The 288,358-nt window shown below is 40.2% G+C and overlaps 1 protein-coding gene across 1 annotated transcript; it reads right to left on the bottom strand.

Moving 5' to 3' along the window:
• Nucleotides 1–120,069: 120,069 nt before the first annotated feature.
• GUCY1A2 (guanylate cyclase 1 soluble subunit alpha 2) lies at nucleotides 120,070–287,769 on the bottom strand. Its single transcript, XM_074570363.1, has 8 exons — nucleotides 287,370–287,769; nucleotides 274,199–274,260; nucleotides 270,846–270,967; nucleotides 256,579–257,297; nucleotides 196,849–197,334; nucleotides 172,098–172,241; nucleotides 135,921–136,075; nucleotides 120,070–123,454 (listed from the first exon to the last, which is right to left on the bottom strand). Exons 1-8 carry the CDS (start codon nucleotides 287,640–287,642, stop codon nucleotides 123,247–123,249), a joined length of 2,169 nt encoding a protein of 722 aa, XP_074426464.1. The 5' UTR covers nucleotides 287,643–287,769; the 3' UTR covers nucleotides 120,070–123,246.
• Nucleotides 287,770–288,358: the final 589 nt, after the last annotated feature.

The raw sequence follows: 288,358 nt of genomic DNA, 5'->3' as shown, positions 1-288,358 counted from the left end.
TATTTTTTTTATTTTGACATTTTCCAAGCAAGTTATATTTCATTCAGTTGTTCACCTAAACTTAATTGATGGGTAAACTTTTCCTCAAAATAATGGGAAACTTTTAGTGTGAAAAGAGAATTTCTGCTGTTGTTTTCATCAGACTTATGATTAGATTTATTCCATTTTGATTCATATAACAACAAAAATGTCTATCATTTTTTCAACCTTAACATAAAACTGAAACTCACAGGGTTGGGTTTTTTTGGAGAGAACCATCCTGCAGTCAAGTATTGTTTTCCTGAAAGTTATTTTGCATTTTAATTCTACCCATTCTTTCTGTTACATCTAGTTACATTTCAATGTACTCTAAGTCTCTTTGGACATTGTTATTGGTTCTGAGAAGGTAAGATACAGGATAGGCAGAATACTTTTGGATCAGAATTTGTTCACAATCTGCTGTTTCAGAGCATTGGCACAACTAATTCACATATGTACACCAGAGCAAATAAACATCCCCTCAGCTGTGCTTCTCGCTTACACTTTAACTGGAACTGTTTCATACTGCATAAATTATTAAATATTAATTGGTCCAGAAGCTGACTATAATCTCAATTCTCATGGCACTACTTTTGGCAGAGCAATTACTATTAGACCCTGCGTTCATAGAGAATGTCTTTCTGTGGTTTTGGGTACCACCATTGCAGAGGAGGTTGGACTAGATGACCTTTAAAGGTCCCTTCCAGCCCAAACTATTCTATAATTCTATGATAATAATGTTAATTCATCTGAAATATCTACTGTTCTGGGCAGAAAAGTCACATAAAAGCACATGTTACAGATTTATAAATTTCTACTAGCCAAGATTTAAACAAAAATGCTGTCTCCAAATGGTTCCAGTATTCCTAAGGGCAGGCCAATGACTTTGGCTTTAGTTCTGTTTTTTTTTTAGAAGAATATGCCTTTAGGTATTCTCACCACCAGGAATGCTTCTGAATGTGCTCATCAAGGAAAGGAACACAAGGCCCCAGATACTTCTTAGGACAATATTTGAGAGCGTAATGTGTCTCTATTATGCCTGCTCTCAATAACAGAAACCAGGAGCGCAGGGAAAGGCAGATGGTACATGTTTAAAACACTGTGGCCAATACTCCCGATGAAGTCATTCCAACACACACTCAGATATGGAACATTTTAACACCACTGACACATCCACATGTATTTTATCTTGGCCTTGAAGGTCCTTTTCCCCGCAACCCCGAGCAACTAGAAAGCTTTGAGAGCTCCAAAACTCAGCAAATGATGTGATTATCCAAGACTTTTTTTTTGACTTCTCTGCCTTCTCATCCATGCCAGGTTGGGCATGTGCCTACCTGTGCAATGCTACCAGTGCCCGCGTGTGCACGAGGCTGAGGTGAGTGGTACAGGCACTGTCTGATGCTCTCTGCTGTGTGACAGAAAAGGGGAAATATTAAGTTATGGATCTTCAAACACCACCTCACACCCCCTGGTCCTGTGAGGTGATCGCAGAGAAATGAACAATGGCTGCCATTTCTTTAAGAATAAAAGTCAAGAACACCCTTATGAACTTCTCTGAAGAGTTCACAAGCCATGAAAGACAAGCAAATTTTCCAAGGAAATTATTAACTTTTATAAAACACATGTCTGAGGAAGATCAATGTAGAGATAAATTGATCTTTTATTTTTATGTTTTGAAATGATGGGTTTGACTAAGAAGACTTTAAGTTCTTTTGGACACTCAAACAGCAGTAAACTTGTTAGGAAAAACCCCCAATTTTTTAAAACCTTTCCAGTCAACAGCTCAATGATAAAATTTACATCACTTTCTAGTTTTATTTGTATCTATACTCTTTTCAGTTATTTTTAGGCTTAACTTTTGGACTTTTTTATTAGGCCCATTTTCATTACAAATGTTATTTCATCTTTACAGGCAAGGTTTTTATGGTAGGCTGACTCTTAATGTTGTATAAATAGTATGGTATATCAATCACAGTTGAATTAATTATTTTTATATCATATTGAAATAACAAATGAAAACTTGGGGCAAACAAGAAGTTACCAGTCTGTGGAAAGATCACCACCAGAAAAATGATGTTTTGTCACCATTAAAGCCTGAAGCATTTTCCATAAAGTTGGGTTGTGCGAATGCAAGGCAATGAAAGGGGGTTTGTCATTCACTGGAACAGACTGCCCAGGGAGGTGGTGGAGTCACCATCCCTGGAGGTATTTAAGAAACGTGTAGACATGGCTCTTCAGGGCATGCTCTAGTGCCCAAGATTATTGTTTGCGGTGGGGTGTTATGTGTGGGGTTGTGGGTGTGGAGTTTAGTAGGTGGTTTTTTTTTGGTTTTTTTTTTTTGTGGTTGGACTCGATGATCTCAGAGGTCCCTTCCAACCACTAAGATTCTGTGATTCATCAGAGGTAAGATAGTTTTCCCCTAAAAAAGGTATTATCAGAATCATAATAAAGACAGGATCACTTCCTAAGGCATTCCTGAACGTGAAGAAAAAGTGATAAAATGTGTTAAAAATGTGAAATATGGAGCTATTTTCTCATGGAAAATTACATCAGGAACACTAAAAAGGGTTTTCTTGTACAACTTTTTCATGGGTTTAGGTAACAGCATGCAGGAGTATTCTGATAGCAAAAGGCTTGCTCCTGTAACTGCTGAAATAGCCATTAATAGTGATTAGTGAGAGGTGACACTCTTGGGATCCTGTAATCTGGACTGAAAATTTCATCAGTTACACCATAAAGCCGCTTTAAAAGGAACTTTGACATTTGGTCTAATGATCACAGTTGATGAAGGGTATTGGTTTGTGAAAGTCATTGCTGAATGTAAACTTAAATGTACTGTTCAGCAATGTCATCATAACACAATCTTAAAAACTGTCTTGTTTTGAGATGTAAAACCACAATGACTTTTTTTTTTAACATTCATTAACATGAATTCCAGTTCACTTAGGTATCTCAAAAACCTCCACTCCCAAACTACGAATTGTATTTAATCTTTTGCCTTTTATAGTTTCATCTTTATCTGAGTTTCAATGCCTGCAAAGCTCCCAAACTCTTAGAAAAAAAAAAGTAAGTTAATTTTTCTTAGTCAAAAGAGTGAAATCTTCATTTTTTTTAAAATCATCACAACGTTATTTAAAAAAAACAAACGTTTCCTTAGCATTTTTTGAAGATGAGCTCATACTACATCTTGCCTCATTGGGCTATGTGCTTTCATAGATTTCCACCCAAATTTATGCGGTTCCAGTTAGTTCAGTGGTCTGGGCCAGTAGCATACACCGCAGACTCAATGCCTTGCTGAGATGATATTACCACTGATCTTGTTGTTGTATTACAGTTTTTCAAAGCAGGTAATGAACAAAATTGTTTAACAGGGGATATAAGATGAGCAAAAGAAGTGCTTTCTCACAGAAGGCCTAATTAAGCTGCGGGGCTCATTTTCACATGATAATGCGAACATGAGTTTAGTTTGGGAAATGTCATAATCCAGGGTTATTAAAAATAACGAGACCTCTAGTTTAGGAAGTCCCAGAGCTTCAGGTTGGTCAACTCTGGGTGGCAACACTATCTCTGCTTTTACATTCTGCTCTATTCCTCTGCTGTTAGTTGTTGTTGGAGCAGGAGACTTGCTTAGATGAATCTTTCATTTGACCCAATACAAAAGTACTAATGTCTTTCGATTTTCTTCTTTTTCGTCTTCTTCTTCCTAGAATGGGCATGATAGGAGATGCAGGATGCTATCCAAAGCATAAAAATAAAGTTCTGTTTTCCAAGACTTTACCGTCCAAGACAAGAGACAGATGGAAAGAGGCAGATGGAGAGTACAAGGAATCAGTGACACAACATCAATCAACATGAGTGGCAGTAAAATCATTACTGCAGCAGTTTTACCATTATAAGGATTTTTCCCTGGCATTAGGGAAATAAAGGTTTTAAGAAGAGACTTGGAGGAGGACAATGAGCCTTTTTTACTGGTGTAAAACTTCCTCTGGAGTGTGAAGAAAGACGAAAATGCTCATTTGCTCTAGATTAGGAGTTAGGGATTTCACTTTAGATTCTCATGTTTTAAATTCCTGACCAAAATTCCCGACCAAAATTCCCATTACTTACCATTTCCCAGTGTTCTGTTACTCAAAATAACAAAAACTCAAAGTAAATCCCTTTTCCTCTGTATCACCACTGTGTGCATCTGGAGGCCTGACGGAGGAATTTTTCAAAGCCTTGCATGCTTTGCTTTCATGCATATTCTATGGTATGTGGGCTCCAAAATAACTTGGTGTGATAGCTGCCAGCCTAGGAACTGGGGAGAAAGCTGTCTCTCTAATAAAGAATGTGACTCGTACGCACTTTAATCTACTATTAATACATGCTTGAGAGAGTTTTAAAACTAAAAAGTAATGCGACAGAAGAGGAAACAGGTGATGTAACTGTCAAAACCACGGGATGTGAGGAGGAAGGGCTGATGTGGCAGAGCCTTTGCTGGACTAAGGGATTGCTCCTGCACAGCACTTGAGGTGTGCAAAGAAGATAAGAGAGGAGGAAAAATAATCAAAAAGGAAGGTTCTAACCTAACAACATGGAGAAAGAATAAGAAGTCAAAAAGCATCACAAAGAACTGAGAGATAAGACAAGAACCTGGACATCCTTGCAGCAAATATACGAGCTGATCCTGCACATGCTCATGTGTGATGTGCTCAACCCAAGGTTGATCTTCTGCACAATTACAGCTCAGGAATTGCTGTCTGGCCTCCTGCAAAGGTGCCCTTTTCCCAGCTTCTTTCCCAGACTCGCTTGTAAGGTCGCTTACATGTCCCCTCCAATGAACCCTCTGGGCACGTCTGAGTGTCGCATAGGGATTGCCCCCTCACTCAGCAACCTCAGCCACGGAGCTGCAGTGGCCCACCACCAAGAAATAAAGCCCTGTTTTCACTCTTGCTAGCAATGATAGCAGGGAATGTGAGCAGCAGAAAACTACTGTGACCAATTCATTGGAGACAGTGGGCTGTGTACGTGGTACATGAGCAAGTGGGACTCCTCCGTTACCTTCCTGGCCTCAGGAAAGCTGAAAGACATGTGGGAGAGCAATTCAGAAATACCCTCACCTTCAGTACTCGAGGATCCCACTCCCACAGCCCCAGAGGAAACTCTGCAGGGAGTTGCCGTACTTGCCATCTGCTTGCTCCGCACGTAGCTTTCAAACCTCTGCCGCTTCCTCCTCAAGTTCACAGTGGGTTCGTTAGCCTTAACTAGTGTACTTCTATTTGTGGTTCGTCTTCCAGATGCCCTCATTAGTGGGATAAGAATCATCTCATCCTAACTTGCTCTTTGCTTTGCGAAATTGAAATGCTACTGTAGTTGGCTTTTATTCATACTAAAATAAAGTTTATGTCATTTAAAAAAGAAAAATAAATCAGTTCCAGCCACCTGCTGAGCTGCCATATTTCATACCAGGATTCACCAAGCACCTGGTGATTTTTCAGAAAGAGAATGAAACCTACTTGTGTTTGCATCAATTTTGATGGAAAAAAATCCCAACCCTAAACAGTTGAAAAGCTGAGTCCCAAGAAAGAGAAAAAAACAAACACCAAAACGATAAGATAGTTTTAAAAACCCATTTTTTAAAAGATTCTGCTTTTAGACTCTTAAGTGAACAGTTGAGACAAATTCCAAACATTGGTCCTCGCTCTAAAGGCAAGAAATCCCAACCCAGTACAACTCCTTAGCAAATTCACACCTTCTTTTTTTTTGTGTTGTTAATGTTACTACTTTACAATGTTAGTGTGAACTTCCAGGAAGCAGGCTTACACTTTCTTCTTCACTTAGCGAGAGGAAAGAAACTAATAAATGCCATTTTGCTCTAACTCATTCCTCCAGGTTTACAGCCAGGATGTTATGCAGCTTTGTGGTCTCCAAGCTGTAGTGAAATTCAGAGCTAAAAATGAGCAGCTATACCAAGAGAGGCTTTTGGGAGCCACTTCAGCCCTTGTGGGAGCAGCTCTGTGCCATTAAGCAGGATCCTGTAGCAGAACTTCTCTTCGTGCCCCAAAGCTGTCTAAGCCAGCAGCTCCACGTTTCGGAATCTGTCAGTCACTGCGTGCAACGGGTTCAATGGGGAGCCACACAGGGCAAGTTACGTGGATAAAGCCACTTGATATTCCTCCTTGGTCCCATGAACATTTCTAACTTGATTTGTAGAGTCTGTTTTCATTTGGTGTCTCATGGTGGACAGTAGCATCTAGGCTGTGATCTGTGATCCCTTAATGATGACAGAAATCTCTCAGCCCCACACCATTCCAGCAGGGAGCTTTTAAATCTGAATTTAGGCTGCCTGCCTGCTACAGGTGGTGGGCTTTGTGCATATGAAGATACTTTATGGGTAATGTTTTCATGCATATTGTTAGTTCATTTTTGCCTTGTGATTTCTCACAAGTTAAGGAGCAGAAAAACTCTACCTCATTAATTGCTAACTCATCAGAAAATTGATGCCTACTTGCGGGCAGGTAGGGTTTATCTGTCCTCTTTTTCCCCTGATCAATGGTTTTGAAGGTCAGAAAGGAGTATTGTAATTTTGGGGCCTTACTATAAAGCAGATCCTGACATTTTACCTGTTAATTTGTGTGGGTAATTCATGGGAAAGAAAGAGTTACTCCTTTTTTTAATGACTTCAAGTAGTTAATATCCACTAGAGAATCCACTGCATCTCTAGGTGGTGGTTCCAGCAGTTAGTCATCCTCCCTGTGAAAGATGAGTATCTCGTTTCCGCTCTAAAAGCATTAGCTACAGCACCTAGCTATTTAATTTCATTACGCTTATATGGACTACACTGAAATTCTCACAACCCTTTGTCCCTCTTGCCCATAAAGGTATTTTGAGATAGGGCTCAGTCACTGTTCCTTTTTCCTGCTTGACAGCTAAGGTTCTTCAGTTGCTCTCTGTAATGCAGATCAATGTCAAAAAGTCAAGACAGCAGAAATGGCTCTAAACTGCAGGGAGTCATTTTCCCCTCAGGTCAGCTGTGCAGGGAGGATCACTATCGGAGTGCTGCCACCAGCGCCAGAGTCCCCTTTCCGCAAAGAATGAGACAGATCACAGAGTGAGCAAGTACTTGGGATTCTAAAAGTACAGCTGCAGTATTAAGGTTACCACATATTATGCCAGATAATGAAGAGAAGGGTAAGAAATTATTTTATTGTAGTAGAGAAGTACTGTACTGGAGCGGGTCCAGAGGAGGGCAACGAAGCTGGTGAGGGGTCTGGAGAACAAGTCTTATGAGGAGCATCTGAGGGGGCTGGGGTTGTTCAGCCTGGAGAAAAGGAGGCTGAGGGGAGACCTTATCACTCTCCACAACTACCTGAAAGGAGGTTGTAGAGAGGTGGGGATCGGTCTCTTCTCCCAGGTAACAGGCAATAGAACAAGAGGAAATGGCCTCAAGTTGCGGCAGGGGCAGTTTAGTTGGATATTAGGAAAAATTTTTACCCTGAAAGGGTTATTAAGCATTGGAACAGGCTGCCCAGGGAAGTGGTTGTGTCACCATCCCTGGAGGTATTCAAAAGATGGTTAGCCATAGTGCTTAGAGATATAGCTTACATTGGTGATGGCTTTTCTCAGAGTTAGGTTGATGGTTGGACTCGATGATCTGAAAGTTCCTTTCCAACCTAGGCAATTCTATGATTCTAAGTATCAGTATTAAGGAAAAGGTAACTGACAGTGGTGGTAACCTTTTTCTTTTCCCTTATGTGCACAGGAATAGCGAGATCCAGCATCTTAAACCTGAAGTCATACACGTTCAACCTTGAAATCAGGTGTAATTTGCTAGCAATAAAGTTAATTTCCTATTGGAGAGATTACATAGTGAAGAGATACGTTTACCATTGCATTGGAGTCTTTAAAATGAGATTAGGTATCTTGAAAAGAACACACAATTCTTTAATTTGACCTGTGAAAAATATACATACATGGATTACATATAAGAGAAACCGCATAAGGTATTTAGAACAACTACTTCTGGTCTCAGAGTTGAGGAGTACAAATAAACCGCTCCATTCAATTTACAATGTAATAGGCCCAGTTAGACTAATTTTTTAAGAGGAGAGCAGGAGCACGGCGAAAGGCGTGGTACTGGAAGCAGCATCCAAAAGACTGCCAAGCAGTGTGGAGGAAGCACTGCTTGGACCTATTAAGCTTTTTTAAATTTAACCTTAATTCAGACTTTAGTGATGTTTGAGATAGCTGTATAAACAAAATTTGTTTCAGACTTTAGTGTTTGTGATACCAAATGACACTGCGCTACTTTTTAAGATAAATACTGTAATTCTTTACAATTTGTTTTCCTTGCTATGACTTTAGATGATATACTTAAATTCCTTTAGTTGCTCAGTTATGAATCCATACACTTTAATATGTTAAACTTTTCATTAAAAAATAATTATTGTTTTAGGAAAATTACTATATTCTTGATGCCTATCTTCTACCTAAAGTTACTGGTACATACTCTCAATTCTGTAAGGTTTTTTGTTTCTGGATTGGTTTCTTTTTCTCAATTACACCTTATTGTAGAGATATGCTAAGAGTAGGCTGTGAAAATTTCTGTGATAGTTCTAGTAGTTTTACTTTCAAATGAATTATATAGATAATAAAGTCTGCAGTAGTGCAGTCCTCTGTTCAGAACTGATCTGTGAAAGCAGTGCAGTCATATTTTAATTGCTATTTATAAAAAAAAAAGTGATTTGTTGCCCTGTTTCAGAATTCTAATACTAAGGCCTTATTAGCAGTCAGTTTGTTTGCCCAAGGGCTGCTGAAATGTAATTTCTTTTCTACAACACCATTTTTTCTCTTCAAGTAGTTTCAGAGACACGGAAGTCCCCAGTGCTTCTGTCTTCTCAGTCACCCCTAAATAGCAATGTACTGTGTAAGAAAAAACAATTTTATATCTCAGTTCCCTAAGTTTCATGGCAAGGTGTCTGAAAGCTTTTTAATTTTCTCCTCTTCCAGTCTTTACTCCAAAGTGTACTGTGGTAATAGGCTCTCTCTCCATCCTGCCAGTTAATGTTTCACCCCACTTAAAGTTTCTTTTGCCCCTTGAAAGTCAGGCATACTGTGTTTGGCAGAATCATCTATCTGCAAAGTGCACCATTTATAACAGCCCTCAATTTTCAAAATGCTGTGCAGCCTTTTAGCTATATCATATCCATTAAAATCAACTCCTGAATCAAAAAAATATCCTCTTATTGTCAGGAAACCTCTCTCATGGAGTGATTGTTCTGGATACACCAACCTGCTACGCTAACTCTGCTATTTGATGTATTGGAATCACCTGTAAATGATAATGCACTCAGAGAATATGTTCTTTCCCCTTCTCCTTTCTGTCAACACGTTTCTTTTTTAGCTTCATCTATGCCTTTTAAGACTGCTGCTGATATATATTTGATAATTTTATTTATTATGCATTGTAAATATGCGTATTATATACATTAAAAATATATGTTGATAACAATCACACACACACACACATACACATATTTACATGTAAAAATGTGACCTGATTTAAAAGGCAAACGTTATCTGCACTTTCCTGTGACTGCTTAAGTGCTTTGAGTGCTCGGTGTGATAGGAGATGTTTGGGGAAATGGTGATTAGTACCTCCCGTGTTAGCGTTGGCTATCCTTTCTAAAACCTTCTGCAGAAATTTATGTTAATCAACTACTCCACACAACAAAAAAAAAAAAAATATTCAAGCATTAAAAATAGTGTGATTACTAAAGAAAATGCATCATAAAAATAAATGGCAAATGTAGGGTCCACCTTGTTTTCCTTATTGAGTCTAATAGTGGGTCTTACATTTCCCAGGCTTTTCTTGTGTCTATGAAGACAAGGAATTTGCTTCCCTGAGGTTGTCACATATCCAGGGTGTGAGCTCTGGGTCCGCCACTGTCCCCACAGCTTGCTGACTCACTCTGACTCTCCTGCGGGCCACTTCGCCTCGCTCACTCAAGATAAACCTGCCTTAGAGGGGGACAGAGCCTTGGGATCGGTCCCTGTCCCTCTTTGGTTTGGCAATCCATCTTGATGCAAAGGCAAATCACAGCCCCCTCCACCTTCCTTATTGTATTCTGCTCCTCCATAGAGGAACCCAGCTCCTAAAACAGTAGATTTCAGAAACATTTATCACTTTATATGGATCTGTAGAAAAGGAAGAGCAGCTTTACTTGGTTCGATCAGACCTGGCTGGGATCATGTGGTCTGTAACACGTCCAGTATCTCTACACCCACAGGCAGAAAATAAAAAAGGATGTATAAGCAAATTAAAAGTTATAAGGAAGGCCAAGAGCACTGAGTCTTATTTGAAGACATATCAGTGATCTATGACTGAAAACTGCCATTTAAAAAACATAGCTATTCTTGAAAGTGGGATTTTGAATTCAGGAAATTCACACATACTCTCAGATGTAAATCTGCAACCACCATATACAAATACTTCGAATTTCCTTTTTACTGACAGAAGCAGAAAAAGAAATATAATGAATTTTTACGAAAAAAGTGGTTAAAATTAAAGTCAAGGACAAAACACTGCTCCTTAGCTTTGATAAAGGTATCAAATGGTAGGCTTTTTCTGGCAGGAAAGATGTCCTTTTTAAAAGAATGGGAGGGTTTTAAGACTGACTTCTGAAGCACTGTTGATGCTCAGACAGACATCTCAGCAGAAATAGGTGCTAGAGACTGACTTACTGTAACAAAGTTACAAACAAAACAACCCTCTGTCTTGAAGTCGTATTATGTATGGTCAGCCTTTTATTACTGTTCATTCAAAAACAATCAAGCATCTTGGGGCGGTCTCCCCTACCTGCCACTATTTAAAAAGAAATTCTGCTACACGAGACCTGCTGCCTTCGTGCATATTAGTTCCACCTCCTCCTCCCCTGCCCCGTGATGCGTGGTCTGCCGCAATTTCCCCAGGCCCGCCCTGTGTCTGTATTTCTCATTGTTCTTTCAAAGGCAGCATGGGGGAGCCTGTAAACTGTTTCATCTTCATCCCTCTCCTCCTCCCCATACATCTTCCTTTACAGGCACACTGGTGTATAGGTGAAGGTACACCCAGTGTTTGCAAGATGGGAACTTACAGACTGGCCGTGAGAAGGCCCCCCCTTCACCCCCATCCACCCAGAGATTCATTGGCCAAATCCTGAAACTAAGAAAGCACTGGAAGTGCAAATGCTGGAAGGAATAAATTTGCTTTGTGTGTTTTGCCAGGCGGAGGTACAAGGCAAAATGAATGTACACATCTGAAAAAATGATCACTAAAATCAACAGTAAGACTCGGACTGACTTCAGTGAGCCCTCAGCAATGCCCTTTCTACTTAAGGCTCTGCTGTAGAAATAAGATCTCCACAAACGCATACAAATAAGATACTTGCATTGTATTGACTTAAAGCTGTCTCAGAAATACTTCTTTTGAATCTCAGTGCTGGCTATAATTACGCTATACTTTCACACTGCATTTATTTCTGGTATAGGAGCATTGCCATGGCAACCCCAAATTATGCCAATATATATGCATGTTTGAGCTAATTCTTTATTAAAGAATAAAAAAAAAAAGAAAAACAGAGTCAAGAACAGGGCTAGAGAGCACTACCTGTGCCGTACATGCAATAGGACATCTGTACAAACCTCAGAGCATTTTTATCTAAAGTTGCAATAAAAGACACAAAATTTTATTTCTTTCTTTATTCCGTCTTTCTTCTTTGATTTCACTGCAGTCCTAGAAGGAAGCTTGTCTGAACTCAGGTGTATTGCAACAGGGAACATACCTTTCCTGTACACCGAGCAATTCAATTTGCCAAGCCTGTGTCTTGCAGCCAGACAGGAGGCTGCAGTGCCCTTGACCCAGAGGAGGTACAGAGAGGAAAGGTCTGAACTCAGCATTGGTGACTGTGCAGAGATCCAGGGGCTGGCACAAGGGGATGAGGAGTCCCCTTTCACCATTTTGTTCATGTCTCCCTCCCCACCACCACCAAGCAGCTGCTTCTGTTCTCTGAGATATCCTCACTTCTCCACTGCAAGGCACCTACTGATAGACCTTCCCTGTCTCTTTGGGCTGACTGGATGTGATGTTACAGACCGTCGCTGCTATTAAGAGCCTTCTGGAAATGGAGTAGCATAACCAATCAACTCAGTGCGGGAACAGCTGCAAGGAGGGCTTTGTGCAAAGCTGGATGAAGCAGTGTTTTTAGTCTTGGTTTAGGTTTCTGGGGGCTATGCAACAGTCTTACTGACATTTCAGACTCTTCGCAGAATAGAGGAAATCATCTAGACTTCATTATTATTATTAATAATAATTAATAATAGCAATACAGTAAAAATATTTAAAAGGTTGCTTTTGTTGCTCTGTGGAAAGTGAAAACACTGACCTTTCCTTCAGTCTGATTTTGGAAAAGCTAGATTTATTTGACTCAATAAAATGACTAAACAGCAAGTAGAGGACTGTAACTGTACTCTAAAGTGGGAGGAAAAATCAAATGTCAGACAAGAATTGCCTAAGACAAAGAATGAAAGACCATCTTTTAAGTCATGGAAAGAGTCAAAGTTAAGGTTGCCATGGAAACCTTAATTCTGCTTTTCCTGTGGGTTTGTGTTTTTTTTTCTTTTTTTTTTTAATTATGAACTTAGCCTCCTCATTGTGTCAAAATCAATGGGAATTTTGAGTCCTATCAATTAGTCTCTGGGTTTTGTCTTCTTTGTCTCTGTTCATTTGACATATGATATAATAGAATCTAAGCCTACTTTACTGAAAAATGCCACGTACAGGAAAAATTATAAGGTTAAATTAAAAAGACCTCCTAACAGTCATTTAAGGAAGGAGAAGCTCGTAAGAAATGGAAGCATGGTAGACTTTCTGTATGGCTTTGAATAACACCCTTGCCAAAATAAAACCATATTAATTGGACTGATTCTAGATAGCTGGCTTTGGAGCACCATCTGCATGCTGTGGCCATCTATGATTCCAATTATGTGTGACTGCTATTCAGGCTGATAAACTGTATGAAGGATTCTGTTTCCCATAAAGTCATTCTTCTTTCAGCACTGATAGCATGATAATTAAGTAGCAGCAGCTGTCTTTGAATGTGGATAATTTGTAGGAATTATTTCTAATAAACAAATAACCTAGAATGTATTAAAAAACAAAAAGGAGTGGCATAAAATAGAATCTCTTGCTCTGTGTGCTGCATCCACTCCCTCTTACACCCCCTAATCAGAAAAAAGCAGAGAAGGTATTTGCATGTTTCAGCTTTCCTGTTCTGTTAGCTTTGGTAGGGCTTGTTAAACATATTGAGCTTAGATGCCTGCTCCTTCTTAACAAGGAAATTACATACTCTAGGAACACATGGACTGAAGATAACCAGGACAGTGGGACACACAGATTGGTTGAGGGCATACACTAGCAGTCCATATTCAGTAATCAGTTTATCATGAACTGCATCATACACTGAAAAACAGCATTCACTTTGTATGATTAAAGTATTTACTACAAAAGGCATTAGGATTATTCAAAGCCAGATACACAGAGGACCGTGAGCTCCATTCAGTTTCCAAGGGCACAATAGAATAAATAACTGGGAAGTCCAGAACTGGCCAGTTCCCATCTCCCAGTCATGAAGGTTACAGGCACAAGGAGTTTAATGGTGTAAAATACGTTTGATGTGCTTTGTGTCACGATAATTTCATACAACTTTCAAGGGCCATTTAATGATCCTCCAGTATGAGGTAAATATTGGTGTTTTGTGCAAGCCTCAATAGACAGACACAGTGAGATGGTGGGAAAGAGTCCCTCTTGATCAGTGTCATCTATGAACTCTGGAAGTGGCTGTTAAAATTTTTCTGGAAGGGGCTTGTTAAAATAAAAGTGCATTTTAAGAGCATTATGTGCAAGATTGTCTTTTATGAACTTTATAGAGATAGTGGATTTACCGACTTCCTCAATCTTGTATACTTTCTGGCTTCAAAATGCAAAGACTCACTTACTAATGAAAAGACAATATTCCTGTGAAGCTTGTCCAGCCTAGGCTCCTGTAGCCTTCTTTTAGCCTAAGTAAATTTAATGGTCCTAAATTGTGTTCTGAGCTATAAGTATTCAAGTCAGTAGCACATACACATAGGCTGTTTCTGTCCTTGATCCAGTCTAGGAGGCAGTTTAGGGCAGTGAGTTATATCTATATTTGTCATACTTACATTTATTCAGTTAATTCCATTGGAGAAAATGTTGACTGCGTTTAGCCCTACTATTTAAATTTGATCTAGCTGAATAATACTGGATATTATGTGGTTATATGGTTTCATACTGTAAGGCTATTAAATATAATTTATTAGATTACTAAACAACTACAGCAAACTGATTTGAAGCTTACTATTGTAAATTTTGTACTATATTTTCTACAGTGTATTAAATGAGAACAGCTCCTTTCTTTATGTAAGTGTGAATCTTATTTTTCTGCTATTTTTGGAGATGGTGCCTATCTTCTCCCCCACCCAAGAAAGGAAAAAAAAAAAAGGACTAGAGAAAAAAGGGGAAAATATATTTAACAACTTTGTCTCTTTTCCTCTATGCAGGCAGTTTGGGACGTTAAACCAGAGACTGTGTCACCAGCTAGCCTTCATCTCATTAAGCAGGTTCTCAAAGGATTGCTTTGTTCTGCAGAACACATTCTGTTTCCTACCTTCATTACCAAACTGCTAAATATTTTACTTTGTCACAAGACTGGAATGTATAAACAGATGCCCCTTCCTTTCTTCCTCCCTCCGTCTCTTCAAAACATGTTCTGATAATCTTCAAGGAAAACTTAGATGGATTTCATCAATTTATTACTGACAATTTCCAGAGAAGTAAGATACAGAGGAAGAAAAATTTAAAAAGATTTTTTTAAGCAAGAGGCTATGTGAGTATAAATGCTGCAGCTAGGAAAAGAAAAAGCAAACCAAACTGATGGTTCAGCATGGCTGTAGCAGTGCCAGGGATCTGCAACCGTTTCTCTAAAGTATCATGCAGAAGGTCCCTCTTCCTACCCCACGGGCTGTTGAACGCGCTACCTTGCACTGTGCCACCTTTCCTTGCAATAAGTAACATCTGATAAGTTTCAGTATTCCAGGTAAACAGAAGAGTGACTGGACTTATTTTACATATGAAATGAGATAACGAATTAAAAACCCAGTCCATCTTCCATTTTAAAGTGAAGGGGAGAATTTCCGTTTATTTCAGTGGAATATAGATCAGGCCTTTTTTTAAACTAGAAGGGTTTTCTCCTCATTGAAAGACAAAATTTCTCCTAATACCTAGAAAGACAAAATTTAACATATATAGTGTGATTAATACCAAAGTCTGTGTCTGCTGGAAGGGCTTCAATGTCTGACAAAGCACAGTACTTCATTGAAAGGTAGTTCTTCCTATTTCCGTAGAATTATTTACTTTCTAAAGAACACTGCTGCAGCTGGGTGCCCAGTTTTCATTTGTTAGACCTTTCTGAAACACAAATTACAAACTATAATTTTAATAAAGGAGAATGATATTAATGCTCTTAGCAGTTCTCCAGTCAAAATGGGCATAGCATGATTTTCTGAAGTGCTGATGCTTTAGGCATTATCCACCGTCTTTCTATTTTATTTGCTTGCACTGACAATTAATACCTGTATGAGTGGCTCATACTACTGTGTATTGAGCGGCATCTTTCAGGTGGAAGTGTTTGTGGTTTGTCTCATAGGCACTTTGAAGTTGGAAAAGACACATTCTGAATGGGCTCCTCTTTGTATGCAGATGATTATGCTATCACAGTTCAGATTTACAGTACCTAGTTTGGGCCTTACACGTTCTCAAGGATCAGTGCCAGAATTAGTGTCATCTGCCATCAGGTCTGCATTGAGATGTAGATTCACGTATCGTGGCTTCTCGAATCTTAAACCAGCATAAATAAAAACCTTCTTTCACAGTTGTTCAAGTGGTAACGTTCTGTGAGACAGGATTCCAAATGGTTTCTTTCACGTCCTGTGACACTAACACAGAATTAATTGTCACACACATGCACACTTAGAAAATATAGGAAAGATGAAGACAGCATAATAAAGTGCAAGAAATAGAGCAAACATGTCTGCCTGCTTTAAAAGAGTATAAAAAAGGCATAAGCCCTGTCTTTATTTTCACGATTCCTTTAATTGTCTCTCAGGTCACAATATTTGGAGGGTTACTATTGAAAAATGTAAACGAGCTGTTTTTCTGGTTATTTTACTGTACAACCATTCTGTGTCTGAAATCACATCTTTGGCGTGCTGCCCTTTTCCCAATGATACCTGATGAGAATTGGTTAGTGTGTCCTGTCTGTTCACAGGAGGTGGAACAGAGCATCAACCCAGGCCCACCAATGCATCACCCTAGGCTTCTCATAGCCATATGCCTTCTTTGCTTCTGTCTTTACTGCTCCGGACAGCCCTCAGGAGTCCCCGACTTTGGAGGTAAGAGGGAAAGTCTGTACGAGGAGGACTTCCCCTTGGTTGAGGAGGATCAAGTTAGAGATCAATTAAGTAAACTGTATATCCACGAGTCCACGGGTCATGATGGGATGTACCCACAAGTGCTGAGGGAGCTAGCAGAAGTCATTGCTGGGCCGCTCTCCATCATCTTTGAAAGGTCCTGGAGAACAGGCGAGGTGCCTGAGGACTGGAGGAAAGCCAACGTCACTCCAGTCTTCAAAAAAGGCAAGAAAGAGGAGCCAGGGAACTACAGACTGGTCAGCCTCACCTTCATCCTGGAAAGATGATGGAACAGCTCATTCTGGGTGTCATCCCAAAGTATGTGGAGGAAAAGAAAGCTATCGGAAGTAGTCAACACGATTCACCAATGAGAAATCATGTCTGACTAATCTGACAGCCTTCTACGATGGCATGACCGGAGGGATAGATGAGGGGAGGGAAGTAGATGTTGTCTACCTTGACTTCAGCAAGGCATTTGACACCGACTCCCACAGCACCCTCATAGGGAAGCTTAGGAAGAATGGGTTAGATGAATGGACAATAAGGAGGATAGATAACTGGTTGAAAGACAGAGCTCAGAGGGTCGTGATTAGAGGCACAGAGTCTAGTTGGAGGTCAATGACGAGTGGTGTTCCCCAGGGGTCAGTACTGGGTCCAGTCCTCTTCAATATATTCATCAGTGACCTGGATGAGGGGATAGGGTGCTCCCTCAGCAAGTGTGCTGATGACACAAAGCTGGGAGGAGTGGCTGACACACCAGAAGGCTGTGCAGCCATACAGAGAGACCTGGACAGGCTGGAGAGTTGGGCAAAGAGAAACCTTATGAAGTTCAACAAGGGCAAGTGTAGGGTGCTGCACCTGGGGAGGAATAACCCCATGCACCAGTCCAGGTTGGGTGCTGACCTGCTGGAGAGCAGCTCAGTGGAAAGAGACCTGGGAGTCCTGGTGGACAACAGGATGACCATGAGTCAGCAATGTGCCCTTGTGATCAAGGAGGCCAATGGCATCCTGGGGTGCATCAAGAAGAGTGTGGCCAGCAGGTCATCCTCCCCCTCTACTCTGCCTTGGTGAGGCCACACCTGGAGTACTGTGTCCAGTTCTGGGCTCCCCGGTTCAAGAAGGACAGGGAACTGCTGGAGAGGGTGCAGCAGAGTGCTACCAAGATGATTAGGGGACTGGAACACCTCTCTTATGAAAAAAGGCTGAGGGATTTGGGTCTCTTCAGTCTGGAAAAAAGACGGCTGAGGGGGGATCTCATCAATGCTTATAAATACTTAAAGGGTGGGTGTCAGGAGGATGGGGCCAGTCTCTTTTCAGTGGTGCCCGGGGACATGACAAGAGGTAATGGGCACAAACTTGAACATAGGAAGTTCCATCCAAACATGAGAAGGAACTTCTTTACCCTGAGGGTGGCAGAGCACTGGAACAGGCTGCCCAGAGAGATGGTGGAGTCTCCGTCTCTGGAGACATTCAAAACCCACCTGAACATTCCAAAACACGTTCCTGTGCAACCTGCTTTAGGTGACCCTGCTCTGGCAGGGGGGTTGGACTAGATGATCTCCAGAGGTCCCTTCCAACCCCTACCATTCTTTGACTCTGTGATTCTGTGATATGCCCTTCAAGTGACACTGATGTTATATGTGTCCAACTTCACATTTCCCTGCATCTGCAGTTAGTGTCTGCCGCCTTCCATACATGACATTCATGACACTTCAGAACTGCAAGAGACAAGGCTCTTACTTTATCACTCACTTCATGCTTAACTAGAAGGTTTCTTAAGCATCTCCGGGACGTCTGAGAAACCGAGGTGTTTCCTGCCCTTGCAGCTCTAGCAGCTCTAGTGTGTAAGCAGCTTGCCCTGACAAAAGGAAGGCTGCATTAGACATTATTACTCCATAGGGGCTGGAAGGCATCACTGTGGGTCCCAAGCACAAACACAGTTAACCACAGAACTTGGGGAGAATGAGCCATGTGAAGTAAATCTTTCTTTTTATTTCTTTATTAAGCAAGCTCTTGGGAAATTCTTTTTGATTGCTTGAGGCTGGCACTCGATTCAAGAAAGCCCACTGAGCCTTTTATTATCAGGTTCATTTTAACTAGCATTTTGCTTCAACAATACTCCAAATGCTTTATTATCTATTTTTATTAAGCATTACAATGAGAAGGTAGCACTGATTACGCCTCTCCCATGCACTGCAGATTGGCTTGGCCTCGTGCATCGTAATGTGCTCATTCTGCCGGCTCTCCTGCGGGGGCTGCGGCTTCGCGAAGGAGGGCAGCTGGGGTTAGTCACTTTTCCTTGTATTTGCAGATTGATCTGCATTGTTACTGAAAGCTGGAGAGACAGTTGTTATAAAAAGGAGACAGGCACTGAGAAAATTGATATCTAAGGAGAAGTAAAGTTTATTAAGTCTTAGATTACCATCCTAACAATCTTCTCAGCAGGGGATTCAAAACATCACGGCCCGAGACTTAAAAAAACTGCAGGGTGGACTCTCCACTGATTGTCATAGCACCTGTGACCTCCATGACAGAACACCCTTTTACTTCAGAGAGAACCTGCCCTACAGTCACACCATGTCCCCTTATTCTATCAGTTTCAAAGCAAAAAAAAAACAAAAGAAAAAGAAGTTTCAACGAATATGTTTGATAGTTAAAATAGTTTTCTGAAGAGTTGGTTTTGACAAGTTTTATCTTCCAATGCTGTATCATTTTTGCTTTCCATTGATGATCTGCAAATCTTCAAACCAAGAGATTTGGGGATTTCCTAGCTGCAGCCGAGTCAGACTCCGCTGGGAGCTGCAGGGAAAAGGATCGCAGGTCTGTCTGCAAAGGCCATACCCATGTCTCTGTGCACTGCAGCCTGCAATGCAGTTCAGAGGAGGGGAAATTATCTAAAATCTTTGTGAACAGGAAAATATCCATTCTGTGAACAAGAAAAGAAAGCATGCAAGTATGACACAGGCTGCACTGCTTGCCATACTAGCAGTAGGTGTCAAGGTGTCAAACTTTCTTCATCTCATTTTTGTAGAAATAAAGATTCTACTTTCAGGACTACAAGACTGTCATTTCTCAAAGCAGTCACAAGAGGGTTTTTTGCTTTTGCTTCTGCATTTTCTCTAGCTGTTAATGTAGTTCCTTTTTCTCAGGTAAACTCTCATATGTTCTTGATAAAGTTAGGAAAACAACTTCAAAAAGCTTTTGATCAGAATCGAGTGAATAAGGTGATATCTTGCCACCATGTTTCTCGATGTTCTTTGGTGCATGTGGCTGGATTCAATTTTTGCAGTAAATCATAGTCTCAGTTTATCAGGTCCAGGCTTCCTCTGCATGTACTGTCTGAAACTTTGCCTCTTGGAAGTTTTAAAGGCAAAATTCTTTTGGAAGTCTGAGGTAGATACACAGCTTTCAGATCAGAGTTTTTTTTCTTCATGTTTTATACATACAGTATGCCTGATCAGCCTTCATGTTAAACTTGTGCCTTTGAATACAAAGCCTTCATATCAATAAGAGTCTGTTTGCTTCCTCTCCGTCCTTTTCCTTAGTTTAGACCATTCTTGTCATCTGCTGAGTGATGTCAGTGTTTCAGTGTTGTATACTCAGTTCAGTATTTATCATATCCAATTTGGAACGCCCTCTTTGCATATAATAAAACTGCTGCCATTTATCATGGCATGTCGTTTCATTTTGTATATTCAATTTATCACGTCATTTGCTTTTAGTCACATTTTGCACTGCATTCTAATAGATTTTGGGTCTGTTTGGCTGCTCTTTGAAAGCTAATTTTGAGTATATTTTGTTTCAAGACATTGTCTGCTATATAGTGTCTCGCATGTAGTACTTTCACCTTTTTTCAAAAAATTCAACATAAAGCAATGTATTTTAAAAGCCAGGCTCTTATCTTCCCTTCAGCTGTGCCACTTTCCGCCTGGTCTCGGTGCAAGTGCCTACTGAATTTGAGTACACAATATGACGTAAAAGACTAAAAAAAAGTCTCATACTCTAACACAAGACATTTTCCTAGCGTATTTCAGGAAAGAACAGAGTAGGAGTCTGTGAGTCTGGCTCTGAAAAGCCATGCTGGGGAGGGACAGCACTATTGGGAACGTAATGAGGCCTGGTGGCCAGTAGTAAGGGAAGAGTAAAAGCTCCTGTTGGCTTCTGCTCACACTAGTACAGAAAAGAAAGAAGAATTTTTCAGGTGCAATGCAGAGTTTATCACTGACACATTAGCACAAGCTAAACTTTTCTTCTCATCGTTTCTTCTGTAATGAGGGTTGGGGTTCAGCTACCCACAGGAGGCCTTTGGTTATTCCTGAATCGTTTTGGTCTTCCCTATCACAGACAGTGCTAATAGAGATGCAGTTGCTCAGATACATGGAGTCACCACCTGAAGTCACCCAGCACTCCCTCTGCTTCATCAGAGGCCACTGGCAGGACAGTCCTTGCTGCCATGGGAGTCGTGCACTCAGCGTATGGCAGCTTACACTGTTATTCAAATAAGTCTATCACTGAAAAACTCCAGATGGGTTGGATCTAAGCCACAAAAGGTATAACCTCTCATTTATGTACTCAGATAACACTTGCTGATGTATACTAAAGTGCTTTCCCTAGAAACTTTGGCCATCTGGTATTCTTGGTGGAAGCACCTTGACCAGGACCTCCGGTGCTCAGAATTTGTTGGCCTTTGGAGACAGAGTTAAACTGATCTGTTTATTCATTTTTTTCCAAAGTTGGCTTTGTAGGGAAGAATGTTGTACTAAAGATAAATTTCCGTAATATTTTCAGGCAAAAAGCTGGAACAAAAATTTTCTTGAATTATGGTGAAGTCTCACCTGAGACGCAATAGAGCAGCAGAACTGAGAAGAGGAAAAATTAGTCTGAATAACAGGAAAATATGATCTATCAAACTATGCAGTAATCTGCCAGGAAAACGTTAGTCCTGGTACCTCCATTATGGAAATCAGATTTGACAAATAATCATTAGAACTATACTGTGAAGATCAGTCCTTCCCTGGCCTTGGGGGATGTGGTAAACCTCAGACCGTGGGTACTGCTGGGGCTCTATAAGCAAGTTCTATTTTCAGTTTTGTTTTATTGCCTTCCTGCATTTCTAAATTAGTGTAATGGATGTGAGGTGAGCTGAATATTGTTGGGGTTTGGTAATTTTTTTCAACCTATTTCATTTTGTGGACATTTTATATTGAGGTAGGAAACAGTAATATTGTTTTATGTTAACACAGTGCTTTCTAAACCAAAGCACGTTACAAGCTCCACACAGGAGTGCAGCACAGTTCCCTCCCACTGAGATGCAGCAGCCTCCAGCACCGACGTGGGAAGCCACATACAAAGCTTCTACTCTAATATGCTGCACAGCAATAGGAGATAGAAAAAAGCTGGCTGCAGCCTGTGACAACAGAACAGTTCACAGCTATTGTCATAATCTTATGTCTGGGTGCCACCACCTCAGAGTTTAAAGGGACACTTACGTATCATCAGCCCTTAAGATACACTCATTACTGTGGTACATGTTAATCTATTTCTTTATTCTGTAACACAATTCTCTACTTTGTTAGTTTATACATAATTATAGGGTTTTTTTTTTACAACCTAGATTATTGAAAGACCAATAGAGTACTTGACAACAGGAATCTTGCAGGAAACTCAAATCATTGTTCTGCAACATCCGAGTTGTTAAAGGGGAAGCGAAGCATGTGGATGAAAAATGGCTTTTCCTACAGAGGTCAAACCCAATTCTGATAAACAGCATATAGGTATTGGATTTTTTAAATACTTGTTCATAAAGAAACATATAGTTGAGGTAAGATTTCAGTGAAATCAGGTCCACTAGGACCTTACCCAGCTATGGAGTAAGGTAGTCATGGGGGGAGGAAAGGCGTCTGTCTCCAAAGTCAAAGGAAACTGGAGGGACTTTCAGCATGGCAAAAATAGGGTAGGATAGATGCCCCCTCTAGTGGATTTAGCATTTTACTATAGAGGAGAGGAAATGTGTCTTCTGAGGGGACAATGGAGAGACAACAGGAATGCTTTGTACATTATGACGGGAAAAAGATGTCTGCGAGAGGAGTTCTAGGACTTAGCTGAGTAACACAGAAAGAAAGAGCATATCGTGGTTGAATTGTCTTCTCTTTGGTTACAAAAGAATGAAAAATAAACCTCCAAGCCCCCAGACTATGTCTCTTCTGTAACTCAGGTGTTGTCCTGAAATGTTTAGCAGCACGTGAATGAAATAAATTGGAAACTTCTTGGAAATACTTGGTCCGTTGTGGGGTTACAAAGACTGACAGAAGCCCTGAATGTCACTTCTTTGTTGTGTTACTGAGGGAGCTGTTAGTAACACACTTTTACAGGAGTTTCCCTTCCCCCCCAGCTGAAAGGATAACTGCATCGAATAGCCTACTGCTCCCTCTGTAGAAATCCCCTATTAGCCAGATTCTCTCTGGGTAAGCTTGCATTCAACCAAAAAGCTGGGTTATAGGAACCACCCTGCATCTGCTTCCTCTTATATGTTTGCTGGGGTGCTGGGGCACGTAGGAGCACTGTCACACACAGGCAAAGGCTAAAGTGGACAAGTCAGTCTGTAGAGACATAGCAGTCATAACATTTTCCTACATCTTTCCCAAAAGATGAGGAAGCAGCTGTCAGCAGCTGAGAACAAAATTCTTCAGTCTTTAACTCATCCTCAAGTGCTTGTCTTATCTAGCTTCATCCTTGTCAGTCTCCATTTGGACCTCACTCTCCCCTCCCCAGTGTGCCCGTTTGGGCTGAAGTTGAGCTAATTTTCTTCGTAGTAGCCAGTACGGGGCTATGTTTTGGATTTGTGCTGGAAACAATGTTGATAATATACAGGGATGCTTTAGTTATTGCTGAGCAGAAGAAAAAGGAAGGGGGGGACGTTCAGAGTGATGGCATATTGTCTTCCCAAGTAAGTGTTACCCACGATGGAGCCCTGCTTTCCTGGAGACGGCTGAACACCTGCCTAGCGATGGGAATTAGTGAACAAATTTCTTGTTTTTCTTTGCTTGTGTGCGGTGGCTTTTGCTTTACCTGTTAAACTGTCTTTATCTCAACCCACGAGTTTTATCACTTTTACTCTTCTGATTCTCTCTCCCATCCCACCGCGGGGCGGGGAGTGAATGGCAGTCTGGTGCTTAATTGCCAGCTGGGGTTAAACCATGACTCAGCTATTTCTGGCTTTCGGTCCCATCATTCTAATTGTCGCAGATCCGCTGTCTCACCAGTTCCTCCTTCCGGTGGCATGGTTTTCCAGTGCCTTTGTCCTTCCACCTTTAATTTACTATCCTCTTGTCGGCTCTTAAGTTTCTAAACCAAAATCCAGTTACCGGCATTTCTCTTCTTGTTAGTCTATCCCACTTCTTCCTCTCTTTCCCAGGTGCCCACTTCTTTGCTTAGGCAATCTCCATTTAAGTCTCCCCAACACCGCAAAATCATGACCAGTTTTCTTCCCTAACACCACCTCCCCTATAGATATTACTAAGCTCTCTGCTGCATATACTCCATTTATACAAAATTTCTGGAGATTTTAGCAACCAGCACCAGGTAGCATCAACCGAGCAGCAGGTCGCCGTGGAGACCAGCTTCAGTGCAGGTAAGGCCTCACTGGGGAAGGGGATCGCGGCGGATAAGGCCGGCAAAGGGCTCTTTTGAGGGCTCTTTCGAGGGCTCTTGTAGCCAGGAAAGGCGGCTAGCTCGTGCTGAAACCGGCAGCTCGGGGGCGGGCTGCTGACGCGGCAGGGGCGGAGTCAGCGTCACACGCGGCAGCTCTAAACGAGCTGTAAACACGCCAACGGTCAGTCGCCGTGGAGACCAGCGAAGGTCCAGAGAAGGGCTACAAAGCTGGTGAGGGGCCTGGAGGACAAACCTTATGAGGAACGACTGAGGGAGCTGGGGTTGTTTAGCCTGGAGAAGAGGAGGCTGAGGGGAGACCTTATCACCCTCTACAACTACCTGAAAGGAGGTTGTAGAGAGATGGGGGCTGACCTCTTCTCCCTGGTGACAAGTGATAGGACGAGGGGAAACGGGTTCAAGTTACGTCAGGGGAGGTTTAGATTAGATATTAGGAGACATTTTTTCACTGAAAGGGTTATAAAACATTGGAATAGGTTGCCCAGGGAGGTGGTGGATTCACCATCTCTGGAGGTGTTTAAAAAAAGAGTAGATGGGGCACTGAGGGACATGGTTTAGAAGTGGCTCTTGTCAGGGTAGGCTAAAGGTTGGACTCGATGATCTTAAAGGTCCCTTCCAACCTCAACAATTCTATGATTCTATGATTCTATATATTGCAGGTTTTGAAAGCTGCAAAGTGTGGGCAAATGTGTGTAGACATTGGCAACACAAAGCCAATCACTTAACTGAACAAGGCACCCCCACTTCAAAGCACAGGGTTAAGAGATGATTTCAAAGCAAAGCTTAACCTGAGTTGTTTTAACAGAGGCTGACACAGTATTGCCCCCTTCACTTCCTTCTCAAAAAGCATATTTCTGGCAATTTTAGACAAACTTCAGTGCCAGGCAGAAGCTTCTTTCAAAATTTCAGTTCCAGTAACTGAAAAGATGCAAAACTCTTTGCACTGGATAAAGTAGCAAGAAGGTGATGGAAGAGTTAGACATCAAAGTAGCATCCCTGAACTGTAACTGCTATTCCAGACTGCTGGAATTATTACAGAACAGGAAAAAGTGGACACCCTTGCTGATATTTGTAAGTTTTTACACTAAGTCATGCAATATCACACAAACCGTCATGCAAGCCACTTCCACCCCAAGCAGTTTGACAAATCTGTTTAATGCGTTTGTTCGTAAAATCTGGGTTACGAGACTGTAAGATCAGGGGCTGGTCCATGGAACTGTAGAGTCTTTACTACGTTTTGTAAAAAAACACAAACATCCCACAAAAAAGCCTTGATGATAAAGGTTGATGTCTCTTCGTGATCTAAAAAATGTTTACTGGTCTGCTGGTTTACTGCCCTGTCACTTGCAGTTACCATTAATGTAAACACTAGATGCAATTTCATGTTGAATGTAGTTTTGATTGATCCCAGATGATCAATCATTTGTGGGCTGGTTAGTGTTCTCTCTCTTTTATTTTATTTAGGGCTGAGTTTATCACTCTAACACAGACAAGACAGGACTCAAGAGCGATTTTGAAACCTGTGCTTTTTTAAATGCCATCATTCCCCATCCTCCCTATCTCCCATGGAGGGTGGGCAGAAAGCAGATCAAGGGATCAGCACATGCCCACGGAGGAAGCCGGACACCAGGCATCTTCTTAAAGCCTTCTCCTAAACCATCTTGGCTCAGTAGGGCCCCATATTCTGGTTCCAGATCAGTGATTTTGCCAGATCTCACTCCTCCTCTGCTTCCCTAGTCATATGTGAACTTATCAGCTCCCACTGTCTACACTAATCAATGACCATTTTCCATAGGTATTACACCAAAACCCACATTCTAAGATTTTAGCATCATTAATGTTGAAAACTGTGGATCGGGTCATTCAGCCCATCTGTTAACCTTCCAAACTATGAGATAAATTTAGAGAGGTTCTTCAGCTTTGCAGGACTCCAGCTACCTATCACCAAGGCTGCACGCTTTTGGCCCCTGAGTACTTTGTCTCCCTGTGCAGAGGAAGGGAAGGATCATGAATCCAAGATCTGTGCTCTCAGAAGCTGCCAAGCAGGAAGGCTCTGTAAGGTATTGTGCAGAAATGCCAAGGGCAGCAGATCTGCAGTGATTATCTTAACTATGGACTCTGTTATCCAATTATCCTTCAGCTCAAAAGGGAATTAATTCCTCAAATTTCTAAGTTTTCTCTCACGGGCAGAACAAAATATGAATTATATCTGTCTGGACTCCCACACAATGAGCGACATTGCCCCACACTCATGACAAAACACCATTACATTCCCAATTAGATGAAACAAATGAAAATATTTTTATGTGGTTACTCTGACCCTCCTCGGACAGGATATCAGATGCAGCTGGCTAACTCCACGATAACCATGAGTCCCAATGAGCAAATCTAAGACAGATGTCCCACATCAGCCTGTCCCCCTCAGTAGGCATCTAACAAGACCCAAGCTGTCCCCAGCCCAGCTTCGCTCATAGATTCAGACACAGGGCTCTGCCTGCACTCCCAACTGCCTCCACTAGTGCCCTGCTAACCTGGATCTCCCTTTTGGATTTTTGGCCAATGTGACTCTTAATGCAGGATCCAACAAGGCAGACCTGTGTGAATCCAACTCTTCCTAACTCTTTTCCAACCGTGCTACGAGTGAATTACAGACTCTTCTGGTATTGTCTTTCCACATCAGCTAGAAGAGATTTCAACTGGTATTCTGCATCCCCTCCTGCACTTCAGCAAATTGAGTCCCAGATAAAGGGGAAAGAGGGTCAGAAAAGGGAGATGTGTGGGGTTTTTTTCATTGAATGAAGCTTCTACAGAAGGACTAGGGTGAGCAGTTTTGAGGAAAAAAAAAAGAGGAAATGTCCCTAGAGCCCGCTTCACAGACAAACCTTCCTTTTCTTAAACCAAGTTTGCTCTCTCCTGAGGGATGCTTTTTCTACATTAGATACTCAGTTGAGCTTTTGTGCTCGCAATGGCTTCCAAACACTTTCTGAGGCATCAGAATAAACTCTTTTCATGGCTGTAGCAGAGTTGTTGTTTAATGGAGTCTCTTTAGAGACTCAAAAGAGCAGGCAGCTGCTGCATGCTAAAAGCAGCTTACAGGTGCTGGGGATGAATAGAGAAGTACAAATCCCAGGGAAGAGACTCAAAGAGAAACCTGTCACAGACTCAGGGGTATTGTTGTCACTGTGTCTTACCATTTTCAGGTGGAAGATAATTCCTCCCTTGGCAATGGAAGGCCCAGAAACAGAAGTGGTCATATTGGTGATGCTCTGATACCTGTAGCTATAGATACTATTTACAGGTTTTATGTCAAATGAATCTTCAGTGTCAAGTAAGAATTTCAGATGCTGGCAGGCAAAGTCAGTAAACATCTTGTCTAGTAACTCACAGCAGAATTTCTGCCCTCCAGAGGGGCAGCCATGGCCCCATTAAGGGATATTGCCTCATGCAAGCCTTTGAAAATACCTTTTTCTTTCTGGAAAATGTTCAGATTAGGAACTCAATTCTGAGTCAAAGGAAGTTTTCTTTGATTCTCCACACAGGATCAGGAAATATTTGCTGCCTTTCATCAGCATGGTATAAGTACTTTTATCCCTATTTATTCCCTAATATTCTCTGTTGCATGGGAGAGATAGAGGGGTGCACTGGTTTCTTCGGAGTTCTTTAAATACTTCCCAAAACTCCACGAAAACTACTGAACAGGCATGTCAGACTACTATTGTTCTGTATATTGAAACATCACACAGATATATAGATATATATACACAAAAAGGACATTTCAATTTCTGCTCCCAAATTCATAATTTTTACTCTCCCTACTTAATGATGCTCAGTTGCTATTCAGATTGCTGGAGCAGCAAGCTTGAAAAATTCAGGATCTAGTTTCATTGCGTATACAAGCTGTGTGGAAAAACAAAACAAAACAAAAACCCCCAAAAACTTAAGCTTAAGGATATTTTATAACTTGTTATCCTGTAATATTCTGATAATAAAACTGAGATGATGTCTCCTGCTGCCTTTCCAATTATCTGCCTGGCCATGGAGTTGCTCTAACATTGCTCTGCCCAGCTGAAAATATTCTCTGCAGCTGCCTGTTTTGTGCTTTTTAAAGCACACTATGTCTAAGGAAGAACCACAGTACCCAGAGTCAGGCAATGCAAGGCATAGTTATCTCCCTCTCCCTTGTGGTCAGTGTTGTTTCCCTTTTCCAGGGGAAAAAGTCCAGTCTCATGACTTGGTTAATTTGACCTTAGTCATTTTAAATAACTCAGTTTATAATGACCAAGTCATGGCTTATTGTCACTGCCAACCAGTGCACTTAGTGAGGAGAACAAAAATCAGGAGAGAAGAGTTTTTTTCCTAAGACACAAAAATGATCCCCAAGTGCGAATGGGTTTCTCCTAACTCTCACAAGCTGTCACATCAACAGCAGAAGAGGAAGATGTTCACACAGTCCTGTCTCACTTTTCTCCAGGTACATTTGCTTTGTGCAGCAAAGCCACATCAGCTCTTTGCCATGGAGGACTTGGGTGAAATTGCTTCCAAATAGCCAATGTTGATGGGCACACTTCATGGGTAAGGTGTCCAGAGCCCTCAAGTCCGTTAGGCTTTGATAGTCTGCACAACCTGCCTTTAAGATGTGTTGAATTTCAGTAATATGAGTGGGGATGGCATTGTATGGCCACAGTCCACTCTGGAGAAACAAAGCTCTGCTTCCTTGAGGGGTTTAGTAGGATTTCTTATTGTTAATAATGCCTCCTTTTGCATATGCTTGTGCTCTGGTATAAACACCACAGAGTGCAGCTATGCTTTTTGCACTTTTTATTAAAGAGTTTAGATAATATCAACTTTCTTGCCACTGTATAAGTTTATATAAGCTTTTAATGAGGAATTTAGACGAAACTCTTTCCTGTCAAAAATCTTGCTTTGCGTAAACTAGCAGTGGAAATACCATGAGAATAAAGTAACTTCTACAACTTCATATATTGCTCACCCTGTCTGGTCCCTAAGCATTGCTATATTTGAAGCCATCCTAGACTGGCAAAGTCTTCCTTTAATGAAAAAAACTCAGAGTCTTCTCTTAGACCTCAATCATATTTTCATAAATTCTTGAACTGGGATAATCAATGACCAAGGGGGTGCTCCGGGAAAGAGATTTTCTTCCAAGAAGCTCTGGCAAACAGGGGAGCACATCCTCTGCCAATAGCCTCTACAAAACATGGCACAAAGTCACTTCTCTACGACATGAGCTGTTCAGGGTGATGTGGGGGAGAACTGAAGTTAAATCGTTTTCTCCAACAAAGCATGGGAAGACCTCGAGTCTGTGAGCTCCTTAACCATCAGACTGGTCCCCATAAATTTCATATATGTCTATGTATATGATCTTCTTTCCTTTCTTCTGTGTTTTCTGTCTCTTCAACCTTTTGCCTATCCACACCATAAGTGACAACATAATGCTAGCTTTCAGCTACATTATTATGTGCAATGTTCAGCCTATGGAAGACTTTGTTAGTGGAAAACAAAATCCAGTCTAAGGCAACAGCTGCAGCATATTTTCTCTTCTCTGCTTTTCCTGCAGTTGGGAGCAAACTAACGTGATGATCTTAGGATAAGAGGAGAAAATGCACAGCAGAGCTGCCCTAAAGTGCTTGGCTAATTTTGCTCCCTCCTCCTCTGCTTTGTCAAGTGTTGGTTATTGCATCTTCCCTGCCCTTATGCAACAGGCAGAGGTGGGAGCTGGAGCTGTGCCTGCCTCCTGGGTAGCCTTAATTCACCATCCCAAGCATACATAAATGTGTGAGTAGTAGTCAAAGTTTCTTGATGGGACAGAAAAACTGGTAAATTTTGGAGCTCGTGGAGGCTTTACAGATAAGGTCTGACAGGACACCAAAAATGGCATGATTTGTCAAAGCTGGCAACACTCAAGGGCTCCCTGAATTCATGGACCATGTTTATGTCAGGCCTTATAAACACTGTCCAAGAAGATGACAACGCCTTCGGCCCTGAGTTCTTATCTGAAATCCAGCTGTAAAATGACCTATGAAGTTTTTTTGGGTTTATTTTGTTTTCAAACCTGATTGTGTTTTCATGCAAGTAGCAGCTGCTGGTATCCTCATACTATGTGACAGTTTCAGTTTTCTCTTCTCTTCTCTTCTCTTCTCTTCTCTTCTCTTCTCTTCTCTTCTCTTCTCTTCTCTTCTCTTCTCTTCTCTTTTATAAAACAAGCCTTAGCTTTTCAAGGTAACAGATGAAAGTTTAAAATGAGTGTAACCAGAAGGTGAATAAAATGTTGGATTATTTATTTACTCTTTGGGCTTGTCAAACTGGAAGCTTGCATTGTTGAGCTTCAGCTTTTCCCCAAGATTTTCATTCAGTCTCTGAACATTTCTGTGCCAGCTTCTCTGTACTGAAGCTGTGAATGCTGTATCAAAATTTAAACCACCTTTGAAAATAATTGTGTGGGAATATTACATCCTTGTACAAGCTCTGTTCCAGGGTTTAGTAGAAATGCTGGCTTTGAAACATAAAGGGGAAACAGCTACCTTTCTGGAAACAGCTGTGTTTTACCCCAAAGGATAGTGCTAGGAGAAATGAGAAACTTGTAGGGATATTTAAGCTACCAAAAAGTCTTTTTACCCTTTCAAATTCTGCAGACAGAAGAGAGTTTTTTGTTGTTATTGTTATTCCTTTGGAGAAAAAAAAGGGCACACAGAAAATGAAGAGTAAACTTCCAGCTTCTCTATACTGGAGATAAAAATGAACTCTTCAATCCTTTCATCAAAGAGCTCTGACTCCACATTTCAAGGAAATCAGCCTTGCTCCCTAGCAATTACCCTGAGAGCAACACAGTGACATTTTTCTTCTAGCATTTACAGTCATCTGTTACCATGTAATAGATATAATATGGGGCTAGATTTGCACAATATCAAGTGCTACAACTGTAAGTATGGCATCTGCCGTGCTAACATATTTGTCTGTGCTTTCAGACATTCAGATACTGTCTTTCCTTATGAGATCCCACTCATGGACTAAATATGGGAGTGTTCTTTCATGGTTACCATCCAAATGCTCAAATTCAAGCATCTTCTGGACCAAACGTCAATTCTTACACACCTTGTGCCCTACAAAAACTGTAGCAGTCATTCATGGGATCTGCAATGTAAGATTAAAAAAGCTGAGATTAAGCTTAAAACAAACAACTAAAATGTGTTTCACATTAGTTCCTTTCTCTTACATCAGGTATTAGAGTTCTAAGAAGTATTGCCAAATTCTGTGACCATTTAAAAAAAAGGAATGCAGCAAGCATTGCACCAGAGAATTACCTAAGATTTTGTTCAAAACTCAAATGACATCTAATTTTGAATGAAAGAAAAGGATTAAGATGTTTTCCACCTCCAATTCTGCTTTCAAGTAAAATTGCAGCTTTAAATCTCATGAGATTTAATAATAGTGGAAACTGCGACAGTAACTGCTCTCACAGTTTGATTTTATAAGAACTGTTCACCAAATTGTGTTGCTGTTGACAAGCTGAAACTTCAGCAGTATTGTTCCAGAATTTCTCTCATTTCTTCATGAAACGCTAACATCAGTGAGATATCTAATCATTACCCCGGTTCTCATATTGGTTTCTTTCCCTTTGCAGTCCGTTTGCCTTTCTTTTCTGTAGGACAGAGTGTGTTTTGTTGCTCAACCCTGTAGACTATTGTTCAGCATCTCCTGGCAAGAAGGACCTCAGTGGATTTACGTTTCCATATTAGCACCCAGGGAGTGCTGCCCCTCGGCAGCCCCTACTCACTGCCTAGAAGCCCTCAGTGACGTGCACATTCATGGTATTGTGCTGCAGGACGGTGCTGTGTGATCATCTCAGTGCACGCTGTGCACTACAGCCCTCCGCGCCCTACTGAATGCCGTCATTACTATTCAGGGCAGAATCTTGACACTTCTAAGCCTCTGAAAAAATGCGTTGAACCACAGAAATTACAATTATTTCTTTTTCTTAGCATGAACTAATTATAGCCAAAATAATGCACATTTCTTGCCCTTCTTTCTGAAAGAGGCACTATGCCGCCCATTCTTAAATAGGTGGCTCTGACAAGTTGGGGAGATAAAACACTTTCTTGGTGTTATTGACCATGGCTGCCTACAACACTGCCTTGAGGCCAGATGTGTCCAGGTGCTTCTGATTATCATTATGCATGTCAGATCAGCTCCTTCCCAGACAGGCAGTGGGATCCCAGTTCTTCCTTCCAGCAGTCTTAGAAATTGGGAAAAAAAGAAGTCATTAGAAAGGAAACAGCTATTTGCAACTGCTATCCTAGCCTGTTTTTCCTCTGAGACTTCAACAGGGTGAAGTGCAGCTCAAGTCCTCGTGGTGAGTGACCAGCTCAGTGTTAGTAGCTCATTTAGGACTTTTCTTTGTAGAGTATATTCTTCAGGATCTAGCATAACCTCAAAGGCTTGGACTCGTCTAACTTCAGTCACCTAAACCACAGCCCTCTGGCCCAACATGTTTTTTTGAGATACACAGAATTACATAGCAGCTGAGGTGGGAAGGGACCTCTGGAGATCATCTAGTCCAACCCTCTGCTCAAGCATGGTCACCTACTGCAGGTTGCTCAGGCCCATGCTCTGTCAGTTTTCAGATATCTCCAAGGAGTGAGTCTACGATTCTCTCTATAATTTAGTGACAGGGATTTCCAGAAGGAGATTCCCATAAGTGGGAGATGAATCCCACTGAAAAACTAGGAAGAGGAGGTTCTGTGTCTTGACAAGACGCCCCCAGAAAGCTGAGGAGCCAAATTCTGGGCTCTTCCCCTCTGACCCAGACTCGAAATTTTTGAAAGTTTTTCACTGGAATTGCTATGTAACAGGGCAAAGCAAAACTGATGACACCCATAGTGACCAACTGTTTCTTGGCTGCTGAGTCTACTGGTTCTTGTGCCCATGAAAAGCTTGAGTTAGGCTATTGAACAAGAATGATGGATTTTGTTAATTTCTGAAGGTGAAAAGCACATAGCTTCATACAGGGTAGAAAGGCAGGAAAAGAGAGGAAAATGAAAGAATAATTGTTGATGGTGTTTTGAAAGTGAGTAACACCGGCACTCTCAGATTTAATCTCCAGTCAACCAGAGGGAGAAACATCTTTCCAACTCATCTCAGCTTGCAAGAGCTGCTCATTCCTGCGCCCCACTCTGCTATGCACTCTATCTGAGATGACCTCTATCACATCTCCTCCCTCACACTCTTCCAATCTCATTTAAAAGCTATTTAGCCATGCTTCTGCCTAGTTACTCCAGTCTGTTTCCATTATCTGTAACTACACTCCTGCTGCTGCAGTTTGAGCTGCTTTGCCTGAAAGACAGACTGAAGAAATGGGTAGCTTTGTTAGGGTCACCGAACAATTCTTATCATAATTAGCCCATCTATTAAATGAATGCTGATGAGTCCATCTATACACTGAACAGCCCACCGAAGGCTTTGTGGGGAAAGTACCTTCTCTCAACACAAAGATAATAAATGGCACTTATATCAGGCATACTTTAGAATCACATTTACCCAGGCTACTCCATGTCATACTCATGAAAGTGGTACTTTTTCTTGGTTTGTTTTTTTTTTTTCCATATTGTTCCTACTTTCAACCTATTCTAAAAAAATCCCCATCATATTCTCTATTCTTTTCATTTGTATATTGATTGCTATTCTGTTATTTGACATTATTTACTGTGTACTTATTGACACTATGTGTCTGCTAGCACAGGCTGAAAGCAGCTTCCTCTTGTATGTTTATTTATGGGGCTGACAGACATCCCCACACTTATCTAAAATTTTACTCTCAATCTGGAGCAGTGAAAATTCTTAAACCAAGATATACTTTCCTCCTGATTTTGGTCACTGTTAGCCTTAGGAAAGTTATTTGGAAATTTTTTCAGTCTGCTGCTCTTACTGGTTTTATCTTGACCTGGCATATGCATTGGGAGGTGAAATAATTTAGCCATGGAGACAGTTTCCTGATCTTGGTGTCTTTCCTAGTTGGTGTGCAGGGATAGCATATGTAAGAGAAGCCCTGTCAGAAGTTTTGAACATAATATGCATTCACCTGTTTTTCCAGACCGAAAGCTCATCACAATGTCTTCCAGCCTGGAGAATGAACGAACAAAATGCCATGCAGAAATGAAAGAGACAATGTCCAGTAAAGAATGTCCTGAGGACTAACTGCAGCTGCACTATGGACTGGCCTTACTTGTAAGTGATGTGTTGCAGCATGCTTAGAAAGAAAAGTAACATATCCTGTGATAACTGGAATACCTTAAGTTCACCGAAAATTATTTTCAAGGATGCCTTTTATATACTACACCCCTAATTTAAGGCTATTTGCTTTTTCTTGCCTAATACCACTGACAATTGTGCTCATATTGGGCAGCTGGAAAGTGAGAATGCTTTTCGTCTGCTCCAACTTCAACATCTAAATTAGACATCTTAGTCAAAAAAGGCTACTTTAGGAAAAAGATAGGCAATGACAAGACAGTGGCTGAGCAAGTTAATATGCATATGATGAATTGCTCTCTTGAGTTGCTTGTTTCACTCCATGAACTGTGGTGGTAGTGTAGGAGGTGCATCAACACCAATAAACTGAATAGGGCTAGAACATGGGCTTGAGCACCAGCCTGCCACCATCCACATGGCTTAATAATTATTATTACACTAACTGAAACGTCCTTTTTATGTTGGTGGAAAGGAGAGAGAGTAATGACTGGTAGGAAATGGAAAGGGATAGGGAGAGAAAACATGAGATATGACAATGTAACAGATTTCTCTAAAGGGCTCAAGAATTTCTATAAAATAAATAAAAATATAATTTTAAAAGAGGCATTTGAAACCACCTGTCTCCCAGTATCTGCAGATATTTACACTGAATTGTCTGGAGATTTTATCTGCAGATTTATTGATAGCTTTTCATGGTTGATGGAAAAGGTAGTCTATGATTTCAGTGAATGCGGCTTAAAGATTAGTTGACATCTATGGGTTTGTTACATTTGAACCCTCCGTCTACCTCTTGTTGCCCTGAAATGGTCATAACAGAGTTCTGAAAGTCCTAGCTTTATTAGAATGGAAGAAACTCAGACTTCTTCAGATACAAAGGAAATGCATTGGAGTTTTGTCCTTAGAAGATAATCTGAAAATAAAAGTTGTATTTTTCATCTATTGTCTTTTAAAGAGCAGAAATCACTCTTAGCTTCCTGAGTTCTTATATCTGGTTCAGTGCCTTGCCTGCCACGTCTCTGCTCTTTTGCGAAAATAATTTCAAACAACAGTTGGACCCTAGCTCTGATTAGAGTTGCCTCCTTCAGAGGAGATGGCTTGCTTTCTTCTCCTAGTACTGCCAATATATGTTACCCAGTTGCCAATCCCATTTGCCAGGGAATGAGTGAACATTGTTAGGGAAAGATAAAGCTCAATTTATCTCTTCTTTAAGTAGATATGTGAAAAGGGGCAGGAGATAGGCTGTGTCCTAGAAGTGCAAGTTCCTGTCTATGAACTGTGCAAAAAACTTAGAGTGTTGTCAAATGTGCCAGCGTCTCCGTTCCAGGCACTGAAAGTTACATGAGTTGAATCCCAGCATGACTGATTTGTGGTGCTGCTATCGCTAGCTGTGAACAGACCTCCAGATAGTTTTCTTTGAAATGCTCTTCTTACGCCAGGGTCAGGATCTTTACTACATTCTGCCGATACTCTAAATTAATTTTACTTCTGGTAAAGTTGTGCATACAAAGATAGCACAGCAGCCCAGTGTCTGTTGCCAGCTGTCTCCAAGCTGCATGGATTCATTTTTTTGCCTCTGTTTGGAGGTGCCTGTGAAGTCTGGAGCTGTCTAGGTTTGACGCTAATTCTAGCACCTGAGACATTCCTGACAGTGAAGTCAAATTAGATGGTGTTTATAATTTGTCACTGTCTTCCCGAAGATGGATTCTCATAAACATTTGCTGGAAACCATCAGATATATGCAACTAGAATAACAGGAAAGGAGAAATCAGGCTTTTATCACCTAGCCTTACTATCTTAATCTAGAATAAATGCGAACTATAAAGAAGGGATGAACCAGATTCCAAGTACTTCTGAGCAAGAACTGTGCTCTTTACCATTACTATGAGATTGAATCACCATCATAAAAGATACGGACCTTTTATTGTGGCGGGCAGACAAGATCTAATGGGGGATCAAGGACTGTCTGTGCTTGACGCTGTACAAGTATGCACAAAAAATCATCCACAAAGACCAGGCTGTCTGTCAGTTAGCATATTTTACATGTAATTGTGTTGAAATGTAAGAGAGCATCATAGCATTTTAAAAATGATTAATTGGATAGGTTGCCTCATGACATTTGTAAGGTGTGTTTGGGAAGATATTATCCCCGTTTGGTTAGCTGACCAGCCGCTCTTGCTGCACCTGAACGCTACTTCTTACTGTGACCTTTGAAAAACTGCAATCAGTGCTGTGATTGGAGATGATCAGTTGGCGGGGAACAAGAGAAGCACTGATGAAGTCCTAGAGGGTTTAAGGTCAAAGAAAGTAGCCAGTTTATTCAAAAAGTGAAAAGAAAGGAAATACAAGAATCTATAGGCCAATTAATGAAGAAATTAATTGATAGATACAGAGAGAAAAGAGCCTGAATAACTTGGCATTAGCCATTAAGTAGTACCATATAAAACTGCTATAATTTTTGTTCAACTAACAACTTTACTTGGTGATGGGAACATAGTGAAAATTTCCATTACATGTGAAAGGTCAATAATAGGTACCAAGGGCCAAATTCCACAGTGCTTTGTAATTCTATTTGCCATTACCCTTTTTGTTCCTCAATATGGGTAAATTTCTTTCATTATTCTAGACCTCATTAGGATGAAACACAGTTTTAGTAAGAATAATACAGCAGGACATTTAGAGTTAATTGTGACTTTTTAGAGTTACTGCTTTAACAAACTGCTAGGTGTCTTTTTGAAGCTGACAGAGAGTAAAGGCCATTTACGTCCTCAGTCCTGCAAGACGGCTAATAAAGAAACCCTTTTTATTGGAGTTGGTAGACTGACTTCCAGAGAAGCCTTGCAGGTACTTCCCCAGCAGACAACCTCACATTCAGCAGTGTTCACAGGAAAATATAAGAAAGAAAAAAGAAAGAAAAAGAAGCTGTTCATTGATTATGACACTGAAAGAAATAGAAAATATTCTAAGGGAGGTTAAATTAGGGCATCGAATAAGTTAGAAAACTGGGACGTGGTCTTATTTTCTCCAGGAATCTAGCAGGCCAAGGGAAATACTGAGGATAAATGTACTGTCTCTTTCCCAGTTGTCAAGTTGTTGTCATAAAACTGCAACCAAGAGATCCAATTTAATGAGCTCATGGGAGAAAACTAACCCTTATCTTAATTTTTGATTTAGACACTATCCCACCTCCCCCCATTCATTTCTGGATGGGATTCAAGTTTCTGACTCACTTTGTTGTCTGTGGCACAGTAACTATCATGAGAATGCCTTTTTGGGGCTTTATATCATCAGGAACTTTGAAGTGACATTTGGTTTTTTTCAGACCATCCTGTCTACTGTTACAAACAGCCTTGCAACTGCTTTTTATTTCTTTTTTATTATTATTTTTTTTCAGTTTGCTTGTTGTTTCTTTTAAATAGGAAACATTCCTTCAAATGATATAATAATAGCTTCAGATAAATAAATGCAGCAGCCTGCCCTGGTGCCTCAGTTTATTCCTCCCTAGGTGCAGTTCTTGGCACTTTCCTTTGTTGAACTTCATGATGACTCACCTCTTCAGGAACATGGTTGTCTAGCTAATATATGCAGCAGCTTGTACAGAACAGGGTGTAGAAGTGTCCCAACAACTGCTTAAGAGAGCAAATGGCTGCTGAACAACAGTGGACATGCCAAAAAGGTCATGGTCCACAGCACAAGGCACAGCAGATATCCCTGGAGCATCAGGGGCATCAGCTGAGCAGGAGCTCCAGAGGGAGGATATGGCCACTCAAGACTCAGTCTACAGGGAGTCCCTGGTGCTCCTGGGGCTGGGAGTAATGGTGTCCTACTTACTGGAAGTGTGCTCTGATTGAGGAGATGACTTGCCAGCTGAAGGAGCTGCCAGTGGAGGTGACCAGGCTTAATCACGTTCCGGAGGATTAATGGGATCTGCATAGAGACCCTCCAGATGCAAGAGACTGAACATGCATCTTGCCAAAGGAGGGAGAGGCAGAGGCTGTACTGGATTGAAGGGTGGATTGCAGAGATGGAGGAGGCTGGAGACATGAGATCTGGCAAGAGAGGAAGTCTCCTACTCCATCTGCAGACTGACAGGGAGAGGTTCAGTGCCTTGGGAGGTGACAGGGGGCACAAGCTCCACCATGAGAGGCTTCAGATTTGATCAAATTCGAACCAAACATCTGCACATCACACTAAGAAGAAGTGACAGGTGAGAGTGGCTGGAGAGCCCCCTTTGTGGAGGACAGAAACACTCACCTACCATCCAGGTATGTTCTCATAGGATGCTTGTTCCTTGTTGGGTGTCCACATCTGGGATGTTGTGAAGAGACTGACATTTTTTCCAGCCCTCAGCCTATTTATCCTTGGTGGTCATCCATGTGGGCATCAATGGTACTTCCAGAGGAGACCCTGAGCATACCAACTAAAGGTTGCTGGCCCAGGGGTGCAGGTGAAAGGTACGGGGGCCCAGGTTGTATCTTCTTGATGGTGGTGAAGGGAAAGACTGGGTAGGAGCCGACACATCCAGTAAGATATGAACTGGCTGTTTGGCTGTTGTCACAGGAATCACTCTGTCTCTTATGACCATGAGGCCTTCTTTGAAAAACACAAACTACTGAGGAGAGCTGGGATCCACCTGAAAGAATAAGGCAAAATCATCCTTGCTAACGGTCCGGCCAAACTGGTGAGGAGGGCTTTCAACTGTGTCTGCTGGGTGGTGATGATGATAACAGCCTGCAGTTAAGTGAGGGAAGGGAGATCAGAGTTGTTGAGTACATGGGGAAGGGTGATGGGAGCAGGAGAGTCCTGAGGAAGGTAAAGCAGGTGAAAAAGGGGCCCTCCTCACATGCTCAGACAGAAATGCACACAGCCAGGGAAGGAGAGGAGGAACTACAGTCTGAAGAGCGGGCACAAAACTACAACGCTGGAATAACTGAGCCATGGTGGGGCAGGGTGCCATACCTAGATAGTTAGATACTTCTAGACATCTAGAAAGTCATAGAATTGAAAATAGGTATAATCCCAGCCTTGTTCCCTCCCAGTGACGTGGCATTACCGCATCATCAGCGAAGCACTGCAGGCTCTGTAATTCTTAAATTTGAGGGTGCGTAATGTCGGTGTTGTTGGTTAATCAGTGTGTTAAGTATGATTTAAGTGTAAAAGGTTAGGATCCTCAGGAGACATGGGTGAGTGTTACCTAGTTTGTGAATTCCAGACTGGCTAAGGAGAAAAAAAAAGGACCTGTTTTTTCAGATCAACCCAATACGGTAAAGTCTCTGAGCAGACAGGGGAACAGGACTTTTTGTAGGAGAAAATTGTAGAAAACAGGCAGCAGTGATGTCTCAGGCATCTAAGCAGGCTAGAGGCTGTGTCTATAGACTACCGTGTTAGAATAAGGTATCTGTAGTTCACTAAGGTGAGTTTTATGTGACTAATATCTGTTTTAAGACACAGAAGCACTGGTCACAGCATCCTATCATTCAGATGTCTTTTTCCCGTGTGACCAAAGAAAGCTGGTCGTGCTGTTGTTTGTGCGAGACGTGCTTCCCGAAAGGAGCTTCTTGAACATAGAAATAAGAAGATGTTCTCATAAGCAGAAGGCTATATGCTAAAGGCCATGTCATGTCCTCTTCCTTGGCTCTCCAATGCAAAGCCAGACAAATCTCATGAAAAAACACAATGTATTTGTTGGGTTTTTAAGAGTTGAGGAATGTGACTGCTATCAGTGCAGCCACAAGCAGAATGTACACAAGCCCTGGGAACATCTTGGAGAACAGAATTTATCAAGGGAACACAGGAGTCATAACAACTCCCACAGGAGCAGCAGTCAACATTAAAGCGTTCGTGTTGTGACTGGCTGGTGCTGATGATGGAGTTTAAGATTTTGCTTTTCTGTCCAAAGTGCACAGCCCTTTTAAACTAAATCAGTCCCCATATATGCCACAGGAAGATTATTTCTGTGGTGATACTGATGTGTGTTTCAGAGAAGATCCTTGAATTACCACAAAATTAGATACGGTCTGAGATTCTTTAGTGCAAAAAACAATTTTCTTCCTTTAATTTGTTTTTTTAACTTAACATTCTTTCCTGGAATGCTGTCCACTGTATACTCATAGTTTCTCTGTAACCATGTAAACTCTGTTTACTTGAAAATGATATGGAAAATGACTCAGATGATTTCTCCCTTCCTGGCCCATACCTTTCATAGGATAACACTAAGTAGGAAAAAAATGGACAGAGTCCTCTTCTGCCCTATTTGGATCCTATTAAACTTTCTGTGAAATGACTAGAAAGATTCCTGTCATGTTTCAGGGCACTTGGACTCGTACAAGAGCTGTGAAGGATGTGGACTGCTCTCAGACTTGTTCTGCTGTTCTCATAGCAAATGCAAAGCCAGATTTCTGTGAATGCTGCACATACTGTGCAGAGTCTGTGAGCCTCTTTCAGTCCATTGCTATTTATAATAGCTGATGATTATACTTCATTTTTCACCCTGATGGTCCCAAAGGACATTGCAAACATCTGGTTGCACAGCAATCCCTAGATCAACGACTGTTGTGATCCAGCTGCTCCCAAACTAAGACATGACAACATGCTTAGCACTTGGAGGGCAGGGAAAACCACGGCATCTTTAATCCTCAGACAACTATTACTACTGCTGTCTCCAGTACATTTTTCAGGACATCCAGTACATTTTCCATGATTTCAGGCATCATACAGCTCAGCTGGAGGAGTAGTTCTGAAAAACAAAATGTCCAAAAATCATAGAAGTATGACTTCTGTGCATCAAGAACCTGAAATAAGGCACCTACCCATGGGCAGGCATTTCATCACTGGTCATCTGCTCTCCTGGGACGTTCTAGAGGGAAAGAAGAGATCCTGAAGAGTGCACCCAGGTGGACCTGCCCTTCCTTGTTGGGGTGGCCTCGTGTCCACCAACGAATTCTTTGATCTTTTACTCGATCCAGAATTTTATCCAGTAACTCCTTTATTCACCTTAGAGTCCTTGCTTTTAGAAAGCTCACTTGTTTTGCTTTCAAGTCTTCCAGTAACGACAAACACGCCACAGTGGCTGATGCATTGTCCCAATAATTTATTATACTTTTAAAAAGCACAGTTCATTCTTACACTAAATTTGGTCAATGTCTTGTTTCAGCCATGAGCACACTGAATACACAGTTTTCAGACACTGATTTTATGTGCACAAATCTGCTTCAATAATAAACTTTTGATATCTGGTTTGCTTTATCTGGGGTAGAGATTATAAATCTGGTATGCCTTTTTGTTCTTGGAGTCCTGGTGTTAACTGAATTTAAACTTTGAAAAAGAGGAGCTTTCCTAACTTATGTGATTTCCTAGATTAACATGTGTCCATGACTAAAGTTCTTCTCTTTCCTGATGTATTTCAAAAGATTTGTGCATCTTTGGCTATATCTTTATAAGTAAACTGAAGAGAGTCTGGCTTTGGACTCACACACTTTATATGACTATGGTCACTGTTAAATCTTTAGTGTTTTTCCTTGCATGCATTTGGCCTAAGCAAACTGATTTCCCCCCACAATAGACTGGAGGATTCTGACTTTTCAAAAATCTGAAAGGCAGAGGGAAGTCCACAGAGCCTATTTGTTCTGCAAGTCACTGAATTGCTCTCGGTGAGGCCACTCTAGCTGGATGTATGGTCTTAGCTGTGTGGGTGCAAGCCCTGCTTAAGGCAGAGGGCAGGCAATGCCTTGCTATGTTATTCACATAGTATAAACACAGCTTTTATGCAAGCCTGAATAGTCGTTATGGCACACTATCATAGAGTCATAGAATGTGTTGAGTTGGAAGGGACCTTTAAAGGTCATCCAGTCCAACTACTACTATGGAGGTGTAGTAAGAAAACACTGTTAAGCTTGTTCAGAAGGAAGCAAAGGCCCTTGACACCTTCCCCGGGGTGCGTGAGTACCTGCAGCCCATCCAGAACCATGGGGGAACACCTGGCTGGAGCTGTTGGATGGCTGCCAGATAGCTGCAGATGCACAGATTATTTTTTCTGCTGAATGGGCAGTTGTTGTATGCCTCCAGGGCAGATCAGGCTCCCTGCTTGTATGCACTCAGAGTGCTTCACGCTTCTGTCTAGCTGGGAAACCCCAGCTGCCGATGTAGTAGCCATAGGGACGCATGCAATTGTTATGGCATATAATGTGTGGTGACAGGATCAGTCAAAACATCCATTACATTTCAGTGCTGTGTTTTATATATATCACCCTACTTATCTGTGTGCAGGAGACATATCCACTGAGGTGTGTAGATGCTTCACTGTTTTTAGAAGCCAAACTCCCCCAGTTCCACAGAGAATAGGTACCTAAATACCTTTGCAGTGTGATTAGAGAGTCCTAGAGGGAGAGTGGCTTTTTTTTTTTTATTTTAAAACTCTTCCTGCTGTTTCTTTGTCCTTTCTTTCCTTATTTCTGTTGCATTCTTGTTACACACAGCAACATTATTTTTTTCTGAATTTGAATGAGTATATATATATTATGTTACTGTTGTATAATATTATTGCCATAGAGATTAATTTGGCAAGTAAAATTGCCCCCTACATACCGTAATGAAAATATAGCACATTTTAGAATTCATCTGAGTCAGATTTAATTTCTTGACAAGTTGTATATTTAAAAAAAAGTTATTTCATAAAAATGAAACCTAGTGCTTATTCAATCATCTGTTGCAACCATCTGCTGATGATATATTATTTTGATTTATCATCCTTAGCCTGACAGGGCCCGATCCTGTCCCCAAGGAAGTCAGCTGAAATTTTATTATTCCCTTTACTCCAAGCAGAATAGAAACTTCATTCAACTTGCTACTTAATGTGAATTATAATGTAATCTTCCTCCAGTACTCTGCAGTTAAGAGTTTAAGGTTTCTACACCAATGGTATTGTGATATTGTAATTTTTTGCAAGTTCTATTCAAACATAACATTCCTGTCACGAACATTTTTGCAATCTCCTGTAGGTTAATGATATTTTAAAATTCCCAAGAAAAAGTAGCACTTAACTACGAGCATATTTTGAAGAGTACTGAATTACAGGCAATGACCTCTTTCAGCTGTCACTTATTTTGTACATCAGCCAGCAGGTTCATTAATTTTTTCTTCTCAGTTGAGTGTTTTTCTCAAAGAGGTATAGTTGGTTTACATTTATGCAGTTTCCCTCAAGTATGATATCTTTTGTACTCACATATTATATAAAGCAACTACATATTATACAGTAATTGGAGTTTATAGTTGCTGCCTTAAAAATGTATCTGTAATGTCTATTTAAACTGCAGTATTTTCCTTAAATCTTGTTATTGCTGGCTGCACTGTATGATTAGAAATAAAAGCCTTGTGTTTGCAAGAAATATCCAGATATATCAGAAGAGATGCTTCAAAATTAGCTACTGATTTTTCTAATCAAACAGCAGTAGGATATTTTCTATCCAAATATTTAAAAAATACTCATTGATAAGCACATACTCTCTTTCTATATAAAGGATTCTTTTTTAAAAAGAATGCAGTACTGCTTCAACTATCCATTTATATGTATGAAATACAGCCATATTACAGCCATACACCCACACCTGCCTCAATAGATGTTATAATTAAATGCCTATGTAAATATTTTCATTTTGACAGCAAGAGATCATATTTTTCCATGAATTACAAATATTAGATGCCTACTAACTTCAGAGACAGGTTTTTTGGGGATCTAACTTGAAAGAGGGGACGTTTAATTACAAAGTCTCGGTCACGAATACTGAACAGCTACAGGAGATCAACCATTTACAGAAATGTTTATGGGAGTAACCAGGGTCAGCAGCGAAGAGGCAATACTGTTAACTGCCATGCAAATTTCAAAGCACTGGGCTTAGATGAAATCAAAGCTAAGTATAAAAAATGAACACATTAAAGCACTCATCTGCCCCTTATGATATTAAAAATGACTCTGTCTTCAGCATGTCGCACCCTCCTACAGCGGGAAAAATGAAGTTGACAGCTCTGCATAAATTAATGGTTATTCAAGTAGTTATTGTAATGCACACAAAAATTGGCTCTGGCGTATGCTCTGAAGCACAGTCTAAGGGTGTGTGACTGAAGATGTTGTTGTCTCACATGAAATTTTGCATGTTAGACCTAGTCCAGATTACACCAACATCTGTGCATTAAGTCGTCACGACCATTTCGTGGATCTCGTCTTGAATGGCAGGAGCTGAACACAGCAGGTTGCATTTAGTATTTGTAAAGTCCTTCAAAAGAAGGCGTCCTGCAACAAAGAAGATGTGTCTGAGTTACCATAAGAAGAGATATTATCTAACAGCGCGGTTCAGGGAACTCACGGAACTTGCTCAGTAACTGTATTTATTGTGCTTAGCCAGACATTCAGTCTGCGCTTCCAACTCCCTGACCTCTCCCTGGGCAAACGGCATGTATAAATGAAATAATTATAATGAAGTGTTTCTACTCTGAAGAAAAACTAAATGGAAATAAAAATTATTATGATCCCTCAGTATGTTGATAAATCCCAACAAGGGTCACTGGGCAGGGGAAGGAACTGCTTTTTCATTCTGTACAAGTCCTTGATCCCATGTCCTCAACTTTGGCAAGATTTTCAGTCCTGCCTCCCACGATGTTCTAGTATCCATGTTTGGACACCACAGTCAGGCTGAAGGGTAAGAAACTGGATAGGCAAGCTGACCAAAAGAAAAATACACACTGCAACAAAAGCTAGAGAAAAAAAGTCTTTTTTTATTCAGGTCTGTCTTTTTATTTTCCTACTGGGAGACCGAGATGATGAGGCTGGAGCAGTTGCCCTCTGAGGAGAGGCTGAGGGAGCTGGACTTGCATAGCTTGGGGCAGAGAGGGATTTGAGGGGAACTTAACAGCAGCCACCAGTGCCTATGTGGAGATCATCAAGGGTATGTAACTGGGGTCATCACAGCCGTGTAGGGTCAGAGGACAAGGGACAATGACCATTAACTGAAGCAGGAGAAGTTCACCTTTGATATAAGGAGAAACTTTTTCCCCCAAAAGAACAGTCAGGCAGAGGCACAGGTTTTGCGTTCTTCGTCCCTGGAGATTTTCAGGCCCTGACTGGATGAAGCCCTGAGCAGCCCAGTCTGACCTCAGAGCTGACCCTCCTGTGAGCAGGACGTTGGACCAGAGGTCTCCTGAGGTCTCTTCCAGCCTGAATGATCCTGTGATCTTGTAGTTCCATCATCCTATGACTCTCCACCGCTTCAAGTAAAGAACAAGGCCAAAAAGGACCTTTTGCCTGACCCGACATCATCATTCCACTATTCTTCACTAATAGATGGTGAAGTAATCAACACTTAAGCATGAAGGTAGTTTTTTGAAGGTAATTTATTCTCCTTGTTGGTTCCCCAATCCATGTATTTTATTCCACAGCATTCTACCAAAATGAATAAAAATATAATGAGGAAATATATTTTGTGTCAACCACTTAGCTAGGAAGTCTCAAACCAAAAGTAAATTCTTATGGTGTGGTTTTCTTACACGTCCTTCAAGGTGCTTGCTATTTTCCCTAAGAAAAACTGTTAATAAGAATACTTACAGAATATTAAGAACATTTTCAATTTCTCTCAAGAAAATCATTATATGCATCTCTTCCAAACTGTTTGAGTAGCAACAGGTACATAGAAAAGGTCTACCTGAATAAAAAGTCTGATGACTAAGGTATCAATAACAGGCTGAGGTGTAGATTTAAGCAGCACACTCTTCTTCTGATATCTTTAATCAGAAGTTTTAAGCTTTTTTGAGATCTCTTTACTCCCTCTTTGAAAAAAAAAAAAAAGGAAAAATTCTTCAGGCTTAATAGAGTCACTGGCCTGCTGCTTGAATAAAAATTGTAATTAGAATTTAGCAATTGTGAATGAAGAATGACAGAAAGAATTGAAGCCTCAAATTGCTATTACAAATGTCAGGAAAGGCTGAGGGAATCTGAACTTTGGACACATTAGGTATGTGAGATCTGGGGGCTGTTTAATCTAGAAAGCGGGAGCTATAATCAGTTCTAATGTAAGTGGATGCAACTTAATTTCCATAAATGAAGACAGAGCTGTACTTAGCTCTGTATCCCAATCACCTTCTATATAAGAGGCTACGTTAGATTCATGTGCTACTTTTTATTTCCTGTTTTCTCTATGATCTTCACCTTTATAGGTGGCATTAATTTCACCTCACTTTGTCTTTTAAAAGTTACATATCTATCATAAACTGCATTCATTGTATAAACAACAGAGATTCTAACTTGAGCAACTGTTTTTTTCCTCCTGCAACAGCACGTAACTCAACCAGTGGGATTGTTAACCCTTGGGGGGCAGCAAGGACTCAAGCAAGGCACAGTGGACCCTTTGGTCTGACCTCTTTCCACCAGACACTCACACTAGGGGTTTCTGGGTGACCTGGCCTTGCTGTCAGATGTTCCTCACACTGATGTTTCAGTTCTCAGCAAGAATGTTGGTAACACTGACAATTTAATCAGTTTCCAGATTCTTCTGTCTCTCAGCCCACAGGAGATCTTTTAACAGCTTTCCCACCGGCTTGCCAGGTGGATTCTGCTGCCCTTAGTGTACAGGCTCCAGCTTTTGCTTTCCAAAAGTGTTAACTTACTCCAGACACTTTTAGGAATAGTTAGCCTTAGACTTCATAACACCATTACAGTCAGAACCTTTCTCCACTTCTGCATAGAATCATAGAATAGTTTGGGTTGGAAGGGGCAAGTAAAGCTCATCTAGTCCAATCATCCTGCAGTGAGCAGGGAGATCTTCAACTAGATCAGGTTGCCCAGAGCCCCATCCAACCTGACCTTGAATGTTTCTATGGATGGGCCATCTACCACCTCTCTGGGCAACCTGTTCCAGTGTTTCACCACCCTCGTAAAAAATTTCTTCTTTATATCTATTCTGAATCTACCCTCTTTTAGTTTAAAATTATGATGTCTTGTCCTATCACAACAGACCCTGCTAAAAAGTCTATCCCCGTCTTTCTTATAAGTCCCCTTTATATATATACTACTCATAATTTAATAAGAAAATGCCTCTCAAACACATCAAAACCCTCATGGAATAAACATCTATCAGGCCTGACCACGGGTCATTCAGTTTTATCACCTTTTCTCTATATCAGACATCAACAAAAGAGACGCAAATTCATTGTCCTTTCCCTGCTGAGAGCCTGAGGGTCCAGAACAGAAGGGAAAGAAATACCGGGGACAATCTCTTGGGTGTCTGTTACAGAGTGCCTGATGTAAAGGATGAAGTGGGCAAAGCTTTTCCAAAAAGCACTTGGAGAATTTTCCCAGTTTCAGGCTCTGGTCCTCAGGATGGATTTCAACAATACAGGCACCTACAGGGAGAGCAACGCAGCATGATGCAAGCAAACCCGGGATGTTGCTATGCTTTTCATGATGCAAATGCCAGAGGGGCCAGACAGGAGTAATGCTCTACTTGACCACTGCTCATAAACAAGGAATAACTGTTGAGTATTGTGGTCACAGACAGAAATTTGGGCTGTAGCAACCATGGTGTGACTGAGTTCAGGATAGGGACGAAAGATGCGAAGCTAAGCAGCAGAGGTAGGACTCTGACTTCCTTAAAATAGATCTCGGCTTCTTTAAGCCTTTGTTAGACAGAGTCCCTTGAGAAGCTGCTATCAGAAGAATGGTGCCCAGAGGAGCCAGCTGATTTAAAATAAATAAATAATACCTTACTGAGAGAGCAGGAGCAACCCAGAAAATTTGGCAGAATACCTTTTTAATGAAACAAAATAAAAAATAAAATTTAAAAGAAAAAGTATGAGAATTGGAAAAAAGGACATGCTACAAAAATGACTTAGTAAAAGATCGTAAGGAGATGGCTGAGATACGTGGCACCTTTTTTGCACTAGTCGTCACAACCAAAACCTGTTCCCAGATCCTGTGTGCATCAGCACTTTTTGAGAAGGAGAGGGACAGCCAACAGTAGAGCAGCAACAAGTTAGCATTACTACTAAGTGATTATTCCACTCAATTTGGTGACTGTGAGACCGCATCTGAGGTAACATGCACAAGAAAGACACTGACATGCTGGAGTGTGTCCAGCAGAGGCCATCAAGGTGATCAAGGCACTGAAGATCATGATACGTGAGGAGAGGCTGAAAGAAGTGGATTTGTTCAGCCTTAAGAAGAGAAGGCTCTACAGAGATTTTATTACTGTCTTCAATCACCTGATGGGAAGGTACAGAGAAGGCTCCTCAGCATGAAGGAGGAGAGACAACAGAAACAGCCTGTGACAAGAGAAATTCCATTTAGGTACAAGGGAAAAAAAATCTGTGCAATGAGGGAGGTCAAACACTGTCACAGGTTTCACAGGGAGGCAGTGGAGTTTCCATCCTTGGAGACATTTATAACTTGATATAATAAAATGTAATATACTTTGAGTATAATCTAGAAGCTAAATAAGTGTGCACTGGACAAACAAACTCTTGGGTGTGTTGAAAATCGTCTGGACTACTGGGTTGAATAGTAATAAGTCTGGTAGTAGTCATGGCAAATATTTAGATGATAACTAGTATCCTAGAGAAATGTAGTAACGTCAATGAAATCTGGGTTGGAAGAGACACAGAGATGGTTCCTACCATCCACTTGGAAGCAGAAACCACTTCAGTCAGGATTAGTCAGTGCCTGAGATACTCCGGGGCAGTCATTTCACTGAAAATCGCTGCATTTTTGCGTTAGCGAAGCATTTAACCAGGCTAAGAGGCATCGGCCTTTCTCTGAGGTAAATATAGCATTTTTCTTCTTGCAGCGTGGTGCAATCACACAGTGATGCAGTTGTTAATGTCACAAACCTTTCTCTGAGTCAGACACTGCCTTTTTGTTCATGTTTGTACAATAACTAGCAATGTCAAATACCACCCTGTTTGCACGTGGAACATCACAGATGTGTGCTACATATATGTACCACACCATGATTATAATGTCAACAGTTCTCCCTTCCAAACTTTTTTTTTATCTATGTTGCTAGCATTGTTTTTCCTTTCATGTCGTTTTAGTGATTTATGGATTTAGAAGTATGAAAAATCAGATATATATACAATTTTAAAATAAATATTTTTAAAAAAAATATTTTTAAAAGTATTTTTAAAATATTTTTAAAATAAATATTTTCCTGTAAAAGATATTTTCAAACATAAAAAATGCAGTGTACCATTAGGCTATTACCCTTTGTGCATTAGAATTTGCTCTTTTTAACTGTACTTTCACACTGATTGAAGTTAATGATTGAATCTTCTGCTTTAATTACATGTGTCAGAAGTAATTTATCAACAGAGAAGTAATTAATCCATGCTTTAATAAGCAATATCTCATATGATCTGTAAAAGAATTTTTAATCTGCTTTCTGGCCCTTGGAAATCCCAAGGATATTTTAAATGAGATTAAGTGAGAACCATATTTTCTTAAGTTATTCAATATGAGTTGGTTTTAGCTGTAGCTTATTAAAAGAAATGTGGTAGATGAAATTAAGAAATTTTGATAAAACTCAGATATAGATTTCATTCCTCAAAACACCAAAACAAGTGCTTTAAAGCTCTGACTACCCAGCTATTTGCAGAGTTTTAAGCAGAGCAATTTCACTTGCAAAATCATAAACAGCACTGGTGCTATAGTCATCTTTGTTCATAGAAGTGAAATGAGAAAGACTTCTCTTAAAATTTGAGAAGACTATTCCAAGCTATAGGTTGACCTGATTCATTAATAATGTTAATAACATTGCATTGAAGATGTCCCTCACAAGACATTCAATGAAAGCCAGTAAAATGACAAAGTTTAGCATAATTACAGCTTTGTTAACCAACAACAAATAGGGCTTTTATATTATAAAGGACCAATAAATTAAGCGTTACTGTAATACACATATGCCTTTAAAATAGAATGGTATCCTGCTAGGAAATTCAATAGAGCTGGCTAATAACTAACTGCAATGAATAAATCAGGGATAATGAGTAATACTTATTCTGTTGCACAGCTCTGCAAAACAGAAAATGCATCTTAGAACAGCGGCCTACTGTTTGCTTAAATATTTCAGTGTTACCTTAACATAAAATCTTAGATTTGACTGAAGCAGCATTTTGACAAAGCATTTCTAACACTGGGCAAAACAATAGAACATTTTTTTATACTATGTACTTGCAAAAAGCACTTGCAAAACATGCCTTCCTTGCATTTTCTTGTCAAAATATGACATTGAAATGTAAAGGACACCCTGTAAAGGGCACTGGACATTTATGAAAGAAAGATGATGATGGAAAATATCAGTTTGGAAATGCAGATTTCCATTTTCTGCTTTTGGAGCTAATTAGACAATGAAAACACTGTTGTTCTAATACTCTCTTAATTGAGCATACTGAGTTCTGTGCACAGTTTTTTTATGCAGCAATATTATTTTTCTTCTGAATGGTCAGATGGCCACAAATTTATTTATAAATGCTTACATGACTACTAAACATTTAATGAAGCTTAGCATGGACAATTATTTGCACTGAGAGAAGACTGGAAGTAATTCACTATTTTTCATGCACTAGTCCCATCTTTAAAAAATGCCTGCCATCAAACGTAAACAGAAATTCTATGCAATTCAAAGAGCAAATCACAATCAGCAGGTAGCAAGTAGTCATGATGAAGTACTTAAAAAAAAAAAAAAAAGAAAAAAGCCTTCCATAGGCTGAATTTTGTGAATAATATGACATCATCAAAAAAACCCACCAAAACCAACCAACCAACCAAACAAAAAAACAAAAGCCCAGCTTGAGTTGGTTTGGGTTTTTTTGGTGAATTATTCTAACGGTAGTATCTAAAATATAAGACTACTCCAGCCCTGCCATTAAAATGAATCTATCTCTATGACCCTCCCAGATTTCAAAAGGGCAATTCTACGTAAGCTGAAGTATGCGTGTCAGATACATATATAAATGGATGGATATGGATGTGGATATGGATATTCTCTTTATCAGGAGTGTTAAAGATGTTAATTCTGGCTTCTAGAGCAAGATGCTTCTTGGGCAAGGACAGAGGACAAACTGTCTCCCTCTGAGGAGGCTGACATCAGGGCTCTTCCTCTCTGTTTTCTCAGCCAAACTGTGCCGTGTGCAGGTTGCCAAACTCCAGATTAAACAAGTTGGTTCTCATTTACTGTGTCTTACACAGTAAAGAGGTGAAACTGAGTTCTGCATGGACGCAGAGTAGTCATTCCTGTTCCTTAAACACTAAGTCTGAGCACCTTCAAAACAAGTATATGGGTGCCCAGAGGAAGTACAGTCTGATAGGAACTTCAGTTTGTTGCTTTGTCATGTAATAGAGTCTTTTGATCCCATAACTCTTTTTCTAGCCTGTCCTAACTCCATGTCTGTATGTGTTCTCACACAGACAAGAAGGCAGCCTTTGACTCTGGGCTTCTCCCGGTGTGTAGACACTGACGCTGTATCTCTCAGTTCTTACCCACCACCCTCATTTACTCCAGGATGTTTCTTTTCTTGCCACACAGTCACTGACTACTTGAAGAACTGAGCAAATATCACCCCCGTGTAAAGTCTGCTGAAAGCTCCAAGGATTTCAATGTCCTTATGAGGTTGCCCTGAACAACCTCATCTAACTCCGAAGACATTCCTGACCAGGGGTCTGGACTGGACAACAGCCAGAGGTCCCTTCCAACCTAGATTTTTCCATGAGTCTATCAAAACAAATTTTCCTAGCAGCCCTCAACATCATTATCATGCTTATTGCTCTGTTATTTCACCCTCTTTTCTTCAAAGACCTTTCACTAGACTTCTCAAAAGCATACACAATATATTTTTATTCATTAAATTTTATTATGCCTGGATGGGGTGGAAGGGGAAAGTTCAGAAGTCACTTATAATTTAAAAACTCAAACTGAGAGATTTTGCAAAAAAAATGTGGAAGGCACTGAAAATAAGAATATTTTCTGTTCAAGTTTACACATTCTAAATGTTCAAGTTTACGCATTCTATGCTATTCTTCTTTAGTTTAGCTGGAGATTATAATATGTGCTTGCTGCCTGGAGTAGCGAATGAAAAATGCTAGTGTTCAGCTTGCTGCCATATGGCCAAATCAAGAGTCATCATTCTAGTTTTACATGTTCTTAATTGACAGTAGCATCGCTTGGTGGCTGATGTCCATACCACACAGATAAAAAGGGTTTCTTCTCAAAATGCTCCAGTAAAGAGACCTTTATGCACAATAAGTCAAGCAATGAAGAAGATTGCCTAAGAAGGTTGGCTTATTTCCTTTATCTCTTCTTCTCTCCACCAGATTTTAATGGAGCAGACACCTTTAGGCTCCCCTTCTCACTGAAACTCTCTGGGACTATTACTTAAGGGAAAGATGTCTCCTTTGTTAGGTCACAGGCTAGCAGAAGGATTAAAAACCAGGCTGGGATGAGGAAAGAGAGTAGATTATCACATGGAGACTAGAGAGAATGGAAAGGGAAGCAGAGGACAAGGGGGGCTGGTATCATGAACAGAAAGAGAGATTAGGAAGAAATGGAAGTAAAAAATCAGTTGGAAGATGAATTTTAATTGTCGGTTCAGACCCAAAGATGCTGCAGGGCAAAGGCAGCTCAGGTGAATGAGTGAGATGAGAAGAAGGTAGAAGTGAGCTTTTTAGCTGTGGTAAGAACAGAAGGAAAAGGACTAGGGGGAAGATTTAACATGTTGGAAGGGGGGAGGCATTCAGAGCTGGCTGAGCACAGGGATGGCCATGGAGCTGGGACTTGAATAAGAACTGAGATGGTGGGGGGATCAGGAAACACCTGGGGCAGGGGGCAAAGGGAGGGGTACATTGATGGAGGGTCTGCGCGGCAAAAGTAATGAGCTGGGAAGAGGTACAGGGCTGAAAAGAGGAATACTGAGACAGTGTGAGCCAGGAAAGGGGTGATCAAGACTAGTGGACAATAGATGTGTGTTTAATTAATGCAAATTGCAGTCCTACCCCTTCCACGGAGTGTATGTTAGGATATTCTGGGCCCTGCTTTTTTTTTGTGCCAACAGTCTCACTTGTCTTCTTTTTTGTTCTCATTAAAATAAATTTAAAATTACACACAATTAATGAGATAAAATAGCTCCACATTTTAGAAGATATGTTGCTTTATAAAAATAGAAAGAATATAAATAAAGACTATCTGTCTTCCCAAGACAATGTTCTGCAACTCAGAGCTGGTTGCTCTGGTAAATTAAAAAGATACTTTTTCCTCCTGAACTGAGGAACAAGCTGACTTGTAAAGCCACCCAGACAAGTAGTTCAAGCAGATGGTGAGTGACCTCAGCAAATAGGAAAAGTGAATGGATTACCAAAATTGTCTCGATATTAGGGCTACGGTGTTTGTCTTTGAAGGGGGACTTCTGAAGTACTTGTTTTATACCATTCAATTAATACTTTTCCTCCTAAGTCTGTTTTTTAGGTCAGAGAAATAGTGTCCTTTAACATCTTAAAATGGTCTTATCTCAAATATCTGACACAATCACACTGAGATTTCCCTGCACAGTAAAAACTGTGTTCTTTCCAGGTTTGTGAATACAACAGAGAGTTAGTTTTGTGATGAGATTTCTAAAATGGAATGGAATGGAATTGAGAGGAGAGGAGAGGAGAGGAGAGGAGAGGAGAGGAGAGGAGAGGAGAGGAGAGGAGAGGAGAGGAGAGGAGAGGAGAGGAGAGGAGAGGAGAGGAGAGTCTACATGTATTTTGAAGAAGATAGAAGATGACAAAATGATTCCCATGTAGTTCCAGTGTGTTCATGAGAGTTACATCAAGGAAGACGGATAATATCCAAAGAATTTTGTTTCCACGTTAATGGACATTAAAATCCTATGAAGGACAGTCAAATTCCTAAGAAGTTTTGTATTTACTGTTACTTGAAGTGGAGAACTGTGAAAAAAAAGTTACACGCTATTTCTATGATACATATTAAATAAACTTGCAGAAAACATTGACAAATATGTATGTTCAGCTTTGGATGATTGTTATATTTCCCTCATGCCTTCAGGGTAGAAGTAATTATAGATGGGTCTGAGACTTCTCCCTACTAGAAGGATGAACAACTTTATGAGAATGAGAAACAGAAAAAGGACAATAACACCATTCAGAATTAAGACTGATATTTGGATAGGGCAACGTCATCCTGAAAACTACAGAGTACTGTGATGGTTAGGAAGTTAAAATATGGAAGTGTGTGTATGCATGTACGTATATATAACTAAATATCCATTTATTGCTACAACTAAGAGGTTCATCCAGAACCTTAAAATGTGCATGAACTTTTCAGCTAACACAGTCCAATGATGTGTTCTGTCCTTTGCCAAGGTTGAATTTCGTCTGCTATCATGCTGTCAGTCACCAATGTTGGCAATTAGCCACCTATTGCTATTTTTGTCTGTCTCTATAGACAGAGTCCAATCTGTGACTACACTCTACTACCCCATGACTATTCAATTTCCTTAGCTGTCTCTTTCAGGGCATTTGATCTTTCTCTTTCCTGTGTTCAAATAAAGCGTGACCATCGACAACTTTCGATGGTCTACTCCAGACTTCTGGCAGAACAAATTGGCAGAGTAGTCTCTCAGACTAACTTATCTTCTAGAAGTCATTCTGACTTGTCTCCATCCCCAAAAGATCTGAGAGTTTCCCATCCTTGTCTGTAATGTAAGACTGGATATCAGAAAGGCTAAAGAGCCTTTATTTACATATAAAAAGAGGTCTAGTGTGGGATCTGATTTTGTATTCCTATTGCATTCTTAAAGAGAAAGACACAAACATTTTACTTTCTCTGTGGAAGAATCCTATAGAGTATTTGATGATAATATTGATATAAGTTTATTGTTTAGCATCCAAGGACTAGATACAGTTCCTAGCACTTACAATCAGTAGGAACATTCCCTGCACTCAACCTGCGGAGGATGTCAATAGAAAAATGCAACTCAGTGTAAGTAACGATGGTAGAATCAGGGCAGGAATGGTACATTTTGCCAGTCTGGCAATGGATTTCATATGTTATTGGAGGAAGTCAGAGATCTCACACCTTGTCAGGGCCCTGTCCAATGAACTGTTCCAGTCCTTAAAAAATCCATGCTTAAGACTTGTCTTTCTGCTTCCCAAAAGCATCCTTTCTGCTTTCCATTTGGTAACATGGTGAAGGGCTGAGTTTCTACAAAAAATCCCATCTGTCCCTGTCCAGTGAGGTACAGAAAAATACATCTCTCAAACTGAAAGCTCTTCAGAAATCTATGAAGACATCACCATCCTTTTAGTGACTCTTAGATTGTCAGGGACAAAATCCTATTTTTCAACAGGAAGATTGTGATCCAGGCACAGGAGATTTTCTGTTTTTTTACATCTTGCCAGTGAAGAAATTCTTTTCCAAAGTGCAACATACAGCAAAATTTATTCATCAAGAGGCAAAACATATCACAAGCAGAGAAATCTTTGTTTAACATCATTGATCTCTACTGTCCAATACTTGGTAAATTGATTTAAAACTTATTAAAAATAATCAGGAATGTAATTTAAGCCTCTGAAGTCATGTGCACCAAATTGTGTCCTTTGCAGAAAAATTAAGAAACTAACAATAGCATTATGCCACATCTGTAGTTGGCTAAATCACTGAAAGAAATATTTAATGACTTTCAAAATAATTCTTAATAAGAAAAAAGTTACTTAAGACCCTTTAAAAATAATTCTTAACAGTTTTACAGTTCAGTCAAATCTACAGATCTTTTTGTTCATTTCCCACACACAGAGATACAGGTAGTTTTTTGGTCTCCCAACTTCTTGCAGAGAAGCTGTTTCTTCAGGGGACATCCTTTTTCTTGTGGATTGGCATGTAATAGTTTCTTAAAGCATCAAAATGAGATGAAGGTTAAAATTTAAGTTACTAATTTTAGAAGAATTCAGGAAAATCATCCATAACCTGTATTGCCAGTGTATTCAGGAATCTACAAAAGGAGGTAAAAACCTGTGACCTTTCTGTACCAGATTAATCCTGTATGAATGCTGTATAATGTGAGAGAGAACAGTGTCTAAGACTGGGTACCAGAAATTGGATAGGGGGAACACTCACCTGCTAATGAAAAGCTGCAAGGATAAATGCAAAAGCCACAGTATGTTTTTGTGCTGTGCACAAGTAGTGAAAACTGTTACTGTGCTGATGATGTACTCATCACAAATATCCCGCCCTGATCTAGCGGAGGGGAGAGATCTACTCAGATCACCCCCATGCTTGCACATTCTACTAGCTTGGCCCTCTGGTAAGACCGGTAATTCAGAGAAATCTCTCATATCAGGACCACAAGGTCTGGAATTCAGCTGTTGGGTGCATACAGCTATATCTTCTTGGCTGAGATTACATCAGCCAGTTCTTACACCACATTCTTCCCTCCTCAGCACACAGGTCATGACTGCAAAATGGAAGGGTAAGGAAAGGGCTGTGTCCCTTTACCATCTGACACATTATCTTATGGCACTGAAGATCTTCAAACTGTATTTAGCCTGTCTCAACATCCAGGTATCCATTTGACTTAAAAGGGTTGGGGCAGGGCAGATAAGTAAATTGCTTTTAATCTTTGTTTTCAAGATGAACTAGAAACGAGCTGAAAGACCAGCTGAGTGACCTCCAGAAAACACATCAAAAAGGCACAGTTATAACTTATCAGAAAAGGAGTATTTCTATGCCCTCTGCCTGATGCAGAAACACTGTGAGTCTGTTAGAGCCCCCCTTAGCAGGGAGGGTGGTTCCTCAATTTCTTTAATCCCTGGCATCATCCAAGACTTTGTATGGAAATTGCAGGCAGGAGGAAAGACTGTTGCGTGTAAACATCATTTTACTGCTCTGGTAACATAAACTGGGCAGGTTTGACCTCTAGGGACCTCTTACTGTGGATTAAGATCTTTGGAAATTACAGAATATCTCTACAGTACCTCTTTTTGCAAAACACATCAGCAGGCAAGACCAGGAGTACTGACCCTCAGCCTGTTCCTGGCTGTGAAACATCTTCTTGGGCTAGTGGGAAGGAAGAAGGATGACAAAATTTGGCTGGGCTCCCTTCTACTGACATCTCGCCAGACAATGACATCCAGACACCGAAGCCATCTCTGTGTTGTAAATCTACATATGGCTAGTGTCCACATACCACTCTTGTTTTGAGGACATGTGACATATCTCCTTCATCTAGAGTCCTTTGATGGAGAACAGAATAGCAAAGACCTGTAGTTGCATACAGCTGATCACAGAGAAATTATTAGCATACCCATTCTGGGCATGAGTGTCCCTCACACTCATTCTGGGTAGCCTTCTACAGTATCCTTTAAAATATGAACACCATAGCTAGATACAGGATTTCCAGTGCTATGTATACTATGCTGTATAGAGACATACACGATACCCAAACATATCTCTGTATAGCCAATGCCATATATAAACATAGGCACACAGAATCATAGAATCACAGAATAGCTGAGTTTGGAAGGGAAATCTGATCCTACTTATATATATACTTATACACTTATATAGAAGTAATCCTACTTATTGCCCTGCTTCTTCCACGCAGGTTCCTGAACTCCACCATCTTATGGTCACTGCAGCCAAGGCTGCCCCCAGTCTTTGCATCCCCAAACAGTCCATCTTTGCTTGTTAGTAGAAGGTCCAGCAGCCCACCTCTCCTTGTTGGCTTCTCCACCACCTGTGTCAAAAATTTACCATCAGTGCTCTGCAGAAACCTCCTGGATTGCGTGTGCCTGGCTGTGTTGCTTTTCCAGCGAATATCAGGGTGGTTGAATTCCCCCACGGGAACCAGGGCCTGCGATAGTGAGGCTACTTTCTGCTGTCTGTAGAAGGCTTCATCGACTTCTTCTTCCTGATCAGGTGGCCTGTAGTAAACACCCACAACAGCGTCACCCTTATTAGCCTGCCCCTTGATTCTTACCCATAAGCTCTTGACTCATTCTTCATCCACTCCCAGGCAGAGCTCGATACATTCCAGTTGTTCTCCCACATAGGGAGCAACTCCACCACCTCCATTCCATTAAAAAATTTTCCTTTTTCATAAACTCCTCTCTTTTGGCACCTTCTCATTAACTTTTCTGAACATTTAATGCCTGGTTCTTGATACTAGTTTTTTTAAAAAAAAAACTCGGATTATGTCAACTCAAACTTCAGTAAGTTTACCATATTTGTTCAGTTTTTGCTGACTAAATCTGAAACTGCACCCAAAAAAAAATAGGAAAACAAGTTGCTTAATAAGTCTTATTTTCTGTAACTTCATGCTTGCTGGCATGCCTTATATTGCTAATACAGAAGATGTAGTTTATTGAAAACCTTATCAGATTTTTTCTTTACTTCCATTATTTTGGCAGTAGCTCCAGCCAGCAGAAGAATCAGTGTATTTATTTCAGGCATGTGACTGTGGATATGAAAGAAATAGCACTGCCTACGTCAGATAACTGCAATGGATTAAATCTGATAGATTTAATTTTTCCCACAGCTCATGGCTCAGTTTCAACAGAAGCAGTATCAGGAGGTTGTGTATGAAAATGGAATAAACACAAAGATCACGTCAAGTCAACCGGACCTGTTAAACTCTTAGGTGTAAATAAGACCATAGGGAACGAGAGTCCATCTGAAATTTTACATGAACAGGTGACACCCAAGTGTGAGTGAAAGGACTGGAAACAAGACCAAAGTATGTCATAGATGCTAATCTCAGAAAAGCTAGACGCTGATCAATCTTGCTGTACCTATATACAGCAAAAAGATCAATAAAGCAGAATAGGGGAAATTCTTCTTCCTATATTTCCCCTGCCTGTCCCTGGTTCCCTTTCTTCTTCATCACCACACCACCACCTCTTCTGACCTAAGCATTCAAAAGCACAAAAGATATATCCCCAGAAGTGGTAGTCGTTACAGCACCTTGGTAACCATAGGAATAAAAGGGACATTTCTCTTAAGAACTTTTGATGGTGTCCAGATCAGGAGCAGCCTACCAACCAGCTGAAACGTGTAACACTTTGTTTTACCTAGCAAATACTTCCCTGCAGGCCCTGACCATTTTATTAATTCTTCCTTACTACAGGCACCTGCAGTTTTTTTCTGGTGTTTATGCTCAGGCAGCTTATTAACATTCAGCTTTCTTCCATCTGACTTATTATTGCTTTTGAGTTTATTCTTAAAACTCCTTTATGTCTCAAGTTTGCATTGGCTTATAAAATTGAAAGCACACTCTCTGTTGTCTTGAAGAATATTACTCTGACTAGTAAGCTGCACAGACTATTGCTGGAGATAGCAATATTTTCATGGTAAAGAAGAGCAAAAGAGGAATGACTGTTTCTTACCTATATCTACATTTCTCTCAGCTTGCAATCATGGCTGTCGTATATGGCCGATGATTTTAGATACAATCCACGTTTAATTGTCCCACTGGAAATGATTTAAAGTGGTCTGATCGTCTCAGGATGTTAGTTAATTCACGCTCTGAAACTTAATCTCCTCTAGGTTACTCCAAATAGGAGATATCAAGAGAGCTGCTCTGAAATACCATCTAACTTAGAATACATCTACAGTAGCATTGCAGTTTGGATTGGGAGTGTGGTCTGGAGGCAAATAGATTTTTGTTCCCACGCTGGTTTGTACCATGGAGTGATCTCGCAGCACACAAATGGGTTCTTCTAGTTGAAGCTAAGCCAGAAGAGGAGCCCACCTTGGGGCTCTGGACACTGGTGGGTGCTGAACTCACAGAGCCAGACCAGAACTACTCAATCCAAGTGAAGCTCCCTTGGAAACACACAGTGCAGGCTTTGGGTCCTTAAATCTGTTTTCTTCTCCAAATGGTTCCCATTATGCTGCACTACTTCCTAGCCTAGACTTAGCTTTTGATAACTTCCAGAATGTTTAAGAGGAGTACTCTTTTGGGTGGGGAGGGGAAGAAAAGGTTAAAGCCAAGGGGACAAACTTGCTCCTGAGGACTTATCCTAGTTTTGCCTATTAGGTGCCTTCAGGCATGGTTCTCCAATGGCTAACTCTAATTAGGAGCATTTCCCAGCTCCCAGCTATGACTGTGTGCTTTGATGACATCCGGGTGTTTGCGTCACTCTGAGACTTAGATATGCCCTACCGGGCAGAAGAGTACCATTCGTGCATTCATACACGCCACCCCCTTTGCTTGACTGGGTGCACCAGAATTACAGGATAGACTGTCTAAAAAGCAGGCCTTTGAGGACATGCATACGTTTCCCACTGACACCAGCATATTAACATTTCACCACAGTTATCTTGATGGGGTACCATCAAGCGATTAACAATTTTGCACATGTAGGTATTTGGCATGTTGTTAAATATCAGCAAAAGCTCCACGTCACTCTACTGAAGGGACTCAAACACTGCTGATGGTACTGGTGCAGCTCTGATGTCAGAACACGGAACTCCCCTTTAGTAAATAGCACCCCCAAGTACTCCTTGAAGTTTTTTGTAGTGAAATGCAACTTCTTAACCCAATGCAATCTAACCACCATTGCGGGGTGTGTGTGACTCCTCCACAGACAGGACTGACCTGCTGTAGACCTATCCCAGGGACTTATCCTTTCCTCTGCAGAGGCTCGTGGTCCTCTCTGGACATTCCTGTTTCAGTCTTTGATGGCAATAAAAATAACAGTTCTTATATTGTCAACTGCAAGGTCAACATTCAGAAGTGGTGTAAATTATACTGCTATAAATCAGTCCAGAAGTGGTGTAAATTATACTGCTGTAAATCAGTCCAGAAGTGGTGTAAATTATACTGCTGTAAATCAGTCCAAGTGAGTGTCAGATGTGTTTTGATAGAAATTGCACGTTAGAGAAACAAAATGGCAGGACTGGAGAAGAGGAATCGAGCAAAGTAAGATAAGGGGGTCGTTATCCCAGAGAAGACCAGGGTATAAATCCTTGAATAAAGACTACAACGTGTAGCCAGAGAATTATATGTCTCCTGTGCAGTCACTTGATTATTAATAAAGAAATAGGTGGTCATTATCAAGTTGGACCTTTTTCCCACCCAACGTTTCTTCATATTCTCTTTCAAGGACAAACTTTTAACAACCTAGTAAACTCCTTATTAATAATTTCCTTCTGTACCTCCACTACTGACCTCTCTGTATGCAATAGTAACTTTCTAATGTTCTTAAAAAAATACATCCTGGCTTATGTCTGCATTCTGATACACTATTTTCCTATCCAAAAAAGAATAATAAAATTAAGTTTTCTCCAAAAAATATCAAAGCCGGAGTAACTGGTATAGGTAGGTTTCCTCTCAAGAGTTTGTACCAGAGCTAATTTATTATGCCATTTCCTCAGCAGCACCAGGCTAACCAAGACTCTAAGAGCTATTTGTGCATATCTGTCTCACTGTGTCAAATAATCCAAAGGCGCAGGTAAGAAAAACAGAGGGAGCTCTGGATGTCACATTAGACTGAATAGTCAAATTCAAACCTGTGTAGAGCTTTGCCTTTTGTTCTCTGAATCTTCCAAATGAGAGCATTCTACGGAGAAGATTAATTAAAATTTCAGAGCCACATGTGTGCATATGTTTGGATATATCACTTAGATACCCAGCTGTTGGAATATGGCACCCGGGGTTTCCAGTGATGTTTGTTTGTGTTTTGAGAGGAAAAAAAAATCCTATCTTTAGCACCTCGCAACACATGTTTAGCTTAACTCAGTACCCCAGCCCTGGCAGCACTGGATGTTTGTTTTCTCCAACATAATTTTGTCAAATTCTGAGTAACAGACAGAGTGACATCCTAGGGAAAAGCAGCAAAAAATCTGAATGAATATTTTGGAGAATTTATCAATATTTTTTTCAGCAGTGAGAGCTCGTTACAAGGTTACTTTATGCACAGGGCAGAGCTTTATTCATGAGCTTCATTTCCCATGCTAGATCATAGGGACTATTTCTTTCTTGAATGTAAATAAGAGAGCTTGACACTACACAGGTTTACACTTTTTAATCAAGTAAAAATGGAAGGAATAAATCTTATTTGAATATTATTATATTTGTTTCATAAATTACATTATAGATACTTAATTCTTGCTAATTAAAAATTTTAATTAAAATGGATGTCCATGATCATGTTTAGCTGTATGCTTTCAAGAAGAAAGATTGTTAGTGCTTTCCAAGTGTCCTTCCAAAGGATTTCCTGGCTTCAGAAGTCATTTTGTCAATACTAAATGCAACACTGTGCAGAGAATGTCAATAGGAAGATTTTCTTGTTGATCTCATTTATATTGACAAGCATACCTCATGCCTTTTACGTACACAGCATTTATTGACCTTATCATGCATCATGACAAGCATAATTTTCTGCTGTTGTACTAACTCATGTCTGAGAAGGTGCGTTTGCTAATATGCCCACAGACACATTAATACAAAACTCACATAAGTGGCTGTGCTTCCCAAGGTTTCATACAAACAAACAAAAAAAAGAAGACAAAGCATATTTATGTGCAGGCTGTATGGGCAATATTGGAATCCCAGGCTTCATTAGAAGTTCCTTGGAGTCCAAATGATTCTTCCGTTTTACGCATAAGGGTTGCAGATAGAGGTTTGGTGGTCTCACTTGACTTCAAATCTTTACTGAAATGCTATTAGATAAGCTTACTTTAATGCTTTAACCATGATATACGGACAGAAGCTGATGAAACTTCTGCTGCCTTTAAGTTCCATTTGACTTTCAGGAAGTAGACGAACAAACATAAAATTCTTGTCAGAAACATCTTCCACTGCAGACACAACCGAGGACATGACAGAGGCGTTTGTCATCCCGTCAGTCTGTGAACTGCTTTATCGGAGAATATCAGAGAACTGGAGACTAGGGGAGCTTTGATGTTATGCCTGGGGTACCTCCATGCGTGAGCTTGTTGACTGAAGAAGTCAGTTTGGGTCACCTTTATTTTTTCTTCTGATGATGCCTGGTCAGTTCACGTGGCCACAAATACAGAGTTTTCCAGCCAGCGGGTGCTGAATGTTATACTGAAATGTACCAGAGTGGGGAGAAATTGCTCTAAAATTTGCTTTGAAGTTGCTAAGGAAACCATCTGCCTCCTATCGTATTGGTTCAGTGTAGCTTTATAACCCAGCTTTAGCTGCCAGATGTCTGAACAAGGGACTTTTCACTGTCAAGGGAAGAACTGAAGAGAAAGAATGAAAGGTTTACCTACCACCAGCATATAAATTATATTTTTTTCTGGGTGAGTTCAAAGTCTAATTTGTGGTGTGAATCACAGGGCTCTACCCTGGGATTAGGCACCTGTCATTTGACCCATGCTTTTGGCTCCAGCTCACCCCAAAATAATTGTGAGCAGGAAGCCTGGAATATCTTTTTTCTTTTTCTTCTTTCCTGGCCAGCAAGAATCTTTCTGTTTCAAAATACAGTAAGCATTCATTGCTTTTGAGTTCCACCTTTTGAAACTCCTGACTGAATTTTGGCAACTGGAGATGATGGGTTAGCTTCCACAGTCCCGTCAGTTTCTCTCCAAGAAAGAAAGGGAAAGGGAAAAGGAGAATTTAAGAATCATCTCAAGCTCTTTCAATAAGCTACTAGCTTATTCTAGCTGAAGAGATGGATCCTTTTGGAAGCACCTACACCAGGCAGAAGAAAGCAGACTTTCAGGAATTCACCATAAAAGCTGAGGATTGGAAAAGTCAGATTTATTCTCAGATGGGAGAAAAAGAGCATGCAAAGCCAAGAACTTGCAGGCTATTAAAAAAAAAGACTTCTTCTGGAAGTCTGACCTTGATACTAACGCATGTGTGAAATGATATCATTATCCACAAATGATAGGAGGAAATTTGACCTGGAATGAGACAGGCACAGTTAGAGGCATGCCTCTGAGCAGAGCCCTAGGGCTGCCCCCTCACAGAAACATAGATCTTGCAATACCCGCTTCCTGGATATCACATACCATCTCCTATGTATCATGGGCTGATCCCTGAGCCCTGGTCGTACTGATCAGCATACGGAAATAGTCACTTATTTCTTACAGCCTGGCACGCTCATTACAGTGTGGTCCAGGAGGGAAGAATGATTCATATGATGCATTTGTCCTATGAAAAACATAACTCTCTCAACAGCAGTGAAAAAAAACACACCAGCCTTAACCTTTTTGTTTATATACTGGTCTAACAGATGTTCACAGCCTTTGTGCCTTTTCTTCTCTCGCTTGAATCTCTCTACCACCACATCGTGACTTGTCAGGGCATAAAGTGTTTAGTTCAGTGGCTGGCCAAAATGAAATACTACTACTATTCAAGATTCCTAACTCCTATTATAAATAATACATGACTATTTCTATTTTTAGTGGTAGCTAGGAATGTTAAACAAGGACTACTGTACTAGAAAAACAAGAGGTACTGTACTAGACACCAGAGGAAAAAGTCCTGCCATCTAGAGTGCTGGCAGGTGATAACGTCAGACAGATAAATAAATAGATAAATGTTGGACAAAAGGTGGGAAGATTTGCATAAAGCAGTCAGAACAGAGAGTACAGATGTCACGCTCTACAGTAGTTCGTTCCCTCTAGGAAATCATGCTTTTTCACCTTGCCACGTCCCAACTTTCAGTGGCACAGATTATGTCTGCAGACTTAAATAAATGCTATATGCAACTTCTGTATTATTTCACGGAAGGCTTAGTTCTGATGCATCTTCGTTCATTAGAAACATGCTGGCTTTCATTCCTCCTTCTATCCCACACTCACACACAAAGTTATTCTTATTTCTACAACTTGACAGTACAAAGTTGACTCCATCCAAGCAAAGATGCAAGCATTTTCGCAAGGTCGTTTTTGCCACAAAATTGACATAAGCAACACAGAAATGAAAATGAGCAAGTGTATACAGAAGTGTCTGTATACTGACTTCTGATCTTCTTTCCTGAAATCAAAGCAAAGAAGCTTAGCTGAAGGTGAAGGCTATTCCTGACAATGGCAGATGTCATGGCCTGAACTCCTAAGGTCCAGCTAGAGGAAAAACCAGTGACTCAGGCACATGGGTACTCTCAGTCCCAGCCTCCACTGAAGTCCAGAGATGCTGTTCAGCTGAAGTGGGGACAGGCTTTACCCAGGCACCCAGATATTCTCCAAGAAACACTAGAAGAGAAACCTTGAGTCTGCAATACCCATTAATGTGGACAGAAGCAAGCACTCTCCTGGAGTTTGTCTGGTACAACTGTGCTCAGTCAGACCACCCGATATCCCACCTGCCTCCATCGCATGACCACGTGGCTGTCAGGCAAACAAGACAATCCAGGGTCCTTTCTGACATGGCCTTAAAAGTCCATGCCACAGGGCTACCTAGGATTTGTAGACAGCTTGATCTTTATACGCTGTGGTAAGGGAGTGATTGGTGGTGCAGGTACCAAGGAGCATGCTAAGATGTGGACTAAGTTCTGTCTGGACCATGTTCCCAAAGGCAGTGCAGTGAAAGCACTGAAGTTAGTTCCTAATTCAAACTAGTTTATTTAGAGTTATACACTTTTCCTGGAATGGTACTGGTTAACAAGAGCAATAATTAAACATTTGCAACTCAAATGCAGATATTAAGGCTGAGGGAGGCCACCTCTTATGTTTCCTGCAGTTTGCCTCAGAGCCCATGGCAAATTTTACTGAGATTTTGTCAAATAAGTTTGACTAAATCTCACTTTCTACACAAAAGACTTTGAGTGATATGAATCATCATCACCTAGAAGATCCTTTCACAACATTATATTAAATTAAACAAAGGAGAACAAGGAACAAGATTAGATTTTGGGAACCACTGAATCTAGTCTCCTGTTTGCGCAGATGAGAGTTTAGATGAGCTGTTCTGCCTTAATATAAACTAGTGAAGAGATAGGCTTCAAGTTCCAACAAAACAGATACTTTTAGAAATTTTTTAAAAAAAAGGAACATTATTATACCAGAAAAAAATCTCAGTAAGAGCAATAACACAGTTGCAACCAGTAGCCACGTATTTCCGTGTGTGCATACAGCACCCCTTTTCCTGGTGCTATGGTCATGCTACCACTGCCCCTCTGACTCATAGGTCGTTGGCTTCAGTCTAGTGGGGGTGGCGGGTGTTCAGCAATTTGTCAGCATCCAGAGTCCTTCACCAAGAGGAGTGGTGATGGTTTCTCTTTCTTCATTCTAGGATCTACTTGGGGCCATTTTCATATGATTGTTAGCTTACCTACACACTTTTTTTTACTTTATTGGTCTAAAATGCTAAGTTAGACGTGAATTCACTGTAGATGGTGCATTTTATACGTGTTAAGTATTTGTTCTTTGTTACCCAGAAACCCAGTTTTGTCCAGCTCTACATCTAAAATTCTTTAAATAACCACTGGTGAGCGACCCCGTTGCATTAGAGCAATGGGGTGCAATGCCCCACATGCATTGTGGGGTGCAAAACCTGTACCCCATTTCTTATCAGCTCATGCAGTCCTCTCCACTGCATCCTGCAAACTGATTTTTCTGGGTCTCTGCTGTCTAACAAACCGGAATTTCTCCACACCACGTTATTAAGTCACAATCATAAATATTTCATTCCACACAGAATGCCTACTTGCTACTACCATCTATATAAAAATTATAGTTACGACGCATAGAGATAAGCTACAGTAAAACAAGTTAGACATGACTAGTTGATCATCAGAAAAATCGCTGTAGTGATAAAATGAAAACAAAGCTGTAGGAAGGTCAAGAAAAGATTAGACAAAGCCTTGCCAACTCAGTACAAACCTTGTGGCCTGTTACTAGTAATGGCAGCATTGTATTACTAGGCTACAGATGAGACAATCATGATGTGAATTCATGGTGGGTCTCTGAGCTTTCATTCATTTGGCATTTCAGATTTCACCGTCCTCTACTTCAGTTGTTAATTATTTGTCTTTTTTTTTATTGATCTAATTGGGTTTTCTTTATTTTCATGGCATTTTAGATATACATATATAAATACAAAATTAATACCTGAGTAATAGAGGAGTTTTTAAAGTGGGACCAAGTTAATCTGTTGCCAATGAAGGAGTTACACTGGAGAAGAATTTTGCTGCAGAGGTTTTAATTCCAGAATTTCTGTCATATTAAGTCCCAGTAGAAATAATATTAAAATGAAAGTGGAGTAATGGATCTTGTAGAAAGATCTAGAGGGGAAATAAAATTGAATTAAGGACAAATTAGTCGGTCCAGTTTTGATGAACACATGGACTTAATGTGATGAGCAAAGATCAGAGGCTTAATTCAGTGCTCTCATTTGAGAGTTAAAGAAAGGCTTCAAGCTACATTACATGCAAGTCAATCCAATCTGCTTATGAAAAAAAAAATAACGTTATCCCATTCTGTCTGCTTCCCTGAAGGAATGGATCTCGAAAGTGTTTAGTGTATATGTACATCTCAACTACAAGTCTTAACCAGAGAATGGAAAATTCAGATAAGCAATTTATCTGCATTTAGGTGGTTAGGTATGCTTATTTATAAGAGGAAGAAGAGAAGAGAGGATGAGTAGTTTCCTTTGAAATCTTTGACATGGAGGGTGAGGGCCCACTCTTTGTGGGCATGGCAGGAGGAGATAGGAAGAGAGGCAGATTTGATGGGTTTAGATTATGGCAATTTGCTCTTTATCTGTTGTTCCTAGCACTGACTGATAATCACTTCAGAGTTCAGTGCTTTCTATTACCTGCAATAAAAAAGTTGGTATTCAAGCTATATCCACATAATTAGAATTAAGCACAAAAGAACTCAATCAGTTCCTATTCTCAAAAAAAAAAAAAAAAAAACCAAAAAGAAAAGAAAAGAAACTAACCCCAAATGAAGTATATCTTCACCAGACTGCCTCAGGTCATAGTTATGTGAAGTTATAGACCCCATAGTGAAATATGGATGTGCTCGAAAAAGTGTCTTCTAATAGACAGCAAGCTCTTCAGCAGCCTCATCCTATTTTGTTCAAATAAATAATCAGAACCTCAATTTTATTACCTCTGGAAGAGTAGGCTGTGGTCTTGTGTTTTCATAGTGATCCACTGATCATAGAATCATTTTATCATAGAAGGCAATCAGGATGTTTAGGCATGATTTATCCTTGGCAAATCCACAATGACTATTCCCGGTTATCTTCTTGTCCTCCATGTGCCCAGCAAAGTCCTCCAGGAGGGCTCACTCTATGATTTTCCCAAGGGCTGAAGTGAAGCAGACAAACCTGTAATTCCCGAGATTGATCTATTGGCCTATTCTGAATACGAGTGCAACATCTGCCTTCCTCTGGTCATTGGGGAACCTTCTTCAATCTCCATCTTTCAGAGATGATAGAGAGCAGCCTTGCAAGGACTTTATCAGCTCTCTCAGCACCACTGGATGCAGTCTATTGGGTCCAGTGAAGCCATGCAGGTCAACTCCTTGCAAGCATTCCCTGACTTCATCTGCTGCTGGTCATTCTCCTCCTCCATGAGCCCCTTCACAGGAGGTTCTGGAGAAACTCAGGCAAAAAAAAATGAGTACTTCAGCATTAAAAAGTTGTCTAAAAGTCTACTGCAAGGTTGTTGTGTATTCCACGACACATTCCTGTTAGTTGTGAGAACACTTAGGAAATCATCAGTAAACATTGTCTCTTCAAGACAATCAACTTCGTATGATGTTAGTTCATGCATACAAATTGTATAGATTTTTCACTGGCTGAGCACTAAGCCTGGCAGAAGAATAGATAATGAATTTGAAAGAAGCATTGCAAGGCGCAAGTACTTGCAAAGACTTGCACTGACATCAGTCAGTGTCATCCACTTTCTTAGACACTTAGACATTTTGTGGCAAAAGAAATCAGAATCATAGAATCACAGAATCGTGGAAAAGGCCAACCACCCTGTTCAAAGTGAGGTCATTTAGAGCAGGTTGCTCCAGGTTGTGTCCAGTCATGTTTTGATTGTGTCCAAGGATAGAAACTCCACAACCTCTCTGGAAAGCCTGTACCACTGTTTGATCATTCTTAGAGTAAAAGAGCTTTTTCTTATGTTTAAATGAAAAAATCAGGTTGAACTATCTTTAGTCTTACTTGATGGGATTCTTGTTAGTGAATTTTACTCTGTGCGAGTTGAATACCAATGTAAGATTCATTTGACCTACCATGCAATAAAATTAATCTTTCAAATATCCTTCTTTCCACTGATTATGGAGTGGCATAGACAGCTGAGTTTAAACTTCTAACTGAGATGACATGAATGTTACCAATGATAATTTTTCTTCCATAGTACCGCACAAAGTCAAAAATGAAAATTAATAAAGACCCAAACAAAAAAATACTACTTTTTCTCTAGTCCTCTCTGTTGAAAAGAGTGATTTCCAGTAGCTAGGATTCAAAATATGCAGGTATTCTGCTTTTTTTATTTTGCTTTGCTGTGTTTTGCTTATCTTCTATTGATGGAAACCTCAATGGGATCCCTATGGGATCCCGTGTGCTATGGGAATACAGTATCTTATCCCACTCCACTTGTAACCTCTAAACCTGTTGGCTAATTTCAACTAGACTTAAACTGGGAGAGGCATCACATGAGAACCCATCCCCAACAAGTTCTATGAAAATCAACAGCTGCTTGATAATGGGGAAAATGGGAGCAGAATTTAGTGTTTATCCATTTTGAGAGGTAATAGACAACTGACCCACCTGCCATGAACACCAGACGGCCAATCAGTGCACTTGTAATTCCAAACTAGCTACAGGACATAATTGTTTCTTGCCTTGAAAACAGAAAACAGAAAGGGAACAGAGCAGTGAGGGATATGATAGGGGGGTAAGGGGAGCAAGAGAGATATTGTGCATGTGATAAACTAGATGGTATCATGGGAACACAGAGAACCTGGGGATACTGCAGAGGGAGCAGGTGGGGATGGATACAAGACAGAATCTATGAGAAGTGAGTTTCAGTAGCTCCACACGTTGATCCACACAGTACCTCATGCAGTTGGGAACTGAAATGCTTCAGCCTGACAGCAAATGCCCTAATAGTCAGTTTCTGCTCTCAGTTATAGTTCTATAAAAGTAGAATGACTCCCCCGTTTGTTATTTCATTCCTAGTTATCACAAGGTGACCCATCTGTTTATATTCTCTCACGCATTGCATGGTTATAGCAAATTGAAATTCCCATCAAATCACAATACTTTGCATATACTTATCAGCATCTAAGAAACCAAGAGTTTCACAATGTCATATTCCTACTTGTCAAATAGAAGACTACCATCTGATTAACATTTTAAGTGTCAGAGTTGCTTGGATGACACATTTAGCAAGATGCAGAATAACTTCAGCCATATGCTTTAAAATACTATAAGAGAGAAAGGAGAATTAAGCAGACGTATAAGTCTAATCCATGGCCAAGACTTTAAAAAGATGGGTGCCTACATTTAGGCTCTGAAATCTGTAACTAATCATTTTCTCAAATGAATCAGTTTTCAAAAGAGCTGTCAAATCCAGACTACTCCAGACCCTCACATCTGCACGTTTAATGCAAGGAAAGCAATCTGAATTGGGATCAGAACCCTTTCTTCAGCTAATTTGGCAGGTGTTGACACATGGAACCCTCATGTAATCCCTTTGCAATTCGTCAGACTAGGGAGAAAACTGTTAAATTTTTTCCTGTCCTGAGAACCATTAAGTGGGAACACATCAAGCAAGAAGCACATAAACCACACTCTATTCACTAAAGGTCAAAATGTGTCTATTCCATACATATCACAGAATCAGTTGGTCTGTGAGGATGTTGTAGGAAACAGTCAAGAGCTTTGTTAATGTCAACAAACAATATCCACTGCTTTCCCCTCCTCCACCATTTCACTGTAGGAGGTGATCGTGTTGCTAAAGCCTGATTTCTCCTGTGTCTTCATGCTCCTTATTCCAAATCACTTTCCTGTCTTTCATATGTTTGGAAAGAGTTTTCAGGATTATTCCAGGATTGAGGTGAGGCTTGCCAGTCCATAGTTCCCTGGATTCTCCTTCTTGCCTTTCTTGAAGGTAGGAGTGGCATATGCTTTCAGCCCGTCCTCAGAAACCTCCTCTGATCACCACAACCTTTCAAAGATAATTGAAAGCAACATCACAATGACATCAGCCAGATCCCACAGCACTTTTGGGTGTAACCCATCAGGTCCTGGTGACTTGCATATGTGCAGTTTTGTTTAAACATTCCCCAACCTGATCTCTTGCTTCAGACTTCTCCATTGGTTTCAGGGGTCTGAGATTCCTGAAGGCAAATCTTACCAGTAAAGACCAAAGCAAACAAGGCATTGAAAGCCTTGGCATTTTCCATGTCCTTTGATATCAAGGTCTTCTGTCACATTCATCATCAGGGTCACATTTTCCCTCATCTTCCTTTTGCTCCTGAGGTACCTGTAGAAACTTTTCTTGCTGACCTTCATGTCCCTTACAGTTTCAACTCCAGGTGGGCTTGGGCCTTCCTAACTTTGTCTGTGCACTCTTGGACAGTGCCTCGATATCCCTTCTGGGTCACCTCTTCCTGCTTCTACATCTCAGAAGCTTTTTTTTTTGTGTTTGGGTTTTGTCCAGAGATCCTTGTTCATGCATGCAGACCCACTACTGCCTTTGCTTGATTTTGTACACATTGGGATGGACTGAACTTGAGCCTTGAGAAAAAAATCTTTAAAAATCAACCAGCTGTTCCAGACTGTCTTCTCCCCACGTTCATATCCCATGGGATTCTTCCAAACACATCCCCAAACAGGCCCAAGTGTGCTCTCCTTAATCCAGAGTTGTGATACTGCTATTTGCTTTGTTTCTTCCTCTCAGAATCCTGAATTCCACCACTCATGGTCACTGCAGCCAAGGCTGTCTCCAACCTTCACATTCCTGCCCAGCCCTGCTTTGTTTGTAAGCATGAGGCCCATCTCCTCTCATTGGCTCCTTGACCACCTGTGTCAGGAAGTTGTCATCAACGCTGTCCAGCAACTTCCTGGATTTCTTGTGCACTGCTGTGTTCTCCCTCCAGCAGATAATGGCTTGTTTAAATTCCCCCTTGAGGACTAGCCCCTGCCAACATGAGGCCCCATCTACTTCTTCTTCAGGTGGTCTGTAGTGGATTTACACCACACCATTACCCATGTTACTCTGCCCTCTAAACCTGACCCATAAGTTAGTGCATCATCTGTCCCAGTCCATGTCCATTCTTCTAGCGCTGATGCATGGGAAGTACCTATAATATAAATCCATTATTCCAGCTAAAATTCAAATTTGTTTTCTGCCACAAAGTCAGACACAACTACTACATATATGGGAGACGGAAGAAAAGTTGTACAGAAGAGCAACCCCTACCTTACAGTATGACTGATGTGCACATATTTAAATAGCTATAAAAAGGGAGTAAGGTGGGAGGCCCGAGTGCTGCTTTAAGTTCATATTCACTTTGGAGGGGACAAACCTGACAGATCCTTTATATCAAGCTCTTACTGTTATCTCAACCAATATCACAGTACCATGTCCAAGGAGCTATATGGCCTTCCTCTAGCTTGACATCTAAAATATTAACTCACAGATAATATCTTGCAGAATGAAACAAGCTCCCTTCAGCCTCCTACACATAGAGCATGCAGATTACAAAAGCCCTCCAGACTTGCAAGTAGTTTAGCTAGTGAAAGCTTCAAAGGACCTCTTGTAGAACATGGTGTATTGGTCATTTGTTTCATTTCCCTGTGAAAAGAGATACCAATTTTCCTATTGTTTTCTGAAAGAGATGATAGTGACCTAATCAGGAAAGGTTGTTTGTGAAATATTTTGTGAGAAAGAACTTAGCTGAGTTAAAGCTGAACCGGTGACCAAGATAACTAAGGCTGTGTTAACTAAGGATGTGTTAGCTAAGGATGTGTTAGCTAAGGATGCGGCAATGTCCTTGGATATAACAACATAGTGAGGCATAAAATCTGCGGAGTGTGCATAAGTACTAAGTTCATCACAGTCTGATGACCACTGCCAGACTGAGACCACAATAAAGTTTCCACCTTCTCTTTTCTTGACTGCCAGCTCTGCTTGTGGCTGTCATATCTAAAACCAGCTCTGCTTACTATTAATAAAAGCTGCACTGATTCTGATGGGAATACTCAAATGAAGGAGGTAGCTTGTTTGAACAAAGGTTCAGAAAAAACAGATTTGCCATTTAAAACAGAGACTATATGTCTGCTTTCAGAAAATTATTCTGTACATTTATGTTTGACAAATTAGAAAATTTACTACCTGAACTGCCCTTCCCTCTTTGTTTCTTTCAATTTCAAACATTTGTTTCATTTGGATCTACAGCCTACTTTCACCTTGGAGACACTAAGGCACCTAAACTGGCTGAAGAGGAGCTAGGCTTATCTAGCTTGACGGCCAGCATAGTAACATCCCCCTCAGCCTGCATTCCTTCTGCTAGAGAAAGACACAGGGCTGCAGCCGTTCTTCCCAGTAGTTACATGCAGCTCAGCAAAAAAAATGAATGCAGGGAGTCATAATTTCGTAGGGATTTAGCAATCCAGTCATGTCTGATCATGTTTACTGAGCTCTTTGGAAAATAAATACATAAATCTGATCATGTACTCATGTAATACCTAGGAAAACGTTCCAGTGTTTCACGGTAAGTCCAATACCACATTTGACAATGTTATTTCTGCAGATGCGTACGTAATGCAATGTGCTTTTTCAGGCATTTGAGCAATAATGTCCATTACAGTGTTCTTCACAGTTTTACAAGGCTGCATTTATTCTTTTTCTTTTTGTTGTCATGTATTTAAATGTCCTTAACTGTAATAGACATGTTGCATCATATTACCAAAATTTCACATTATTATTTAATAAACAGCCAAAAAAGAAGTGTCAGCAGGATGATTATACTTTCACATTTCAGTGTATCAGTGAGGAACAATTACACTGCAATCCAATAAAAAAGAACTGCTACAGTAGGGAGCTGAAAATACAAGGTGGCAGCCCAGAAAATAAATAAATAAAAACCTATATTGCTTTTCTGCAAGTAGTGCAGACATTGTTTTTGAAAACACAGTGGAAATTTCTAGTTTTCTAAAGAAAAAAAAATAATTTACATACATCACAGATCTGAGAGGGGAAGTTAAATCTGTAAGCAAAGTTCACCTTTAGGAAATAGCTGTTTGTGTTCAAACTGATACATGTCTGTTTTTGGGAGAAGCAAAGTGAGCCCTGTGCGTAGATGGGGAAAAAAGAGACAAAGGAACAGACCAGTAAGGATCAGGTTAAAAATGAAAACAGAAAAAAACATGACTGAACTCTCTACAATTGGAAGGCAGAGAGGATGAAAATAAGAAACGGGCAAGTTAGGACATAATTTATTCACCTGTGTAAGGAGAGTTCTGGGAGAAGGAGAGACAAAGGAGGACATCTCCACAAATGTACACCTTGCCACCTTTAAAATGTCACAAGACAGCAGACTGTTCAGACAAATACAAGTGCAAAGAATCAATAAAATTTGAAAATATGAAAGAAACATTTAAGACTTGTTCCCCTTTTTTTTGGTTGACTCTTCAGTTTTGCATATATACAGATCTACTTACAGCGCTGTTTTATCTGGGTGATAGCTGTCTGAAACTGGGATTCTTCTGTAATGTCTACAAACACTGCTGAGCACCACAGCTTCCAGCGTCTGCCTGGAACTCTCCGATGTTACCAAAAAAAACCCTTTACTTATGCTCAGAAAAAATGGTGTATGCTGCAGGGGAAAGCCATTTTTAAACTAATTTATGTCAGCATGTCTATTGCATAAATAAATGTTGAACACATTGCAGGTTACCAAATTCAGACAATTTATCTGAAGATTTAGGCACCTGAATTTAGGTATCTGCACGAGCCAGAAATTTAACCTTTGATGGCAGCCAATGGAGATCTGGCCAGTACAGATATGGACTCTGGAGAGCTAATTGTCTCCTCTAAAAGCAAACACCTACTTTTGGTCAGGTAAATAGCTCTCTATACGCTGCTGGCTGACTTGATTAGATCTCCCTTGATTATAATGGGAGCTTAGATGCCTGGCTCAGAGGTTAAAGGTGTTAATAGCAGTCTTTGCATTATAATTAGAGAGAGACCAGCCCTCATATCTGGCAGAACTAGAATATTCTAAGTTGCTTTAATGGATTTTATAAATGGCCCCCAGATGCGCTGGCATTGTGTCATGTATCTGTAGATATCTGAGCATTTGTCTGAATCCCACCCTTAAATCCAGAAGTGAATGAGAACTTTGCTTAATTCCTCCTTAAAAAAAAAAAAAGTAAAAAAACCAGTATCTAAGAATTTCAAAATCAAATAAAAAAAAAGACCTCCAATTCATTATGATCACAACTAATAGTAAGGACTTCTGGCAAAAGGAGAAAAAGAAGAGGAAAGGGAAAATGAACTGTGAAAAAGAAAGGCCTTTCTAGATCCAAGGCCATTATCAGACTTTCTAAGGCAAAATTATCCTTTTGAGTAGATTTTGTTGTCTGGGTTTTTTTTTAATTTAACGTAACTAGGACCTGATATGTAACTGACTGTCTCCTAGCTGACTGTCTCCTAACCAAGACCTGGTATGAAGCTGTCAATAGCACAAGACGTTAGTAATTAGCATAATTTTGATGATTAGCCACAGGTTTAACTGACAACACAGTTCGATTAGAAGTCATCAAAAGCATACATGTAAACTAGACTCAAAAAACACACGCAATGCCAGTCCAGCTACAGACCACTTCAGAAAAGCTATTTAAGCAATTCAGAACAGTCCATTCTTGCCATGCTGTAGGGTGTCTCCTTCCTTAATTGTAGTGTAAAGACTGCAGGGAATTTCATTAAGTTACTCTGAGTCAAATGGAAAACTTTTTTAAAGCAATCTCTGCTTTAAAACAACCTTCAATAAATTGCTATAATTATTTTTCTAGCTGAAACAATTAGTAAATAATTGAAAATTCCTTTTTGATGCTGTTCAATTATAAATTCATAAGCACATTGTAAGTTCTGGCAGCTCATGAATTTTTCTCCCTCTTTTCTCCCTAAAAGGGTCTGTGCTCCCAGAAGCCAGTAGGCACTGCATGTTAATCAGGTGTGAGCAGTTGAGAATATTAATTTGTCAAAAAGTAGAATACAAATGACTGTAGTGGGCTTTAAGTACTTATGACTGATGTGAAAACATGAGGGTCTAGGTGTCAGTCTTTTTCCTGACCCCTCACAAGCTGGGTGCTACTTGGGTCAGGTCCAGCTTTATCAAAAGACCTACTGGTCATCAGGCTTTTGTCACTGAAAGATCCCTAACAAGGTAAGTGAATAAATGTCAGATGATGGGATGCCACACCGTAATGAACACAGTACACCACAACCATGATATAACTGGAATCACGTCATGGAATACTGCAAGAGGAACTCTTAACTGGGGGAAAGGACCTCATGGCATAACAAGTTGAACTTTGGCAAGTTGTTTTCACTACCCAAATTATTGTTTTCTTTCTTGTTCAAACACATATCTGAAGAAGTTTCTGAAGCATTGGAACAGGCTGCCCAGGGAAGTGGTTGAGGCACCATCCCTGGAGGTATTTAAAAGATGGGTAGACATAGTGCACAGAGGTATGGTTTAGTGATGTCTTTTGTCAGAATTAGGTTGATGGCTGGACTCAATGATTTGAAAGGTCCCTTCCAACCTAGGCAATTCTATTCTATAAGATAATTTCTAGCATTTTTGAGATAAAGGAGAGGTAGGTAGGTAGGTAGGTAGATGAAGCAGCCACCTGTCTGGGAAGCAATTTCATTGGCAGTTTTATATACTTTTATACTTTGAATAAGCATTTAAATTCAGCCTTGCAGCTACTCTGGAGTAAAGCAGCAAATTATTTATTTAGGGGTTTTGTTTTTGACAAGAGGACAGTGAGATCAAGGTTCAGCTTGCATACCAAAGGCTTGAAAGTCAGTATGATGACAGAAGTCCCTCTGCTCAGAAACAAATCAGGCTATTGGAGCCTATGGCTTGCCACATGAGAGTAAAGAAATTACTCCCTGAAAGTAGTTTCTTTCCTGGGTTCATGCAGCAAATAAGAATCAAGAACTGCAGAAATATTCGGACCTCCTGACTAATACTTATGGATCTAAAGGTACACTATTTTGAAGTTCAGAGAAAATACTTTGGAAAAAAATCCTCGTCAAGCCCAACTACATTGAAAGCATAAATGTTATCATGAAAACTCAATTCGAAGAGTATTTTATCTTGTCTTACTTTATGTGTGTGTCTTCTGTGTTCCTCCCAATAATGGAAGAACTCATATAATTTAGGAAACTGTTTTCACACAATTTCCAAACAAGACAGAACCAGAAAATCCTAGAATTCAAAGGAAAAAAGTTCTCCCATCTTAGCAGATCCACAAGTTTCAAACCATCAGGATAAGCACTCAGAATACATTAACATCCAAACACAAATAGATAAGATGTCTGAGGTTTATGTTAGTGAGCTATTGGCACACTTTCTTTACCTTATCTTCAGAAAGGCAAAACCTTTAGTGGTGTCATTTCCATTTTATTACCGAGTCCATAGCCTTCTTGTCATAAAAACGCCATGCAGTCATAAAAATGTTTACTCTTGTTACCATATACAGTTTAATACCTAATTCCCAACAGCTTTTCCAGTCTAGCTAAGGTCAATGTCATCATCCCAGTTAAAGTAACCCTTTCAGAGCAAAAAATTAAGTAAACAAATCAATAATGCTTAATTATTAAAGAAAAGCTGATTTCTCAGCTAATGTAGCTGGACCTCAGTCTTCCAGTGTCCTTTCCACAACATGGAGTTTGCCATTTTCAAAACAATCCACATACGTTACTCTGGAGTAACCTAGGCATCCAGTCAGCTGGCACTTCCTTCCCAGTAAACCCTCAGCCCGGCATCCTCCCAAGTGTGCAGCTTCTGTCTCCTGTGTGTGAGGTATGTAGGAGGCAGCTCTGTTGCTGGTAGCCAACTCAAAAGATTCCTAAAGCATGACTCATTAGTTCTTCTTTCCAAGTTTTAGGGAATCAGGTTGCCTTTCCATATGTACAAAACAGCACCTTCTGATGCATGCTGCAAGCATTTCCATAGGTTGCTTGTTTGGTAGGAAGTCTTAGGAGGAACTCGGAAGTAGCTCCAAGAGTTACAACAAAGCAGGCAGCTACTTTCTTATTTCCAGCAAAACACATTTTCACCAATTTCCCTGCTGTTTACAAAGTATCCAAGGGAAAACAGGGCTTAGTGGGGCACCAGGGAGAAACTAGTTCAGAAGGCATTATCAGAAGGCGTTGGAGGGAGGTACCCACTAATGCCACAGTAACTTCTGTCAGCCTCTACCTGTGACGCATGGGAAAGAGTCTTGATTGAAGAAGCTGTACCATCTTGCAGAGGTGTGTATTGTTAATTGAGGCAGCCTGTTGTAAGGGCCATCTTCTGTTGTGAAGGCTATCTTTGTCACCTCCACTTTGGCTGGTGCCTGTTCCTCCTTGAAACTTCTACTATGTGTCTGAGAATGGCACAGTGCCACCCAACAGATGGTCATAAGTGTAGGCATGCCGGAAACCTACTATATACAGATCTAAAGCCAGATTTCTCCTCCAAATTGGAAAATTGTGCAGAGCTTCTACATTCTTAGAGATATGGTTTAGTGGTGGTTTTTGTCAGAGTTAGGTTGGTGGTTGGACTTGATGATCTGAAAGGTCCCTTCCAACCAAGGCAATTCTATAATTCTATGATTTCTGTAAAATGTATGATGTTAAGTGGAAAATGATCTATGGTTTTAAAGTTTCTCCAGAGGATAAGTATACAAAGAGTGGACAAAGAGGCAAATTCAGTCACATGTGGAAAACTTCTCAGTTATCTCAAGATTTCGTCCCTGTTGTAATTACACATTCCACTAGTCTCCTGCTTGCTGTACAACGTGGCAGGAGGCTTGTTCCTCTCAGACCAAGTATGATATTAAACAGGTCTGCTTTTCATGGCTTGGAAGCTAGAATCTAATTTATGCAGTGCATGCAAAAGAAAAAAATAATGTTATTTTCCAGTGACAACCCAATAAAATCTACACACCAGTTTTTTCAATACAAGCAGCTATTGCAGTGCAGTTCATATAACTTCTCCACTGTTAACATTTCACTTAGAAAGAAATATTTTCTAGGAAACTAATCTAAACTCTTTCCTTCTTTCCCTGGCCTTGCTTTCAGTTTTTCTTCAGTAGCTTATAACATAGAAAGTGATTTTCCTGTTCACTGTTTAATGCCATCAGCCTCGGCTGTTTTACTACTTTTTTTTTTATCCTCTTATTTCAGTACCAATATAAGATAGCTGCTTCAGCAGCAATCACAAGTTCTACATGCCTTATAGGTTTTGTTTTCAGTCTGAATGCCCTTTTTCTTCTGCTAGCTGTCTGCACTTCACACCACACATTGCCTCTTTCTCAGACGGATCTCTGTGATTTGATTTCCTCTGCTTTACCACTCTTTGTAGCTGCTCTAATGTAATGTCAGGTTCTCTTGGTGGAAAATTGATTCTGCCAGGCTGCTTTGTGGCTTTCAAGGGGCTTTGAAGAAACAAGTATGAGCAAAAAGGGGAGTAGAGGAAGTCAGGACTTCCAGACATTTGGATCCCAAATTGCTGGTTCATACCATTTTAAGGCAGAAGAGATGGAGCTTCTGCTATGCATAGGAGGGTGAACTCTCCATACACAGGTTTATCTGTAATTGAAAGTATGCTTTCAACTCTGTCAGCTTGTCTACATAAATGAGGGCAAAGCAAAGACACTTTCCTGTCTTCCTCAATTAGCGTTCCTGGCTTTCTGACCTCTTCAGTGTCTGGAGCTTCTAAATAGTCTGATAATGGTAAAAAATTAAAAAACAAAACAAAACAAAACAAAAAAGCAAGCTGTTTTTTAAAAGTACCTCTAAAGTGTTAAAAATCCTAAACTGAGTATCATCAGGTCAGTCTAGTAGCAGCCAATTTCAGCAGGAATTCATGTACCTTAACAACTACAGAAAAGTCTTTCTATCATTTTTGCATCAAGAAAGTCACATCCAGGAGCCTTGAAAGTTAAGTTCTAATGGACCCAGTTATCCAGTCCCAGTGCTTCTGCTATTTCTGTGGCTTGGCAACTTCTGGGACAGACACAATTTTGAAACAGAAATGGTTGCACAGCTGAGCATGATACTCCAGTCATATCAAAAGGTAAAGCCCTCTTACCTCCCGCAGTATATCCACGGCTAGAGACTTTTTATAATGTCTTTACACAAAGGCCTGTGATTCCTAACACTCGGCATTGGGTACTCAGATGCAAAGTACAATATATGGAAGATTAGAGCTTTATTTGTGGAAGAGGTTATGCATGGTGATTTTGCATTTGAATACCATCACTGAGTGAACTGGAGACCATGTATATTGTGGAAAATATCTTCTTATTGGCAAGTATGTGTTTCGTAGATGTAAAGTTTGCTGAGGTTACAGAGAGGGGATCTGTGGTGGGTTTGACCTTGGCTGCCTGCCAGACCCCCACCCAGCCGTTCTATCATTCCCCCTCCTCAACAGGATTAGGAGGAGAAAATAGATCAAAAAAGCTTGTGGGTCGAGATAAAGTCAGAGAGATCCCTTGCCGTCATGGGCAAAACACACTCAACTTGGGGAAAATAATTTAATTTATTGCCAATTAATAACAGAGTAGAATAGTGAGAAATAAAAACATAAATAAAAACAGTTTCCCTCCAGCCCTGCCTTCTTCCCAGGCTCAACTTTACTCCCAACTCTTCTACCTCCTCCCTCTCAGTGGCACAGGGTGAGGGGAAACCGGGGTTGAGGTCAGTTCACAACACTTCATCTCTGCTGCTCCTTCTCATGCTGTTCCCCTGCTCCAACGTGGGGTCCCTCTCATGGGGTACAGTCTTTCATGAACTTCTCCAATGTGGGGTCTTCCCATGGGATACAGTTCTTTGAGAACTGCTCTAGCATGGTTCTTTTCCAAGGGTATTGTCCTTCAGGAGCAGACTGCTCCAGTGTGGGGTCTCCATGGGCTGCAGGGTGGATACCTACTCCACCATGTTCCTTCATGGGCTATAGGGGGACAATCTGCTTCACCATGGCCTTCTCCATGGGCTGCAGGGGAATCTCTGCTCCAGTGCCTGGAACATCTCCTCCTCCTCCTTCTTCACTGACCATGGAGTCTGCAGAGCTGTTTCTCTCACATTTTTTTCGCTTGTCTCTCTCACAGCTTCCGAGCAACATTTCTTACCCTTTCTGAAATATCACAGAGGTGCCACCAGCATTGCTGATGGACTTGGCTTTGGCTGGTGGTGAGTCTGTCTTGGAGCCATCTGGAACTGGCTCTGTCAACCACCAGGGCAGCTCTTGGTGCCTTCTCACAGAAGCCACCCCTCCAGCCCCTCTGCTACCAAAACCTTGCCAGAGAAACCCAGTACAGTTTCTCTGGAAGGAAGGAGTAATAGATAGGTGAGTGGGGATAGCAAGTGTCACACAACCTCATTCCAGGAAATGCCAAACAGGCTTGGTGAGCACCTAGAATTGTTGGCAGCTTGTTAGGGTTGTGAATTCTGGCAATTTTGCAATGTATCTTTATCCTAGAATGAATTTATGATCTGTATTTGAATTAATTCTTTTGAATTAGTATGCTCCTATCATAGTCTTTGCCCAACAGCAACACAGAGATTTCACGGGCGATCTCATGTTTCTTGGAGGAACAGTATGCTTAAGCACTGTAAATATTTTTGTCTAATAAATCCTGGTAAAAAAAAAAGTCTACTTATTAAAGGCAAGTGTGGGAGGACAATGAAGATCAAGGGCAACTTGTGTAAACCCTGCCCATCCTGCAAGTTCTCCTAGTATCAATAGGTGGTGTCATCCATACAATTTGCCAGCACACGTTATTCAGGTAGCCAATTTGAAACCAAAACAACATCACAGTCCCCTAAGGGTCTCTGTGGGAGCTCTTCACTTGAATTATAGCTTGGGCTTGCTTTTCACTGTTAAATCAGTGGGTTCAGGATCTGAGGTGGAACGCTCATAGCACATCTTTGTACTGGCAGATTCTCCTTCAATTCCAGAATCAGAATATGCAATACCAGCATAACTGGCACAGTTATACCCATTTCAGGAAGGATCTGCAAGAAGCAAGGGGCAGAAAGGTGGAAAAATTATTAATAAGTTGGCCAGTATAGCTAAAACCCAAGTGTTTTGTAAATTATATAAGCCCAATGCCACAACAATGCAAGATAAACACACTGAAGATGTCTGACTTCTTACACCATATTTTTTGTTTTAAAAGTATATGTTAATTAATCTTCATAAATTGAATACTGACCAATAGATAAAGGCTAGAGTTTCTGGACTCAGGGTTTACGGTGATGTGCAGTGATGTCTGCATAGTGCCACACAATATCTTTTAGGAGTTGCCCCTACACAGACAAATTTAGGAGAAATGGTAGAGCCATGGCAGCATGGCATTTTGTCATCAGGTCCTGCTTCTCACTGCTTCTCAATCTGAGAGGAAGGCTGAATTAGTGTCATTGCCCTACTTTCAGCAATGAACTAGTTCCATTATCAAAGCAATACACTGCCACATTGACATACATTTTTGCTCCCGCGGGTATTTTGATCTATGAGTATGGGAGAAGGAAGAAAAGGAAGTTTCCCCGTAAATTTTCCCCCATATTATTAGGTCTATGGAGGAGGAACCCTCCACAGCTATCAAGTCAATTCTTGTTTCTTTTTCTAATGAACTACATCTATCAATTAAAATAAAAGCGGGGGGGGAGGTGTGTCTCACTTCGTAAGGTGTACTTTGTAGTTTGAATTTATTAATGTCACAGCGTGCTAGCAATGTCTTTGAATGGGGCTGCTCACTATCTGAATGTTTTTCAGAATTTTTATTTACACTGAGGGCAAAATTCCAAACTTTAAAAAGCTTTACAAACTTAAATTTGGTCTTTGCTGGTTTTCTGTGTGGAGGGATGGGAGCAGGAATGGAGAATGGATGCTTTTATAGACAACTCTTTAATTCACCTCTTCTACATGTTAATCTGAATATGCATGGGACTGAGCTGGAAATCCATTTAGCTCCTTTCTTTTGTTCCTTTCTCTGCCTGTGAGTTGTATTATTTGTGGGTGAATCTGTGAAAAATAGGAACTGGAGGAAGTTTGTGGGTCTGCTTGCTTTAGGAGGAATATAACTTTCCCAGCACAAGAAAACCAAAATTGAAGTCTCACTATGCATAAGAAGAAAGCATTATCAGGGAACAAGAATGATATAAAAGAACTGGCAGAATTCTACCTACAGAATCTGTCCACAAAATCTGAAATCTGATAGTTACTTGGGCTATTCAGAACATGCAAATAGGAGAAAGAACTTTAGAATGGAGAACAGACAGTATACGGACAAGTGAAATGTAAAGTTGGTAAGTACAAAAAAACCCCACAAAACTACTTCAACAGTTGAATTAGAAATCTGTTCACTTTATCACCTAAGGAGAAGGAGCTGCATACCATTACAGAGAGATCACTGGAACCTCTACTTAATGCATCACAGTGATGGAAAAAAGCAAATGAGATGTCAGACTGCATAAAAAATGGGCTGGGGAAAAATACTGCAAAAGTAATGCAATTATGTTGCTAGTTCTACAATACCAGCCACCATTTTTTGAGAAAAATTGCACACAGTCATAGAGGGCTTGAAGGAAGGCCATAATTATTAAGAACACTGAAAAACATTTAAAGGGAGATTGAAAAGAGTGGAATTGTTTCCTTTAGAAAGGAAATTAATAAGAGAAGATGAGAAATAACTATACTAAACAAAGCAATGTGATAGAATAGGTAGATGTGGAACTTCTGTTTCCTCTCTCTTGTAATGCAAGAACAAGCAGATATGCTAACAAAACAGAAAGCTGGCAGAATGAAAACTGATAAAATCCGTTCCCTACAGCAGATAATTAGACTGTGGAGCAAATACATCGATAGGGGTGCAATTGAGGTCAAGGATTCTACGAGGTTGAATGAAATTTGAGCGGTTACATGAATTAATGCCAGCAAGAATGTCAGAAAGAAGATAAAGCCTCAGTTTTCAGAGCTAAACACAGACTCTAACTTATAGGCACAGGTAGAAGGCTCTCCGTTCCAGATTTCTTTATTTTTCATATAAATTGTGTTTCTCATTGTTATTAGTAAGATTCCCACAGTATGGCCAATGGAATTTCTCACAGAAGTCTACTTTACAGTGTTGTTCTGACTGCATTTTGGGTCTGTTCACAGTAACATGACAGCATTGCAGATGGTGTAAAAGCATATCTCCAAAAAACAATCCAGTCATCACTTCCATTTTCAAAACCCAGAGATGAGTCATTCCCCTCCCACAGGTAAATGTATTTGTATGAACATCAAGCTCTACAAACTTCTATGTATATCCTCATAGTGAAAAAGAGAAATTACAGCAGAGTCCTTCTCTGTATTGATAAAACTCAGGTTTCAGACCACCCTTAACCACTCTCCAATTTAGCAAATCAAGCAGATGTAACTCAGAGTACCCAAATGATTGCAACAGTGCAACACTGGATTACAGTAAAGGGAATATAAGAAGGAAAGGTTGGTAAGTGAAGAAATGAGAAAAGGGGTCCTTGGAAACAGACAGCAGCCATGCAGAGGTTAGCCACAGTTCTTAGAGGACCACAGGATGAGAAGATGATTCAGGAGGGGAGAAACCTCAGGGGTCCTTGGTCCCACCTCCTGCTCACAGCCTGTCAGCTCTGAGGTCACACCAGGCTGCTCAGGGCTTCCTCCAGTTGGGACTTAAATACCTCTGAGGATGGAGACTACACAACCTCTCTGGGCAACCCATGCCACTGACTGACTGTCTTCACGGGGAAGAAAAATCTCTCTGGATCCAGCCTGACCCCCTCCTGTTTCACTTTATGCCCATTATGTGTCAGTATCACACCCTGCACCACTGTCAAGATTCCTCTTCTCCTCAGTGACCTCCTCGTTCACAAAGCCACTTCTCTCTGCCTTTCCTCATGCCAGGTTTCCCAGTCCTTGATCATCTTTGTGGCCCTTCTCTGGACCCTCTCCAGTCTGTCCACATCTTTTTTGTATAGCGGGGACCAAAACTGAACACAGTATTCCAGGTGTGGCCTAGCAAGTGCTGAGTAGAGTGGGATAACGACTTCTTTATCTCTGCTGGTGATGCCCTTGTAGATGCAACCCAGCATCCTGTTGGCTTTCTCTGCCCCTGCAGCACACTGTTCACTCATATTGAGCTTGTTGTTCACCAGGACCCCCAGGTCCCTTTCCACAGAGCTGCTCCCTGGCCAGTTCAATCCCAGCCTGTGCTGCGCTCCTGAATTAGTTTTCCCAGGTGCAAGACCTTACATTTGTCCTTGTTGAACTTCATAAGGTTCTTGTTAGCACTCTCTTCCAGCTTATCCAGGTCTTCCTGCAGGGTGGCTCTCCCTTCCAAAGTGTCCACTTCCCTACTCAGTTTTGTGTCATCAGCAAACTTCATCAAGCTACACTTGACCCCATCATCCAGATCCGTGGGGGACCCCACTTGTGACAGGTTGCCAGTTTGAAAAGGAGCTATTTGCCACCACTGTCTGGGGGTGGCCTGTCAGCCAGCTCCCCGTCCACCACACAGACCACTTGTCTAGACTGTAATTCATCAGTTTTTCTAGGATGAGGCTGTGGGAAACTGTATCATAAGCCTTGAAGAAATCCAGGTAAACAACGTCCACTGCTCACCCCACATCAACCGAGCAGGTTACTTTGCCATAGAGGGCGATCAGGTTTGTCAAGCACAATTTGCCCTTGGTGAATGTGTTATGGCTTTTCCCAATCATGTGCTTCATTTGACTTGTGAGAGCTCCCAGGAAGATTAGTTCCATAATTTTCCCAGGGACTGAAGTAAGACTGATGGTCCTATAATTTCCTGGACCATACTTTAGGCTTTCTTGTAGATTGGGGTGACATTAGGCTTCTTCCAGTCTTCTGGGGCGTCCACCAATCTCCACAACTTCTCAAAGATTATAGAGAGAGGCCTCGCAACAACGTTGGCCAGCTCTCTTAACACCCTCGGGTGGATATTGTCAGGGCCCATCGATTTGTAGGGGTCAAGCTCCTTTACTAGTTCACATACCAACTCTTCCTTTACTGGCAGTGGGTCTGTGTTTGCATCAACCTGGACTGTTGTTCCCAGGGCCTGGGGCCCAACAGTGCTGGTAAAGACAGAGGTGAAGAAAGTGCTGAGAATCTCTGCCTTTTCAGTGTTGTTGGTGACTAATTCACCTCTCCTGTTTAACAGCGGGCCAATATTTTCCTTCTTTTTCTGCTTGTTGTTTTATACCTGACGAACCCTTTCTTGTAGTTTTTGACATCTCTGGCCAATTTCAATTCAAGCTGAGCTTTTGCTTTTCTAACTGCATCTCTGCAGGCCCTGGCAATGACCTTGTAGCTCTCAATGGGTATTCATCTGCTTTTCCATCTCTGGTACACATCTCTTTTGGTTTTGAGCAGACTCAGAATCTCGCAGTTAAGCCTAGGTCGTCTCTTGCTCCACCTACTTTACCTTTAAAGTGGACGAACTGTTTTTGTGCTTCCAGGAGAGCATTCTTGAAAAACTTCCCAGCACTCATTAGCTCCTTCTTCCTCCATGGAAGCTTCCCATGGAATCCCTCCCAACTGAGCTCTGAGTGAGCTGAAGTTTGCTCTTCTAAAATCTAAAACCTTTGTGTTAGTACTAACCTTCAGTGTGCTCAGCAGGATTCTGAACTCCACAACATTGTGATCACTGCAGCCAAGGCTTTCCCTGTCTGAGATATTACAAAGCAGGTCTTCTTGGTTTGTGAGTGTCAAGTCCAGTAGTGCCTTGTTCCTGGTTGGCACATCTAACATTTGTATGAAGAAGCAGCTCTCTACGCATTCCAGGAACATGTGAGCTGCTCTATTGTTGTTCCAACAAATGCCTGGGTAGTCACCCATAAGAACTACCTTCTCTTGACCCTAAGCTTGTTGAAGTGGCCCCAATATTACTTCGTTGGACTTATCGTCTTGGTTTGGAGATTGGTAGCAGGTGCCTACTTTAAGAACCCCCTTGGAGACGACACCTCCAATCTTGACCCAGAGACATTCGATAGGGCTTCCTCATTAAGACTGGCTGTACATTAAAAACTCTGCAAACATATCATACAGGAAAATTTTCACAGTAGATTCCATGACCGTTCGCTGTCTTTTATCTTCTCCTTCTTCCAAATTAAAACCTATCTGACTGTGCATTTTTAAACTCAATCTACCTCTTCCATTAGCACTGTTTCAGCTGGTGAGATTCTAAGACATTAGTGCAGTATACCAATGTTTATCACTACTAATACAGAAATAATCTAAAAAACAATGCATATCTGTGTCACAACTGCTAATATCTACTATATTATTTTTATATAAACTAATTTTATCTATTATGGTCAGACCTCTAACCTTTCTTCAGCTAGAGGGGTGATAAACTTTAAAGGAGTAGCAGTTTCCTGAGAGCTGAAAGAATGGTAGTGTATGAATTTCACCCCAAGTATATGGGAAGATACTGTGAAGTTTAATGTGAGAAGAAATTACAGAGGACATATCATTAATAGTTAGACTTACTACAGAACTGTATCTCTACTGTAACAACCTGTGAGGAAGGAAAGCATACACTGTTGTTTATTAAGGCTTTTAAAATGAATTATTTTAAGATGATTATTACATATCTGAACGACACAGTTATTTTTAGGGCTCCTCCATAAAGACTTTATTAGTTTTCTACATGTGGAGATAAGGCTTCTGCCATAGTGGTGCAGACACTCACAGAGAATGTTAGATAAACCGATTTATTGAGATCTCTGCATAAGATAGTTCTAACAAGGGAAATTGAATCTCTCAGATGGGGTGATCAGCTGCTGTCTGGTTGGTGATGGGGGACTGCAAGGGTCATTGCAGCAGCATCTTCATCTGGATCAGGTGAGACACCCCAAACTGTAGTCATGGGGATTTTTGATATCCAGCTGGAGTATGGTCCTACATGATCACACCCAGACACGCAAGATTCTGATTTTCTTTAACTATGTAAAAGCTTTTCCTGTCTTAAGTATGTACGAAGGACTTTCCTATGTGACTGTCCATCACTGCATCTGCAGAAACAGTTTCTACTGACCATACAGGTGTCCTATTTATATACAGTTTGGTCAGTCCAGCTGCAGAAATGGCCTCGGGGTGTCTCTGGGCAGGCCAGAGTCGCCACTGAGGGTGTTACTCAGCGCGCCAAGGCAAAGCAGCCACGTCTCTCAGCTGGCCTGTGCACAGCAGCAGCTGCCCGGGGGGAATCTGCTGGGCTGTTCAAGATCCCGCCCTGGGGAGCAGCTGTCAAAATTGGTCAAACGCTTTGTAGTGAAGCCAGAAGGAGATCATCCGAGCACTTTGTCGCACATCAGTCCACTGAACCAAACCAGTCCCATGTCTCTCTGATGCAGGGACTGGCTGGGGAGTTCCTGACCACCCTGAGGGAATGAGTGACTAAGTACACTGGGAGTGCACACAGGCAAATCCCTGCTATCACAGTTATAAGTACAGGGCAAACTCCTATTTCATTTTTATATCAGACTTACAAGTTAAATCCTGTAACTCTTGCCACAGTAGATATATTTGGTAACCAGAACTTCAAAGGAAGGACTGAGATCAATATTTAAGTCTTTTGTCAGACACAATCTACTAAATTACTATAGTTACAGCACAAATTTCATGTTTCAGTATTACAATGGTGTTCATTCTCCCTCAGGATGTTTTGATGTCTCAGGTTCTCTTCAGGTTTATTTCTTAGTTTTCCCATCTGTCATGATGAAATGCAGAAGAGATGTAACCCCCCACCATGAGCCCATTGCTACTGGTCAGAGAATATGTATTTCCTTATGCTGATGCAAAGGAAAATCAAATAAATATCTCACAGTTTTCAGGATAATTTAAAAAGCCATTTATTTTCCTGCATAATAAACCACTACTTCTTCCCCTTCCACTTTTATTTGCCTTGTTTCTTTTGTTGTATAGCTCATGCATAATTTCACACTTGCATAATTTCTGAAGAACTAGGATTTTGCTTACCCATTTAAACAACAAAGACGGACCATTCAAAGAAAAGCCATTTCACAGACTGGACTGAAGGGGCCTGGGCTGTTTATGCCAGTGGAGATTTCCTTTCTGCAGCCTGCTGAGAAGCCTTGTACTTTTAATAATAATGTTAAAAGACTCATAAAGCAAAAAGCAAGTGTATAAAACCCCATGAGAGATAAGAAGAAGAGTACAAAGAATTTAATTCACTAGAGAAGCACAACCTGTGAGCGTGTCCTGTGATGAATGCCAGGCAGTTTGAAGCAAAGGGCTCTTAGAAGTCCTTCAAGGGTAAATGTGATGTTTGTTTTCTCTAGTCAAGTCCATGTACTGTACAGAGTTGGTGCCCAGTCAGGCATAGCACGGGTTACATGCAAACCTTACGGATCGGATCCTACCAAGATGCCTGGTAGCAGTTCTTCAGGAAGGCAGTCAACATCCAGACATGGAAGACAAGCTTTCCTTGTGTCTCATGCCACTGGCAAGTGAGTCCTGGTGCACGCCCAGGGATGCTGATAGGAAACAGACGGTTGTCGGACTGGAGATCAAAAGGAGACAGATCTCTGACTTACAGAGAATGAAAAAGGCAGCCCTGCAGTCTGTACAAAGATTTAATACTACTTAGATACAAAGAGCGAAACATGTGCTGTTACTTTCCCTTTATCAGAAATAAGGATTATGTTGGTAGAAACAGAATTCACACCAGATTGAATATCAGGTGCATCTCAGCTCTGGGAGATGATACTGCTGCTGGTACTAGGGAAAGAGGGGTCTGAAGCAGGAAAATAACACTAAGAAAGAGGGAAGAAAGGACGCTCTGAAAAGCAGCTGTGCTCCCAGAAATCCGCTAACCTGACATTTGCCTAACAGCTTGCTCATATTATGCATTGTGTGCAAGACCATGTTCTTCAGTTTGCAGCTGAGTATGTTTGGTGCAGTGCTGTTTCTCCAAGGACTCCTGCCATCTCAAAGAACTGAGCTTACTCCCCCAGATTTAGGACTATCACCAAAGCATGTTAAACATCTGAGCAGCTTTGGACAGAAAAGTGCAGCCTTTGAGATACTCTCCTGTCTATCAATCTTGTAAAGCTGTCTAGACTATCCCAGGAGAGGGGGTGGAAGTGCAAATCAGATATATGTGTAAATCTAGAAGTGTAAATCAGATTCTATAAGCATGCCCATGCAATGTGGTATATGGAAAAAATTACACAACATTTCCAAGACAAAACCCCAAGGACCCTCTTGAAGCTCCGGTAAGAAATGAATCTTTCCTTCTTTGGAATTCAATAAATGGCCAAAATCTTCTAGGAGCTGTGTTCAACAGTTCCACAGCTTTGATACAGTGCAGCTAATACCATGCTGAAATGGGATCACGACATACAATAGCGGCACAACACACCACATGAGGATAGGTCACACTATTGCAAAATAATTTATGCGAGGAGAAGCAGTGGCTGGTGCCATGGAGGTAATTATGTTTATTATCTGTGAGCCCATGGTGACAGCAAATGTGCACTGCAATAGCTATATCTCGCCAACACAGTAGTCACTCACACTGCTGATGTAGTCATGGTCGGTTTATGAATCACAACAAAGTAATATCTGAGGAAAGTTATTAAACTTGCTAATGTAACAGTGCCTGCTACATGGTTTTAGTATTCCATTATTTATTATTTTAGTTTTTTGCAATAAAAAAGCCTGAAACATCATTTCCTTACCAGGGCTCCAGGCTGTGCCTGGGTTTATTCTGGTCTTGCGGAGAAGGACAATTAAACATTGCAGTTTTACACCAGACAGATCTGAGTGCAGTTACCCGACTTGAGACCACAGACTGGCCTCATTTTGGTTTTTTTTTCCAAAGATCCAGTGTCACCTTGCAGTTAAGCTAACGCAGAAATCATCTGGCTGGACTACAGGTTTTGGATTAGTGTGTTTATGGGGGTGCTTTCTAGAAAAATGAAATTGAACCTGCAGTGTTCCATGCCAATAGCTTTAAACCAAGCCTGGATTTCTTCCTGTAAGGCATTTTCTACTGAGAAGAGAAATATGGTCTTGATGAAAAATTATTAGATAAGGACTTTTGTGCAGTTATGAAGGTCAGAGTAAGTGATACGGATTCTCCTGGGGCAAGAATCAATAAGGATGTCAAAGCGTGTGATGCCTTGGCCTGTGTTCACATCACCTGCCGCTGCAGCCACCCACCCCGCCAGGGCTGCTTCTCCGCCTCCTGGCGAGGGGGAAAGGAATGTGCAAACAGCAAACAGACAGCGTAAGGAATGGCAAAGAGCCCAGCTACAGGTCCCATACCAGATAACTTCCCTGATGGTCTACTGGCAAAGCCAGAGGAAAAAATTAGTCGGTTCCCAAGGCACCAAAACTTCTGATACTCTTACTATACGTTAGCAAGCGAATTCATGTTCTGGACCCTGTTTTGTTTAAGGTACTTTGCCATTATGCAAGCTAGCTCTTGGGACAAGAGTTCATGAAGTGCTGCATCAAACTCTGCAGATCACACCAAAGCCTTCAAACTGATTGCCTCTTTGGCGCTCCTAAATCGCAAGACCATTTTGAAAACAGCCACTTGTGATGGGAATTCTGATGTCCCCGTTTTCTCTTTACATACTCATGTGGTTTGCTCCTCATTGCTCTGTTATCACCTGGGGCTCACAGTACATTACACTTACATTTTTCACTGGCTGAAGACACATCTCTCTGGATCTTATTCTCTAGTTCTTCTTTTTTCACTTCACCCAAGTACTTCCCTCGTACATCTCTTTTTTCGGTCTCTGAGTATGCCAAGAAATTAATCTTTATGTTTTCACCACTGAGAAAATGAGTTATCTATGGCAAACTTTCTTTGTAGCAGAAATGGTCACCAAATATGTCAAACTGAAAAAAAATCTATGCAGTCACAAGCCATTTAGAAAAATATGTCAAGTATTGTCTTGGTCTGATTGATCAGTAAAAAATCAAGTAGTCAACATTTATAAAGTAATAAAAATAATGTATATATTTGGTGTAAGTCGCTACAGAGAAATTTGAAAGAAATTCAGCCCGACCCAATCACGGCCATGCACAGAAAAGGAAGAAAAGAAAAAAGATTTAAATTATGAACTGCATTTTTCTGTGTGAAATGGCAAATGAAGTTGCATTAAAAAATAATGAATCTGCACAGAAGATAAAAGCCCTGGTTTCCTTTCACCAGGAGGGCAGCCTTCACTGTCTTTATGTCATCCTTCCCACTACTTTTCCTCAGTCTGATGTGACTATGGAATAGTCTTGCCATGGAACAGGCTGTTCCTCACAGCCTGTACTTCTCCTTGTCACCCATTTGCTTTCCTAACCCTGTCAATAGATACTATTTAAATGTCTCTGAACAGTTCTCTACCCTTTAACTTCGGTTAATTGGATCCTTCTCTCCTCTTTTTTTCCCAACTATTTTGTTTTCCTAGCCTTTACATAAATATTTACTTTTTACCACATTTCTCCACTATATTACTCCTTTTAAGACCATTTCCTTTAAGACCATTTCTCCATTTACACCACACCGTCTCCTGAGGTGTGTGGGGAGGGAGGAGGAATTCACAAGCATGCCTAAATTGCAATCAGTGAGTCATTTCACTCATCTATTCAGTTCTGAGTGAGATCCCACATTTTTTGAAATGGACTACGTCGGAGCCTAATTAAGGAATTAAGTTCCTAACTGCACAGAGCGACATTGAAAACTGCAGCGCACACCGCTTAAAGAAGGAATATATTTTCACAGCATTAATTATTTACATAAGGGATGAAAATGAGGGAGAATAGGGCTACGATTAAGGCAGAGGAGTTCTCACTGGGCAGCGAGCTGAGCTGCCTGCACTCATTAGTGACAGGGGCTGTAAAGAATATCTTTCACTATTCAGGCGCGAATAGTAGTGAAATCCACCGCTGTATTTTGCAGTGACCTATGAGTAGTAGCTCCTTGAATCCTCTTTAATCAAACAAATGCTGTAGCATTAGCCATTTATTAGAAAGGAGGCACAGCAGAGTGAAAAGTGTCTTTCAGAAGAAAAAAAAAGGTTTGGCTTTAGCTCAGTGTTTATTTCAAATGACTGTTTTTGCACCCCAGAGGAGCATCACGGCAGAGCCATCGTGCTGCCTCTGCTGCTCCTGCGTTGCTCACCTGTCCTCTTGTATGTGTCAGCATCTCCCTGAGGTCCTTCCAAAGCCCCAGCAGGTTCTCTGGGTCCTGTGGGGCTCCGGTCTCTGCTGGGCTCTCTGGGCACACAGGTGTGAACAGCTTTGCTGGGTCAGCCTGAGGGTTCAAGTAGACTGGTACCCTGTCTGGAGACAGGTGTGCACAGCAGAATAGGGTTTCAAAGAGAAAAATCAGTGTTTTATGCAAGAGCATGCTCGTCCTGACTTATTTCCATGGTATGATCTTCCCTATAATGCTCAGGAAGGGCATCAAAAGGGAAAGGTAAGATGAAGCACTAACCAGTTTCAGCACCCTTCATGTAGTATTTAGAAATGCAGAGGAAACAACAGCAGCCATGGCAATGAAACCTCTCTTAATGGAAGTGTCAAACCTATTTTTAAAATGAATTGGGTGTTACTACTCTCCTTGTTTAAGCGTCATAAATTTTTCTCTTTGGGGCTGCTCCACACCTCAAAAAAATTGTAAAGAGGCCTAAGCCAGATAAATAAAGATTAAAAAAATAAATCTAGCTGTAGCTCCCCCCATGGGGAAACAAGCCCTAGGAGCAGCCCACGGCTGCTGCAGGGCAATGAGAGGAGTGGGGACCACCACAGCCCGCTGCCTACCCACTCTCTGGGGCAGAGTTATACCCACACCATTGGCCGTGACAGTCCATAGGGGATTTACCTTCTTTTATACTGACCATTCTTTCACCTTCTCCTACTCCTGACCATCTCCCGATCCCCTGTGCCAGACAGGGCAGCCTGCCGCTGGCACGTAAGTGTATTGCAATGTGCAGTGAAGCCACACATCAGCAGGTGAACACAGTGTGTGGCCATTAATGAAGGCTCCTGTTGGCGACTAGCTGGTCATTTTTAAGATTCAACAAGAATTTTCCTTTACAGGCTTTGTTCTGAAAGGAAACTGTGGTGTCCTCAGGGATGGGATATTGATTAAACAGTGTTATCAGAAGATGCAAAGCCAGAAGAGGCTCGGCATCGCCTGTTTTAGAAATGGCAACATGACACCATTCATGTTGTGAATATGTTGTGAAGATTTGGCTGAAGGCAGCTGCTCATATTGCTTTGCAACTGTCTCCCCTCACACCAGCCCTCAGCATAAGCATCAATGCTGAAACCTTCCTGTCATCACACAACATCTGCTTTGTTTCTTCAGCCACTCTCATTCTGAGGCCCTGGGCAGGAGGCTGACAGGCTCAACCACCTTCCCGTGGTGGTGCTGGTTCGGGAACCGCAATGGCTGGAGCAGCACCATCCGCCCACATCAACATGTTACTTGTGGTCAGGAAAATGTTCCAGGTGGTGCAAAATGAGTTGCTTTCTTCGCTTCCTAATCACATTGTGCAACCATTGCAATTCATAGAATTATAGAACGTGTTGGGTTGGAAGGGACCTTTAAAGGTCATCTAGTCCAACCCCCCTGCAGTAAGCAGGGACATCTTCAACTAGATCAGGTTGCTCAGAGCCTCATCAAGCCTGGCCTTGAATGTCTCCAGGGATGGGGCCTCCACCACCTTTCTGGGCAACCTGTTCCCTCACTATTTGGATGTGATGTGTGATGATGAACAGTGGTTGCCACGAAGATATACTCGGTGGTCAAGAGAAGGGGAGACAGCGCTTTGCAAACCAGCGGCACTTACCCCTGCGCCCTCCCCCTGGTTGTGGCTGCTGGACGCGGGATGGGGATGGTGAACCCTAATGCCATGATCTCTCTGAGTCTCTGAAATACTGACACTTAAGCACAGTGACTATCAGGTCTGACCAAAGCCCATTACACAGTCTCACCAGGAACGTCCCAGTTAGATTAGTAGTATCAGAAAACCTTGAGTGTCTTTTTTTAATGATTTGCAGACAATTTATCACTGAACTCGTTAAGCTTTTATAAATTATGCTAAAACTAAATATGCCATTCTTCTATGACTGCTATATATTTGCCTCAAGAAACTGTAATTAAGACAATATTGATTTACCACACACTTCCAGTGTCACCAATCAGCTATGGCACTGACATTCACACAAGCTTCTTTTGACCTGGAGCGTGCAGCAAGTACTCAGTCAAGTTTCACAGTTAATCTATACTATACTTCCTACAGGTAGTGATCTGCTATATACAGTTAAAATTTATTAGATCTTGATTTTACAGAGTATCTGAGAAATTCATAGATTTTTCTGAGATAGAGAAGAATTTTCCTTGATTCTAATATAAAATAAATCTGGGCCTAAAGAGAAAAATAATCCTTCCATTTTCTACGAATAATCTTCTCTTTACTGGCAGAAAAAAAAAAAAATTGTCTTCCTCCCTTGAATGCCAGCACAGACATCAAGAGATAATTCTTTTCTCCTTATAAACTACAGTCTCCAGTCCTCAAGCTAATTTTAAACCTCCTCTTATCCTGGAATTCAAGATTATTATTACTGCTATTGATGGGTTTTCAGCAGCAGATTTGTATAATGGGCTGCAATATTATTCTTTCATGATTTAAACAGAAATTCAGCACCGCCTGAAAATAGATTTCTGAATAGTTTTCTACAGGTAACAGCAGCATCTCTCTTCTTCTTTTGCCCTTAGAAAGTCCTACCTAGCCTAGCTTATATTCCATCTTCCTTCTTCCATCTTCCAGTTTTTTCTAGACTGCTATTTCAGATGGATTCGTGCTCATTTCAGTTTGAGCTCAACTCTAGATTCTACTTTAAGCCTGGTTTCATGCATCATTCTCAGAAGACATTGCTACCCAGCTGTGTACTGCTTTCTACATAGACATAATCAGCAATAAAGCAAGCCTTGCATGTAACACAACACATGTGTGCACGCACACTGTCGAATAAGTACTAAATTGGCTAAAAAATACAAAAGTACAGCATTGTTCACACATTAAGGAAAAGTATAAAATCAAGAGGCTTCTGAGGTAGAAAATAGCCGCAGCTGGCATGAAGGGGACAACATCTGTGGTTCCCTGATAAGCTACATGAGGTATGGGATGGGATGCAATTATTCCGTGGCTTTACCTTAAGATGTATAGCGGATACGGGAATGGGATGATACCATGAAACAGGTAAGCTGCCAATTAGCTGCCCGCTCGATGCTCAGAGACAACTTTTTGTCAAATTTTGATGAAATGCTGTCCTTTGTGCGAACTTTGCTCATTATAATGTCATTATAATACCAAAACACACCTCCATCCCAAAGGCTACCCGCCTCCAAGGTGCGACCACTCCTTCTTGAGTCTGCGCCCTGAATTTCTCGTAAACTATACCTTTAATTGTGAAGCGAGAGAAATTTACACCAATCATGATAAAAGTATGTATGACCAAAGTCACTCAAACTCCACCTTGAAGATAACAAATAGTATAAAAATAGCCCGAGAGAGGGGGGATACCCAGGGAAGACACCATTGTGAAGAATTACATCACTGACTTCTGGGATCAGTCGACGGGCTGAGCCTCTCTTCCCCCCCATAGGGACGCCTTTGGGTAAGACTTAGATTATACCGTGTGCTTCCTCAGGAAACTTAGAAATTTCTCTAGAGACTCTCTTTTCTACATTTAGAGCCAGACTGTATCGTTTATAACTTTGTCGCGCGTTTTGTATATGTAACAATACTTTCATTTGCACGTGCCTTGCAGACAGTGTATTTATCACCGGCAATCCTAAGAACCTGTATATCTGTTGTTTAAATAAACTGCACTTTTTTAAGTAGCTACTCGTTTTGGTTTCTCACTGAATGCGACCAAAGACTCCAGAGTGGCCGTGCTAGTTCATGAGCACGACTAGACTGAAGGTGCAGTCCACTATTAGTGTATCCAAATCATAATAGTTTAATACATATTAAACGCGATTGGACTGATAGTGCTGAATTGGGCATCACTCAGAATTTAAACCTAGCCGCACCTAGCCTCCCACCTCGGTGAGGAGTGTTAGAACACAAGGGGGTTTATCTTCTGCCAAAACCGCTCTGCCCCTTTTCATGCCCCTTAGTCAGCAGGATTGCCATGGATAAACTGCTGCAAAAATATGATTGTGCCCCTTCCCAGGCTGGGAAGGAGTGGGTCCATAAATTTTGGAAGGATGAAGAGAAAGTGGTGGAACGTATTGAAGAGTGTCGGGCTTCACAAAAGCTCAGAGTGGGGAAAGGCAAAGGTGTGATTTGTGCGGTGTTAGGCGCCTGTTTATCTTGTGCACAACAAGAAACTAGGGAAACCCCTGCTCCTAATCTGATTTCAGCTGTAGAATATGCAACCCTGAAATCGGAGAATGAGGTGTTGAAGTCATCACTAGCCTTTCAAAAGGAGACAGGAGAAAAATTAAGAACTCAAGTTGATAAGCTTGTGAGTGAGAATGAATGTTTAGGAAATCGGAATGCACAACTTGGGAGTGAAAATCTCCAACTTAAAGGTGAAAATCACCAACTTAAAATGTTATTGGAAAGGGTGACTGGGCTCTTAGATAAAATGCAGCCCTCGACCCAAGTCCAACAAATTCGTAAATTAATGTGTTATCCAAATTCTGGAACCCAGACCGGAGATTTTTGGTCTAATAGTGAAGATGAGGAAGAAGATGAGGAGAGAAGGACTTTTACTGTGAAATCTCGAGTCTTTCCTTTACGACCACTGATTAAAACTGAAACCACAGTTGATGAGGATGATGAGGAAGTCCGCAACACTGTGCGTACTATTCTGTGGACACCAACAGAGTTAGCGAAAATAAGGGAAAAATATTCGAGGCGGCCAGAAGAATCAGCTGTTGAGTATGTGTGGCGAGTTTCTTCTGAAGGACAAGATAGAATTATGTTGAGTGAGGAAGAAGCAGGAGACTCTTGGGGACCAGGAGTGTTTTTAACTACAATAGATGGCGATCATAATTATTCCCTAACCGCTCTAGCAGCCTTTTGGGCAGGTGGTATGGATCCGCGAGAGAGGGGAGAGCCATCAGAGATTAGAGCTACAGGCTACTCTGAACTGTTTGCGGCGATACGGAAAGCAGCTTGTCTGCAAGCCATGTATGACAGAGAGGAATTTCGGAAATCCCCAATGTCAGCTGCTATCGACCCCGATCGATTAGCCCCTCTCATCCGTGGTCTTCCCGATTGCCTGAAGCCATTTGTTGTTCGCCCTCAAGATCGTATACGAGAGGCTCGGGATGCTCATGGGCGGGGCCGGCGTCGCTACATGCCCACCTGGAATGAATATGTACAGGAAATAGACCAATATGGGCGCCGAATGGGCTGGGCCAGCCTAACTAGCGAAAAATCCTCCGAACACCCCCGAAGGGTTCGCCAAGTCCAAACTCACACTCAAAACCCCAAACCGGTGGAAAGGTTTAAGCCTGATAAGGACCGGAATGAGTTGTGGCGTAAAGCCCTACAATTAGGGGTACCCCGACAGCTCTTGCACGGTGTCCCTACAGGAGATCTCCGTACACTGGTCCAATCTCTAACTAGAAAGAATAATGTGGCTGGGGAGAAAAGTCTAACCAGAGAATCCCCAAGCCATGAGAAAATTGTGCCTTCTGCACCGGAGCGTAATTTGATTGATTTGTCAGAATCCCAGTAAAAAACTCCTATCCCTGGGGAGGGCAGTGAGCCACCCTGTCCGGCGGGTACTGGCTATTCAATGGCTCTCTCATAAAGATTCCGAACCTATTATCGCCGTTCCTGTCGGACCCCGGAGGATGTCAGTAAACTTTATTATTGATACCGGAGCCCAAATGTCTGTAATCACTAACGAAACGGCACAACTTCTAGGTCTAAATCCCACCAGACGCAGAGTCAACTTCGCAGGAATTGATGGTGTGGTAAAAACATGCACCGTTGCAAAAATTAACCTCTGGTTGCCAGGAGAGCAGCGAATGACTAGGGCGGAAGTGTTAGTGGGTGCCTCGTGTACTAACCTCCTAGGATTTGACATGCTGCGTGGGCGAATGTGGAAATTCCCAGATGGAACTGTGTGGAGTTTTGCAGGATGCAAAAAAGTAATAGACACAGAGTCTATTGGAAACTTCCATACCTTTACCTCCCTCTAAAATCAGTAATGTCCAGCAGTATCCACTGCCTGCAGCTGCACTTGCAGGAGCAGACGGGGTGGTATCAGATTTAGAAAAAAGAGACATCATTAAGAAGACTCACTCGCCTTATAATTCACCGGTGTGGCCGGTAAAGAAACCAAACGGGCAATGGCGTTTCACAGTAGATTACCGAAAGTTGAATGCCAACACTGCACCCCTCACCGCCGCAGTTCCAAATATCACGGAAATTGTGACAATGATACAAGGAGCTGCCCATCCTTGGATGGCTGCCTTAGATGTTAAAGACACTTTTTTAATGTTTCCCCTCCTTGAGCAGGACAAAGCGCGGTTTGCATTCACGTGGAAAGGAGTCCAATATACCTTTAACCGACTTCCACAAGGATACAAACATTCCCCCACTACTGCTCATAATGCTTTAGCTAAAGTGCTATCAGAGATTCCTGTTTCACAGGGATGTACGGTATACCAATATATTGATGACATCCTAATAGGGGGAGAGAACCAAGAAAGTGTAAAAGACATGATGGAAAACATCCAAAAAACATTACTTGATTTAGGATTGGAAATTCCAGACTCAAAGCGTCAGGGACCTGCACAGGAAGTTAAATTCCTGGGGGTCTGTTGGATTAAGGGAGCTGCTTCTGTCCTTCAGGATACCCTGGAAAAAATAGAGCCTTATCACACAGATTTCATGGCGTCTAAGAGATCAAGGTGGCACTGGTAAATATGGCCTATTCTAATGGGCCATTATATTTAAATATGGCCATTCTATTTAAATTCTATTTAAATTCTATGTAAATATGGCCTAATCTACAAGAGTCCTTTGGCCACTGAGGAGCCAGAAGCCAAGCAAGTTGCACTAGAGCATCTCAAATGCAAAAGAGGTCTGTGTTTAGGAAGATGAACCAAGTTCCCTTGCACAAATATTGATATTTAGCTTTCTTTTTCACATTTTTAAGAAAAGTCCATAGTTCAAGCGATGGCTGAATGTTGATTCTAGCACCACAAAAACCAGGAACAGGTACAGAGAATCACAGCCCGGGTATGTTGATAGATACACTAGATGACAACTCGTCCTTTTCTATCTCTTGGCTACATTCTTAAGCTCCAACACTTTCTGCCTCCTTGGCCTAACAGAGCGAGCCCTTTGGACATTTTTAATGGTGCTATATTCTATACTCAAAGACATACTATTGCACCAGCTACACTTAAAATGTTTTATATATGCCCTTTAAAAGATGCATGGTTCACTGGAAAAGAAACAGGTTAATTAAACAATCTTATTTCCCTGAGTTTTTACCTTGCTGTCAGTCACAGGAATACACTACTTTCCTGAATGCAAATAATCAGAATTAGGCACATTCCAGCTATGATCCCACGAGTGCCTTATGCAATGACATTGATATTTCCCTGTATCTATTAGAAACATCTCTCTCGCAGTTGCATTTGATTTTCTCATATGACATTAGTGGCTATAATCATACGCTTCTCAGTCAGTACCCTTCTATCTCTTTTTCTTCTTCTGTCATTTCTAAATTATAAGCTTCCAGTTATTACAGGAATACCTGCAATTAATCCTGGCACACATTACTTATCCTTTCATCCTACTTCTATTTTATGTGGTCTGAAGGCCACTCCATTCTTCCCTTATTTCATTTGGCTCTTACTGTGTTGATAACAACTCCCAGTTTTGTGCCATCAACAGATATTGTTTCTTCTTCCTCTGTACTAAGGTCCTTAATGAAAATATTGAATCAAAGTGGTCCTCAACTTCGGTTTCTGTTCCACTTAGCCTGTGCATCTCACGTATGCCTATATTTTAGGAGGCTAATAAAACAGAATTAAAGTATGTGATATGCTCATATATGCAGAGTGGAGAAAAGCACTTGTCTGTGTAGACCTACATGAATAGCTCCCTTATTCACTATTATTAACTAATTTTCTCTGCCTCTGTAGAGATATCAGGGAGAGATATTACATGTAAGAAAACTTAATCCTTTTTGCTTAAAGCTATTATTAACAATGTCTCAGACTTAAACCTGCAACGCCTGTGCTCCAGGTACTCGGGTAGAGTCAACACACAGTGGAGTGTTTTCCCTGTCATGATGATGAAAGACCCTCAAGCCTTTCTTGTAAAACCAATCTTGGCCCATCGTTGGGTCTTCATTTCGTGGTTTACATGTGTTTTCCTTCCTAGGAACAGGGAGAATTCTGTGAAAGATCACATGAGACTTGTTTGTGCTGAGACATTTCAGCAGAAATCTACCTTTTTGATTTGTCCCCATATGAAGAATCACCAGATGGCCTTTCCTGCTCCAGCCAATATCCTTCTCAGAGTAAAATCCTTACCTTGTATGTTTGTTCGCAGAACACAGCCCACCTCTTTTCCACCAGACCAACTCTGATGTCCAATCCATGTATAGTTTTTAACAATCCGGTACCTTACATTATCTCCTCCTGGTGCTGGTATGACTTTCAAATTATCTTCCTCCCCTTCTTCCCCCAGCATGTGGATCATCCTGGACTCTCTTCTTCCAGTGTCTCCCATATAAGAATATAAACCTGGACTTTTTCTTGAAAGGTCCATCTACCCAAAAACTCGTCCGCAACAATATCGAGCACAACAAAGTATTCTGAGACCTCTGGTTGATACACCCCCCCAGATTCCTGCAAGAAAGGCTTAGTGGCTTCCTGAGCTGACAACTGCATGCAGTTCAACATGTTTGAAATCAGATGATGAATCTGCCCACCATCAGCTTTTCTAATTGCTTCTATTTTAGTCTCCGAAATGTTCTGTTGGCACTGAGAGCCACAATTTGATTACACACTCTATGAAAAAAAGTACTTTCTCTCGCATTACTTGTTAATCTGCTGCCTGTAACCTCATTAAATACCCTCCAATTCTGGCATTCTAAGAAGCACGGAACAATCATTTTCTGTCCCCTTTCACCATAGTATTCAGAGATCTTCATCATAGTCATGTCTTTTCAAACCTGGGCAATTCTTGCCCATTTAATTCCATTCTGGAAGATATGCAACAGCTTTCATAATTGTTGTCCTTGTCTGTACCCTTTTTCTTCTTATTGTATCCTTCTGTGCTGGAATTACCTAGACTGCATATGGGTGTTAAGCTGAAGGCATTCCTTACATTTATACAGTCACATAAATGAGCTTTATTGGACAAATTGAGATCTCAAAATACAGTGTTATGTTAACAGAAGAGCAACTATCCCAGCTAAAAAGACTCTGAGAATTATCTTTTTCATAATTTCCTAACACACAGTATTCCCAAATCTACTCAGAACTGACTACCACATACCAGAGTTATTCAAATTCCCACCTAAACATTCCAGAATAATTTTCTGGAATAATTTTGAAGACAGGAAAAGGCAAATTATGAGTCTCATTCTTGGAAAATGTACACTAGACATAAAACCAGCTGTGTCAAGGGCAAAAATCCCTGAAATTTTAGGATAGGTTAGGCCGTCCTTAGCTTTAGCTTCAGCCACACAAAAGCCAAGCACATTTGGTACTGAAATGTCAGAATCAAACTCCCCTGCCAACATTTTGAACAAAATGAAACTCCTTTTTCTCCCAGTAACACATTCCACAGAAAAATATTGCAACCAATTCCAGTCAATGGTCTCCTGTAAAAAATAGCAGAGCAGAATGAGTCATGTTCTCAGTTGGGGATATAGAAAAGATGAAGAAGGAATGAAAAAATGGGCAACACAAGCAGCATTTGTAAGGCTGATGACGTTACAGCATGCCAGCGTCCTTTGTTCTTGCATTGGTAGCAATGAGCTAGTGTCGATATTTCATTGTAATGTCACCCATTTTCTATCTCTGTTATCAACGACTGAAATCTGGTTCTGCTCTGTTGTTTTACAGGACCGAAAACTGAACTATCACTGGAAGAAACTGGCCATTATAGTATCACCCAGAACAGACATTTTCTTTGCAACAATCTGTTAAATTTCTTAAGCATCTCTGCCTCAAAACTCCAAAAGTTCAGTCAAGAACAAAAGCTTTAGTAAGGTTCATGAAATGAATAAGGTTCATGAACTGTTCATAAAAAACAGTGCTTACTTATCAAGGGATACACACAATGTATATTTAAGCATCTAGCATTCTGTTATAATGTATTTTATTAGTTTTCTTTTTAATATTACATTTGGATTTGTTGTCTAAGGTGAGGTTTGAGAGCTAGGAGTGCAAAGAAGTTCTTTTCCACAAATATCTTCATAGATTTTTTGGACTGTTTCCACTGAACTGGGTTTTAGTATATATTAATTCTGCTCTCTATAGGTAAGCTGCCAACAGAAAAAGGAAAATTTCAATGATTGATTATGACTTTTAATAGACTTTTGCATGATTTATTGATGTAAATATACTGTAAATAACTGGTTGGACATTAAAAGGCAAATGAAATGTTTTTTCTTTAACAGACAATTTGGAAATGAACAGTATAAATAGAACATAGTCATCACCACTTTATTTTATGTCATTCCAATCTACTGTCAATTTCTTTTCATATACAAATTCACCTTTTTTGTAATCTTGAATACCTAGAAATCTTGCATAATGAAACATGTTATTTACACTGTGTATGACTCACAAATAATTACAAATAAAAAGTATACAAAATGATTAAAATGTATCGTTACATGAAAAGCAAGGAAGATATAATAGATGTTCTGATTAACTATAAATGCTTACACATTTGTACATATATTTCTAATCTGAAATTCTAGATGATCTGTTTGATGACTTTGATGAGGAATACTGGTTCTTATGCCTGCACTACTGGAGAGGAAGCAATATTTCCAGACATAATGAGCCGCTTAAGAAATATTTATGAAACTGCATAGGATGAAATGTAGTTATTTTAGAAAACAAAAATAAAATATTTGACATTGTAAAATATAAGCAATTTAATTCATGCCATACAGATACATTGTATATTAAACCAATACTGTAAGATGGCATTGTAAATAAACTATAACAGAGCTATAACGTCTTAAAAATAAGCAATTCACATGGCATTTGTATCATAAAATAGCAGATGTACAATATTATTTACATTGCAAACCGAAAAGATAGTAACCCCATGAAACCGCAGCAAACAAGTTGTTCAAAACACTGATCACAGACCTGATTCATAAAATATGTAGGAATGCATGTAGAATGTATGGAAAAATAAGTCCTTAGATATCTGAAATGCTGCATTAGATACTGGGTGTGCGCCTCCCATCTACAACCACCTGATGAGGTATGGCCACAGTCCCGCCACCCTTGCTCACAATGTTTGCAGAAGACCTGGCCAGAGCACACTTTGCATGAGGCCCCCGCGTCCTTTAAGCTACCTGTTCACTTGAGCACACGCAGGACCGCAGCCTAGATGGCCCGTGTAACTAAGCTTTAAATCCAAATGCAGGTCAGGGGAAAGTGCCGTCTTGTTCCTACATGGAATGTGTCACACATCGACGTGCCGGACTATGATTCTGTTTAGGGACTGAGCTTTACCCATCAAATATAACACTTGCAGAATCGGACCACTGATGGTTTTGTACAGCAAGGAGTGTGGGATACAGTTTCAATGCTCTTTGCAGACTTTTAGGCCAAACAGAGACTCCTATTAGCCATACTAGGAGTCATATGTTTTTGCTTTGCAAGGATTATCAGGAGGTAGGAAGTCGGTAATTGTTCAGAACACTGTGTTCCTGGCATGGCAGTACTGACCAAGGTTTTGACTGTGCTGTAACGATCTGCTTCACTTGTGAAGGCCTAGGACCGCCACAGATCAATCCTGATTCACAATAACATTTGTAGTTCCTAACACAAAACCTTGACGGAAAGTGAACCCTACTTGCTGAGTCCCAAAAGGGTATTTGGGTATTGACCATTTCAGCAACAAATCTTTAAACAATGGTTATTAAAAAGGACAGTCACCTCCCGCCCCATGGCAGTATTATAGCTACTCAGTATAAAATTTACCTATGGAAACTCAGATACGACTCCTGTGAGATGGATGATCAGTGCTGACCACTGTATTTGAATGGCCTTAGTTCCACATGTGGCGAGGTTTAAGAGAACATGAATTTGACAAATGAGCTCTAGCTCACAATCCCCTTCACTTATCTTTCTTTTTTTTTCTTTCTCTTTCTTTATTGTTCCAGACATTTTTCATGAAACAACAGAGAGTATGTGGTACCAATGACGTGCTCCTGCCATCTGAAATTCCAAATGCTACAACTTCCATGTTTTATCTTAGTGTTTGCCAGACTGAAACACAGGACCGTGTGTCTGCGCTAGCTGAGCAACGTGTCAACACGTGTTGTGCCTACACACATCCACTCTACAGCATGAGACGGGCCCAGTGCGCTTGCAAAGCTGGTCTGCCCCTCACAGTAAATCCAACATATCCATACAAAACTCTTTCTCCCCTGAGATACAGAATTGTTCTGCACATGTTTGGTGTGGCCTTTTCACCAGGATTTCCAGACATCGGTCAGCCCAATCAGAGCTATTGACATTGTTGAAGAGATGTCAAAAAATTCCAGACAGATGGACAGACACAAAAAGGTATCAGAAAAGTGATGAAGCAGCTACTCTTTCATGCGGTACCATGGGAAGGCAAGTTTGCAACATACTACCAGATGCAGTCGCAACATATGAGAACTCAAACAATGCAAAGACACAGACTTAAACTATTTTTTTTTTTCCATTTTAACAGATGAGAGGGTAATAATAAATGCAGTCTGGATGGTATCTTGAGCACCTGGCAGTGCAACTGAACTGGTACTTCTCTTATCATGTTATTGCAGCGCTTAGAAAACCAAGCTCTGTCAGTTTAACCCAGTGACTGAGCTACATTTGTGGCAATGTAACTCTTTTTGATTTGAAGATCTATTGACTTCAAATGAGGGCATGCGGGCGAAGAAACAAATATTTTATCAGCAACCCTTAGGTGTATCAGCAAAGTATAAAGAGAGGGGGAGGGAGGGAAAAACTTGCTATCTTCCCTATTGCACCATTTTTTTAAAACTAAGTACACGCATGTCTTGTGCGTAGAATTTCTGGATTTGTCTTAATATTCTGTCTGCTTTGATCACCTCTTCAGTGACTTAGTTCTGAAATATGTAACAGAGGTATCCTGGTCGCAATTAAGAACAAAATGTTCTTCAGTGTAGTTTCTCTGAGGAAGCATTTTTTTTTCTGGGTATTGTGTTACTAATAAAACAAAAATGAATTAAGGTGAGCTACCTACCAGAGGACTAGGTCAAAGAAGGTGGACACTGACTTGAAGGAAACCTGTACGATTTATGTTGGTTTGGTTTTGTTGTGTTTGTTTGTTTGTTTTTTTCTTAAATACAGATATTTTGTCCATTACAGTAAACTTCCAGATAAAATGGGAAACAGAAGTTATAACAATCTTTTATGAAGGCTGGTGCCAGTGTCCATGGCAAAGGCTTCATCAAATATGTCTATTATAATGACTCAAGAAACTGAGAAATGGAGTAAGCAATGCAAGATCTTCGGAACTCACTCAGCCGAACTTCAAAGGATTTTTGTTGTTTTGCTGATCACTAATAACTCATAAATGAGATTTTGGATCAATTTATCTTTATGAATCAGGTACTGCGCAAAGGTCATGCACTAAAATAGCTCCTTACTTTTCCCTTTCAAATGCATTAATGGGGAGTCAGAGTAGGATGGAGCCCACCACAAGTTAACTAGAAGCATGAGAAAAGAGCATTTGTTGAATAGAAATGTTACTGTTAGTATTTAGACAACTGTCAGTATTTAGACAAGGCAAAACTTTGCTTGGTCCTGTGAAGAACAATAAAATCTGTATTTTGATTATAAACATTTATATGAATACTAGCCTAAAACTAGAGGCATTGAAATAGAAGATGTATAGTATATTGTATATTGCTTTTCTTATAGAGTGTACCTTAGGTATCTAATATGGTGACAAACAAGAAAATTTTTAGGACAAACTAAAGGGACTTCATAGTAACAAACACCATTATAGCAGGTCACACTACGAAAGCAAGGTGTGAAGTCACCACGCAGTGCAGGCATGCTATTAAAAGGTAATTTGGAGTGCTCTTAGAAGGCTGTTTTATCCTTCTGCTATCTGTTAATAGCATGCCTGCGTAAGTTTTGTAAAGTTTTTTCTTCTTGTTTGAGACCTTCAGTGGCTTTGGAAAAAGGAAGGGTAAAAAAGACAAACTGCTTGCCCTCAGTTACACTTTGCAAGAATTGTATCAGGAAAACCTACTCAAAAGGAGGAAGAAAGAGAAAATTAAGAAGTATCAATAGAAGATTAACAGAATAAGGCTATTTATCAAACGATTTGCTTCTTCTAAAGAAGGCCCAGGCTATTGGCACTGTTTGCATTTGCCGGAAAAAAAAGAAACTGCTTATCAGGAGGAGATTCAGGAAAGGCATTCACTGATCTCTCCAGCCTGCAAGACTTACAGATAGCGTCTGCTTTTCCATTTCCCAGCAACACATGGAGAAGGACCCCGTGCTGCATGGAGGCCTGTGTAAACAGTAACTCAAAAAACAGTGATTTTACAACAAGAAGAATAAACTTTAGATTACTTTTTTTTTTTTTTTTCAGAAGCTCATAGGGTCACAGCTATCAAGATATACATTCTGCTATAGGATGAGCAGTACAAATGTTAAAGCTTTTAATTCACTGCACACACAATTTTCCCATGGCCTACACATATGGCACATCAATTTATTACATAGACTCATGTTCCCATAGAGGGATTAATACTGAATTCTGCTGTGTTATACTGGTGCTGTAGCCTTGAATAACTTGCTCAATGACACAACACAGGCCTGGTTTGTACAGACGTTATGCACTTCAACTGCTCGCAGTCAAAGGCATAAATGACAGAACCAAACTTTATTGTTTTGTTTTCAAGTAAATAAGTCTTTGGTTAGTAATAAATTCAGTTGGTTTGGGGAAGCAATCATAACTGAAATATTAACTTTCAACCAGAGGTACTTACTGTAACTTCCAGACCACTAAGACTACCCAATGAATCCCAATAAAGAAACTGAAACGCGGCACGTGATAGTTTGTGTGGACTCTGCTTCTGTTGTTAGGTGGATTCCTTTGCTGAACAGCTATGACAAGTAACCAGATTTGATTTTGCAATTAATCCCTTGGTTTCAGTGTGGGGAGATCTTGGCTTATATGCTTTCCTGAGCTTTTCCACCCATGCTAGCTCACAGTAAAACTCCCTGCCACATCCCTTCCCAGCAGACTGCAGGCTGATGTTTTAAAATAATGTTCAGATTGACATAGTACTAAAAGTAATCTCTCAACCATTAAGTTGACAGAAATATTGAGAGATACCACCTTACCTCCTCTGCATATTACTAAAATGGAAATACTGTCATTAATTAGATTATCCTCATATCTGTAAGAAATTTTACACAAACTGCTTCAGTTCACAAACATCACAGTGCTCTAAACACTGTTAGAGCTCTAGTATTATTCAGTGACATCTAATCTTATTTTAATGCTAAGCATCCTTTGTTGATAGTGCAAGGTTGTAATCTTGTTACCTAGTGCAGAATGCTTGTACAATTGAAGTTCAAGTCTCTTCAGAGAAGCTTTATATGACACACTAAAAAAGTATTACAGAATTACACAAAAAGCACTTGCACCCAGGGGAGACTGATCCATTTCCACAGGAGTGCACTTTGAGGTGGTCAATCGTCACATTGTAGGGGTATCAATCATTTTTATCCAGCTTGCAAAACAGAGAAGTTTGAAACAAGCCAGGAATCAACTCTCAGCATTCATAAAGCTGAGATTAAAACTGCCCTGCACTGAACTGCTCCTTCCCTTTGTTCTGCTCTCAGTAAATGACAGACCACCAATACGTGGCTTATAACTCACTAAAAATTCCCACTCCTAAAACTGAGCATCATGAACTCAGTTCTTCATCTGAACCACCTTCCTACAATAACCCAAATTTTTACTCATACCTACAATTTACCTTCACTTCTGACCCTGTTATCGGAGCTGTTTGTGACCATCTTAGACAAGAATTAGCCCTCAGATTTCACTTTGGCAACACTGACATCAAAGGGAAAAGTTGAAAGATACAACTCTAAAACATCAATGATTAATCATCCTCTAGAGCTACCTGCAGAGGAAACAAAGATGAGCCTGAATGAACTGCCAGTTAAATCACCAATTTCAGAATTGCAGCAGGCTCCTGGAAGAAAGCTTTAAACAAGTACCAGAAGTACGAGATTTTCCATTTGTGGTTTCATGAATTTCATGGGTTTTCCATTAGATGGGAGAGTCAGGATCACAGTGACAGACAACTGGAAAATTGTTATCAGTTCTTCTAGGCGAGATATTGCATACAAAGTTCAATTTGTTCTCAAAGGCTTTGGGAAGAGATTGAACTATGACTTGATGGGCTCGGGCTGCGAAGTTCATGCCAATAACACTGGTTTGTTTCACAGAAGTTCCTCCTAATCATGAAATTATCCCACTGACACAAATATAAATAGCCAGAAGATTTTTAGTAGCATTCAGTTAATTCTCTAAAGTTGGAAATAGGGGCAGAGCAAAATGGAAAAGAGAATACAAGGATTATTTGTGGCTGTGAAACACTCGTTGGACTCTCCAGGATGGTGGGCTAAAGCAGCTTAACATTTGTGTGTTGCATCAGTGGATTGCACAACCAGACTACACACAGCCTCTCCAAAACACTGTGGAATCCTGCAACGAGGAACTGCAGAATTTTAGTAAACCGGGAAAGGTTAAAATCAAATCAAGAAGGGACATAAAGTCAATCCTAGCAGTGGACCCCACCACTTTCAGAAAAACACAGTATTAGTTCTCTTAGACTACTCGGACAAAAAATTCCAGTGTTATTAATCTCTGGGCTTTACTGTAACAGAAATTTGTCAACTAAAGGGATGATGATGACTATGCCTCTCACTGAAACAAGGATGGTTGCCAAGGATGCATGATTTGGTTCTAAGCAATCCCAAGAATAGATGATAATAGATCCATAATATCTCAAGATAGCGATCAGACATGGCAGTGTCCACATATTTTTTATTTTTTATTGCTAACTATTTGTCTACGTATTTAACCAGTCATACGTTCTATAAAATACAAAGTATGCCATGAAATGTGTGCGTAATGTGTAGGATGTGCAATGCAGATAACTGCTGGTGCTGCCTGTCCTGACATTTCTATTTCACAACTGAACCTTAACACTGCAGTCTTAATGGTGCACAGTGAATGCCAGACAAATGGTATTGATGCTAATTAAATCCCAAAATCAAGATTACTCTTGACCTCTCAGAATGATGACCAAAGGCTTCTGCAAGAAAGAATTTGTAAAAACAGCTCTAGCTTATAAGATATATCTAAAAGACACTGAGCATAAATACTTTACAAATATTTTTCACAGTGATTTGATTTTCTGACATAAGTTATTATTTGTACCCTACACTTGTCAATGCCTCAGATCTGAAATGCAGAGATTTTAAAAAAGGTGCGCAGAAAAGACACACCACAGAAAGAATTTCTAAAGGAAGTAGTGAAGATTACTCCTGAACTATACGTAGTTCTGAATATAAAAGTAAAAAGAATAACTTAAGTCATAGTACAAACTGCACGCAACTACTGCCAGCCCTGTCTTCAGTTGAGACCCAACCTGCACCTTGCAGAACTCTTCACCTTGACCAGGCAAGCTGAGTGTTCCTATCTGCAGTGGATCACTGCTCCTTTACGTTCATATGCAGTATGGTGGAATTGCTCTGCTATAGAAAATAAATAACTAAAGAAGAATGAAGAATAAAGAAATGTTTCTTTTTTTCTTTTTTAAGTCCAAGCAAGTAGTAATAGTAATTTGCAAAATCGCAGCATAACAGAGACTTATGTAAAATGCAAATGTTTGATGTGATGAAAAATAATTATCCACTTCGTAGTAAAAAACCGCTGAGGTTTGTAAAGTTGCTTTCACTGTAGCTGTCTTACTAGTTTTGGGCTTTTAGAGTTTACTTTTTATTTTTCAGTTGAATAAGTTAAGCAATAAATTATCCTCCCCTCCCCAAAGAAGATAAAAATGTTAAGCCAAAGCATCTTCTTTTTTAGTATTCAACTAATGGCTTTAACATAATGACTTTCACTTCCTAACTTAAGGTACATGACTTTGAAAAGACTGTGGTCAAAATGATTCAGCTGATAAAGCAGCAACCACAAGGTGGAACTGGAAGGTGAATAAAACAGAAGACTAAACTCTGTCATTCTTCCAGCTGGTGATTCCACTTATTTTTAATGTAATTTTATGGGTAACTTGCTTTGAGTTGAGTATTTTTTTGCTGCTTTTTGTCCAGATGGTACGATATTTTGATTTACCTTCACCTCTGTTACTGAATTCATCCTTCTCTGGCAAGCACATAATGTCTATTTTTAGCTCTATGAGCTACTAATCCAGTTTCTCTGACAACTGCAATTTGTTGGAAGAAACAACTAGTGTTACGTTGTCTCAGAGCTATGAGCCCATTCGAGAAATTATCTTCTTAGCTGACCTTTAAAGTAAGTGAGAATAATGTGCCTCCAATTCTGCAGGGTTTGGATTTCATTATCACAGCAGTATGTACGAGACGGGATGCCCCTGCTGCACAACTTTGCCTCTCTGTTTTGTTTTCCTGGTAATTATAGAAACTGTTTACTGTACATGGAAAATCTGCAAGTTTTCTCAGCTCTTGAGGACAATACTATTTCTAATTCCTTTTGTCTGGAGAGAGCGACAGTTCACAGTGTGGAGGACCGCATACTATTGCTTCCTCCCGGGAACTTTCCCATGGCTTCCCTAACCAGGACTGCGGTGAAAATCACCACACATGTCTAAGGATCAGAATGGCAATTGCAAACAGAAAAGAGAAGTACAGGAGCAGTAGAGCAGAGTGGCAGCCCTGGTCCTTCCCACTCGCCTCTGGTTCAGAGCCTGACCCAAGATCCTCTCGAAGAATCTGGGGACTTCAAGTGAGTATCAACACAAGTACAATTTAGGACAGGTCAGACAGAAGCTTTAGTAACTATGATCGCAGTGAGAGACTATTCAGCTAGCATGTCCTCCTCTGCTCCCCTGTTCTTTCCCAAGTGATTGCAGAGACCAACCTGTATAATGTCTCAGAAGAAAGAAAGAGGTGAGGCAAAAAAATCATTTCAATGTTAAGAAACTCATATATCCATTCCTGGGAGGGATGGACTCAAATAGCTTGCTAACTGCCTCTATTCTAAGAAGGAATCAAGCAGTGTATGGAGAGACAGCTCTTGGTGGAGCCTATAGGAGTGGGACCCCAGTATTATCTTAGATCAGAAGTGGAGAGTTGGAAACAATCACAGATTGTTAGCTTTTAGTTGAAACAAATGTTCTTTTAATTAGAATAAACTTCCTAGCTAGACCTCTCAAATCTTAAATATTAATAATTTTACCATCACAACCCTTTGAATCTCTGGTTGGACCCCTTGCTCGTGCTCCGGATGTGTTTCTTTCCATGTATATTTGCTGTTCTACCCTATTACATCCTCTCATTCTTGTCAGCAGTGGAATTCATCTCACCTACAGTATGGCAGCGAATCTGAACTAGGCTTCCACCTCCACACTGCAGTCACTGGGGAGAGAGAGAACACACCTAAGGCAGTGTTCTACCTCATCCTTAACACTTTCCCCAGGAACGATCGTACTTTGAGATGCCAGGATGTCTGCACTGACTGTAGAGGGAGACAACCTGACTAGCTCAGACCAGACATCATTTTTAAATACCTAAATTTAGGTCAGCTGAGTTTTACTCAATCTTGCAGCTGTTCCCCAAACCCTTGGTGCTCTAGAGCATAATGGGCCCCAGTGCAACTTGGGCAGAACAAGACATAAGAATAATAAGCAATATTCCAGCATCAAAGACATTAATGGCTGGAACTTAGTGAAGTGCTAATATTCTAATGAGGCAACATAAATGCCATGTTTTGGGATGGCAATTCTGTCTAGACTGGGCTTTATTTAGACTTCAGTAAAAGGCACAATGCTGGCACATGTTAGGAAGCGCATATAAAGCCTTGCTTTGGGATGCAGTGTATCTCTTAATACACTCTAAACCGAGTTAAATCTAGGCCTTACCTAACGTGAACTGCTTGGCATTTTTGCAGAAGGTTCTTGGTGAAATACTACTCTCTTTGAAATTAACTACAAACAACTGTAATATTTCACATCTAGTTTTGCATTCAGTATCAAAACTTCTAGAGGAATTCTGAGTCCTACCTCCAGAAAAGTCAAATGATACAAAAAAGTGGGACATTTTTCTTTGCATTTTGCATTTAGAATTTTTAGACTTTCTTTTTCCCCCAAAATTTTTGTCTGCAACTAGAGATTCAACTCTTATTTAAAATGCAAAGCAACTTTCCCTCCTCTGAAAATAGTCTATTTCTCATGCAATTCCACTAAACTCTAAAGATTATGGACTATAAAACTCATCCTAATGCCTTGAGAGTTCATGACATTATGTACAGCACTTTCTTGCATTTAGCATTATACCCAGAATACCCTCTGGGTCATCCGACTTCCAAATACATGAAAGCTGAGAATCAGCAGCATGTCTATGTACAGCAGCTCTCTCCTACACACGTACCTCACTTCCTTCAGATGCTTTCTCTCTGTTGGCTTCTTATGTTTACACTTGCAGGGCCTGTGAGAAGCTTCCGGATAGTAATGCTTACACATTTAAACACTGGCAACTTGACGTAGAGATGTAATGAGAAAGTAAATCTTAGGCTCAACTTGACACTCCCTTAGTAGATGAGCTAAATTGGAGGGATTTGGCTGGGCAGTGCTTTCTCCCTTAGGATCCCTCAGAACTTTATAAAGGTGGGTAATGAGCCTTATTCCCTTTAAGGATCAGAGCATTCATACACTCACAGCAACACATCTGGGAGCACCACCTCGAAAAAAAGGTGTAAAAAACTGCATAAATTAGAAACAATTCCACATTTCATCACACAGCACAGGTTAGCGCTAGGAAAATGCACCTTTGCTGCTGGTTAGAATTTACTTTCATACATCATTTCAAAGGAACATAAATGATACGGATTTATAATTCACATTTCCAAAACACATTTAGGTATTCAGAACTTCAGGATCATTCAGCAAAGTTAGGTTCAACCTTCACAGAAAGAGGTGGTGTTTAAGCAGAGAGAAATGGGATTGAGAACTATGTCCCTTATGTGACTTTAAAAATTTTACCTCCTCCTTCTTAGCAAATGCAAATAACCTTAACTAAGCAGCTGTGGTTTAAGTGTACAGTTTCAAAATGATTTTAACCAAACAGAAATGCCACAGAAACTTCTAAAATATATACGTGTGTACACGCCTTTCTTATTTTTTCCATATGATCTGTTCTCTCAAGCAATGACTCACTTTTAAAAAAAACTCTCCTTGATAATTATTTATTCCTAATCATGTTCTTCTGCAATAATCTCAGAAACTCTGATATTGATTTAACAGTATGTTCCAGTCTCGTTAGGGAAGGAAAAATAATACCTTAGAGTTATACTGGTAATAAACAAATGCCAAAATGGATTAAACAGTATTCCTCCTCTCTGTTTACTGTTGTTTATAAAGCAGAAGTTATCCATTATATATACCTGTCTGTTTTATTGCTCACATTTATCATTCCTGGACATATTTTACATATATTACTGGTACTGTTGTTTCTAGGATGGGAGACCAGTCTTACTCAGTGGACAGTCTTTACGATATTCTGTTTACAACTAAAACTCTTTTCTAATCCTCATCTACAGTTCTGATTTTGCTCTTCCTTATTTAAGTAGCAAAATATATTTTTAGACAACTAACAAAAAGACAACACGTCACAAAATCAAATGATTCCACTACATACTCTTGTCCCCTGGGGAAGACGATGGAAGGACAAACAATACATGGTATTATTCTGACATTTAATGTTCTGCTAAAAGGTGGTTTGTTAAGGTGATAGGTGTTGTAGAAGAATCTACACAGAATAGATTATCATGGCTCTACTTATTGCTTCAGGAGTGGTCATTAGACAGTATTGCTAGGGAATAATTATCTAAAAACCAAGTAGCTCAATGTAACACCTTCTGCTAATGTAATGTTAATTTCGGGCCTACAAATTTACAAAAGCACAAAAAATGTGTGTTAATGATAACCTGGCAACTATGTCTCTGCCCTTTAGAACTTACATATTTTAATACCATCTTAACTACAGGATAACTTACATGGTTAATGTAGGCATTCTGGCATACAGTTCAGGTGAAGGTGGCACAGAGGTTTTGCATAATTGGGCTAGGAGCTCAAAAGCTTTTCTAAATCACAGTCCTAATGGCATCCAGAAGTTGTGACTGGCAGTGCTGATATCATATGTAAAGGGTTCAGACATCAGAAGGAAGAGATTTCCAGAACTGCAGTAGCCCCTGTGCTTGACAGTCACCATGGCTACCGTATCAAACCTTTATTTATCCTGGAATATGCTTATCTATCCCTCTGCCACTTAGTTAGATTCAATTTATTTTGGACAATGCAAAACTGGGAAAAGCAGCATAGACTAAAAGGTTTGAGATGCAGCACTTGGGCTAGAAAGACTTTAATTCAGTGGGATCAATCTCACTTATCTTGGCCATCTTAAAGAATAGATGTCTAGTCTAAGTAAGTTCGTCATCTGTGGTCACTGAGAAAGTTAAGCACACTCAGAGATTTAGGCAGCCTCACACTGTCTAGAACAGAGGGGACAAGTGCCTGAAGCACTTACCTGTTCCCCAGTCTGCAGAGGACACTTGATTCTTGGAATGCTATAGCCCGAGTGGTCCAGAGAGCTGAAGGCAGACGCAAGCATGCTGCAGCCGAGGCAGCCAGCGTGTCCCTCTTGATGCCCTTGCACTCTGCTGCCTCCCTGCTAGCCACAAAGCAGGGAAGACACTTGTTTCTCTGAAATCCTTTGTCTTCTCTTTTTGTCCAAAATAAAACATGTTCAGCCTCACTCTGCCTTTGGAAACTACAACCCCAGGAGCAAACAGCTGCTTTAACATCTGCCTCCATTGATCCTTTTGTTAAGGCTGCCAGCGAAGTTGCTACTTTGCATCACTTACTACATTGGCCCCTCTAATGTGAACCCCAGCCCAGAGGGAAGCAGACTGAGATGCCTCATGATGCATTTCAGAGGCCATTTTGTTGCTATAGTGACACAGTGATACTAACCTGGACCACAGACAACTGGAGGTCAGCCTTTCTAAGCCACAGGAACAAGTAAGCATCTGCAGAGGTGAATGATCTGTTACCTATGGCTGAATTGTTACATTCCCCAGTTTCACTGTTTTGCTTGCTTTCATGCATGATTAATAGCCAAGCCACAAAAGATCAATCATGTATATGAGGTTAAACAGTTTACAGAGTTTTGTTGTAAGGCTGCTCATGCATTGCAAATTAATAACATTGTTAAGGAGAAACTCCTAGCTGCATGGATAAATTTGGTGCTTGGGAAAACTAAAAACATAGAATCATAGAATGTGTTGGGTTGGAAGGGAACTTTAAAGGTCATCTAGTCCAACCTCCCTGCAGTAAGCAGGGACATCTTCAACTAGATCAGGTTGCTCAGAGCCTCATCAAGCCTGGCCTTGGATGTCTCCAGGGATGGCGCCTCCACCACCTCTCTGGGCAACCTGGGCCAGTGTCTCACCGCCTCATTGTAAAGAACTTCTTCCTAATGTCTAATCTAAACCTACCCTGCTCTAGTTTTAAAACCATTGCCCCTCGTCCTATCGCTACATGCCCTCGCAAACAGCCCCTCCCCAGCTTTCTTGTAGGCCCCCTTCAGGTACTGGAAGGCTGCTATAACATGCCATGGACTCCCAACGTACTGACTTCTCCACCCAAATCCACCAGTGACAACTTGACTGCAGTCTTCTCCCTCTCTAAGGATGTGAGTGCCTGCTGTGTCACTGTAGCGGTTTTGTGTTTGCTGCAAAGAAGAGTAAGATCAGCCCTTTAATCCCAGTTATTCTTTAGATACAAGCAGCCATGTCAACAACAGATGCAAATAAGAACAGTAAGAGGAATTACTCACTATCTATGTCACATACAGTGTGATAAAGGAAGGAAAGCAGAGGACTTTTGAAGAGCAGAAGCATGACCTAGAGCAGGAGATAGCATGCAAGGTGATGGAACTATGAACAGTAGCAGCGAGTGATCAGCTCCTGCCTCTTGAGTCTCCTGCACACTCAGCATCTTCAGTTCATCTACAGCCTCTGCTGTCACTGGCATCCTCAATCCCAGTAAAATGCAATGAATAATGTATTACCTTAAAGGAAGGGAATCAACCATTTCTGAGTTTGACAAGCTTCTTTATGCTTCTTGTTTCGTTGCTAATTTCAGCATGTTGCTATTTCCAATATTACACTTGTATAATTTTGCAAAAGATCAGACAGAACCCAAAACATGAAGCCAGAATCTCTGAGACTGCATTAGGACGGGGAGTTGGCTCTCCTCAGCGAGCTCTGAGTGCTCAGCAGAGGTGAGGTGGTGGCCTGAGACTGCAAGAGGAAAACCCAGAAAATGCCACAGATTTGCAATGCTGCTGTTGGATTACAGACTTCTTGGCTGGACAGTTTGCATGAAGCGTGTAACAGCTTGTGGCAGATGAAGAATCTGAAAGCTGTCCAGCAGCTAAACTTGCCCCACAACTGGTTTCATACTCATTTGCCATTCAACACAGCAGTTTTGTGTGTTTGGTTTGGTTTTTTTTCCCTTCATTTTTAAATTGGCCGGGAGAAAGATCTATTCAGAGGCAGAAATATACAATGTGAAACCAGTTAGCAGAGTTCAAGCCTCAGTGCAGTGCTACGATAGTTTTAAATGCATGCAACATGTCATGGTTCGGCACTGCTTGATTTATACAGAAAAAAATGAAAGAGGGACGTTAACTGAAAACAAAGAAAAGGTGTTTATACACCTGACATCACTGTTGGGTGTAAGGAGGAGACAGCAATGTGAAATGGCATATGGACACACATGAACTGCAGCAGGACCTGCTAATGAGTCAACTACAAGGATTTCTTCTTCAGAATAGGAAATTCCCATACAAGATTTCCAAGGTTTTAACAGCTTTGGATTTCTGTTTGCAGAGGCATGTTTCCAGGCTCCAAAATGCATTTCCAAACAGACTCAGATCTGAAACTAGCTGTGGGAATGTGAAGTGAAGCCAAAACCACAACCACAGTTAATGACTATTGGCTCTTTGGAATTAAAAAAGAAATATCCTGTGGGATCCTGCAAGAAAACCACACTTTGAGAGTCCTGGTTTAGCAGCAATTCTCCCATGCAGAGGCTTTTGTCTTTGAATGACAGATATTACCAGAGTGATGTAGAACAAAATTTATCCACCATTCTACCACTTCCATCACTATTTCCTTCTTGCTTTGAGTTCCTGATCTCTATGCACCAGATCACAGAAGAGCCTGTGTGATGGGGAGCTTCAAGCAGATGGAAAAATCTGACAGAAGATCTGTAAAAAGTGCTCTGGGGGACTGACTGTTGCCTCTGTTTATTTAGGCCTCATGAGTTTTGTACAAGAAGTTGGCCACTGGGTTTCCCTCTGTCATCATTCCGCGGTCTCTGGTCTCTGAACCTGGAGCAGAGGGAAGCTGCATAGAACAAGTTTGCGGCAGAGACCAATGACCCCAGATGGGATCCTTACATCATCCTTCCTTTTCCCTGAACAGGTAATATTCAGTCAGTCTCCTCCCTCTGTCTTCAGAGGGGGTGGATTTGTTTCATACAGAAACTCAAGACAGCAAATGTTGCAATTTGCGGCTAAGGGAAGAAACATAGGCATGTAAATCCTTAATCAGAGGAACAAAAGATCATCTGTTTTACAGGAAGAAAATATTAGAAGAAAATTCCAACTCTGTGATTTCTGCATACTCTAACCTCTCCACTTCATCATGCCAAGGTGTAAAAACTCTGAGAACCTTTTTATTTATAAAAGCAATGCCAGGCAAATGAGAAAGTTTTCCCTATCTCTAAACCTAAGTGTTGTCGAAGAAATGTTGAGTCTGACTACCATCTAATGGACTTCACAGCATCAACCTTTATAATAAATTTAATTTCACTTCATAAAGGTGTCCAAGAAAATAAACTCACGACTTTAATATTAAAGGCAGCAGATGCAACTGCTAAGTTAAACAGTGCTAAGGATTTGTTTTACACTTTTCTCACACTGAGATAGAAAAATGTCCCTATAAAGCCCACACTTTTTTATTAACTTGCCTTGTTATAACACAGAAACAAGTAACACAATACTTAGCATCAGTGCTGAAGTTCTGGACATGTTACCTTTACACAAGCTTATAAAAAACAGACACTGTATATTCTTATACAGTAAATCTACTCTAATTTGGGGAGATAGATGACTTATTTGCAAACACAGTCATTGTCTCCATGGTGATGCCGACACCAATTTTCAGTTTATGCACTGATCTCTGTGATTATAAATTTCCTTATAGAATAAACAGTCTCTTGAGAGGATGAGGATGGTGATTGATAGGATTTTTTTTAGATTTCTTCTCCAATTTGCCAGTAGAATTAGCATTTATCTGTCATTTTTCATGAAAATGTTTCCATAGATCTACCAAGATTAGCCACAGAATTAACCTAGACATTTCCTATTGGCAAATGTGAGAAAGAAGCTACTGAGCTACAAGCTTTTGGTCTGTACCTCTGTTTGTTCTCCTCACACAAGACTACGGCTGGTGAGAAGAGAAAAAGAGTTTGGCCAGAGAGATTGGTACTCTGACATCAGCACCTACTGAACAATGAGGATGTGTCAGTGAAGTCAGAACAAAATTTCAATCTATTGATAGCTATTTGAAAAATATTCATTCTAGGGCACTAGGTAATGACATCAAAACCACAGCTTTATTATCTAGGAAGTGGTGTTCCTCTTCCAGTGGTGAAATGTGAACTTTGCTCCGTTTATGATTCTTGCATGTCTCCCTGGTGTTCCAGGAAAAGAATGCATGCTACATCCTGTGTATGTGCAAACTAATGGCTATAGGCTAAAACTTGTCAAATTCTCAGATCTGTAGTTTGGATGGAAATTCTGCAACCTCAAGCTCAAGCAGTTTTTGTTAAGTCATTTTTCAAATAGTAGAGCTTCAGATGCTTTTTATCAAGGAAGATAAAAGATTAACACCTCCAATCCCAAGGATGCTCTAATACTAATGGAAGAAATCTTTAACCTCAGTGTTCCTCTAGAAAGTGAGGGAATTTCCATTTAAGTAAGTTTCTGGTCTAATTCCCATACCTCTACTCTCTTCAGGCAAGAAAAACAACACACCTGCATAATAAATTTAGATGTCCTCTACATGCTGAAGTCTGTATAGATTCAAGATAGTCCTTTCTCATCCAGAAAGGCTTCATGGAAAGGAAGCCTGAAACATGTTCAGTACAGGCTAGTGGTGCCACGCTGACTTGTTCCCACTCTAACATGGGCTACTGGTCAAAGGGGAGAAATACAGAACTATCATTCCCTCCACAGAAAGATCTAACTGGATAATTTTGACATGTGGTGGAAGTTATTTACTCGTTTTCAAAAAGTGCCTCAAGTTATGACTACTAAATAGATAAGTAAACTCTAATTTCTGGTCTGGATTACAGGAATTCAGAGCTTCTCATGCTTCCTATCGCTGTTAAGACTCTTACCACGGATTTCAGTGAGCTTTGATCAGGCCCACGTAAAGCTAAGCCACTTCATAATCACCGCACAAGTGATAACTAACAATCTGCAAGAGCAGAACGACATCAGCCCACTTCGGTACAACTGTAAAGACAGTACACCTGCAGAGGAAAACTGACTGACATTATTTTTGAAAAGGAAAACCTGAGAAATAAACAATGCCTGCAAACATGCCTATTAGGGGAAAGATACAGATCTTGTTTCAATTGGATTCGTTGAAGACAATAAAGCTAGACTAATTTTCAACAGCAAAGAATTGGCCTTTTTTTAAAAAAAATTACATGGACTCATCTAAATCTTGAACTGCCATTTGCATTAAACCTGGGAAAGTATTGCCTTCCCCTTTTCAGTGTTTTCAGTACATTAGATAAAGCAGGGGACCTTCCAATCCAGCAGTAGAGGAAATTTTCAGATGAGCATCATTAATAACAGATAGGATTTCCAACAATCAAACTGATGTAGGAGCACAAGTTCTATTAAAAAAATCTAGAAAACCAGTATCCAGAGAGCTTCCAGTGTCTGCTGGAATTCCTCAGAATAAGTTTTCACAAGATCTTTTTTTTTGTAAAAAAGTCCAGGACTCCTACCAAAAATCAGTTTGGCTGATAATTTAGTGGGAAACAAGCTCCACTGAACAGAACTTTTCTGTTTGTCAACACATTGATCTACACTTTGCATTGTCCTGGAAGGACTGGAAACACAGCACTGTAGGACAAATACTGAAAGACAATGCTCATCTAAAGCTTTAGCATAAACATCAGGTAAAGAGATTTATCAAAGTGCTTTTTTTCTGTAGAATATTGATATTTTTTGTTGCCAAAAAAGTCAAAAAATGACTTCTTCCCACTTGTATAACAATAAGGTTTGATAGGTAGAATGTATGAAATATACAGTAGCTTCTTCTGAAAAGCTATCTAAGCTCGCTCAGCTTACAGTATGTGGAATGTTATTATCCAGAAAGTGAAATATGTATAAAAATAGGTAAAATTCCTACAATATTTGTATTGAATTATAATTCCTCCTGCCAGGAAGGTTACAACAGGTCTACAGTATATGTATGAAATGTTTGCTCATAAAGTTAAAAAACATCATTACCTTACTGAAGAACACATTAAATGTAGGAATGCATAATCAGAACTGACTCTCAATTCTGCTTAGCTGGTGCAAATCTACAGAGAACCATCATCCTTTCTGCGCAAAACAAAACCAACCTCTAATTTGAGAGTTGGGGTTTTCTTTTGTTTTGTTTTGGGTTTTTTTTGTTTGTTTGTCATAGAGGGGCCAGACTGAAGTTTATGAAAGAAATTCCTCTGGAAGTGGAAGTACGTTTAATTTTTTTTCGCTATCTCTGCTTTGTTTACTGACCGCAGTCACCCACCTTTTAAAATTATTATTGCCTGATATTACATGGAGCTTTTACTGCTTGTTCAGAACAAGGCAGTGAAATAGAAAGAACCTCCAACTCCCTTGTCATGACCCAGTTCTGGGCTTGTGCTTTTTGGACGAGTCTTTGATCTGCAGCAGGCCTCATAGGCTAGTCTCCCGGAGGAACATGGTGCCAATGTTGTAAGAAACCTTTCTCACTCTGGCAGATGTGATGGAGGGTTTTGGCGGCTTCTGACCACTTTTGACCTCGAGGAAGTAACAGATCCCAGGAATTTCCTTTGGAAAGTTTTCTGGAAGCTCTTCACGGGAACGAGGGATAAAAATAAAATTTTCTTCCTTTTTCAAAAGCCTAGGAAAAACAAAACAAAACAAAAACCCAAATAGAGACATATAAAAAACTATAAAACACAGTCCAGAAACATCTCTTTGGAAGAGATTGATCCTATGTGGTCTCAAACAAAAAATGAGTTAAAGGTATTATGTAACATCTAAAAAAACCCTAAACTGGGATCCTCAGCTGATATATTTTAACTTAGTATCATCAACTTCAAGGAGCTCTGTTGACTGAGATCAGCTGAGTAGATGGCCCGAGTAAACACATCCTTTGAAAATCAGCGTCAGCATTCAGAAAGTCATGTACCAGAAAGAGTACCAAATTCATAATGATTGTTATCCATAATGTATCATGTGGCTCACTTAAAACACTCTAGTCTGGCCAGTTGTACAGAAGTTAACATTTCAGAGTGAGGACTACCATCAGGTTTCCTGCTGGAATGTAGGTATGAAGGTGGCAGTGCTTGTGAGCTCTCACAGGTAGAAGCAGAGTGGTCATTTTGTGCCCTTCTCATACGCAGTAGTATGTTATTTCATAAATTAGGTTCAAATACAGCAAATCCAGCTTCAACAGAAACCAGAATTAAATCTGACACTATTCATGAAAAATACCTACGGGTTTAATCTGGGCCACCTAGTTGGGGTCAAAAAGGGACACAGGTTCACAGGAGCCATGAACCCATCCTCCAGGCATGCCCACACAAGTGGTACATCACAGACTCAACTATACTGCCCTTTGCCGTTTGTCTTCTTCCTCCACGGTGGAGAAATCTGTGTCTGGATAGATCTTAAAGTTTAGGGCCTCTTTATCAAGTATCTTCCCTGAAACTAGCTGGACTTGTAAAATAAAGAAAATAACTCTATACATTTTCTTTTTGTTTCCAGTAAATTAAGCTAGGGGTATTCAGTCCCTTGCAGCGTTGAAAAGAGCAGTTTTGAGGTAATGGTAAATTCCGAGCACAGTTGGATATATAAAAGCAGTCTTCATCTTTTCCCCTCCCAAGATATTTTTTTCTCTCGATCAATTTGAAGCTCAAAAACATCAGTGGGAGGAACTTTATTAGCTTCAGTGGATTTTGTAATAGGTTGTTTATTTAGTGTCTTTAAAGCTGATTTTTGGGAAGTAAATGAATGAATGAATCCTGCTGCCAGGAGAATTTTCCAGGATTCTCAGCACTTGTAACGGCACTTCCTTTACTGAGTATTTTTTGTGCATTTTGGCTGAGACAATCTGTGTGAACTCATTGAAATATAAAGCCGTTTTCTTCACAGCATTTAAATAATCAGTTGGTTATAAATCCAACAGTGTTTTTGCCTTTGAACTTCTGTGGTGGTCTTTGTTTAGCATGCGGTTTGAATGTCAGAATCTATTTTCCAGGCTGTCAATTTAATGATCAAAATACTGTAATCTTTTATAAATTGCATGAGAGTTTGCAGAGGCCTCTACAGAGAAGCTTCTTTCTTTTCATCTCTGCAATGCTTGTGGTAAATATTTTGCATTTTAAAACTACAGGCTGCAATAACTCTTCACTGCTTCCCAAACTAGATTTCTGCAAGCAACAGCTGAACTCTTAGAATTTTCTGAGCTAAATCTGTAAGCTTTTGCTGCAGTAATTCCACCCCAAACTGACTATTCACTGTGGAGCACCTGGCCTTGCTAAAAATCAATGTTTTCCTTCTGAGAGTCTAACACTATCTAATTGTAATAACAGTTATACAAGTCTGAAACTGTAAAATATAGATATATATTCTTTGATTCAGTTCAGGGCTGGCACTGAGTTTAGTTGATATTTCACAGTATTTTCCTCATAGAAAAAAGTGCGAGTTATTAACTAAAGGCCTCATTTTCACCTGTTTTGTCAATTGTAACTTGGTTGCAACAAAATGCTCTGAGAGTATCAAAGGCACCAGGAGTGATGGGTCAATTAGTCCTTTGGAAATTCCTCCACTACTGTCGCTTGTGATAGACTCCACATCCCTGTATTAGGTACACTGTTTGAATCAGCCTTTCACCCTGAGAAATTGTCTTGCCGACCGTTATTGGGATAACATTCCTGCTCACAAGCAAGCATGGCAGGAAACCTTCCGTACCAAATGCTAACAGAAACTACTTATGATCAGAATGCTAACAGTAGTATCTGCTAACAGAAACTACTTGGATAGATTGGATCGATGGGCCAGTGCTAACGGTATGAGCTTCAACAAGGCCAAGTGCCGGGTCCTGCACTTGGGCCACAACAACCCCATGCATCGCTACAGGCTTGGGGCAGCGTGGCTGGAGAGCTGCCTGGCAGAAAAGGACCTGGGGGTTCTCATTGACAAGCGGCTGAACATGAGCCAGCAGTGTGCCCAGGTGGCCAAGAAAGCCAATGCCATCCTGGCTTGTGTGTGACCAGCAGATGGAAGGAGGTGATTGTCCCCCTGTACTCAGCACTGGTGAGGCCACACCTTGAGTATTGTGTCCAGTTTTGGGCACCTCAATATGAGAGAGATATTGAGGTGCTGGAGCGAGTGCAGAGGAGGGCAACGAAGCTGGTGAAGGGCCTGGAGAATAAATCTTATGAGGAGCGACTGAAGGAGCTGGGACTGTTTAGTTTGAGGAAGAGGAGGCTGAGGGGAGACCTCATCACTTTCTACAACTACTTGAAAGGAATAGGCTGCCCAGAGAGGTGGTGGAGTCACCATCTTAAACACCAATGTGTTTAAGACTCATTTAGATGTGGTGTTAAGGGATATGGTGCAGGGGAGAACTTTGTAGAGTGGAGCTGATGGTTGGACTCAATGATCCCAAGGGTCTTTTCCAATCTAAATGATTCTATGATTCTGTGATTCTATGACCATATTCTATCCTACTTATTTCAGTTCATACTTTTAAGAAAATAAAATATTTGCTGTCTTTTGTAATAATACTATTAGAAATACTTCAAACAGGACAAAAAATGGCCTCTTATTAGCATTCTCCCAAAGAACAGGTTCTTCAGATTCCTTAAATATATTGGTCTGGACATTTGGTTTTCCAGGCTGAAAAAGATCATAGTTCAGAAATTGCCTCTGATTTCTTACAGATTTGTGTATACACTAAAGAAATAAGTTATCTGTTAATCCTCAGTGCTTAGCAGTGAGGACATTTTTCTGCAGGAATCTTCCCTCCTATAGTTAGGCCATTCGTGGTGTTAAAAAGAAAACAGTAGCAGTTGATGGCCATGGCCCACATCTACAGGCCTTTCTAAGTTTCTTGTCTTCCTTTTCATGGGTACAAAAGCCTCCAAGAGATACTTCTGTCAAGCACCTGAATGAATAGTGCAGAGCCTCAGTGAGAGCAAGGCAAAACCAATCAGTTTTTGGATTTCCCCTCTGGCTCAGGAGAAGAGCCAGTGTAAAACCTTCTGGTCTGGAAGATTTCCTGGGTTGTGGCACTAGTTCTGGTTGCTTGTCTACCTTGTGGACCATTCTCAGAGCATTTTGTTGTGACCAAGTCAGATTGCCTATTCTGAAAGTCTGAGAGCACCATCTATCCTTCACCTTCAGGAAATTATACGGCAGCTTGAACTCTACATAAAATGTCCCCAGATTGTCCCATAGTCATAGAGCTTAAGTTGAAGTTACAGAACCTCCGCAGCTCAAGAATATGCAGATAGCTACTAGTCTGAAAACATTTGAAAGCATTTATCTTAGCTGTGTTTCCTGCATCACTTCCATGTATATCCCTTAAGAGCGCTATTGCAAAGGACAATTTCATAGTAGGTTATTCACAGGTTCAAAATTCTGGGTTCCACTCAAGTGGCTGGATATACAATTTAAAATTCAGTGCTTAAATTGTGAGGATCGGGCTACTCAAGCGCTCCTACAAATTGCTTAGAACTAGGTCTGCCCTCAGCTTGTGTTCTTTGTTTCAGCAGAGAAAGAATTTCTTAAACACTGATTTGTAGTTGATTAACTTTGACAGCTTCCCCTCCTAACCCAAAACCTTCCAGAACTGTTTAAATTCTTGTTCTGTCCTTTCCCTGGTGTAAATTCTGTTGCTTTCAGACAAAAAGAGATGGTATCTGAGAATTATCCCACTTATTTTTTTAATTTTCAGTTCCTTCATTAAAAAAAAAAACAAACCAAAACAAAACGGAAGGTGTCAGTATATGGAAACAGAAAATGTGTTTATTTTCTAGTAGAAATGAGAAGCATTTCAAGGTCAGGAGGTCTGTGTGTGAATGAAAATTGGGATCATAGTTAGTGGAAACCTTGAAGAATCTTTTAAAAGCTGTAGCTTTTTTGTGTGTAGATTAAATGATAGGGTAATTACATTTCAATTTATCTTGGGAAAAACAGCCACATCTTCATCAGTGAGTTCCTATATTCAGAAAATGAACTAACAAAGATTTGTTACTACATAATTATTTGTTGCAAGGCCCTCTATACTGAGTCCATGCGTTACACAATGATTCTTACTCTCTCCGTACCCATTGGAAAGCAATATCACCTCTTTATCTCTCCATCTCTCACAGATGTCCAACCTTTGTACTTATCACTGGATGCTGTTAAGATTAATTAATACTCATACAAAAAAAAGTACTTCTGCTTGCCCTCAGGCTCAGCAGGAAGGATGGCTGCAAGTATTTTAAAATTTTTTTGTGAAAAGTGAGCTAACCTGCTCCATTCCTTCCCAAACAAGATACAGTCACAAACTGAAGGATGTGTCCAATAAGATGGCGAGAGGAGCAACCACTTTGCAGCTTGCAGTAGCAACTCCTTTGGGAATATGAAAGAGCAACCCTTTCAGAAATACAAAAGACGATCTTTGAGAACTGTGTTTCCACAGCTAAAGGAATAAATGACTAGCACATGTGTTAACTCAAAGCTAGCCGCTTTGAGAAACAGCAGTGCTGGGGAAGCACTTGCTTAGCTTCAGCATGCTCTAATGCTTTGAGTTCCACCATGAGGGCTTCAGAGGACATACTGCCCATATCTGGGGACATTTGAAACCTCCTTCCCACTGCTGTGACTAGTGCTGCTGGGCATGACTAGCACAGGTTGTCACATCCCAGCAAACTTTAGATCCCAGCAAATTCCAGCAGGCTTTTTCGGCTGCAGAAGCCTGGCACACTGCATAGTTTGCAGTGCTCAGGGGGAGGCTGTCTTTTCTCTCGCCCTTTACACCAGGCTTGTCTTAAAACCCACCTTCAGGTCATATAATCAGGCCGAATCCTTCCAGACTGTCAATAGACAGTAAGGAGCAAGCAAGCGATCCTGGTGGTGATGCAATGCATCCTATGCCAGGCGCCTCCTCTTGCTTGCCAAGCTTGCCACTCGCTGACCCATGACCACAGGAGCGGTTCAGGAATATCAGCCTCTCCAGAACAAAGTACAGCGTCTCCGACAGCCTGCTCCCCTCTGACTTCCTCAGGCCCTCCACAAAATGTACAGTGGATATAATTGACATGACAGTTCCTGAGATATGTGCTGTGAATTTATATATATATATATATATAAAAAATATGTATTAGATAATAACCCTCAAATGCATGTTCATATCTAACTAGATATGAGACTAATTACAGTACTTGCTGCTTCAATAAACTATGTAACAGGAATGGAATATTGAAGGAAGGTATTAACAACAGCCAAATATTTATTCAGCTTTGGTTTTGCATATATATACATTTTAACCTCTGTATAATGAACTTCCACATAGCTTAAATAAAAGTCACGTTATGATAGGGTTTGGCAATTTGCTGAATCAGAGTCAAAAAAGCACCTATTCAGAACTGAACTTCAATGTAAGCTTCTTCTAGGAAAATAGTTTTATATAGACCAAAATTTGAACAATATTTCTAAAAAAAATACAATGCACTACCATAAAGGAGAATATGCGTTGCTTTCTTAAATTTAGTATGCACCAAGAAAAGCAAAGTGGCCAGCTCAATCTTCCATAAATGTTACCTTTCACAGGGGTAGCTATCAACAAAAGAAAAGGTTCTTTCTGCCTTCACTCTTAAAGAAGCGTAAAAACATTAGTTAACCTTGTTCACATCCACCAATTACTTGGTACGGTTAGGAAAATTTAATTAATGGCTTCCCAAACAGGCTATCAGAAGACTGTCTCCTGCTGGATTGCCGAGGCCTTCCTCTGTGGCAACAAGTGTCGGTCACTTCACCAGCTGGGCATCTGGTTTGATAACATAAGTCAGCTCTTCTGTTTGCATATTAATTCAGATGATAAACTATTATGGCATTCATTAGAAATATTGATAGGCTGCTCATATGTATAAAGATATGAATTTGCTACTGTAATACCAAAAATCAGTGCGCTTGGTTCTAAATTTTAGTGGCTTTAAATTTCTCCCTCAGTTTCTACATATTCTAGAAAGACCAGGAGACTGAAAAAAGCCTGACTATGCCTGGATTGAATTCACTTCACATTGTATTTTATTACTTTTTAAACTATGGACGTTTGCGTATTGGTGTTTTTCCTTCACACAGATCAAATGTAATAAGGTTATGAAAAGACCAGCCATGACTTTTTTCATACAATATATTGTATATCACGTGCAGCTCAGCATGGCGAGTCTCTGTCCCTGACCTTTAATACTTTTGTTCCTCACCCACCTAAGCAGAAGGAATAGTGGGTCTCTGCTCTCTGGGACATTAGAGAATTAGGCTCAGTGAACAGGATTGCACCACCACTAGTAAAAAGCCCCAGGTCTTGCATTGATCTAACAGTGCCGGCCTCAGGATTTGTTTGGATTTGTACAGGCTTGATGTTTTTGTAGTTTTAGCAGTTGTCTAGCTGTCAGACTATTGCCTAAATATGTTTTAGCTTTACTTAAGCTCTGTGGAACTGTGGTGTAACATGTACTACTAACTATTGACAGTGATCTAACACAGAGTTATTCTGTGTAGACTGAACTACCTACAAACCTTGAATAAAAATGAAGTTTCACAAAGCGCAAGAACGGGCAAACAGCAGAGGCCCCAGGACCATAATCACAAATGACTACGGGGGTCCAGCCTCATGGAGGCAGATAACACTGGGAACAGAAAAACAAGAATAAACCAGTGCATTTTGATTAGACTTTGATACTTTAATTACACTAACAATAATTTTTTGTGCCCATGTATAAGCTGTGTTCCCTTTCTGTCCATAACTAAATTGCCTGTCCACCAATATACCTCACGAAAGCACACATGGTGAATTGACAAATACAAAAAGGAACATTTTTTAAAGGATGCTCAGAAATAAAATTTAAAATAATCTGAAAAGGCTCTTGGAAAGCAAATCCATTTGTTTACCCATATGAGGCAGAAAAATATAGATAGATATAGAAAGATATAGATAGTTGTAGATGTAACCTGTAGAAAAAATGATATATATTCAGATAAAACCTGTAGGAAAAATAATATATATAATAATATATAGAGACATAGATACAGATATAACCTGTAGAAAAAAGAATTTGATTAAAATAAAAATCTATAAGGAGTTCATAGGAACACAGTTTTAATTTTAAAGGATGAGGGGCAATTTAGGCAGGTGAACCATCAGTGACCTCGCCCAGCTCGAGGAGGTACGCTTGGTTGCTCTCTCTCCTAAATCAGATAAGGATGTGGGATACAGGCTGTTCATCTTTGCCTAAGCTCAGGTCCCAGATGTATTGCCCAGCATGTGATAATGGAAAGTTTCTGTACCCAACACTTGATGCCAGAACCACCTCCTCCATAAGGGAAATACGTGCTGGAAAATACCAGAGGTGGAAAGAAGAGGAAAAAGAGAATTCATTTTTAAATACAGTTACTTGACAAATAGCAACAATTATGTTTACCTGCTTTTGATAACTGCTTTGAGATCCCAGGGCATTACATTGTAATACTATTATGGAAACAGGATGAATGTGGGTATATTATATTAATGTCTGATAAACATCATTATTCAAGGCTGAAACAAAGAATTAAAAAAATATTTAATCTCTCTTCTGTTCTGAAGAAGAGTCTTGTAAATCTCATTATGCTTCCTTCCTGAGTATGTAAAATAGGGTAATTTTATTCAATTCAGGATAATGTAGATGAATTAAATAAAACTTGAGCTAGATTTGCCAGTTTACTAAAGGAACAGAGAATGTGTTATTCTTCCATTCCTTCCTGGCTGCATGTTTAAATACGGACCTTTCTGGGATCCTCTACTCCCTCTCCAGTTTCCACATGTTTAACTGGAAGTTTTACCAGTGCTGTTCCAGTGCCCTCATTCTGCAATGCTCAGTGATTCAACGCAAATGAAATGAAGCTCTGTAATCCCTCAGTCAAAAGACCTGCCTGAGTCAAGGGAACAAGGTATTTTGATCAGAAGGGAGCTCTTATCCCCAACAGATACAAAGGCCACCTTTGTAAAAGGTGCTGTTTCACAGCACAGAGCTTTGCCCAGGCAGGTGTAACTCGACCAAGGCTGCCCCAGGTTCGCTGCTGCTGCTAGGCAACACCACATCTTATAGCTATAATTTTAGACTCTGATTCCTACATAGGCAGATTACGGGCTCGCAGGGAAGCGCCTGAAACCAATAATAGGCATTCTGAAGTGTGATTATAATTTGAATGCTGATGACGCTTTCTGATGCATAATCTGTACTGCAAAACGAAAGCTGGTAAGTGTTAGACACGTTTCCAGTATCTGTATGCTTTGTAAGCACAAAACTTGTATCACAATTTTCGTCAGGGGGCATGGTAGACACAAACACGTAATGATAAATGCCAGTAGTTTTAATTAATTGAAAATTATGTTATTTTCGTACCGATTGCAGAATTGTCTGCTTTGGAAAGCATTGCTTCTTAAATAATAAAAATATTGAGTACACAGCAGCACAGTATGATCAAATACAAGCATTTGATAGAATATAAGGTCAACTATAAAGACACTTCGGTTTGCAAATAACATACTCATGAAAATTATATTTAAGAAAAGTTACATACAGATACATCAGATCGCTAGTTGTTTATTTGGATAGCACCGGTATATTATGTTCAAACCTCCCAGATCACCTTCAGAAGCTCTGAATAATTCTGCCCTACAGACTGTTTTGTAATTGCAGACTCTCCTGGTCACTGTGTCCCTATGTCATTTCTTGACTTCTTCCCTGTCTGTTCTCATGCTTTCAACCATGCCATAAGGTATGGTTTGAAATAGCCTTTTGAAGTGGCCCCATACACATTAATTTTATTTTTCTCATATAATTTCTGAAGCATGTTAAATAAACTAGTTCTTAGGCTTTTCATTGTTACTTTTAGCCATTCATCTTCAATCACAACTGACTCTCATTCAAACTTACATTTTCTTGCCATTTCTACTTCCTTTACCTGGAACCACGTGTCTAGCCTATTGCTTGTACTTGAAGCTCTCTGATTCGAGCACTAAATTTGTTCAGCACATAGCAGCAGATTCTTTACATAGTACAATAACACAGATAACAAATACAAAAAAAATCTGTATTTTGTTGTTTTGTTTTGCAATTTTATCTTATAGCATATAACGTATAGTGACTGCATCGTAAGTCACTTTTCTGCTATCTTCCCCTTTTGAAAGCAACAGTCTAAATTTGTAACTTTCTAGATGATAAGACCAGACATGATGATCATATAAGGTGAAAGTTTGGCCACCCTGAAACAAATGGTCCTATTCCTACTGGATTTCTAGGATTAAAGGGAAGTGAAAAAAATTGTAGCCCACTTTTTGATACAACCCAGAAGATAAACAGGGTGAGAAAATCTGACTCGTTGTGCTACTAGGTCTTAGTAAGAATGCTCTCCAAGCCCATGCTACCCACAATTGGCTTGTTATGGTACAGTATGACCAATGGCAGTCAGGCAGAGGTGAGACACAGACAAACAGGTCACCTTCTCTGTGCCACAATGTACTCAAAGTCAGATAAAGGGCACCATAAAAGCATGGATTTCTAGCAAACTCCATATACAACCCCTAAACCTGGCTTTCTGAATAGTCTTTTTCCCCGCAATGTAATGAAAACAAAACATAGAATCACAGAATGGTTTGGGTTGGAAGAAACCTTTAAAGGTCATCTAGTCCAACCCCTCTGCAATGAGCAAGGACCTCTGGAACTCAACAAGTTCAAGGTTGAAGCTGCTCAACAATGACCACACATCCGTTGTCTCACAGAAAAGTTGCCGTATCACTCTCATAACCAAAATCAACAGAACTGGCACTGGCACATGAAAATGACTCTGGCTTCAGGATGCCAAAAAAACAGTTGTGTGCATGATTGGCCCCACAACTACTCACTACTTATATTTTTATAGAATCATAGAATCATTTAGGTTGGAAAAGACCCTTGGCATCATCGAGTCCAACCATCAACCCCACTCTACAAAGTTCTCCCCTACACATCATCCCCTAACACCACATCTAAACGACTCTTAAACACATTCAGGGATCGTGATTCCACCACCTCCCTGGGCAGCCTATTCCAGTGTCTGACCACTCTTCCTGTGAAGAATTTTTTCCTAATGTCCAGTCTAAACCTACCCTGCTGCAGCTTGAAGCCATTCCCTCTTCTTCTATCGCTAATTACCTGTGAGAAGAGACCAGCACCAACCTCTCTACAATGTCCTTTCAAGTAGTTGTGGAAAGTGATGAGGTCTCCCCTCAGCCTCCTCTTCCTCAAACTAAACAGTCCCAGCTCCTTCAATCGCTCCTCATAAGATTTATTCTTTAGGCCCTTCACCAGCTTCGTTGCCCTCCTCTGCACTCGCTCCAGCACCTCGATATCTCTCTCATATTGAGGTGCCCAAAACTGGACACAATACTCAAGGTGTGGCCTCACCAGTGCTGAGCACAGGGGGACAATCACCTCCCTACTTCTGCTGGTCACACTATTTCTAATACAAGCCAGGATGCCATTGGCTTTCTTGGCCACCTGGGCACACTGCTGGCTCATGTTCAGCCGCTTGTCAATGAGAACCCCCAGGTCCTTTTCTGCCAGGCAGCTCTCCAGCCATGCTGCCCCAAGCCTGTAGCGATGCATGGGGTTGTTGTGGCCCAAGTGCAGGACCCGGCACTTGGCCTTGTTGAAGCTCATACCTTTAATGAACCTACTTCTGTGCATTTTATGATCAAAAGTGCATTCAGTTTTTCTGCCTCTTGTTCAATTAGCTACACTTGCTCCATTCTGTAAATCTGGTCTCAAGTGAATGGGTTCTTCGTATGAATGTAATTTTATGCACTAGCTTTGGTTACTTTTAAACTTTATCTTCTGACTGATTTACATTTTAGCATATTATTTATTTAATTCTTGGATGAATAAATTCCATTTAAAACTTCAATTTACAGAGATAGGTATAGGGAAAAAAAATAATTGAGATTCACAGTTCTGTACGAGAAAGAAAAAAAAAAGAAAACCAGTATTGTTTGAGCAATTTCATATAGATTAACCACAGAGGAACAGTCCCAAAACCTGAGAAAAACTGTACTTCAGAAAATTACTTCAGATACAGAATGTCGGGAAAAGACAAAGATTGAAATCTTCTGCCAAAAAAGTGAATACATCAGTAGTAATCCAAGCAGCAGAAATTCTAATAGTCAAGCTGTCAAATTTGAACAGTCAGGAACACCTTTTTAATTTAGGAGCTGTTCCTCCTAACCAGATTTAATCAAGCCTTCTCTCTATTTGCATAATTTCTTCAAAGAGCAAGGATAATGCTTTGCCATCTTCAATCTTTTTTCTTACATTAAGAAAACGCTTCTAATCAAGTGTCTCTTTACAATGCTAAACAATACATTTTGTCTTCAAGAAAGTATAAAAACTCTTTGAAAGCTTGGCTTTTCTAGCAAAATTACAGAATCACAGAATGGTTCGGGTTGGAAGGGACCTTAAAGATCATCTAGTTCCAACCCCCTGCCATGGGCAGGGACACCTCCCAGTAGACCAGGCTGCTCAAATCCTCATCCAGCCTGGCCTTGAACACTTCCAGGGATGGGGCATTCACAACTTCCCTGGGCAACCTCTTCCAGTGTCTCAGCACCCTTACTGTAAAGAATTTCTTCCTGAATTAAAAGTTAAAGAGTTCTTTAAGAATTTCTTCCTGAACTAAAAATTAAAATTAAATACTTTCTTCTGAGACAGTGGTAATGTTCTTCAACTGTTCTTCATCAACTGTGTATAGCAGGTGGAACCCAAATCCTTAGCCTAAAGCTGTAATCATGCAAAAAAATATGGTGCTATGGGAGACATGTCTCTCTTCTGTTACACATTAGTTTAGGCAGGAATGGCTGGCCCTCCTGTTATGCTTCCTTGCCTCCACTGCCTGACTTCTTTGCACATTCTGATGGCAAACAAAAGACTGACAGCCCCACGCAACACCTCTTTCCAGTTGTTCTGGTGCGCTGCCGACTTTCTGTTGAAGTTCATGAGTTGAGGACAGATCATATTATGAGATTGAATTTAAACGAGGCTGAAATAAAAATAGTATGAAAAAGCTAGAGGACTTACTGGTATGTGGTTGGACTGACATTGATGCGGCGAGGGTGACTTCCTGACTCGAATTTGCTTGCAAGGGTGACATTGTTCCCAAAGAGGCAATAACGTGGCATTCTTACACCAACGACGCCGGCCAGCACTGATCCTGAGTGAATGCCTATCCTCATCTGGAAAAACATGAGATCCACGTCAGTCTGTCTCTCTTGTACTGCCCACGGTAATGTCATTAGCACTTATTTACAAGCCAGTCGCAGCAACCCTTTCAAAGGAATAAAAACCAAAGAAGAAAGAGTGAAGTGGAAGAAAACCGTCTCTTCCCATTCCTCTACTTTAAATCAGATGCAGTTAAAAAAAGAAGAACAAAACCATGGTTATCTTTTAGTAAAACTATTTTCTTCTATTGTGCATGTTGCTGGAGACCACAATAGTCAAAACAGGAATCATGAACAGAATAGATGGGATGACCTTGAGTTACTGCAATAGCAGCCATCTGATTACACAAATAGATACATTATAGAGGGTTATTTGTGCCACCAGTTCTAACACAGGCTTTGAAGTAAGACTCACATTTTTTCAAACTGGCAGAAAGAGTATTAAAGTGGAGTGAATGAATATCGTACTTTTATCTTCTTCATATTTTTTTCTTCCAAACTCATCAAGGTCTAAGGTCTTTCTCACTGACTGAGAGACATTGCAACAGTGAAGATGCTGAAGATTAAGGCACTGGCGATTTTAAAAATAATTGTATGCCCCCCAAAATAAGGAGGAATAAATCTGCAGCAAATTAAAAGAAATCCATGTGACTATTCTAGCAATCATCTCCTGTAACGGTCTGAGATGTGGTGATTACATTGATGTGTAACGCTTGGAGTCACCATCCAAGTTTCTTTCAGAGTGAATAATCAGCGAACATTCATTCTGCATACATCTTAGCAACCAACTGTGTTTGCCAAGAAAATCATTTTTACAAATAGGAAAGTCTTTTTCTCTTGTTAACTCTATAACATTAAAAAAATCAAAAGAAGCTATTTATATCTTGTGAGGATACTCTTACTCATAGCAACTGGACTGCTGCAAAACATGTGACAATGTGAAGAAAATAAATAGCATCTACTAAAACAAAGGGTCTGATGGGGTCTGAATAAGTGTACTTAACTAATACTATCCTCCACATAGTCCTTTGACTTACTCAGTTCACAGTTATTGCACTGTGCTTTTGTCTGTCAATCCCTTTTTCTTTAATAATACAATAAATATTTACTGAAATACAAATACAAAAATCATTGTTAGCATTTTTTTATGTTAAGAAAAATGCCAGCATTTTATAACGTCAGTGTCCATGAAATTCTACAAGCATGTGGGACCCCACATTATTTCACTGACTATAGTTCTTCCTATGTATCCAAGACTTTTAACATGCAGCTAAGCACTCTTTTCATTTCTTTCCTCTCTTATATGTCACAGACGATGGGTATATCTGCTATACACTAAGCCCATGCATAACCTAAGAATGTGTTGTTCTGCATTCAATGTGATACTACTTACAGCATTCCCACAGGCAACGTAAAACCTTCAATCTTCACAATAATGCTGTTAATTACTGACTAGGATTTTTAAAAAAAAAATCTATGAATATATAGCACTTGAATTTAATTGAGCTTTCAAACCTTTACTACAGTTTGGAAGGCAGCTACTGAAATCCTTCAAATATTCTATCCAATTGCACTGAGAAGCACTCACGAACTTGCTTTGGCTGTGAACATCTGTGCAAACCCATCACACCCACATTATTTTGGTCATATTTTGGGGCATGGACATTTCCTGCTTTTGCCACAACATACATTTAAACGCCATTGTTCGTTTCCAGCGAAGAAAGTGCTCCTGCAGTCAAGAAGTGAGCAGACAGCCCTTTTGCATATTAGTGAGGTCAGGACCTGCCATCAGCAAAAGATTATGAGCAGAAAGTCTTGTTCACACAACAGCAAGTATGCTGTCAGCTTTCAATAAATAATAAAGAAATTATTTACGTGGTCTTTTTGTGAGATGGGAGAAGGGTTAGTTATTTTGTACACAATTTTAAGAACAGAGCTAATGCTACCTATTTGTTCTACTACTCTGCACGTTCATTTAGGAATCACAAATAAATCTCTTGCTGTGACCTCTTCTAAGGTACATTCAAGCACATAGAAAGGCCAGATTGAAACTATAAGAAATAGCACTAGCTTTGTTTTGCTGTTGGAAAGCGGGACTGAGAATATACATTACAGGAAGGAAAATCCAGTAGCAAAAAATTTATTAATATGTACTGGGTTTGCATGGCAAGGTTTTGGTAGCGGTGGGCTGCAGGGGTGGCTTCTGTGAGAACCTGCTAGAAGCTTCCCCCATGTCCGATAGATCCAATGCCAGCCGGCTCCAAGATGAACCCACCGCTGGCCAAGGCCGAGCCCATCAGCGACAGTGGTAGCACTTCTGGGATAACATAGTTAAGAAGGGGAAACAGTTGCTGCACAGCTGGGCAACTGCAGCAGTCAGAAGAGAGAAGTGAGAATATGTGAGAGACACAACTCTGCAGACACCAAGTTCAGTGAAGAAGGAGGAGAAGGAGCTCCAGGTGCCCAACAGACATTCCCCTGCGGCCCACGGTGAAGACCATGGTGAGGCAGGCTGTCCCTCTGCAGCCCATGGAGGTCCATAGTGGAGCAGAGACCCACCTGCAGCCTGGGCAGTTCCCCACGCTGGAGCAGGTGGATGTGGCGACAAGTGATAGGACGACAGGAAACGGGTTCAAGTTACGTCAGGGGAGGTTTAGATTGGGTATTAGGAAACATTTTTTCACTGAAAGGGTTATTAAACATTGGAATAGGCTGCCCAGGGAGGTGGTGGATTCACCATCCCTGGAGGTGTTTAAAAAAAGGGTAGATGGGGCACTTAGGGACATGGTTTAGAAGTGGCTTTTGTCAGGGTAGGTTAAAGGTTGGACTTGATGATCTTAAAGGTCCCTTCCAACCTCATCAATTCTATGATTCTATGATTCTATGATGCTATGTGAAGGAGCCTGTGACCCCATGGAGAGCCCACACTGGAGCAGGTTCCTCGCAGGACCTATGACCCTGTGGAGAGAGAGGTTCACAGTGGAGCAGGTTTGCTGGCAGGATTTATGATCCCGTGGGGGACTCACACTGGAGCAGTCTGTTCCTGAAGGACTGCACCCTGTGGAAAGGACCCACGCCGGAGCAGTTTGTGAAGAACTGCAGCCTGTGGAAGGACTCACATTGGAGAAGTTCACGGAGAACTGTCTCCTGTGGGCGGGACCCCACACTGGAGTAAAGGAAGAGTGAGAGTTTTTCTCATTACACTATACAGAGAAATGCCTGATACAAGACAAAATTACACCAAGAATGGCTTGCAATGAATCTCTACTTATGCTTCCTTATATGGTTCTCTACAAGAAAAAGCCTGCAACACTGATGCAGTTGCCATGAAGTATTCCTTCGTGTGTCTTCTTACATTAAGCATAACCATTATATTGGTCATATATTTCTTTTTAGTGAAATATGCTTTTCATAAAAATGCCTTTTCAAGATTTTGTTTCATCTGCAGATAAGTTAGCCGGGGTTTTTTCCTCACTGAGTTGAAAAGTGTTAACAGTTTAAGCTTTTTTTTAAGAAAGAAGAAAATGTGTGACCAAATTATTAGCAACAAGAGACTTATTGTTGCACATCAACCTCTCACATTAACTTTGCAGAAAAAGATCTGCCTAGAGATTTAGAACAATAATAACAGTTATACGTGTATAGTTATAGTCCCCAAGCTACATTGTATATGCCGTTCTTATCAGTGCTTTCCCAGAACATTAAATGTTATTAGTAACACATGATATGGCAAATTAGGTGGCAACACTGGGATGCATTATTTGTCTATAATAACTATATTTATTCATTTATGTTCTTTAAATATATGTGTAATATATATTATATGTGTATTAACTATCATACTTAAATTGAGCTTTTTTAATAAAATGCATGTTCTTCTTTTCTGTGCTGACTGCTCCTTTACTTGTCCTTAATTATTTGGCTAATGAAAAAAGGACAGCATATAACTGAGACCATAAGTTCAGAGACACTATGCATACGAATGGAAAGACAGCTCTTTGGAAACTATCACAAAGAGAAGACAGCTGTGGGGAAAAAAAAAAAGAAAACAAACCAAAACCCAAACAAAAAAAAACACCAGAAAATACCAGACCCCCATCGTTAAGGAACAGTGAAGAGATGGAAAAAGGCAAAAGACATTTTTAGAGGAGAATACTGGAGGGCACAATGGGGAATGAAACATGAACAGGCGTGAAAAAGAGCAAGAGACCTGTGAGAGGCCTTTTAGATAAAGAGGAACAACTTGAACTGGCTGCAACGGAAAGATTTAGAGTGGAAAATGACAGGGAGAAGAAAGATTAATTAATTTGATCTTTGCAGCAGCTGTGGCAATAGTGAGGTGCAGAAAAGCTGATGTGAGTGTCAGAGGTGTAAAAGAAAAGCAGCCTGCCTTGATCAGTGGAGGATGAGAGGAAAGACACAGCTATGTGGAAAAGAATCTTCCAAAAATTTTAAAGAAAGTGTAGCAGTATTTGGATATTGCCTACAGGATAAGGCACAGGGAGCAGAACAGGCTAATACCTGAGTGACAGGAAGGATGGTGGTTTTTTATAATAGTGATAGATAAAGAAGATTCATAAGGAGCACTGGTCATCCTCTGATGGGGAAGTGTGCACAAGTGGTATCAATGAGAACTGATAGTGCAGACCAGACTAAAAGAGAAAAGTCAAGAACAAGGAGGAACAGGAATGATCAACATAAAAATATTTTGTTTTCCTGAACTGAAATTCTGTTAACGTGTTTTTCTGATGTATTGAATCTTAGAAGAGTCGTGTGTAACCCTTTTACACCTCATGCCGAAGCATGATTTTTCTTTTTTATAGGTAAAAGTGCTGGGGTTTGTTTTGTTTTGCTTTTAACTGCTGTGCAGTTTCCATCACTTCCAACAGCCCCAATGCCTTCTTAGGCACAATACTGAAAATGGTGCTTCTCCATCAAAATAAAGCCTATTTCAATTGAGATGAAAGTAAATGCAACATTGAAAACTCAAAACTCATCTGCACTCACTTTGTGGTGAAGAGGCACAAATATTTTATAAAGAGTAAAGGAATGCAGTAGCATGCCTGGACTAAATTTCATCATTGCTAATTTATTCCTTAATAGCTTTTTCTGTTAATCAGTACATTCATGATCCAGTAATTTGCTTTATGTTCAAAGCTCTTGAGCTTTTACTTTCTTTGAAATCCTGTTGAAAAATGCATTCTCCTTCCCCTCTCCTTATTTCCCCACATAATTTTCAAGGAAAGAAAAACCCTATGACACTAAAATGCAAATGGAAAGACACCATTCTACAGTCTGGGACATGGTACTTGTCTCTTCAAGAACATTTTATAAAACCTCCTCAAATCTAAGATTTTGACCAACATATGTCTGCATGCTAATAACCAAGAGAACACATTAAAACTCATATTTCCCTCCAGTCAAAACTGAGACATTCCATTACAAGATTTAAAAATACTTCCTTGATTAATTAGACCACAAAACAATGGTTCAAACTGTAATAATTCCTGAAAGAAAAATTAACTATTTTTTTAATTATTCTTCAAGCTTCTTACGTACATGATGCTGTGAGAAAGTATATGCAATCTTGGTTAAGGGCTTACAAATCTATTTTTAAAAGCATACCCTGTGCTTAATTCAGAAGAAGAGGAAGGAGACATCAGAGACATCTTTCTTGATAGGCGACAGCATGAGGAACTGCATAAGGACATGACAGTGAAGAAAGATTTCTGAGTTTAAAAGAAAAGGCTCTTTGTGGGCAGTATTGCAAGGCAGAGTAGGAAAAAAAAGAGTGTGTGGATACCTTTCTTTTTGTCTGCCAGTGAAGGGTAGTTGATGTTACAACATGCAAGCAGCCTTAATGATTCAAACCAAAGGTGCATGTAACCTGTCTTCTGATAAGCACAGGGCAAAAATACATGCTCGTTTCTTCACTACAACCGGTATTTTTTAGTTCAGGGATTTCCTGAGCCAAAAGAAATCCTTTTTTGTAGAGGAAAGGTGTTTGTTGTTCACAGTTCTTCCTCGAATATGAACTACGATAATATTTCATGGGAGTGTTAGCTGTATGCGTTCTTCCCACTGCACACACAGAGAGAAGGACCTTAATAAACAGTTCTCACAGTCTGAAAAATATGCTCCCATGCTAGAAAGAGAAGTGTCAATTGCCTCACAGGTTAACTACATCCAGAAGGACTCAAAATTCATTTTCACAGAACTGCCTGTCTTTCATAGACCCTGAGCTGAAGAAGTGAGGATAGGCTGGGAAGTAGGTGACACAGTTTGGAAAGCAACCATGGGCAGAAGTAATCCCCCACTCAGCCAGCCTGGAGCATTTCAAGTGTTAATAATGTGACTGACTGGCAGCTACTCAAGACTGTGCTGAGCTGGTAGCAGAGCTCAGGGCTGATAAAAAGGAGTAGCTGTATGGAAATATTCACAGCCACATGGATGTCCCAAGACAGCAAAGCATTTAAATACAATAGGAAGTGTTCTGCTGGATCAGGACTTTCGACATCAGGTTCAATAATGTAAGTGGATATCTATACACTACAATTTATCAGATAAATAAAGCACTTTCTGCCCTAACATACTGAGTGATACTCCGAAGGTCCTTCAGTAAGGACCTTCTCCCTTCTGTCCTTGCAGTGGCCTTCAGAAAGGAGAATGTCACCTCTCACAGAGCATCTTAGCTATTAGTCCATGGTGCAGTGCCAGATCCTTTCAAACAGAATGTGCCAAATTCTGTAAGACATTATCTGCTCTAATATTTTGTAGCAGGTTCTACAACAGTGCTATCTCTGAATCTCAACATATGCCGTACACAGGGACATTTACTTGTAAAATGTATTAACGCAAAATAGACTCTACAGAGCTCAGAGCTCTAAAATCAGGGCCACACACTGGTGAGTCAACGTGACTTTCTGCTCCTTCAAAGAGCTGCAAGTTGACAGGACTGACAGCTATGCCCTGACATATGCTTTAGTGTGTGGGTTATCTGTATTCTTAGATAGATTTATAAATATCACAGTGTCTTTCTGGAAAGGGACATATGACAGTACAGCTCACTACAGGATTGTTGCCAAGGAACAGACCTGCTCAGAGGAAAATTTAGATCACTGAATTTAATCAAGGTGTTCTATAGAACTAAACTACAGGATATATTTCCCCCATATTTGAACAACATTTGGAGAAATGAACACTTAGCTTTTTTCTAATGAGAATTTCCTATATTTGTTACTCATAGACTTAGAATTAGTCAACCTGTCTGAAGCAAAAGACAGGGAATATTATTCAAGGACAATGAAAAATACAATAATAAACTAACATAGATTGAATTCCTTCGGATAAATAGATCCATATTAATAGTTACTGGGTAAAGCAATCATGTTGTTGTGTAAAAGACATAAAACTAAATTATAACCAATGTGATGAACATTACATATGTACATCCCTGGACTATGGTCTGACTATACAGTCATCTCTACTGAATGTGGAACAAGAAGCTATGAAGCATTTCTACATAAAGAAGCCCCAGACTTGAAGGATGAAATTCCTTTTCTTTTTCCACTTAGATTCTTCCACTAGATCTGGATCCACCAGATCCACTGATCTAAGTCAGCCATGCTTCGAAGAGTGGTTGGATTAGATGACCACCAGAGGTTCCTTGCAACTTCCTTTATTCCATGATTCTACATTTCATACCCTATGATGAAAAATTATGCCCCTATGAATCTTCATGAGCAGAATGAAGCAGAAGGAGATGAAGTAAAAATTAAAACCAAAGACTGAGACTAGTTTTGTGGGCTCACTAGTTCTAGTGCCAAAGGAAAGTTTATATTGGGGCAAGGTTTTTTGGGGCCAAATTCTATCCTGAGGCATCACATGAATTCACTATGGCATTGCTCAGGATCTAGGTTGGAAGAGAACGTGGGTCATCTGTAAGAAAACATCTGACCATAAATGATTTACTGGGGGTGAGGGGAGTATAAACCATGTAAATGAGAATTTCTAGAGTTGCTGAACTGAGGAATAAGTCCTATATCCTTCCCCTAAGATTCCAAAGAAAAGACATTAATGTTAATGTGCTTTTTCATAAGCTGCTTCTCCCTGTTCAATAAAAAGTTGCATTTCATTGCTGATATAGTATTTAATCAAAAACATTTTTTATTGTTTTCTTTGAATAGTAGTTTCCACAGCAGGAATTTAATTACTATGTGAATCTGTGTGCTCAAGCACTTAAAAAAGAGCTAATCATTCAAGCAAGCCCACATAACAGTGGAGGATTTTTCCCAGCCTCCCCTCCACTGGCACCCAAAAAAGAAAAAAATTCATCTGAAAGTTCTGTTTGATCTTTAGTGTAGGAGGACATCTTTGTCTCACAGTGCCATCATATGACATATATTGAATGGATTGGGTGATATTTTAACAAGGATAAATGACACATGCTCAAAATATTTAAGGAAACAAAAAAAACAGTATGGTAAAAAAAAAGTTGGGCATAAGGGTTTTAACCTTAAGAAACAGCCTTCGATACTTTTGCTAATCTAGTCATTTAAGGTAAATTTCACCTAATTTCAACCACCTAGAAGTTAGGCAGCTCATTAAGTTAGATTTCTAGACTCCTTCTAAACCAAAGAGGTAAATAACCTTAAGGATGCAATTCTCCACATTCCAAAATTGGCACCAATCACTCCAAAAGCTGTCCAACTCTCTTATTGGAAAAGAGAGGGACTTTTAATGGTAAGTTTAGCCTGGACACCTCATGCATGGACAGCTAAAGATAGGTGAGATGAACCCAGCCCTCTGACTGGCAAGTTGACACATTTTCATCTTTGCTTAAAATGAGATACACTCCTCTGCATAAATGACCAAAGAAACAGGTGTTGATGGATAGAACTCCATCAGAAGATCATTCTATTTGTAGAAAAGCTGAAATTTCTTCAGATATTTTAACACAACGGTCTTTGAATCTTTGCAACATTATTTAACATAATGGTCTTCGCAATATTTGAAATTGTAAAATGATATGAGCTTTCAATGAAAAAGTAATGAGTCATCTTTTGATCATAGCACATGCTTTTATGCATAGATGAAATTCATGTTGATCTGCTTTAAGAAGAGCTTGGAACTAATCAACAAGGATCTGCCACATAACAGCTTTAAAATCTACAGAAGCCATTGATTTATAAGAATCTTACAATTTTACGATTAGAAGCAACCTTATCTAGCCTATGTACAATAATGATGTATCTGTATCAAGATTCTTCCCAAAGGCTCCTACACTGTTAAAGAGACCTACATTGTTGCATATGTAATTTAAACTTCTACCACTGCAAGGTGTTTTAATACTTTCTGCACAAAGAGGAGATACATTTTAAGTGTGTAATTTCTACTGGATCCCCCGGCTTCTTGCAATCAGCACCAAGGCAAACATAATCAAGACAAAAAATTTATTAACCCCCCTCCTCCATATGGACACAGTAAATACAACATAAAAATCAATGGGCCAGGTTTTGCAAGTATGCCTGTTCATAAGTTGGAAAGGTGGAGAGACTGGTTCCTTTAGCACCTCTCAATCTAACAAATAATATATCCAATCAATTATAGACAAATACTGGAAACAAGTCAATATATGCCCTTTTTTTAAATACAGTACATCAAGGAATAACCTCATGGAAAAATAAAAGGCTGAGAACATCCCAAGCTGTGCATAAGGAATGCATAGTGTTCCAAGTTATAAAAGCTAAAAAATAGTTTGCTTCCTTGTGAAGAAACTTAGCGCACTGCCATCATCATAGAGATCTGAATACTAAATATCCAACATGACCACTCTTTCTCATGCATAGCTAAAGGACAAATTAGCTTGCAATGTACAGAAAGTGTCCGTATGACAGCTGGGGTGTATAGATACTTTATACCATATACATTCCAATGTTAGAACAGCTCACAGTATTAGACCAACCTTACACATCTCACTCATCTCTAAAACAATAATGATGCTGTATTCCTTTGCTTGTTCATCAGTTCTTTTTTAAGAACTTAAATTTCTGAAGACTTAACACAAGACAATATAAAAGCTAGATGATGACAATGACTTTTGTACAATTTACCCTCCTCTTAAACCTGGAGCAAGACTCTAACAGTCCACCACAATTACCTGGCAGGTACTGATTAGCCTAACAGGCAATGGCAATTGCATACAAAGAGAAAAGAGGCTCTGTGATTGTATAAATCCTACAAACAAGAGTCTAAGACTTCACCTTGGCTATAATTGGGAAGGTGTTTATTAACACCTCTTATTGGCCATTGTATTTCACCATCATGGAGCTTCAGATTTATGCAGGGAAAGTGAATTTCCTCCTCAGTGAAATCAAAACACATACTCGCATATACTGTTTTTTTGGAAGTCTTTCAGACAGGCAAATCCACTGAGTTGAGAAAAACTACTTCAAACAACACAGGAAATGAGCATGAAGAGAAAGGGTGCTGTTTTGCACTGAACTAAGGATTTTAACAAAGCATTCACAGAATCTCATGATTCATGTATAGCAAGCACTTTAGCAAGTCGATCAAACTTTCTTTGACACCACAAAACAAGTACAACAACATCAGAACTCAGAGAATATTCAGTACAGTTCTGTTACTTTCACTGAAAATCCAGGTTAAAAAAGAAATTTGTAAATAAAATGGTTAATGAAATCAATGAAAAATAACTCTGTAACTCATGTAAAATGTAACATTCTCTATTCCTAGATTTCAGCTGCAAATCTACAAGCAATGTCTGATGATTATTGCATGTCAGATGTGCTATGAATGGAAATGAGATACTATTTTGCTGTTTCAACTGCTTCCGATAAAATTGTTAAATGCACTGCAATTTTAAGAAGGATATTTAGGAAATTTGAATGTTCCACTGTTTTCATGACTAGAAAAATTTCAACCTTATTTTCAAAACAATTAGCAAATGAAGACCTGATGATGTCAAGAATATGAAAAAATCCAAACAGATGTAGAAAATCCATCAGATTAATCTCAGATGAAGGTGAATCACTTAGGGAAGGAAAGACTTCAATGTTCGCTCTAACAACTTTCCTTCACTTAATTCAGTGATCTCTCCCTCCGTGTCCCATGCTCATCCCCCCTCAGAGACACACTGATAAACAACAAAGCATGGGAACACATACAATCTGTTTTTAGCTTGTGCAGTCTGTAAAAAATCTCAATGATAATACACATATTATAATAATTCCTCTTATATGTATTATGCATTTTGCAAATACAAAAATTCAAACATGTTAATATGCCTAGTTGAGATGACCTTCTCCCATCTTCACAAGCTTTTATCAACTAATTTATTTTTCTATAATCCACAAAAATAGACACACACAAATAAAAGCACAAATATGCTTTTATTTGTGTGAGGGAGAAAGACCAAAAAAGAGACAAAGAGACTTTAAGCCTCAATTATCCTTGCATGTTCTTTTGAAAATCACTAGACAAATTAAACACTAATTTAGTTTTGGATGCAGTAACAGATGATAGCATGCCATATCTATAACTTCATTGTTTGTCACTGCTGCCCAGCCAACCTTTAATGCCGCTAATTGGGTGAATTTGGCAGCTGAAGGACACAGATGCCCAGCCCTAGATTTTGCTTATCCAGCATTATCATTACTTGCTTCTTTCCTGCTGTTGCTCTTGTCTGACTGTGCTTTATTTGGAACTTTTCCAGTCAACTTCTTCACTCAAAGCCATATCTCGTGGTTCAAACCTTGCAGTTGAGAGCTCCTTTACCTTTTAGTCCATTCTTTACTCCTTTCCTCCCAAATGTATGCAAGATGTGTTTTCATGGAGAGTCCCTTTATTCTCTGGTACTCTATGTTTTCATGCCCTTCATATATCTCATATATGTAACTGGTGTAATTGAAAAACAGGAGTAAAAGATAAAAATTCTTCTCCCACAAAGAGCAACCAACTCTACTTAAATTGCCAACCAAAAATAAAACACATTTGTCTTTAAAAATTAATTCAACTTTTATCAGATGGTATATAATCAAGCCAATGTAAGAAATGCAGAAAGCAGCAGCAACCATTCGAATCACCTGAAATAAAGGGTCATCCCCACAGTAGGAAAATAGAGGAAAAAAATATGAGTGGAAAATGATCTTTATATTAATGGGTTTGTTAAAATGAACATTAAAATTTCTGACATTAATATGGACTTTTTTGTAAGATAGTACTTATTTAGCAGATCATCTGCAGAGAGTATGCAACCAAGACAAGCAAACAAATTAGCTACCAACCTCACTAATAAAATAATAGTTCTTTTAAAATCAATAAGCAACATAAATGACACTGGAAAGCTAAATATAGCTATGATTATCTACAGAAGAAAAAAAAAAATTATTCTTGATATTGTTGCTTCAAAGTCTATCTTTTAGCTTTAATAAATTAAAGGAAAACAGTTGGAGGGAAAGAAATCATTAGACATTTCAGTGACTCTGGCTGTGGTTTTGTGAAGATTAAATCATGTCAATTTAATCATTTTTATTTGTATTTAACTTGAGTTGAAATTAAGTGGATAAATGAAATAAGGTACATGAAATACGCCTGAACTTCATCTTTCTTTTTCTTGTGCCTAGTAAATAAAAATAAATTATGCTGAATTTTATTTACTGTGTTCGTTAACGATCTGCAATAAATAACACATAGTTGAAGTTAACTAATCACACAAACTGAATGCATCTAGAAATATACTCCAAACTAAGAATACATAATTCAAGGGAGAAAATTGGAAAATTCTGTGTAAGGTCTTCTGAGTGAAGACCAAAATGAACTTGAGTTAATATTCAATCTGGTCACATAAACAAAATAATATGTGGCTATGAACATCATATGACACTTTACATAGCTCCTTCCTACAGAATTCCAGTTCAACCACACCAAGAATATTAAGTTAAAGCCTAGGTACTGTCAACAGGAGTGATTTCTGAAAAGATCAACAATCTGTTCAGATCCTTGAAAGGATTTGTTTAAGGAGGAAAACTAAAAAACCTGTAAATATTCACAGCTTGGCTAAGTATTACTCAATAGGGAGAACATGATAATCATCTACAAATATCTACAAGGTGTTAATGTCAAAGAGGGAGAAATGGCAGATGGGGACACAAATAGAAATAATAAAATGGAATTAAAGACATACATGAATAACCAGCTTCCTTAGGCCTAAATAGGGTATATTAATGGCAGCAACAGACTCCTGAGACAAGTGTTCCAACCTATATCATATAGGTCTTTCTTTAAGTCACCAGTAAAACACTTGAAAAGACATTGTAAGGATGTTGATAGGAAGATGGACAGGATGCATTAATATATGTATGTCTTTTTTAAATCTAACACCTTACTGAATTTAAAGACAATTAATTAGAAAGCAGTGATACATTTCAGGGTTTCAAATGACTGCCAAAAAGTGTGTCTTCCAGTCTTCCTTAATAGCAGATGGGGTACGAGGAAATTTTTTTAAAATAATTATGAATCCACTTAAAAACCACAAAATTTTGAACTACCATTTTAAAGTGAGTGTAACTCGTTTCACATTCTCTTTAGAATTTCACTTAAACTTAGTCCAAAACCTTGGGTCGAACTAGGGTTTAGCATTTTGAAAAGACATCTAAAAGAACTTTGAGAATTTGCTTTATCTCCTTGAACAAATCTATGTAGAATTAAGTTAGTACTCTGCACCTAGTAAAAGCAACACTCAAAAGTAATTGAAAACAGTCACTGAGCTACCGAGTTTTGTCCAATGTTAGAACACCTATTTCTATGGTAAAAGCAAGTGTGAGAATAAGAAAAGGAACACATTCCTTTTGAGGAAAGAAATTTATTATTTTTGGCAGAATCCAGGTTGGAAAATATTAACTAAGAAATAATAATTTAAGTATTTTGGAAAGCAGATGAGACCAGGATCCCAAACTCGGAAGCTTCACCAGAACCAGCACTCATAAGATTTGTACCTTCTCAGGTCCTCGCTGGGCAAAAAGGATGGCTCCAGAGAGACTAGGAAACATCTGAGATGGGTCTAAGAATCTTGTAGCACAGCAGGGAGACTTGAGGCCTAAAACTTCCTCATATGAACAAGGGACTCCAGATCTAATAGGTGAACTGGGGATGATCAAAGGGTGTGCAATCCTGGAAACCATGTGGTCTCTACTGGTCATCAAGCAAGCTGTCATTAAGATCTCAAAACCTACATATCTGTAAAATATCTTTAGTGTCATGGAATCAAAAGCCTTTTTTGGCAGAAAACTTCTGATCAGATCAGATTAATCTAGTTACTAGAGATGAAAATGAAGAGTACAGAAACTATACTGAGCCAATTTTACTTACAATATACTTAACTTTTTTTTTTTTTAACGATAACAACACTATGATCTATGTCTAACATACTTTGCAGTATTAAGTACACCCTGCATAGTAAATCAGTGCAACCTTGACAGGGAGAAAAAGTAATATGATTTTTTAGACAGTCATCCTTTAGGAATGTGACTGTCAGTTCTGTTAATACACTGCAACCATACATTGAAGTAGTCATGTTATTTTGGTATTGGTCTGTTCCTCACCACAGATGATCACAGTTAAGCTTCACATGGACAACTATCAAAATAAATCCTTTCACAGTAAATACTTTGGCAGTTTTACATTCAGGCTTCATGAGATGAGAGAAACGGTCACCTCACTAAAGGGCAGCAACTTCCAAAGTAAAATGAGGCCACGTCCTACGTTTTGGTTCAAAGAAGCAGTGCAGTTTTGAAGCATGTGCCCCAGTTGTCCCTACCTACTCTACATTTCTTCACTTTACAAAGTGGTTTTGGTCTACATGTCAGAGGAAATTTAAGCAGTAGCTGTGGTCAAGATGTACAACAAAGTCAAGACAGGCTCTTACGGGCATATCAGGATCCAAATCAACATTTGGTCTTTCAAATCACATATGGTGGAGGCCTTCAGCCTGTGGAAAAAAATCAGCCCAAGTGAAAACCTGAAAATGCATTGAGTGTAGATGTAAGGGCCTCAGCACAAACTCCATCATTCCAGTGATCCTTTTCTGTTGCACTGATCTCCCTCATGAGCAGGCACACCTATTGTATCATCAGTGACAGGGGCAAGAGGGCAAAACATAACATTAGCCAGACAAACCTGTGATCATAGATGATCTCCAGAGGTCCCTTCCAACCCTATGATTCTATGATTCTATGATTTACAAATTTGCTTTCTAAAATTCTAACCAGCAACTGACATTTTATAACAATAAATTAATTACTAAGTAAAAATGTTATGGCTGTATTAGAAATGCTCAGGACTGAAATGTAAAATTAAAACAATGGCATCTTTAATTAGAGTAGTAAGGCTCATAAAATTAAGAGATTCACTTATATAAAAATGTTGTAGATGAACCTTGAATAAAATTAGTCAAAACACATTTAAGATTTCTCATTGCAAGACTGTTTAATCCCAGAAGCTTCCCACATTAAGGGTTTGGCTTCATACATTTCAAAGCTGTAGCACGTTAAATTCCAATTACTTCATAAAAGGTAGGCAGTGTGCCTACAAAAGATACTTGCAACAATAGACTGCATTATGGTGTGTCTCAAAGCTCATTATAAAGCAGCTACTACAGTGGACTGCGTGATAACTCACCACAATTTTTCTTCATTTAGTCTTACTTAGAAATTGATCTTGGTTTGTAAGCAAATTCAGAGAATCCTAATGCACTTCTAATAATCCCCATGGGAAAGACGAATAATGTTCAGACTAAGTCTTCCACAGATACCATTCCCCATTGTAGAAATGTGGGAAGAGTAATGAAAACTCCTTTCCTTTTCTCTGAAGTCAATTAACTATTTTCTATAAAAATAAACAGGGTCTTTCTTCACATCAGTAACCATCGAAATTCATGTGGCTGAAATTAATATGCGAATTTGAGCAAAGGGAAGCAAATCTCCTTTAAAGTGTGCATTTTAAAGGAGAGGTGGGGGTGTGGCTCTGTACATTAGGGAATGTTTTGATTGTATAGAGCTAGATTCCAGTGATGATAAAGTCGAGTGTTTATGGGTAAGGTTGAAGGGGAAGGGAAATAAGGGAGATGTTGTGCTGGGAGTATGCTATAGACCACCTGGCCAGGATGAGGAGACAGATGAAGTATTCTATAAGCGGCTGGCTGAAGTCTCACAATCGCCAGCCCTTGTTCTGGTTGGGGACTTCAACCTGCCAGGTATCTGCTGGAAATATAACACAGCAGAGAGCAGGCAGGCTAGGAGGTTCCTCGAGTGCATGGAAGATAACTTCCTGACACAACTGGTAGGGGAGCCTACCAGGGGAGGTGCCTTGCTAGACCTACTGTTCACAAACAGAGAAGGACTAGTGGGAGATTTGGTGGTCGGAGGTCGTCTTGGGTTTAGTGATCATGAAATGGTCAAGTTTTCAATTCGTAGCGATGTAAAGAGGGGGGTTAGCAAAACCTCCACCTTGGACTTCCAGAGGGCGGACTTTGGCTTGTTCAGGACACTGGTTGAGGGAGTCCCTTGGGAGACAGTCCTGAAGAGCAAAGGGGTCCAGGAAGGCTGGATGCTCTTCAGGAAGGAAATCTTCAAGGCCCAGGAGCAGGCTGTCCACAAGTGTCGCAAGTCTAAAGGGCAGGGAAAATGGCCAGTCTGGATGAATAAGGAACTTTGCATGGGACTTAGGAATAAAAGGAGGGTTTACCACCTTTGGAAGAAGAGACAGGCCACTCAGGAGGAGTACAGAGATCTCGTTAGGTTATACAGAGAGAAAATTAGGAAGGTAAAAGCCCAGCTGGAGCTCAACTTGGCCACTAACATTAAGGACAACAAAAGAAGTTTTTACAAATACATCAACAAAAAGAGAGCCAGGGAGAATCTCCATCCCTTACTGGATGCTGGAGGGAAAGTTGCAACCAAGGATGAGGAGAAGGCTGAGATACTGAATGCCTTCTTTGCCTCCGTCTTCAATAGTCAGACCAGCTGTCCCCAGGGTGCTCAGCCTCCTGAGCTGGAAGATAAGGATGGAGAGCAGAACAACCCACCCATAATCCAGGAGGAAGTAGTCAATGATCTGCTTCTGCACCTAGACGCACATAAGTCTATGGGGCCAGATGGGATTCACCCGAGAGTACTCAGAGAGCCGGCGGTAGAGCTCACCAAGCCTCTCTCCATCATTTATCAACAATCCTGGTCAACAGGGCAGGTGCCAGATGACTGGAGGGTGGCTAATGTGACGCCCATCTACAAGAAGGGTCGGAAGGAGGATCCGGGGAACTACAGGCCTGTCAGCCTGACCTCGGTACCAGGAAAGATCATGGAGAGGATCATCTTGAGTGAGCTCTCACGGCAAGTGCAGGGCAGCCAAGGGATCTGGGCCAGCCAGCATGGGTTTAGGAAAGGGAGGTCCTGCCTAACCAACATCGTCTCTTTCTATGACCACGTGACCCACCTTCTGGATGCGAGGAAGGCTGTGAATGTTGTCTATCTGGACTTTGGTAAAGCCTTTGACTCCACCCCCCACAGCATTCTCCTGGAGAAGGTGGCGAATCATGGCATAGACAAGTGTACCCTTGGCTGGGTTAAAAACTGGCTGGATGGTCGTGCCCAGAGAGTTGTGATTAATGGGGTGAAATCCTCTTGGCGGCCGGTCACCAGTGGTGTCCCTCAGGGCTCAGTTTTGGGGCCAGTTTTGTTTAATATCTTTATCGATGATCTGGATGAGGGGATTGAGTGCACCCTCAGTAAGTTTGCAGATGACACCGAACTAGGTGGGAGTGTTGATCTGCTTGAGGGTAGGAAGGCTCTACAGAGGGACCTGGACACGCTGGATCAATGGGCCAAGGCCAACTGTATGAGGTTTAATAAGGCCAAGTGCTGGGTCCTGCATTTTGGTCACAACAACCCCAAGCAACGCTACAGGCTTGGGGAAGAGTGGCTGGAAAGCTGCCCGGCTGAAAAGGACCTGGGGGTGCTGGTGGACGGCCAGCTTAACATGAGGCAGCAGTGTGCCCAGGTGGCCAAGAAGGCCAACAGCATTCTGGCTTGTATCAGGAATAGCGTGGCCAGCAGGAGCAGGGAAGTGATCGTGCCTCTGTACTCGGCACTGGTGAGGCCTCACCTCGAGTACTGTGTCCAGTTCTGGGCCCCTCTGTACAAGAGGGACATTGAAGTGCTGGAGCGTGTCCAGAGGAGAGCTACCAGGCTGGTGAGGGGTCTGGAGACCAAGTCATGTGAGGAGAGGCTGAGGGAGCTGGGCATGTTTAGCTTGGAGAAGAGGAGGCTGAGGGGAGACCTCATTGCCCTCTACAACTACCTGAAAGGAGGTTGGAGAGAGGTGGGTGTTGGCCTCTTCTCCCAGGTGAATAATGACAGGACCAGAGGAAATGGTCTGACGTTGAGGCAGGGGAGGTTTAGATTAGATATTAGGAAGAATTACTTTACTGAAAGAGTGGTCAGGCACTGGAACGGCCTGCCCAGGGAGGTGGTTGAGTCACCATCCCAAGAGGTATTTAAGAAACATCTAGATTTGGCACTTCAGGGCATGCTCTAGTGGCAGAGATTGTAGGTTGTTTGTTTGTGGTGGTTTGTGTTGTTTGTTTGGGGTTTTTTGTGGTTTTTTTTCTTTTGGTGTGTGTATGGTTGGACTCGATGATCTCAAAGGTCCTTTCCAACCATGAAGATTCTATGATTCTATGATTTCATTAATGTCTGTCTATATCATAGAACAGTGTACTTCAAAAAGTATGCAAATTTTTTAAAAATTATGCTTATGTGTGAAGATCCTGTTAACAAGGAAGTACACATCCATATTAATCATGAGGAAATGTTGCCGAGCAAAACCAAGTTCTTTGTATCTCTATTTTTTGCCAAACCAAGAAAGGCTATTTTTCTATTTGAAATATCTTCAAAGCCATTACCTGTACTGTAAGTTTCAGTGAGACATACAGACTCCAAGGTATGTTAAGATGACCTTGTTCAGATCTGATCCAATATAGCCACAGAAGCACAGTACGGCCATTGGATCAGCCCAAGGAGCTACGAGGACTACTGTCCTGACTCAAACCATGGCAGTTCTCAAGACCTATGAAAAATTATCAGAACATGACAAGTGCAGAGTGACACCTTTCCAACTTTCCTTGCTTCCAACCATTTGTCACTCTGGGTCTTCTGAGGTGAAAGGTATATCAGCTTCTGCTGAGCCCCATGTCCTGCGATGCCCTCACTAGACTGTTATGGCTGCATATTTGCCTCTCCCTTAATCACCAGCATATTTCTGGTCTTCTTTCTTTCATAGATTTTTCAAAGCTATGCAGTGGGTGGGTTCCTTAAATGTTCATTGGACCGAAGAGAGGTTTTTTGTTGTAACCCTCAGGCACTAATTAATGACAGCTTACTTGACTACAGCTCCTTTTTCCTTAGTCTGCCGTCCTGGCTGTAACACCAAGGTGATGATAAAATTCTCCATCGACTCAGCAGCAAGAGTCCCTGCTCTGCTCTACATATTGTTGACTTCATTTAAACAAACTAATTCATTAGAAATTTGGCATACAATAGATTTAAATATTTTTAATAGGAATAGAACCAGTTCTGCTTATTGTGGAAACATCTGGAAACCCTCGTGAAAAGTTATTTCTAGAAGTAACAGTTTTGATAATGCATCATTTCCGTGGAGGTGACAAGTGGTGCTTCTGACGTCACCTCAGCCCAGTCCATAGTGTTTAAAAAAGAAGGTACCATCAAATCACATGATGTGGCTAACTGCGCTTCCACGCTGTTAGCCCTGTGCTGACGCCGACATCTGACAGCACGCTGCAGCACATCTCCTGGATTACACACAGAACAGTGTTTGAACCTCTTTAACGAACTCTCACTGACTCAAAGGATGCCTGAAAAAGTATTTGGGTAAAAGGCAAGGTAGGACAGCAGAGGGCAATGCAAACTGGTGAGCAGGCAGTATGCTGTGCGATGGTTAGAATGCCTGGCTTTAAGGAGAACAGCTATCAGGAAGGGAAGAGGGGTTGTAGTGGTTAAGACCATGATACAAGATAAAACACAGGCCTCTTTCAGGGCATTCGTGGGAAGGATGACAATGTCTGTTTATTCATATTAATCCATGAACATTTTAAATGCTGTAACTACCAAATCCAACAACCAATATGCCTGGGCATAATCACATGGAGTAAATGAGAATCTTGCTTATAGAAAATGCCTTAAAAGTAAAATTCCAATACAAGACAAAACAAAGGAATGGGAGAGGAGGAATGTGGAGAGTGGACCAGTGGAAGTTAAGTTTTGACAGGCTAAGCCCATAGTGAGAAATGCCAGCACAGACAAAGATGCATATCTGGTTTTCATGCACCAGTAAGAATTCCACATATGTCACAGCAAACATGGGAAAACTATAATTCCTGTAACAGCACTGGGCTATAAAGGTATCACCTTCTGTTAGTCCAAAGTAATGAGAGAACACATGAGTCACGTTCTCATTTTGGAACCTTGTCCCACTAAATTGGCAATATCCTCAGGAAGCAGTTGCATCAAGACGTGAGGGCATTATTCATAACATTGTCATTACTGTGCAAGACAGATGAGGAGATGGACTTAGAAATGTTTGCAAACAGAATGAATTAAAATGAATGCTTTATCTAGATGGCAAAATAAGCTATATTCGTGTCTTCATAACCCCTACGTCTTGCTGAGGAAATCACAAATCCAGTTAAAGATTTGCTCTTTGCTGGTGTTCTTGGAAAGTAAGCAGCAGAAAAACTGGTATCACAGACCTCTCTCAGAAATTTCCACAAATTTCAGTGCTTTCTACAGCCTGTAAACCTGCTTTTTGGTTCTTATGCACACGGATTTGCTGTTCAGAGGTGTACAATCGCCTCTACCAAGTTTTTCCTATTGGCTTTTTTCTCCTTTTCCCTTTTTGGGGAGGAAGAGGGGAGGGTACAAAGAAGAATTTTTAGGAAACTGTCAGGATTCCATATTGCATTCCTGTCTTCTGAAGACCAAACTAAAAGTAGTCATCTGTTGCAATTCAGTCATAGCTCCAAATAGAGGCATCTACAAAGTAACTTCAGGGGGTTCAGATGTCCACTAAACATAGACAAAGTTCTAAACATGCATTTATTTCTCTCTTTCTACTTTCTTGAAAAAAACTTTTGATTCTTCTTGCAAAAGAAGCTTAGATTTCATTTTAATATCAGTGTTATGTGGGCTGTGCCATGATGATAGGGATAGCAACAAAAACATTCAATTTTGTATAAAGTGCAGTTTTTAAGCATCTTTGCTGTGAAACAAAACTGATGTCCTTCAAAATATGAAATGAGAAAACCATAACAGGCTCAAGAACAGCCATTATGCTATTTTGGGCTTAATGGTACTCACTCACCTGGAGTGTGGGACATTCACCTTTGCCTAACGTACACCATGGAGACAGCTTGGTTTTCTACACTCCACTTAACAACTGGCTGCTCTTAATGCTTTTATCTTCCCAGAAATGCCATCCTAACCCAAAGAACTTTTTGTTCTATTAAAAGATCATTAAAAGTAATGTACTTCACAAGAATTCTTGGTTTAAAAGAATCTGTGTTTTCATATGCGCAAAACGTACCATCAAAAACAAAGAAAAAAAGAAATCTCAGATGGCTTTACTTACAGAACTGTCAAAAACAGAAAAAGGATAATGTACCCAACTCACACTTCTAAGTCAAGGTAAGTTGAGCCATGGTTAGCCTCACTGAAAACGATATCGGAAAATCTGCACTGTCTTATATTTGCAGTTTGTAGAGTGTGTCTCTGTAAGTTCGTGTAAACATAACTGGAGAGACAGTTCTACTTCAAGAATAACCTTTCTCTGTTCTGCAAAAGATACATTTGCAAACAATCATTTTGATTCTGAATGGCTGTTCATTTCTTTCTAGTCATGAACTATCAGACCAAAAAACTTACTCACTGCATTTACTGGGGAACAGATCTTTGCAAAATTAACCTCATCTCCTGTAAACAATAGTCTTCGTGTGTGAACAAGAGCAGGCTTTATTATTTAGCTATTTGCCATTCATTCTCATGCACTAAAAGCTTTCCCTCTGTCCAGGGAGCAAGAATGTCACATAATTTAGGTAACCAACACACACAATGCAACAAATGGCAAAAATAAAGGAAGAGCTCATGAAAAACAAAAAGGCTAAAAATTCTTTGGCAAACACTCCAAAATAATGAAAGCTCTGAGAACAGAAGAAGGATGTTATAGTCTCCTCAATATGTTTATAATTAGCAATTTCACAAGCTCCCTATGAGTCTGTTGGGGGAGGATATGGCAGTGTATAAGCAACCATAAAATAATGTAGGGTCACCAGACTGAAATAGATACCATGACCTCAGTGGTAGCAGAAAGAATTTTTGCACTCTCTTTTGTTGTTTTTGTTATCTGAGCTATCCTAGCTATTAAATGTGCCATTCCTTCAGAAAAAAAAGAAGTTGACATTTAGCTGCAGAGGTCTGTGACTAGGAACAGGCAATAAATTAGATGGGACTGTAAGAACAACTGTACTGGATCAGAACAAATGACCATCTAGTGTGGCCCTGAAAGCAGACATAACACTTGAAGACAGAGCCCAGTATGCAAGGGATGGTACCCTGCAGACAAATGGGGTTAAATGAAGGACTCACTGAAGCCTGTGAAAACTTTGTTCTAATTACGGTAGAGGAAAGGTTTTAGACAGTGCCAAACAGAATGCAATCATGCTTTGTTCTCACCAAAAGTTTCAGAAAAGGGAGACTGTAAATTTGAATATCAGATAGCTTCCTAAGAGATGTGAGGTTTTGTGGTAAACACATACAGAAATAAAAAACCTAAGTTTAAATTCCAGATCACCTTCTTTTAATTTCTACCTTTGAGAAAGTTCTTATTCACAGATAGCCCAGTGAAACAGAAACTGATATTCTGGAGTTAGAAATAATGGAACTGTCTTCATCCCACTACAAAGTTTCGGGGCTTACAATATCTTGTCCAGGTTAAAATTAATATGTGATGAAATTAAATTAATTAGTGTTTGAGAGTTTATATAGGAAAAGGGAAAGACTCAGTCATTAATTTGGGAAACATTTTCATGTTGTTTTGGTGCACACAAGCTAAGAATTTAAAGTGACATCCTTACAAAATATCCATCAGTGTATTTACAGAAACTATATGGATTTCTTAACATTCCACAGGCTTTAAAGTTGAAATTGTGATTATCGCAAAAGCAAGGTTAAAGAAAATAAATCCCAACCTGAACTCACATTCTCTTGAACACTTAGGTTATTTGTTCCTCTTTCAAAAAAGTAGCTCCACTAACACACTTCAAATGTATTTATAATTATCATTTAATCATGAAACACTTGAACTATTGAAAAATGGCAAAATTAAACAGTCAATGATCTCTCTTGCTTTTAGTCATAACAATAGTCTGTAAGGCTACAAATCGCTCATGTGCATGCAGATCAGCCACACATGGGTTTGCTAAATCTGGCCCTTCATTAAAATATATGTGTGTGTATACACACACATGCGCATGTCTATATATAGAATATTTATATATATTTAAGGAATGATTTCAGTTTGTTCTGATGATTCAGAGATTTTGTTATTATTGCTTGAACCTAAACATAATTGTGTGTGGGATGTGAATTGGCTATTAACTAAATTTCTAAGGTGAATAGCTGTTAGTATTCACTTCAGTAAGTCCAGATAGAGACAGTTCTCTAGAGAGTCAAAAATTTAGAGAGAACTTCAAACCAAGACAAAAATCAGGTCTTCCTTTGGGATAATTATCCCTTGGGCCCTTCCAAGTTCTGCCAGGTAAGAGATATCCTAGTACATCCTAATCCACTTTTGTTTATACCACTTTCCCCTTTCTTTTTATTAACCTAATCAAATAGGTCAAAAGCTAAGAAGAAGCTGAAGAGCCCTTTAATTAACTGAACATTCTTACATTATTTGTGCCTTGTTTTTCTTTTTTTTTTCATTCAAAACTAATGTCTTTGCCTCTCCTCTCTTTTTAAAATATTAAAGCAAAACCAAAACCCAAATATGAGATATACCAAAATACAGAGATTGTTTTGTTTTTTTAAAAAAAGTTAAAGATATTCAATATGAAGTTTCTGAAGATGATTATTTACAATGAATGACTTTTACCCTAGTTAAAATTAAGGAAGATATTTGAACAGAAGAGGCTGTCACAAGTTCCTCTGAAGTACTGGCATTTTTTCCAAAATATTCTATGTCTCATATGAAAGGAAGCTGAAATACCATTAAACATTTAGTTTATGGATTTATTTATGACAGGAAATACATTCTTCCTTAGGGAACTAAACTATTCTGAAACAGTTGAATAATGTTGCTGAACTTGTCAGCTTCAAACAGAAGGGCAAGTATCCATCCCCCATCTGAACTGTTCACTCAAATACAGCACAGCGTAATGACTCACTGTTTAGCACAGAATAATGACAACAGTTATGTGATAGAGTTTTTTAACTAGTGCATAAAACTGCAGAGTGACTTTTCTTCTCAGAATTGTTCATGCTGGAGGGAATAGGGCAGGAAAAGTGGAGAATTGCCATTGACAAATACACTGTCTTCTTAATCTTTTAAAGGAGATGCTGGCAGCTGCTTCTAAAAATCCCATAACTGTGGATGCCAGAGTATGAAGTCAGATCTGCATAAAGGTTAACATATCTACAGGATTACCCAGTGGGGCTGAGAAAGACACTGTTCTCCAGGAGACAACCCACAGGCAGCTCTTTTGGGACTCTGTGCAAGACTCTGCTTGCAGTCCAGGGTCAGAAAAGACAAGGGCTACTGAGGTGTTCTTCCTTGCAACAACAGAAAAGTTTTGTGTCAGGGGGCTCTTTCCTGCAGACAACATAATCCTCCTGGCGAAATTATATTAAAGGGGCAAGATAACTAATAGGTCATGGAGAGGAGAGCTATGCCCTTTAAATGTGTAACAGAAGGTATGCAGTATAAAAAAGTGCATGCAGCTCAGTTCAATTTTTTTCTTTTTTAGTTGCAGGGCACCTTATCCCAAACTATTCATGCAGTAGGATACAAAGCAGAAGGGAGAAGGAGGAGATGGAATGAGGCCCTTTCTTCAATCTTTTTCTCCAGTCTGCACCAGGGTGAAAGAAGAGGGAGCTATGCTAGCACCGTCACCTGGCACATGAAGGCCCCGGTTGCATTATCCAGGAGGATGTATTGCTTCTGCACACCGGAGGGTTCCTGGAGGCATAACACCATCTCTTGCTTGTAGTGGAGGATTAGATCAAAGGAAGAGGCAGATTTGTCCTATTCACTGCTAAAAACTGCAATTTATGGCACATTATTGCCCCAGATCAAGTAAAACATTTGGATCAGGGGACTTCACTCTTTGGACCCTTGGAAGAGAGACAGAAAATGAAGGGACACCAGTGATGTAATGGTGGTTCTGAAACAAAAATATTGCCCAGTGTAGAAAAAACAATGTACATAATTGAGATGACAACAGTAAATAAATATCACTAGCACTGGCCAGAAGAGACTTCCTTCATTTTAAAGCCAGCAGAGCAAAAAGCAGGAGCAGACAGCTCGGTCACTGAAAGGAGAGGCAGATGCTGTAGCAAAGCAGCACAGGGCAGCAGCTGCCTGACAGCATCTCAACATCTGGAAACACAGACACTCAAGTAGCAACCACCTCTACAGCTGTAAAGGGCAAGGCATTTTCCCCTCTTCGTCCCACTCAGAGGCCTCTGGGACCACCTGTGCCTATTAACTCAGTGAGGTGGCAATTCAAGCCCAGCAGCATTTTCTGTTCGTGCTTATGGGCTCAGACTTCATAAAAGCCAATAAAGAACTATTTTTATGCAAAATGTGTGTATGTTTCTGAGTGTATTACTGCTTATCTTCTGTGAGTGCTTGTAGGTTTGTGTATTGTCTCATATCACTACTTTTATTTAGTTTTTGTGTAATGTTTTCTATCTCTTCTCCACCTCAGGACATAAGAAAAACAGTTTTGTAGTTGATAGTGGAAACCCGACTTTTAATTTTTGTATGACAGGAAGACACACTGCGGGAAGAAGAGAACAGATATTTAGGACTTAGGAGAAATAAAAGTTCAGCACACAGCTACCCTGGATTCCCAAGCCCAACCCTATAAATATTCACGGATAATTTTAAATCATATGGGGTTTTGTCTTTTTTATATAAATATAAAACATCACTAACATGGCAATTTTGACTTGCTAAGGATTTTTGTCCATTTATCCCTTTGTGAAAATGTAACAATGTCAACCTCCTGTACACCGCAGATTTAATTATTTATTCACCTGGTGAGTTGTGTTGCTGCTGTTCTTGTTATGATTGCTTTCTTTTTGTCTGTATAGAGAGTCAATGACAGTAATAACAATTGAAAATTTCAGTTTCAGATGGAAGTTCTCCACTGCCTGAAACAGTCAAAACAAGAAGGTGAAGTTTTGGTAGCTGCACAAAGTGCCCCAACCCAACGCCAGAGGCAAAACAGTATCATAGGATATTTTCCATCCTAGACAACCATGAATGCAGGGTTTTTTTCATAAAGGACACAACTTCAACACTTTAATCTGTTTAAAGTCTTTTTTTTTTTTTTCCCAAGTGATTGATTGTCCTAATAACTAATCCATTTACTATTCTAGAGCTAGTTTTTATCTGATCAGAAATTCACCAAAATCTGGTAAATTTGCCTGATGAAAATGTGGCAAGACATTTCTACAGAAGTTTTTAGTTTTGATCATTCAGTGTTCTCAGCCAAAAAGTGTTTTCCATGGAAAATTCCCAACCAGCTCTACTACTAGCCAGACATCTGGAGTATTACTTGGAGGCGTTTGTGTCTGGAACGAGTGCTGAACCGTGAGAATCAGACCAGTGAGGGATGTCACACCGTGACCTTAAACCTAACCTCACAATCCAGCGGCACATCCTGTGGCCACAGATCCCCTGCAGGAATCTAAATCTTGAAACGCTCACTGGTTTTCCCTGTGCATGTGCTTTTATCACCTGGAGAAGGGAATGAAAGGATCTGCTCACTGTGAGGCAGGAGGACAAAGTTACGAGCTAGGTGCAGCCATCGTAGTAAGGTTTTGTCTGCCTTCAGGGACAGGACATATGACTGAATTACAGAATCATTTCTATACTCAGCTAATTCTAAATACTACAAGTCACAAAGAGTTGTGAACATGTAGAAGTCACTGTGAACCAATAAACAGTGGAAAAGTCCACAAGGTGCCCTGGGTACCTACCCTGGTTTCTACAAGTATGTTTTACCTTTGCCATGGAGACAAGTATAGACAGAAAGACGCTTGTGTTTCTTACTCGCAGGACAAGGATGTCAGAGAAAGCATGGCATGAGAGAAGAATGGCCAGGTCCAAAGACAAAACCCCTTCTCAGTGATCCTCACATTATTAATTAGCTCTCTGCTCGTCTTTCAGGCCTCTTCCTCTCAGCAGTCAGAAACAGAGTATCTTCATAGTCTTCTAATTAATTAACTCAAGTTGGGCTTACACTGGGTTGACAATCCTGGTATTACGCCTCTGTGCCCTGCAATTGCATGCACAGCAGGCTGACCCTTATCCTGTGCAGGATCAAGCCCTGGTAGCTTTGAAAGTTTATATTTATCATCTGCTGCAGACTTTAGCTAAGTGCCTGATTAAAACAAGAAATGCATGTCACCTGAAAGAATAACCAATTCTTTGGGAAACTTCTTCAGTAGAATAAATATGAATCTAATTTTCAGACTGGCTTCTTTCACAAAGCCGCTGTTGTGCATCTACTATTCATATTAAAACCCACTTACCCTTGTTATTGCAACACATATGCAGTAACACTGTCATACAGTGGGTGTAACATGTAACTGCATATGTCAAAGTCCCTTCAAAAGAACCAAAGTTCCAAATAATGACTGTGGTTTTGAATTTTTAAACCAATTGATAGAGATTATTATTAAAATCAGACTAAAGGAAGCACTTGAATGAAAATGCTCAGAGGGCTGAGGAAGGTCTGAATTTTCCCTTAGGGTAGCCTAACAAAACCTGCAAAAAATTTCCCAGATGTCTGGGGAGACATCCTGCGATACAGGTCAGCTCCTCTCATTTCACATTTCCAGAGGCACTGGGCCAAACTGAGGGATGGCATCACAAACTCTCCTCAAGTCCAGGGAACCATTGCCAGGGCTGACTTTGGCTCACCATCTCCCCCGCATGCTCTCAAGAAAAAGTACCAGGCTTCTCCCTGAGACATGCAGCCCTGAATGCTCCCCAAAGGAGTTGTGCTGCCCTAGTGTTGGTAAGCCTGTGAAACTAAGAACTCTTGTACTGGATCATCCATCATTTTTAGTAAAAAAGTCTCTTCGTGCAAGTGTTTCTTCTGTGGAACTGGTTTTGATTTTTCTAACACAAGGAAATTTCTGATTTGAAGTTATCCAACCTGAAATAGGATATTATATACCTTCCAGAGTCTGATGTAGACATTAAGTACACGGCAAAGTTGCTAGGAGACCACAGACGGAGCAAGGAGCATTGCAGTAACACAGCAGCTTTTCACACAGGGTTGATGAGAACGCCTGCATCAGCAGTCAGCCTTTCACAATTTATAACTAAACAGACAACATTTTACTGCTTACGTAAAGATGCACATTTAGTGAGGACCACTAAATTGTTATAAAACTAGCATGCCACAATCTAAATGAAAAGCAAGGCAAGAAACACTGACAAGGATTACACAGACAACACTTACTAAACTACTGTCCCTCATTGCATTCTTGGGAATGGCTGCTTCATTTAGAAACTAATAAAAAACATATATTCAAGCAAATGTTGGCACTTAAACTCTACTGGTGTTCTAGGCCCAAGTGCCATATTGGCATAATGCAAAGCAGAATACTTAATGAACCAGCAGAAGATGCTACGCACACTAAAATTCATTGCCCATTTCCATGTTATTTCAAAAACTGTGTCACTTGTGGACATGAGCCATTACAATCCACAATAAGGGTCTCTTCTGTACCCTTACTCATGAGGCAGAGTTCACACTCATTAAAATCTACTACTTGGCAAGCAGAGATTAGAGGTTTATCAAACTCAGGCTTTCATTGTTCCATCATAGAATCATAGAATGGTTTAGGTTGGAAGGGACCTTAAAGATCCTCATGACCACAGGTATTTAAATAGACAACGCAAACCAAATCTAATGCAGTTGCGTGGCTGTAAAGTCACACAGCTTAGACATGCTACAGAAATGGTTCTACTTGTAAAACATTATTTGCCACCTACACTGTATTTATGGGAAGTTGAAGTATGGAAAGTCTCGACAACATCTAAAACTCAAATGAAAAGGCTGTGAGTGAACAAAGATTTGAACCTGTGTTTCAGTCCAGATCCTCCCAGCGGGATTGCCCACCCTTCTGGGAGCTCATTAGCCTGTTCACCCTTGAGGTAGGACTTATCTGACAATACTCATTCAAATATTTCATTATAAAGTAGACACTGAAAGCATGTCAGATGAGTACAGCCTAAAACAGACTTACTCTCTTCTATTTAAAGAGGGAGCTACAGCAACAAGTTAGATGTAGCAGTTCACGCTGTCAGTGTTTGAAATTAGATGAGGTTAATGCCACTCTTCACATGAAATGGTCCCTCTGCCGTGCTGTTCTTCTTTCTCTAGCTGACAGATGAAGACAGGCTCTTGTGTTGATAGTACTAATACCAGACTACATTATTTGCGTGCACCTTATAAATCCAATAATAAAATAGGTTTGGCAATGCACTTTTGAAAGTTAGAAGCTGCAAGTGCATCAAGCACTCTATCTTGATAATAAAGAAACAACTGAGACAAGGACCAGGCTATGTGCCTCGCAAATACAAGGTCACATTGACCCCACCTGAGACTAAATTAATCAAAATGAAGCCAATTTCAGATAGGAATTTTTTGCACTGCTATATTCAGATCATTTCATGAACTCGTCATTAGCAGGTGAGCAAAAAGAAAGGAGAGGTTATGTATGTGCTTCAGTTTGTGATTACAGTATTTACAGGCCTAATTCTCATGTTATTGTAACGTAATCATTTGAAAGATACATGACATTTTTATGCTTTAGAGGAACATATTTTAAAACATGTTTTGAACTACTGTGGTAGGGCCCAATCTTTATGTTTTGGACAGGAACACCTGTATATAACAAACCTACATAACTGTAGTTAATTTCAGTGGCTTCATGTAAATCGTTTACTTTTCCTCTGTGTGTTCTCAGTTCTGTACCTCTTCACAACTGTATTAGGACCACCTTCATACACTATAAAAATAAGCAGATAATCTTAGAGAATAACGTCTTGGGAAATCTCATTAGTCAAAACTAGGCATCTTCTGCCAGAGCAGCCCTTCTTTTAACCATAAACTGAAAAGGAAGCCTTTCTGTTTCTTTGGGATATACACTGCACATTAATTAATTAGTCAAGATTTGAAGCATGATAAAAAGTGATGCCACCAATAATATCCTATGGGTTTTAACACATCAAATGAGATTTGCGTTGTGACCTTTACCTCTAAAGGTCAATGTTCTGGAGAATTCTTCTTACAGCATTATCTCTAGTTATTAAAATTAATGTACTTCCACTTTATCTAAAAAAAATGTAATAAAATATGAAGCATATCTTAAATTCAAGTAACTCTCACTTAAGCGTAGGAGGCAATTTTAAATCAATATCTTCAAATAACAGTCATAGGGCACTACAAAGAATTAGTTGTACCGAAATCAAACGAGTGCTTCTGGACTGAAAAGTATTTTGCCGAAAGGATCTAAGTGTATATCCAATTCTACATGCAAAAGTCCTTCTTTTGTACTAAGGCCTTAGCTCATGCAAAAGTAATGGGATTTTGCCTCAAATAGAACTGAGTTGAAAAAAAAATCATACAGGGATGTGAAGCCTTCTCCATCACCCACAGGAGAACCATCAGCCCATTTCCTGTCACAAATATTTCTTTCAAAAAGAGCAGACTGTGTTACAATGCTGATGATAGGATTTGTGGAGGCTGCTATAATATAGCTCTCTCTCTTTTTCTGCAAAACACCATTTTTTCATTACCCCACAAATCGCAGGCTATTTGCACTGGTATAAGGAGTGCAGGCTCAGGGTCTCCATTCTGCTCATGCATTTCTGCTGCCTCTGGCTCTACTGGAAGTGTCAAATGCCAGAGTACGTGTCAGCTGCACACCATGGTGCTCTCATCAGTGTGCTATGAGCTCTGACCCAGGGGGCTGGAGCATCATCTGGATATAAACCAGACCTGGTTCATACCCCTTGTCACCATCCTGAGGTCCACCACTGTTCAGTGGCCGCACCAACATTGCTCTAATGGGCAGACTTTTCATAAAACGCACATGGCTGTACAAACCAGGTGTTTTTGTGGTTGCTACAATGAGTACTTTTAAATGATAACTGTGTACCCAGCTAACAAACTTCATTTGATTGGCTGTTAATGCACTTTACAGGTGAAAATCTTATCCTAAATTCCCACTTATATGATATGGCATTCTTTCATTCATTCTTTCATTCACTTTTTTTTCCTAACTTCGTGCATCTCTCTCGGAGACTGTAAGTGTCATTCAATAAGATACCCACTGCTATCATGAGGATGAACTTTTCAAGCGCTACAAAAAGTAGATATTTGCATTCTGGTGAATTCAGTCCTGAGATGACAACAAAGTACATCCACCGAAGTAATTTAGAAAATAGATATATTCCATAAACCATAATCATAAAGTCAGCCATATCTAGTTGAATATTCATCAATTAAAAACCACTACATTTAATTGCTGTTATGTTTCTCTAGAGCCGAAATCTGTGCAATCAGGACAACCCAAACAGATTCATAATGACCCTGTCTGGAAAAAATGTCACCCCCTAAGTAATTAGGCTCTTAAATGTGTATCATATCAGCCACACCCCACAAACCTGGGGAATAACTTCTGAACTCGCAGTTTCCAGTGATGACCTCAGGGAGCTTAAACAAGAGATAGGCCTCTGGAAAACAAATCCCCTGCAAACACCAAGGAGACTTCAGCATCAAACACCAAGGAGACTTTAGCATGTTTGCTTCTTACTAGAAAACACAATCAGAACTGAGTAACTGTGCTGTAATTGTTAACCTACTAAGAGAAATCAAACTTCAAATAACTGTGTTGTGTCATGGATTATATAAAGTGGCTGAGAATAATTTCTTCCTATTTAATCAAGGCTTATCAGCCAGTTTTGGGAGAGGAGAAAGTAGAACAGTTGTTTACTCCCCAAATCAGAAGGTCCTTTATTTTTAGGAAATGTGTTTTGAAAGATTGTCTCGGACTTAGGGAAGTAATTGTCGTACTTTTTCAAAATAGCTACTACACTATCCTGAAGAATAAAGTCAGAAGTTAGTCACAGCAACTCATGAAAACTGTCAATTTATCAAAAAGTTGGGCATGAGGAAAACTGTCCTCCGATTTCAAGTTCTTTTCAAATATGCAAATACTGATGTAGATTTTTTAATACAAGAAGACAAAAGCTGCGTCAGCATTCTATATTCAACACACTTGGCAAGGACTCAGGAAACGTGACTTGTGCTTGGTAACAAGAATCACTGATAAGAATTAAGGTCAAAATATAGTCAAAATACTGCACTTGTTTTGCCATCAATATCAACAGGTCCAGCTCAGAGTAATCACATTACATACAATTTAATTCACTGTTTAGAAGTGAATTAATGTCTTATAGCCTTATGAATGTCTTATTTATTGTGTACTTTGTATCTAATGTTAATGAGTATTTAAATATTTAAATGGCAAAGATTAATTGTAAAATGTGTCACACAGTAAGTCCCCTATAATGGTTCTGAGCTGAATCCATAGTAACTGTTACACATACCTAGGGGTTGCTTAAACTTCAGGTAGATTATAGAACTATAGAATCCTGACTTGGAAGAGACCCATGAGGATCATCAGGTCCAACCCCTGACTCCACACAGGTCAACCTAATAGTTAAACCATATATCTAAGAGCGTAGTCCAAACACTTGAACGCTGACAGGCTTGGGGCCATGGCACTTCCCGGGGGAGCTTGTTCCAGGGCTTGACCACTTTTTCCTAATGTCCAATCTGAACTACCCCTGGCGCAGCTTTAAGACATCATTATGCACACGGAGCATTTCTTAGTGGGAATCTGTGGCACGATAGGCGCTTTCACGTTTTTTTAAGTGAGAAACTGGCAGCTAACAAAGATAGGGATCACTCTAGCCAATTCAACATCGGCTGTAAGGTAAAGTCATGCCAACTCAATTTAGAAATAATACATATGTTTTTAACTGTGACGATCATTGACATAACCACTAAGAAAAACTATGCGTCCTTTGCTATTTGTAGAAGGATTCATCTGACAGAGTGTAGAAGCTTACAGTGCTGACATCCACATTTAGGCTAGGTCCATAGGCTTCCCTTACAGACAACTGAGAAAGTACACATTTTTAGGGCGTGATTCATCTCATCCTAGAGTAGGCACCTAAACTAGGACAAATTAAAGTAGACTTCTCCAAAAGTCCTTATTTGAATAGTTTTACAGGGCAGATATCCGCGTGACAGGAATCCTAACCTTAATATGTTTAAAATCAAATCAAGATGCCTCTATGAAAGAAAGGCTTTTAAAAACATGATTTACCAGGTTAGGTAATAAGGTAACAACAACATACTGTGGCTTTTGTCACCCAGGAGGTGAGATTAGTTGGTAACACCATCTCCCTGCCCTGAAATCTATTACACCTGAAACTGAAGACAGGACAACTAACACCCACTGAGGAGCTTCTCAGTACCTCTGCTTTCAGTTTAATTATGATGAACTGACTTTTCACTTCTGAATTCTAAAGGAGGTTAATTAGCATTTTTTCAAAATATTTGGTTACTCCTAGCATTCGATTCTATGCAAGCATTCTTCCTGTGCATTGTCTTTATAGTCTTTCTGACACAGGTTTTCTTTTGCAGCTGCTGAAATCACGAGGAATTTTCTGGAAAATAATGACACTGGTAATGAAAACAGTCACAAACTGTGACTCTCAGAATAAAACATACACCTTCAAAATTTCCCCACGATTGCAGCAATCCCTCAAAAGAAAAGGAAAACATGGAGAGGATCTGGGAGACAGCTCTCCTGGCATGTGAAAGTGTAGCAAGAATGTATTAGTTGGATAGTTATTGTAAAAACAGACAAATCATCAATCAATCTAGAAAATCGATTTTAATAGGATTAAATTAATATCTATTTGAAATAGTCCGGTATCGATACTGAAAATGCTATTTCTTCTGATATCTTCAGACAACATTTGTCTTTTCATGTTGATTCTGTGATCCATGAATTATTTTTTAAAAAAAATGATTCTTGAAGATCCATAGTCCAAGACATTTCTTCAGAAAGTTGCTCTTTAGAATATGTGGACATTTTTCAATAGTCAAATAAAAATTTTATTTTGACATTTAAAAAAATCCATCATCAGCATCAATATCCAAAAATAAAAATATTTCATTCATAACTCAATGTATTTTCATTTGAATATTGTGTTGCCATATTTCATGGAATTTCCAGTTTGGTTGCCTTGCATCCACACTCTCCTTTCTGGGCAGAACAATTCATTCAGATTAAATCTCTCTTGATTCACCATACACAAAGAGTTCAAGGAATATAGTTCTAGATATGACCTAACTAATAGATAGAGAAGAGTTGGAACTCAGAAGTATACAATTTTACTGCTCAAGGAGCATCACAGCAACATCCCTGAACACATTTTTAAAAGTTTTAACTCCTTTCTGTCAAGTTTTTAACCTTCAAAACAGGTGTTTCCATTAAAAAAAAAAAAAGAAAAAAGAAGTATTTCAGATGCAACCCTCATTTTCTTAACAGACATGAGGAATTGAAATTTACAAAATACATTTCAACCACGATGTAACTCATGCCATGGGAATTCTGTCCGGCCTTCTCATCCAGCTACATATGGCTTTTGTTATAGGCTTTCAACAGTATTGAATAATTGTTCTACATAATCCCCCCAATTTCTTTGAAAACAAAAGCTTTGTATTATGGGAAGAACAATTTAACCAGAAACAGGAGTGAGTACACATAATGAAAACAATGTGTAATCTAACCCTTGAAAAAGCAAGGCACGTATATATCTCCATGGTTTTTCTTCCCCACTGAATGTCCATTTTCTACCTAAACGTTTCCAATCCCAAATGCCAGCAGCTACAAAGTCGGTATAAGATCAAGAGAAGCAGAACAGCAGTGGAACTTTAAAATGGTACAGAAGGACATGTGGTTTTCCACCTCCTGCTACCTCCTGTACCAATCTAGGAGAAGGAACTGGAGTTGCGTGGGAAGGAAGCACATAAACACTGAGACGAAGAGCAGGCAGTCTACACATTCTTCTTTTATACAGGTCAACAACTATTCAGAAAAAAGGCATGTGGCCCCTTAGAACTGCAGAACTCTGAGTGCCTCTACACTAATGCTGAAGTTCAGATCAGGAGCCTACTTCTGAAGCGAATTTCACAATTGCCATCACATACTGTGCTTTGGCTTGTAGCATGGGACAGTCCTGGATCATGTGAATTGTCATCTTCTCACACTAAACTGAATTGGAAGAAGGGCTCCAGGAGTGCACCTAATGCCCTCCAGCCACAGCAGATGACAAGGCGACAGCTAGTCTTTGTGGTCTTCCGTACTTACTAAAGTATGGCATAACTTACATGATTGTTGATGGGCAGCAGTGAAATATACATCCATTAAAAAGATTGTGATATATCGATGCAATTGATGTAAATTCTCCTAGGAATAAGCAAATTTCTACAGACAGAACACAATGTAATTAACCAGCTCCATGTATGACCAGTACTAGCTGAGAACAAAGAGCAAAGCTTTACCTTAATAGGGCTCCCATCTGGAGTGAGAACCTCTTCTGAAAGCTCCATCATCTTCAGTGCCATCAGGGCAATGGCTTTAGCATGACTAAGGCTTTTCTTATGGAGCCCTGCTGCAACGCAGTACGCATCACCTATTGTTTCCACCTGCAGCAATCAGACAAATCTAATGTTAAAGTATGATAATGCGAAGAGATCCCTACCATTAGTTATCTGCAATCAAATAGCATTGCTTAAAAACATGTGAGCAAAACATCCATAAAATAAGCAATTAGACAACGGCGCATAATTACCTGAGTTTGCAAACAGGTGCATCAAAACCTGACATGCAATTGCATAGTGGTTCTTCACCATTATAAGCAAAGATCATTACATCTAGAACAGTGTATGCCATCAGCTGAGATATGACATTTTCCCCTAGCAATAATACAGAAAACTCTGTTTTATTAAATGAGAAATTGCTTGCAGCTTTGTTCGACACTATCCTACCTGAGTTTGCTGTTGGGTAAGAATAGTGCTACATCATTATAATTCATAATTATTATTTGCTCTGCTAGAAAAGTATATCCAGAAGAAAATTAGAAAAAGCAAAACGTGACCATAAAAAACAGTGAACAGTCTAACTTCTTATTAGCAGGTAGGTCTTCCTGGCATAGCGAGAATTTACAAATACCTGTTATTGTTGCTACAGACTTTTGACCACATCTGCCTCTGTTACTTTCAAATAAGAATTGTTGCCTCTCTACTATGCAGGCTACCTGACTGTGAATTCCCTACCTTCAGGCATTAAGTTCAGCAGACTGATCCCTGTGGTCTCTTCAGACAGGCCTTACCTCTCTCTTATCCTTGATTTTCTTTAAAGAAAGCTGTCCCTCAGGAGGAAGTGAGAGCAACACAAATTACAGAAGCCCTCTGGCTCCGGACAAAGGCAGCCTGGGAAACACTGAAGCCCTCAAGTTCTGCAGCTTTATTGACAGCATTGTGTTTTGCAGTCTACTTGCCCACACATCTGCAATGTGCTCTGCACACCGTCCATTAACACACGCCCAAGCAGACTCAGCCCCCAAGGATTAGTTTGCTTTTTGCTACATAACTAATCTGTCTCTCATGTTGCCCACAACACTAAAGAAATGCCAGAAAAGGCTTCAGCAAAGACTAGGGCGAGAAGAAAGCATGCACTGAGCAAGGAGTTACTCAGGGAATAAGTAGAGCTAATTCTCTCTGCAGGGATCCTACTAATATTAGTAGACCTGGGCCTTCTCAGATTAATTTCCAGTCCTGATAGAATTGGAAACAGTATCTCAAAAAGTAAGTACTACATGTAAATGTACCCAGAGCATGAATCTATAACAGCACTATGAGCAAATACTTCCCACCATCAAACTTAACAGAAGCTGATACAAGCCCATTGCCAAGTTTAGCACCTAAGCCTTTCCTCCTGATTGTGCAGGAGGATATATATAAACTGAGGGTTTCTCATGAGGTGAGAGCTGAGACAGCTGTTAGAGTTTCCCCATCAGTTTTGGAAGCTCCTAATAGCACTTGTATATAGAAAAAACATGTAGGAACAACCAATACTGCCGTCTGTCTGTCTTTTTTACCCAATCTGTATCTCAGGATCTCTGTCCACAAGCAGCAGAAACTGCCAGCTCCCTGCAAGGAGAGGAGGTTGTTTCTCCGAAGACAAATGGATGGGCAAGTAAAGTGTGATGGCTGGTGAAAAATGTAGAAACTATGGAAGAAAACACACAAGCATAGTGAGAAAAAGTATCAGAAGTTAAAAAGACGCTCTGGATGGATAAGAAGTGAATGGTAAAAAATTCTCTAAACCAGATGGAAGCATTAGCAGAAATCCAAATAACTGCACATTGCCATTCTTAAAATTGTGGATTAACATAACAGTTTGAACAGACATACAGGGACTACCAAAAAGGAGCTGAGTCTATCATGTCAAATACAAAAATGAAATATAAATTCTAATCTTTGTTGAATGATTTAATTTCACAATGACTTTTCCACTACAGTTAGTTGCACCACTGGAAGCAAGTATAGATCTAGGACCATAACCTGTTCCTGCAATGTTCAGGCAAACCTCCTTATTTTGTTAGCATCTTCCCCTTTGGAAATTTCCATAGCTGTGTAAACTAATTTAACAGTTAAATTCCACTCACTGAACGAGGAACATCATCAGAGTTGCATTGCATATATCTGTGTACTACCAGAATAATAGGACTGACATTGTCTCATGTTAATCTTAATCTGAAAATAGAAAGTATAATAATACTGTTGTAGGATACCCTTTAAAGTGCTTGCCCCTATGAAGTTCCTCTGACGGTAATACTGGAGTACTACGGGAATGATTAGGACTATTGAGACTGACCTGGTAGTTGAAATTGGGTGTCATGAATAACAATAAGGTTGTCTAATGATTTACCATTCTCTGCCTCTATTTTCAGTCACTACTAAGATTTTCCCTAATTAAGCATTTAAACTGGAATTTCCACACTGAGTAGCTCCATCAAAATTTAACCTTGATTCAGTCCTCCTTCAAAATCAAATTTGGCAAATTTTCCAATTATCTGTGTGGGTTTTTTCCCAACCATTTTTAAAAAAAGCTGAAGGAGTTCTTATAGCTCCCTAATTCAGATTGTTCAAGGCACTTCTATTTGGTCCTCTCATATAGAGTCATAGAATGGTTTGGGTTGGAAGGGACCTTCAAAGACCATCTAGTCCACCCCTGCCACAGGGTGGGGCATCTTTCACTAGATCAGGTTGCTCAAAGCTCCATCCAACCTGTCGTTGAACACTTCCAATGATGGGGCATCCACAACTTCTCTGGGCAACCTCTTCCAGTGTCTCACCAGCCCCATCATAAAATAAAACCTCCTTACATACAGTCTAAACCTACCCTCCTCCAGTTTGAAACTATTGTTCCTTGTCCTGTCACTATAGATCTCAGTAAAATGTCTCTCTCCATCTTTCTTATAAGCCCCCTTTATATATTGAAAGACCACAACAAGGCCTGGAGCCTTCTTTTCTCCAGGCTCAACAACCCCAACTCTCAGCATTTCTCCACAGGGGAAGTGTTCCAGCCCTCTATTATTTTTATGGCTCCTCTGAACCTGCTTTAACATGTCTGCGTCTTTCTTGTACTGGAGACCCCAGAACTGGACACAATACAGTCTGGACGCAGGTAGGGTCTCACAAGAGCAGAAACTAGAGAGGGAGAATCACCTCCCTTGACGAGCTAGCCATGCTTCTTTTGATGTAACCCAGGATATGGTTGGCTTTCTGGGCTGTATCCCCAGCATCACCAAGTCCTTCTCTGCAGGGCTGCAATCAATCAATTCATTACCCAGTTTCTGTTTATATCGGGGATTGCCCTGACCCAGGTGTAAGACCTTGCACTTGTCCTTGCTCAACTTCAGATGGTTATACGAGGACATTAAAATAGAAACTGCAATGAGAGCGATACATCACACTTCAGAATTTCAGGGTGTCAGTGAGTTGGACGCTCATGAGGAAGATGGAGATTTCTCTTTTCTCAGCTGAGGAGCAAGAATGGGACCAGAAAAACAAAGCAGTGCCCTTAGATCACTCTGAACTCTCTGCTGGGTAGATCCTGAAATCACTGTGCACACCAGAGACCAATTTACTTCATAAATATTCAAGTAAATGTCAATAGAATTAAGAGAAAAGGAAGATGCTACTCAAGGTGGCTAAAAATAGCAGCAGTCAGTTCTGTTTGATGCTATTCAAGATGATGATATACAGTAACGAAACATCAGAGGCAATCTCTACCTTGTGATAAACAAACCTCTGATTTTTTTACTTTGTTAATGTGAATGTTACAGTGCGTTATTAGTAGTATATTTGATTTTTATATTCTTCCTATATACGTATGCAGGAAAAGGTATTTTGCTATCACTGTAAGACTGGAATACATTATCCTGCTTCTTTTAAAAAATCAAAATATATTATCTTTTGAATATTTCAGCCATTTTTTGCATACAATTGACAGTTTCACCTTTATTAAGATTTAGTACATTTTTGTTCTATTTAAAGAATCATTTCTTCTACTGTCAATATTTCGAACCATTCACTGACAGCCTGACCTACTCTTATTTATTTTTCATCCCTTTTTGCTGATTTACACTCACTGTAATCAGCTTCACTGGAGCTTTCAATAATTGGGAACTAAGATATAGTATCACAGAAGAGAAGTGAGGTTGAACCTAAATTTCAAAATTAGATCAATATATAAAAATTTAGGATATAATTTTTATTCCTAATTAACAAAGGAAGAAGCCAGGAATCATTACAGCTACTTACACTGCTATACAAAAGCCTCTCTAAAGCCTTCTATATTTTACATCAAGTAATTGTAAGTGTTCAAAAGATTTTCAGTCAGGCCCTCAACAAATCAAAGATTAAGATTCATAATTATTTTAAGTAGTTGTGTGTACTCTCCAATTCAGAAAAAGCTTCTTGGTAGATATCCTGAGACTGCTGAATACTGTAGGGTGACAATGCATAAGTCTTGCAGCAGGAAGCAAACGTTTATAATATTTTCTACTTTTGGGAATTCTTCTATGTACCCAGCCTCTTGTTTGTCCTCAGTAGATTCAGTATGTCTGGTTTAGACATGAATAGTATTTTTATAGAAGTTGAACTCTACAGTAGTTGTCTTATAGTCACTTATTCTTAATTCATACAGATGTGCAATATGACTTGTAGATGAATTTGGTAGCCCAACAGACAGAATATAATTTTTCCAATATTAATGTGTCCAGAGAACACAGACTGTCCCCTGGGCAGCTCCAACAGGTCTCTTCTAACTACCAGTAGCTAAACCTTGCATTGTGCTTTGTTATTTAACTGAGAAACTGGAAGTTGTAGCTGAAGGATGTTCCCCAGGTATAAAGTTGGGGTATTGATTCAGTGACAGTTCAGAAAGGAAAATGTGGTTTATTGAAGTAACATCCCCACTTCTGTATTCTTCCTTGTGAATGCATGAATGTGCACCAGTCATTACATATATGAACTTTTAGAAGTAATAAAGGAACTAAAGTGTCACACTTCATTTCACAGGCTTACACAGGGGGAAATACCATTTTGTAAGTGAAACCTGTAAAAGCAAGTCTAAAGATTTTAATCTAAAATATTCAGAAATCCCAACAGTCTTAGGACTCTTACTAGAACCTCTTTCAAAGCGCAGCTTGGGAATAAACATAAAAAATTTAATCAGGGGGGTCACTCTTGTGGAAATTCTAATCTGAAATTCCTACAGCAATTAGAAATATTAAAGCCACTGAAAGTAGCTGGAGGGAGAACTGGCTCCAGTTTTAGTCCTGCCTCTCTACGCGGGTTTCTTGTAAAAGCCTAATAGATAATTTGTGTTATAACTGTTACAGTGGAGTACTCATCACTTTTTTTTTTTTCACCTAAGAGCCATAAAGAAATGTATGTGTGGATGGTTCCTTTTTTAATGGGTTAAACTCGTATAAGAAGGCTTCTTTGCTTAAGATTAAAATTAAATATGTACAAAAGAATGGATCTGAAAATTCAAAAATTGCTGTCTTCTTTCAGGAAGAAAATCTACCCTTAACAGTATGTTCCTTGTAGATCCTTCACCATCCTCTGAAGGGTACTTGTGTACTATTGTTCCCATCTCCTAAATAGTCACAAGGCTGTATAGGTATTATCTCACTCCTAAGAGTTATAATATTTAGTGCATATCACCCTAAAATAATACGACACTGTCTCTCTGGACTGTTCAATGCTCTTTTGCAAAATAAATAAATAAATTGGAAGTAGAAGTTGGATTGCCTTCACTATAGAGATAAACACAGTCAAAGTATTGTCTCTAACTCAAAGTGTCATCCATAAACAAAAGCCCTTTATGCAGGTTGCACTAGTGATTTTAGTTGGCTGTGCTGCTGAGATAAAATTAACTGCTAAAGGAGCCCTTCTCAAGCCATTGAAGGGGCATTCACCCTTCAGCACCTCCCTGATATATATATATATATATAAACACAGAAAGAATAGATTTTTTTTTTTCTCACAAGGAACTGGAAAAAAAAAATTACAGTGCAATTCAGAATGAAGAACTACAGGACACCCCTGGATACATTGATGTTATACACAACTGATCAAGTGAATACAGGATTACTGTGGAAAGTAAATACATAAGTATCGCATAACCATCCTTTGCTCAAGGATGTTCTTCCTTGAGAAAAGAAAACCTTTCAGTGGTACATGTATGAGGAAAGATATATTATGCTTTTCAAAGTTTATTTGATTTATTCAATTAACATATATAGATTATCTACATAACTGTATAACATGTATAGACTTCAAAACTTGGGAAATATTTACAGCAAATTGTTTCATTCTGGTGGGTGGCACCACTAGATGGTATGAAAAGGTAACCTAGGTTTAATTTTTACTTTCAATTAATCCTTGTACTTCTTTGAGCAGGACCAATCCACTCAAGTGGAATCACTGCAACACAAACAAACTCAGAGAAAATGTCCACCAGGAGAGACTGGGGCAAGGGCATGCCAATTTTGTCCACTTACTTCCTCTTGGTCTTGTCCTGGTTTCAGCTGGGATAGAGTTAATTTTCTTACTAGCAGCTGGTATAGTGCTGTTTTAGATTTAGGATGAGTATAATGTTGATAGCACATGAATGTTTTTAGTTGGTGCCAAGCAGTCAAGGGCTTTTTCAGCTTCCCATAGACAGGACAACTGACCGAAGCTGGCCAAAGCAACATTCCATACCATAGACGTCATGTTTAGTATATAAAGGGGGGTTGGACAGGGTGCAGGGATTATGCCATCACTGCTCGGGATGAGCTGAGCAATCGATCACTGGCTGGCGAGCAATTGCTTTGTATCACTCATTTTGTATATTCTTTTACCATTATTATTATTATTATTGTTGTTGTTGTTGTTGTTGTTATTATTATTTTATTTTCCATTACTGTTGTATTAAACTGTCTTTATCTCAACCCATGACATTTTTTTTCTCCTTCTCCCTGTCCCACTGAGGGGGCAGTTGGTGTGTGAGTGAATGGCTGCATAGTCCTAGTTGACAGCTGGGGTTAAACCACAACAGGTGTCTTAGTGGGAATGAGAAAAAAGACTGATGTGAGAAGTCCTCCAGCAGCTTTATGGTCTTCCCCGATGTTAGACCGTGGGTCACAATTTAGCAAGGGACTTCAGAATATGCCAGGTTCTAATTGAGTAACTAAAAATAGATATTCTGCAGTCCTTTCTATGTCTCGATTTCTTATCTTTCTTTTATAAAGTAACAGATATTTCTACAAATTCAGTTGAGTTTCCAAATGCATCAAATCCTGATCATGGTCTCACTTGTTTCTGTTATTTTAATCACCAGAAATATTTATTTCTGCTTAAGTAAGTATGTGTTCATAATCATTGTAATTTTAAGTTGGCAGGAAAACTTGGAATATTAAACAGTTTCTCTACACTCCACACACTGTTTACAGCCACAGTATATAAAGTGTATACGCTATATTTAGCTGAAGAGATGCTTATTAATAAACTGTTTCTTATCACTTATGAGTAATCTGCCAATAGCCTAAAACTCTCCTACTGCTGGGAGTTATTCTATAAAGTTTCACTTTATAATACTGAAATAATAACAAACAGGAGTTGCAATGGTATCATTTTCCTCTTAAAGAGGTTAAGAGTGAAAAAAAAACAAACCAAAAATAAGCAGCAGGGAAAGGGGTAATGGCTTAGCTAATCACAGTTTAATGTTCTTTGCTTTCTTCACTTAACTTTTCTCACTGAAAAAAATAACTTTTCTGGTTTGGGCATTTATTTTTTTTTCCCTGCACAGAAGAACGTTATTCTCCATCTTAAAATACCTGCCTCTCCTTTCACCTGTTGCCTATGCACGTTTCCCCTCTCCTACCCAAATACAGACACATTTTTCTGGGTGCATACAACGTGTGCTGATCAGTTAACACCTTTCAAAATACAATATGTAAAAAATACTACCTAGAATTTTACTGAGTAAATATATCTGCCTTTTCTGTCAAAATCTGTCCTTCTTTTCCTGTAATAACATTATTTGCACTCTTATCAAGCCTGCAGTTGATAACAAACTGTGGGACCCGTCAATTTGCTCTAGGGCAGGGCGGCCATCCTAAGGGACAGGGACAGGCAGGATTGGCCAGCAGGAAACTCATGAAACTCAACAAGGACATATGCAAAGTCCTGTCCCTGGGAAGGAGTTTCCCTGGAACTGATACAGCCTGGGGCCAAATTCCTGAGGAGCAGCTCTGCTGGAAAGACCCTAAGGGTCTTGGTGAGCAGCAAGCGGCACATGGGACAGAAGTCAGTCCTGGAAGTGAAGATGGCCAATGATAGCCTGGGATGTACGAACAGAGATTGGGGAAAGTGGTTATCACGCCCCACCGAGCACTCATTAGATCACACCTACATACTGTGTTCAGTTTTGGGCCCCTCAGTACAAAACAGAGATTGATAAAGTAGATCCAGCCCCATGGGGGTCCACCGAGATGGTGGGGCTGGAGCACCTGCCCTGTGAGGAGAAGCTGGAGGAGCTGGGCTTGATCAGCCTGGAGCAGAGATGGCTTCGAGGGACTTAAGAGCAGCCACCAGTGCCTAAGGGAAGTCCTCCGAGAGACAGAGGTGGGCTTTTCACAGTGGTGTGGGGTGGGAGGGCAAGAAGAAACAATTACATCAACATCCTTATGGATTAGGAAAGAGGGAAGCCTGTGAAACTTATTGACCATGAGATCTTACTCAGATAAAAAGAATTTTGCAAGTTTTTTAAAGAACAATCAAATAGTTCTGCAGACAATGAGGATTTTTATAGATGCTTCAGCAAATACAGTGATAAAGAACATAATCCTTGTATTTTAGGGTGTAAATCTCAAAATGAAAATGCTAGAAAAAAGTCTGCCATATGTACCTGACATTTCATAAGTAGCTCATGGGACTTCTTGTACTTCTTGGAGTACCCACATTCAATACTGTCGAACATGGACCATTATAATGCACTAGTTATGGCAGTTTCTACTGTAACCCAAACTTTAACTGTATGGTACTCCCTGTCCCTCAATATATCCATTAGCTATATTGATAATTATCTGAAATATTAGTTGTCCTAATGTTTTCTGTCTCCCCTGTCATTCGGATAATTGAGGTCATACTGCAGTCACTGATTTTTCTCTTTAATACTGTATCTTATAATTCCAGGAAGAAAAATCTGCTATATAAATTACAATTGAAAAATTAAAGCTGAAAATTATCCACACTTGCTGAACTTTTCATGATGTAATATTTAAAACACCCAAGGAAACATTAAAGAAATGCATATTTTTTTTTATGATTATTTTTCCTTCATTGGCATTAATTAAATGTTTTCATTTTTTTCTGATTTGTGACCTATATTCCTACGGAAGAGAGAGGAGAGGAGAGGAGAGGAGAGGAGAGGAGAGGAGAGGAGAGGAGAGGAGAGGAGAGGAGAGGAGAGGAGAGGAGAGGAGAGGAGAGGAGAGGAGAGGAGAGGAGAGGAGAGGAGAGGAGAGGAAGGCAGGAAGAAAGAAAACAAATTTTGAAAAAAACACCTTTTTTCTGTATATTCTATTATAGATAACTTTACTGCTCAGCTGAGCCACAGAGTTGCATTGCTTGGAGCTGCAACACTGCAGTTTCCCTGGTGATCACCCAGCAGATTAGCGTCTGCCAGAACGTCAGCTTTTTTTTTATCATTCTCTAACAATCGTCGGTAAAATTGCCACCTCAGTTTCTTTGGTTGATGAAATGCTGTTAACATTTCTCTTCTTAGTTAAAAATGAACAGAATCAGCACTAATGTTAAGGACCCTTGAATACTCCATTGCCTCTTACAGTCAATTCCACATGTTACTGATTGTTTCAATGGGAGTGAGCAATACATAGTTTTTTGGACAACAAACATCATATCCATTTGCAAAAGTCACGGAAAGTCAAGCTTTGAATTAATCAGTGAAGCATTCTAAGAGACCCTATTGAGAGACAGCACAATACTCATGCTTGCTGATGATGGGAGTTATTCCAGTGCCAATATAACAAAAGCAATGAAATTAGGAAAGAAATAACTTTTCTTTGATGTTGATGTTGATTGTATGACAGAAATTAAAATGCAGTGAAACTTCTTTTTACTCAGTCAAAATACACTCTATGCATGAAACAACATAACATGGCATTAAACTATATTAGTTTAATGCCATTTTATGTTCATTCATTTTAATTGATATGATTATTTAATCATGTTAAATAGGTGTAAATATACACCACATGAAAAGTAGATGGCACAAGCAGGGAAGAAGCAATATTTCAAGCAGATAGGCTGCAAGTTGGTAAGATGTAGACTACACAGGTGAGATTCAGCTCACCTAGCCAGAGACAGTTCTAGTATAGTAATTTGAATTTGAGTTATTCATTCACAGTTCTCTTTACAGTCAATGGACTGCAATGGGAACTCTAGCAGTCATCTGATCCGTGCTAAGCATCTCCGTCAGGAAAAGATGAATCTCACACTAAAAAAGATTCACCCTCACCCTACAAAATCATACTTTTTCAACTATGAGGATAGTCTAGATGGCTAGTTCTATATTATAATAGTTCTATAAAAGGCTGAGGGATTTGGGTCTCTTCAGTCTGGAGAAAAGACGTCTGAGGGGTGACCTTATCAACACTTATAAATACTTAAAGGGTGGGTGTCAGGAGGATGGGGCCAGGCTCTTTTCAGTGGTGCCCGGGGACAGGACAAGACGCAATGGGCACAAACTTGAACATAGGAAGTTCCACCTAAACATGAGGAGGAACTTCTTTACCCTGAGGGTGGCAGAGCACTGGAACAGGCTGCCCAGAGAGGTGGTGGAGTCTCCAACTCTGGAGACATTCAAAACCCATCTGGACGTGTTCCTGTGTAACCTGCTCTAGGTGACCCTGCTCTGGCAGGGGGGTTGGACTAGATGATCTCCAGAGGTCCCTTCCAACCCTATGATTCTATGATTCTATGATATTATAAATAGTATAGTTTCACCTCTGTCTCAGAACTACAGAAGAGAAAGTTCTAACAAGGCTACGTGAAGAGGCAGAAGTGCAGACTGAACATGGAAGGGAACAGAGGCAGGTGAATTTTAGAAACAGGGCAGAGCAAGTCCTGGGAAAACAAATAGTCCTTCAGGAAAGCTGATCTCTAGACAGACACATGAACCAGTGGAAAACCTTTCTACACCCCAGATGTCAGTTTCCTTTACACTTTTAGAGATAAATCCAGACTCAGAACAGCATTTATTGGAGAATATGAAGTTTAAGTGATTCTTACGATTACATTAGCAACAAAATCAATTAATTCTAGCTTATTAATTTTGTTTTGATTATAATTTAGTTGCTTAAGGAGAAAAGGTAGGGTATGTACCTGGTTGTCTCTTAGTCAAAGTAAGTCCATATGTACTCCTCAGCCTGAACTTACTGGAGCACATCTTAGCTTCCTGCACATCTAGGTTGCACTTCCATGGTAGCATATAAATATATGAAGAGGTAGTTTCTTAAGTTTCATCCCAGCATGAAGCCAGGATTCAGGATGGGAATGCACCTGAAACTGAAAGCTGGGAACTGTTCTCAGGTATTGCAGTAAAAAAACCATGCCTTCCCACAAGTTTCATTATCTTGTTTATCCACACTTCATTCCACCTGCAAGACTGAACTTCATAGTATCTCAACATGAAGTATTTCTTTTATGAAAGCTGAAATACCTTCCCTCCAAAGCAATAGAACAAAAAATCAGCCTTAAGATTAAATTCTTGCAAGTATAGAAACTATAAGAAACCTTTGAAGTTATTAGTATTTCCCAATGGGCTTTTCTTTCATCTGTTTCATGCCCTAAGTTGTACAGCAGGAAAATTAGGAAAAGGCCATGGTATAGGGCAAAGTGGCGCTGCAGACATATCATTTGGGTTTCATTATTCGTGTCCATGACTTCTAGTTCAGCAGAAAACAGGATACCTTTTTAACTGGTATGGGACAAAGACTGAAGAAAATGGACATCCTCTCCATTCTAGTTTTACATTGTCAGCAATCTCAGCACTCACGTAATTTCACGGAATCACGGAATTTTTTCAGAGTTGGAAGGGACCTCTAGAGATCATCTAGTTCAACTCCCCTGCCAAAGCAGGATTGCCCAGAGCACATTACTCAGGACTGCATCCAGGTCTTGAAAGTCTCCAGAGAAGGGAACTCCACACCCTCCCTGGGCAGCCTGTTCCAGTGCTCTGTCACCCTCACCGTAAAAGTTTTTTCTCGTATTTGTTCGGAACTTCCTATATTCCTGCTTGTGCCCGTTACCCCTTGTCCTGTTACTAGGAACCACTGAAAAGAGTCTGGCTCCATCCTCCTTCAACCCACCCTTTAGATACTTGTAAAAGTCAATAAGGTCTCCCCTCAGCCTTCTCTTCTCCAGGCTAAAGAGTCCCAGCTCTCTCAGCCTTTCCTCATAAGGGAGATGCTCCAATCCCTCCATCATCTTTGTTGCCCTCCGCTGGACTCTCTCCAGTAGTTCCCTGTCTCTCTTGAACTGGAGAGCCCAGAACTGGACACAGTATTCCAGTTGTGGCCTCACGAGGGCAGAGTACAGGGGGAGCAAGTTATTTAGTATCCATATTCTACCTCAAGACATCATTGACATCCCCCATATTTCCTTCTACTCAAATCCTTCTCCAAAATTTATCTCTGCAAATCAGTAATAACCTCACAACATTGTCATTCAGGTTGGGACTCACACTACTCAGTATCAGACACAGAAAAATTAAGCCTCTAATTTAAGCTACTCATCTGTACTCTTTCTATAGTCTCTGAAGAGAAAAATGAACTTCCAGAGCATGATGTATTCCATCCTGAATTCTGCAAACCTCATTTTTTACCCACTTACTACAGCAGGAGCCAGGATCTTTGCTTAGTTGCCTCTTTCCACACCCGCACTGTCATTTGGTATGCAAGACCCCTCCCACACTTTTTCTGAGAAATGGATGAAAACCCAGCTTGTGTGGGAGATGATGGCCACAGACTGGGACGGCTTAGTTTGTGCAACTCTCAGAAGACTCTAGGTGAGCTGTTATCTTCTCATGCATGACTCACCCCGTGCCTTTGAAAGTGCACTACAGAGTCCATGTTGCTGCTCCCATGAAGTACCCCAAAACAGGAAAAAGATTACATGAGTGTGTTGGCTGCTAGTGCTAAGATACTGTTTGTCAGCACAACAGCAAGATTCTGTTTAGCTCAAAGAATCCTCTATCTTGGTATGCATATTTTGGCATGCAGATCACGGATGTTATTAATCACTAAGTGGGAGAGAGGACAGACGTAAAGTATTTTGGGCAGCTTATGGTAGAAGACTTGAACAAGACGCTTAATCTAAAATACAGATTCTAAGGAAAGAAATGTCAAAAAAACATGCTGGAGAGAAACTAGGTAGGTTATTCCACTGAGAGGTGAAGTGTGTGCGTGTGCTTTTTCTCTAGAGGTGGTGTAAGTGCAGTTCAGGAAAGACTCCACTGAGCATGGCCTAAGTGTACTTGATCCTGAAGTAGCTTCAAGATCTATATTTCTGTCTATGTAACGAAGAGTGAGTACTGACCTTTTTCAAATTAATCAAAACCTGTTTGTTTTCTTGATGTTATGTGAATACAAATTAAAGCCTAGTTCAGTCTGTATTTTGAAGTATTCAATATGTTTTTCCACTGCACAGATTTGGCAGAAAAGCTATGAAACACAGTTGAATTGTGCAACACCATGAAGCTCAGAAACATCTGTCAGCTTAAAATATTTAGGTTTGGGGTTTTTTGCTAGAAATTAATTCTACATGTTGGATACAATATTATTTATAGATTCCCAAAATCTCTCGGATACTATACTATACCTCCTATTTTTTAAAGGTTTTAAGAGTTTTCAAGATAGGATTTGAGGATAAGACTGTCTTCAAGTGGACCCAAGAATCTCCTTCAGTTTCTACCTTAGTGTTGGATTGTCTTAGCTTCTGCCTTTCAACTTTTCAAAATTAACTCCTAAGCAGTGAAATCTCGTGCGTAAGTTTCAAGGTAACTCTGCAAAGCTTTTATGACGCTGCATTCTGCTTTTGGAAGTAACTCAGTGTATGGACAACCCCTCCCATGTGAGCAGGAATGGATTCCATGTGTCCACCTATGAAGTTCAGAAATCTGTTCATCTGGTAAAGCTTATTTTTTAAAAGAAATGTCTTACTACAAATCCCAGCTTCTTTCCCGAGAGCCTAATTATGAAGCAATTGCTCTTACCAGGCCTGAGGGCGTTTTATTTTTAGTGAGTTTAATGATGCTACATGCTGGCAAGTTCAGGAGCATTTTGCAGGAAGAGCTGTATCCGAACTCTTTCTATAGCGCCTACTTAGCAGTCTTAAGTATAAATCTTTCAGTATCCAATATATGGAGGAACTCTTTCATCTACACATTAATTCAGAGTGATGTTTTCTTTACGAAAGGAAAAGAGACAAATAGTACTTGCTGTGTAGACTTATTATCTAGTATTTTAAAAGTGGTTTTTTCACTAGTTATAATAGAGACATGCTAGAAGACTTACAGTTTACATGATGTCAACATTAGGTTTGCACACAACAGTCGTGGAGTACAAAAGTCATAGTGCATAAGGGATTTCTCTGTTCTGTAGGCAAGTACAAAATCGCAAAAATCACACCAAATGATGTCTGATGAATAGAAAATATCCTGGCTGGCATTCTGCCTTATGTGAGGTAGTTGCAATGTCAAAGTAAAGAACTGTTTAACAAAATAAGCAAATATTCAAATAATCATGCATAACTTAAGATACACATTTCAGTTTAATGTGACTGCCCTTCTCCAGATGTCAAGAGTGGTGTTAATTTGCTATAGGTATCCCTGGTATTAAAACTACTACTGAACAACATCTTCCTCAAGGTTACATAAGCTTTAATTTATGTCTTTAAATTCATATGTTAGCTAGTTTCTCTTAACTTACCTAACTATCCTCCATATTCATTTAAATAATTTAAGAAATTAAGGTGCAGTTCTGAATGCTATTTGCATGAATGAAAATGCTGCATCTTGGCGTACTCAGGTATATGAAGGGACAGCAATATGTTGTCACAGTTGTGCTATGTATCCTCTAGATCTGACACAATACTGGACTGTTTAAATATAAATAGCCTACGCTGATGGAAAGTGAAATCAATTTTCTCCATACCCTCATAGGGACTAAAATTTAGAAGGTGGGAAAACATGACACAAGAAAACAAAGAATTTAAGTATTAATGGTGGGTTTTACAAAACATAGCATCAGGGAGACCTGTATGCTGCAGCAGGCACCCCCAAAAGAGGATACCCTTACCGGTCCCATCCAAATAAAAAGTCAGAATATGGCCAGGGTTTGCACACAAACCAAGGACTTGGGAAGAACTCCCAGGACCAGCAAGTTGGACATAGGCTGCAAGGCTCCCAAGCAGCTTGAGAGAAATGGAGCAGGACACTTATAAACAAATGTGTGCTTTTCAGACAAAAGAAAAGTGGCAGGAGAGATACAAATGAGAAAAAGAGAAAGAAATATATACAAGCACAGTGTTCCTGAAGAAGAAACTATATACAGAAGCAGAAGTCTTAGACTCTTTAGAGGATTCTTGGGTGATGAATTGCCTAAAGCAGGGTAACACACACAGATGTTTTAGTGCTTTGTGCAGGTCTGTATGTTTGTAAAGTAAAGAATAACTCTTTTGGAGCCTGCATGTCTGCTTCAGTTGCAAATCTCCCTAAAGACAAAAAGTGTAAATCCTCCACAAGGCTGCAGAAAAATACATGTTTAAAGTAATGGGAAGATTTAAAATATCCTGGAGCTCTTGGGTGGTGATACACCAGATCTGCAGGGAAAATCCAAGGAATCTTTTGTGTTTTGTTCAGGGTTTTTTCCACCTAACTCAAGAACACTTCTGAGTTCCCACAAAAAAATAGGTGCCTCAGCTTTGCCCAGACTTCATAATGGAGTGAGACACATGTGTGTGACAGTAAGTCCACGTGCAGCCAGAGAGTTCAAGGAGAAAGTCGGTGTTATAGCCTGCTCAGAGCAAGAAAAAGAAGAATCAGAAGCCCTTTGTGGTGGGACCTGAACAGAGCAGCGTGCTGAAGGGCAGCTCTACCAGGCTGGGTGGCACCACAGAGAAAGAGATTTTGGGCAATGGAACTGTTCTTCTGTTACCTGTTTTCTTCTATTACACATTCAAAACCCACTGACTTTAAACTAACAGGAAGAAGCAACACCTAGTACACCAGTAATCCCCAAAACTGCACCTATTCATATCATATTGCTCATACAAGAGTATCAGTATCATTTATATATTTCAATTGCACTTCATCATAATCTTCATATTGCAGATGCCTAAGCTGAAGCTAAAAGAATTTGAAACCTTCTCAGAATGGTCATGTAGTTGCACTGAACTTAAAAGGTTAAAACTGCAGAAGTGATAGAAATAAGATAAAAATAGTGGCCATAGATTTTACATGAAAACTTGGAGACTATGGTTTTTAGCTTATGAAACATAAAGCTTGGAAAACCTCAGAATAGTCTGAAGCTCAGGACTCCTGACATTGCAGTATTCCTAGTGGGAGGTGTCCCTGCCCATGGCAGGGGGTTGGAACTAGATGATCTTTAAGGTCCCTTCCAACCCAAACCATTCCATCATTCTATGGTTATCATATTGGTTATCAAGGAGGGATAGTCATGGCACTGAGAAAGTACTGATATTTTCTGTAAAACGAATACTGATTTCTGCAACTTAAGCTATCAGTAAAAAAAGGTAAAGTGTTGTTTTTAGAAAATATGAGTTTAAAATTAGGTTCCTAAAAGCATTATATCACAACCTCAGTATAAACACTTTTCAGAACTGGTGAGTATCAGTCTTGAATGACTTCAGAGCAGTCCAGACTTCCCACACTTTTCAGTCTCAGGTCTTTACATCAAACAAAAATTAAGGCTGTAGCAGAGTTAGGTGTATAAAACCAGAAAATTACAATCTGACATACTAGCTGTATCATTCAGAAAAAAATAAAATAATATCATTCAGTGTAAAGTGACTGAAATAATGTTGCCAGGAATAATAGCCAAAGAGAACCACAAGGAAGCTGGTAAAGGAATTTGTGGCATGTGTGTGGCAGCACTCAGACAGTCAGTTTAGCCAAATAATGAAGCCAAAAAGAAAGCAGAAATTCACAGAACAAAGTTGTGAATTCTAACTATAACATTAACCTGTGGAATTATATTGTCTTATTCAATAAATATTCAATATCGTTTCAATTAAAAGTTTGACAACAAAGATCATAGAATCATAGAATCATTTCGGTTGGAAAAGACCCTTGGGATCATCGAGTCCAACCGTCAACCCCACTCTACAAAGTTCTCCCCTACACCATATCCCTTAACACCACATCTAAACGACTCTTAAACGCATCCAGGGATGGTGACTCCACCACCTCCCTGGGCAGCCTATTCCAGTGTCTGACCACTCTTCCTGTGAAGAATTTTTTCCTAATGTCCAGCCTAAACCTACCCTGCTGCAGCTTGAAGCCATTCCCTCTTCTTCTATCGCTAATTACCTGTGAGAAGAGACCAGCACCAACCTCTCTACAATGTCCTTTCAAGTAGTTGTAGAGAGTGATGAGGTCTCCCCTCAGCCTCCTCTTCCTCAAACTAAACAGTCCCAGCTCCTTCAATCGCTCCTCATAAGATTTATTCTCCAGGCCCTTCACCAGCTTCGTTGTCCTCCTCTGCACTCGCTCCAGCACCTCGATATCTCTCTCGTATTGAGGTGCCCAAAACTGGACACAATACTCAAGGGGTGGCCTCACCAGTGCTGAGTACAGGGGGACAATCACCTCCCTCCTTCTGCTGGTCACACTATTTCTAATACAAGCCAGGATGCCATTGGCTTTCTTGGCCACCTGGGCACACTGCTGGCTCATGGTCAGCCGCTTGTCAATGAGAACCCCCAGGTCCTTTTCTGCCAGGCAGCTCTCCAGCCACACTTCCCCAAGCCTGTAGTGATGCATGGGGCTGTTGTGGCCCAAGTGCAGGACCTGCCACTTGGCCTTGTTGAAGCTCATTCCATTAGCGCTGGCCCATCGATCCAATCTATCCAAGTCTCTCTATAGAGCCTCCCTATCCTCACGTAGATCAACACTCCCGCTTAACTTGTCATCTGCAAACTTGCTGATGATACACTCTATGTTCTTATCAAGATCATTAATAAAGACGTTAAACAGAAATGGTCCCAACACCGAGCCCTGAGGAACACCACTTGTGACCGGCCGCCAGCTGGATTTAACTCCATTGACCACCACTCTTTGGGACCGCCCATCCAGCCAGTGCTTGATCCAGCAGATCGTATGCTCATCCAGGCCATGAGCAGCCAGTTTTTCCATGAGAATTCTATGGGGAACAGTGTCAAATGCAATTTGAAAGTCGAAGTAGACAATGTCCACAGCCTTTCCCTCATCCAATAATCGGGTCATCTTGTCATAGAAGGAGATCAGGTTCATCAGGCAGGACCTGCCTTTCATAAACCCATGCTGACTAGGCCTGATCCCCTGCTTGTCCATTATATGACTTGTAATGGCACTCAAGATGATCTGCTCCATGACCTTCCCTGCTACCGAGGTCAGACTGACAGGCCTACAGTTTTCTGGATCCTCCTTTCTGCCTTTTTTGTAGATGGGTGCTACATTTGCTACCCTCCAGTCCATTGGGACCTCCCCAGTTAGCCACGACTTCAGGTAGATCATGGAAAGTGGCTTGGCAAGCACGTCTGCCAACTCTTTCAGCACTTCTGGATGTAACCCATCCGGTCCCATAGACTTGTGCGCATCCAAGCGGTGCAGCAGGTCACTGGTCACTTCCTCTTTAATTGTGATGACCTCATTCAGCTTCCCCTCCCTGTCTCCTAGCTCACAAGGCTGGGTGCCCAGGGAACAGCTAGTTCCACTGCTAAAGACTGAGGCAAAGTAGGCATTGAGCACCTCAGCCTTTTCCTCATCCTTTGTGACTATGTTTCCCTCTGCATCCAATAAGGGAGGGAGATTTTCCCTAATCCTCCTTTTGTTGTTAATGAATTTATAGAAACATTTTCTGTTATCCTTAACAGCTGTAACTAGGTTGAGCTCTAGCTGCGCTTTGGCTCTCCTAATTTTCTCCCTGCATAGCTTCGCTATATCCTTCTAGTCTTCATGAGAGACCCGCCCCCTCTTCCAGAGGTCATAGACTCTCCTTTTGTTCCTGAGGTCCAGCCAAAGGTCCTTATTTAGCCAGGCCGGTCTCCTTCCCCACCTACTTGTTTTTCGGCACACGGGGACAGCCTCCTCCTGTGCCTTTAAGACTTCTCTCTTGAAGTATGTCCAGCCTTCCTGGGCTCCTATAGCCTTCAGGGCAGCCTCCCAAGGGACTTTGTCCAGCAGTCTTCTGAACAGGTCAAAATTTGCCCTCTGGAAGTCTAAGGTGGCAGTTTTACTAACCCCTCTCCTTGTTTCCCCAAGAATCAGAAATTCGATCATCTCATGATCACTGTGCCCTAGACGGCCACCAACCTTTACTTCCCCCACAAGTTCTTCCCTGTTCACAAGAAGCAGGTCCAGGAGGGCACCTTTCCTCGTCGGCTCATTTACCAGTTGTGTGAAGGAAGTTATCCTCCACAGATTGCAGGAACCTCCTGAATTGTTCCCTCTCTGCTGTGTTGTATTCCCAGCAGATATCTGGGAGGTTAAAGACCCCCACAAGAACAACAGCAAGTGACTGTGAGATTTCCCCCAGCTGCTTATAGAAAGCTTCATCCGCCTCACTACTTTGGTTGGGAGGTCTATAGCAGACTCCCACAGCGATATCAGCTTTATTGGCCCTTAACCTAATCCAAACACTCTCCACCCCATCATCAGTATACTTGATTTCCGAGCTCTCGTAGCATTCTCTAACACACAGGGCCACTCCTCCGCTTCTCCTTTCCTGTCTGTCCCTCCTGAAGAGCTTGTAGCCATCGATTGTGGCACTCCAGACATGTGAGGCATCCCACCACATTTCTGTGATAGCCACTATGTCATAGTTTTCCTGGTGCATCATGGCTTCAGGCTCCCCTGTTTGTTGCGCACACTGCGTGCATTGGTACAGATGCACTTCCGATGAGCTAATGATTCCAACACCTTTTTGTGAGTGTGGGCCCCATTTCCCACCAGACCCCTCCCAGGTGCTTGCATGATTTCTAAACATCTATCCTTTCTTTCAAATGAAATGGCAGATGAGAGTCCTCACTAGTCCACCATCCTTCAAGCCCTGGCATGCTTCCCTTGGGTTTATTCCTGACAGGCACAGTTATCTCCCCTTCCCCCCTCCTATCTAGTTTAAAGCCCTGTCAATGAGCCCTGCCAACTCCTGCCCCAAAATTCTTTTCCCCTTCCAGGACAGGTGCATCCCACCTGCCACCAGCAGGCCAGGTGTCTCGTATATCAACCTATGATCAAAAAGATGTATAGCAAAGAAATTTTTGCAGTTCATTTTCAAAAACATTTGTGACTCTCTGCTTAGACATGGAAAGTGGGACTCAGCACTTCATAGAAAGTGAAGTTTAGTGCTAGGGGAAAATCTGCAAATGTCTTCAAGGACAAATGTTGCACTGTCCAGAGAAAGGATAAAGAAACTAACACCAACAGGAGCAGGCCTGGTTCTGCTCTATTTGGCTTGGCATTACCCAGCCAGATATATATAGCCACCCATCCAGTGCATAAAAACAGCCACAGTATGTGCTGTCTTTACTCCATGCAGTAGTTGAAGGGTGAGGGAGGGAAATGGGGTTGTTTCAGAAAGTAAACTGAGGGAAAAAGAGCTGGGAAAGTAGGCTTACATAGGCAAAAGGACTCAACAAAAGAAAATAATTAAATGATCCTATGTCAAAGACATATTACTTGGAGGGAGAAACAGAAGCTGCAGGAATCTTAAGCAGGGAAGATTTCAGTCTGCAGAGTTAAGTTTTAAATGCCAGCAGCCGTGGCTGCAGCATATGTAAATAGCTTATTTAATAAAGAGATGGTTTAGCTGGAGCATTGTTTCCCAGCACTTGGCTCATAAACAACAGGACCTCAGATACAGAGAAAAACAGGTCAAAACAAAGACACAGTCAGGCCAACCAGTATGTATTTTACCCAAACCAATTGCTTTCAAGATATACTGAGATCTTCCCTCTCCCATTACTTCTGCTCCTGTAGTCGATGTTTCTACTTACGTGTCCAAAGACACTAGCTTACTGAGCATCTGCATCTACAATGCTTTGATTTGCACTCCCTGCTTGACAGCATCTTTTTCTCCCATTCCTCAGTTCCAAGCCAAATATAATTAGCACAGATAGTCAGCAGCACCAGTTTCCAAATGCATTGCCAGGTCTCAGTTCTCTCACATCCTCTCCCTTCTGTGATTTCCCCAAGAGTGTCCCTCTTGATCTTTCATCAAGGCTATATGTAAGCAGATTCCTTCTAAAGTTTCACTCTCTAAAGCACAGATTCTTCCAGATTGCTACAACTGTCACCCAGACTTGTATCACCATGCATCTCAATTACTGCAACGTTCTCCCTCAGCCTGGACAAATGTAACCTGTCATTTCTGGTATCCATTCAAAATGCTGCTGTGAAGTTCATTTTCTGAGACCATCATCTGCTTCTGTCATTCTTACCTATGCATCCATCCATTGGATAACCTTTCCCTGCCTCATCAGTTATAGCTATTTACTTTAATTTCCAAGAAATTTCAAAGTCTAATTCATTCCCCTGCAGCCTTCTCCAGGCATTTCTTATTCTGTATGTCACAGCTCATTATGCTTGCGCTCTGTCTGACTTGTTAAATGCAAGGATCTTTGTTCTTCTTTCTGTGCCATACTTTTCTGTAAACATCCCTGAATGAATAGTATGAGACGATTGAAAATATTACATTCATTATCTGGGTCCAAGATTAGATGCAACAAGGTTCTGAATTCAAAAAGCTGTAACAGTAAGGCTGGGTGAATAGCTTACAGCGTAGAATTTATTTAATTAATTTTGCTTAATTTTCTGTTTACAAACCAGTGAATTTGGTATTAAGAAGTACTCACCAAATGATCTTTGCAAATTATTCTTGCCATGTTGCTTAAAAACAAGCAAATGTGAAAACTGATCTGTTTTGATATGTATAGATCACATGATAAATTTCTGTAGCCTAATTACAGGAGTATATCTTAGAGGCAGGCTGTAGGTACAATTACTGATGATTACATATCTAAAATTCACTGCCTGACAATAACTTCTAAAATTATAGTTGTTGTGGTGGTGATCATTCCTAGCAATAAGCTTACCTTCCAGAATATCATCTGAAACAGATGAAAAAGATATAAACACACAAGTTATTTTTATTTTAAATGCAAATGCTTTTTCAAGAGAATTGTCATTTTATTTTAAGCCTGATTGTCTGAGGAAAAGGAAAAGGGTTCATTGCCTGAGTTTTGTCTTTCTATAATGGTTAACTGAGTCATTTTCACTTAACCCTACAGTAACTTTTTAGGCTTGTAGTTAAAAAATAAATGAAAAAAAGATTTGGGGGGAGAAAAAAAAGCTACACAAAGCTCCAAAATAGCCACAGTGCACACTGCCTTGCTCATGAGTGGGCTGTGGAGGGAAGCAGGGAATATCTAGGGCTGCTCAGGGCTGCTCCCTACATGGGAGTAGGGAGATGGAGGAAAACCCAGGATGAAAGGATCTGAGAACAACTGGCTATATTAAAGCAGTAACAGTGGACAAAAGGTGTTAGAGGTGTAAGACATCCTTCCATAGAAAAACAGGTTTTGTTTATTCCCCTGCTCATAGAATTACATGGGGTTCTTAGCTTTCTGGAGTTTATTTTTTTCCTGAATGCATAAATCTTATCTTGCCTATCTCAGCAGCCATCATCTTATTTCACTGGTCAGGACAGTATTTCCATACGGTAATATCTTTCTATGTGAAGTGGCACAAAGCTAGGTGAAAGGCTGAAAGCCATGGTCTAAATTCTATGATAATCATGACCTATGTATAAATATTCCTTCTTAGTATTCTCACAGGACTCAATCAACCTTCCTTCCACACAGGTCATAGAGTTTTACATACTTTATTTCCTATTCCCATGCAACCATAGTTTTCAACAAAGAATGTCCTGAATGCTTCAAAACAGCTAACTAAAATTAATCATCTGGGAAAACACTAACTACACCCATGTACCAGATACAGCACGTGAAACAGGGTCACTAGGCATCACTCTCGACTGTGGGTCAGAAGTTCCTCAAGTCCCGTTCTCAGAGCTGGCTCAAGATCCAGTGCAGCAACACCAGATTAATACAAACTGAGATCAAACTTCCAATCTTTTCTGACTTTATCATCATAACGATTTTCAAATGAGGGTTGGTACCTTCCATTGCAGTCCTCTCCCAAAATGGCTTCTGAGCATTAGTAATACAAACCCATCACCCAAGAGCACAAAACTTATTTACAGCGTGACCTTTTACTTCAGTATACTGTCCTACCAACATATACTATGTTCAGTTCTATCTGTTGTATGTATTGTAACTTTTCATCCACAATTATTATTTAGATGGGTAATTAATATTTTTGGATGCCTTTTAAAGTGTATTAGAGGCTAAAAATGAAAATGACAGCAGTCTTGTGAACACCTTTTCTCTATAGTCTATCAACAAATTCTATTTGAAACAGCTTGAAAACTGGTGATTTAGTTTGCAAGCGTTGGGCAGAAAATGAAGTCAATACATAATTTTAAAATTCAGGGTTTTTATCTTTGGTGTATTCAATTATAAAAAGGAATTTGCTCTGTTTTTCCTATCACAAAATTAAAAGTATTCCATATACAAAACATATTCTCTGTAGATTTCACAGGATAATTACACAGATCATACCTTACCTGCATTTATTAAATTCTACCTCCCCTCCTTTTTCTCTCAAATACATACTGGACACCAAATCCACTGAAGAGAAGTGAACGTGATGAAGTCCGTAACAGGACCAATACATGCAACATCTCCTTTTCTGCAGAGCAGTAAAGGAGCATGGCACCCCGGTGCCGTGTCCCACTCATTCCATTGACTATGAATGGACATCTGCTCTCCCCTTCCTGTTTTTCAGTGGAAATTTAAATCTCTTATAACACTTTATTTTAGTGAATCCTCTGCTTTTTGTGGAAAAAATAAATTCTTTCAGGTGAGAGATAAGTGCCTAAACCCTAAACCATTCAAGTTTCAGCTGAAACAGAAAGTATTTCCAGGAGCTGCAGCTTGGTCTAGGATCATCACTGTGCACTTCATTACCCTTAGGACACAGTGGCTGATGTGTCACCTAAAGGAAACCAGGCTATAATACAGGAGATGTACATTCCTATAGGAAAATGGCAATATGAGGCATATATTCCCATGAGGGAACCATGATGACAGCTCAGCATCAAAGTGTTTTACTTTCAATGGGCATATTTCAGATTTTTTTTTGTCATGTGAAACAAAACTATTGCCTTTCCATTTTGATATGGAGGTCTGTAATTTAGGAAGATTGCTACCGGGATTTTTTTCTATCTTAGTTTCCATTAGATTTTGTTAATTTAACTTGAGCTATTACCTTGTAGATGTCCAGGAATCCACACTGATGGTCAAACCGTGTGTAGAGTTCGTTCAGCATGCTGATGACCTGCATGGGTGTGCACTGTGCACAGATGGCAGTGAAGCCAACAATGTCCGAGAAGAGCATGGTGACATCATCAAATTTCCTGGCCTGAACCTGCTGCCCCTGCCACAACTGCTGAGCCACTTCTTCAGGGAAAATAGAAATAAGGAGATCTACTGTTTTCTTTTTCTCCTCTTCCAGGGCTTGGTGTGTGCATTCTAGCGTTGCCTTCAGCTTATCCATTCGTTTTTTCAAGCCATCCTGGGCCTTTGCTTGTTCCCCAACCAATATGACATCGCGAGTAGCATCATGGATAGGTATGTCCGAAAGATGGAGTCCTCGGCCCATCAGTTCATCCAGTTTGTCCACACAAGGGGAACCCAGAAACAAAATCGAATTTGATTCTGGCACATGAATCATTTGTCCTTTAACTTCCATCACCTGTAAAATAAAAATAGAATTTAGAAAAGGAAAAATTGGCTGATAAATATGGATCCCCATTCTACTTTCCTCATTTTCCTCTTCGGTTAAAATGATTAACATAAACTGCAGCCTTTTATACAGAAGCCTCTTACAGTCATCTGTTGAAGTAATGAGATTCACATAGTCTCCTCGCCAAGGTGAGTCAGAAAATAGCCTATAGTGACACAAAAGTATTCCCAAATCAGACGGTAGATTCTATTTCACAATGACAATAACATATATTTCTCAGAATAGTGTGTAAATAATGCTTCAAAATTTTGCTCTTGGATGAACCTCACCTTAACATAGTAGCTCCTTCTCCGTTTCTTAGCTATAAATTATAAAAAGCACAAAATTAAAGGGAACTGACAACTATCTGAAAGCAAGTTAGTGAAATAGTGAAGTAGCCTCCATTGTTCTTCATCAGAACAGCTACTTAGTCAAATGTGGCCATATTCTAGGGGAATCAAATAAGAATAGACGTGAGAAAGAGCTGCATAGAATAATGAATGGCATGAAAATTGCGTACCAATGCTCCTATTTATTATTTGCCTTCTCATACATACAGCCGAGTTGAAGGCTGACATTCTGTTAGAGTCTGTAGATTTCTTGGTGGTAGAGATTCATGTAATTTGTATTTGCAGAACAGAAAAAGGAACAGTAGGAAAGGAGTAGCAGGTAGTTTGTCACACTGGTTTACAGATTTTCCATTTGCCTGTTAAATGACTAGATGTTTTGAATGCTGTCCAGTGGTTGATACCAATGAGGCCCTGGCTTGTTACCTCTTGCTCCATGATGGCAGTCAAGCACAAAACTACCATATTGAAATGGACATTGAAAACCAACTGTAATGATATATTTGACATTTGGGGCTACAAACGTTATGATTTTTATTAACCTACAAAAGTAACTGTCAAATACTGCAAAGGCACATTTCTCACATGAATATAGTATTTAAAAAACAAACCCAAACAAATACAAAACTAAGATGAATGTGTTTTGTTTAAGCAGAAAATAATTAAATTGGATAAAATGGATCTCCTTGTAAATATAGTCTGCCATAGCCTTTGCCATGAAAAACAATCATAGTTAATGTTTGCATTCCAGGACTGCACAAAGACTAGGTTAATACTGTGCTAGGTGATCTGAAAAAACCACAGTCCTTACCCCAAGGATCTCATAGTCAAAACAAGCACAATGCACAAACCTTTTGCATCTAAGCACAGTGTTGGGCACCAGAATGCCTTAAATCTGTATTTTTCTATTCCACACAACCCGCTGAAATAAAAAGGTCTCCTCCAGTCATCCTTTCTTTCATTGTGTGGGCATTCCCTCACTCTCATATGATTCACTTTATCATTTAACCCTCCTTCCATCTATAATCCTCCCAAGCAAAACAGGAAAACCTCAATCAAAGAATCCAGAGGTGTCTGTAATAACGATGTGCTTTAAGTGTCCGGAGGCCTGAAAACTTCGGCTGAGCTGACAGCTACCCCTACATGGTACCTTCCATGTTTGGGGGAAGCTCCTGTTTCTATTAGGACTTCTTACATGAGATAATATGCTGTCATTGCAGATCCTACTGTCAATATGGGGACTGAGCCTGTCCTGTCCCCATGCCCCTCTGCCTCCATACCCCACCCTGCTAGCAACCCGACAGATGTAACTTCTGATGCCGGCCTGGGAACTCAGCAAATGAAAGTAAATGAAAGTAATTTAAATTGTCAATTTTCCTAATTTATATTCCTGCACACCTACTAACATTTACATTTCTAAGCCTTGTTTCCTCAGCTTCACTCTGGGACAGCCATCTCTGCGAGAAAGCTAGTCAGCCACCTAGATGGTCAGATTTAATGCTCCAAGACTAATTGTTCTTTTTAATTTTTAAAACATATGGCTCCCCTGCTCAAAGCATGAGGAAAATAGGTGCTTTCTTCATGCATGCAGCCTCACACTTTGAAAGGGCACATACAAAATTGTTTTAACTCTGAAGTACAAATTGCCAAATGTGAAATACATGGCATGGCATTTCTAAATTCTCTCCCTATTTTGTTCCCTTTTGCCAGAGAGTTTTTCTGTTTTCTGTTCCTAGAACTTCACCTGTGTGCAAAATAAATGTATCTCATATTACCACTTCTTTCTTCCACCTCCAGGTGAAAACAGGGTGTCAGCTCAGGAGAAGAGAGTGTGACCACAGACCCTGGCTGAGCCAGCCTGGCCTGGGGGTGGGCTGCTTGTCAGCAAGGCAAGGCACCTGGCTTGGGGCCGTGTTTCTTCCGTGAACCTGCTGTGAGACCAGAAGAAAATTAATGCATCCCTCTGTGCTCCTGCTTCGCCTTTGTCAATTTGAGGTGTTAAACTCTTTGATGTGATTTCTGTCTGTGTGAATATATTGTGCCAACCTTCCCCGGGTGGATTCTTCTCAGAAAACACTGATTGAGTGAACAACGTACTAAACAGGCACACTGGAGTCCTCTGCTCTGCTTCTGGGTAACCCCAGGCAAATTATCAACTCTGAGTGCTTATTTGGTCTTTCAGCACGGCAGGAACAATAATATTGACCACCCTATAACACACTTTGAGACTTATGTGTGAGAAGCAATAGAAGACACAGACAATCCTGAAAATGCCTAACTAATAATAACCTGTTCTTCTGCCCAAGTGAGCTGAGACCCTGCTTCAACAAGGTTTCTAGAGTAATTTTAGAAACTTTCGCAAATATATTCTCCCTACACAACTGCTTAGTTTCCTGAAAATGTCAAAGGATGAGTGCTATTTTGACTTTATCCTCTGAATATTATTATCATTTGCTCTGCTTAACAGGAATTGTTGATGTTTCCTATCACTCCTTTCATGTTCATTAATGATTCTGATGTCCTGCTCTCTCTTGATGACTGAGGGGGTTTTTTAGAAACTAGCCTGCTAGTCTCTTCAAGTTGCCAAATCAGGGACCTGGACAGCAAAGGCAAAGCTGCCCCAGTTTGCCTGGAGAGAAACACTCAGGTCTTGTAAAGCACAACCATAGAGAAGAGCTCTTCACAGTTTTTGAAAAGCCCTTTCCTTTCCAAAGAAGTTTCTGAGATGATTCGAACTTTTTCTAGAGGACTTCAGCCTGCAACTGTGATCCAGCATAACCTCCACCTCTTTTCTTTGGACTCTCTCGCCTCTTATATCCTTCATTTAAAGTGTAACTGAATGAAACGAGATATCAGATTTGCCTGAAGCTTGCCATAGCAAGTCACACCTCTGGGCATCTCCCCATAGATGGATTGCTTTACACCCAGGCTGTAAGCCTACAGGCAATCAGGATTACCTCATCTATCTTTCTTGTAAACAGGGAAAGATTGAAACATTTCTGCCATCAGTTGTATTTCATTACTGCTACATTTCATTGCTTTCTTGTCTCTTTAATTATAGTCTCACTGAATAAAATAAGAATAATTCCACTGTTTTCAGAGGACATTCTCCTCACCTACAGTGGTATAAGAGAACATTTTGAAATTAGCAATAACATGTCATATTTTACAGGATTACGTTGCTGTGAAATGATGGTGCAGCCTCAGTAGCTCCAGAATGAAAACTAAAAAACCCATTGCTGAATTTTACTTTCACTGCAAACCCACTGCAAAGAAAGGGGAGCAAACAGAAGAGGCCCTGCTTCTCAGGGACTCCTTCAGCCTCTCTCCCCAAAGGCCCACCCAGGGAACACAGACCGACTCCACAGCTGCTGTTTGAGAACATGAGAGAGTCTCCCACTGTGCTGTACACCAACAGCTACTTCATTAGGTACGCAATATCCAACACTCCGCGTGCTCTGGATGCGTGCCACCCTAAGATTAAGTATGGATCAAAAGCTTATGAATCAAATGTCAACTCCACTGCCTAGTCTTTAAGGAAAAGCATGGGGCAAAGCCTCTTTTGTTGAACTGATGGAAAACAGTACTTCTCTGTACAGACAGCTGTTTTGGAATAGTGTACACAATTTCTGGAAAATATTAAGGGAAATACGAGGTAGTATTTTTGAGAAAGAATTGGGGGCTTAAAAAAATAATTTTCTTCATCATTGGTCCAGGCCATGTATTCTGCAGCCTCTGCAATCCACAAATTTTAATGGAGTTGGTGCTTTGACATTGATCAGTACATAATCCCTTCCGAGCTATGATTATAGCCTTCTTTTTTTAGTTTTGTTTGGTTTTTTTTTTTAATTAGGAGTGGGTTATGAAACTTACAATGCTAGGCCACACTTTTGCAAACAGTTACACATGCACGCTTGACTTCATACAATGAACAACTTCAATGAGAATAAACAAATCTGCGTCTTTCACAGGCCCATAATTATTTAGAGGACTAGGAAGACTGGGGGAAAATCAGCTTATGACAAATCAACCTGGACACCGTCATTACTTCAAGGTAGAGAGAAAATAACATAAGTCAGAAAAAAAAAAAAAAAAGCATCACTGCACACTGAGGATGAGAGTACAGGGTGACTTCTAAAAAGGTGAGCCAGCTGGTATCCTAAATTTTAAAACAGCTAGGTTCAGTTCTCTGAATGTCCTATAGAATACATGGCAGTGTCTCAGCAACATTTACAGAAAGATATTCCAAAGTATTTGAGCAATTAGGGGCTTAAGGGATTTTGTGAGCACTGGACAAGGGAACAGGACACTTCCAGAAAGAAATGTAATGACTCTACTTGTCATGTTTCCAGATGACACATAGAATCATAGAATCATAGAATCATAGAATTGTTGAGGTTGGAAGGGACCTTTAAGATCATCGAGTCCAACCTTTAGCCTACCCTGACAAGAGCCACTTCTAAACCGTGTCCCTCAGTGCCCCATCTACCCTTTTTTTAAACACCTCCAGAGATGGTGAATCCACCACCTCCCTGGGCAGCCTATTCCAATGTTTAATAACCCTTTCAGTGAAAAGATCTAGAAGAAGAGCTGCAAGTATGATGGAAGGCACTGGAAATAAAAAATCTCTTAAAGAGAAATGAGCTAAAACCAGGATTCAAAACAGGGACAATGAACATGCCTAGGCAGAAATAATCAAGAGCAAAAAATACAGGCAGGCTATCAGTTCCTAAGAAGATGGCCCAGAGTCCACAGAATGGAACAGATGAATGTAAGCCAACAAGTTATTAAGAAAGAAAACACTGTACATGATTATGTAAACAAGAAAATAGCTTGAAAAATACAGTATGTAATCCTTCTGCTCTGACCACCAGTGTTCAGGCCCCAGATGGGCAAATCTGCTCCTGTTTGGTATAAAAAAGAGGTGGATCAATTAGAGAGAGTCTGGTGAAGAGTAATGAATGTGATGAAAGGTCTAGAAAAATATGACCTACAAAAAAATTTGAAAAAATCTGATGGTTTACCCCAAAGAAGAAAAATCTCAGGGATATGAAACCCTTCAAACACACTAAGAAGTGATGCAGAGAAGTCAGACTGTTCTACAAATCCAGTGAGAAAAGCTTTGCAGAAAAGGATCTGAGGGTCCTGGTGTACACCAAGTCAAACATGAGCCAACAACGGGCCCTCAACATCAAAGGCTAACAGTACTCTGGGCTCCATTAGGAGGAGTGCTGCAGCTGGTGAAGGGAGGTGATCCTTCCCCTCTGCTCAGCACTGGTGAGGCCACACCTGGAATGCTATCTCCAGTGCTGGGCTCCCCAGTACAAGAGAGACATGGACATGCTGGAAAGTATCCAGTGAATGGCCACAAAGATGATTAATGGACTGGAGCATCTCTCCTATGAGGAAAGGCTGAGAGAGTTGAGACTGTTTAGGCTAGAGATGAGAAGGCTCAGGAGAATCTTATCCATGTACATAAATACCTGAAGGGAGAGTGCAAAGATGACTGAGACAGGCTCTTTTCAGTGGTGCTGAGAGAAGGGATCAGAGGCAATGGGCACAAATTGAAACTCAGGAGATTCCCTATGAACATCAGGAAACACTTTTTTTAACTGAGGGTGACTGGTACAGGTTGCCCAGTGAGGTTGTGGAGTCTCCATCTGTGGAGACATTTGCATGGTCCTGGGCAAGAGACTCTAGGTGGCCCTGCTTGAGCAGGGGGTTGAACCAGATGACCTGCAGAGGTCCCTTCCAACCTCCACCTTCTGTGACTGTGAAATGAACAAGTAAAAGGCTCAAATTAGAAAAAATGAGTTTCATGTGGGATATTCTCCTATTCATAGGGACTGTGAGACTGAAAACATCAAGTGGTGAGATAGAGTCTCCATTACTGGAGATTCGTGAGACCTGCCAAAGGTGATCAATCTTCCTGGGAAGCAGAGGGATGAACCAGTGACTTAACAGAAATCTATGTGGAAACAGGAAGGAGAGAGGTAGGAAGGTATCATTTTGTCTTCAAACAAAAACTACACAACTTATTTCTGGGATAATTAACGTAGTGCAAGTGTGGATAATGTGGAATTCTTTGCTTCACTCAGTTTACAACTAACTAGTTGTTCCTCTTTCTACAGGAAACAACAGAAACAGATTCTTCTGGAGTAAAATTCATGTGATCTATGTGAGACACCTAAATCAGGGTTGTATGAATCATGTCCCATGTGTAGAAATACCTACCTTTCTCTGTTGTAAAAGGAGCACAAGGCTTGGACATAAATGCCTACACTGATCAGATGAGTCTACCCCCTATCAGAACAAATTTACTTCATGGCAGTAAAGATATTCCTGTGTATTTAAAGACACCTAAATGCCATTATGTAAGTACATTGAGGGAAGTACATGTATAAGTCCTCTATTGGTCTAACAGATTTCTATTTTAAATGCTCCAAATCTCAATTCAATTAGTTAAAAAAAACTTGACTGTTAAACAAAAACATGCCCGTAAAGTTAACTCTGCTGTGTGGTTGGCTGACCACCAACACAGGCAGAACACAACTCTGACCTTCAACAGATAAAAAGGAACAGCCATTGCAACCTCTTCAATACTCCAGCTCTGCTTGTAGAGTGGGGTAAGTGAAAGCCACAGACAGCAGAACTAACTGTGGAGAAAGATCCATGCACATAAGAAAAATTTACATTCAAATGAAAAGCCCTGATTTGCTATCTTATGACAAAAAAAGCATCTAAACTCAATATAAAAAACATGATGAAACACCAGCTTCCATTACACCTATGTTTAATTGACAAAGCTAAGAGAAATATATATCATCTCCACAGAAATGAAAAATATTTTTTCAATCGGTGCCCTATGCAATTGAATAAACTAGTCAGCATTCACTCAGCACAACTCAGGATGTGCTCGGGTTCTTGCAAACGTATAACTCTCAGAATTTGCTTACAAGTATGGATTTCCAGCTCAATGCATTGTCAAAAGAACATTATTCCCCACAGTAGCAAAGTGACTGTTATAAATTTCTGGTTATTTATAGAAATCTCTGGGGTGTTACATAATGTGCAACAGTCTCCAGACCAAAGTGAGCAAATTTAACATTTTCTGTACATCGTAAATACCTTGTGAACATAGAATGACAGCAATATTTGAGGGAACCCACCTGTAGGAAACACAAAACTTTGGTGGGAATACATTCATGTTCTATAATGTAGAAGAGTGAGAGTGATAATGAGAGAACCATTAAAATCCTTCAGTTGTAAACTTGGACCTCCAAAGTGATTTCTTGATATCAAAAGAGTAAGAGTGTGGCAGATTAAAAGCAAACAAATTAGGGTTAGATAGGACCTTCTCCACATCAAGCACAGGTTATGTATGGCGAATCAAAGCATGGGGCCATTTGTAGGTAAATGTGAAAGGGGAAGAGGCAAAGGCTCCCTCCTTTGCACATTACTCTGTCAAACAACTAGAGAAACGAAAGGAAATGGTGGATTACACCTGAAAAGAACACGACAATTTACACTTTCTCCTTTCTTTCTCCAAGACACAGAAATTTCTTTTAAGGTGGTACTCCAGACTGATCCTTGGATAAATACGAGATAAATCTAGCCCTGAGGCATAAAAATCAAGGGAAGATGATTCCTTCGAAGGAACCCCTTTCTTCACAAGGTAGCAAAGAGCCATAACTCAACCCTATGTGTGCCTGAGTCAGTTCCCCTGATGGATGCTCCCAAGCAGAGGAGTGGGTGAACTCAACATGGCAGATGGACAGAGCAGCCTGACAAGGTGCTGGTGCCAGGCTGCATGGCATGGAGGAACTAAAGACAGTTGCTAAAACAAGAGGAAGAAACTCCCCAGTCATTCCAAGATCATTTCAAAATGCCTTTTAAAGTCAACACACTGAGATTAGATCGGAAATTATTTTTCATGAATAAATAACTTCATATACTTCAAAAGGATGTGTCAGGGTCCTGAAGGCACCATCGGCCTGACCGCCCTTGCCCAGTCTCCCAGGGCTCCTCCTGTGCTGCCCACTGCCCAGGACCCCTTGTCAGTCCTCTGGGGCTGTCAGTCCCTGCCCCAGCGATGCTGCAGCAGGACCGATCTCCAGCTCCCACAGCCCTGCTCTGCCCGGCCATAGGCCACACTTGTCCCGTTCCCATACCCACGGAGGTCCCACAGCCCATGGGTCCTGGCACCCCGGGAGCCTTGGCATGGTAGATTTTTAAACTTTGATAATACGCCTCTCTGCTGCTTCACTAACAGTTAGGATACCCTATGCAGATATACAGCTATCCAATTTAACCAACAACACAGAGTTACAAATTTACAGCATCAGGGCTAAAAAAATCTATTTGCACTAGTCAGGAGCAGAGCAGTGACAACAATTTTTAGGAAAATGCCCATTGGTTTAGCTTAAGATCTTTCTCTGTGATGCTCTGATTAGATGGCTGCTGGCAATCAGGTGGAGCTGGCCTGGCTCTTCATGGATCGTGGTGTTTAGAAACTGTAGGATTTCTGCTCTCAGGCCAGTACACGGCACCTGAAGTTTTGAACTGTAGGACCTCCATGCAACCTCTCAGTGAGATTTATATTCTTGACAAAGTTTAAAATGGACAGCAGGATTAACTGCTCTGAGAAGCTGCAGATTCTGGGGAGATTCCAGTTTATTTCACCATTTTTATATAATTTTGAGTCAGCCAAGAGCCTTTTTAAAAAACTCCTGAAAACAAGAAACCCTGCTGCTTGACAGGAACTATGAGAACAGTTGTGGCAATAAATATGCTCCAAATGGAAGGTTCCCAAGCCATGCACTTGTATTAATTTTGCATTTCAACAAAAGCAAAATGCATTTTTTGTACTTACAACCCCCCCCAGTTTGATTACAACAAATCAATCAAAATTTAAGGGAACCTTCTCATATTTAATATTCATTTATGTAAGACAAGCGGAAGAGAATTACACTACATCCAATGAATGTATGTTAAACACTACTTCTTATTTTAAGTGTTTCCTGGGAAAAATAAAGGGATTATTTTTTGTTGCATTTTTCTTCCCATTTTAGAAAAGGGATGTAGAAGGAGAAAACAAGTACATAACATTTGAGAAAGTAATTAAAGCTCTCTAAAAAGTTGGTTCTTCAGTTCAAAGGAATTTCCATTACCCTGATAAGGCAGTGAGGTGGAGGGTGCACAAATGTACATTCAGTTTGCTAACTTCACAGACACGCTTGTTACAATTAAGTTAGCTAAAATCATTATGCCGAATTAATAGGTATAGACCCTAATACAATACTTTTCATGTCTTCTTCTACATCTGCTTATATTTTAAGAACATTCACATGCATTGTTTTTTATAATATCATTTATAATATTACTCCTTGACTTCCAAACCTTTCTTCTATGCATGAACCTTTCAATGTACTTAGTCAAAAGAAAATGTTGTAAATCTTCTAGCAAAGTTATGACCCTCATATTTTACTTTTGGTGGGGTGGGGGCAGAGGGAAGAAAGAATCTATGGAAAAATGAAACTGTGGATTCAGTTGTTGACTCCTGGAGAGTACATGATAAGCCCACAGCTCCTGCCCCAAAAGCAGATCCGAGGATCTGTACCACAGGCCAGACCCCAGCAGGATGGGTGTTTGTGGGGGTAAGCTCAACACACATAACAGCGAGTCTCTGGCTTGCCACTGGCTTTAATGGTGGCTGGGCTGGTCCTTACCGCATCAGCCTTTACACACACAGCCCTGAACATGCTGGATTACAAGCAGAAAATTCCACTTCTGAATAGAAGATAATGTACCATCATTAAGTACCTTTGTCTGCTCCACTGCACGTTTGAAACCTTGTGTCTCTCTTCTTTTTTTGGAAATTACCTTACAAAGTAGCATAATTACCAGCATCCAGAGCAAGGTAATGCTCAGCACATTCCACTAGACACAGTTTTACAAAAGGCAAAGCATCTGCAGGGAAATCTTTTTATTGTATGTCCAATATAAATTAATAAGAATAATTTAAGATTGCCTTTAAGTTACAACACTTTGTTGTTTTAAAACAAACATGTAATTTTATTTTTACCTTTTGTTTATATCACAAACCCAGCATCAAAGATCTTTCAATTTGTTTTGAATTATTCAACCAAAAAAAAATAAGAACAGTTGAGTTACGCAGCAGCAGCAGTAGCTGATTAAAAGGCACTAAAGGATGAGCAAAATCCTTCCTATAGCTGTAAAATTCATCCTGTTCTATACATCTGGACTTTTTTTTTTTTTTGGTAGTGCAGCTGCCATACAGCAGTGTGCAGTAATACCAGGGGAAAAAGATTACCAGGGGCTGAAATTCCTCTGGAGACCCTACTCTGAACTGGGTCCTTCTTTGCTTTATGTTCTGCAAACACACTGCATCGCACCTTTGCTTTTCTGCTGAGCTTACACTGCAACATTCTTCACTTAGCACTCAGGATAATGACACAAGTAAGATCACCAAGACTATCTATCTGGTTAAAAATAAATGCTACATATATGCACGTGATCAAAACTCTAATTATCTCATGCCTGTAAAGACCGTTATAATTGACAAATATTATTGGTTAGTTTGTTAAAGACATATTTGTATTTATTTCTATAAATGTCAACCAAGCAAGATTATGGGGGAATGTGCCAGTACACTGAAGGCAGTGGAAAGGCTCCCACTTTCCACAGCATTGTTATTTTTTGGATTAGTTCCTACCGTTGTCACCATAAGATTTGTGCAGGTGCACAAATCAGTCCTTCACCTAATCCTTCCACTAGCAGTATTCAGCTCCTAGCAAAAGCTTCTGGTATGAACATGATCTGTCCCAGCTGCCTGAGACAGCCTGCTAGCAGAAAGTACTTTTAGTCATTCTGTGATATTTCTTGCTAAATATTTTTCTTTCCCTGACCCAGGTTAGTTTGTTTCTTTGTGGAAATTTTTTTTATCAAAATGCAATGAAATGGTTAAATGAGAATATATGTTTATTCATGAGAACAGCAGGCAGTGAGCAGCAGAAGCAGCTTTCCCCTTTGATCTGTGCAGAACAGATATATATAGCAACCATTAAGAGATGTGACATTTCATCACCAACCTAGGTATCTTAAAATTCCTGTGATTAAAAGATCTCTTAGCCCATGCACTAACTAGCTTGCAGACATTTTTCTCCTTTAGGACTTACAGGCTCCAATTCTTTCCTGATTTCATCTTAAGTACACAAATTTGCTCTCAATTTCTGCCAGCACCACACCAAGGAAACTGATTAGATGTGGAGGCCTCTGTTGGTATTTTTACTTTGTTTTTCTCTTTATTACCCCCTATATCAAGTACTTTTGCAGCTTTGATAAAAGACTCTATCATTAGAATTTGATATTGAGATTAATCAATTCTGATCTCTTGGTGCAGTATAAATTTTCAGAACACCAGAAGAAGAAATTTCTTCTTTTCCCAGTCCAGTCATTCTTAAGTCAGATATAATTAGAAAGCCATTCTATCTCTCACCAAAGCCATTGTAAAGATATCCAGCTGGTTTTAGTGGGAACTGTACCAGGCCTTTAAAATTAAATTTTCCATATTTTTCTTAAAAAGGTTGAATTCCTTTCAGAATGTTCAACACAATACATTACAGCATTAGGAGACCTTTCATCCGTAACTTTCTATTAGCTACCATATTTAACATGCACCAGTATAAGACAATCTTCATGTGGCACCTCTTACACGCCATGTCAAAGACCTGAATTTGGGAAGAATGCATTGGCCTGGTTTAGTAGTCCCAGGTTAAGGGTGGCATTTTTAACAAAACCCACAATGTTTTTATTTTACAACCAATCAAGAAGTTAAAAGCAAACAAAAACATTAAAAGACCTTTAACTTAATTTTAAATAGAACATGTATAGAGTGTGAGAGAGAGAGCCAGATGCAGTGAATATTCACATTTCTGTATGCATTAAAATATCCGTCTAGCTTCCATTTTCTTCATTGCAATTAATTCATTTGTCCTTGAAATGGTAGCGAAGGAAATGAAAAGAATTACATGGAAAGTGGTATTTTAAAACCAAAACATGATCTCTGTTGCCATGATTATTCTAGTGCAAATTGAAGAAAGCAGTATAAACCAAGTTGCTTCTATGACCCGCATTGACAAGAGAGAAACATGAAGTTGTCCTCGAGGTCTTAGCTGCTCAGCATTGCTACCTAGGGTCCACCAAAGCCTGGAGGAAGGTTGATCCTTCAAATGCAAAGGTACGGTGCAAGTGTGAGTGTGGATGCAAATGGGAGACCCAGCTGCTACAGTGAAGAACAAGAAGATCGGTCTAAAAATGTTACGAACTGCTGCCTTAGGAAGCTTCCCGCTCAGCTTGCAGATTTCTGCCCTTGGGTACCTCAGGTGAGGGTTGCAAAACTGCTCAGTACTTGCTGTGTGTAGGCAGACTACGAGCCAGCCCAGCCCCAGAAAGCACAGGACGCAGCCCTAGCCCAGCGCTCCGCCTCGGGTGAAGCTCCCTGCTGAGAAGCAGAAAATAATTGCTCAGGCATAGCACCACGCTAACACAGCTACCTGGCTTTTGGGTCAGGGCCAACTTACCCATGACAGGCTGAGAGACTGAGCGGAGATAATGAAAAGCTGTCTGTACACACATTGACAGGACCATCTTCATCTAATTTATGCAAATACTGACCTGCAGCTAGTTTGGAACTGTGAATTCCCTAAAGGGCAGAGCACTCGATGAGCTCCCCAGTTTTCAGCATTTTGACTCCTATGGTTCTTTGCGTGTTAAAGCCTTTAGGTCAAAAATCCCTATTTCAAAACTCAGTTTTAAAAATAAGATCTAGATGCCTTTCAAAATTTCACGCTTTGTATATCAGTTCCCTTTGGAAGAGTCAAAAGCACTTTCCTTCTCACACAATAGTCCCCCGTACTATTGACTGTGAAGGTTTTAAACAGTTCCTGGAGTATTTTGTTGTAAATATACAAAACCAACAACAACCAAAACCAAAACAGAACAAAACAACAACCAAAACCAAAAACATTATAAGAAGATCCTTCTGAGTCTAAGTGCATGAAAAATGGGAAAGGAATTCCTTCAGGAGCTAAAGTGATCCTGACACTGCTGAGAGAAGGGCACTGATTAGATTACTGCTCCACATTCAGCAACCTCATTTTGTATCACATCTCAACAAAGGCGATTAAACCCAACTAACAGTCCTCTCTCAGTGCTGTCTGATAGAAATATGAAGCTGTGTGCTGTATTTGCAAAGGCAGTGGATAGTTACATAGAATCATAGAATGGTTTGGGTTGGAAGGGACCTTAAAGATCATCCAGTTCCAACTGCCCTGCCATGGGCAGGGACACCTCCCACTTGACCAGGCTGCTCGAAGCCTCATCCAGCCTGGCCTTGAACACCACCAGGGATGGGGCATCCACAACTTCTCTGGGCAACCTCTTCCAGTGTCTCACCACCCTCACAGTAAAGAATTTCTTCCTAATATCTAAGCTAAATCTCCTCTTTTTCAGTTTGAAACCGTTACCCCTCATAACCACTACACTCCCTCATAAAGAGTCCCTCCCCATCTTTCCTGTAGACACCCTTTAGGTACTGGAAAGCTGCTATAAAGTCTCTACAGAGCCTTCTCTTCTTTTCTCTAGTCTAAATAATGCCAACTCTTTCAGCCTGTCTTCATATCTCCATAGGAAAGGTTCTTCAGCCCTCTGGTCATCTCGGTGGCCCTCTGCTAGACCACCAACAGGTCCATGTCCTTCTTATGTTGAGGGCCCCAAATCTGGACTCCAGGTGGGGTCTCACAAGAGCGGAGTAGAGGGGCAGAATCACCTCCCTTGACCTGCTGGCCCCACTTCTTTTGATGCAGCGCAGCATATGGTTGGATTTCTGGGCTGCAAGTGCACATTGAGAGCTCATGTTGAGCTTCTGAGCTTGGGGTTATTCAGTCTGGAGAAAAGAAAGCTCTGAGGAGACCTTATAGTGGCCTACCAGTATCTTAAGGGGGCCTACAAGAAAGCTGGGGAGGGACTTTTTAGGATGTCGGGTAATGGTAGGACTAGAGGGAATGGATTAAAAACTAGAGATGGGTCAATTCAGACTGGACGTTAGGAAGAAGTTCTTCACCATGAGGGTGGTGAGACAGTGGAACAGGTTGCCCAGAGAGGTGCTGGAAGCCCCATCCCTGGAAGTTTTTAAGGCCAGGCTGGATGGGGCTCTGAGCAACCTGATCTAGTGGGAGATGTCCCTGCCCATGGCAGAGGGGTTGGAACTAGATGATCTTTGAGGTCCCTTCCAACCCTAACCCTAACCCTTCCAACCCTATGATTCTCATTAAGCAACATCCCCAAGTCCTTCTCCTCAGGGCTGTTCTGAATCTACTCTCCGCCCAGCCTGTATATGTGCTTGGGATTGCCCTGACCCACATGCAGGACCTTCCAGTTGGCCGTGTGGAACAACATGAGGTTCGCCCAGCCCACTTCTCAAGCCTGTCAAGGTCCCTCTTGGCATGGACTAGCCAGGAAGGGGTTTTGACAATAGTTTTACGGACATACCCAAGCTCGAAGCAGTGCTGCAAATGGAAGGGGCTGATGAGCCTCCCGCTCATCACATTGTTTGAAACCAACACCACATCCAAGGACGTTATTGTAGAAATACAGACCCCTAAGTCTTTGGCTGTAATTCAGCAGTGTGTGTTCTGTGGTGTCATTGGCAAACTTCTCCCAGTGTCTGTCCCCTCCTCTTCCCAGTCCCTGCAGGGGTTATTAAGGACCCTGCCTGACCCCTGGTCATAGGAGCAGGGGGTATTAGATTCTTTTCCTTCGATAGCTCCTGAAAAAGGACCCTGCCTAGAATCTCTCATTAAAAGATCCCATGAGAAGAGCCTAAAAGAAAACAGACTCTCTTAATGGGAATTAGTTTACATTTGGTTTCTTTGGAAATCTGCAGCCTCCTGTAGTGATGATTCACCATAAGGCTAAGTTTTATTACGCATGTGTAGAACCTACTTCCTCTGACACACGTGTTTTTATTGGTTGCACTGCATTTTCATTATTTATTTGGGTTTTGCTTTACATGGCCTGTCTTGACTCATGTAAACTTATATGGTATAGACTTATTTCATTTATGTGTCCAGACACACTCATAAATACCTCCTTCAGCAAAAGTCATGATCTACTTGGACTCAACAAGCAATGAGGTCAATGTTGGGCCTAGTAATACACAATTTTGTCTTTAATTATTTTGCACCAATACCAGATACTGCTAAAGTGCTGTTATATGTAGATTTTTCCTAAACATTTACCACTGGAAATCCCATCCTCTCTTCTGAGCATTATCCATTTATGTTCCATCATACTCAAACTAACACAAACACAAAAAATAGAAACCTTTCCCTAGTTTTCAAATATAACTTGCAATATTTAACTAGACATGGTGTCCTCCAGAATGTTTAATATTTTTTTTTGTTATTTCATTATTTTTCATAATCTCTTCCTAAAGTATTAAGAGTACATAGAGCACTTTAAGGTATATTAAATGTTATTGTGTTATCAAGCTGATGATTCTATGAAACAAAATTCTAACCCTCAAAATGACACTAGTTGATGTGATAGAAAAACAGAATATAGGACCTCAGTTTCTCATGCATAATCATACGATTTATTTATAAGTTTAAATAAGTAAAAATAAGCCAATTCTCCCAAATAATCTGTTCTTGCACAGTATTCCATCAGAAGAATAATCGCCCCAAAAAAGGGACAGTAAAATTTGGCAGTTCTTAATCACACTGAAACAGCCTTTTGATTTAAATCAATGGGATTATTCACAGATCAGTTGATTTCTTTAAAAGGAGAAACTATTCTGGCATTCACTGCACAACTGAGAGAAAACGAAGATGATTACTGAGTTTCAGGTAAGAGGAAATGGCACAGAAAAGCAGACTGATGACTGCCTATTTTGGTGTTAAGACACAAATTCTCTCACAAGACAGTATGTTACCTTTTGTTTAATGAAGTTTTCCAACTGCTTTTAAAATGCATGGCTCTTCAGGAGGGATGCTTCTGAGCTGTGGCAATGAGAAGGCCTCATCTGAAGTCGTATGAAGTTAGTGGGGAGGCTAGTTTTGACAACAGCACACTCTAGGACAGAGGGTTGCAAATGAGTGGAAAATCCCTCCCTTCTCAAACGATTAAAACACATTAATCTTTTATTGGAGGAAACAAAAGATTCTAGGTTATATCTACCAACATATACTACAAGTATATATTGAGTCAGTTTATTATAATAAATGAAAACAGTCTGGCATAAACAACTCTCTGATGACATTTGTGATTTGTCAGTCATAGCTAAACAGTGTAACTAGCCATTTTCCCCAATTTCTTCCCACACATGTTTGTGAAAGGAAATAACACCCTTTGCTCAACAGGCAAGAAAATAAGGCATTGTTTACGAAAACTCATTTTGATGTATTAGTGACTTGTGAAAAGATGGAAGAATGAAATCTCTCTCTCTCTCCTTTCTGCTTCGGTTGATGGCCCCTCAGTCAATCTAAACCACCTTTTTATTTCACACACAATAACCCAACTGAAGTGTGTTAAATGACCACAGATTACCAAGGCACTTCAATTACATTTAAGGCCCCAGAACAAAAATCCTGACCTAGTGAAATAAATGACTAAACAGCCAAGTTTACTATGTAGAGAACTCCATTGCAGCTTCTTTTCTATGCTATGAAATTATACACTATTTGAAGACTGACGACAATATATAAAATACACTGCCTCTGCTTATTGCAAAGGTTCACAACATTTTGAGGCTTGTATTTCACAAAAGAAGTTAACAATTGAAGTCAACAGAAAAATTAAATCAAAGCTTATTCTGTGAAAGCTTTCACAGAATAAAAAAAATAAGAATAAAAATCTTATTCTGTGAAAGCATCACTGTCTCATTCTTGTTACACAAGTTAAAATTCCTGATTTTGTATTAAAATAAGTTCATACAAGAAATTAAAAACTTTAGAGATGCAAGATTGTTCCAAATATTTTAGTTTTTAACAGAATAAATCTTCCAGAAATAGCTTTAACATTTAATTAGTAAAAAAAAAACCTGCAAATTAATTGTTCTCTAGTGAGACTTGAAATCTGGCAGCATATCTGAGAAATATATTTTAATCTTAACTTTTTTTTCATCTTTGATGACAGTTTAATATTCAAAGCTGTTTTAGCCACACAGTTCCAACAATGCCAACTTTAGCAAGCTCTTCAGTCACCTTCAAATACAGCGTCCCCCTGAGATAAAGACTGATAGATGTATTCCTAATATTTAGAGAAAACAGTAACAGTAGCTGGTCAAAAATATCCTGGCAAAATATCTTCTTGTGTCAAGAAATCATGATTCAAGGAAAGCAAAATATTTCATGGGTATACCTTAATTAAACCAAAAGAAAAAACAAAATATGTATCCACATGGACTCAAATTCAAAACTCTTCCATCATGAGTACAAATAAAGTGATAAACTATAAAAAGAATGGCTTTATCTGCACTGAAACACACACTTTCGATCTTATTGAAAGAAAAATACTGTATTCAAAAATTTATGTTTGTCTCAAAATTTTGAAAAAGCAAGTTATATTCTTAATTTTTGAAGAAACAATTGAGAAATGTCAGAATTGTCTCAGATTAAGGAAGTTGAAGTTTTGACTATTTCTAATAAAGATAGGTAATTAAAAGATCACATTGTCTCTATGGGGCACTATACCCTGAGCTGTAATTAACAGAAACAGTTTCCTCTTCAGCAGTTATAGGCAAAAAAAGGTGGTAAGGTTGTATTACTTGAAGGCATATCTCTTACTACATATAGGCTAAGAAAATAGTATTTTCAGATATAACAATACTATCAAAATTGAAATTAGGTTCAGGTTGTAAATACGTGAATTAAATCTTGCTTTGTGATATTTGGGCCAACAAGAACAGAAATACTTCCTTCCTGATGCAGCACAGCAGACTTCTGAAAATTCATCTCAGATGAATTCTGGGCATTCCTTTCCTCTGGATATTCCTAATCAGTCCTAACTGGCATACTGCTAACAGAAACTTATTTGTTTGCTTTGGCTATATGATGCCGCACCACAGTGATTTTCCCTTCTTCATCTTCATTTTGACTGCTGCACACCTATACAGGTAACATTAGGCGATACTTTTCTTAGGTAGACCAGCAAATGTTACATGCCATGCTTTCTCATGCTGATGCTGTTCTTCTATTACTCCCATTAAACAGCCAATTCCAGGAACAGCCTGTCTCTGGCATCCTGTATCAGCTTTACACACTTTCTGACTAGCCAGGTTGAATTCCTGACACGGAAATAATGATTTTCCTATGCGTATTCATACATCAACCTTGGAATACAATGTATTCTTTCTAAAAAGATGTTGATAATGTACTTTTGTACTGGCACTATGATAACACTACAATTACAGTACTAAACTTGCTGTATTAGACTAAACCATGGTCCTTCCACTCCCCTGCCCTCTGTCTGCTATTGAGCAATACCAGACATGCCAAACTAAGTCGCGAGGGCTGCTGATGTATTTTGTGGGTGAGGAGAGGTCCTTGGGTTTATGGGATTTTTTGGAGGTGGTTTTATTGTTTGGTTTGGTTTGGGGGTTTTTTTTTCTGAGAGATATCTTGAGGTAGTCTAAAAAGCTGCTGCTTGAGGTGAGGAGGAAGAGATCAGGACTACCTAGAAAGCCAAATACCCCATTATGGGATGCTAATGACAAAGTCACGCTGGGAGATCTGAAACAGCAAAACCAAAACTTTTCTCCCAATTAAGCGGTTTTGCTGTGAGAGGTTCTCAGCTTTGCTTCGATGAAGCTAATTTTTGGTTTTCTGTAATCTGATTCTGATTTAGTCACTAATTGCTTTCCCTTTCTTATAAAACCAGATGGAGAACTCTTCAATAAGATTGCTGTTGTTGGTCTTTGTTCAACAGTGGGAGTAAAGAGTTTTTACTCTGGCCCATAGCATTAGGGGTTTCCTAATGCCTTCAGAAAATCTAGTTTCATCTCTTTGGTTACTGAATTCTCCAAGTGATCTGAGGCCAATTTCCAAATATCTTCTCTCTCATTTTACTGGTAATCAACAACAATCTGCTGTCTGTATCATCTGGCAAAAACATCTTTAATCTGGAAAGGGAGCTTGCTTTTCTAACACTTTCAGTCATCATACCTGTCTCTAGCCTGCTTTTTTTTTTTCTTTCTTTCTTATAATTCACAATAAATGTCAGCATTTAAACCTAGCAAAATAAGACTAAGGACTAAATAAGAGTAGTAATCGTAGTCTATTTACTGTAATCTGAGATTTGATTTTAACATGATTTTTTTCTCTTCATTTTAGTCTTCTTCTTACTAAACTCTGTCTTTCTTCTGAAACTTTGGATAGTGATTTCAGTAGAACAAATTTAAAATAATGCTAAGTGCAAATCCAATTTATTCTAAATCTGCAGCAGTGTAATAAAGCAGTACTTGATTTATAGCTGCTTTGACAAATTGACTCTGTTGACTGCCACCAAACTTGATGGGTTTTTCCATTCTTTGTGCAAAAACCAAAAGGAAAAGGTTTTATTGCCAAGTTTCAGTTTGATTTTCCTTAATCTTTCTTAACTTTAAGTGCCTCAATAAATATACATGTATTTCCGAACTGTGATATTTTACAGGATTCTCCTTTCTACTTCCAACTGCAAAACATGGAAAGTCCTTTAATTTGATTGATCAGAAAGTAAACCACACAAAGTCTATTGTTTCTGTAGCCAGAGATTCTTTTTTCATCTACTCTAAAAAAAGTTTCATCTGCCTCAAAAAGAATACAAGCTTCTAAAAGAAAGGTGGTCACGAGTACTAGAATGCAAAAAAAAAATAAACTGAGAAAATTAACAAAATTCTCAAAAGCAACTTCTTCTGGCCACCAAGACTGGAACTTTTTAAGAGAAATAAAATTTTGTGGGATGAAAATTAAGGCCTTTAAAATACTTCACATTCAGCATCCACCATCACACTTGCATATCTTGGTTCTCATAACCACTTTTTTTTTAACCTTACGAAAAAAAACAGAGGCACAACATTACGCACAACGTTGTGTCCCATTGGTGGATTCAGGCTCCCTCAAAGTTTTAATTTTGTTACCAACAGATCAAATTGTGATGTACTGTGTTCAGCTCTGGGGGCCCCAACATAAGAAGATGGACCTGTTGGAGACAGTCCAGAGGAGGGCCATGAAGATGATCAGAGGACTGGAGCACCTATGCTATAAGGACAGGCTGAGACACTTGGGGTTGTTAAGCCTGGAGAAGAGAAGGCTCTGGGGAGATCTTGTAGCAGCCTTCCAGTACCTAAAGGGGGCCTACAGGAGAGATGGGAAGGGACTGTTTATCAGGGAATGTAGCGATAGGACAAGGGGCAATGGTTTTAAACTGGAAGAGGAGAGATTTAGCTTAGATATTAGGAAGAAATTCTTTACTGTGAGGGTGGTGACGCACTGGCACAGGTTGCCCAGAGAAGTTGTGGATGCCCCATCCCTGGTGGTGTTCAAGGCCAGGCTGGATGGGGCTTTGAGTAACCTGGTCTAATGGAAGATGTCCCTGCCCATGGTAGGGCAGTTGGAACTGGATGATCTTTAATGTCCCTTCCAACTCAAACCGTTCTACGACTCTAGGATTCTATTTTTATTACAGTAAGCTATTCTGGATGTGTATTTCATGTTTATATTCTTTGTAGAATCTCATTTCGTTAGTGAAATGTTCATAATAAGGTATATGAAAGCAAAGACTAGAAATGAAATTCACTTCATCCTTCCTCTTGGGGAGCAAAGACAGCCTTATTAATTTGCAAAGAGAAGACAAAATTAATAAAATGGATTACTATTTAGAAAGAGTAAATATCTTTATGTATTTTAAATTATATAACCTGTAACATAATTTGGATTCAGTAACATTTATTCCATTTCTGCAGGTATGAATGTTTGGTTTATTCTGCTCTGTATGGAAGAGGATCAGGTTCTACAAAGAGAAGACCATATATTGTCTTTAAAAAAATTGGAGTAAGAAAGGATTAAATACAATAGAAGTTTCATCTTCATGTGGCTAGGAGTCCTTTCCTTTCAATCTTGGATGATTCAGGACTATATTTAATTTGTTTTCCTAATCTTCCAGCGTAATTCCTCCTTTTCTGGAACCTACGCAGTATCAAGTGTAAACAGATACACTACTAAAATGTAGTTTCTGACGCACATGTACAACCACATAACAAATCTAAACTTGGCTTGATCATCTTTTCTTGACATATTTTTGCGTATCTTCCTAAAGCAGCCTCAGTAATTACTGACATCACATGGCACAATTATGGACTTTGAATCAAAACAAAAGGCAGCAGATTGCAATAATTTTAGATGGCAATGAATCTAACATTAGATTATCAGAACTCTAATGAGAACCAAGGTGGTTTGAAATGGCATGCTCAAATCAGAATTAAATTTTGTATTCCTTTTGTAAAGATGAGTAATTTAAACTTCCTGAAAGTGTTATAAGCTCTAAATTACAAGATGTAATGGCTCTTGCCTCACAAATACCATATCAGACAGGACATACATGCTTAATTTATGTTGCATTAATTCTTGGAACATGTATACACATGGAAAACAGACAGCTAAAATATATAAATACAGAAACCTATAAAAGAGGAGCCAAGCGCATAAATCAGCGCTGCCTTTAGCTATTTTGCATATCAGAATTTACAAGAACAAAATTATCTTTTTCCCACTTTTATTGTCTGACTATATTCCAGATTTGTAAGCACAGTCTAAGCATAGTCCCTTCTTGTTTAGAAAAACTGCAGCAAAAATAAATATGTCAAGGGTCATATAAAAAATCCATGCCAAGTAAATTCTTGGCTCTAAAATGTATTAACTCAGATTGCCTGAGAGCTCCCAGATTATAACAGCAGCCACTCAAAATTGTTTTTCCACAAAGCTAAACAATATAAAGGATCATTCCAAGATTTTGTATTGAGATTCTCCCCTCTGTCTAGAAAAGACCCTCTCCCTTCCTGTTTTCTTACAACTATAGTACAGAACATTTGTTATCTCAACCACAACCTTTTCAATCTATAATCCCACCCTCAATGCAAATATAAGCATGTGAACTTTGTCAGATTTTGCCTTTCTTTGATCTGTTATCTTCATATTCCTCACTTTCATTAACCATGAGTTGTCTAAAATCCAAATTATGTGTTTCTAGATCTTCTATCTATAGCACCTTGTGGGTGCTATAAATAATAAACAGCACCTTGTGTGCTTCTTACTTCAGAATCCAAAGCGTCAAACAGTTACGATTCTGTCAGGAGTCACAACATCTAGGACAGTGAAGCAACAAAAAAAGCGCAATGGATAGCAGTACATGTCACTTTGTTGCTATTTTTAAATTTCAGGATAAAAGATGAAAAGCCCAGCCAAAGAAAAACTTCTTTTTTTCTGGGATACTGTACCTTTCATATCTACTACAGACTATGATACATTCCATCTGTTTCCATACATAGACTGAAAAAGAAGTTAATACTCGTAAAGTCTTATTGATAGAGCCAATTATATAGTACATTGCCTCACTAACAAGAAGCATGAAACCAACAAGGATAAATCCTTCTCTCATTTATAGTGATCTCTACAAAAAAAAAAAGCCCATTGAGTCAATGCTGTTACACCAGATTTACAGCACTGTTATTGAAATTAGAACTCTTCGCTGTCTTGGATGAGTGAAAGAGGATTTGGCAGCAGAAAAGAAACAACCATTAAGCAAATTCCAACTCTCCTTACTGAAGAAGTCTCTCTGACTTCAATGGAAATAGGATCAAGCCAACATTCAAGCTCGATCAAACTGCTCTTTTTTTAATCTACCAATTATTGTCACATTGTCTGCAAAAAAACAGCCATTAAAAGATTATAAATGTTCAAAGGGAAATTATAAAATATAATCTCTGCAGCCACAGAAAACGAACTATTAATTTTCTTTAAACTAAGTCTCTTTAAAAAATCACTAATGAAGAAAAAGAACTGCTAAAAGAACAAATACAGTTTCTGTCGGATGCTAATATTGTCGACATTTTTCCTCTTGGCTGAACTCTGAAGGTAAATTCGTACTTATCAGACATAATAAAGCAAAATGAGAAATTATATCATTACTGTTAGCCAACCATGTCCAATTTCATACTAGTTTTCATCCAGCAGCGTGTGCCCCTTTAATTGAAGAAATGAAGTTAATTTGGCACAGTCTGTAGCATGTCTTTTTCTCATAGGACAACACTGAAGCCATCTATGGCATTAGCCAAGAGGTTTAAAAATCCAGAGACTGTTGCATTTGTAGTTCAAATTGAATAGCCAAATTAGGGAGTTAAAATGCATAACAACATTGAGAATGTCTTTTAGTAGCCTGCCATTTATAGTACAAACTGCATGAAGGGCACTATATTAAAAAGTACATTATAACGGTATTGTAACATCCCTTAGTTGTTCAGTTGTTACCAATTTACAGAACCAAACCAGGAAGTTGGTTCTCAACAGCATACATTTCCCTTCCATTCTACAAAAATTGTAGCTTGAGAAGTGATCTACACAAAATCATTATCTCTGTTACCTCAATTATTATTGCTGATTAGCCACAGAGAACCAACAGCCAGCTCCAAAGAAAGGATTTAGACACCTAAAACAGGATTTCAGTACCCTTTCGTCACAAGCCCTGAACTGCAACCTGAAAGGCCTCACACAGTGGTCAGGGACACATAAGCTCCCTGAGCATCTTCCTGCTGGCCCTAAACACACTGTAGGTGCCTGCATACATGTCCCAGAGCTGCTCCAGCTGGGCCCATAGCAGCCAGACTCCGACCTAAGATGCAATGGAAGGCAACAAAGCAGCAAAGCCCAGCCTCCATCTCTATAGAGTCTCATGGGATGAATGCTCTTCAACTGCCCTGCTGTCACAGGCAGCACAGATTTCTCACTCAGAGACACCCCTATTTAAAAAGGTAGCAGAGGAGGTTGTTATGCCATGTTTTGCATAGTAGTCTAGCTGTAAATACACTTGCCATAAGAATAGATGTGGGCCCAAGCTCTCATCAGCCCATAGGTATTACATTCCCATCTGTCTTTGGAAGAGGATTCTGTTTTCTAGATTCTATTCAGGCTCCCGGTCGTCTCTTCTTGCCCTGATTTATGCCCTCAGTTACAGAAAGATGAGGCATTTCCAACGATTCCCTTGTGGTCTGCAATTCCTCTTGCTTCACATTAATGAAGGTCTAAGTTTGGACTCCTCTCTGCTGCCTCTTCCCGGGAGCCCAGGCACCTCTCCCAGGTCTGTTCTCAGCCCCCCTTGAGAAGAGAGGGATGTATTGCCTTAGTTAGATGCTTTACTGCCCGTTTCTGTTTTCAGATCAGGCCTGGGTTTTCAGTCCTCTTCAGCAGCCCAGAGCAGGTCAGGGCTGGCAGACCCCACTGTGCATCTCCCTGTGTGTGCTCCCATGGGAGCCAGCCCACTCCCACGACGGATGCGAGGGAGCTCGCTCTGGGTGCTGGCTCCGCTCTCGCCTGAGCATACAGCCGAGGAGATGCACCACGAGCATTGAGGCATGCAACACAACCGAGGGAGATATAGGTCATTACATGGTTTTGGCAATGATACACTCTTTTTAAACTCACTGATGAGCCAGTAATTATGATCCTGTATGTGAGGCAAATAAAATAAAATAAATAAATGATACCTGTTCCTAGCTGATAGATCTGTTAATTTATCATATGAATCAACCTGTAACGACTCACGAGCATGTTGCTATTTTTTTTCTGCTGGAGTCTCACCTAATTTTAATATGAATTTCTCCAGAGCTAATCAGGATAATTCATCAAACTGGGCTGTTAGAAAGAAAAATTAAAAACCTTGGGTAACAGTGCTTTTATGGTACATTAAACAAATATATTTCATTTTATCGCCTCTAAACGAAATCTGATATTTCCGCAGATAACAATAAGGATTCATTATGACCTCTGCTACTCATATCAAGCCTAGATAGTTTTGTAATGGTATTATTGCAAAAATATATTTTATTAAATGTCACCATTATTACGATTTGCTGTGGAAGTGAAGTATGCTGCAAATAAGTTGTCTCATTCTATTTGCTCTTTACAGAAAATGAAACATTCCAGGCTGACACTTTCCAAACATGCGGCACTATTTGATTCTGTCATTAATAACAAAGATTGACTAGTGATTTGTGCCTATCATTTGCTACTCATAACAAAAATTGTATTATCTTCTCTGTAGGAAATAATTTAAACATGCTCTGATCTGTCCAGTTGATGAAAGAGTCAGCAGACTTCCTTTCTGTACCAAATATATATTTGGAGAGGAAATAATATTATCTGTGGTCAAATCCTTGAGTTTTGGTGCATTCATGATGATTCATCGCTTTTCAGAGAACCATTTAAGCATATGCCAAACTTCAAGACTGCCCTTAAATCTACCTGGTCTACCGATGGGTAGCAGTACCTGACTAAAATCAATACTAGACTGAGACACAGCCAACTGAAGCAAATGAATGGATGTTTCACCCTTAGAAAACACATTTTAAAGATCCAGCATGTTTTGTACAGCTGCCTTCCATCACTAAAGTATATCCAAAGAGCATCAAGGAAGTCTTCAATTTTCATTATGTTCATACTTGAATTTTAGGTAATGACAAACTCAGTGTCTTATCGGTTGAATTATGAAGCAAATGTCATAGAAAGGGAACGTATGTACTGTAATTTTAACAGAATACTAATATTATGTTAAAAAATAGATCTTTAATGGAACAAACCCATTTCTTAAAACACTAAGCTCCTGCCAACCAGAAAAAAAAACATGTAGGCGAGACTCAGAATCTTGCACTAAAACTGTGCTCTGTGAAGAAGTAAGACTTTGTAAACTTGTAACTTAATGAAGGGAAAACAAACTGAGGCAGAAGCGATTTCCTTAAAAAAAAAAAAAAGCTAATGGCCACCAAAAGAGGATGAAAAAGGAGTAAGTAAAATGAACACTTCAACAGTCATGAATATGACAAATCCCTGCTAACTACTCATTTGAATGCATGGTGAATTATCATCATCATGAGGTGTTACAGTAGTTTGCCATCTTATTATTTCACAGCCGGGCACCAGTATTTTTGGCATTGTTAATTATATGAATTTGGGTCTTACATACAAGTAACAATTTATACATTTAATAAGCATGGTGCCAAAGCATGAAATGCAGGCATTAAATTCACTGGCTGACACATTGGCATTAATAGCATTTGAGGTGCCCTGTGGTATCACCCTTGGCTTCCTACTGCTGCTCCAAAAGAGCACAGGTCTCCCACACTTCCTTCCAACCCTATGAGGGCTTCTCTTGTGCTGTAGGGCAGTCATACCAGATGACACAGTGTAGACAACTGAATTGAGCCCTGGGTGCCTGTTTTCCCGTATAACTGCCTGGGGAGATACATGTGGCTCAAGAGGGTAATTGAAAAGCCTGTATATTCAGCATGTAGCCAGACTGCTAGAACAGTGATATATCTGAGATTTATGATTTCTCCTACTTGCAGATACTCCAGCAAGGTGTTTTCAGGATTCAAAACTAACTACTCACAGATTTTCTTTAAAGATCAGGGTTCATTTGAACTAACTTCCTGCACCTTTCACATCGCCATTGGATCCTGCACAAAAAAGAATGAAATGTTCATACAGCTCATAGCAAAATAATTAAGAGGAAAATGACTGAATCATTTAATTGATTAAGTAAAATAGTAGATTCAGATGAGCCACGTCTATTACAGTGTTTTAATTTGGATTAGAATCTCACCTCAGAAGCAAAGCCTGGCAGTGCAGCCTTAGAGAGCAGACTGCTCTCCAGGAGTCTCCCTGATGAACCCATGTTCCGAAGGGCAGCCAGCCCACAGGACCAGAGCCTGTCCACAGTAACACCCACAGAAATACAAATCATGTAGGTGCTGAGTACTCAACAGTTACTGTTTTGCCCCCCAGGTCTGTTCCTAGTGCTCCACAATGCTTGCTAGTGTAGAAACAGTCATCTCTCATGCCTGGGTCTGTTTCTAATCCAATGTTTATATAAAGTAAATTTTATGAATAATCTTGGGAGCCAATTTCATGTATGCCAATCTGTCTGGCATGCCCTTTTTGGCAGGCAACTTAGGGGTCCTGAATTATTACGACTTAAATTTATGCCAACCTGCTAGCATATGTACCTAAAGCTAAACTTGGAAACCAGCTATGAAATTCTCATGACCCCAATTCTTCCTTGCCTAGAAACTCAAGCAGTTATCTCATTCAAATGCTAAATGAATGCGGCACACTCCTGATGGACTAAATGTCACTTTACCCGGGTTTGAATGGCCATGAGTGATCTGCAGCAGTGGAGAATCAGGCCCTGCATCATTCCTATCTGTCAAATAATCATGTTGTCAGTTGCCATTAGCAAGTGCTGCTTATCTATCACAAATATGTAAATGCTTCAGAAAATAATCCACTTCTGTGATCACAGATTTCTATTTGTTTTACAACATAGACTATAGGTACGATTTTTCAAAACCATCTAGATTGTTTTGGAGTATAAGTCCTATTAAATATCAGCTTGGTCTTTGTTCTGACCTCAACAGCTTCTGAAAATGCTGTTGCGTTGCCATACAGCATGTAGGCTTTGGTCCTTACCTCAAGTATCAGTTTGTCACACCATGTTCTATAGTTGCAAATAATAAAAGTAGTTGGCATTATCTCCTCAAAGCCAGCTAGTTCTGCAATTCCTGAATTATAATGAAGTCCATTATAAAACTGGTATTCAGTATTTAATATTTCATCCCTTTGGCAAGGCATTAAATTGAGACATAGCAGATCACATACAGGTTTATTTTTTAGTAACCATAATCTATCTAAGTGTTTAAAAATGTATTTATAGAACAGAAGTTATAATTCATTATCAGTCTCGTATGCTTTTTCCGTGGTTATGAAGACTCAGACTTAAACCAAGATAGTCTAATTCTCACTGTGCATTTCACTATGGCAGAGTGGATATAAAATGCTCATGGCATTTTGTGTGCAGTTTTCAGTCCTTTTCATTAGTTTGCTTCGCAGGTCATTAAGTATCTGCCACTTAATTTTGCCCTGCTGCTGGAGACGATCACATCATATAGTTCATTTTCCTAAACACACAAATTGCGAATTTTGAAGCAGTTAGTTTTTTGAACGCATGCCACACGTCAGCTCCACCTGCTGCAGCCCCACAGGAGACCCAGGCCAGCTCAGACATGATAAGGGTTCTTGCCACCATCATACCAACAGCCAGGTATGCCCACACCAGATAGTAGGCGGCTTTCCAAATCACCCAGGTGAGTTTCTTCAACCTCTCTCACTTCTGTTTGTGAAAGGAGCAATGAATTCATAGGTTTTACACCAGCATGTGGTGTAAAACATATAAAACTCTTCACCAAGGATAGGAAGGACATTTTCAGGGAGGAAAGATTATATCCTTGTAGTAATATTCTTCACACAAAGGGTGCTAAGAAGCTCTCATTAATGAGGTACAGTCTGAGAACAGTATGTCAGGAGAGCTGGTACAGGAAAAAAAGAGGGATTAAATAGCCACAGCCAGCAGCCTGGGAAGATCATCAGGAAATATAACCGTCGGACAGGGTAATATTCTATCAATGCACAAGTAGGGTAAGGGAAGGAACGGACAACAGAGAGTTATCAGTTTTTCAAAGGAGGGTTGTTAAGATGATGATATTTAAAGGAATTGCATTTTTTTTTCCTTAATGATCTAAAAAAAATCAAACCACCAAAAACCCCACAGTGATATTGAGATGGAAAAACTTATAGTTAACAGCTATAAAGTAAGCAGCCAGAAAGGCTAGAGGGGATCTGTAATATAGACATTAAAGGTATTGAGCTTGTAAGTTTAATGATCCTCTCTCATAATGAAGGAGGAAGGCAACATTCAGTGCAAGAAGAAAGAGAATTAAAAGCAGAACAGAGAATATTCTTTTTTATTTAACACTGAAAAATAACCCTCTTCAACTATTGAAAAGACCCATCCAGACAAAGGATTTAGTAAGAGTTAGAAAACACTTAGTCCTTTATATGGGTAATGAAAACATCCAAAGTTAATCCATAAAAGATAGCCTTCACACCTCACACTAGATAGAAAGTCGGAAAAAATTTCCCCAACAATTATGTTAGTGTGCATTCCACCTTTCAACTGCCTCTAGTTATATTTTGCCAGTCACATAGAGAGACAAGATCCTGGATTAAATCAATCAGTCATATGGTAGAGACAAATGATTCAGAAACACATATCTTGCTGTTCTTCAGACCATTATACTGCCCTGAATAATGGGTAATGCAACCTGCAAATACAAATGCCTTGTAATTTTTACGTTCCAATAACACAGACATCTTCAGGCACCTTCTTGTTAGTTAGAAGACAGATTTAAGGCAACTTTGGCATTACCTTCACTGTGAGGGGAGGAATCCCAGGAACCTTGGATTGGAAAGGACTGTCAGGAATCTAGACCTCACAACCACAGAGACCTGTGTGATAGGTGCATAATTCAGAGAGGCTCAAAGAAGGTGCACCCCACCTCACACTAGGCACCCCATAATATCACTTAGCATTAGACAACAGACTTACCACCTCTGGCTCTTGGGTCTTTCCTAAAGTCAACAATGCCACAGGAAGAGAGCAGTAGGGATGGAGTCATCACCTTTAGCCTCTGGTTTTTTGCATTCCCTTCTTTTCTCCTCAGTATCACCTTCCAAGATATCTTTACCATCCCAGACAGACATTTTAAGGTCAGAAGCACTGACAAAGCCACCACAGGCTCAGGTATGGGGCTCACTGATTATCTTCAGAGAATTAAGGCATTCCAGTGAATATACTACGTATACGTGAATATACTGTTTTGCTGGTGACTTTTTTTTTTTTTTGAAGTGAAAAATCTTAAGTATGAATGTTCAGAGGTAACTGAGCTATCAACACATCATTATCTATGTCCTTACACTGTGGGGAAAGCATTTTTCTCCTAAATGTAACTTAGATGGCAAAGGCCTTAATCTACTTTGTTAATTACACCTGTAAAGAACTGTCCACTGTCATAAGCCAATACCAACTAAGGATTTCAGTTGCATTACCCTTCACACCCCCAAACACTAAAGCTGTTCTGTCTGCATCATAAGCAATATTACAAGCCTTTTTTACTACTAAAGGTGACAAACATTTCCCATTAACAAATCTCATTTTCCATTGCTCATAACTGTCATACTTGAACCATTCAGCCTGAAATTTTCCATTTCCAGTGTCTCCCTTGGGCTGTCATGGCATTAGAGAATTTGCACCAAAATGGTTTGGGGCCATTTAAAAAAAAACACCGAACAAATAAAAAGTGCCCATGGTTAACGCAAATCAATCTTAATAAAGAAGGAAATAACAACCCTTACGTTGTTGATTTCTAGTACTTTTGTGTATAAGAGCACGAATTTGAAATTTAGCATCTCTATCAGGCATGTGGTAATGCCATTCTGCCAACTCATCCAAATTAACAAATGGAGAAACCCTTTAAAAATGTGTTTATCAGATAGCTGGTAGCAGATTTCAGCAGATAGATGCCCTGGGTGTGCTATAGTCCAGGGCTGAACAGACATTTTCTGGCAATTCCAGATCTGGGGTACTACACACACCGCTGGGTGAAAACACAGGAACCAAGTGTGAGGAGATCACTTACCTTGTACCATCATTACCCACCTTTCTGGACAAAAAAAAGCAAAATGAAAACAGAATCCATCTTATCAGTATACAGATAAGATAAAATCTACTTCTTCCCAAGAAGAAATTTCCAGGCACACTTCTAACTTTTAGGGAGCATAGTTGTCTTGGATTTGCTCAACAGCAAGCTACTGTTCTTAAAATATATAAATATTATTTATATTTTTGCTAGTTAACAATGCAAAGCTCTAGTGTGCAAATTTGTATCATATCACATCTCAGACAAAGGCACTCCAGACCAGAGTTATTTATTGATAACCTTTATAGGCAAAAATATGCAAGACTTATTAGCAGTGTAAAGGTAAAAATGAAGAACTGTTAAGAATATTACTGAAGATGCAGTAAGGACGTACAGTATTTCCAAGCTTTTGACTCCAATTTTCAAAGAAATGAGGTTAATAGACTTTATTTACAGCAAAGACCCAGCTGATAACACCAAATCAATTACAATCGTTGAGAATTTTGACAAAAAAACCCAGTATTTTTGGAGATTTTCCCTGTGTTAGAGATAGACAACGTGACTCTTTGTACTAAACTCTCACTCCTGAACCAGAGAAATAGAAAATATAAGCCTTATATTGGTTGCAAAAGTGTCAATTGTAGTGAGATAGGAAGTCACCTCTTCCAACTGATCTACGAAAGCCACTAGCAGTTCAAAACTCCAGGAGTAGTATTCATGCAGAGCCTGTTCTTCCAACTATACCATAATTTAACCACTCATCTCTATAATTCATAATTGGCACATTACTATTAGGATTCTTCTCCATATTTCATCCACTGTATTGAGTTTCAACACACATACACATCACACACACACAGAAACACGCCCAAAAAATGAAAAAATTCCTCTCAATTGCAAATCAAGATGGAATTTTCCCTGAAAAGTTAACTGTTCTGCACTTAAACTATTCCAAGGCTGTTATGCAGGAGTCAGTAGGAATAATGATTTACATGTGCAATGCTATTAGCACCACAATACATTTTTAATATAAATCACATATGTAAGATCACTAAAGGAAGATGACCTTGCTGGAATATTTTGCTTTGAAAAGAATGAATGAAAAGAAAATGGAAAATCTCAAATTGGTATAAATACAGCCAAGATTAACTTTTCCATGTGAGAAACCATATTAGCCCGTAATACTTCACAGGGCTATGGCACACTTGCATTTAACAATCTATAGGTAGACAAAACGGACGTGTTATTATCCTGCTGGAGGAATACTCATTCTCTCTTTTAACATGCATGAGAAGCCATAGAAACATTAGATTCGGAGGCAAGTCATGTACAGGAATGGCTATAGTAAAAAATTACCACGAAGACAGCACCTGACATGCCATAACCTACGCTGCAGGCTGTGTTTTACCTTGCAATGATTCTAAGGTATCACACTCAGTAAAAGCTCTCCAAGCTACTATACATTTCCCAAAGAGTAAGGGTATGCAGGTGAACTGTTAGGTTGGCATGGTGCATGCCCTATAAATACCGGCTACTTTACGGAAATATTGTCATGAAGCTGATTCATGACACCATGTAGCTGCTCCTTGTACCTTTTTACTATGGTCTCTAAAGTAACATAAATATGCATGAGTGCAGCACTCACAAACATGAAGCCATGTACTCGAATTGTAATAAACCTTGAAAGCACTTTAAAAGTCAAGAGCATGGCCCTCTTCTAGAGGGTGCCCTTTGCATTAGAGGTGTCAGGCATTGCAGGCAGAGAGCAGTTATGAAAGCAGGTTCTACAGAGGTGAAGAAATATGGGAAGAGCAACAGACACTAAATAAGAATTGAAAATTCATGCATACTGCTATTTAATTAAGACTCTTTAGAAGTAAAAAATGTACTGAATATGCTCTGTAAAACAAATATATACGAAAGAAAGTTGTTTTAGCCTTATTATGAAAGCAGTGTGGATGGGATATCATGATACCACCTTTTCTTCTGAAGGCAAAGATGACAGAGGGCAGTCCAAGGCACACGGAAAGGTATTTAGCAGTGTCACCATAGGAACTATTTTGCAGAAGCGTGTAGGAGCAAAAGAGCCTGAGTGATGGAAGCATTTAGTGAACAAAAAAAAAAAAAACAAAACCAAACAAACACAAATAAAAAAAACAGTAACAAAAACCTGAAATGTAAAATCAGCTACAAAGTACTGTAAGTGGAAGACAGCTGAATCTGTGTGGTGCCTGATACATGGGTAAATCAAGATTAGAATGAAAGCCTGGTTCAATTCAATGCAAAGACACTGCAGATGCAGAGTGAAATATGCAGTCATCACAGAAGGAATTTTTAAAGCCATACAGAGGACTACACAATGAGAAAAAATATGTATCTTCCACACATGGTGAAGCCAACTGGCACTGGAAGCAAGCTGTGTTTCCTTGGAAACATCAAAACAAAAGTTATGTGACTTTCAATCAGCAATATTTTCTGAGACAGCATTAGGACCTATATTAAAAGCTTGATCTTAGTATTATGTATATTTTATGTAAACCAGAGTAATTGCTCTGAAATGAGCAGAGTCATTCTGGTATAAAATCACTATAAAACCAAAAAAATGTTCTTCAGATTGTAAATATGGAATTAGTTTTATTCACAAAGGTTTATTTTCATTATTATTTCGTTTTGAAAATTAGTCTATTCTGATTCTTAAATTCTGTGGATAAGTATATCACAAATCCAAACTGGGATTTTCAGCACATATGTTCAGCATGTCAAACCAAATCTTTTTGCTTCTGAGCTACCCTGAATTTCACAGACTTAAAATGTCAGGGCAAAATATTTAAGCTAATTCCTGTTAATAAAGAAACCTATGCATGGAATATGGCTTTTAAAGAACACAGTGGTAGCAGCCAAAGAAACAACATAATCAGTCACACACTTAAAGCATCTAGAAAGGCAAACCCGTGCAGTGAACCTCAGCTTCCGTATATGTCATCTCAAAGCTTTGAGCTTTCAACAGGCTTAATGGGTTGTGACATAAAAGCAGTATAGGCTAAGCTATGATTAAACAGAAGAAGAGAAAAAACTCGACCATTCCCATTGGTCTCATATGTCGTCTGACAGTCTTTTACATTAATGAAATCTTCTTCTGCCTAGGACGTGGCAATTCATACTTCATATCTAATAAGAGAGATCCCTAACCATCAGGACCTAGATTACTGTGGTTTAGGAGTACCTTCAACACTTTCTGCACAACAATAAATGCACGCAAGCTAACAAAAAAGACATCCATCTTTGGTTGGATGCCTCCAACCATCAGGGGAGTAAAATATTGGGAAAGTCTTACAAACAGGAGAACTGGTGGCAAAATAAAAATCTAACCGATCTAAAATGGCACTTGATAATTTTATGAAAAAGTTGTCTGCAATTACAGGAAATTGGACCCTTGAGGGTCCCAAAAATATGCATTGTTACTGGGATTATGGTGAAAAGCAGTCAACAAAATGAAAAAAATCATTTTAGCAAAGTCAGAAGTACTGAAGAAACAGAATTCTTAGATGATGAAATGGAAAACAAAAATACCTAGAACAATGCAGAAGGAGTAAATTACATATTGGTGTAATAGGCAGACTAAATAAAGGTACTAAAATAGTTGAATATAGCCAAAAGGATAAAGAAACTAAATTTATATAGTGCTACTATATTATGTGTGTTATTACTCACCTCATAGCTGTGAGCAACTAATTTACTCTTTTCAAATTACTTCTTTGTTAAGTACAAATGGGACTAATGCCTATTTTACTAGACAGAGCTAATCTGAAAAGTAGCTAACGTCTCTAATGTGTCCCATCAGTCTCTAATTTGCTACAGACAGACTCAAAACCAAAACTCCAGATTTGAAAAGGAAGTATTATGAGTTCTGAGTTTTTATAAAAGCTGGTTTTTCCTCTTAAAAAGAGAAATACAGTGACATTACTAAAACATTAAATGCAATTTAAGTCATAAAGATTTCCATGGAAAAGGCACTGAGTGTTTTACCTCCTGGAAAGAAGAGAGGGAAAACACTTAGTACATCAACTGACAGTACTAAGAGCAAGGTAGTACCCTGAAACTGTGAAGGGATGAGCAGGAAAAATGAGACATTTTTTAAATGTTGCCAGGCTTTAGAGTTCCTGAGGTGAGAGCATGAGGGAGTCATACCCTTCTGGAAACAGATTCAAATGCAGGTACATGCATGGTAAAATGAAATCAGAATGGGTGCCTTTAGCAGAGTAGCACCACTCTCATGGGCATCCCCAAAGAGAACCGCTTCACTCAGCACCTCAGAATGACGCTTCCTGATACCACTAATCAAGAAACAGCTTGTGTTGCTAGTATTTATACATTTGTGTGCAAGGATGGAAATTCTTAAAAATAAAGTCCGTGGATGATACCTTCCTTGGTTCTGGTAGAGATGTGGTTTCATCCATTGAGTTGGTTATTTTTAAGGCTTTAGTGTGCCTAGGAAACTAATTAATTAGACTGGTATTTTGTTGTGCTATATAACAGAGAAAAAAGATGATCCTGCCTCAAACAATATAAAATCCATATTAAGTTTTTTTTTCCTCTGTCAAATATGAAGGTCAGACTTTTATATTAAATTCCATTTGTTCCTTTGTACTCTGTCTGAAATGGATCATGCTCCATTCAGTCATTAATTATCATTCACAAATATTCTTTATTTCATTAAAGTAATCCAACTTGAACAAAGAATTAAAGGAGAGACTTCAGTTCCAGCACTTCAGACTTACCCTGGTAATAGCTATAAGCAGAATTTTGTTTTGTGCTCTAAGACTCATCTTCACTGTGAGAACAATACGGGCTCACCTGAGGAGGAGGTGATGGGGCTATATCTCAGCAGGTCACTTCCCATAAAGCCTGGAAGGAGCTGGAATTAGCCCACAACCTTTGCATCTTCATCTCAAACTGAAAGCTGAGCTACCTTAATCTGTGACCAAAAAGTTGTTTCTGTTTCCTCACCTCCTTTATCCCCATCAAATGATATGGTATTTTAAGAAAATTGCAAGATTCAGACACGCAAAGCATGGGTTAAGATAATAGTTCTGCACTGCAGAAATGTTGTATCTAAATTGGGTAAATCTAGACTGTGGATTAGGAACTGAATTGTCAGAGGGGACAAAAAAAGATGCACATATGTGTCTGCCACTCCACATAGTCAGTGCCTCACCCTAGAGCAAGCACACAGAGTAACATACTGCTACGCTGGCCATGACTTCAGATGCCATTTCTGGTTTTAAAGGCTTGCTCCTGCAGACAAACCTGAAAATGAATTATTGATTTTTATTGGAAGGGCTTTCTATTGTCCCAGTGGATGGATTCAGTTCGAGGTCTTTGATGACTGGATCTGAGAACAAACTATAAATGGTTTCAACTGTGAAAATGATATCAGGGCTGCTGGCTCGGCCTGATGTCAACACATAGCATGCTTATCATGTGATGTTGTATTTAGCCAACAATTTCATATCAAAACAAAGAAAACATTTTGTTCTTATTGGATATCTGAAATAGCCAAACACATAAACTTGCTCGAACCCCAGTAACATATTTATTACTATAGCTTATCTACCCTGTGAGAGTCCATTAATAAACAAATAATACTTGGACAGTCACATCATAACTGAAAAAACACATAAAATGTCAAATTTTATAACTCCACTCCAGTCATCAAATTATATGAAAAAAACTTTGTCCTTTTAAAATAATTTTTATCTGTTTCTTTTTCCCTTCCTACTTACAGCATCAATGAATTTTTTACTTAAAGAGCCAGTGAAACTTCTAAGACACCTACCATAATGAGGCAGCTTGTGGCAGACCAGTAATACGGATGTAAGGAAGCAAAAAAGAAAATAAATTTCACATTCAGAAGCCTCAGCTTTCTCTTTCTGATTTGTGGTGCACTAGGAGGTGTCTGTAGCCGTGCAGACTGAAGTGTCCCTGAAATCTTAACAACTCATCACACCTGCTGCCTTACACAACAGCGATCCCTAGGAGGAGCCTGGGTGCTGAGCTTCACCAGTGAGCCCAAAGGGTTAGAGCTCTTTTCTCACCAGTTCTCATTCAGAAGATGACAGGGTTGCACTCAGATGCATTAAAAGGATTCAGCATTTGCTTTTCCTACAAATAACATTTGTTTATATCTTGGTTTAGATTTAAAGAGTCAGATTCGCTCCACTCTACTTAGTACTGTGCAGTGTCTAATATATACAGCCTCGTACTGATTTACGCGTAATTCTATGAAGATCTGGAACACTTCGTTTTACAAGAAAACTACGCACTAAATGGAATATATATGACTCGAGACTTGTATTTTCAAAAATAACAGAGAAAAAAACATTTTAAAACTGTAATTAAAATTATCATCTAGTAAAAGCATGAGGGAAATTCACCAGCCAATAATAACAGCATTACAAACCAGTCTCATTTGCCAGATAACCATGGAACTTCAAGTGCAATTCTACACTTCAAGGGTGCTTTCTCCAAAGCCTACTGTCCTGAACAAAAATCTAAATAACTGGCAGGTAATAGCTTCATTCATCTAAAGAACACTTTTAATGCAGTGTATCTCAAATTGCTTTTCATGTTCTAGATGTATAGGAAATAAATAAGATTTTATTTAGCAACACTTATTCAGAGAAAGGAACTGTTTCATTTGACAGCAACAGGCAAACACTTCAAAAGTGAAATTTTGCATAACAGAACACAGGTACGCTACACACCCTTGCAATGTGAGCTCCTAAAGTCTATCTTTATTTTTCATTTATCAGTGCTTTTCCTAATACACGCATATGTAAATAATAATAATATATATGGTCTCACTGTCCAGTGTGCAGTTTGTTCATGTATTATCAGAATATCTATGGAAGATGCACTCTGTTGTGATGTACATGTTACAATTACCTAAAGAGTATAGTATAAAAAAATTAAGATATTATGCTTTTCTAAAAGTAAACATGGCCACATGCCATATTTTAGATCAATTAAGATATTATTTTAAAAATATTATATTAATATTATTAATACATTCAAAAGTACAAAAATTCTGAATTTCCAAATGTCAACAGTGGTATACTCAAAATATGTACTGATTGCTTTATTCATATGTTCCTATTTACTTAGCAGAAATCTTTAAAGTAGAAAATTAAAACCCTTCAATGAGAAAGAAAAAAGAAAATCAAGCAACCTGGTACTCTTAAAAGTAAGTACATGGGTGGATTATCATTGCCTAAGTAAAAAGATATTTCTTCACCTCTTCTTTTCAGGCTCCTGTGCAAAGCAGATAAGAAATGCTACCATATAACTGTTCTTTCTCTCTTAAACAAAATGCAAGATAACAGAAAATCAGACTTTCTGAATTACAATTTGATTTTAGTTTTATAGTAGGGTGCTTCTGTAATTCCAGCAATAGGCCACTTGAAGGAATACATTTTTGTCTGTTTTCATCTTAGCTAAAATCCTGCGTCTTTCATAGTAATTTGCACAAATCCTGTTAAATTTAGTGGAGACAAGACTTGTCTTCCAATGAAGAGCAGTGTTAAATAACTGTAGCAAGCTCTTGTGCAAGCACAGTGCCAAGTACAAGATTCTGTCTGGCTATCTCAGCCTCTTGTTTGTCTGTATCAGAACTCACAGAATCACAGAATCTTCAGAGTTGGAAGGGACCTCTAGAGATCATCTAGTCCAACTCCCCTGCTAAAGCAGGATTGCCTAGAGCACAGTACTCAGGGCTGCATCCAGGCGAGTCTTGAAAATCTCCAGAGAACGGGACTCCACACCCTCCCTGGGCAGCCTGTTCCAGTGCTCTGTCACCCTCACCGTAAAGAAGTTTTTCCGTGTATTTGAACAGAACTTCCTGTGTTCCACCTTGTGCCCATTGCCCCTCGTCCTGTCACTGGGAACCAATGAAAAGAGTCTGGCTCCATCCTCCTTCAACCCACCCTTTAGATACTTGTATGCCATAATAAGGTCTCCCCTCAGCCTTCTCTTCTCCAGGCTAAAGAGTCCCAGCTCTCTCAGCCTTTCCTCATAAGGGAGGTGCTCCAGTCCCTCAATCATCTTAGCTGCCCTACACTGGACCCGCTCCAGTAGTTCCCTGTCCCTCTTGAACTGGGGAGCCCAAAACTGGACACAGTACTCCAGTTGTGGCCTCACCAGTGCAGAGTAGAGGGGGAGAATGACCTCCTTCGACCTACTGGCCACACTCTTCCCTATGCAGCCCAGGATGCCATTGGCCTTTTTGGAAACAAGGGCACATTGTTGGCTCATGGATAATTCACTGTCTACCAGGGACCCCAGATCCTTCTCCTCAGAACTACTTCCCAGCAGGTCCACCCCTAACCTATACTGGTGCTTGGCATTCTTCCTCCCCAGGTGCAGGACCTTGCACTTGCTTTTGTTGAACCTCATTAGTTCTTCTCTGCCCAGCTCTCCAGCCTGTCCAGGTCACGCTGGATGGCACCATGGCCCTCCGGAGTGTCAGCCACCCCTCCCAGTTTGGTATCATCAGCAAACTTGCTGAGGATACACTCTGTCCCATCATCCAAGTCATTAATGAATATACTGAACAAAATTGGACCAAGTATTGACCCCTGAGGGACACCACTCGTTACAGGCCTCCAACTGGACTCTGTGCCGCTGATCACAACCCTCTGAGTTCTGTCACACAGCCTGCACTCGATCCACCTCACCATCACCTCGTCTAGCCCATACTTCCTCAGCTTCCTAATGAGGATGTTATGGGAGACAGTGTCAAAAGCCTTGCTAAGGTCAAGGTAGATGACATCTACGGCTCTCCCCTCATCCAGCCAACCAGTTATAACATCATAGAAAGCTATCAGATTGGTCAAGCATGATTTACCCTTGGTAAATCCATGTTGACCACTTCCAATGACTTCCTGTTCCTCAACGTGTTTGGAGATGACATCCAGAATGAGTCGCTCCATTACCTTCCCAGGGACTGAGGTGAGACTACCCAGGCTGCAGTTCCCTGGCTCCTCCTTCTTGCCTTTTTTAAAGATTGGAGTGATGTCAGCCTTCCTCCAGTCCTCAGGCACCTCTCCTGTTCCCCATGACCTTTCAAAGACAATGGAGAGTGGTCTAGCAATAACATCTGCCAGCTCTCTCAGCACTCGCGGGTGCATCCCATCAGGGCCCATGGACTTATGAATGTCCAGATGGGCCAAGTGGTCTCTGACCCGGTCCTCCTCAACTGAAGGAAAATCTTCCTCTCTCCAGACCTTCCCCCTTGCCTCCAGGGTATGGGATTCGTGAGAGGCAGCTTTAGCAGTGAAGACCAAAGAACAGAAGGCATTCAGTAGCTCTGCCTTCTCTGTGTCTTCCACCACTAGGGCACCCGTCTCATTCATCAGTGGGCCTACATTTTCCCTAGTCTTCCTTTTTCTGTTGATATACTGAAAGAATCTCTTCTTATTGTCTTTAACTGCAGTGGCCAAGCTGAGTTCTGATTGAGCTTTGGCCCTTCTAATCTTCCCCCTGCATAGCTTTGTTATATCTTGATAATCCTCATAAGTTGCCAATCCCTTTTTCCAGAGAATGTAAGCTTTCCTGTTTTTCCTGAGGTCCAGCCAAAGTTCTCTATTTAGCCAGGCTGGTCTTCCCCGTCGGCTCGTTTTTCGAGACATGGGGATGGCCTTCTCCTGTGCTTCTAAGAGCACCTGCTTGAAGTATGACCAGCCTTCCTGGGCACCTTTGCTCTTCAACACTCTCTCCCAAGGGACACTCTCGACCATGCTCCTAAACAGGCTAAAGTCTGCCCTTCGGAAATCCAAGGTGGCAGTTCTGCTGGCTCCCCGCCTTGCCTCACCAAGAATTGAAAATTCTACCATTTCATGGTCACTGTGCCCAAGACGACCTCCAACCTTTACATCCCCCACAAGACCTTCTCTGTTAACAAACAGTAGGTCCAGTAGGGCACTTCCCCTAGTTGGTTCCTTCACCAGCTGTGTTAGGAAGTTGTCTTCCACACACTCCAGGAACCTCTGGGACTGTTCTCTCTCTGCTGTGTTATATTTCCAGCAGACGTCTGGGAAGTTGAAGTCCCACGCAAGAACAAGGGCAAATGATCGTGAGACCTCTGCCAGCTGCTTATAGAATACTTCATCAGATTCTACATCCTGATTAGGGGGTCTATAACAAACTCCCATCACAATGTCTGCCTTGTTGGCCTTCCCCTTGATTTTTATCCATACACACTCAACACTGTTATTCACACTGTTAAGTTCCAGACATTAAAAACTGTCCCTAACATAGAGGGCCACCCCGCCACCTCTCCTTCCTTGCCTATCCCTTCTGAAAAGTTGGTAGCCATCAATTACCGCACTCCACTTGTGTGTGTCTTCCCACCACGTTTCTGTGATGGCAACTATATCATAGTTTCCTTGCTGAACAATGGCCTCCAGCTCCTCCTGTTTATTCCCCATGCTGCGTGCATTAGTGTAGATGCACTTCAGCTGTGCTAACTGTCCTGCTACTTCCTTGGGGGGACAAGCCCTAATGCAAACACTTTTACCCAGAAGCACTGGTATGCTGCTCCCGGGCACCACTTTTGTAGTCCTGGTTTCATCCCCATCCCCCTTCAAACCTAGTTTAAAGCCCTGTGAATGAGCCCTGCTAATTCTTGTCCCAGAAACAAATTCGTTTGTTTCCTATAGCTTTTTGACTCTTCCCAAATCCCAGTGTTTTACAAAAATACGTCTGTAACAAACATATTCACAGTAAATGGGTCCCAGTAATTAGGGCACTCAGGTAAACTTTTCAGAATGTTTCAGATCCAAGTTTAATACAATCCTCTCCCCCGCCCCCCACCCCTCCTCCAGGAGAGGTTATTTCAAATGTAGATCATTTTCATGAACAAGAACAGAGAGTTATATTATTAGGTTCTTCTCACAGATCTGCAGTATCAGATTGCCAAATACCCATTAGTGATACATTTCTTCAAAGGGAATAAATCCACAAATTAAACTAATTTCTCAGTCTTACTTCTGCTAAAGGGAAGACAGGTTTACTTGAGTCCTTTATAATCTGCAGTGGGATATCTGTCCTGCCTAGCAGAATGCCATATTTCTGTTCATTTTCTCTATCTCAAGTGGGAAAGCACCAGGCAGCCTTTAGGTAGATTACTACCTACAAACACAAATGCGTGAAGAATTATACAGGGAAAGATCTGTTAAGCTTAAACTCCCAAGGCATTTTTTTTTATGATTCATACAACACTTTTTTGAAAGAAGCAAGCCACATGCTTTTTAATCTATGCACGGATCTGAAACTCTCTCTTTTTTTTTAATTCCGTAACACGCTATCGAATACTGATTATCTGTACAATTTTCATTTCAGCAGACGCAATTAACAAACACATGCAGATACCCTAAAAATGTTAATAACTCTTCAGCTTCTTAAAAAATGGAATCTGTTTTTCCTCTGTGTGTAATCCTCCTGCTTCCCCAGTCATGTGTGAAAGCTCTGTTTGAAGAGCAACCCCTAACACTTGCTATATAATACATCGTAGAAAGCAATTAACAGAGGGAAGCATAAGGCCATCTCTAATCTGGCAGCTAGCTATTTCTGACATAAGTTTGCATATTGCATAGCCAGGAAAAGTGTTACAATAAAGTCTTCTTTCAGAAAAGGACCCTAAGTAGGAAAGTACCCACATGTCTGCTTAAAGAAGCCTCCTGGGTATCCACTACTGTGAAGACTATTCATGGGGGCAAAAAATTGCAGTGGTGTGTCCATTGATTTGGATGACACACTGCCACAATTGTTTTCAAATACCAGGGCTAACACAGCTAAAGGGTCCAGGCTTCTCAGTGGGATCACCAAGCAAGGACCTGGAGACCCAGAAGAACCACAACTGTGCTTTGTTCTAGAACCACATTGCACAAGAAAGCCTTGCCCAGAGAGGGGAGGAGGACTCCCCCTGCTCCAGACTAATTATGAAACATAGATAAACTGAAGGCGGTTATAGATAAAGGGATTCGAAGGTGGTCAAACAAAGGGAGAGAAACATGTCCCAGAATATTTTGTTCAAAAACATCCAATAGTCATTAAGTGATATCAGAAAGAAAGTCCTGGTCTTGAGAAATTCTTGTGCTTATGTTCCTTGAGTTTCTGCCACATCCTTGCTAAAGGCATTAAACTACAAGCCGAGAGGACTTACATCTTATGGGCCTCTTCAGTATAGAGGTAAGCACCAGGAGGGAGCAAGGTGACTTAGGTATAAGTTCTCGTTTCTCTCACAGACAAAATCAGGTAGAAATTAATAGGAATGTAAGGACAGTGGCATTCATTAAAACAAGATAACAGAGTAACAGAGTGTATGTCATAAACTTAATCATAAATGGCTATGTTATATACAGGATCATAGCAAACTGAGCTTAAACTGCTAACTGAACATACACCTGTGCTCAACCATGATATATTAGGAGGTTCCGTGTTTTTTCCTACATGGTACCTATCTGCTTAGAATCTGAGCAATCCAATGCAGAGACTATGTCATCCCACAAATCTACATACAGGCACGAACTATAGACCCTTTGGGGTAATGCCTAAGTATAAATAATAAAGGCAAATATAAAAGATACCTAGGGACCTTAGCTGGAGGACTGTTTGGGCCTCTCCCACATAACATCACATCCACCCGCATTCACATTAAGGAATGCACCTTCAGAACACAGTTTCAAATTGAAAACCTTATCTTAGATAATGTTTCCAGCTCATATATTGTCTGAGACTATTGATCAAATCAAATCCTGGAGAATGTCACAAATGATTTAACGGTGTTTCGCCAATGACTTAGAGAAAAGTAATCAGATATTGGATCCAAAAGAGGACACAAGCCCACAAACAAACAATATTTTATGCACTTTCAAAACTTTTTTTTGTTAGGAAAAAACTTAATACTCTGATGGTAACTCTGGTAACTGCTGAGAACCAGCACTGCCTAGCTGCAGCTTAGGCAGCAAGGTGGGATGGTTTGGTAAGAAAAGAATTCGAATATGAAATGCAAGAACAACAGTCACCTGGTGTGGCAGCTAAACATGATGTCAAGGAGACACAGCAACTCACCGTATCAGTTGTCCCTAGCAGGTACAGTGCCTGGGGCACAGAGCAGCGTGCCTGCAGGGAGGCAGGCATATGGAAAAGACATCACTGCCTGCGCAAGTGCAGGTTGCCTATTGCATCTGCAGAAGCACAGTGGGGGCTGCAGATCATGGTCTTCTTCTGTGACCATCTCCTGCTTCTGCAGGAACTCCTGCACTCTGAACTCTGTAAATAAAATAAAAACATCCAGGACTGTCCTCTGGCTTGGTGACCAACAGGCAAGGAATGGTGTGGGTTCACATGACTGATCTCCTTCACCCTCCCAAACCGAGTGGTCACATCCAGAATCCCCCTGCGAAACTCTTGACCCTGGTCCAGGAAATGTTTGGGAGATTAATAATTGGTACTGGCCAAAATCATGCCAAGGAGCATCTCACCATTTAAGAGTACGAACAATTGTTGTGCAGAGCCTCCAAATGTTTCCTGGTCACTAGTCCACACACAGCCGGTGATGTGTGGTATGACCCCCACACTCCAGCTGTGGACCTAGGAATGGGGTTGCAGTGGACCAGATGGGAAGAGCAGACAACAAGTGAAGAGTCAGTGTCCTGGTTTAGAGAGCTGGTCATGCAGGAGAGGAGACCATGAAAATGGGTGAGACAGAGGACAGTGTCCCTTCAGGGGACAAGACAGACACGCTGTTTGCTTTGCATATACTCAGCTCATTTACTGATTGACGAAGTTCATTAATAACATTATTTTAAAACATATTTATTCTCCATCACAGCCCTTTCTTTTGAGGGAAGGGAGTATTAACCGTTTGCTAATATGACTGATTTGCCTCAGTGATGCTCAGCTGCATCAAGGCTGGGACCAACTAAACTGAACAAAAGCATTTATATAAGAATTTCAAAAAGCAACAGCACTGCTGCAAGATTGAGGCATGCAGCAGTGGTCCTCACTCAGCTGAGGTACCAAAGAAGCCTGAACTCTGAAATGGAGCTGTCAGCTGAGAAACAAGAGCTCGCTCAGATCTAAAACGTCCCTTCCCCAGCATAACCAGTCTGGAGGCAGCAACACTTCTGTAAGGTCATTAGCTGTTAACCAGCTGCTCATGCTCTGGGGGAATTTTGGATAATTTCCATGCCCTGAGGAGGTCCCTTCGGAGGTTGCTTTACTGCTGATACTGCATAGGTTGCTGACTCGCTGCTGGGCAAAGCCGCAGCACTGCTCAGCTGAACAGCCCCTGGCGCCAGCCTGGCTCAGGCATCACGTCACACTAGCAACACTGACTTGGCTTCTCGTTCACAACTGGTCAGGCCGGAGCAGTTTAGAGGTGAAGTTCATCCACATTTTCCAGCAAAATACCCCCCAGGGTATTTTAGAGTTATCTGTGCACCCGCTATATTTCTGTCCAGTTCTGCCAATGCAGAGTTCAATACACAGGAGCAATGGGCTAACGTGCCCTTCAAAGTGTCACCCAGCAAAACTATTCCCATATAGACACGTTCTTTGAATACCAAGAGCTTTTTGGTGATAGAGTATTTTGTAGGGGACATTTTTATCTGCACCACAAAAAAAAACCCCAACAGATCAAACTTTCTGCAAGATACCATAATTTCACCTCAGACATCTCACTCAGATGTTGTTTCCTGTGGCAGATTGCAGGTTAATTCCCTCTATATTATGATTTTGTAAAATGAGACCTGCATTAAGATAATATTAATAATAACTTTAATATATCTATTTTGATTAAAACATCTGAAGACAAAATCTGGGATCTGTCCTGTTTTCTTAATTAAATCATTTCTTGACAGAGTTCTCCTTGACTTCACACAGAATTTATATCCTTACCCAGTGGTTACTCAGACCAGCATTTGACGATTTCACTGTAAGATCTGCCAGTGAAAGGAGCCTAGGGTTTGGCCTACAAATAGCCGCTTGTAGCTGAAAAAAAATGCAGAAATAAATACTTGGGGGGGGGGTGGCCAATCAGTTCTTTCACCTCATAATTTTGTAGAGGTTCGTACTTTGACATAGGTAGAAAACAGTGCGTTGGTTACTTCTTGTTATGAATCCATTTGAAATTTTGTGGACATTTCCCATAATGAATGCTACAATCTCTTCTTCTACAGTGACTATAGAAATGAATCTTATAATGCCAATCAAATTAACACATACAAAAAAGATAAAGCTTATACAATTTTTTAAGGCATGGACAAAAATTATTTTTTTCTAAAAAAAGAAAATAATTATTTATGATTGCCTCCCTTTTAAACTAAAAGAAATACAGTGATACAGTATTGACGAAGTTAACGCCTCCTATTTAGAAATAAGTCTAATTCCCTGAACACGCCATATGGACAGCTTCTGTTACCAAAAGAGTTTCATGCTCAAGACATTTGTAGGAGCAGTCACCAAATTTATTTTCTGCATTTAATGTCAAATTAGACTTTATTTTGCTCTCCTTACTCCTACTCAAAATAAGTCCCCTTCTCCCAGAGAAATCCTGTTGAAACTGGGCTGATGATAACTACTAAGACAAATCGAGAAGTAACATCTTATTTATCCCGAGCAAAGGTAACAGGTTTTGATCCCACAGTATCAGGATGATGTACTTAATTTAGAATTGTAACTTGATTTATGTTATCAGTCAGGGGTCAGGAGATCCTGACCACATCCGCTGGCACTTCTCTTTGCTTTTATACTCTTGGACACACCTTACTACAGCAATACTCTCAGAATGAATGCTTTTTTATTGTTACAGTTGTTTCACAGAATATTCTACAAAAAAAATTTGGGATTTCTGAACAGTGCAAGCAGTGGGCTACTAGGATGGTCCTTCAAGTTCTGTTAGTCTGGTATGGTACCCTGGTGTATTCATGGCATTAAGCGAGCCCATATATGATTATATGACACTATGGGAAAAAGCAGAATCAGAGCAAATAAGTCAGTTATTTTTAAATACTGTTTATGGATTTGTCAGTGTTATTCCCATGTCCCCAGAACTCTCTGGGGAGTTCCCCATCACCCAAAATGGCTCCAAAAGCCTTTCAGGACCCTCTGATGCTGCTGAACATAGCTAGGAAACCTCTCGGATGTTTCTGCATTTTTGGCTGACAGAAAATATTCTCAGCTATTTTATCCCATATTCCCAGGAACAAATGCCAGAAACTGAATATTCAAGACACAGAACAGAAGTTATCCAATAACTGAATTTGAAGCCTTCCTGAGCAAAGAGGAAATAGACTGAATCAGCAGTCCACTGAGATGAGTGAAAAAATTTGATCCCCTTTTAATGATATGTTCCATGCTTCTTTCACATGAAAATTAAGCAACACTGCCTGTCTGCACAGCACTAACATTGTTGCCATAGTCAGTATTTTTATAGCATATTTTTCATTTAAAATGAAAAATTAAATACAATTCAACGAAGCTGAAAAATCAAAGTTCTTCGAATATGAAATATCTCCTTCAATATTTGCCGAGCACTGGTATTTTTCCCCTTGGGTTTCAGTGGAGCTGAAATAAACATAGCCTCTTCTGTTCTTTTCTTGGTAGCTCTCCTTTATTGGCATAACAGAACTCTGGGAAAAGGAGATCTCTTCATTCCTTTTGCCTGACTTTTGCCAGGTGCAATGTCCATGGAGGCAGAAAGTACTTTCACAGGGGAGTCATCCAAAAGCCTGCACTGCAAAGAACTCTGAGACACAGCAAGCACAGCTGAGAATTATCCCCAGGCTCTGCTAATCAATTCAAACATTCCCTCTGCTGCATATCTTCGAGGTAACGAAGCAGAAAGCACCAAGGTTTTTACAAAAAATTGCAGCAATTCTTTTATATTTAAGTAAAACATTTAAAATATAATTAATTTAGAATTCACTGGGCATTTCCCATGAAAGTTTTACACTAATATAAGAAATCAGTCTGTGTTGTATCATATAAGATCAGTTTTACTATTCCTTTCTACGCAAAGTCATGCAGATGAGGAGAAGCCACTTGACAAATTAAGTCATCCAACACTATTTATGAGGGGAAGGATTAAAAGATGAATATAAGCGGCAAAGATCCTTGGCATCGGTGGAAGGAGGGCACATAACTGAGTCCCCTGATTCACACCTCATGCCTATTCTGGGGCCCATGTCTCACTGTCAACGATCTTCCCTTCTCAAACAGAACCAAAACAGCAGAATGAGCTGAGATGTTGCAGAGGAGCCTACCCCCATCACACACAGAATGAAAAAGAAGCTAGTCTGCCCAGGTTTTTTTTGATTCCTCAAGCCATTGAGCATGCCTTTTCTTTTGTTTTGTGACAGACGTATTGATCCTTCAACAGCCACAACGGAAGGCCTCACAATTTATCTCAATTTGAACGTATTTGTCCATTAAAATACCTGCTTAAGAAATAGATTTATTAATAGATTGCTTGCAAATTTGGGGTCATTCTTCAAATTCTCCCAAACACAGCACAGGCCAGATCTTTTTTATGCTCTAAGCTTTTATTTTACAATTTTTTCAGAAGCAGTTTTCTTTGTAACCTGTCAATGTAAACCATCTTTTTTAAACACTTCCATAATATTATCTGTACTGTCTTAAGGAGGATCCCCTAGACCTGTACTTTCACCAGAACAGACGTTTTTAAAGCTACCAGTTCAGTGTTTGAGGAGGGAAGTGCTAGACTGAAGTACCGAGACGTGACATAATCAGACCCTAACAAGTTCAGACACAACAGCATTCCACTAAAGCACAGGAATATTTCTAGGAAAATGCTGTTGGAAAGACATAGCAATTAATAGGTAAAATCCTTATTTATGCAGATCAAACTACATAAGAGACTTTTCTAGGCACAACATCTTTGGATCAATCTCTAAATATTCAAAGAAAAAAAAAAGGTGGCGCGAAAATTAACATGAAATATGTTTATATTCCTGATAGAACTGCATAGACCCTGCTCTGCTAGTGGTCCCACAGTAGACTGAGAACCATTACAGAAAAAGCTGCTGTCCAGTGTGAACAATACGATCAATTCCAGTTCTTAGAAAGAAAGAAATAGAGGAAGAAGTATCATAAAATACATAAAACTCACACAAGAGCTGATAGAAACTGCATTGGTTAAAATGTTCAAAGTAACGTTTAAATGTGTTCTCACTTGAGACTGAATTTTAAAATCCTTACTTCTTTCTGAGGTGTCAAAGTACCAAATGTTTATTACTTGTTTGCAATCAGCAAAGAGGAACAAGTTTATTCTGTTTTGAACTAATACAGGAGGAAAATTATGTGTTAGGAATATCTTACATGCCTGTCCTGGCTCTGTGGAAGAAGAACATTTAATTTTCTTTTCAGATACTCATTCTAAGTGCTCACTTCTAAAAGCCAAAGGTTAGTGACAGGAACAAATTATATAAATATTATTTTATGGGTTAACTCATTTCACTTTCTTTAAACATGATGATATGAGGGGGGCGTTACATACTTTTTAAAAGGAAATGTATCATAGATAGTTTTAGCCAGAGAGAATGTGAATACATGCAGTTCTAAAAGACATATTCAAAAATATGATGAATGAGACAAACTACAAAATTTAAGGAATCCTCAAAACAGCACATTGCAAAACTCTGGATTTTTTTTTTTCCCAATGATGGGGCAGACAGAAGAACCTGGGCACATCTCTATGTTCCCTCTAAGCCATACTTTTGTGATTTACGTAACTCCTACGTCTAACACATTGATTACTGAGATAACTTCTGTCTTAGCATGTGACAAAGGAATATTCCCAGAGTAGCGAATCCACAGTTATCCAACCACGGGTCTGCCTGGCTGGGCTGTATGCTTGAATGATGACTCCCTCCTCAGCAGTGCAAAGAATTGCAAAGGAAAGGCTTGTCCTTCCTGAGCGAGTACTCCTGGCTCTTCAACACGCCCTTTCACCATTCCAAAACATGTGCTGAAACGATGATTAGAACTGCTGGCATGGACCCCTGCCTGGCAATAGGTGATCTGCTGTTATTGTGACTGTCAATCACTGCCCTTGGAAGACTCTGGAGAAAACAGAGTAAATATCGCATATCTTCAGCAAGACTAAAAGGCAGCAAGACATGACCTAGTCAAACTTATTCACGTCACACCATTTTCCACTCTGCATCCATTAAGGTTGCCATTGCTGCTCAAAGATAATAGAAACACTGCGCCTAAGTATTAGCAAATCAGCACCTGGCTTTTGCAGGTCACTTTTATAAGTCTTGACTTTTGCAAATCACTATTATCTTACTCTTTCATGCTACTGCTAATTATTCCTAGTGGGGCAACATGCTAAATAAGTTAGGTGTTACTTCATAGTAGTATTTCTTTTGATTTGACTCTTATAACCTCCAAAATTTACAATGTCTGATTAAGCTACATTCCCAGAATATACAAGGGATCAAACCCGGGTGCAAATCACAGGCAAAGTAATTTTCTGTCAGCTGTCTATTCTGCCTGGATTCGTGGCCCAGAAAAACACCAGGGAAATTCCTCTTTCATGGAGAGTTTCAGAACTTCAGAACTTTGCCTCCATGGAAATAAAGCATGCAGAATCCAGGACAAGTTTCATGCACAGTGAGCATGAGTAAATTAACATATTTAGAGTCAATCCATGCTGTCAACTACAATATAAACTCAAGAGACTAGATATTTATGAGATAGGATTGGAAGACCCAAGCCAAATAATCGAAAACTGGTCCAAAACTACTAAGCCGCACTCAAAACCAAATCGGAAGGGAATCCCATGGTCCTAATTTGAGGTTTCAAGACAAAATTTAAGGTGAAGGGGAAAAGCGGAAAGCTTCCTCTCCACCCCCTAGGCTCTTTGGACATTCGGGGCCACTCTGCAAGCAACCTGGAGTAACTCAGGCTTGCTCTCAGGCAAGGAGCATGCTCCAGGTGCAGGGTTAGCAGAAGGTTTTGGCATTTGCTGGGTAGAATTGACCTTACAACCAAAAGCTGCCAACATAGGTAATGCCAGGCCTTGCATTTGCCGCCCCTCAAAGCAATAAGTTTAGTGTTTATGCTCAGAGGCAAACCCATGTGTTCCCACACCCTCTGACTTCCCACCCATGCACTTGTGGGACCTCATGCACAAAACCCACTCAACCCACAGGGAGACACTCAGGCTTTCCCGCTTCTTTCTCAGGCCACTTTAGCCTCTGCAAAGAGACAGAGAAAAGAAGCCTTAGCTTGACTATGCATTGTCCAGTTGCAAGTGCCAGGACAGGAGGGAGGAAGGTAAACAGTGACTGAATGTCACTTAATTCAACCATCCCAAGGAAAATGGCTTTTTTTTTTTCATCACACCTATTCAGATTAGAGGACTGTGATGCCATGAAAAGCAGTCACTCAAGAACTCGCATAAGAAAATGAGGAAAAGGATAAAAACGTCTTGTGAATAACCAATACTTAATTTTTAGTCACTAGAAGAGAGAGGTAGAAAAAATGCATTCCTGAAAATCAAACTGAGTTGTGCCTGAGTATTCTCATTATGTAATGTAAAAATTAACGAAATGTACTTTTTTGTTCAGGTTATGACATAGTGTAATTTAGAAACCCATTCAAAGCTTTCAATCAAAGAGAGAAAGATGGACATTTTCATGTGCAAGCAGCTTCCTTATCATAAAAAATTATACAAATAATAAGAGGGGAGAGTTCACCATGGAGTCAAATTGTTTTAATAGCCACTTGACTCAACAAAATAATTTCCAAACAGCTTCTTTGGTTTTCAGCTAATGGAAAAGAGAAGGGAGTATTTTATCTTTAGCTTGTTACACTTCCTTTTTAGTCCTATCACTGAAAATATTTTTAAAATGGCATTTTAATTGGCCTGTCTTAAAGAAGAAATATTAAAAATTCTGGGCCCAGTGTTTCACAGTGTTATTAAAGTTATTAAAGTCACAGTGTTATTAAAGTTCTCCGATGCACAACTGCTAGTAAGATAAGAAAGTCATGTCATCTATTGTTTCTCATGATCCATCACAGTCTCTAGAAGCAGCCAAGCCAGCCAATCCAATTCACCTTGAACACCGTCAAAGTCCAAACACATTTTGACAAGCAACCGGGTGGGATGTTAGCATTAGCAGAAACAGAAGACGGAATTTGATTCTGAGAGTTCCAGGAGCCTGCAAAGCAATGGGAGCCTAGTGTCAAAGACTGACTGACTATGAATAAATCAGCTCTGGGAAAAACTAGAATTCCTAGATCATAAGTGACGGATGTCCCTCATGCTAGAATGACTTTCAGGCCTCTTCATTTTAATGTATTAGGAGAGGAGGAAAAACACAATAACAGAGCAAAAGCACAACACTTCAAGACTGTGTATGATGGGTTTTAAATTAGTCTGCCAGTGTCAGGACTGCTCATTTAATTCAGTGGGTCCGGAATAAAAATAAAAAGTAGCAGATAAAGGTTAGACTGTCACTACAAAAAAGGGAACAATGTACTTCCTGGATTTAAAAAAGTGTTATTTTCATACAGTTTCCAATGGTCAACAAACACAATGGGAAAGCGCTCTGCTGAATCAATGGGCAAACAGGCTTCCTTGCCAGCTGCTCCACTCTGCATATGATGTGCTCACAGACCTGGCTGAAAATGGCCACCAACCAGAGAGGTCTCATCTTCACAGTTTCTAGTAAACAGTGGACCTTACATCTGCAGGATGCCACAGAAGCCGACTATAAATTTCCCCTGGTTCAAAAGGTGCTAGAGAAAATTATGGAGGAGTGGTCCTGTGGAGGCTATCAGGTGCAACATCCTGGATGCTCTTTCATCCCGGGAGAGCTGGAAGCTGCGAGGGTGTATTGCAGAAAAGAGCACTTGCAGGCTTAAATTTTTTCTTATATTTTTCATTCAGCATTGTCTGTTGGTCACTGTGAGAGTCAGCATGCTGGACTGGATGGACTTTTGATCTGATTGTACATGGCAAATACACAGTTGAGTGATCGAAAAGAAATATTTGACTTAGAGATGGCACTACCTCATCGCATGGAAGAAGGACTAGATGAAAAAAACAGTAGAAATGAAGAGGGGAAATTCCCACTGGCTCCCACTGAATCAGCCTACATTTTTAAATGAACAGTTGTATATTACTAAGCATTTTTAAAAATCTGGCCATTTACTACATGTCTATCTATACACTTTAGAATCCAACTTTCCAGATACAGTTTTGTTAATCTTGGCTCTGGACTGGTTTATTTTTATTTATTTTGCATTTATCTAAATCAGTACACTGGGACAAATCCCTGATGGTGCGGTCTAGCTCATCTGCCACAAACCTCTCCTCCCCACTGACAACAGATGAGGCGCTGGCTCTGACAGCCTGCACAATCAGTAGAGCTATAAAAAACTGACATTACCGTTTTGCTGGACATTTTACCATTACAGGGTTGGTGTTTCCTGAAAATCTGAATTATATGTGGCATTTGGAACTTCTTGCAATATAACATTTTCAGAGGATTCTTTTTGTCAAACCCAATGTTCATATTTTTTAAATGTTGTATTGGAATTTATAATGGAAAACTTTTTCCTAACAAAAAGTAATTTATATCTAACATTATTGAATGAAATATTGTAACAAAAGAAAAGTAAATTATTTTCCAGAACACATTTTGCCAAACTCCTGGGGAAGTTGTGATTTTAGTAAAATAGCATATTTAAAGAGAATACATTCCACCAGAGAAATTCTGACCACCTTCAGTAATGCAGTTCTAGGTGCCAGCTTTATTCTTAGACAAATTCTCTAAATTAAAGTGTTCACAGGCCTAACAGTAAGTCAAAGGCCAGTAAGTATCCTTATAAAAGCTGATTTATTTCAAAGGTGGAAAAGAGCTGTTAATCTGAGCAGAAGAGCAGCAGTATACAGCTGCACAGTATCTGGCAGGGAACCAAATAATTTCTTTCGTTATTCACTTTCAACTTTCTTGCCAACTGCATGCCAAGTCACAGTTTCAGAAAGGCACCCACAAACCAGTGCTGGCAGGGCTTGTCAATCTGTGCACTAAGAGGACTGGGTCTGGATCAGGGACCCAGGGACACAGTGGATCCCCACAAGGGCATCCCCATCTCCTCTCAGTCGGCCCAGTGCTTATGGCATAGGAGTGGCACATGAGGAGGACGTTAGCCAGCGGAGGAAAACCAGGAGAGTCAGTCCTTGTCTTCCCATTCAGCCAAAAAGTGAAGCAGCTCCAGCCACCTCACTGCACTGTCAAGGAGGCAAGTATTTACATCATGTCTCAGATGGCCTTGTTCATTAGTACAGTCAGAAAATGACTGCACTCAGGAAGTACCCATCAGGAGCTTCCAGCCTTGTCTGGTCAAGAAATAGTGGGAGGGCGGCCCACCTGCACTCACACTAGATAAGCAACTTATTGCTGGGTTGTCAGCTGCATTTTGTCTCGTTCTTTGCAAAAAAAAAGACAAAGGGAAAAAAAGTTGAAATGTGGCCTTCGTGGTAATTAAAAAAGATTTGTGCAAGTCTCACCATTAAGGTGACGGGGAAGGTATCAGGCTGCTCGAGAAATGCTTAAAATCATTCAGTCAGCAGGATCAGGTAATACCCATTGGGGAGCTCTGTGAAAACAAAGAGCGTATACAAAGAGACGTGGTAAAAGTTGATCTGCCTTAAAAACAAGTGACTCACAGGGATGAGGAATTGGCTTCTGTTGGAAAAGTATGAAAGTGAAAGTCCTGCAGAAGCTTAGATGGGAGACAGCAATGATAGTACCACACAGTATTGCAGTGCTCAAAGTCAAACATCGGAACAGTCATGTCGGCACACTCCCTGCACAGGTGAGAGAGTCACGGAGAGACTTGGGTGCAAACACCCCATTTGCTTTGCGCAAACACCTGGAGGTGTTGCCAGGGAGGGAGCGGTGGTGCTTCCCAGACGGTCACTTGGCCAGGATGACCCAGCACAGACAACTGTGAGGTGCCTCAAGGAAAGCAGTTCCTGCCCTTCTGTGTCCCAGTGCGCAACCATCAGCTCCCTCACATGCCAGCACCTTCATGATGGACTTGACAGGGACTTCAGAGCACTCCATCAGACAAGTTAAGACCTAGTCCTCTCAATTTAAATTATATCTTAATCCATATGTGACTTCACTAACTTTCATTAAACTCTTTTGGAGTACAGTTGTACTAACCACGTGTGACCTTACAAGCCATCAATCCCAAATAGTTAATAGCCACAATAGATGTATTTTTGATTGTTGCAATAAATAATTGCTTCCAGAGAGAGAGGTGTAGAATGAGTTTTCTCAGAGAAGTGAAAACCAGCATTATTTGTGGTCTTGTTATTTAGGGATATTACCCAAAATTTGGGAAACGTGACTGCATGCAAGTGAAGCTCTCTGGTTAAACACACAAAAAAAAATTGAATAAAAATTAGTGTGATATGTGAAAAACAACAGAATGTTTGTACAAGAAGTAGAGCAACAGAGCCCTAATACTCCCTTCAGCATCTGGGTAGTACCATACTACAAGCAATAAACAATAACAAGAATTTAGCTGCATGGGAAAACTGGAAACCTCAGAGGCTGATCACATTCAGCTTTTATACACCTAAAGAGCTGTATGCATACTGGGAAACCTGATCTAAAGACATTTATAATTGTTCATATAGACAATTTTGAATTTACATAACAATCAAGAAAAAACCCAAAGCATCTGTGTGGATAACTTGATCATTGCAGAAAATAAAATGGAAGGACAGAACGAGGGAGGGAAGAAAGGATGGAAGTAAACCATCACATCCTGTCTTATCCCGGATTATTTTGTACAATTTGGTTCTTATTCTCCACAGACTTACAAGTGTGTTTAGTTGCAAACTTATAATAAGTTCAAATGAAGTCAGACTGCTGACATAATAAATTTATACAATTACAAAAAAGCACTCTCAAAGTCAGGACAGGTGTTTTTGTTTAATTTGCTTCTGCGTGCTGAGTTAGGGAAAGATCATGATTTGTGACGTCTTTAATCTGAACACAGAGCTGGTGTCAGGCCTAAATGAAAGCTGTTTTGTTATTCTTTCTCACTGCAAGCCTGAAAAAAGATCTAATTTATGTATTGAAATGAAGATAAAAGTGCTTTGAAGAGAGGCTGAAAGGTCCTCTGTTCATTGCAAAGCCTTTTAAATCATTTTTTTCTTCTTGAGGAACCACTGAGACATCTGAACAGCTTCAAAACTGCAGCAGAGTTGTCTGGGTCACATCCATTCAGCTGCCAAGTCTGAAAAGTGTTGAGGTTACTGCAGAGTCAGAATTTTCTAAAAAAAAGACAAATAGCCGCAAGTGGGTTGCAATCCCAGTATGAACTGAATAGAGGTGTGTGGCAGAGAAATAGAGAAATATCTAAGTCAGTTACTGCTGTCTTTTAAGCGGGGTCATGCTTATGGCACTGACCTACCTGCCCAATACTCAACTTCCAAACAAGTTTTTGCAAACTGAAAAAAATTGCAAAATGAGCTACGTGACTGACATGAGCTCTGGGAAAATAATACAGCATGCAGTTCCCAAGGCTCAGTCTATTTTTTTTTACCCAGGAGATATTAAGGAATTGAGTGTGACATAACAGTATTGCCATGTTACTCCTCTCAAAATCTGTGTAAGCAAGACAACAACAACCTCTGAATCTGTGCAACCTTTCATTTTGGAAAAAAAGGGAGTATCTACCAAAATACATCACATCCTGAGCTTCGTTTAACTACTCACAAACAGAAACTTTTGAAAGTACTTATAAAACACGTGAGTCAGAAGAAAATACCACTCCAGCTAAACTGACGTTCTCAAATTAATTCCTATGCCTGCAGCACATCATTTACTTCAGATCCCTTGCACTTTGCCATCACCCTTTTGTCTCTCATTTACACCTTACTGTTTAAGACACAATTTTTCTCTTAAATGCTGGCAGACAAAGCATTTACTGCCATTCCCTTTCACCTGCTTCTCAAGAAAATCTGAATTGCTACTACGGCGCTCGTACTGACACTTGGTGTTCAGGCTCCGACTCAACACGTGTACGACAGAGAGGGTCACTCACTCTCCTGAGTGGCAGCTGGGCACACGACTGATTTGATTCATTACCCACCTGTGACAACACACGGTACAAACCACAGCAATGATGCAAGGATGCACTCAGAGCTGCACAGCTTGATGGTAGAGAACAAGCTTTTGAAATCAGAGTTGCTTCCCAAACTGGCTGCTAAAACCTGCCTCCAGCAAGCTCCACTCCCTGCCACCTCTCCTATGAGCAAACCACAAGTGTATGAAACCTGCCCAGGTTTGTTTGTTTAACTCGTAATTAGATAGGGGGAAAAAAAAAAAAAATTTAAAGCACTTCGACCCCCCCAAACCTTCTTCCTCTTCAGAGTGATTTACTGCAGATTCATGAAGAACAGAAATTGGCGGAAGGGCTGTGAGTCTGTCCCAGGGCAGGGGAAGGTGACTGAGAGGGATGGGCAGGCTCCAAGGGAGGAAGGGGCACAGCACAAGCCTCTTTCAGAACAGAAACAATTGTGCCAAAACGTAACTCAGAGCCAACACCTCCAAACTTTTCAAACAACACTTCCTTTTCATAATTAAAGACTAGAGTGACTTTGAGGACAGATTCTGAAAAATAAACTCCTATTTGGTTTTAAATAGTTTGAGTTACATCAATACATACAAAATGAGAAGCACTATTTTGATTCTCTTGGGGGAACATGTTGTTTCCAGGGGAAAATGCAGCAGAAACATGTTTATTAGTGCCAAAGAGTGGTGCCAAAGAGGAGCTGGAAAGATTGCTGCTGTTAGAAGTGGCTATATTTTGAAAAGAACCCAGAATTTGATATGCAGTTACCATGGGAGTCTTTCTGAAACTCTGGCCCAGTGTAGGTAGCAAAACAGAGTGGAGTTTGTCAAGCTATATCCAGACCACCTAAACTGTAAACATGGCACCCATAGGCAGAACTTAGGTGTCTAAGTATCCAGTGTGTTTGAGATTGACTACCCTTGGGTGCTCTCTCTTAAAATCCCTGCAAATCAATAATTTATTGACTTAGGGCAGCAGTATTTCCAAGGCACCCGCACATAGGCTTTCAACGTAAGCATTAAGTCCAAGTACTTTGGTGCATAAAGCTAGAACCCAACTTCACACCAGAAAGCTTTCCCATAATTCAAGGATATGCAATGAGACAAACTCCATCCAAAATTTGGAGAGGTCCACTCTAGAAGACATGTTCTCACCTTACTCACCTGAGATGTGCTGAATTCAACATGGGGATGACTAGTTAAGGTAGCTCTCTTCTAAAACATTGAGGGAAGAGGCAGTGTAGGAGGACAAGTGCCTATTTCAATGTCTGGAAAGCATTAAAACTGGCATAAGTGCTACTTGGTACCACTTACAGCTCTGGTTCCCTCAAGTGCAGAGTGAGAGATAAGAAGAACCACAGAGGAAAGCACCATTTTGAAACAGGGAAGTAGGATATAGTAAAGTGGCAGTGTGAACCCTGCAGTGAGAGTCTTTCAGAAAACATACTGAAAGCTATTCCCTAGTAAATGGCTTAATAACTATTATTGTTATCATAATATAGCTGGAGTGAAACCAAGGATTAGATATGGTCATTTTGTAAAATTCCTCACCCTTTTGATTTACACTGCACTATTCAATTCCACAGCACAGCATTTTCTGAATGGCAATGTCACAATTTGCTCCAACATCACAGGCAAAGCTTATAACTAATTTAGGAAGATATTCACTTGGCTGGGGAATACCACTTAGCCCCTGTTTGCAAAGCGTGTGTGAGCTTTCCAGAGTACACAGGACTTGAGCTGCTTCTCTCTGAATAAATAATCCTCTCCCATCACATACATATACACACATCCCCATCCAAATTAATGTTCTTACCATATCTTTATTTTCAGAGTCAGAATCCTCACGTTTGGTCCGAATGACAAAGGGAGTAGATAATCTCAGGAGAACTCGTTCAAATGTGGCACTGATTTTAGGAGAAACTATGTCAAAGCAGTCTTGGAATTTCAGAGTTTTATGACTGTCACATCTGAGCTGCTTCCTAAGACCTTCTCCAAGCTGGAGAATCAGCATGTTTGGATCAAACATCAGATGAAACGGGAAAGCTCTGCAGAAGGTGCTGATGCTAATCCTCAGGTCTAAGGGGGACTGAGAAGTTCCCGGTGGAAGCGCTTTTGTGATATTTGCATTTTCATGTTCTTTGATAAGGAAAGTCAGACAGCTGCAGTTACCTGTGTTCGTCCCCTCTGAACACAACTTATCATTAGTCACCTGTTCTACTTCCACCTCCAAGCGGTAAATCTTCTTTGCTGCTGCCTTTATCATTCCCATCATTGCAAATCCCACAATCTGATGTGGATGAAAGTAATGAAGCATGAGATTGCCTTCAGGGAGCTCTTTGCATAGGAAAGAAGGGGATTCCAGGGTGGCCTGTCTTCCAAAGGAAGTTCTAATGTGCTCCAGCAAAGCATCAAAGCCATTGAAGAAGTCTTGAAGGGTCCCACCTACAGCTCGAAGAACTCTCTCATTCTCATCAAAGCAGATATTGAAGAATTCCTCCCCAAACTTTTCTTGCATTTCCTCAAACTTCAAACCTATAGGACAACGAGACACCGATCAACAACATAGTATTGCTACTGTGTGACATTTTCCCCTCGTTCTCTATTTGCCCAGTATTTTTCCAAGTCAGCGGGAGTGGCTTTTTCACTGGATACCTACCCATAGGACTTCTGTTTTCTCTGGTGGTTGGGAATAACCCTAGAAGCCATTTTTGCATGTCATTTTATTTCCTCATGCTTTCAGCTTGGTGTCCCAGCCAGCTACTTGTGGGATTTACACTTGCCTGTATCCTTTTCTCTGCTGGAAGCCAGAATACATTAAAATTTCCTGGACTTTTGCATGTCACATGCAGTCTACTATGTGAATGCACCCAGCCATGGGTACATCCCTGCCATTGTTGACGTAGCCACAAATGAGGTTTCTGCTTTTATAGCCCTTCTGTTCACTGCCTTGGTGAGGGATCCAGCTCTTGAATAAGCTACTGGGGTTCAAAGTCAGGCCTTTGGCTTTCAGTAAGCAATGTAAAGCCCTGCAGCCAGGTGACACTTTAGTAGCTGGGGGAGGAGGGTTCTGGGTTTTGTTTTGTTTTTTTAGACAAAATACTTTTCTCATTATAGCTATTGGGCACTGCCAGAAGATACAAAGGAATAATTACTTCTTTTTTGTTGCTTGCAAAGGAAAGCAAAGCCTTTCTATTTTAGGCTTTTACCCTCACCCATTTTTTTAAAAAAAAACCCTGCTTAGAGTGATCTAAACTGCTAGTAAGATGGGACAGCTCTGTGATTTCTCACAATGTCACTTCAAGTCTCCATCACAGAAATTCAAAAGGTTTTGATTTACAGTGGTGGTAAGGCTGGTATTGCTGAAGGCACAAAAAAATATCAGTAATGGAAGCCCCTGGATAAAAATGTGTATCAAATCCTACTCTGGTTTGTTATTTACCATTTTAAGGATTTAAGAAAAAATAGCTTTGAGATGGTTATTAAACATTTGCCTCTGTCTTATTTTAGGGAAGACATGCTTTGTTAAGTTTCATCTGTATATAATCCCCATATGACATAGTAGAGTAACAAAATTAAGCAGTTTGTATTGTTCTAACCTGTAATAGAAGAAAAAGAAGTATGAATCAGCTGTATGTGAATTACAAATATCCAGCAAGTGTTTTCAAAGGAAATTAATATAAGAATTAACAACATAGTTCCTCCAGTGTATTGAAATAAAATCCTATTTCAGTCAACTACTCGAACACCTTAAAACTTATCTTGAATTCTAACAGAAATGAAGGGCGGTTATTTATTTCCTAAGGGCACAACAGGCCCTTTATTTTAATATGCGTTCAGCTTGCTTTATAACATTGATAAGATCACAGTGGATCACTGAATTTCTCATTGTTTGTTTAGTTTGCTTATAGGCTTTTAAATTTCGAAGAACAGTGCGATTAGTGACTTTCATGCCCAAGAGGTATAACTGTGGGCAGAAGAAGTCGTGCATCTCTTGTTTGCAGACAATAACCTTTGATCATCCCAAGGCAGCGTCTGAACTGCCTATTGCACACAGGCATAGTTGTAACGATCAATATTCACAAGGGATCTGGGCCCTCCACAGCTTTGCAAACTACCTGCAACGATAGTTTTGTTTGGACCTTCAATATGATTAATAGCAGATTAAAAAGCATAAAATTACATATATAATCAGGACAACATGACAACATGACAAAGCATATTTTACAAAAGAAGAATAGTAATAATTTGGGAAAGTTCTTTCAAATGCCATTACTCATAATCAAATTTGGTCACTAAACTAGGTTATTATAAAAATATTCCCAGGATCTTTTATGACCACAGATGGTCAGATCTGTGGCTAAGCCAAAAGAAAGTACCTCTGGTACACAATGCCCCCTAATATCCTGACTCAGAGGACAGTGTGCCAATTCCTGACTCATTACCGCTACGTCTGCATAACATAGTATTGTAACATCTTCCATAAAAGTACTCACTATAAGAATACTCACAAAAAGAATTAAATTCTAACCCATACCAATAACATTCTCATAGATGGATATTAATAGCAAGGAGCTAAGAAATTATTATATTCATATGTATACAGAAGCACATAGCCATATTTTTAAATCTCATGGTTCCGTAGAGTAGCTTTAGAGTGACATCCCAGAAAGCTGCCCAAAGTGATAGCATAGGTTTGTTGTCTTTAATGTGTATTATAAAATTACAGTAAAACGGTCAGTTGCCCTGGTGCCACTAACTGAAAATAGGGTATGCAGAACTGATCACTTGTGTACTTTATTGCTACATGTGTAAGCCTTGTGTCGTTATCATTAGCGGGAGCTGTATCTTAGTATTCAGCCTAAGTTCCTGCTGATTGTCTTAGACTGGTCTTATTGTCTGCCCTGGAGGACTGGCTGTTCAATCTGGATGCAAGGTACTTACTCCAAGCAACATGAATTATACTATGAAATTCAGGTCAATGACCTGGCTCGAGGACATGCCACTACTTTTAAAAACATTTTAGCTTTGAATTGAGTTGCACACAGTACCAGCAGAAAATTAGATTAGCTCAGAATAGAAAAATGGATATAGCCAAACTCAACCAAACGGCTGGTCTGTCTTAGTTGGGAATTTTCTCTCTAATAATAGACACTATGAGATACTGAGAAAATCAAAGTCAACCAACCTTCTAAAACAAACAAGTATAATGTAGCTATTGGGGAAGTTTATTCCTAAGTCTCACTAATAACAGGCCAATTTTTGCTTGAAGCACAATGGTTTTTCTTTAAATCAAAAATCTTTATTTAAATTCCTATTATACAAACACACGCAAACTATTTTTTTCTGTATTTCTACAAAGCTCTTAGCTTCAGTGATGAGCTTGTATGAAGTTGGACAAAATACTACATACGTATTTTTACTGACTTATTCCTGCCTCTGCTATTGAAACAAACGATGAACAGAAGCACACACTCACCTAACATTAACTCGGTATATATTTCATCATGACATTTTCATTTACTACAATATAAATGATCTTGATCTTTTGATTATCTTCTGTGGAGTTTCTCCCTACCCCTTCCTCTATATTTGTATCTGTTTAGCTTTCAAGAGACAATAGAAATTACCATCATCATCACAAGGAGAGAAAATGTCAGACTGCATCAGATCGCTATTCAGCTGCTCTGAAATCTTGCCTCAGCAGTGATTGGTATCAGATGCTATAGAAAAACTGTAAAATCTGATGGAAAATCATGAAAAAACATGGTTTTGAGGAAGCTCCTCCCTAATTGCTACAGTAAATGTTTGGCTTATTCACTGAAATGGATGGAAGTACCAGATCAGGAGATAGTTTTATTACATATAGAAAAACCTGCTCATTACAAGAATTCTCAGAACTCATTGTCTCTGTAGTGGACACTTTACGGAATTTGGAGAATTCCACAGGCTAATTATTATCTTTAAAAATTACATTCGGTATTATTTCCAGCTCCAACTTATTCAGTATTTCCTTTGGTTTTTCTTTTATTTTCAGAAAAGAAATAAAATCTTCAAAATAATCTTCTTTATAACCTTCAGGTTATACATCTGCATAAACAGTATAATCTTTTCAAACCGATCTGACATTAAATTCTTTCTCTGCATCTTCATTTTGTTTTCATTTTGATTTTGCAGTGGAAGAATTCAAATTGAAGATGGCACTGAAAATGTGCATCAGCTTCTGTTCATCAAAATCGATGATTCGCTATTCCTTTCTAAAAAGCTGGCATTTCCATTCTTTCTTTTCCACTATAGACCTCTAATCAAAATTTTCATTCAGCTGCCCAGAAAAAAAATTAAATATTTGAGACCTGTATCCATGCCCAGCACTTCCAAATGTAGAGGCCACTGCACTCCCATATTGCCTCATGCATGACCCCGACCACCGCAGATGAAGATTCACAATGGGTTCTAGCTTGCAATAAGTAAGTAGGAAAAAAGTCTTCCTTAGTCTCACCAAGACATTTCACTAAACAGTAGTGATACAAAATAAGCCAAAATTCATCCCAACACTCTCTGCTGTTGACCAAGTTAAGCCATTTGTTATTTTGAGCTTCTGTTATTTACCAACCTTCTACTAATACACTGAATGAAATTCTAAAAAATCATCAGTCTCAATTTACTTTCCCCGTGGAAAGTTATCATCTACTGTGTTCCTACCACTGAATCCACCAATCACATGTCTTAACTCTAATAATTTTTTTCCTTAGTAGTTTCTTTTTGTTACATTTTCTTACAATGTCATTTTTATTCTAGCCCATACTGGACAGAAATAAAATATGAACATCGTAGAAGGAAACTGAGGCAAAGCAACAATAGAATGAAGATATTGCTCTGGGCTTCCATTACAAAGCACTTTGGGATCTATGACAAAACTACTATAAAGGTCTATGATTATCCTGTGAAAATGTGTCTCGAAGACATTTAGAGAAGAGATCCTATACTTGTGAGCCAGATTCAAAATTACCAAAGTCTTTTAGCATGGGCTCAAAGTACAAATTAAGTATTTCACTGAACTGGAGCAGAAAGAGATGACTTCATCCTGTAATAACATGCTAGTAAAAGGTCCTTCTTCATTTTCTTTTCAGCAGTTGCTGTAAACTGCAAACCCACTACAAAACGTCAAGGAACTAATACAGTATTTCTAAGTATTTTGTACATTACAAAGTGGAGAAATTAGATAGGAATCTGTTCTCATAAAGAAAATCAAAAATCACAGGCTCTTCAGAAACAAATAGAAGATGAAGCATGTGATTGATAAAAACATCAAAGTAATCCATTAACTTGCAGAGCATGCAGAAGAAGTTACAAGCCATCCAGTTCTTCCTTAAAGTATATCAGACAATGGAGACAATGGTTGCAGAGTGGCCAGCATCTGATTCCTTTGGCATAGAAAAATACCTTTTTTCTGGGATACCCATTAAGAATCTGTAAATGTCAAATATTAACGGAATGGGAAAATTCAATATGCAATTCCAGAACTCATACTGTGGAAGGAAGCAGATTTTGCCACGTTCAATTATAGCAAATACCTCTTACATGGATTTGGATTAGCAGATTTTTGGCATGAATAAAATCTTTTCCTTAAACAGTCTTTTGGACAGACAGCCAGGTGGCAGTTCAGAATTCCAAAGCATAATTCAAGATGGTAGGGAAAGCAACGTTTATTCTCTCAATAAAAAAGATTTCAGTACATACAGACTAATGCGGAAAGGTACATTAGATGAATAATTTGGCTCCTAAGTGAGCCTAGTACAGGATCTAATTACTGTGTAAAGGACTTTGATCTTACTTCATTATGATGGTGAATGTGTATCATCCTGGGAATCCAGATAGTATTTTTAAATTATTGTTTTTAGTGGTTTTTATATAAATATAGTAACATCATTTTGTACCTTTACATATGGTTTTGACACAACTGTAAAATGTGTACTACACTTCTCTTATAGGGCCATAAAGGGCCTGCATATTTTTCAAGATTTCATAAAATAAAAATGAGAATTATTGCTTAAAAGAATTCCTCACACTTGTTCACCTATAATACCTGCTTTATACAATTTTAATGAGGCGTTTTCTTTCCTTGTTAAAGTGAGGGTCTCCTCTGACAAATGATGCTTAGAAATATCACTATAGTTACTGCCTCTTGGTAAGGACCTGATGACCTGTGCTCAGCATACATGTAAAAGATCCTCCTCTGAACTACTGACACAGGAAGCTCAGCTGAGCTATTAAGAACAGGCAATGATGTTCTTTTTTTTTTCCCCATATAACACTTTCAGAGGCAGCTCATTTTGCAGGCAAAGCCAAGCTGTCTGAAACAAGACATCACCATTTTATGTCTCCCATCACATCTTGGAAATCTCACTTCTTAGATTTGCACAGGGTTTACTAAATGAAAACTGCAATCACTAGGTTGGGGATTCCTAAAAATAAGGCAGATCCAGTTTTTGTGTTAACTCTAGAGATCAAACGGCAATAAGAACAGAGTTTTTTTAATTTGCTTTTGCATTAAAATAAGCATATATGCCTTTGAATTGACATGGGGAGCAGAACTTCACTTCTTGGAAAGGATAAAATTGTAATTAAATCTAAAAACTTTTCCCATGAAATGCAAAATCATCTCTCATAATTCCTCACATTCACAAAGGGCTCAATTCAGCTGACTAAATACACAAATCTAATGCTACTTGAGTCTTCATAAGGTATCCAAGACATCTACAAAAGGACTAACAGATAGTTAAGACATTTACCAGGACATGGGACTTAAGGGAGACCTACACATTTTTGAATGTTTGACAGAGGCCACCCAGGATACCTTACAGCACCTAAAATAATGGTAAACACCTACATTTAGTCAATGAATCATGGCCAGAATGTCTTCCACTTTATAAATAGTCTTCTACAAGATGTTATTGTACATCATAACTTCAAACTGCTCACTATCTACTGGTAGTTCATCTGCTTTCTTACAATAAATAGCTCTGATTTGAGAAGAGTGGGACGTCTAAGACCATTTGGTATAAACATTTGTCCTTTTCTAATTTAGATGTATTCATCTCAGATTTGAAACCACATGAATTATGTGATTTTTGTTTAGATTACTTTTGTATTGCCAGTGCACTGTAACATCTGCTAAATAGTAGGAGTCCTGTGTGTATAGCTTAGACCCCCCCAGGAGAGAGTTCCAAGTATTATTAAAATCCATTAGTATCGCCAGTCCTCTGGGCCATGTAACATTTCCTTTTATGCCATTTGTAAACCAACAACTTTAATTATAAATCAGACTGTGTATCCTAAATGAGTTGCATCCTAATGACTATCTGCAGTTCTTAGCTCAAAGGAAAAGCAAAGTGATAGTTATTTACGTACTTTAAATATATAAACATTTACAGTTTTCAGACACCTGCCGAGCAGTCAGTGTGCCAAACCTTTGTCCATCTTTTCCAATTACATCACCTGGTTTAAATCTCACTGTAAACTAAGATCTGTCCTGGCATCTCCTTTTCAGCGTATTTCCTGCCTCTTCAAATGTAGTATTTCTCAGCAGTGATGTGCTGTTATTATTTAATAGCTACCAGAATGATCCCAAATATATTCCTCTTTAACTACAGAATATGGGTAAGAGCTGAGATTTTCTTAAGTTTCATCAAGGAAACGCAGATCTTCAACTTTGACAAATGTACAGAGAGCAAATGACTTTTATAGAATTATGCCCTTTGCACTAAATGAAGGAACAGCCCTGCAAGACATATTTAGGCATGAAGTGATTTGCTCTATATAAAGCAGCCTACAGCACATACCTCCTTCGGTGATGACAAGCAAATGTCACCCAGAGCAAGAGCTCTCTAAACCCCTACCCAACGATGGATTCCACCTGCTCCTCAGTGTCTTGGGGAGGCTGAATCCAGAAACCTGATTTATCTCCCTGATGGGATGGGGCTCTGGGCTGGGATTCCACGTAACTTATCACCAGGGCATTCAGCAATCCTCACCACTGTGGCATATCATCCTCCAAACGGAAGACGCCCAGAAAGATACTCACTTAGAAATGACAGAGGACCAAAGTCCTCACACCACTCTCAGAAGCAAAATCAAGAGGATGAGCATTATTATTAACCTGTCAGTTAAGAATGCCTAACAGGAAAAATTATTGCAATACATTTAAATCCACATGCGGAGCTGACTTACCAGCCATTGACATACGCTGGGCATTTTTTAAGGAAAATAAGGTAACTGTAGCAGGATTTTAGGAGCCAAATTTTTATAACAGATAAATTTAAAAAGAATTCTGTTGTATAAATTAATTTCTTGAATAAAAAAGTGGAAGAGAATATTTTTCTGTATTTTAAGCAATGGAAGGACAGATAGGTGGAATTATTTCTCCAGGCCTCCTTGTTAAAACAAATATCCGATCTAAGTGCATTTGTAACTTCAGGCTGTGCACCCAAGGTGTTTCAAGTGTTATTTATGCAGTGTACATCGCACGGTGTTGCAGTACATACAATTTAGACATTGTAGTCTAATACACAAAGAGGTTTTCAAAGACAACATTTCTTCCACGTCATTAAAGATTGGGTATGAACATCTACTTCTGCTTTGCAAATTTTGCACAACTGATTTTTTTTATAGTTATTTATGAATATAAATTATTTCTCATTAGTTTTACTATGAAAGTTATGACAGATTACAGAGTTCCTCAGCAAGATGCAAAGAATCGCCAAAGAAAATACTGGTGACATCTAAAGGACAACAGGTAACTCCCTTCATGAAACTCCCTTTCTTTTTTTGTGTATGAAGGATTGAAATAAGAGTGAAAAATAGTTCATTTCCACAAAGCTACATTGTGCACAGTGTTTGAAAAAGAGTTTTTGGAGGACATGAGGTGAAGGCAGTACAATTTTTATCTAGTTTGTGCCTTTGGGATGTGTGAAACATCATGTGATGTAACAGAAGTACATAGTGGAGTTGAAAAATGGAAACTGGGTGTTTCTCTATTGCTTCGTAAAGCTTAGTACCACAGACCTGCCTAGAATATCTGCCCAAAAGATAAGCAGCAGACAGGTCATGAAGGCTTTATGTCCCAAAATAAATTCCTTACAGTAGGAATTACAGACTAATAATTAAAAAAAAGTTTTCATCCTTATTTTCCTGTCACCAAAGTTTTAATTTGGAACTACCTGGAATTCTTCTGCTTTATTCTGACTAGCTGCAATTAAGTCAAAATGGACAGTCTAACCTTACTTGAAATTAAATTATTTTAAATTATGGGGACAAAAGCAGTCCCAAACAAGATTTGGCTGTCATTGCTCAAAGTGCTGAATGTACAAATGGTATGAAAACATCTGCTTTGAGAAGGTTAAAATATGAACAGCACTGACATACGGTTTAAAGGATTAAAAAAACCCAAACTGTTATCTTCATTATACAGATGGGAAAATGAGGCACAGAAAGAATAAAAACTTGTCCAAGGTCAAATAAGAAATCTCTTCAGATATAATCTTTCTCTCTAACATACCTCAGTATAAATTTATAGTCACCTAAAAGAGATGTGGTAGTCATCCTCGTAATATACTTAATCACAGGAATCTTTTTCTTATCATTATTTCTAAAATAAGTTCAAACTAACAACACCAATCTGCTCTGAACACCGCTTAGCTAGCCAGCTAAAAGCATTATCTGTGTCAACAGGATAAAACATACCAGTGCTTATTCTTTGAAATACTTTATTTCCAACTAGGAACTTTACAAAGGCTCCCTTTAGAAGCTAGGATTTCTCTTCTCTTTTTCCCATCTTCCAAGAAACTGTCACTTGTTTTTCCTTTGGGTGATAGGCTTATGAAGGACACTGTAAAAGTGTGGAAGTACCAAATAAAGAAAGCAGAGTCCACCATAAAGGCATCTGGAGTATTTTCAAAGGGATACAAAGTTAAATGAAATATTCCAGCCTCAGAAGCTGTCACCACAACGGAAAGCTGTGCCATTGATCTGGTATCAAACATAGTTTACAGTATGTGAGCATGGTGGTTGTGGTTCCCTTAATTACAGTGGATCAAAGCAGGAGGAGCTCTATTGATGTCTAGACTTGTAGCAGGAGCAACTCAGCGAGGAGATGAGGAGAATCAGGTCCTTCCACTGCAGGAAGATGGTGTCACACTTTAGTGATGGATTGACAGGAGGAAAATTCCAGTATTCATACATGATAAATCACATGCATCGAGCTGAGCATACGGCTTGCAGCCAGCGCTTTGCTGTGAGCAGCATAAGCACCAGGACCATGGTGACAAGCATCTGCTTACAATCTTCCAAGCTTACTAATGATTTTAGCATTTGCTGTCTTCTGATGAATAAGGAATGCCAAATGACTATTTTAGAGGCAGTTAGAAGGTCAGAAGAGGTGAATCACGTTGGCATTATCTAAGGTAAGAGAGCAGGAGGTTGCTTCAAGCACCTTTAAGGAAACACTTTCTTCCAGCCCTAGACAGCAAGTCCCTGTTACCGCTCAACTGAGAGCCAGATTTGGTTCAATAGTTTCTCTAGCCTCCATCACAGTCAGATTCATTCTTGTCTCCTGTCTCAGCAATGCCAATTGCTCTGGGTACACACCCCAGTGGTTACATCCTTCTTGCACAGAAGTGGCTCTCACTAAGTCTTATTCAACCAGAAAAATAACTGTATATGTGAGAATTAATTACGCAGCCTCCATTAATTATTTACCTGTTGTGATAGGAGCTACAATTAAAATGAAGAAGCTGGTTTAACTGCTCATTCCCTTATGCTCCTGTCCCAGACAAAGAGAAGGAAAGAAGTACTGCTTTTAAATTATGTCTGTTTTCCTCACATTATTGAATTTTTTTGCTATGAACTCAAATTAATTCTTTAAAAGGTGAGCTTTTCCAAGAGTAATTCTCTGCACACTTATTTTCAGCAAAGTCCACTTTAATAATTCCCTAAGACAGTAATCTGTAGCTGCTACCCCTACACTGTGATCCCAACGGTCTGATCTGCCCCTGACACACGTGCACTGTGAGCATAACAATGGAAAAACAGGCTGCACATTACTCAGCCATGCTAAGGGACCAAGACTAACATATTGATTTAAAAGCACGCTGAAGTTGAAAGTGTATTCATAACTATTTCTCAGAGCACATACTTTGTGTCATGGTGAAATAAGTACTGAATATCTGATTTGGTTTTCTATAATATTAATACACACATGATAACACAAAAAGTCCTTACTTTGCATGAATCCTGCCTTATCACTCATAACATTTGTTTCTCAGATTTAGCATTCAATTATTTAAAAATGTAAACAACAAAAAAACATAACTAATACTGGATATATTTACAATTTAATGTGTTCTATATTCTCTCCATGAACAAAAGTTCACAGTGCCAAGTACTATCTATTCCCAGCAGCAGTTAAAGACACTCAGAACTTCCCTGACAGTGCCTAGCATCTTGCAGAATAAGGCACGTGACACCGAAAAAAAGCATTTTGAATGCCAGTGAAACACAGTCATCTCTCAACTAGAATGTTAGGTGTTTCACAGAGGGTACCAAGTCTGCTTAACAGTTTGAGATACAAAAGATAGACATGCAAAGCATATACCTCCAGAAGGATTTTAAGTCAGCAGGATACAAAGGTCCAGACTACAACGTGGGCAGAATATCACTTTACCGTATTCCCCTGACATGGAAGGTAAATCACATCTTTAATTACCATACAAGATCAGATTTCAGTGTTGTGCCTCCTGTTGAAGAAAGTCTCTCTAACTGCATAAGCCCATAAAAATGTTCCAGGCTTATCCTTTATATTACCAGCTCAAAGGAAAATAATTATGAACCAGAATACCATCTTCCACTCCAACTTCAGTAGTCTACTGAGACCTCCAATGGAAGAGCAAAGAGGGTTTAGATATTACAAAAAGTACAGCCCCAGAGAAGCCATCTCTGCTCCAGACTAAGCAAGCCCAGCTCCCTCAGCCCCTCCTCACATGGCAGGTGCTTCAGCCCCCATCATCTTGGTGGCATCAGCTGAATTTCCTCCGGTTTATCAACTTCACTATGGTTTTGAGCTCCTAACATTGGATTCAGTAATCCAGATGTGATCTAACAAGCACTGAGTAGAAGGGGATAATGAGTCCCTTCAATCTGTATCTCTGCTCCTGTTCATACAGCCCAGGCTGCCACTGGCCACCTTTGCTGCCAGGACTCACCGCTGGCCCATGTCCCTCTTGCTGGCCACCCACCGGGGCCTTTCCCACAGAGAAACAACTGCAGCAAGTCTCCATTTGCAGACTTCCATGAAAGCAGCAGATGGCAAATGACAGCGCTCCACAGCTGATGCTAGATAGCAGCAGGTACACTGACAGCTACAACAGTTCAGCCACTGTGCTGCAAGTGGGTGAGCTGTGGTCACTTGACCTCAGGACTGAGCCCAGGCAGTGGTAAACACATTGACCAACACGACCACGCTGGTATTACTTTCTTTTTAGTAGAGGCATAATTGCATACAATTAAGATATGAGAACACTTCATGTCTTAGAACTTAAAGAGTTATTTTCAATTGTTAGAGTCCTGGAAGTAGAGCTGTGTAATGTCAGCTTTGCTACACTGCAAATGAATATCACAAATAAATTAGGAATTACTATTTTGAAACAATTACCTTTAAAAGTAGTAACTACTTTTCCTCCTTACAGTTCCCTGTAAAATGTAGACAATTGCCCAGTGGTTAAAGTTTAGTCTGTAAAGTTTACTCTAAAACAAGGAAGATGATCAGTTTCATAGAAGTGAAAGAGTTAAAACAACCCCAGTAAAAAACTAAGTTCTTAGTATTAAGCTCTGAGCCTTATATTTTCTTTGCCTTTTATGACAGATTTTTATCAGGAACACAGGTCTGACGGAAGCTTACCAACAACTTGGGAAGGAGAATAAGCTGGATATGAATGGATGGATATGAATATGAATGGATGCAAATAGCCAGCTATCTAATTTTGACAGCTATCAAGACAATTGCACTTCAGTGATGGGTGACATCATATTGACATGCAATTTCTAAAAGTTTATTGCAACAAGCAGTCTTCACTATGAATATATGTTTCCAGAATGTTTCGTGTCTCAGGTACATCCTGCTCTGTGTTTCCCAGGCCCTCTATCCACCAGGCCCAGAGATGATAAAAGTATCTCTTGTTCTGTAGAACCCCCATAAAAGCACTTGAGATAAATCCAAGACCAAGGCCTGCAAAGATGCAAGTCCATTTGGACTCAAAGCCTTTTAAACTTTATTGTTAGGGTTGGACAGGACCTTAAAGTTCATCTAGTTCCAATCCCCCTGCCATGGGCAGGGACATCTCCCACTCGATCAGGTTGCTCAGAGCCCCATCCAGCCTGGCCTTAAAAACTTCCAGGGATGGGGCTTCCACCACCTCTCTGGGCAACCTGTTCCAGTGTCTCACCACCCTCATGGTGAAGAACTTCTTCCTAACGTCCAGTCTGAATCGACCCATCTCTAGTTTTAATCCATTCCCTCTAGTCCTACCATTACCCGACACCCTAAAAAGCCCCTCACCAGCTTTCTTGTGGGCCCCCTTAAGACAGTGGTAGGCCACTATAAGGTCTCCTCGGAGCCTTCTTTTCTCCAGACTGAACAACCCCAACTCTCTCAGTCTGTCCTCATAGGAGAGGTGCTCCAGCCCTCTGATCATCCTCGTGGCCCTTCTCTGGACACGTTCCAGCACGTCCATATCTCTCTTGTAGCAGGGGCTCCAGAATTGGACGCAGGGCTCCAGAATTGGACGCAGTACTCCAGGTTGCACAATACACCTCCACTGACCACTGAAAAATCATTCTGGATTGTCTCAAAGACACAAAATACATGTAGAAAACGAGACAAATGTAGTAACAGCACACTGATATGTAGCTGCCTACATCCTAAATTTCCTTTGCTGGAGCAAAAATTCCCTGGTTCATTGTTGGTATTAGAATGGTCAGTAGACTTTCCTTCCAACTAAAGGAAACAAATCCCCTTGAAAAAATACATACCAAGTACATTGGCCGTACACTGGAGAATTCCTGAGACATCTTCAGTTTCTTCATTGCCAGAGCAGTCTGTATAGGAGCATCTGTTTGATATATTATGAAAGTTCTTCTCTGCATCCCTGTAACTACAGTAAAAAAAGAGTAAAAAAGTTATAGCATATCCTTATACAAATGCAAGGTCGACAAATGTCTTTCAGAAGTGGTGGTAAAGGATGCCTTTAGCCTCCCTTGTCTCTTCTGCCCTTGATCACTTCCTTTCCATTCGTGCACTATCACACATGGATGACAACACATTAGTAGCCTGGGTATCTCAAGTATTATCTGTAATGAGAATGAAGACATAAGAATAAAATAGTACCAAAGGGCCGGAGCGTAACGGAAGGATATCAGACAGATCTGTCTTATACGTCATTCCCACTGGGGTGTTGTCTATAACGAAGTTGTACAGTTAACTCCAAGCAAGATGTTTATGAGGCAATGGTGAGTATCTAATAAGAAGAATAAATCTTCCACAGCACATTACATTAGCACTGCAAGTATAAAACCCAGCTTTCTCTGTGGATTATCTTTGGAAAAGATCTCAGCAGAAAGAAGGATGCCAAGCTGCAACTTACTAAGCTATCAAGAATAAAGTTTGTGCTATAGCCTGTTAAACAAAAAATAAAAAGAACCTCACCACTGATAAAAGAACAGAGCTGTGGTCTGACCAGCAAGATACCAGCTACCATCTAAATTATTCTATTTGATTTAGCTTTGCTGGATTGGTTTTCCTTAATTCAACAGAAACAGAGCAGCAGCTCAAACTATGTTTAAAACAAACCTTTATGCAGGTGATAATGATGACAGAAGAGGGAATACAAGTGAAGAAAATATCGCAGCAGAGTGATAATGCACTTGGCAAAATATACAATTGATTTAGCTCAATGCCCAGAGAAAAGCTTATCTAATGACTATTTTACTAACAGTTGCGTTATGCTTTCATACTTTGTTTATACTTCAGGAGGCCACGTCCTGACACAGTGTCAGAGCTGACCCAGAGCCCAAAGCCAGGGCCCAGCCCCACCGCCATGCCAGCAGCCAGGCCTCTTCCGCCAGCCTCACTGAATCCCTGACTGACCCCACGGCCACTCCTCACCTCTCATCTTGACTGGGACGGGAGATCTGATGAACACTTATGTTGTATGGGGTGTCAGCCAGGTGCTGGCAGGGGGCACTGCGGGGGCCGCTGTGAGGAGAGGCCAGTTCCAGACTGTTCCAGCAACCCCACCGCAGGGCACAGCTCAGCCCCTCAGACAAAATGGCAGCACCTCTGGAAAAATGTATACAAGAAAGGGCAAAGCACCTCATGGTGATGTGAGGGGTGAGGAAAAGAAGTGACAGAAACAGCCCTGTGAACACAAAGGTCAGTGAAGAAGGAGGAGGATGAGGTGCTCCAGGCGCCAACTGGAGATTCACCAGCAGCCACTGGAGAAGACCATGGGGAAGCAGGTTGTCCATGAAGGACCACAGTGAGCAGATACCCACACTGCAGCCTGTGCAGGACCCCATGCCAGAGCAGGGGGATGTGCCCTGAAGGAAGCTGCAGCACATGGATAGCCCACAAAGAGCACAGGAAAAGTGTGAGGAGGAAGGAGCAGCAGAGAGGAGCTGTTATGGACTGACCACAACCTCCATCCCCCTGTGCCACTCAGTGTGAGAGGAGGTAGAGGAGTCAGGAGACTTTATCTTGACCTTCAAGCTTTGTTCATCTTATTTCCCTCCCCTGTCCTGTTGAAGAGGGGAAGTGATAGGATGAGGGGTAATGATTTCAAACTGGAAGAGGGGAGATTTACATTGGACATCAGAAAGAAATTTTTTACTGTGAGGGTGGTGAGGCAGTGGAACAGGTTGCCCAGAGAAGATGTGGATGCCCCATCCCTGGAAGTGTTCAAGGCCAGGCTGGATGAGGCTTTGAGCAACCTGGTCTTGTAGGAGGTGTCCCTGCCTATGGCAGGGAGTTTGGAACTAGCTGATCTTTAAGATGCCTTCCGACCTGAACCATTCTATGATTCTATGATATAAGTGAGAGAGCAGAGCAGCTGGGTGGGGGTCTGGCAGCTGGACAATGTCAACCCACCACAATGTGTACCAAAGTAAAGATCACAGGGCAGGACAATTATAGGACATCCTCTAGAGACAAACGCTACTTTAACAAACTCATACTGATGTTCAGAAAACTGAGTCAGTGTATCACAAGGCACAGGAATTACAGGTTTTCAAAGTGTCCCCATTTAAAACTTTGTCCATTAAAAAAACTACATCTAAGCCACATGTGGGCATAAGTAAAAAGCCTCATTGTTATTGCACACGTTTTTCCTCAAGGCACTGTCTCATCCTCTGAAGTCTCCTAATGTGAGACTTCAAGCAATTTTCTCAGCAACTAAAAAAATTAGCATCCAGAAGGCTTCTCCCCCCTGCCTGCTCCACGGTGGATGTCACAACTATCCATGGAGACTGGCCTCCCTCGCGGCCCTCAGGCACCAGCCAGACTGCTAATATGGCAGGTAACACCCACCAAGCTGGGGCGCCCTGTGAATTTTAACCAAACATCAAGAAACAGGCAAGGACAATTCCCTTCAATGCACCGAGCTTCGAAACTATGTCATAAATTCTAAAAAGACACTCAATGCAGCTTGAAAAAAACTTCCCTTACATCTGTGTAATTAAATTCAGAGGATTTGTCATATGGTACAGCCATTTAATGGCTATAGATGTGCAGCCACTGTATTCTGACTCTGTCAGGAAAAGCAAGTTATCTGTGAGAATAAAATAGTTCCATAGGTAATGAAAATACCTGTGCAGGTAAGGGAAAGGTTGAAAGGAGATTATTTTAATCAATGGCAGAATGTCTTAGGTTTTCATGATGACAGTTGCTATTACTTTCTTTTTACTCCTCAGTCATCTATTAATAAAGCGGCTTTCACCCCTGCTTCTGCAAAAACTTGCAAGTATGTAACAGTGCTTGTAACAAGGAATTTGCAAGATTTGGACCTCAGATCACAGCGTAAATAACTTTTCCAGCATTCTCAGCTGGCTCTGTGAAAAGAAAATTGGAGTAAATCTTTTTGTAAAAGATTCCCTCTTCTCTTTATATAGGAAACATCATTGTTAATGGAGCAGTCATGCTCTGATGGGGTTGCATGGAAGCAGGACTGGACACCAGTTTATCATTAATGTCCACAGTACGTATAGTTACTCCAGAGCATCTCTAAAAATTTGTGACAAAAATTAAAACGCTTGTCAAACAAGGCTGTGAGTTGGGAAGCATAGAGGAAAACATCACCAAGCACCTTTCATTACCTCACATTAACACTTACCCAATAACTTGATGCTCAAAATACTGCAGTGTCCTTTGAAGAGTTTGCCGAATGGTCTGAGGCTATGGAAGAATAATTAAAAAAATCATAAGATCAGGGAAGTACAGTACAGTTCAATTAACATTATCTTTTAACACACTATTTTTCTGCAGTTTTACTTCTCATCATCTTCTACCTGCTCGGTGTCCATCATAGCAATGGATATGAAATAGTATTCATTCCTTATACTTTACTTCACCATTTAAATAGGAAGGAATTTTACAATGTGACATAATAAATACTGCTTACAGGACTAGTTGTGCATAACAAAGGAGCCATTTTGCTATTCATTTTCAAAAACTATCACCCACCAATTATCTCATAATTTAAAAATAATTAATTTAAAATAGTTGCAAGAAAATGTTATTATTTTGTGATGAAAGTATCACCAGGAAAAGGCATTGGATTTTTAAACTTTGTACACTCCCTAGAGCATTTTGTACTAAAGGATATTATAAAGGCACGATTTATTATGGCTTACTTTCCTGACAAGCTATGATTCTCCAGTCATCCTTCAAATTACCAGGAAACTCAAGTTCATCAAAAGAAAATCATGACATGCTTCAAGCATTTCTATGCTATTTCATTTTAATAGGTATTCACCAAACTACATATGTGCATATATGTGTTTATTTGCATTATTACTACTACTACAGTGTTCACCAAAATACTTATATATTTATTTTCCTTACTACTACTGCTGCTGCTGCTATTACTATTACTTTGAATTAATTCATGAGACATCCTTGGGTAAATAAAGAAACTTTGAAATCCATGTCATTCTCTTTGGAATTTTCCAAGTCACTTACGGCAAAACATCGTTCTTCCAAAATTACTGGTTTGTGTCAAGTCTGAGGTTTTTCACCTGTCCATTCTGCCCTCGTGCCACAGGTCAGACAAAGGTACACAACCGGGGTTTATAAACCTTCCTTCTGTATCAGAAGCACACAGGGATATTTTGATCAGACTCACAGCAGCAGCCACTCAAATTTTAGAGGTGTCTGCTATTTCCCTACGTTTTGGAAAAAACACCTAATCGTTTTGGAAAGCAATAGTTGAAACACCCCTTAATTAGAGGAATTTAATTCTAAAACCACCAAAATCTTTGAAAGTCTCAGATTTTGCTTGCTTCTGTATGCATTCAGCAGTTCAAAAGCTGAGCTTTCTGCCTACTATCGCCCATGAGTTTGCAGAAGGAGGTACCTGTTGTGATGACGGCAGGAATGAAAAAGTGTATACCAAGCTGCACTAGGTTTGTGCAATTGTCAAGATTTCTTTTTTAATACCAAACTATACGAATGTGTCTACCCTTTTGCATTTGCATGTGTAGAAACACATGCGCTTAACAGAAATAAGCTCAAAACAGATGTAAACCTTGAAAGAGGTTTGGGGTTTTTTGTTAATTCCGTATCAGATAATTACTTCTTTTCTCTGTGGGAGCTAAGTTTCCTGTGCTAAAAATCATTAAAGTGTTCTCTTGCAAAACACAATGAATGAAACAATCACATATCAAAAAATCACACCCTTCTCAGTGGTACAGCAGGTGCTGAAGTCCTTAGGCCTGATGGGCTACAAATATATTTCATGGCATGTTCTCGCAGAGATTCAGAAGCTTTCTGTGCTCAGCAGGCAGAAAAATCCATTCTTCACATATAGAAAAGATGTATTTTCCCACTCTAGCAACCAGGAAAAGCAAAACAGCTTTAAGCAAAAAGGTCCAGACAGCTGCCACCTCACATCTCCATAGAGCATTTCCCTCAGCCTGATGCCCTACACACAGAACATTAGTACTCCACCAGCACCTCCTCTGACATGAAATGGGGAACGGTAGAAATGTCTGATTGTTAAATTAAATCTCCCTTCTGGTTCTCCCAAAGTGCTTTTACAGCAAGCATATGGAAGGCAGCAATGCCTGGTACCACAGCAGAAATGAAGGAAAATAGCTTTTTGTCTTCTCAAGAAGTTTTGCAGCTTATGACACCTGAGCAGCCCTCCATGGATTGCCTTTGCCTTTCTCCTGCCTGACACACAGATGTTGCACCTCTTTTACCCAGGGAAAAGTCCTTTTGAATACCTCAAGATTTGACCATACGAGCAACTTCCAAGTCTTGAGCTTATTTCATCAATAGACCTCCCTTCTCCTGCAGTACTGGAATGAAAAAAAAAAAAAAAAAAAAACAACACAGAAACCTTTCTCTTCCGAAAGATAAATCATCTGCCTAGCTGCTGTCAGACAATTTTATACAATCCCATGAACTCATACTCCTTTTCACTGGCATCTCCTATCAAATCTTAGAAATTAAGTACAGACAAAAAATAGGATTTACGATTAAAACACTGGTCATAAACCGAGCTCTATGTAACATGCTCATAGCCAGTATGAAAACTGACCTGCAGAGCCACAAAGTCTTTCTTCATTTCTGACAAGAATTATTACAGCATGTCACTGTTCGTGGTTAAAAAGCCTCTGTGCGCCTTCTCGGTTTGCTGTATTTCATCACTGGTGAGTGTCATTTTGCTATCGATGCAATTCTGTAACTATGGCTATGACTAAACAAAATGGAGAGGAGAGAGATAACACCAGCTCGTAGCTACTTACAAGGGTAGTTTGGTGCACCGCTTCTGCCACTACTGACTATGCATTGCCTACAAGAGTGGGGAGGAAACACTTCCACCTCTTTTCTGCATCCAATGGCAAGATGGCATGGAGTCAAAATAGCTAAACCTTCTTCAAGTAGCATCTCCAAGAAACATAGTTTCTGCCATTCGGGGAGATAAAAGGTAGCCTACCTATAACAATACACCTCTTCTATTGCAATGTATGTTTATGCCCTGCAGGTACTCAGTGGTGCTTATTTACTGGAAAGGTTTTAAAGCTTCAAAACCACTTAAAATGAAAGATTTAATATAAATGTAAAATAGTGACTATTAGCTAAAATAGTAAATTTTAACAATTCATTTTTATTATAACGATTTACTAATATTTGCTATGCATCGCAAAAGGAATAATCACATCAGTTCACGTTTCTACGGGCAACTCAAATTAAGAAATGCCAGTATCGCTATTGTTAAGTGTAAATGAATCCAAGAATTGCCATACCAGATTGTACCCAAGCTCCATCTGGAATGACATATAAGGTAGAAGGGATTCCTTCTTGTGGATTTTGGGTTGGCTGAAGACCGCCACGAGTACCAAGTCCTGCCATTGTGGGGCTTCATCCAAGCCTCAAAGGCTAAAGGCTTCCTCTGCCTTCACTTCTTGACCATCCATTGTGTAGCAGACATACCACCACACCAGCCCTGCTCATCTGTCCTCTACTCCTGACCCTCACACTGTGGGCCAGTTTGCTCTGTCCAAAGGCAACTGTGCACACGCTGCTGCCACCTCTTTGCACAGAGAGCACCTCCTGTTCCTCACCTTCCCAGCCCGTCCTTCCTGAAGAACTTGTGTCCATCTCTTGCAGCACTCCCATCCCAAGTGCCATTCCACACAAGGATGTGTGCAAGCTCAGTCTATGAGACATCAGGGGATGTCTAATGCCACCTGTTTGCTCCTCATGCTGCCCGCATTTGGGCACAGGCGTACAGCCTGCTCACCGTCTCCTACAGCTCTTCCACCTGGCAACTCAGTGCTGCAATCAAAGCCCACCACTGTTGCACAGCAGCAGGCAGCGATCCCGACCATGGCAGCCCTGCCGTGACAGCTGCTGTGACTCTCCAGACACCACTGTTTGCAGGATGCACTCGAAGAGAATCTGCTCTTCTTGTTACACCTCGCCTGACTCTCCAGTAGTGCAAAACTGCTTCAAGACTTGAAGCTAGAGGCATAGTAGCTTTTCAAAAGAGCTTTTGTGACTAACTGGAGAAAATCTTTATGAAGATATTTGTCTAAATGATCTTGAAGTATTCCATGTTTTTTAACTCAGACAACTTCCATTGAAAAAGAATTCCAGTTTAAACATTGTGTACCATTTTTTTTCTCTTGAGTTTCATTTTTCCTTCTTTTAACTTCATTGCCTCCAGTTTTGGAGACAAGGGGGAGAGGACTTCCACTTTAATTGCATCCCTTATTATAAATGTCTTCCCCACAGCAATCAAATACAAGCTTTCCAATCTCCTCTCAGAGGACAGAGACTGTAGCCTATTCCCTAGACATTTTCTGTTGCCTCTGAACTGTCTTTCATTTGATTGCAACACGTTTGGAAATAAACGGTATGGCTCATATGCCCAACTGTAGGCACCCAAAGTGATTCATTTCATCCTACAGCTGGCATCTAATACATGCCTGAGGACTCAGTCTTTAGAAATACCCATTCCTTTCTTTTGTCTAGAAAAGGTGTTGAGTGATTGCTCTAGACTTAGACATCTTTTAAATGTTTAAGTAAGGACAGACAAACACCACCCTGAGGTGACAGAACTGCACACAGTATCCCAGATGACTCAGTCTAAATTTACATAAATGCAGTTCCAAATTCTCCATCCCATTCCTTTTGCATCCTAAGATAACCAGATAGAATTAGAGAAGAAAGGGACTGCATGGAACAGGGAGGTCCGAGCCAAGAGAGCAGCCAGGTACACAGACAGTTTTTCCGTAACCCTAACAAGGCTTCAAAGATTTTTCCTGGCAAAAGCTAAGTGGCTCCTAGCTGTGCCTCAGAAGTGCTTCAGCAGTCATGCTCTTAAAAACTTGAGTGCTTAAAATTTTAAACATGAAAGTTGAAGCACTGAAGAGCATAATAGGCTCAGCTAGAAACCACTTTGCTTCTATCAGAATTTCTTCGAGGAAGTCTGCCAGGTCAGGGGGCTCCGGGTCAGGGGGCTCCTCTGGGCTCTTGTGCCCTGGGGAGCTGCAAAGTCCTTCCTAGAGGAATCCGCCCATCTGCATACAGATGCAAGATGCCACAGACCTCAGCCAAACCGGCGCTTTGATGTTGAAAGTTTTACAAGCTTCAAATTTGTAGTGTTCAGTCACTAACTCAGCAAATGTGTAAGACTTTAATTGCCAGCTTCGCTGCTGGTGATCGTTCATTAATGAAAAACATTTCTTTTTTTCATATTTCAGAGCCGATTTTAGTCAAGTCTTTAGGCATAGGTGATTACAGATCTCTAAGCACCCATAAGTAGGTATGCACCTGGCCTATCCAGAAGGAAATAAATGGTAAAATAGTAATTTTAACATCCAGTCGGGGGTTTTTTAATATTTAGCCCACGATCATGAAAGCAGTGGAGAACTGTTATGTCCCTGTCCTTCTAGTCACCAAAATATTGATGTTAAAGAGGCCATAAAAAAAGAACCAAGGCTCCAGCTGAAGACAAACATTTATCAACATTTCCAAATGCCAGTACTGGGGAGATAAGCATTGAAATTGCTGCAACTAGGGAAAGACAGAACTGAAAAAGAACAGGAAGGCTTCTCTGGCATCCTACAATTTTATGATGTTGTAGAAAGGAGGAAGGTTCCCTCGCAGGTCTTCGCACGTCCTGCACAGCCAGGATCCCTCCCTGTCCCCTTCCCAATAACTGAAGAATGAAATTAAAGGGCACAGACAGAAACCAACAAAGGAGAAGGAGAGTCCCAACATAAGAAAACATTTGAAAAATTAAAAAAGAAAAAAATCATCTTTGGGGCTTAATAGTGCTTTTGATAATATAAACAGGAAAAAATGTATTTTTACTCTCTAGCTTCTGAACCTTTAGGGTGTACTCATTTTTTTCTCTGTAACTGTACAAGCTAAAAATGTATTTTTTCTTCATGAAAACCAGCTTCCTGAGTCCAGAGGTTTGTGCTTTAGATAAAAGCACCAACTGCTTGCAGACCTCCATGACTAGCACCAGATTTGGTATCATAGAATCATAGAGGGGAAGATGCAGAATCCCCAGGAGGGGACTGTTTGGGGATCCAGAGTGGGATGACTGACAGCTGGAGGCCAAACAAGCTGCCCTACAACAGCTCGCGAGGATCCAGACGGGACCAGGCAAGAGCACAGCACCTGAGCTCAGTACCACATGGCAACTAAATCTGAGACTGTTCTGCTCCTCAGTTCATGCAAACTGGGGCACTTTTCACAGAGAAATACTTGCGCATATCAGAGAAAATGCCTTAATTTAATAAATAACATTGAGACTAAAAATTTTACCCCATACTATTTCATGGCAATAACAATGCAAACACTCTGAAGAAATAAAGCAGAGCTAAATAATAATTAGAAATTATAACTCCTGCATCCCCAGCTGCCTTTCCACTAGAAGAATCACAGACATTAGGGATGGAAATTGCCTATTAGATCATCTAGTCTAACTCCTTGACAGTGAAGGATAAATATCTCAGGGTGCTATCCATTATAATACCGGCTGGCATCACTTTGTTCATGTTTGAATTTCAGCCATGTCTGGAATGGATAGAAGATCTGTTCTGTGCTGCAGAAAGAATGTATACAGTAGGTGAGAATATAATAGGTGATCTACCGCTAATGCTACCTGTTCACCTTTTAATGCAACTCACATCTACTACATAAAATCATTGGTGCTACTCTAGCAGACAGATCGGAAATGAAAGGCTTTACACGTCAGCCTTTCTCAGGGAATTTCTTCTGCTAGGAGAGAAAAAAAATTTCCTCCGTATAACTGGACCTAATTTCATATGCAGAGCTGCAAAGATGCTTATCCCTTTGAGATCTATAGAAAAACCACAGATTTTTTTTGTCTTCATTTTGAAACTTATTTTGAGAGTTAGCAAGCAGACACATCTAGAAAGAATTTGGATATGAGATGGAATGATTTCTTTTACTTAAAGCATTTTATAACAGCCTTTAACATTAGCACAAGAGGTAGAAGGGAAGAGAGGGTTTTTCTCTCTGTTAACATTTTAAGTTTCACCAGGAGTACATTGGACTGCTGTGAAGTAGTAACTGTCTCTGCTCAAGCAGTTGCAAATGAAGGACATTCACCCTCATTTTGACAGAGCCATGACTGCACGCTGCTACTTAGGGACATATATTGACATACGTAACCCTTCGGCTTTACATCTTTGTCTGTTATTTGCACCTGGGCACTTTGGCCAGGGGAGAGGCAGAGAAGTGCAAAACAATGGAGATCAATTTTGTGGGATTAACACTGGTGCTGCCACACTCTGGTTTGTTGGCCAGCGGTCGAGATTTGCCTGTGGCCAGGTCTGATCCCCAGCAGGGAGATGCTCTCTGCTTCCAGGCAGCAAAGACGCCTGCAATGTGTGAATGGTTTTTATCAAGCACTGCACAGAAGTCAAGATTTCAGCCTGGAACTATACAAACATTAAGAAAGCAACTATTGCTACGATCAGTACAAGCACTAGATGTCAAATATTCAAACTCATCCTAAATAAAATTTCATCAAGGTCAATAGAATGCAGCAGGCCCTCGGGTGCAGTTAAACTGATTCCTTTAATATTTTATTTGCTGGGGCTGAAGCTCCCTCGCATGAGATGTTAAACTACCAAACAAGACAAACATACAAAACCCACCGTGATTCTCATATTGACAATGTTTTCCAGAATGTTCCTGTTTAAGACACCACAGCCCTGTTCCGCGCTATGAAATAGCAGATTGACTGACTACAGACTGCTCATGTAACCTTGCGTATACATGGCTTTTCTCTCTGTTATGTTGAAAGATACTGGGAAAAAGTCTGATTTTATTATACTTTAAAAAAATTAATCCTGTTTGTCTGATGGAGTTAGAAATCAGGAGTTTCTCATGGGATATGCCTTTCTTCACCATTTTTTACACTTTTTTTTCCTTCCCACCCTCATTCCCAAGAAGGATGTTACTCATGTAAAGCTCATCCAGCCTGGGCTATTAAATGATTAAGCTCATCACACCGCTGATATGGATATCATTTGACATGACCTTACTTCCTTCAGAAAGATAGGCAGAAGTTATCCCTACAACAGTAGAGCTTAGATACACTTGATGGGTTAATGTGAGTCATAAGGAGCTCAGAACCCTTCTGCAAATTTTTTTCAAAATCTTATGTAGAAATCATTTTGTTACCTCTCCTGTTAGTGGCAACAACTTGTTATTGCTACTAAAAAGAGTAGCTATTCCTTGAGAGTAAGTGGTAGAGGTTTGTGATGGAGCCACGTTCAATTTGAGCTGCTACTTTGCAACTTCTCCACCAAAACCCCACCTCTACTCACCGGAGGATTTACTTGCAATTAAGCAATTTCAAGTTACAGAGGTTCTGTGATATAAGTACTAGCCTACACAACAGTCCTTAGGTTCACTTTTCTCCCACTGTCAGGAAAAAGGCTGTATTCAAAGACAATTCTTAAATTCAAGTTACTTGGCAGCAGCCAGTAGCAGCTTCCTCACTTAAATAGGAAAAAAATGTTCTTACTTTAATGTGTCTTCAACTGGGCCTTTAAAGAATAGCAGGAATAATTCTGAATGAACGGGAAAGTATATGAGAAGCGATTTTCACTTAATAATGTTTACAGTTCAAGAGATGCGTTACATAGGCCATTCAGAAAATAAAATCAAATGGAAATGTAAGTCGGTTTAATGCTGTGTCATGCTGTAATTCTCTTTCCAGAAAGATCAGTACAGCGCTTGGGGGTTCACAGTCTCCTCTGAATGCATGCCCAGTCACTCTTAGATGCTTCAGGGTAGTCCATGCCCCTTAGATGGGAGCTGAGCATTTGACTTTTCAAATCAGTGACAAATTTTTTTTTTTTCTGATTTTGATTCTATTTTCAGCCCGGTGTTGGATACAAGTCAAGATAGAACTGGAGCAAATGTGCAAATTGCTGCAAGGAACTGGAATTCAGTAAGATACTAAATGGCATTTCTACAGAATAAAACTGTGTCCACTGGTGCCAGGGTATCATTCACACATAGCAGAGCTCTAAAAGGCAGAAAAATTTATGTTGATAATGAATAGCGTATAGTATCATCATCTCTAGTTATCAAAGTTCATGTGGTTGTGGGTGTAAAATTCAACCCTTAAAATGGAACACAACAATAAAGCTGAAATTAAAAGAAAAATATATCGTTTAATTTGCTTGTGATGTACATATAATTATTGCAGCTGATTTCTTAAAAACAAGGTCATAAATCAATGTCCTTACAAGGTTCACAGCTTTTTATTATTTATCTCCAAAAACCTGAACCCAGCCCAGTGAGAAGGACACCTGTTTGTTTTGACAGAAGCTGGATCTAGCTCCAAATTTCTCTGATAGAGTATTTAACAAAGACCCTTTGATGGTCGTTCAGATAAAGGACAGAAGGAACATCTTTGCCCAGTCAGGAACATGATTTAGGAACATGTTAGAGTGGATAGAAGCTGCCTACACAATTATGGGCTCAGCTTTGTGGGAATATCGCAGGGGTGAAAGGCTGTGAGAGGGCAGAGCCAGACATGGGGCAATAAGCATGGAGCACTGTTGGCCACGGTTTCATGTGATACAGGAGTCACAAGAACTGAGTGTGTGCAATTTCCAGGGTTTATTGCACTGAGCAGCTAAATTTAGTCCCACAAAACATCTTCACACTCAGGTGCTGAGCACAGCCCTGGCTGGGCACCGTTCCCCTGACTCTTCGGTCTGCGGCACCCAGCTCTGCCTGGCTGCTGGGAGAGCCTCGACCCTCCTGCTGCCAATGCGCCTGCTTACTTGGGGGGCAACAGGGCAGCTACTCAAAGTGATGATGTTCAGTATATGCATAGTTAGTTTGTTGAGTGCAGGTTTGAGAAAAAGCTGCCTTTCTTCTTGCGTCACCGCTGCTCTGCCTCCCTGCCCGGTGCACCCTGTCTCCCTGACCTTCCCCAGCACACCCTACTTATGAATGACAATGGTAGGGTACATATGGAGGTCTGCTCATCTTCTTCATCACCACACCTTTGCCTCCAAAATACACAGTTGTTTCAGTGGAGGTGAGCCTTATCATCCTCCTAGTTCTGGCTGTTAAGAAATAGAGGGTTCAGGGTATGTGAGTTCCAGGTAAACGGTGCCCACCCTTCAGCCATCCAGGCACATCAGGAAACCTTTAGGAACCCAGAGGAACATAAAATGACCTGCGCTGACTGAGGATCAGACACCTACATCCTCTAGTATAGCAACTGCAGGAAAAATGTATTTAAGAAAAAGGTTGGAAAAATCGTATGTGCTGGAAAGTGCTAGAAGCTGTTCTCCAGGAGCCAGCAGAAGGGTAGGATTAAACGCTGCAACACAGCAAGGTGTTTAATTTTTTCCTGCAGTTCCACAAAAAGTAAAATTTGTGCAAAGTCACACTCAGCTAAACTTGAGACCAAGATTACAGGTGATACAAAATGCAGTAACTTCTTTTCACTGTATTTTAATATAAAATATCTCAAATGCTTCATTACTGCATTTTACTCTACAGAATCTCTTTCCCTTGACAGTGCAGTTGTACTAACTCGTGAACACATTGCACAGGAGACACTAATATTTTCACATACATTTTTGCGCTACCACCCCTAAGACCTAGTCTGCTTGCACAGCCTTCTTGCCACTCTGCCCCATGGACAGAGCTCTTGCTCAGCTCCTTCGCCCCTTGGATGCTCCCTCCTGCTCAGTTCGAGACTCTCCGCAGCCCCAGAGCAGCTCTCGGTAGCCCCTGCTACTGCCACGTTGAAACAGTATCACCCCAGAGATCTCTCTGCGTGTCACAGCACTATTAAACACACAGAAAGATTCTTTTTCTCAGTGAAAACACCCACTGCCGAAGGAAAGTACAAAATTAAGGCTAAGTATAAGCATCAGGAACCTGTAGCGTCTTTCAGCTTTGGAAGTGTTCAGCACTGGGATGGGGAAAAATTGCTCCTGCATTCATGTTGGAAAGGAAAATATCAAGCCATTGCAGGGAATATAAATAGTGTATACCTTCACACACACTTGTATGTACATAAATATATGTTTATACACTTAACAGACACCCATATCTGTAGTGTCATGGAATGAAGAGGTATCTATGCCTGTAGTAAAATTATTAAAGCTTTTTGTTCAGAAAAAACATAAGTCAATGCACCCTTCAGACTTGCCTTTTAATTTTACAAATAATGGAAATGAGTCCCATTTGACACTAATTTTACCGGCAAAGTATTTTTTTTTTACTTCTAATTAAAGTTATTCCTGATTTACATTAGCAGATGTGCAAAAATAATCCAATTCAAATTGTTAAACATATGGTAACTTGACTTGTTGCAAGAAGGCATTTATTCAGTATCACAGAACAATTTTTTAAAAATGCACCAAAATAACAATGCACCTAAACAGTGGTTTCTCAGAGTGAAAACTGAAAAGACAGGGGACCTGATTCTTTTCTTATACCATGATTGTGACAACATGACATTTTAGACTTAACCACATTAATTTATGCCAAAACGTGTAAGATGTGACTGAAGCACCAATCATAATGCCAAGATAAAAAGTGAAATTTTGAGCAGTATGTATCACATATTAATTTTTTTTTTAAAAGACAGTTTTTCAGCAATAACAGTTGCCATAATTATCTCCCAAGGAAGTCATGGAAGCTGTTGGTTGGGACATCAAAACCAGGTTGGGTGAAATTTTTGCATTCTTAAATGAAATTTCTCTGAGAGCAGGAAGGAAAGACGACTATAAGATCTCCCAAAGTTTTCCTTGTCTCTTAATTCAAAGAATGTGCTAATTTAAAGAACAAAATCAACAATTCATCAAAGCTCTAAAACTAATTGTCTTTTATAGCAACTCAGTTCAGGAGGTAGCAGTCAAAGCTGGGAAAATACAAATACTAAGGTTATCTAAAAATACTGCACTGAGCTACTTCAGAATACTTTAAATATTTTGGGTAACACATGCTCTAATTATACCGTTGTATTATTATCAAATTAAATAGCTTCTTTTTTTTTTTTTTTACTAAAACAAGACAAGTCACCTGAGATACCATCTATTAATATCAGCATTACAAGACCAGGTTCCCAGTGGAGAGGGGAAAAATCAATGGGAAAGAAAAGGCTTAACTGAAACTGGACAGCTATTATCTTGTACTGCGAGCTAACTTGTCCCATTAAACAGCGTGTCACTCCTGTCTAGACAGTTCAAGGGACGCCGAAAAGAAAAGAGAATATTAAAACTAAAGCAAACTGATAGCTGGTGGTGATGAGACTCATAATTTCCAAAGCTGGATAACAATACGCAAAAAGATGATCCAATGTCACAATAGCAAATATAGTCGTCTTACAGATTAAGGCTACTTGTTGCAATTAATATTTTGTACTGTAACACGTTAAAATATCCCAGAGACCAAACAAGCATTCAGTTGCAGCTGAAACTTTCGTGAGGAAAATTTAGTGATGGTCACAGAGGTATTTGTAGGAGCATAGCACAATCATAACAGAAAGGCTGGAGAAGAACCTTACATTTTACATGAACCTACCAGAACTCCTGAGCCACTGATTTCAGACTCACAAAGCGACACCAGCACACGTTACAGGTTCTACCCAAATTCACTACTTATTTTAGCATATGCAATGCTTCATTGATTCTCAACCACAGGTGTAGCTATCCAGATAATCATAAGTCATGGATTTCAAAGTACACTTAATAGAAACTGATCTCTCAGGAATGCCAGTGCATCCAGGAGGCACAGGGAAATCTGTTGCTGAAATATTTCTGAACACCAAGTCGAAACTTTGTGGTTTTACCTTGTTCAGTACGGAAAAGCCCTATAAATGTAATAAGTTCACATCTCCTCTATGCTGAAGGAAGAATGTGCATGCCATGAATCATATAGACATAACTTTTTATAATAAAATGTTGCTAGGACCAGACAGCCGTGAGCACTTTTATGATTTTACCATGTTTTAACTCAGAAAAGGACTCGGCAGAAACAATAAACTCGGCTAAACCGGCAGCGGCACGTATTTGTGCCTCCCGACCCCATTTCCAGCACCGGGCTGCCGAGATCCTTCCTCCCGCCGGTTCGCGGGGCCGGCAACCCGCAGCCGGGGCTGGCCCGGCGGGGCAGGGGGCTGCGGCGGCGCGGCGGGGACGCCCGGGCGAAGGGCGAGGGCACCGCCGCCCCCTTCCCGACGCCGACCCGACCCCGCGGAGCCGGCCGGGGGCGGGCGCGGCGCTCCGCGGGCGCGGGGCACTCACCGCGGGGGCCGTCAGGCGGCGGATGCTCTCGCCCAGCGAGTCCAGGTTGACCCGCCGGCGGCGCGGAGCGCGGCGAGCCCCGGCGCTGGCCGCGGCGGCAGCGGCGGCGGCGGCGGCGGCGGCGAAGGGGGTGTCGGCGGGGCCGGGGGGGCTGCGGCTGCCGTTCCAGCAGAGGCGGGACAGGGGACACTCGCCCTCCTCCTCGGGGCTGGTCTCCGGGCAGTCCGAGCCCAGCGAGCTGAAGGACTCGGAGGAGATCTTGCGCCGGGACATGGTGCCGCGGGGAGACGGCGGCGGCGGCGGCCGGGCTCAGCGCGGGGCGGCGGGCAGCCGCGGCGGGCAGCGCCGAGCTGCGCGGCCGCGGGGGCGGCCGCCTCGCATGGCCGCGGGTGCCCCGAGGCGGGAGGCGGCGGCGGAGATGCCGCGCCGGGGCCGGGGCCGGCGCAGCTCCGCGCCTTCGCCGCGCCTGGCCGGCGGAGCGCGGGTGCTGCGCGGTGCCGCGCCGGGAGGCTTTAAAGCGGTGGCGGCGGCGGCGGCGGCGGCGGATGGTGCCCTCCTCTGCCTCGGCTGCCCGCCCTCGCTCTCCCCTCCCCCGGCTCCCTCGCTGCTCCGCGGGAATCACGTGTTGTTTGGAGCCCTTTCCCCCTCCTCCTCCTCCTCCTCCTCCCGCCTCCCCCCGCCCCGCTCGCCGCCTGTCGCGCTCAGCCCCGCACGCCGCGGCCCGCAGCCCCGCTCCCGCCTGCCGGGGGGATGCTGCCACCGCCCCCGGCGGGCAGCAGCACCGGCGGGGCGGGACAAGGGCCGGAGCCGACGCGCAGCCCGCGCTCCCGCCGCTGCCGGCTGCCGGGCGGGCGGACAGGGCGCTCCGCTCTCCTCCCGGCGCGTTGGATCCGGGCGAAGGCGGGGGGAGCGGGGGAACGGGCCGGTGTCCCCCCGCACGGCTCGGCGGGGAGCTGCCGGGGGCTCCCCGCGGCCCTCCCGCTGCGGCC

Source organism: Larus michahellis, chromosome 1 (assembly GCF_964199755.1).
Source record: "Larus michahellis chromosome 1, bLarMic1.1, whole genome shotgun sequence".
Classification (NCBI taxonomy): Eukaryota; Metazoa; Chordata; class Aves; order Charadriiformes; family Laridae; genus Larus; species Larus michahellis.
This window is presented reverse-complemented; position numbering and strand designations above follow the sequence as displayed.

Bases quoted from the DNA above. Each gene is read 5' to 3' on its own strand.
- GUCY1A2 (XM_074570363.1), bottom strand. From the start codon at position 287,642: ATGTCCCGGCGCAAGATCTCCTCCGAGTCCTTCAGCTCGCTGGGCTCG. The intron at 172,242-196,848 runs GTAATAGCTCAA...TGATTGCTGCAG, and splicing joins GATTCCTGGACATCTACAAG to GTGGAAACAATAGGTGATGC. The intron at 123,455-135,920 runs GTAAGTCCTCTA...TGTTTTTCCTAG, and splicing joins GTCAGTCCAACCACATACCA to GCTTTTGAAAAAGGAAGAAA.